Here is a 288,358-nt window from a genome sequence, read left to right on the forward strand (position 1 = left end):
CTGGTTATTGGCAAACTTCCTTAGATCTTTAACCTCTTCATGCTACTTTCTCCTTGCTCTCATTAAATTTCAGTTATACAAGGGAAATAAGTTCAAGAGATTTATTTTAAATATGGTGACTACAGTTAACAATATGTTGAATACTGAAAATAGTTGGGAGTAGTCTAAGTGTTCTTGCTACACACACACACACACACACACACACACACACACACACACAAAGTATGTGAGGTAAGGCATATGTAAAATAGCTTCATTTAGCCTTTCCATACCATGTATGCATATCAAGACACTATACATCATAAATGTATACAATTTTTACAGAAGAAAAGCAAGAATTAGGGGGTGGACTGAGTCAAACACTGGACTCATGAATGAGAGGCGATTATAGGAAGCATAGTAAGTGATATGGTTTTGCTGTGTCCCCATCTAAATCTCATCTTGAATTATAGCCCCCATAATTCTCACATGCTGTAGGAGGGACCCAGTGAGAAGTAACTAATCATGGGAGTGGGTCTTTCTCATGCTGTTCTCGTGACAGTGAATAAGTCTCACGAGATCTGATGGTTTTATAAAGGGGAGTTCCCCTACACACTCTCTCTTGCCTAACACCATGTAAGATGTGACTTTGCTCCTCATTCCCCTTCCACCATGACTGAACTGTGGAACTGCAAGTCAATTAAACCTCTTTCCTTTATAAATTACCCAGTCTCAGGTATGTCTATTAGCAGAATGAGAACAGACTAATACAGTAAGTGAAGTAGATAACAAGGAAAAAAAATAGCTAACCAAGTTTAATGACATTCTCGTCAATGATTTGGGGTATTCTGAAGCAGAAATAAGGAGACACATTTTGGAAGCAGAAAAGGGAATCAAGAAGAATATAAAACCCACCTCAAGGTCATGACATACATTGAGCTGTGGGAGGAAACTGCCAAAAATTAAGTGTCCAGGCAACAGCCATATTGCAGTTGGCCCAGTGGTATGGTTCTTAAACGTTAGTCCTCATCAAAATCACCTAGGGGGCTTGTTAAAGACAGCTTTCTGGGTTCCACTTCCAGAGTTTCTCATTTAATTGGCCTGGTGGGGTGAGAATTTGCATTTTTAACAGCTTCCACATGATACTGACCCTGCTGCTCTGGAGGCCAAGCTTTGAGTACTGTTGATTTAGTGGCTTTCAACTCTGTCTGCCCATTATAATCACCTGAGAAACTTTTAGAGTCATTGATACCCATGCTTCTTCCTAGAAGTTCTGATTTAATTGATGTGTCATGGTCTGAAGCATTGTCAATTTTTTAATCTGAGGATTGACATCTCTTTATTCCCTTCAACCTCCTGTATCTGGTAACCACCATTTTACTATTTCTAAGTTTGATTTTTTTTTTTTCCACACTCCACATGTAGGATTGTGCAGAATTTGTCTCTCTGTGCCTGGCTTATATCACTACTCTTATCCTTGGTGGCTTTAATATTTCCATACATACCCTGACCTCTTAGTTCTTGTCCACTTCATTTATATTTTCTCTTGATGCCCCCTCCAACTCAGGTGATCATTCTAACACTTCTAGTGACTATAACTTCTGAAATTGATTTTACCCCATCCCCCATTTTTTCCAACTTTCTCAGACTGTTAGCAGTGGAAGAGATTTGAGCTACCATGAGTTACCGGCATTGAATCCATACCAATTCCACAACTTCAGTCCTTGCCTCCTCAGAAGAAACAATTCAGCTGAGGGGCATACAGCAGAAAAAGAAACCAAGGCAAGTTTCAGAGCATGAGTGGAAATCTAGAAAGGCTTTAGAACAGGAAAGAAAGGAAAATTCTCTTGAAAGAGACCCAATCAGGCACCTGAAGTTGGAAGAAAGAAAAGAGAGCAAAAGAAGACAGCAAAAAAGGACCTTTAACCTTGATCTTGGGACTTACAGACTCACCTCTTTCCCATGATTCTTTCCATAGGGTGGGCTTTCTGCATGCCCAGTACTTTCCTTGTCCTTTGGGACTGAGCAGGCGCCTTGTGTTTAGGAAGTTATATGCAGGCCCATCTGAGGCCTTATTCCTGTGGAGCGTACCCCTGAAAGAATATACTGCACCATTTTTATCTCTTGATGCGCATGCCCAGGGAGTTTGCTTCTCCTTAGGGCCTGCATTTAATTAACATTCTGATGTTAACAGGTGTGGACCATCAGGAAACGGCCTCTCCGTGGTGCTGCCAAATTATCATTTTAGAGAGACAGAGATTTTTAGTGGGTGGCAGTAGAGCCCTCTCCTGCTCCGCTCATGCCTAATGACTACCTGTACCAAATCCAGCATTTTTCTTTCAACAACTCTTGATTTCCAGTGAGACCACTATGCCTTGCTGCCCCAACTATCTTTAACTGTCCATGACCCATTTACTGTATTCCCATCATCCACCAGAATGGGCTCAACATTAAACCATGCATTTATAGATAACTTCTGCTGCTGCAGCTTCTTCTCTCCATCGAACTTACTTCAAAAAACTCCAGCTGTGGTAAAATCTAGCGCTCTGTATCTAATGGAGAAAAATCACTCAACTATAATGACATATTTTGTGTTTTTGACCAAAAGTCTCAAAAATGTCAGGTGATTTGAGAAATTGTAATCATTACCTAGTAGAAAATTCATATACGTCTTACTAAAGGTTTCACACATATTAACAAAGTTATTCCTTTCAAACCCTGAAAGGTAAGTGCAATTAATTTCTTTGTTAGGGAAATTAACAGGACATATCCCTGTTAGTTGAGAAGACTGAGGTTCAGAGAAGTTAGGTAAGTTGACCCAAATCATAAAAAAAATGAGTCAGTGAGGATTTGAGTGCAGGCAGGCTTAGCAATATTGCTTCTCCTGTATCCCTAGTAAATTTATTCCCCAAGATAACCATTTCACATTCTATCTCTTCTCACATCTTTAACATCTTCCTCTCAATTCTGTTGATGACCTCATACTTGACAGAAACTCCACATAAACACCCATTGTAATGCTCCTCTTGAGTGCAAAACTTCTCACATGTGTTGTAAGTATTCATTGCCTTCATTTCCTCATTCCTCAGTCTCTCTTCAATCTACTGCAACTGGGCCTCTGTCTCCACCACATCTTTAAGATCTGTTTAAGATCTCAATGACTTTGCTTCTACCAAAGCCAAAATTAAATTCCAGACCTTATTTTATTCAGTCTCTTGGCAATATCTGACATTGTTGAACATGCCCTCCATCTTGAAAATCTCTACACTTTTGGCTTGTTTCTGCTAGCTTTCATTTCTCATTAGCCACCCATTTATAGTAGCCTTGCTTTCTCACTTTCTCATCTTCCTCTCCCAGACCACTAAGTGTTGTAATCATCCAAGTTATTTTTTGGTCATTTTTCCATCTTTTATCACATTTTTTTGTTAAGTGGTTTCTTCTATTGTCATGATTTTAAATAACATTCATCCACTAATTTGAGGTAGACTTTATTATGGGTCTCTACTTTCACATAAAAACTGCCAATTAAAAATATTTGAACAATTACATCTACTTTAAAATACAGCTGGATACAAACAAAAACAAAAAGATCAAACACATATTTTCCTTTTCAGCTAATCATACTCTAAAAGCCAGGTGCGGTGGCTCACGCCTGTAATCCCAGCACTTTGGGAGGCTGAGGCAGGCGGATCAGGAGGTCAGGAGATAGAGACCATCCTAGCTAACACAGTGAAATCCCGTCTCTACTAAAAATACCAAAAAAAAAAAAAAAAAAAAAAAAAAAATTGCTGGACATGGTGGCGGGCACCTGTAGTCCCAGCTACTCGGGAGGCTGAGGTGGGAGAATGACTTGAACCCAGGAGGTGGAGCTTGCAGTGAGCCGAGATCGTGCCACTGCACACCAGCCTGAGTGACAGAGCGAGACTCTATCTCAAAAATAAATAAATAAATAAATAAATAAATAAATATAAAGATAAAATAAAATCTTGTGTATCCTAGGTTTTCCCCATTTCCTGTATCTGTTACATCAATAAGCATCACTAGGTTTATTTCCATCAAAATGTATTTGTGAAAGATAATTGGGTATTAAATGACTAATAGAGTTGAGCTAAGCCAGGCACAGTGACCCATGCCTGTAATCCCAGCACCTGAGGTCAGATGGTCAAGAACAGCCTGACCAACATGGTGAAGCCTCATCTCTACTGAAAACACAAAAATTAGCCCTACGGGGTGGCGGGTGCCTATAATCCCAACTACTCAGGAGTCTGAGGCAGGAGAATTGCTAGAACCCAGCAGGCAGAGGCTGCAGTGAGACAAGATCAAGCCATTGTACTCCAGACTGGGTGACAGAGTAACACTCCATATCAAAAAATAAAATTAAAAAATAAAAAAAGTTGAGCTAGATTTGTTAGCTCTTTTCAGAGCATTCTATTTATTGCGTGTTGCTAACTTTCTTGAGCTTGTTCCCTGTTACGAAAAAAGGAAAACAAGATGAGAGAAAAGGAAGAAGTAAAATAGAAAAAGATTAATACTATGATGAAAGAAATTTGCAAAATTTCTAAGATGATAAAGTAAATGAATAATTATATAGAACAACATTTTGTTTATTACCTAGTTGCATGGTTAAAATAAGAACAAATACAATAAAACAGATTACTTCATATGAAAAATACTTCATTATACAATAAACAATACACCTGTATTTCAATATTGCTACCAATAAGGACTCCCAGTTCTATTCACCACTACCCTATACCCCATCCCCAGTTCCATCAAGTTTCAATGCAATCATGAAAATGTTAGATAAATATTTATCTTCCAATCTATCATTTCATTCTGTCAAACTCCTCAAAACTTATCTCCATGTTCTTTCTCTATTATTGAGATGTTAGGGGCAGTGACACATTCTGTTTTCCTTTCCTACTACGTATCTTTAAATTCTAATATTTTATTCCTATCACTTTTTATTTGCAGAGACTAATTTTGATGCATCCAAGAGAATATGGTATCTGTGAAGACTGTGCCTAACAAACAACTATTTTAAGTTTCCACTTTTTAGAAGTTTATTTCCCATTGTTTCCTTTTATATATTGTATCTCACCTTTGGCTTCTAAACTTTCCCTTCTTGTTCTTTATGGTACACTGATTTGGCATATCTTTTTTACTACCTGGGAAGCATTTATTCCTTTACCCTTTCTGAGCTACTAAGGCAAAGGTGTCTAACCAATGGGTAAGTAGTCTAAAGAGTACTTTTATGTGGAATGGACTTTTCAGAAAAGAGGAGTGTATTAGTCCATTTTCTTGCTGCTATGAGGATACCTGAGACTGATAATTTATAAAGAAAAAGAGGTTTAACGGACTCACAGTTCCACATGGCTGGGGAGGCATCACAATCATGGTTGAAGGTGAAGGAGGAGCAAAGGCATGTCTTACATGGCAGCAGGTAAAAGAGTGTGTGCAGGGGAACTCCTCTTTATAAAACCATCAAATCTTGTGAGACTTATTCATTATCATGGGAAAATCCCACCCCCATCATTTAATTACCTCCCCCTAGGTGCCTCCCATGACACATGGGGATTATGGGAGCTACAATTCAAGATGCGATTTGAGTGGGGACACAGCCAAACCACATCAAGGAGAAACCCAGGCAGTGGTGATTCCTCCACTACTCACTGTATTCTGCAACTCGTCAGCTACATAGCCTTTAATCTCTTTCCTTCTCAATGAATGAATGATCCCCAAGTTTCTGGAAAAGTTTTCATTAAAAGATGATATTTATTTTGCTAATACAAAACAATCAACTTTTTTTTCCTAATAGATAAATTTTACTCATTAGTAAATAGAAAATTCTGAATTGGTAGAACTTGAGCACTTCCATAGATGTTAACATAGAGAAACACTGTCTTAGGTGTGGACTATTTAGTTCCAAACAACAAAATGAAAAGTAGAACTTAAACCCAACTAATCTGATTTATTTGTTTGAAGCCATTTTACTTCATATCTAATTGATGAAGTTAATCTAGACTTTGGTAGCATAAACTATTGGCTGCCTACCCAAAAGCCCTCTCCTGTTCATCCTTGCTAATAGATTTTGTTTGGAAGTCCACCCTTCTCCTAGGTAATTCAGGGTCAATTCTGAGTAGACTAAGTCAATTAATTTGAATTCCTGTGTTTCTATATCTTCAAATAAATCCTGAACTGTACCATCCACTCAGCAACTGTAAGCACAGCAGAAAAGAAAAATTTAAGTCCTTGAAGATATCACTGAGCCATTAAGTTCACCAATCCTACAGATGCTTTGGTCTGGAATTTATGTTATAGGAATTATGTATTTTTTATTAAGATTTTTAATTACAGGTAAAAGTATTCCAACTCATACATGTGATTCAGACATACAAGTTAATACTTTAGAGAAGACTATTCAAAATAGGTATTTCCTGGTCCTTTTTTAAAGTATAAGAAATCACATAATTAGAGCTGGCGATGACTGGTGATAGAGTTTAGATATTAAGATGGAAGATTCTGAAATCTGATATATCTGTGCTCAGTTACCACTTTTCTGCTCTGAAGCTAGGGAAATTGCTTAACTTCTTTAATTATTAGAGTTTTTTGTTTTTTGTTTTAATTCTGTAAATCGACAATTGGCAGAGAGTTTGTGTCAGGATTAAACTACACAATGTATGTAAAGCATGTAGAATAATCTTATATAGTTTAGTTGCCTTTACTATTTTCTGTAATCCCATTGATTAAAATAATTATATTGTAATGAGTCCGTGATGTTTGTAGATATGTGTTCCACCTTTGAATTTATGACTACTCCTTTTCTTATGTTTACATTTCCTTTTTAATACCTTCTGCTGCTCTTAAGAGGCATATTATCTTCAATATTCACTAAATTAGAATTTTCAGGCAGAAGAGTAAAAATTGCATTTGTTTCCAAGTATTAAAAGAATGTAACACATGTAATTAAGCATTTAATTATATTGACCTTATAAAAATAAACTTCTGCAAAACCAGTCATGTAATTTCTGCAAAACCAGCCATGTAACTTACATTAGAAAAATCAAGTGAAATCTCAAAAATATTTTAATGTAATTTTGTTTGACTGCCACCCTAAATAAATATATAGAATTGTTCTGTCTTCCAATATTATTTTATGGAAAGTAATAGACAGTTTTTGGGTAACCAGGAGAATATATTCTCCTTAACTTCTTTTAAACATGTATAACCATAGAAAATAAAACATGTAAGTTTTACGTTAAAAAGCACTAAGCTGTGAATCAAAAACTGTGCTTAATATGTATTATATACATATATCCAAAGCAAACTGGGTTTACAAATGAAAATTTTACCTGAAAGATGACTGTTTTATATTTATAATTGTTTTTACCTAGACATAAAATATTTAGAAAATATTTTACCTAATTATGTCTCACTGGTGTAATTTTAAAATTATATGCAAATATTAAGTAGTCCATTATACCCAAGATAGTTATATAATTCACAGAAACATTAACATAATTATATGCACTAGATGGAGAAGCTCCACAGTTTTATGAAGTTTTATGACTCTGTTATCTATATTTAAATCGGACAATATTGCCAAAATATAATTTTAAACCACTGTGTTTTAAAGGCACGTTTCCTTCTTAGTAGAACCAAGATTATAAACAACCGTGTTATGGAAACTCTTATTAAAGATACATTTATTGCAATTGACTTGTTTGAGGTTTTGGAAACACCAATTCTACTACCCTAAATTTTGGGGTGCAATCAGTGTGGTCTGAATAGACACTGAAGCCTCAAAAAGGCACTTTGGGAACAACCTGAGAAACTCAAGTGCAGTAAATCATTGCAGCCCAGATGGTATTCATCTCAGAGTTCTGAGGGGAAACAAGTTGTGAAAGAACAGAGCAAGCAGACAGGGATATGTAAAAATTGCAGTGTTGGTTCACACAGGGTACATGCCAACCTGGCACTGCCTTTAAAGCAGTGGTGCCATCGTTTGACCATTAATCACTCAGATTTGATTGCTGCATTTGTTGAGCTCACAACCTGAAAAATTTAGAACATTTTTATTCTAAAAAATAAAAAAGAAATATTCTATTAACTCATTTGTATTCATTTCACTGTACATGGCAATGAAAAGGGATGCATGTTTCGATAACCTCAAGATCTGTTTCTCAGGACTCTCACAGGGAATTCAAACGTAGGAACAGACGCAAGCCTCAGCTTTGGAGTAATCACAAAGTCCCTGTTTTCCTACTGCCCTAAAGCCCTTTCCAGACAGACCTTTCTGACTCACCTTGTGGAATTTCAGCTGGTACTGCTCTGCTGACTCCCGGGTCCCAGGAACACCTGTGGGTTTTATGGAAAGGATTCTGTGAAGGGAAAGAGGCTGTGGATAAATATGCAGAAGCAGCTAGGGGTACAAAAGCTTACTAGGAAAGAGACTACTCTGGAAGGAATTTCATCAGTGGTCAAATTATTCTGCAGGGAGGTCTGTGATCTGTGCCACCTGGTGATCTGGCTATCCTTTCCTACATCCCCCCCCCCCCCCCCCCCCCCCCCCCCCCAGAAATCACAAGGGTAAACTTGCTCTCTCATCTGGGATGAGAGAGATGTAAGGAAGATATTGGACACCTTGAAATTTAATGGTTCTAGCTTGATCCCAATTACCAGTGCTAGAATCCTATTTTCCAGTTGACTATTAGGTGATTTCACATGGATATATCACTGTTAGGAAGTCAATTGATCTAAACTTGAAATATTTACCAGTGTCAGTCAGGGAACCAACAGGAAGCAGATGGCATACTCCAATTAGAATAAACCGCAAGTTATCTGAAATTGGATGGCTCTTAAGAATGCTTGATTTAGATATTCTTTATACAGGTGTAGGTAGTTGAAAAACCTCAAGGCATACTCCAGTAACTCAGGTATGGCAACAACTGAGCTGTTAACACCACTAAGCCTGCAGGGAGAAGGCCTGGGAAGGTTTATTGCCATCCAGGAGAGATGTGTGTAGAAAAGGCCAGTGATAAAAAACACTTGAAGGAAACAGCCAGCCTGTGGGGACATCCCGGCGAGGAGTCCAGGAGAATTTCTCCCCCATTTTCTACCATATCTCACTATTGACTGAACCAAATGGAAGCCAGAGGACAAAGGGGCCTATGTTGCATATATGTCAGCCTCCTAGGGGTGTATGACAGGTGGAGGAAGATTGGACCAGACCCTAAAATAACTAGCATATTCCCCTTTCCCATTCCAAGTTCCAATTGTATGAGCCAGTTTTCTAATTGGCAACATGGTTTACCTAATGGCACAAATCAGAATATACTCAACACTCATTCCCACCATGATCCTTACAGTCTCATACAAACATCTGACCCCAAGTTTCCACTGATTCTGAATTGTGAGATTTATGAAGTGCCTTCCATTCTCTCACATCACTGCTAATTTTTCTCTTCACATCACTCTACCATCACTCCAGCCTGTTCACTTCTTTATGGCATCTATCACTTTCAAAAATTACCTTGTTTACTTTGTTTTTCAAATTTACTGGAAGACTGTGCTCAGGATTGTATCTCCAGTTCCTAGTACAGTGGCTGATACATAATACATGCTTGATAAGTAAGTATTGAATGAATAAATTAGTGCAGGCTTCCAATATTTATCAGCTATTTTAGTACACTTTAAAGCGCCTCTTCAGCATCTGTTTTAGTCCTAAGTTCACCATTTCTATGTCTGCTAGCATAACTTTTTTATTCAAAAATCTCCTTAAAATTATTTTGCAGCACTTTGTAGGATTCCAAATGAAGCAATTCTGTCACTGAACACTTATTTATTGAGCATACACTATGTGCTAAGGAATAGAAAACAAAGATGAGCCAACAGACTCAATCAGGGTGCTTACAACTTGCTAAGCAAAAATAATAAATGAAGCTGCATCAATGAAGTGTAGTAGTCTAAGATGGGGGAGCACCGGGTGCTGGGAAGCACTGAACAAGAATCCTCGACCTACAGGAAAGGAAATGTTAGGAAAGGCTTCCCAGAGGACTGAAGAGTAAAAGACGACAATGAAGATGGGGACCACTTCCTAAGAGGCCCATACTCCACGTTTATAGTGTCTCCTTAGCCTAGTATCTCAGTGTCTTAGTCCTGATGTTTACTAGCTGTATGTCCTACACTTTCTCAGTTTGGACTCTCTGCTCTAGAGACAGGTGACTATTTAGTGTTCCCTAAATGCTTCATGCTGATTCCCCCTTCTGTGGTTTTGCCTACTTATTCCTGCTGTCCTAAGAGACAAAATTCTGTTTCTTAGGGAAGCCACCCATTTTACACTCTGTTCTCCCCTTCTCTGCTCAACGCAAGCATGTTTCTAGAAGCAACTTGACTTCTTTTCTCAGTTTTCCAGAGAACAGTTTGCATTTTCCCAGACATTACCAAGCCTAAATTAAATGTCAGTGATTTTGATAAGGAAATCCCTGCATTCTCTTCACATTAATACTCTGCATTAGCCACTGGAATATATAGAACTCCTTGAGAAAAATCTGTGACTCATCAATTTATTCTTCTCTGTTTTAAAAGATAAATGATGGCTTCTCAATTACTTTGAGTAAACATAGCCAAATGTTAACTTCAAATTTAATTTAATGTAGACAGTTTAATCTGAAGTGTAGTGAATAGCAATAGAAATGAGACCAAATGAGCAGAAAATATTTGAATTTTAATTGTAAATATGCCATGGTTAGTATGATATCCTCAGGTTATTGAATATTTGTGCTTCTGTTCCACTAAAGATAATACAACCTCATGGTTATTCAGAGTAATAGGTGCTAGTATAATTGCAGGTGGTTGAAAAGCAAATATGTATTAAAATTCTAACTAATAAACATATTTTCTACAATTTTCTAATCACAATTATACTCTGATGTCAAACCAGGCCAAAAGTCACAGTATAGGAACATTATAAAAAGTAACAATTACGGTGTTACTTCATTATTGCAGAAGTTCCTCCTAATTAGCCTAGAAAGATTTAATTCACAAGAATCTATCATTATTGAAGCGCACATTGACTTTTTAAAGCCAGTGTAGTTGTTTTACATTTTATGGGAGTAAAATGAAGATATCAAGGTGAAAAAGTAAAATTCAGTGGTATTCAAATTGCAAAATTCAAACTGACAATGTCACTTCCAACATTTTTAAGGATTTCATTTAATCAAATATATATAGGAACTTAAAGTCAATGCTAATACGTTAGTGACTGATTTCAAAATGGTTGAAAATATACAAATAACACAGACACTGGATATATTTATTAACTTTTTTTTGGAAAGTTAATGAGAACTTAAGTAATTGATCAGAAAACCTGCTATGTCATATTATGATGCAAATAATTAATATTATATGGGTTTATATTCATCATAAAGCAAATTCTGCAAAATGTGACTTTGGATAACACTTTTTGCTTTCAAGGGAAACTTTATTTCTATTCCAGTGTTGTAAAATATACCACTGTATATTTTTTCTTGAGTATTAAGAAAAAAATAGCATCATCATGCCATATTATTATACTTAATAAAGCAATATTTTTCAGTCTATTTTAACATTTTCTTTCTCAATGACAGATGGAATAGTGTGTTGACCGGCTGTAGGATTTGCTTTAAAGAAAGTGATTGTTGGCTCGATGTGGTTGCTCACGCCTGTAATCTCAGCACTTTGGGAGGCTGAGGCAGGTGGATCACCTGAGGTCAGAAGTTTGAGACCACCCTGGCCAATTTGGCGAAACGCCATCTCTACTAAAAATACAAAAAATTAGCTGGGCATGGTGGTGGGTGCCTATAATCCCAGCTACTCAGGAGGATGAGGCAGGAAAATCGCTTGAATCTGGGAGGCGGAGGTTGCAGTGAGCCAAGATTGAGCCATTGCTCTCCAGCCTGGGCAATAAGAGCAAAACTTCACCTTGAAAAAGAAAAGAAAAAAAGAAAAAGAAAAAGAAAAAAATGAAAAAGAAAAAGGGAGGGGAGGAGAGGGGAGGGGAAGGCAGGGGAGGGGAGGGGAGGGGAGGGGAGGAGATGGGAGGTGAGGGGAGGGGAGGAGATGGGAGGGGAGGGGAGGGGAGGAGATGGGAGGGGAGGGGAGGGGAGGAGATGGGAGGGGAGGGGAGGGGAGGAGATGGGAGGGGAGGGGAGGAGATGGGAGGGGAGGGGAGGAGATGGGAGGGGAATAGAGGGGAGGGGAGGGGAGGGGAGGGGAGGGGAGGGGAGGGGAGGGGAGGGAAGGGAAGGGAAGGGAAGGGAAGGGAAGGGAAGGGAAGGGAAGGGAAGGGAAGGGGAGTGATTGTTATGGGTCCATGACTCCTAATGAATCAGAGTTCTCCGGGTACTTGGCTCGGTGAAAGATCTCTTGCTTTACTTGATATTCTGGAAGTTCTGTATAAAAGTAAAAGTAAAAGTTAACAACATGCCATTTTAAGGATTTCACAAATGTGCTCATGTGTTTGCATTTTTGCTGGAGTGCACCCTGGAGGAAAAAATTAATCAATTTCCAGAATGTAAAGTCCCAACAGTAAAATATCGTATTGTCTTTCTAGGAAGCATCACACCTTTAACTATGATGTCCAAGTAATCATTTTTTAAAAAATCCTTTCTTTTCACAAATATTTAAATTTTTAGTTGTTTCTCTGAAAACTTCTTTGAAGGCTCAGGGCTGTTTGAATATAGCATAACATGAAACAAATGCAACTACCTTATTCTTTACAGAAGACAGGTATTCATGTGGGTTAGGCCTGACCATCAGGTGAGTGAACAATGTCTGAAACAGCAACCATTCCTTCTTTAGGGAGCATTATTTATCTCCAGGTGTGGGGCAACACAGGTTTTGTTGCCAGTGATGCTTTTGTTTCAGTTTGTTCTTTTTATAATGGCTTCTAATTTTGTCTCTTTTATCCTGGGCTTGGGGTTTTCAGATTATACATTATGATAAATTTTAAATTATATGAAAATAATGTGTAACCAAATACAAATATATTTAATAGTATGAACAATTTGCTTTAAAATACACATTAGAATAAATTCAAAATATTTGTCCATAATAATAACACCCCAACTGCCATCCAAAAAAGGGATATGCCTTCTATGAAGGTGAGAAAAAATATGCAGTTACAGCAAATACATAGGGAATTACGAGTAGTTTATACCTTATACCTGTAGCACAACAGTAATATCTTAAAAACCAGTGGGCTAATGGAACAGGTGTAAATTTTATACATTCTGTATGTAGTTAAGAAGTGAAGACTAAGAACCATTAAAGATGTTTTTGCTGGGCCAGAAAACTGTCCATATTTTTTTGTAACAATGTTTGTCATGGAATATCTAGGCAAGAACAGTAACTAAACAGTGTTCTCAAGTACTTAAAACCAAATAAAGTAAACCTTAATAAATTCCAAATGCTATTTATCCCTCTTAGCAATGGACTTTAATTATTTGCCTTTCAAACCAAATGTTAGAACCCATGGAATATCTTCTCATACAAATATAACTTTTACGGCCTTGGAGAAAAGCAGTGTGTTTGGTACTGGTTTCAGTTAACATCAAATTAAATGCTTAGAGGGGTTGGGTCCAAACAGTGGATACATTTTGTTTAGCTGGCATTGCGTTTAAAAATAAATAAATGAGGATGTCCATATGTACCTGACCCCTTGGTATCACCAAACACCTTCTCATGCCACTCTTTTATTTGCCTAATTGTCAAGGCGTTTTGAAGTCTGAGATCTCTGGAGGATCAAGATATGTTTACATGCATTGTATGGTTGACTGAATTAATCTTTCTAGGTGTCAAATGTTATGAGGTAAATCTCCAGCGAATACTTCTGTTCCTCTAAAGGCCCAATCTTACTGATAAATATAGTTTGTGTATGTACTTACATGTATATATGGCTGTATACACACTTACGTATATCTCTTCATTAATATTTATGCTAGTCAAATTTCACAGACATGTACTCATATGTACAAGGAATAAGTAAATGAACATGATTGATGTTTAAATATGAACTTTTTTTTAAAATTAAAGGTAAGTCTACTACTTTATGTATAGTTGTAGATGCTAAATAAGTGGAAAAATTTTAAACACCAGACATTTAGAAATCTAGAGGTTGATGTATATCTCATCTCAATGTCTCACATGCCTGCTGGAGCATTACTACATTCCAGCAATAAAAGCAGCCAAGATTTGGAGAATAAATTAATGTCAGGCAACGGTAATGTCTTTCTAGGGGCACTCTGTGAGGCCTTATTAAATGTCTTTTTCAATAATTGTCTATTAAAAATGAATAAAATGTATTAGCATATTAAAAATCAGAGTGAATAATACATCTTTAGGTAAATATAAACTGCATGCAGTAAACAATAGGTCAGTTATGCGAGCCTATCAATCATGAAAATGATTTGAATAACGAATGCAGCAAAGTTCAATTTGGATTTGGTAGGGAAGCCAAGGGGAGAGATTGATAAGAGTTTAATTGGAAGGAACATACAATGCATATGTGCTTATAAAATGCAACATAAAAAATCTCCTATGATCACATTTCCCTTACGTAGGAAGACTGAAAGTAATGTTTCCATGGACCTATGCCACATAAAACTTGATTTAGTATGTCTTAACAGAGAAGCTTTCATTCTCAGGCTCTTTGTAAGCTCAGCCATTGTGCAACATACTTTAACACAGCTAAGTGACTCCCTTTCAGACCTTTCCTTCTGACTTATATTCAGTTACCTAAGCTTGACCATAACCAAGAGAAGGATTCCACAGGTGACTGTCATGCACATGGCAGCATAGATTACCTCTCCTAGGAAAAAAAAAAAAAAAAGATTAAGAAAAGATAGCCACTGGAGTTTTAGAGGAAATAAATAACATAAATATTATAGAGGATTGATTTTTAACTGACCATTGAAGGGGGACTGAAATCCAGTTAAAGTGATTTTGTTTGTATGTTTTCTTGTATACAATGTCATGCCTTTGACATTAGACAGGGTTGGATAATCTGAAAGAAAATCACAAAAATGAGATTAAAGTAGTTACATATCGTACATTATTTTAATTTTATGGATTACAATTTGCTTTATCTTATAAGGCAGCAATTTATTTCTATTACATTTTTTTAATCTGATAGTTTTGAGTACAACAATTTTCTTAAATTTTAACAGCCTGTTTTTCCCCTTTTAATCAGATAATTTCCCTATATAAGCTTTTATTTTTTTCAAACCAAAATTAGTACAATGATTATATTTTATAACATAAATCATTGTATCTTATATACAGACAAGAAAAATAAAAGATAGTAACTTTAGGCCATCCTTTGGGATATTGAACAAGATGCTTTCTTTACAAAAGTGATTGTTTTTACGTACCCCTGCACTCAGATACTGGAATACCTAGTTTTGCTTAGTTCCCTTGTTCTGTCTCTTTTTCTCTCCATTAGCTAAACCTTCAGTTTCTCCTGTTAGCTATATTTGCCTCCCTTCAGAGCTATTCCTGGCCATTCTGAGGCGCTAGTCTTCTTGGTCATGTTTCCGAGAAATACATTCCCATCAGTTTCCAATAGCCTCACAACTCTAGAAATCATGCTTTAAAGTGGCCAGGTCATAAAAACAAATCTGTTCCTGTGAGAACAGTCTTTTCTCTGGCTATTCTACTTTAATGACAGAAAGATACAATTGTTAAAATTAACTGATAGATCTCTTTTAGGTGATTTTTATCAATAACTTTAAAGTGAAATCACTCCTAGTTTTCCTTAATTAGAGACAAATATGAATGTCAAACATACCAATAGTTTAGTAACCAATTTGTATAATGAAGGTTAAAGTTGCTTTTGAGGTAGTAAGAAAAATGAGATAAAGCTTCCACTTTAGAGAGGTTTTACTGTCTTCTGTCATAGATGTTTCATTGCATTTTTGAGACCTGACACTATGAGTAGACAGTTGTTTACAAAAATGGAAGTATCAAACAGTGGGATATTACATCTGATGAAAACTAGTGACAACAAGCTCTGAGCAGGAAGGGAGATAAGAAAATCTACAGTCAAGCATTGCTTAATGATGGGGATATGTGCTGAAAAATGCAGGCTTAGTCCATGTTGTGCTTGTGTGAACATCATAGAGTGTACTTACACCAAGGTATAGCCTACCACATGCCTAGATTATATAACATAGCCTTTGCTTTTAGGCTACAACCACACACAGTGTATGCTATTGTACTAAATACTTTAGACAAGTTTAACGCAATGGTAAATATTTGTGCATTTAAACATCTAAACATAGAAAAGATACTATAAAAAATACAGTATTATAATTTTATGGGACCACTGATGTATAGTCTGTCTGTCGTTGACCAGAATGTCCTCATGAGGTACATGACTTTATGACCAAATGTTCCACTCAGTTCTCTCTCCACCCAGGGCTGCTGCTGTTCAGAAGACAGCTTATTGGGAGCCAACATTTGAGCACTGTGTTAACAATAATCGGTAGACAGATACATTGGAGTTTTAGACCAGTAATAAACCCCCCAAGCGTGGGTCACAAAGAAGCAGCCCAATATAGAACTAGAAAAGTAACTGAGAATTTTGTCATTAGAAAACTCATTCTCAGGGGGTCTGAACTCAAACACAGTTAAGGCATTTTTTAAAACAGTTTTAGCCTCCAACTTGCATATTGGATTATCATCTATTTAAGAAGCCTCCAGTGTGGCGGATGACTGTAACACCAGCACTTTGGAAGGCTAAGGTGGGAAGATCACTTGAGCCCAGGAGTTTGAAACCAGCCTGGCCACCATAGCAAGACCCCATCTGTAGTCTAAATTCTCTGGTGGCTGAGGTGTGAGGATCACTTGAGTCCGGGAGTTCCAGATTGCAGTAGTTGTGATCAAGCCACTACACTCCAGCCTGGGTGAAAAAGCAAGACTCTGACCCTAGAAAAAGAAAAAAAGCCTCCCCCTTGTTAGAATGAAAAATAAACCACTTAAAAATGTAAAAGTAATAGAGGTAGAAATTGTGAATTATTTTTTACTTTTGTGACTGTAAAACAACTTTTTTATTCACTATAAAGTTGAAAGGGGAAAATTCAGAAATTTTAATTTAATTTTAACTTTTTTATAAGGGGTCCTTAAAAAAAATTAATTGTAATCACATTGATCATATAGACTTTAAGCAAAATAAATGATCACAATAAAATTGTGTATTTAAATCAATTCAGAATATGAAGAATCAATAGTTTTACTTCTTTTTAAGTTCTATGGCCTTTTAAATAAAAGTTGTAGCTATATTCATGGTCTAAATATATACAATATACCTTAGATGATTAATTATCTAAATGATGCTATGGTTTTTCCTTATGAAATTCTATCCCTAAGTACACTTAGTCTAGTTGGGTGTTACAGTTCATCTTTGCAAAAGAAAAAAATGTATTGTTTTGAAACAAAAAAGGCTTATTTTACATATGTAACTGCCTTAAGTAATTGTTAAAACACTCACCTAGCAGAGTTTAGAAAGAATCATCTCATTTACTAAATTCTTCTCACATGGAACTCATTAACAATGTTTTAATAGATCAATGACAGAAATGTTAGCTAATTATCCCAGTGAAAATTTAAATGCGACTAGCAATCACTCCACAATCTTAAATATTGCACCCTAGGAGGATACCAAATATCAGTTACAGAGATTAATGTTACTGAGGGTTTCCTGGCTACTGAAGCCCACTGGAGTTCCTTCCCTGCCTTTTATAAACAGTGAGGTTTATAGCGTTTTATAACCACGAAATTAAAGTCAGCAAAGTTGATAACTAACCTCAGTCCCACACCATCTGCTCTATTTATAGATAAACACGGTCAGTGACTTGTTTATCTTAATTTGTACCCTGGAGAAATTAAACACGATTATGAACTATATTGTAAAATCCCTGTGCATCTGATGAGAAATCAAGATTAATTTCAATCTTGCATTAGGAACAAATTTAGAGAGTATTCTCCCCAAATGAGCTATGGAGAGGTGAGCATTATTATTTCTTTTTTTTCCAAAATCCTTGTGCAACAGTAGTTGAGAGTTCATGGGAACTGAAACTCTGCTTGTATAATTCATATGAAACAGTAAATGCACAGTAAAAGTTATGGTTGATCAGAGACAAAGCAATGACTTAGAAATAAATGTCAGAATACTTGAGATATAATTTGAAATAGAGATTAAACATATCACAAACTGCAAATTTATAAACCTTCATTTCATTTTAATTAAAACATAATTTAGAAGAGTCAGCTTTGGGGAAAAAAAATGCCTGTATCTAGAATGAGTTTCATGGGAAAAAAAATAAGTTCACAAAATTGAACAGTAATTTTTACCTTGAATTATATTACACAAGCACTAGGTGAGTTTGTAATAAATACGACAAATGAAAGATAAGAATAAAAAGTTTGTACTATAATTTATAAATTTCAAAACTTTATATTTCATATTTGGAGGTTTTCAATGTATGGAATGTTTTCAATGAAAAAATACATAAGTGACAGCACCACTGATTGTCCAGAAAAGTTTTGATGTCTTCATTTGACACTGAATAATTCACTAATGGCTACCCTTTGGAAAACGTGTAAAATTTTACCTAGCTGGCTTTTTTATATAGATATTTTTTTTCTCCATAGGCTGATTGAAAACAACAGGGGAGAGTCAGGAAAAAATAAAAGAAAGACGTATCTTTTGGAGAGTGTTCATAGTCATTTGGAATGAGATAATCCAGAAAGTTTTATAAATTACTGAGTTTTGAAATGGGGAACCTCCATCAGAAACAATGCATAATTGTAATGAGAATAGAAGGGAAAACAAGGATAAAATATGGGATTTCTTTTTCTCATTTTTCTTCCTTTCCTCCTTCCCCTCCTTCTCTCATTCTGCCTTTCTTCAAAAGTATTTAGTGAGCATTTACTATTAACAGACAGTGGAGATTTTGTAAAAAGTGATCCACGTGTACTTTTTCAGTATTGTTGAGTGTGGTGTGAAAATACACCAGATTTGATGTCTTTGCTGTCAGTCCCCAAAGACCACTTAAAAGCTGACGGTTCAGGAACCATTTTGTTACCTCTACTTTTCCTTCCTTTCTCATTAGTACATCTTCAAGTCATCTTGAAAAGATCCCACACTACTGCATTAAACTGTCAATATGACATCTACCTTCCACTTTTTGTGACTATCCTTCAGTAGCCTAATGTCTTGAAATAGTTGTCTTAATAATTGTCTCTGTTCCTCAACCCACTTCACTTTACAACCTTTCCAAACAGGTTTTTGCTTCACTATTACACTGAAATTATTTCAAGATCAGCTAAGGCCTACTTGGTCATTTCAAATATTCTTCTTCATTGGCTTCTTCTGCTGTCTTCAACTTCTAAAGGCTGGAGTTCAGTCCCGGCCCTTCCCTTTAATATGATTCAGTCCTGCCCCTCCCCTTTAGTAAGAAGAAACCTAATAATCTCACTGAGTGGTCTCAATTTTCCAACGATTTTAAGTAAACTACAGATTCATATTGAGCTACCTTCTTGATATTTTTGCTTGCTTATCTGATAATTATCTCAAATTTAACAAGCTCTAAATTAAATTTAGGTTTCCTCTTACTATACTAACTTCTCTCACTGTGTTTCTCATCTCAGTACATGATATAGCCCATCCACATCATTCAGGTAATCTGACAATTATCCTAGATTTTTTCCCTTCTTTCCATTGTGTATCCCATTAGCCAGTCTGTCTTCTTGATTTTACATAAATGGGTATCTTTATTCTTCCTCACTGCAAACTCCACTGAACTAGCTAAAGTGATCATGATATCTTAGCATAGGTGCTTCAATAAATACCCTCAATAATCTCAACTTTTTTCCTGTTTTCACTTCTGCCTGACTCCAATGAAAGCAATCAGGGTTATCTATTAAACGTCCAAATGAAATCATTTATTTCCCCTACTTCAAATCTTTAAATAGCCTCTCACTGAACTTAAATGAAAATCTAAAGCCTCTACCATGTCTAGAAAGTCCCACATGATCCAAACCCTTAGAAGCCTCTTTGGTATATTAAATCTTGTCTTTGCCCATTTAATTCCAGCCACCACGAGGCTTCTTTCCTCCCTCCTTGCCTCCTTTCCTTCCTTCCTCTTTCTCTTACTTCCTTTTAGTTTACAAAACACATTAAACATTTTTTTTTTTTTTTACTGCTGGAGCACTTAACCCTTGCTATTGCCTCTTCCTAGAACAGACTTCTTCTCTTTCTTCAGGTGCCTGCCTAAAGACCACCTTCTGGGAAACATTTTCCCAGGCCATTTTACTAGAGTAGAACCCTTTGTCATTTTCTATTTTCAAGAGGACACAGTAAATTCGACATTTTTTTAGAAGAGATAGAGTTTTTAAAATTATGTTCCATAAAAAACTAGTTCTGCAGAATACTTTTATGGGTTAGGCAAACAAAAGATCCCATATGTAAATGACTTTAGAAAATTATGGGTTAGACATAATATATGCATTTTTGTTGCAAGTATTTTTCAGTTTTTTTAACATAATATAGTGGCATATATTACCTAAATTTACTTTCTCCAGGGGATATATTTTAGAATCCAACAAAACAAATTGGAAAACATGAATGTATTTGATTAAATAGCAAGGATTTATAAAATTTGTGCAGGCATAAGATGTTCATTGAGGATCTTTATTTTTGCTTAGTCAGTGGAAGGCAAGAGAACACCACACTGAAAATATTATATGTTGATAAATGTAAGTACTGATTTATTATCCTTACCTCTACTAGACACACATATATAGAAACGCTAGGTACCACAATTTCTCTTCATCTGTTTTTCTGGGAGCCAAGCAAATTTTTCTTTTCTTTTTTCTTTTTCAGTTATTTATTTTATGTTATGTTATTCTGTTTTTTTTTTTTAATTTTTAAGTTCAAGGGTACACGTGTAGGTTTGTTACACAGGTAAACTTGTGTCATGGAAGTTTGTTGTACAGAGTATTTTATCGCCCAGGTATTAAAGCTAGCACCCATTAGTTTTTTTAATCCTCTCCCTCCTCCCACTCTCCACCCTCCAGTAGGCCCCCATGGGTGTTGTTCTCCACTCTTTGTCCATGTGTTCAAGCAAACTTTCACCCTGAGATTTGAAAGATGTCTGACCTTTCAAGTGCTACTCCTATTGTTCCTCAGAGAGGTCAACGTGATGCAACATCAATCCCACTTTTGCTGCCAGTTAATCTGGCATTCTTCAATTTCCCAACATGTCCCCGTGAGATACAGAGAATTTAGAATCTGCTGTTTATCAAGGAGACCCATTACAGCAGAACCAGAAATGAATTCATGGATCACTTATTCCTAGTTACCTGTAAATGTCCACAGAACAATGTGATGAAAAGCACCATATTTGGACCCAAGTAAAGACTACCTACGTAAGTAATTACTTCCTACTTCAAAACTAGCATAACGACAATCAATATGGAGAGATAGTCATAAAATGATACATGACCTTGCTCTCGTAAAGTTCTTGATCTAGTTTCCAGTAAGGGGAAAAATGTAACTAAAGCAAGGCTGAATCAATAAAGGAAAACCAGGTAAATGGTACACTTTAAGGACTAGTGGGAAATAAGAATAATTCGCACTCTGGGTGTCCTTGGAAATCAGATGAAGGAGTTTATATGACGGAAGGATGAAAGTAGGAAGAAGGAAGAACAATGAATGTCTTCTGTACACAAAAGTGATCAAGGCAGAGTTTAAGAATTAGTCTAGTCACGGTATATAGGTTGGTTTCATAAGTGAAATCTAACTAGAAAGCAATAGCAGCAATTTAGGCTTAGGAAGATACAAACTAAAAATAGGCAATAGAAGCTGGAATCAAGAAGAGAGAAGTGTAGGATATACTTAAAAGAAAGATTTTCATTAGAAAACAGAATGATGCAGAGCATAGAATCACAAGTGTTACCCTCAGATGCGGATTAAAAACCAGCTCTACTTCACTCCCGCTCAGTCATTTTAGGCCAGTTATTGAGATTTTTTTCCTCAATGTTTTTATCCTTTTTTATTGAGATAAGGACTTGCTTTGTTTCCCAGGTTACATAATCATACTTCACTGCAACTTTGAACTCCTCCTGGGCTCAAGCAATCCTCCTGTCTCAGCCTCCTGAGTAGCTAGGACTACAGGGGCATGTCGCCATGCCCTACTAATTTTTATTTTTTCTAGAGACAAGGCCTTGCTATTATTGCCCAGGCTGGCCTCAAACTCCTGGCATCAAGCAATCCTCTTACCTTGGCCTCCCAAAGCTCTAGGATTATATGGAGGAGCCACCACATGCAGCCCTTTGTCTTTAAAGTGATATAATGCCTACCACAAAACTTATGGTTCAAAATTAAATAAAACAATACGTGAAGAGGGTTTGAAATGGTGTTTGACACATGTTAAGTGCTCAAAAAAAGTTTCATTATTAAGCATTAGACAATGTAGTGTTTTATTTGATATGAAAAAATGAAGAGGATTAAATCAAAGATTATTCCTAGGTCCTTAAGGTGACATGATGTTTTAGAAAACATTTGGAATGAAAGATGAAAAAATAATAGAAGAGAGAACTAAGTCTGTCTCCCTCTCTTCAACCTGGCTGTGCAAATCCAAGAACAGTGGCTTTGGAATTAGAAAAAACCTGACTACAGTCTTAAATGAGTCGTCCACCAGATGGACTACCCTTGGACAGTTTAACCTCTATATAGGTATTTCCCCTATATAAAAAGGGTATTGGGATAGATTGTATTTTTTTATAAAGATTCACTTATCTTTTGCTGTAAAAATATATTTATGCACCATCCAATGCCCTGTGAGTTAGAACTCTACTGTGTGTGTGTGTGTGTGTGTGTGTGTATGTGTGTGAGATGGAGTCTCCCTCTGTCGCCAAGGCTAGAGTGCAATGGCGCGATCTCGGCTCACTGCAACCTCCGCCTCCCGGGTTTAAGTGATTCTCCTGCCTCAGCCTCCCAAGTAGCTGGGATTACAGGCACCCGCCACCACGCCTGGCTAATTTTTGTATTTTTAGTAGAGATGGGGTTTCACCATGTTGGTCAGGCTGGTCTCAAACTGCTGACCTCATGATCCGTCTGCCTTGACCCTGCAAAGTATTACAGATGTGAGCCACAGCGCCTGGCCTAGAGCACTACTTTCTATGGGAGGTGTATATTTACCACTCCACTGATATGGGCTTCACTTTGACTTGCATTTGTCAAAAATGTAAGAAAAAAAGGACATATATTCATGCAGATATTTAAGAGTGTGATCTTGTTGCTTGTTTTTATCTTTTTCATAAAAATGGCATGTTCCCAATGGCAACTGTGCCTTCAGCCTGAGTCTAGAAATGGGAAGCAGGACCTCAGCAGTCAGCCCCCAGCTGCCTACATGTAGCATGACCTAGAAATCAATCTTTGTTTTTGTATGCCACTGAAATTTGGCGATTGCGTATTAGTGTATAACACAGCAAAAGTTAATTCAGGGGGGTAATAATATACCACAAATGAAAATTTTTGACAGATTGTGGGTGCTTAATACTAGCTTTTTCTTCTCTCCTCTCATATACCTGTCAATAGACCTGCAGGTAAAAAGAGAAGAAAAAGTAAAAAGGGGTTAAAGAAAGGTGAGAAAGGAGGAAAGTGAACCTGAAGAAAGGTCAGGAGAGCCTTGAAGAATATTTCCACCTTGGAAATAGGAAGGCTTTCCCTTCTTTTTTGGGAAACATTAGGCAGTGAGATATGCATTAATTGCAGTCACTCCTTATTTATTATGCACCAGTGTTAATTTAATCATTATCTCTACTGAGATTTAAATAATACCACATCAGTCAGGGCCACATTCCTTGTATTCATAAACACCTCACAGTACTGCATTACCATATGAGGTGTACCTTTTATAAATGTGGATTTTCCAGCTGATCTGTCACTTTACATATACACACAAATACATAATGAGAATTAGAAATAAAAATACTAGTAAACATAGATAATAGAGTGGAGTGAGGAGTAGTGTAGCATAGTAGAAAGGGGTCAGCCTTTGGCTTCCAATCATGCTCTAAAACTTGTACTTTTGTTTTTCCTTCTTTTTTTCTGACTCATTTGTGCTCCAGTTTTCTATCCTAGGAAATTTTGGGATAATAACACTGTATTTTGTGTGAGGATTAAATGAGGCAAGACATGTAAGGTAACTTGCAGAGGGTAAACATACAACAGGAGCTATATTTTTTTAAATTAAGAAATTATGTTTTGCTAGTGGTTACACATCAGTATTACCTATGGAGCATTGCTATGTTTTGCTAGTGGTTACACATTAGTATTACCTATGGAGCAATGAGAGAGTTCTGGGTTCTATTGCTGTAGGTTTTGATTTAATAGGGCAAGGGAAAAGTAGAGATAAGTACTAGGCATTCATAATTTCAAATATTTTTCTATACCCTTTCAATACATGGTCAGACACATAGAGGGGAACAACATATGCTGGCTGGGGTCTTTTGGAGAGTGGAGGGTGAGAGAAGAGAGATGATCAGGAAAAATAACTAAAGGGTACTAGGCTTAATACATGGGTGATGAAATAATCTGTACAACAAAGCCCCATGACATAAGTTTACCTATGTAACAAACCTGCACATGTACCCCTGAACTTAACATAAAATTTTTAAAAGAATAAAAAAAAATTAAAACATATATCTACACAGTCAGGAGGTAGACCATTAGTAGAGAGGGGAAAACTCATGATTTTGGAAATGAAAAAGAGAAATCAGATCATAAACAACATTATAGTGGACTAGTGGGATTGAAATTCTTTATTAGCGAGGGGAGCTGGGGGAAGAACAGGAAGAGGGAGAGGTTGGGGGTTATGTTTATTAGGAAAAGACCTTCAAAAATAAGCTGGTGGAGAAGAACCAGACAAAATGACAGTAACTGCTAAGCCAGGCTGGCCAACTGAAGAAAAACATATTTGGATCAGTAAGAGATGTTACCACCTCAAAAATTCCCTTTCTGCTACCTGGCAGTATTAAAATAACAAAAGCAATTAAAAGGAATAATATTTCCATTTTAGGGTAGGGGTGCTGGAATGGCAGTTTGGGCCAAAGAACAGTGAGAGAAATTGACTGAGTCGAAGCAGTTGTGTAGAAGTGTTGGAAGTAGCTATTAGGGTTGTAGACATATGCTTAGTGTACATTTTCAATGTAATAGTTACCATATGTTCTTTCAACAAAATACCATTGTAAGTTTTAGACTGTCTGTTATACTAGAAAGAGTTAGTGAATAGAGATGCAGGGACTGAATCACGTCTGGCCTAGAAACTTAAAACACCAAGAGTAGCATCTTCCTACACAAACCCCAGTGACACACAGCAGTGTATCACTAAGATGAGTCACCCTTTGAGAAAACTCTGCAAACGGAATTACGTGACTTTTTTTGTTTCAAATTGCCTTTACTCTCAACTACAGCAGACATACACTCAGGAACTAGTGGAGTCTGGCCTCCTTTTGCAACTGAGTTTTTTGAAAGACACTAGCATGTGTCTACAGTCAGTGTCTGGCCACCTGACTCACGTACTAATGCAGAAGTAGAACATCAGTCCCGGAGTTACAGCAAACTCGAAGTGCATTTGGTGCTTGAGAAAGCTTAGTCTCTAGCTTCAGTGGCAACCAAGGGAAACTATTCCACCCTAAGGCAGCAGCTAGAAGAAAGGACAGAGACAATGGGGAGCGTGTCTGTCACAGAGGTTCAAAGCACCACCAAGGGCTCACATGTGCCATGCAGTGGCTTTCATCCATTCTACATTCTTTTATCTAGATTGAGAACTAATTTGTTTACTATGATTTGTACAACATGCCCTACATAAACGCTTTCCAAAGAGTAATGGGTGAGCAGAATAAAAATTATGTTGTGCTCATTTTACAGCTTATTAGCTATAAATGTGATATTAAAACATTCTTGCAACTTTTAGCCTGAGAGATATTTATTGACATTTGCAATGTTGTAAAGGATTTTCTTGGACCCATGAAAAGAACTCTAGCAGATTAGCTCAGAAAATCTGATATCAATGGAAGATGAACTGTTGCCATCATCAATGGATTCTTTACAAACGTCTACTCATTACTCACCTACCTCATCCTAGGAGCTTTATTTGTCTAAGTACCAAACATTCTTTTTTTCTAAAGAGTCCCTCTTTAAGATGATATCCCAGCATGTAGGTGCCAGGGCAGTAACTATTAAGTGCCCACATATGGTGTTTTATGGCAATACATCTGATGCTATTATATTGTTGTCACAAGAATACTTGGCTCTTTAAGCCAAAAATACACATGCTCATAATAAATGATTTTTATGACTTCATATACACGATCACGATGCAAAGAAAGTACAAAGGAAAGGCTGCTTGTTTTATGCAGCTTTGGCACTAACCCTATCCCCAATTATAGGCAACAAGAGGATTGTATGAAGCCAATGAAAGTATAAGGGTGGAAAATGGAAAAGATAACACTATGATTTCATATACTGAAAGCTGTTATTGTTCAAATTGCAACAGCATTGTTTTGTTGTTTTATTTCCCTCCATGATCTTAAATGCTCCTTTCTTCTCTAGTAATGCCAAAATGTGAATTGTCTCACTCATCAATGGCAACTCTTTAATCTTTATGTTTTGGCTTTGAGGAAACAACAAAGGTAGTCAAATGATGATTCATACAACATTTCATGTTCAGTGGCAGATTTCTTCCCCTCCCTTAACAACACCTACGCCTTTAAGAGTAGGGTTGGGAGAAAATGAAGGTAGAAGACAGCTGTTCTCCTGTTGTTTCTGTTGAGGGTTTGTACACTTCAGTATTTCCAGATTACAGCCCTGTGAAGCATTTACTGCAAAATAGGAAGCCTTAGCCAAATATGCAGGGTTTCAGGTCTGCAGACAAAATTTAAACCAGCTGGATTTTATTGGGAACTTTTGAGTGCAAGTAAACCTAGTGGTGAAACTAAAGCCAGCATTTGTCTCCATTGGAATGAGCTGCATCTTTAGGAACTATTCCTCCATGTCTCTTCTCTTGAGGGAGTTTTGAATTTTGAAAGGTCCTAGGATAAAATCTTCCAGATAATTCCTTAGAGTATCTGGTTGAAATCTTAGCAAACAAAGGTGGAAGATGTAGCCAGATATGATGCCTCTGTTAGTCAAATCTGGAGAAATTCAGGAAAATCTAGAATGAACTTAAGGGACTGAGATTTTCCCATTTGTAAAGTTCTGATGCAAATTCCAACTGCCATGACCAAAGCACCTCTAAAGTTGCAAAAGTTACCGTGGAAAATATGACTTACTCAAATACTTTCAGGTTTGACTTAGATGTTTAAACAACTAACCTTATCCAGTTGATCTTTCCCCACCACACACACACACACACAGACATCTGTTGGTTGCTCTTTACCTCCACGTCTAATTTTACCCAGTGCGAAGCACAAATTCTTAACTACTTTCTAAACACGGTGTGCTTGATGTTGAAGATCAAGTGATGACACTCAGTGTTCAGATGCTTTCTGACTCTTGACTTTTATTTGTCCCATTAGTGGTTATCAATGTTAACAGTAAAATTGTGGGGCCAATGGGAATTCTTCCAGTTATCCAAGTCTACTTTTTCATGTTTATAACATGATAATCTTGATACTAATGCCTCTAGAATATAGTAATAATTTATATTAATAGAAACAAAAACTAATGCTTCTCTTTCTGTTGAGTCTGCGAATGTTTTATTGTGTGGGGATAAATGGAAGCTTTTGAGTTTTTTTTTTAAAATATACTTTAAGTTCTGGGATACACACGCAGATCATGCAGGTTTGTTACATAGGTATACACGTGCCATGGTGTTTTGCTGCACTCATCAACCCATTATCTACATTAGGTATTTCTCCTAATGCTATCCCTCCACTGGCTCCCAACCCCCCAACAGGCCCCGTTGTGTGATGTTCCCCTCCCTGTGTGCATGTGTTCTCATTGTTCAACTCTCACTTATGAGTGAGATCTTTTGTTCCATTGACTTGGTAAGCAAATTCAAAAACATCGGGATGGTATCTCAAAGGAACTAGTGTTGAAGTTCTCCCTATGGATTTCACAGTAGTGTATGCTATATTTATAATTTAAGTAAGTGAACATTGCCAGACTCCACCTGATTTTCAGAAAAGAATCAATGAGTACTCTAAGCCAGTGTTTCATGGAGTGTGGTACCTGGACAAGCAATTTCAGCATCACCTGGGAACAGGTCCTAAATGTAAATTCCCCAGTTTTCAAGCCCATTGGATTAAAAACTGCATCATGTCAATCAGGTTAGTCTATTTCCCAGGAGAGGACAGGAAGGTATGTACAATCATGTGTAGCTTAGTGATCAGGACCAGAATACATTCCGAGAAAAGCATCATTAGGAGATTTTGTTGTGCAAACATCAGCGAATGTACACAAACGTAGGTGGTATAGTCTACGACAGATCTAGGCTATATGGTCTAGCCTGTAGCTCCTAGGCTACAAACCTGTACAGCATGTTACTGAATACTGAATACTGTAGTCAACTTGTAACACAAGGGTATTTGTGTACCTAAACACAGAGAAGGTAAAACACAGTATAACAAGGCATAACAGTAAAAATGCGGTGTCATAATTTTATGGGACCACCATCGTATATGCAGTCTGACTTTGACAGAAACATCATTATGCAGCGCATAATTGTATATGAGGATTGGATAGTAAATTCATTTCTTCTTAAAAGGTCCTCAAGAAATTGTTGAGGTAATAGATATTTAAAATGTGATCCTTAGACCAACAGCATCAGCCTCACCTAGTGGCTTGTTAGAAATGCGTATCTCAGGCCCTACCCCAGACCTAATGAATCAGAATCTGGATTTTAACTGGAAACCATGTGATTCTTACGCACAATGAAGTTTGCAACTAATAGCGCCAGTTGATTATCTACCCTAAAATTATTCAAAGATAATACCATATTTAAGAAGTCACTTATTCTAAGGACATATACCTTAAATCTTCGAGAAATTTTCTACCCATATTACCTGCTTAACATCATAATTATTCAAAAAGTATTGATTTGCCTGATTTTTCAAGTCCCTCAAAATCTATGATAAAATATAATATTTACTGAGTTTTACTATGTTCCAGATATTTCTTTACTGATATAATCTTTGTACCAATATTCTCAGTTAGAAATGTTTATTGTGATTTTCATTTCAGAGACTGGAAATGGAAGGAAATTGAGAGAAGTAACTTGTTTACAGTTACTTATCTTGTAAATGATGGAAAAATTATTTGAACCCAGACATATTGGTGCTATATTGTCTCTCTATGGCTGTGCTCTGTAATAAGGTCTATTTACATTTCCAAGCACAGATTTTAACTTCTAGAGTCATTGTTGCTGATCATTGCTTTTAATCAAAATTTAAGAGTCAGGCTGAGGCAGGAGAGTAGAAGGGGCTCTATTTATATTTTAGATTTGAAAGCTAATAATGGCTAAATACAGTGATTTATCCCTGAGGACCCAACTCAAAGAAATATCTAGAATTCTAAGTGTATATATTAAATAGCCTAAAACCTAAGAGTTTCAGAGTTTATTATAAATCAATATTTTTACATTGGATGGTATTTAAAGTAATTTTAAAGAAAAAGTTTATTTGTTCTTGTTCTTTTCATTGCTAACTTAAAACACATATGCCTGTTCTCTACAGAATTCAAAACAATGCAAATAATAAAAAACAAGATCCTTAAGGAATAATCACTTATTTCTAAGAGGAAAAACAAACATTTAAAAGTGAATGTCTATGAATCTGATGGACTACAAATTCACCATGGAGCCATTTTAATCCAGAAAATACCAAATAGTGGACTGTTTAGAGGCTATGATATAAATATGAATACAGAGTAGAGAAATTCTATTGAATGTTCCTTGGAAAACCAAGAAGCTTTTTTAGCACCTGGACTGAATTTGAAGGAAACTAGACTTGAATTAGAGTTTTGTGTAGAAACCAAGAAAAAGTCAGTGGTTTTGGCTAGATGAAGTGATTTATTTAAAGCCAAAACTTAACATAAAGCTCTGAAATACTAATTTATATGAATTGGCTATACTAGAAGGTGATGTATGTGCATTTATGTATATATGTACGTATATATGTGTGCATAAGACAGGGAGAGAAAGAGAGGAGTTTTTGCAGGGGAAATGTCTTTCACAATTCACTTAGCTCAGTGTTTTATTTATAGACTGTAATCTTCTTTCTTCCATCAATGATCAGATAATATTAAAAATTATAACATGTAATTACAAAAGTGAGTCTGGGCCTTTATTAATTCATTTTACATAGTCTTTACATTATTTTGGTAAAATTAAGTTTAACACTTTATGTACTTAAGGAAAAAAATGTAAGACTATGCATCATGCACCTCCATATATAAAGGGTGTATTAAAAGTACTTTCTATAAAAATGCTCGCTAATGGAATGTTATTTTTAAATCCAGACCTTCACTGGGAATAGACAGATGAAATGTTGTAAGGCAGGATGAAATGCAGCCAAATAAATCATCTATCCATTGAATGTAGACAAGTAAGATGAATAAACCAATCTTACTAGCATCTTGACATCTAACATGAGGGATCAATAGACAGATGGGTGAGAAGTATGGCTATAAAAAGAAATGAAATGGTAGAAACAGGTACAGAAAGGCTATCTTCTAAAGCTTCTTGAAAGACTATATACATTTCGAGTTGTTTTTATGTTAATATTTCACAAAAGCCAGCTGGTTCTGGAAATCAGTTGGGAACAATCTTCTGACATTAACAGATAGAGCCAACCATATCAGTCATTAAAGGGATGCACACATTTAAGAACAAAGATGTGTTAGGAACAATTGCTTATTTACAGTGATGACACCAGTCAAGGAACAACTGTAAAATTATTTCCTACTACTCAGACTTTTTGAGAGCAGATCTATAAAAAGGAAAAGTGTTGGAAAATATAATAAGCTCGAAATGTTTTTATTAAAGTGAGTAGTAGCAGCCTGGTCTTGTTAATTCCTGATTCTTTTGCTCAAATATTTGAGTTAAAAATTCCAGCTCCAGTGGAAACATAAAGAATTGAGGCTCTAAATAGAGAAGCAGTATTATCAGGAGACTTCCAATAAAGCAAGGAAAAACGATTGAATTCAAGAACAGTGCTGCCATAGAACTATGGTAGACTTTTATTCATTTACTCGTTCATTCATTCACTACTTATTGAGTGGCTAATGTGTACCAACAATTGTTTTGGGCACTGGAGTGAAGCAGGCCACCTTGGGAGCTGCATGGTATAAGTCTTATTGGTGTTTCCCTTCTGAGCACAGACATTTCATTTCTTATTCCCTGAGAGGTGTGAGTGAAAAGAGGCTCTGGGACCTATGGCTGGTGACTGGGATTCCCAAATATGGATCAGAGAAGTGGTTCCCAAACTTGCTTGAAAATCAGAACCACCTGGATACCCTTTTTAAATACATATTTCTGAGCTCTACCCCAGGCCTACTGAATTAGAATTACTGGGGTTAGGGCTAAATACCTATATTTTCAACACACTCTCTCTATATTTCTGGGGATTAGCCAGATTTGAGAACCAAAAATTTAATGTTCAGTAGTACTCCTCAATAATTTGGGCTTGTCTTTGTGACCATGTTTCTTCATTAATAATGGAAAGATTGTTACTAACAGAGTTGGTCAACCAGCTGGCTTTAGTAAAACCTTAATATAGAAACCCCTAGCACACTGTTGGTGGAAATAAATTAGGACAGCCATTATGGAAAACAGTATGAAGTTTCCTCTAAAAATTAAAAATAGAACTACCAAATGAACTAGCAATCCCACTACTGGGCTTATATCCAAAGGAAGTGAAATTAGTGTGCTGAAGATATATCTGCATTCCATGTTTACTGCAACACTATTCACAACAGCCAAGATATGGAATCAACCTAAGAAAATGTAATATTCATACACAGTGGAATACTATTCAACTATGGAAAAAAAATGAAATTTTTTAAATTTGCGACAACATGGATGAAACTGGATAACACTGTCCTGAATGAAAAATGCCAGGCCCAGAGACACAAATAACACATTATCTCACTTATATGTGGGATCTAAAAATGTTGCTCTCATAGATACAGAGAATAGAGGGATAGTTATTAAAAGCAAGGGTTGTTGGGGAGATATTTGTCAAAGGATGCACAACTACAGTTAGACAGGAAGAAAAAATTCAGGAGATGTATTGTACAACATGGTGACTATAGTTAATGATGATATATTACATCTTGTAAAATGATGAGTTAATGTAAAGTGTTCTTACCACAAAAATGATAACTACGTGAGGTTATGTATGTGTTAATTAGTTAGAGTTAACCATTCCACTGTGTGTGTGTGTGTGTGTGTGCACGTGTGTGTGTATTTCAAAACATTATCTTGTATATGGTAAATACATATAATTTTATATATCAATTTAAAAAATAAATAAATTTGGGGAAAAAGCAAAACATAAAAAATAAATTCCTAAAAATGTGTAGCAGTATTCACTATAGTCTTTGTAAGGCATCAAATAAAAGAAGCCTAATGGTTCAATTCTTAATCCAGAATCAAAAGAATGGTTTTAAAGGCAGAGTGTTAAAGAAGGAAACAACAAACACTGGGGTCTCCTTGATGGGGGAGGGAGGAGGAGGGAAAGGAGCAGAAAAGATAACTCTTGGGTACTGGGCTTAATATCTGAGTGATGAAATAATACATACAACAAATCTCCATGACACGTTTACCTACGTAACAAACCTTCACATGTACCCCCAAACCTAAAATAAAAGTTAAAAATATAAAAAATAAAGGCACAGTGCTTAACATATACACAATATTTGCTATTTAATAGTCACTTTATACACTTAATCTCATTCAAGCTCTCAGGTTGGTATATGGAGTCTCTGGCAAAAACTTAATAGGAGAGTTACAACACAGACACCTTGGGCTCTGAATCAAAGCCATTCCATCTGCAGTAGAATATTCCTTGCCATTTGAAATTTAGCACCTATTGGATATTATCAGATCTGTTAAGGAAATGATTCCCAGAAAGACAAACCCAGTATATCAGTTCTTACTATCCATGCACAGATGACTACAAACACTCACAGAGGTGGCTCTAGAAGACAGTGGTAAAAGGAAATCCTTCCCACAGGCAGAACATGAGCAGTACTCTTGACTGTTCCCTTTGTATGGAAAGACAAGTGGCTAGAAGACTCATGACCAGTGGCAAATTGCTTGGTCAAAGGGATAAAAGAAGCAGACTTGGAAGATTTTAAAAAAGGGAATGAGGGAAAAAAGACTTGTGGAAGGACCCATGGTAGTGGCAAGACGTGGGCAAATTTTTATATCTCAGATTTTTGCCAGTAGAGAGTATCTACCACAGAGAAGAGCCTCCATGACCATACCCTGTGCAATGAGCCTGAAGAATGTAGCTATGGTGGCAAGGATGGCAACTATGCATGGGCCTGACAGAATGGATTTCCTCTCCATAAGGCTGATCAGTTAGTGTTCTGCCAATGCTGAATGGCAAACCTTCCAGCAACAACAGATACCTATACCAAGATCTTATTTTAGCAGGTTGATGGCAGATTCATAATACCATAACCCTTCTACTTGAAAGAGGTAGTAATGCTTTCCAACTAGAATTTATATGTACTTTGGATATGAATTTGCCTTCCTTCCCCACCATCAAAATGCTTCATAGAATGCCTAATCTTTTTTTTTATGCAGCTACAACCTAAGAGTGCGTCGTCTTGGATGTTGTACCATGCTCTTCATTTTTCTTTTCCCAGTGCTTTTCTGCCACTGAAGCATGAAATGTCGGGGACCCACTCAGCACTCGTGCATACACTGTATGCAAGTTTTAGGGAACCAAGGCTAGTGGGGTCACCCCAAATCAATGAGGGACAGGATCCAAAGGTCAAATGCTTTCCCCTTTCTTCTCCTGTGAATAAAGTTCTGTGATGTATTTCACAAAGCATCTTAGAAGGTCCCCAAAGAAGCAAACTTCAGTTACCTGAATTAGAAAACAACTGAGTATTGCATCTTTGTACTGACTGTTGACATCCCATCTCCTTTACATGTGCTCCCAGATAAACTACTGCACACAAGTCATTGCTTTATGCTTTATTCTCTGTTATATGTACTGTCCAGATTCAAAAATAATTTCAGACCTTTCAGTATCTATCTATAATAGAGTACAAATGATAATTAAATAGGACTAGTTTTAGGGAGACAGATTAGATGTTTTGTTGGAAATACTGTGGCAAAGACTGGCAAGCCACTCAACAAACTCACTTTTCTTCCTCCAAGGTATAGAGCTAAACTACATTTCCCAGCCTCCCCACAGATAAATAGAAACAGAAGTACATGTGCAATGCACTTATGACTGGCCCCTAAAAATCTTCAGTGTAATATCTTTTTCTGAATCTGTAGGATGAAGAAGCATCTGTGAACTTAAAAGAGGGTGCAGCCATACAGTAGAAACACCTAAATGCCTCTAACTCACTCAACCCATCCCACCTCTTCCCTCTGTAATTATATTTTATGTGAGTCAGAAATTAATTACTGTCTTGGCCTACTAGTGTTTGATATGTTATTAGTGATGGCTTAGTGATGCTGAGCCTATATAAAAATTGACACCTTGAAGTAGGGCAGCTGCCATAGTATAAACCTAAAATATGGAGAACTTAGCAGTCAGGTGGTGAGAAGCTGCCTATTGGTGGCTGGAAAGATGGAGGCCCTTTTTTATTTTTGAAGTGGCAAATTATTTGGTACAACTTGCAAAGGAGATCAGATATCCACCTAGCCAGTAGCACTATATGAGGTGGTTTGAAAAAGCTGGAGTGATAGCATGAATGGTTCACTTTTGGCTGCTTGAGCAGGGTTTTACAAAAGAGAGATGAGCTCAGGTAGAAACTGGTTTTCAAGCAAAGATTAGAGGCATTAAAATAAGGATCCCCTAACATTTAAAAAGCTGGCTACTTGTACGTCTCAAATAGTAAAATATAAGATTGAAAAATATCCAAGAGCAAATAAACCCCAAAGCTAGAAGAAGACAAGAAATAACTAAGATCAAAGATGAATTGAAGAAGATAGACACATGAAAAGCCTTCAAAAAATCAACAAATCTAGGAGCTATTTTTTTAAAAAAATAATAAAATAGACAGCTAGCTAAACTAATAAAGAAGAAAAGAGAGAATAAATAGACACAATCAGAAATAATAAAGGGGCTATCACCACAGACCCCAGAGAAATACAAACGGACGTTATGGAATACTATAAACACCTCTATGCACATAAGCTAGAAAATCTAGAAGAAACAGACAAATTCCTGGACACCTTCACCCTCCAAGACTGAATCAGGAAGAAATTGAATCTCTAAATAGACCAATGATGAGTTCCGAAATTGAGGCAGTAATAAATAGCCTACCAAGCAAGATGGTATTAACACCTGAATCCTACCAGAGGTACAAAGAAGAGCTGGTAACATTTCTCCTGAAACTATGCCAAAAAATTGCAAAGGAGAGACTCCTCCCTAACTTATTGTATGAGGACAGAATCATCCTGATACCAAAACCTGGAAGAGATGCAACAAAAATAAGAAAACTTCAGGCCGATATTCTTGATGAACATCGATGCAAAAAACTTCAATTAAATACTGGCAAACCAAATCCAGCAACACATCAAAAAGCTCATCCACCACGATCAAGTTGGCTTCATGTCTGGGATGCAATTTTGGTTCAACACAGCCCAATCAATAAATATGATTCACTACATAAACAGAACTAAAGACAAAAACCATATGATTATCTCAGCTGCAGAAAAGGCCTTTGATAAAATGCAACATTGCTGCATGTTAAAAACTCTCAATAAACTAGTTATTGAAGGAACATACCTCAAAATATTAAGAGCCATCTATGACAAATCTACAACCAATATCATACTGAATGTGCAAAGGCTGGAAGCATTCCCCTTGAACACCAGCATAAGATAAGGATGCCCTTTCTCAGCACTCCTATTCAACATAGTATTGGAAGTTCTGGCCAGGGCAATCAGGCAAGGGAAAGAACTAAAGGGTATTCAAATAGGAAGAGAGGAAGTAAAATTATCTTTGTTTGTAGAAGACATGATCCGATATCTAGAAAACCCCATTGCTTTAGCCCAAAAGCATCGTAAGCTGACAAGCAACTTCAGCAAAGTCTCAGGATATAAAATTAATGTGCAAAACTGACACAAGACAAGGTTGCCCTTTTTTAGCACTACTATTCAACATAGTACTGGAAGTTCTGACCAGGACAATCGGGCAAGAGAAGGAAATAAAGTGTATTCAAATAGGAAGTCAAACTGACTGCAGACAATATGATCCTATATCTAGGCAACACCATTATCTGAGCCCAAAAGCTTCTTAAGCTAATAAGGAACTTCAGCAAAGTCTCAGGATACAAAATCAATGTGCAAAAATCACCAGCATTCCTATTCACAACAACAGGCAAGCAGAGAGACAAATTATGAACGAACTCCCACTTACAACTGCTACAAAAAGAACAAAATATCTAGGAATACAGCCAACAAAGGAAGTGAAGGACATCATCAAGGAAAACTACAAACCGCTGCTCAAAGAAATCAGAGAGGATGCAAACAAATGGAGAAACATTCCATGCTCAAGGACAGGAAAAATCAATGTCATGAAAATGGCCATATTGCCCAAAGTAATTTATATGTTCAATGCTATTCCCATTAAACTACCATTGACATTCTTCACAGAATTAGAAAAAAGCTATTTAAAAATTCATATGAAGCAAAAAAGAGTCAAATAGCCAAGACAGTCCTAAGCAAAAAGGACAAAGCTGGAGGCATCATGCTACCCAACTTCAAACTATACTATGAGGTTACAGTGACCAAAACAGTGTGGTGCTGGTATAAGAACATGCACATAGACACATAGAAGAGAATAGAGAGCTCAGAAATAAGACCACGCACCTACAACCATCTGATCTTTGACAAACATGGCAAAAACAAGCAGTTGGGAAAGGACTCCCTATTTAATAAATGGTGCTGGGAGTGCTGGCTAGCTATATGCTGAAAATTGAAACTGGACCCCTTCCTTACACCATCTACAAAAAGTAACTCAGGATAGATTAAAGAAAAATGTAAAACCCAAAACCATGAAAATCCTAGAAGAAAATCTAGGCAATACCATTCAGAACATAGGCACGGGCAAAATTTTCATGACGAAAACACCACAAGCAATTGCAACAAAAGTAAAAATTGACAAATGAGATATAAACTCAAGACCTTTTGCACAGCAAAATAAACTATCATTAGAGTGAACAGACAATCTACATAGTGGAAGAAAATTTTTGTAATGTTTCCATTTGACAAAGATCTAGTATTCAGAATCCACAAGGAACTTAAACAAATTGACAAGAAAAAAAAAAACGCTATTAAAAAGTGGGCAAAGGAATGACACTTCTCAAAAGAAGACATTCATGTGGTCAACAAACATATGAAAAAAAGCTCAACATCACTGATCATTAGATAAATGCAAATCAAAACTACAACCATTGTGGAAGACAGTGTGGCAATTCCTCAAAGATCTAGAAGCAGAAATACCATTTGACCCAGCAATCCCACTACTGGGTATATGCCCAAAGTAATATAAATCATTGTATTATAAAGATATGTGCATGCATATGTTCACTGCAGCACTATTCACAATAATGAAGACACGGGATCAGCCTAAATAACCGTCAATGACAGACTGGATAAAGAAAATGTGGTACATATACACCATAGGATACTAAGCAGCCATAAAAAGGAATGAGATCATGTCCTTTTCGGGAAAATGGATGGAATTGGAAACCATTATCCTCAGCAAACTAACACAGAAGCAGAAAACCGAACACTGCATGTGCTCACTTACACGTGGGAGCTGAATGATGAGAACACATGGACACACAGTGGGAACAACATACACTGTGGCCCGTCAGGCAGGTGGTGGGAGGAGGGAGCACATCAGGAAGAATAGCTAATGGATGTTGGGCTTAATACCTAGGTGATGGGATGATCTGTGCAGCAAACCACCAGGACACGCATTTACCTGTGTAACAAACCTGTACATCCTGCACATGTATCCCAGAACTTAAAAAAAAAAAAAAAAAGTGGAAGAAATAAAAGGAAAGTATCTCCAGTCATAAAAGGCCTAGTATTTCTAAGTTAAATAAATTGATTGAATGGTGGAGCAAATCTCAGATTAAGGGTATTACCTTATTACATAGTCTATTGTTTAGGTTAGCTTAAATTATTAAATGAGAGAGAGAGAGGCACAGAGGTGAGAAAGGAAAGAAATAAGGCGAACTTGGGAACTAAGTCAAGAAAAATTTTGTATTGTGAATATTGGCACATGTAACTGATAGAAAGCAAGTACACGAGAAACCTAACACATTTTTAAGAGATTATATTGCCAAAGGAGCACTGCTTGCAAAAGTCTGTGACTGTTAAACTTTAAAACAATTTTCAATCCTTCAAACTGTATGAACAGGATTTGGCTATGAGCATTCCATGTTTCCAGAGGAGGGTATACTCTGCCAAACCTATTTCAGATATGGCCGTGGAAAAGTAAGGTCAAGGAAGAATCTTTCAGAGGATAAAATAGGAGCCACAGAGGGTGGTTCTTCACAAGATATCTGATTCAGTTTCTCCTTACTGAAATCCACACTGCCAGAGAGGCTGTACAATGCCTATGGTAAAGGATCTCATTGTGTGCTACTGTTCTCCCATTTTTCCTGATTTTGAATAGAAGGTTTTTTTTTTTTTTTTTTTTTTTTTTTTTTTTTTTTTTGAGGTTTTGCTGTCCCTGATCTATATGTAGGTATATAGTGGGGGTTTGGATGTGTTAGTGTTTGGTGTCGATGGCAGTGGATTGTCTGTCTATTACAAGGTGCCACAACATTTGGCTTGCACATCTTTTAACATTCAGGGCTTTGAGTTGGTAGATGATGCTGAATAAAAATTTGAAGAACATTAAGATGTCTCCACTGGAGAAGGAATAGGCATATTCTCTGTGTGAAGATAAAAATGCAATGGAAAGTTGGGAAGACGAAGGGTAAACTCTGGCAGAGACTTACTTGTTGATAAACAATTACAATTGCCTTTCCTCCCAGCACAAAGCTGGACTATAGTTCCCTGTCTCCCTGGAGATAGGTGTGGCCATGTGACTGAGTTGGGGCCAGTGGACCGTGAGTGTGTGTGATATGCACTGTTACCACCATCAAACCATAAAATGCTCCTTTATGACTGTGAGGCAAACTACATTTTGTATTTTCCTATCCTCTGCTGAGTAGAGAAGACTTAGAGGTCCTGTGCTGAGGTACAGCTGCATGTAGGAAAGAGGCTAGTCCTCTGAATGACCATTGTTAATGCTGATTAGACTTATGCTCCCAAGGAATAAACTTCCATTCTGTAAAGCCACCGAGCTTCTGGAGCTTATTTGTTATATCACAATCTCAAAATCCCAAAGAATATATCAAGTAGGTGGACAGATAATTGGGTTGAAATCTTAGAAAAGAGGTCTTCCTTAAAGATTGTAAGTCAATGTAAGAAGAGATGATGCTATGGCCATGGAGGTGATCTCCTTGGGGAAGATTATAGCGTTACTTTAGTAGAGAATCTACAGCTGAGTGTTGAAACACAAATATTAATTAGCCAAGTGGATAAGCCTACAAAGTAGAAATAAGAGGAGCATTCAGGGTGATCAGAGGAATAGGAGCCAAGGTGCGAGAGGAGTATATTAAGAAAAAAAAGTGTATCAATTGTTCTTGAAGGTAGCTTAAAATCCAAATAAGACAAGGACCTCCAAGCCCTCTGAAATGGATATGGTTGATAACCTATGGGAAAGCTGCTTTTGTGAGTGGATCTATACCCAGAAGCTAGACTGGAAAGGGTAGCTCAACCTGTAAGAGAAGAAGAAATTGAAACAATGAACCCAGGCAACTTTTCCAGAAAATTTTTCTATGAAAGGGGAAAAGATAGGATGCTAATGAATAACTTGGGTTTATTTTTGTCTGTTTTTTTTTTCCTTTTTGTACAAATAGAGATTCTTGAATGTGTTTAGAAATGAATACTTTTGTTCTATTTCTGGTAGTCTAACAATATTAGAACCATGACCAATCACTCTACCACAAGACAATGACTAAAAAGTACTCAACAAATTTCAGATGAGATCCTTAAATGTAGAGTAGAATTTAATAAAATTCAACATTCATTTGCTGTTTAAAAGTGATTTGCATTCTGTGAATAGAAGAGAACTTCTTTATTCCAATCTGCAGTATCTAAAAAAACTTGTGACAAATGTCAGACTTAATGGTAAATGATGAGATAATTCTCTTCAAGATCAGGAACAAGGCAACGGTGCTCACTATCACCATTTATATTTCACATTTTTTCTGTAGGTCCCAGATGTTATAGGGAGTAGGGGGAGGATTAAAAAAAGCCTGAATATTGAACAAAGGAAACAAAACTGTGATTAATGAAGGGTATATGGTTATCTACACAGGAAGAACAAAATAATTCTGTAAATTGTTAAAATCTATGAGTGTTTAACAACTTTGCTACATATGAATTTATGTATAGAAATCAAATGGATTTCTATAGTTCAACTATGAAGAGTTTGACAGTGTGACCCCTGAGAAAATACGACTTTCAATAGCAATTGTAATATTTGGTCATACCTAGAAATGATTATAAATAGCCAAAGGTATGTAAAAAATATATTTAGAAATTATTTTTCATTGTGAAAGTAACAAAAATTTATTATAAGATAGAAAAGAAAAATATATATTTCTGTGGACTGGAAGGCTCAAAATCACTTTTTAGAAAATAAACAAATGTCTGGCAGCAGTTGCAGGATGGTGCAGTGAAGGGGTGCTGGGCAGGGCCCAGCATCAGAGGATGGGGAGCAGGCAGCTGAGAACTTACTTGCCCCTGTGAAGATGCAAAATGGCAAAACAAAGAAACACATATGTGCGAGGCTCCAAGCCACCTCTCCTGTATTTTATTGTTTCACTGAATTTCAAAAACAAAAGCAAAAGAAAATCATTAAAAATTTCAACAATGACTGCAGAGCATTAAACCCCAGGATCTGGGATTCTTCTGAGCACAGGGCCTATGTAACTACACTGGCCACATGTCCATGAAGCTGATCCTACTGTCAAGTCCTGTCATTATATAATGTAATTTTATTGGTTTATTGGACATGAGAATTTTAAATCTCTCAACGATTCTCATGTTTAGCAAAGATTGAGAACTGCTCCCTAGAGAATACCTTGCATGTGTGTACCAAGAGAAATGTACTAAGATGCTCAGGCCACACTATTTATAATTTTTACAAATGGAAAAAAGGTTAACACATGCCAGCTATAGAATGAATAGATATATTTGCAATAGAATATTACATAGCAGTACAAAATAAGTCACTAGTTCTACATCACAACATGGTTTCATTTCAGGATACTAAAGGGGCAAAAAAATGTGATTCCATTTACATAATGCTGAAAACATGAAAAACTAAACAACATATTGATTGGAGTTTTTTTTATGTGGCAAAATTATAAAGGGACGCAAGGAATTAATACACACCAATTTCTGTATTGGGGAAGAAAAGAATGTGATGTTGAGGGGCACTTAAAAGAACTTCAAAACTCATGACAATGTTATTTTTCTTTAAATGATAAATATAATTATTCTTCATAATTATATTTATATTATAAAGTTTGTTTTGAACTATTGATCATGTAGTGAAAATTATCCTTTAAAAAAGCAATGGAAATTATCTAGTTGAGGAAGAATGGTTGAATATTCAAAACATGATTTAAAAACTTTGCCCTTTACATAACTCAGATAACACATAGTAGGGTCCAGTTCCAAGCCCAAGACTGTGGCCTGCCAGGTCATCACTTTGTCATCAGGATCATTTGGAGGTATGCAGATCAATGAGTCTTCACATATCCACACAAACAGCTGACACAGGCAACAAAAGTGTCATTTACTGATACTAAAGACGCAGGATATTTTAAGCACAGTATAGGAGTAGGTAAGAAGAAATAGAATATTTCCAATAAGTCACTGAAAAGATGTTCTGTATTATTTATAATAAAAATACAATTTAAAAATAACGAAATTTTTCTCATTAAAAATGTAATTGGAACATACTGTTTTTTTTTTCCATTCCTACCAAATTTAAAAATGCACAAATGCACAAATGGTCTAGTAATTCCACCATTTGAAACCTATTCTCTTGAAATGCCAGTGCATATGTGCAATAACATTTATTGTAGCAATGTCTGTAAAAATAATTGCATTCAAACAAAATATCCACATTAATAGATTAGTTAACAATTATGATGTAGCTATACTATAAAATATGATGTAATCTTTAACAAGAATTAAGCTACCATATATATAAATACTTGGAAATGGGTCTACCATATATTTTTTAAGTTTAAAAAGCCAGCTGTAAAGCAATTAGTTTGGTTGCCTTAAAAAATGACTTGTGTGTGTGTGTGTGTGTCAGAGTAATGTAAACATGTATATACAAGGTATTCAAAGTATGTATGTATTACAAGTAAAGAAAAGGTTCAAAAGAATATACACAAACCTTATTAACATTGGCTGTCTCTTGAGAATGGGATTATTTCTGTATTCTTTAAATTTTTTTAAGCATGTATCACATTTGTATTGCTATGTTTTCCATCCCTTGTAGGGTTTACTAAACAGAGGTTTTCTGCTTTTTCTTAATTCTCTTTCTCCTCCTCCTCCACCTTCCCTCTTTTCTCTCCTACTTCTTCTTTTCCTTCTTCTCCTTCTCCTTCTTCTCCTTCTTCTTCTTCCTCTTTCCTCTTTTCTTCTTACCCTCCTCCCCGTTTCTCCTCTTCCTCTCCTCTTTTCTCTCCTCCTAACTTCTTCTCTTCCTTCCTGTTTCCTCTTCCCCCTCCCCTCCTCACCCCTCCTTTTCCTCTTCCTCCTCTTCTTTCTCCTTTTTAATTATCCAAATGAAGGAGTTGAGTCTTCAGGGGCAGAATGGTGATATTTCATACCTCGTTTACTGACTATACAACTGGTATTAAAAAAACAAAGCTCTAGGAAATGCAAAAATAACATTTCTATCAGCTTAAGGTACACCCTCCCACTACCTTTGGTATAATGGACTAAAAACAATAATGGATCCTTTAATTCTTTCCGTGTCTATGGTCCTCTATCTTTTAACCAACTTTTCTCTCTTCCATGGCGCTCATTTCTCTGTTAGCTCTAAGGGTCACAAATTTGTTCTGTGCTACAGATTATCACAGACAATTAAGTTTGTTGTGAATCTGGAGGTCAGCAGGTAAGTGGAGGTTGGTGACAGAACACATGGTTTGTTCAGGATGCTCTTCTGCCTGAGTGTAGTCATGCACACAGGAATGGATAAGGGTTCTTCGGTGCATTTTCCAAGTTTAGTTCTCAGAACAGAACTATGAAGTTCAGACTAACAGGGCTTTGGAGAATATGGAACAGATACAAGTTTTTTGTTTTTGTTTTGTTTTGTTTTGTTATTTTTTTTTCATTATCATTTCACAAACAGGAGAATATAGTGGGCTCCAAGTCAACCAGCCAGGGTCATGTCTATACCATACTCAATGTAAAACCCTGGGCAAGCTATTTAATCTTATAAATTTATTTTCAGATAATGTTATGTTCCAAGAAAGTGTTTTTCAAACTTCAGCAAACAACATGTTAGTAAGTCTTAAAATCAATTTAGTGAGTAGTGATCAGCATTGGGGAACAATAGAATAAAGCAATAAAAATTTGTGAGAAACAGAGTATATTGCATAAAAAAGTGAGTACAAAGCTAATATAAACATATATTACTTACTGTGGCCTAAGCTCAAATGAGTTTGAGAAACAATACATTTAATTAAGCAAATGTGACAGACTGAAAAGCCTCCCTTCACTGTCCTCTCAGTTCTATTCAGTTGACCCTTTCAGGTAAAGAAAGCAGAAGCTAAAGGGTTTTGGAAACATACTGTAATGACGGATCTTTTGAAAATGCATGACAATGCTAGGCCGACGTGAGAAGCCAGGGCAATGATGAGAGACATACTTCCTTCAAAAAATGTCCTGGTGCTACTTCCATATATTTGAGGCAATGGATAAAGATTTGTTAGAATTAGCAAGGCCTAAGGACTTGGTTTTTGGTTTTATTTGGAATTTTTGCTATTAATTTAAGTACAGTCATCACTCCATATCTGTGAGTTCTGCACCCACTGACTCAACCAACTTTGGATCAAAATGTTTGGGAGAAAAAAACTATTTTAGAATAGCACAACAAAATGTATATGAATGTAAGATACATTATAACCATGATTTACATGGCATTTACCTGTAAATAATGTATTAGATATTATAAGTAATCTAGATATTATTTAAAGTATATGGGAGGATATACATAGGTTATATGCAAATACTACCCAATTTTTTATCAGGGACTTGAACATGAACAAATTTTGGTTTTCATTTGAGTCCTGGAACCAATTCCCCATGGATGCCAAGGGACAACTCTACCAAGAACTGTGACCAAAGACCTTTGAGGTTCCTTTAAATTTCCAATCCTGTCATTTGAAATTCCTAGTCTTAGTAGGTAATATTTGGAGCAAAAACTTCCACTTCTTAGGTAAGTAAAGAAAAGTGAAAACATTTTGAATTTTCATTTTTCTAAAGCATTCACATAGTACTTTAATGTTTATGGATTTTCAAATGTCCATCTTTAGTACCTCTGCAAATTTTTTGCTCTGAAAAGGTTATAGTAAGCAAACACTATGAAAATCAAACACAATCATTGTTATATTTGAGAAAAACAAGTTTAGAACTAGAATTAGGAAGTTTAGAACTATATATTTAGAGAATTCACGCCAAAAAACTGAGTCATTATTAACCTGTAGAATCAACATTTTTCTTCATACAATGCAATATTAGAAAGAACCTATCAATAACTGTTATTATATAACAGTATATATTACTGTTAATTTGGTTAATACCAGATTGGTTATTTGGTATTTTCCTGCTGTAATCATATGAGACATTCATTATAAGTACTTTCAGTTTCAACAGAACTAATGTTAATAAGAGAGGAAAATCAGAAAATATGACTTATACAACACTGCAATTCTTCTCTGTATCATGATTTCAGTTGAAATGTATCAGTAGTGCTAATTATAGAAATTGTGGATATACCACAGAAAACACTGTTGAAATCAAAACCATACACTCTGAGTTGTATATCTATTACCTAATATACAACAAATCACACTTTTTATCATATTTGGCTAATGTGCATCTCCTAAATATCTGTAAGGAAAAATAGAAATAGTATAGATCTATATCTGTCAAACATTTCCAATAAATATAAAGATTTGGTTTGCTATGAAACAGTAAATATTCATTATTTCCTTCTAGAGACAGTACCTGCAGATATGGTAGTTACAACTAGGGACCTAGGGGTAGGGGCCTGGGGAAGTTTAGGGACATAGATGGTTGCATGGTCTAACCCTGAAGATGGATAATAGAGAGGTTTTGAATTAGTACATAATCACATCTGTAGGTTCTTTCCTTAAGACTCAGAAAAGTCTCTCTTGACCATTTGCTCACTTTGAGATGCTGAACAAATTATTTAAATTACTAAATATCAATTTTCTTGCCCCTAAATTAAATAATAACTTTGTAAAATACGTTTTCCATCTCATCATTTTAGGTTGATTAGCAGACGTGTTGAAGACCAAGGGGAGAAAAACTAAATTGAAGAGTGAATATATTGTACATAGATCAGGACAGCCAATTATAGTAGATTGTTAGAGTAATGTCCCTGATTAATCTGACCTTGAATATTCACATCTTTACGTATTCCACTCCCACAATGACTCTGAGGTTGCCCATTGTGATTTGCTTGGTTCAGTGAAATATTTATAAATGTGACAGAAGCAGATAAAGATAGCTGCACAATGGGGTTTAGCCATCAAGAATTATTTTGCTGCCATGTAAGAGTTTTTGGCTATACTACTGAAGATGTTATATGGAAAAGAACCACACCATCCCAGCAAATGGTGTCTGCTAATACCACCTTGGACCAAACAGTCTCAGCAGAGCCTGTTGGTACCAGATGACAATAGGCACATGAGTGACCCCCAAAAAGACCATCAGAAGAGCCATCCAGATAAGCCAAGTCCAACGTGCAGAATTGTGAGCAAATAAATGGTTATTGTTTGAAGCTATTGTTTTGTTACTTAGTATAGTAAGTATACTTGTGGTTTGTTATGTAGCAATAGATACTTGATATATCCATTTATCTGACAGAATAAGTCTTCCATGCTTTTGATATTGAAATCAATAAATTAAGAGTGACCTATCATATAAATTTTTAAAATGTACTATTTTCAGGTAAGTGAGTAAAATAGTAAATATGCAGAACATAATCAGAAAGCAAATTTTCAAATGCAATAGCAAACACAAAAATGTCTGTGCCATGCTGGATTACCACTTTGTACTGTATAGGCAAAAACAAAATAGATAGATAGATAGATAGATAGATAGATAGATAGATAGATAGATAGATAATTTTAGTTGGGGAACTTACTGAAACATGATTTTCTATGAAGCATGTGCTGGAAAATCTTGCACAAAGATTCCTCACTTTGTGTAATGGTCCTACAGTTACATTGCACTTGAAGGACTGTCCCAAGGATATCTATGTAAGCAGCTTTGCAGTCATCACTTCCTGAACAAGTGAGGTCCCGTTTGCTTAAGGAGCTAATGCAATTCTCATCTTCATGGCACTTTCTAGTCACACGCTGCCAGCATTTTGACTGAAATGTTCTATAGTGCCTCCTAGAGAAAGAGTGAAGAAAAATAATTAGTTTTAAATCATACTATTTCACAATAACATGTGATCCCCCATCACCTAATGAAAGACATGGAACACAATGCCTCCGATATGCTAGTACATAGTTGAAAAGTAAATTTGTAATTTCAAAAATCACCATAGGGAGTGTGAAAGAAATTGTAATCTTGTGAATTATTGTCCCTTTATTGTGATGAAAGACAAAGGCTAAGTTGAGGATTCCCTGGATGGATTTCCCTTTATTACTAATTGTATTCCAATATATGATGATTTGAGGTATGAACTACTTCAGAGATTTCTTGGCAATGTTTTATTCTGAATATAGTTTTGTGGCTAGCCTTTGGCCACTGTGTCACACCAAGTGATTTCAAATAAGATACTTGACCTTTCAAGTCAGTTATCCCACAGGATGGGAGGTGCTTTATACTTTCTTAACAGATTAAGCAGACTAATTAGAATTTACAATATGTTGTGAGGTATAAGATTTCTGATTATGTATTTGATTATCAGTATAATAAAATTGAGTAAAAGTCTGGATAATGTACACTAATTTCATTTCTGAATTTTTTTTACAATCAGAATATATTTTCATTAATGGATGTAAGAATGAAAATCTTTCAATTTAATCTTTGTCACCTAAAATTGCTTTTTGTTCTTTCTTGAATAGGTTGCCATCAAACATGTATCAAAGCCCTATGAGTACATGACATTTTCATGAAGTTACTTGTCCACATGGATGCTGCTATGTTAAAAAACCAAAGCTCAATTGTTTTTAATAATTGAATATTTAAGTCATCTTAAAGGATAAGCTTTTAAATATAATATTGAAGATTAATTCATGTACATTAAATTTATAATAAAGGAAATACTGCAAATTTTCTGAACATATAATTATTAGGCCAGAAGAACAAACATTCCTTCAATGCAGTTAAGGGTTACATATAAGATATATTCTAAATGTAAGTTTTGGAAGTATTGATTGTCGCTTAGATAGAGAATATATCTGTACCTATATGCTATTTGTTAATTTTAAATATGTGCTTTACTAAGTTTAAATTGCATGATTTATCTACTTACAGATAAGTAGATACATTTTCACTCAGAAAAAATGCTATGAAATTTTGCCAAAATGATGAACTAAATAATATTTAATTAAAAATAATATACTACTTTGGTACACTGTATTCCGAAACCATTTGAAATATAAATGGACTAAAGTCTCCAATTAAAAGACATAGTACGGCTGAATGGATTAAATAGATGAAAAATAAAATGAGCCAATGATCTCTTACCTCTAACAAGCATATAGCATCTATAAAAAAACACATAGAGTGAAAATAAAGGGATAAAAAAAGATATTCTATGCCAATGGAACCAAAAAAAGAAGCAGGAGTAGCTATACTTTTGTTAGACAAAATAGAATTCAAGACAAAAACTATAAAAAGAGATAAGGTAATTACGTAATGATAACGGATTCAATTCAGCAAAAGGATACAACAATTGTAAATATATATGCACCCAACACTGCAGTACCTAGACATATAAAGCAAATACTATTAGAGCTAAAGAGAGAGACTTCAACATTTCACTTTCAGCATTGGACGGATCATTCAAACAGAAAATCAACAAAGAAACATCAGACTTAATCTGCACTATAGATAAAATAGACCTGATAGATATTTACAGGACATTTCATAAAACAGCTGAAGAATACACATTATTCTCCTCAGCATGCAGATCATTCTCAATGACAACCCATATATTAGCTAACAAAGCAAGTCTTAAAATTTTCAAAAAATTGATGTATCAAGTATTTTCTCTGATGACAATGGAATAAAACTAGAAATCAATAACAAGTGGAACTTTGAAAACTATACGAATACAGGGAAATTAAACAATATGCTCCTGATTGACCAGTGTGCAAATAAAGAAATTAAGAAAAAAATTTAGAAATTTATTAAAACACTGAAAATGGAAGCACAACATACCAAAACCTATGAGATATGGCAAAAGCAGTATTAAGAGGAAAGTTTATAGCAATAAGTACCTACATCAAAAAAGTAGAAAAACTTCAAATAAACAAATTAGCAATGCATCTTAAAGACCTAGAAAGGCAAGAGCAAACTGAACCCAAAATTAATAGTAGAAAATAAATATGAATAAATATCAGAGCAGAAATAAATGCAAGTGAAACAAAAAAAATTCAAAAGATTAACAAAATGAAAAGTTGGTCTTTTGGAAAGACAAAATCTCTAAACCATCAGCCAGACTAATAGAAAGAGACAAAACCCAAATAAAAGAAATCAGAGATTAAAAAGGAAATATTACAACTGATGCCACAGAAATTCAAAGAATCATTAGAGACTACTATGAGCAAATATATGCCAATACATCAGAAAATCTAAAATGGATACATGAATAAATCTGTAGACACAAACAACCTAGCAAGATTGAACCATGAAGACATCTAAATCCTGAACAGACCAATAACAAGTAATGAGATCGAAGCTATAATAGAAAGTCTCCCAGCAAGGGAAAACCTAGGACCTGATGCTGAATTTTACCAAACATTTAGAGACAAACTAATACCAATTCCACTCAAAATATTTCCAACAATATAGAAGGGAATACTTCCAAACTTATTCTATGACGCCGGTGTCAACGTAATACCAAAACCAGACGAGACACACCAAGGAAAGTAAACTATAGGCCAATCTTCCTGAAGAACATTAATGCAAAAATCCTCAACAAAATCCTAGCAAACCAAATTCAACAACACATTAAGATTTTTCATCATGACCACGTGAGATTTATCCTAGTGATGCAAGGATGGTTCAATATACGCAAATCAATCAGTTTGATACATCATATCAACAAAACGGAGGACATAAAAGATATGATCCTTTCAATTGATGCCGAAAAAGCATTTGAAAAGTTCTACATTCCTTCATGATAAAAGCCTCAAAAGCTGGATATAGAAGGAATATACCTTCACAGAATAAATGCCATATATGACACACCAGACCAATAGCTAGTATCATATGGAATGGGGAAGAACTGCAAGCTTTTCCTCCAAGATCTGTAATGAGACAAGGATGCCTACTTTCATCACTGTTATTCAACATAGTACTGGAAGTCCTAGCTGAGCAATTAGACAAGAGAAGGGGGAAAAAAAGGCGGGAGGCAGGGGAGTATCCAAATTAGAAAGGTAGAAAAAGTATCCTTGTTTGCAGATTATATAATTTTATATTTGAAAAGACCCAAAGACTCCACCAAAGAACTCTTCAAACTGATCAACAAATTCAGTAAATTTGCAAGATATAAAATTAACATACAAAAATCAGTAGCATTTCTATATGTCAACAGCAAACAATCTGAAAAATAAATCTTCTAAAAGTAGTCCCATTTACAATAACTGCAAATAAAATAAGACACTCGGAATATGTCTAAATGTCCAAAAAAGACTAAGCAAATTAATTAAGCTACATCCATGCAATGGCATACTCTATAGCTATTCAAACATTTAAGAATTTTCTTTTTTAAAATTTCTTCTAAGAAAAATGGGACAGATGTGCAGAACGGGCAGGTTTATTACATAGGTATGCATGAGCTATGGTTGTTTGCTGCACCTACTGACTCGACCTCTAAGTTCCTTCCCCTCTCCCCCTACTCCCCAACAGACCCTGATGTGTGAATTTTCTTATATGCAATTATGGAAAGATCTTTAATCCACATTTAGGGAAAACTAACAAAAATAATATATAGAGAAGGATATCATATGGTGCCATCTGTTTTAAATCAATTAAATAAAAATACATGCATATTTTAAAGTATTTAGAATATTTTCTAAGCAAATACCTTGTCATTACTTTTTTAAGTTAATATATAAAAATACAATGTATTATAATTTTCCATAAATACCCAGACTTTTGTGAAATTGGCAAGACATAATCTCACCTCCCAGAGGGTATCTGTACTAGAGAAAATTACTTGAGAAATGGCCCTTAAATTGTCCTCTTTGGCTTTTAAAAAATAAAGGAATTTCAAAACCCATCGTGAATTGAAAAATCTGGAACAGGGACAGAAACTGTATTTTAAAACTGAAGTGCCCTGTTTTGCCTATGTACAGGCTCTTCTGCAAAAAAGGTAGGTATCATAAAGGGCTTAATATTCTCATTGAAGAAGTGGTTTTCCACTTGGAGATTTGTTTTTCATCTGAATTACATTAACAATAATTTAATATAAATGCTGGACATCTCCCTAAGGCAAAATTTCCTCAGGAAAATGATAGGATTTGTCTTTTCACATTGACTACTAATATTATATAATATTTCCATCACCTCTATAAAGTACTCATTAAGGGACTATTTGCACATAGTGAAAGGAAATTGAAGACACACAGTCCTTACACTTGAACTAACCTAAGAAAGAAATTACATGAGAAGAAATATGTATATGTACATTACAATATAAAAATTAAGTGTACAATATTCCAAAGTGAGAGGAAGGGAGATGACGTTTTTTGAGTGGTTATCCCACTCCAGACCCCACAGCAAACATTTTGAGAAGGTGGTTAAACCCGGGAGTCCTTATTGAGGAAAATCATCAACTCTGTGCCAGTCCATCTGAGAAGGTGTTGATACCAAGGGGAGGTTAGTGTTAAGAGTGTGTGCTTCAGAGTCTATCATAGGAAGTCTCAAGGACTGTAGCAGCAGAGCCATCCTTGCTACTAAAGTATTTTCTTTGATGTGGATGCTCAGAAATACCATGCTTTGAAGGTTGAATGCTAATGGCTTCCAGATAATTAGATAGCGCCTCTAAAGCCCTGGCACTGGAATCAGGCAAAGCTGGGAACCCACCTGTGAATAAATCTGATATTTTTATAGTGATTGTTATTGAAACAATGGTGCCCCCTGGCCCTGGCTGGTTAAAATATTATTAGGTTTCATCGTTGATGTAGGAATGTGATAGTCAGAAAGGCAGAATAGTAATAGTTTTAGTTCATCTGATGTGAGAAAAGTAGTGTACTCAAACAGTGTTTACCATATTTCATTGATTTCAGAAGATACCATAATTTATGTACAACAACAACAACAACAAAAAAACACCTGTGGGGACTTAAATTATGACAAGTGTCTTTGTCATTGACCTTAAAAAATTATTTCAAATATGTCAGGGATGTTAAAATATGTAAAAAGAAATCGCATCTTAGAATCAATGAAATATAGTATTTCTCTAATAAGGATTTTTGAGATGATAAATGAGTTGGAAAACCTAAATTGCATTATAAGAAGTATTTTGTCACTGCCTTTATTGTTCACTCAAGAAAAATAAATAATAAGCCTTAAAATAACTGACACACATTTGCATGAAAAATTCTCAAATACTATTATGTAAAGAACTTTGATATCCTATGTGATAAGTTGACGAAACATGTCAATGCTCTAGGACTCTGCTTAGCTCTTTACTACTTATTTCATAGAATGTGTGCTATGGGGAAGCAGTTCTTTTTAACAAATATTTACAAGATCTGGAACTACTTTGCAAGTTACAGTGACTGAGAATAAGAGTAGACATAGTTAAAAAGCTAAAAAAAAGAATTTTACTAAGAACCTTCAGGAAGTTGGTATCATTACTTTTTTTTGGTTTTTTGCCAGTGGTTGAAACAAGGGGACAATATGACAAATCACACACTAAGCCACCTACATGTCCGAAGTCCTAGGCAGTGTCCCTCAAGCCCTTATATGATAAAGGACTGTTCACACCCACTCAATTAAATCTCTCATCTCGTCCCTATTTCTCTCCCCTTTGCACACTCTACCCTCACAGCTTTTCTAACGTGTCACATACATGTTTTCCTAAGCTGGCTCGTCAGTTTGCTTAGTATCTCCTCTCTCAGTATCTACTGAGAGAGGCCCATTTTCTCACTTCAGCTATGGTAAAATGCTTCCTCTTGAGGCCACCCCATTTACCCTGCAACTCTTTCAGCCCATTCACAATCCCTTTTATTCTGTTCTTTTTTAATCTCCAGAGCACTCACTGCCTTAAAACAACATATACATTTTTAATTTAATATTTGTCTTCTCTCTGGACTATAAGATCCACAGGCATTTGTTTCTCTTATTCACCATTGCCTAGAGTAGTAGTAGGTGCTTGGTTACCCTTTGTTGAATTAATAAATAAATGAGTAACATTTCTCCCCCAAGAATCAAAGGTGTGAGGTTGGAAAGAGGACAATGAATACATTTCTATGATCATGGCATACATGTGTGCTAGGGATGTACAAATGCTACTTGTATACAGCATCCTTGACATAAGTAACTCCAAGAAAGACTCTATCTTAGATTTCATAGGGTGCTTTTCCAACAGGGATAAAATATTTTGCTAAATAAACAAGACTGCATCCAACCAGATAAGGACATAAACAAGTATACTCTTCCACTAACAGTCTTCTCAAGAGGACTCTGTGGCCATAAACAGAGTAGGACTTCAGCAGCTCAAAATGGCTATCTTACCTGACACCGTCTTGCTATCACTCATGATAAGCACCCAGCATCTGCTGCCAACAATTCTCCCAACATCGAAGACTCTTCCTTGCAAGATCGATGGACAGCCCAGATAAAACCAAAGGAATCTTTGTTTTTGTCACTCTTCTGGAGAGACAAACCCTTTTTGCTATCCCTTTTCTCTTAATGTTAAATGTTACTTTGTTGTGGAATGTTTAACCTATAACCCTTATATATTGATTAAGTATACTATTACATATGGTTTGCAATACTGACTGATTTGTGGAGTGGCTTCAGTCTGTGTACCCATGGCTCTGAAAACAAAGTGAATGAGAAGTACCAAGGAGAACTGCCTCCTTGGGAACTCCAGGTAGCTCATGGCTTTTGGGACTGAACAGTATTAAACGTCTGACATTGTGAAAAGACACAAATGTGTGTGGACCTGGTTATCTCTGACCTTGCACCACTCATATGAGTATTTAAGCTACCTTCTTCTTCCTGATCTCCAGTCTAAGACAGAAATAATTTATTTCAAAGTTTGAAGAGTCTCCTTGCCAAAATAATAAATTTGTAACAGCCTTATACAATTAAACAAAAAAAATTAAAAGGCTGATATATAAATCAGGTCTATTAACTAATTCATTAGACTAACTTGAATACATAATTTTTATAATACTATTTCATGGCTACCATATTTTGACATGCTGATTTTTTATTTCAAAAATCTATTCTGCATTTGAATTTCAAAGACGATACTGCACATGTACCACAGATTCAAAAAACTATGAATTGTCTGGCTTTATTTACACCATGTTGGATGATGGTGGGAACTCTAGCTAATGTAATGAGATCAAGTGTTAGGACTGGACTGTAACAAATAAGGTGCCGAAATAAGAAAGTAATGTATGAGTGTTTTTACCCACCTGCATAATTCATCATTTTGGCAGCTGCGAATTACATTGAGGCAAGTAGGGGGTGGAACCATGCTCAGTGCACATGGCTTGCTGTGAAGAGCTTCTTTGGACTGCTGACAAGGTATATCAGATTGAGAACAGTCACAAAAAGCCAACATCTGGGCAATGTTAAAAGGTATATTTTGATAGAAGAACCGTATGGCTGCTTGGCAGTGTTTCACATCACACGGATTTCCATTTGCTGAGCAAGCTTTAAGGTAAGAGGCCAACTGTGCATTACAGACCACATCCCCTACACATGCCTCTGCCACTTCCAAACAGGACCACATCCCTTTGAATCCTGAAAGCAATGATATGCCCAGGTCGTGGAAAAGTAAACACAAAGCTGTACATACAGAATCTGTAAAACACTGTGAGAAGTCTATGAGCAAAATACAATGATATACCAATGTCCTATTTTGGGCAAACATTACATCTTTTAGAGTAAGTATGAATTTACTGAGACCTAAAGAGTAGACTTATTGGAATCATCTTTCATCTATACAGGATACACATTGTTATCTAGAGTGATGGGAAGTGTGCAGGGCCAAAATTGAGCTGAAGGAAAAATCTCCCAGTCCAGGGTTTTCAAATGCAAACAATAAATCTTCAGAAATTGCATTTGAACTATACAGCTTATGATTAGCTCATTGGCTCAAGGCAAAATGATTCTTCTTCTGCTTCACGTTTTTGTGAGGGGAATCTTGAATAAAGGTTCCACATAGTTATTCTAGCATACGTAAATGTTTATATTCCGACAGAAACACAATTATACACAAAAACAGTTGGTGCCAAATAACTTATATGATCACAAATATCCATGAAATGTAATCAATATCTACTATTTGGGTTTTTGTTTGTTTGATTTTTGAGACAGGTCTTGTTGTATAGTGGCGTGATCCCAGCTCACGCAACCTCCATCTCCTGGGCTCAAGTGATTCTCCTGCCTCAGCCTCCCAATGAGCTGGGATCACAGCCTCATGTCCCCATGCCCAGCTAAGTTTTGATTTTTGTTTTTGTTTTGTTTTTGCAAAGACAGGGTTTTGCCATGTTGTCCAGGTCGGTCTCAAACTCCTGGGCTCAAATGATCCACCTACCTCAGTCTCCCAAAGTGCTGGGACTACAGGTGTGAGCCACTGCGCCCAACCTGGTATTTGGTTTTAATTATTAAATATTTCTCAGCACATGTACAAATTGATAATGGAGGAGCAAAGTAGTTGCTCCAATAGATCACTAGCAAAAGAAATGAAATGACTTGGTTGCATTTTATTATATTAGAACTGTTAAACAACATAATTTATTTTGTATTGGCCTATCTTTAGGAAGCCTGGTAACTACCTTTTAAATTATATTATCAGGTATTTGCAATGTAGATCAAAATCATAACTTATCAACATTACCATGATCGGAATGTGTAGTTAGATTCCATTTGAATTTATCCTCTTTCATGTTATCTAGAAGGAAAACAAAGAAACTATTTCATTATTGAACAATTTTCTGAATTTCCTAGGAAAATGTGAGCCACATTTATAAATGAGTAAAGTCCACATATATTCAAGCAAAAGTACATACAATGTTATGTAACATGTATTTAGTCCTTGATATTCAAAATTAATGTGGTATAGATGAAGAAAATAAGCCTCTGAAATATCATTCAAGTGAGCTAAACAGCCCTGCTTTGAGAATTCAGTTACTTGAAGACTTAAATAAATGCTAGTGATAGACTGCATGCATGGAGTAAACAAACACTGGGCGCTGACTGGGGGAGAAAAAAAAAAGAAAAAACAGAAGGAATATTTTCTGAACATCACCTCCCACCACCGTCCAGTATAGAAACCCTTCTCAGTAGGGTCTTCATTAATTTGAAATGCAATTTTAAACTCAGTTTCACCTCTGATTATCTTATCCTTCAAGAGTTCTTAGAAATTATAATTATACTATTGAAAAATCTCATTAATGAAAATGAATGTTCATCTGATTCCAAAATCTTTAAAGGAACATTGGTTGGTTCCCTACTATGTACCAGGTGACAAACTGAGGATGTACATCTGCAGTCCCTGTCATCGAGCATCCCACAGCCTAGAAAGAAATACAGACGTACAAAACAAAGCCAAAATAAACTAAAAGGAGCATTAATGTATCCATAATGTGGCAGGGGAATCAGATGATAGGATTTTCATTTTGAAATGAAAATTATCATTTTTTCATTGGATATTAAGATATTAACTTTGGCCGGGCGCAGTGGCTCAAGCCTGTAATCCCAGCACTTTGGGAGGCCGAGACGGGCGGATCACGATCGTGGTCAGGAGATCGAGACCATCCTGGCTAATACGGTGAAACCCCGTCTCTACTAAAAAATACAAAAAACTAGCCGGGCGAGGTGGCGGGCGCCTGTAGTCCCAGCTACTCGGGAGGCTGAGGCAGGAGAATGGCGTAAACCCGGGAGGCGGAGCTTGCAGTGAGCTGAGATCCGGCCACTGCACTCCAGCCTGGGCGACAGAGCGAGACTCCGTCTCAAAAAAAAAAAAAAAAAAAAAAAGATATTAACTTTTGTTATGGCATTAATGCCCCTTCATGATTCAGTATGTCCTAATATGAGCTGTTTGTTCATATTTCCTGCCTTCTAGTCTAGTGCATATATAAGATGGTACTATCACAGGAAGCTTACTTCTACCCTCAGGTGTGTCACGGCTTTCCAGACTCCTTATATTGTCCAAGCTATTCTCACTGTGTATTGTTTTCGTTTTTTTAATTGATCAAGTCTCAGCTTCAGAACCACTCTTCCTCTTGATCCCACCCATCATCCCGCCTCTCTGAGGAAGATCTGAAGGTTCCAACTTCTGTGCTACTATTCAATATCTAATAAAATCCCAATAAACAGATCCCAGGGAGTCATCTAGTTTTTGTAACAGGTACAAAAATCTAGGCTGGACATTCTTTTACGGATGAACACCTCTGCATTGGGACTGATTGGTAAGGCTGTGCCACTGACAAAAATATATTCAAGAAACTACTGTGTAGACATAAACAAACAGCAGCTTCACTCACTGTTATTAACTGAATGTTTTTCCCATTACCTCTAAATTCATATTTTGGAGCCGTAATCTCCCTGTGCAGTTGTGGAGTGATGGTGTCTTTAGGTTAAATGAGGTCATAAGAGTGGGGCCCTGATCAAATAGGACTAGTGTCCATATCAGAAAACTTCAGGGAGGTAGCTGTCTATCTCCCCTGGAGTACTCACTGAGGAAAGGTCCTGAGAACACAGGGAGAAGGTGGCTGGCTATCTACAAGCTAGTAAAAGAGGAGTCCTAGCCAGGAACAGATCCTAGGGCCCTTTATCTGAGATTTTTCATACTCCAGAACTGGGGGAAAATATAATTTTTGCTTTTTAAGCCACCCAGCCTGTACTACTTTGTTATGGCAGGCAGAGCAGTCTAATTTACTTACCAGATGAGTACTTGTTATCAACACAACAAAACAGTTATTTTTAGTGTCTGAAAATAAAGTGCTTCTTAGAAGGTATTATAATACTTATACATTAAATGCTAATTTTATATGAAATTAACATTTATACATTAAATATAAAGCTATCATTTACACACACACACACACACACTCATACATTTTTTCCCAGAGGGTATTTTAAACAGTGGCTTTTACTGAAAGACAAGTTGAAGGTCAATATGTTTTAGAAACAAATAAAAGTATTCACCAACAAGACCTACATGTGAGTTATAAAATCCTATACAATTCATCAGAAAATACCCAACAATCCCTAAAATATGCTATAATATCTAATGTTAGAATCAGAAGTACTTCCATGTATCTTCTTTTTCTTAACATAGTATCAGAAACCAAACTCTTGTAAATATTTTGATTTATATTTTATAATCTGATGAACATGCTTACAATAAACTAGTAGACAAACATGTTTCTATAAAATGACTTGTTGAATTAAATGCAACTGATATTTCTTTTTTAGGGAGTATGTGGCAACATTTAAAGCAAAGGCAAAAGCAAAAGAAGATCCTCAGAGGAGACTGAGAAGAGAATCACCCATGGAAGCAAGAAGAAAAACAGAAGAATGTAATATCTGGGAGCCTAGCTTTTCTCTAGCCTCATTTCCCTGTAGCTCTTGCTAATGAATGCTGCCCATTCATTCTATATATGGGAAATATAGAACATACCACGATATCATTAGAATGTGTTTATATCTACTTTTCCAGCTTTGTAGCTTCCAAAATATTAATTACTCATCCTTATAGAACATTTCTCCTTCTTTGAATTTTATGCTATCTGGTTGTGCCTCCCTCTTTTCTCTTGTCAAATATTACCCTCAAAGTCTTGCCCTGACATTCAACATTGACTCAGGTACTGTCTCAATATTCTCCTTCACCGACACTCCAACTGCGCCACACCAATGATCAACTTCTAGACCTGACATTGACATGAAGTTCTCTCTCTTTCAATTGCAAATATTAATTATCTTACTGGCTTCCAAAGCTTCACATTCTTGATTACTTCAAGTGCATATATACCTCTGGAACTTTCGTCTTTTTATTCACTCCCAATCTTAGCATCATCTCCTGGATTCATAGACTCTTTCCAGCCCAGATCACTCACCCTAATAAAGGAACAGTTTCTTGTTATTGTCCTTACTTCTTTTACTTTCTAGTGATTCTTTATAAAACTCCAACCCTATAAAATTTTAGTGTGTGGCTTTTCTGCTCATTTATGCTGTTTTTTTTATCTCAGAGAAAAGTCACACTATCATCCTAACTAGTATCCCAACAAATTAAAAAAATAATTACCAGCAATTTTTCTTCTAATGTGTACAATTTCAGATGTCACCAGACATTATGCATTTACATCAAGCTGCATATCATACCATTTCCTTCATCATCCTCATAAGATGACCTTGACTCATATGTTAGCAGAGGCTTCAACTGGGAATCCCTTTATGCTGGAGGACAATGCATGTGGGATCCATGAGATCAGGGACTGTATCTTATTATCTTACATTTCTACTCAATATTATTCAATAAATATATTTGAATAAATATTGAATGAATATTATTCACCATTAACCCTGCATAATCAATTGTATCACCCTTTCTAAATCATTCTCATTCTCATACAGAACTTTTTTTTCCATCTTATGGGGAAAAAAGCCCTCTTTTTACCTCACTTATTTATCCAAGCACTGCCCTATTTCCTGTCTTCTTTACAACAATCTTTCAAAGTGCAGTCTGTATTTTCTGGCTCCAATTCCTCTCTTCCTATCCCCTTATGTACTCTCCAAACTCCACCTCTCATCCTGCCACTGTGCTTACCATGCCACAGATACTGTTCTTATCCAGCTCATTCATAACCGCCACATTGGCAAATGCAATAGCTGATTTCTGATTCTGAAGTCTCTAGCAAATCATTTGATCTTCTTAAACTTTCACCCTTCCTTGAAACTCTTTCTTCGTTTTTCTTTTGGATGCAATACTTTCCTAATTTGCTCTTTCTGGCAGCTCCTTATCGTTTTTCATTGCTGATTCCTTCCTCTTCTCTCATACTAGTAAATGTTGAAGTATCTCATAGACTAGTCCATGGACCTCATTCATTTCCTCTTTTATTGACCCACTGGTATCAAAATATATCCAGAATCTGTTATCATCTCACCCTGCTACCACTTTGGTCCAAGACACCATTAATTTCATTGTTAATCTCAACCTAAAACAAGGTCCTGATTGAATTCATCTTAGTCGTCAAGGAAGGCTGGAACCTCATTCATTTGAGCATCCTGTATACAAATTTCTTCAAACATTCCCAAATTTGAATGCAGTCTACTTTAGAGGAATCACTGCATTAACAATTCCACAAAGTAATTTCTTTCAGGCTTTTTCTTAATACTGCACACATTTGGCCTTCATCAAGGGTCTTTGATTGTTCTGTTTCTCTCTCACAGATTTTCCTAATATTCTCTTACAACAAAGTAAAATGTTCAAATTCCTGACAGACATGTGCTGCTATTACAGTCACTCTTTACTTCAGCTATTAATGGTGTATCTTTCTGATGGAACCATTGTGTGATATTTGTGAAGTCAAATCTGAGGACAGGGCTGACTCTTCTACAAAGAGAGTAAGGTTGACTAAAAATTAAATAAATGAATTTACTTATGATTTTTTAATGTTTTCAAAAGTGTGCAGACATATTTTTATAAATATTCCAATATGTTATTTTTCAAAAACCATTTAAAGTTATTTCAAGAGAGCTATTACAAATGATCTTGCATTTTTAAAAACTGACATGTAAAACACTACAGTTTATAGAACCACATGTTAATGTTCAATTTCTTTTAGTGATATTTTTCTTCATCACTTTTGTTTTTTCATTTCATTTGATGAGGCTTTTTATATATTCTCCAGAGTTTACACATAAATATTTTATGAATGGACATGATTTAAATGGTCAAAATATGTTTCATTAATGAAAAACACTGACATTGTATATTTACTAATCATTTGCTAAGTGTCAGGCATTATGCTAGGTGCTTTAGCATATTTGTAAAAAGAAATAACAAAGCTGATTTTCTTGAGAATAGAAAAGTGCATGTCTGTGGACATTCTCTGGAGAATATTTTGGGAATGCAAAGCAGGGAGAGAAAATCATTTTATTGAAGTAATGATTAGAAGGTTCGTGGAGGATGCTGCAGTTGACATAGAGAGAATGGTAAGATTTAAATTATCATGTTCTTTCTCATATTTAAATTATTTTCTTTATAATTCTTTATCATGAATTATAATAAATCAGCTGAATGCTTTCTGTAAACATAAAAACCAATGTCAAGTCCTTTATGAAGTCCTTCAGGAATATTTAGGCCTTCTCCTTTAGGTCTTGTCCATATGAAACTTTCATTGAGTACAAGGTTTTTGTATGACTGATTCATCAATATTTCCACATAGCAGTATTTAATAAATTTCTACCATGGAAAAAATAGGTTTAGTATGTAAACTGATTTCAATTTAACTGCTCTAAATATATATAGTTCTGTTGATATACAATATTTTCTCAAAATTTGATATGCTAAAAATAGCTATTAAGGCTGTTAAGTTCAGATGTTTCAGATGTCCTACCATCTTGAAAAACTCAATACATATTTTAATAAGCATTTCAGCATGCTCACATTTCAGCCTACTTAATCTAAAACTAGTAATGTCTACTAATTAGCAAATTAATGCCATTATCAGGCCCTATCTTATTTGACTTTTCAGCATGTTGACAATTTTCTTCATGTACTCTCTTTCATTGACTTCAAAAATTCCACTCTCTGTAGCTTCTTTTCCTGTATTTAAAAAACTTCTTGATTTCTTCAACTAGATCATAAAATTCTTCTGAAAATATCTTTCTCCTCCCTTTGTGTTTTTCCCAGGCAGTCTAACTCTCCTTTATGTTTTTTATCTACTCATAAACCTCTGTATCTCTGTTTTAGATTTCTCTCCTCAAGATGTCTGCTTCCCAGTGCCAGTTTGATGAGACATGTTCCTTTACATTTTCAGACTATTTTTTTATCACTGCAAACTTAGAAAAAATAATACCAACATTCCTAACCCGAATATTCTAAAGCATAACTCAGATGAAATGTTTTCAGAATACAACTCATCACTTTCATCCCCAGTCCTGTACAATTTTTCATTTATTGGCTCAATGTACAGCAATCCCCTTGGTTCCAAGCCAGCCACCTAGAAATTATGCTTAATACATTTTAAACTCCTTATATCCAACTGGTCACCAATTCCTATTGATTATTATTCATAAATATGCCTTAAGTATATATTTTATTGTAATTCTCAGGACCAGCGGCTTAGTTCAGGCATGCATTACTTCTCTCTCAAATTATTTTGATGGCTTTTTAACTGATATTCTTGACCTGCGTCTTTCTCTGCCCCCCATTCCATCCTCTCTAAGTTACTGCCTGTGATATCTTATGAGAAACTGATGGTACATTCCTCTATTTAAAATATATAATAGCTCCTCATAACAACGGTTTAAAGTCTAATCTCTTTAGAAAGATATGTAAGCTCAGCTTTCCTCCTTTTCATAAATATCTGGTTTCTTTCCAGTGTTATGAAATACTTTTCCATTCTATTATCCAGCTTAGCAAGGGAATTCTTGCTCCCCAAATGCTCCCCACTTCATTCTATTTCTTTTGCTTAAAACATCCATTTTGTTTTGTCTCCCTAATGAAACCAACTTACCCTAAAAGGCCCAAGTCTGACAACTCTGTGAAGTTTTCTGAGTCACCATTATTTTTTACTCTATGGCTTCCAGTACTTTGTCTGTGCATGTGTGTATGTGTGTATCCTTATCATGTGTATAGCATGTATCACATTGTACAGGTGATATTTGGCAATTATTATTTTAATTAAGAATTGAGATAATACAAAATATGTTATGTGATGATACTGAAATGAAACTAGAAATCAATAATGAAGATATCTGAGAAATCTCAGATATTAGGAAATTAAACAACCTTCTGTCTGGGCGCGGTGGCTCATGCCTGTTATCCCAGCACTTTGGAAGGCCAATGCTGGCAGATCACCTGAGGTCAGGAGTTCAAGACCAGCCTGGACAACATGGCAAAACCATGTCTCTACTAAAAATACAAGTATCAGCCAGGTGTGGTGGCATGCATCTGTAATCCCAGCTACTCAGGGGGCTGAGGCAGTGGAATAGCTTGAACATAGGGGAAGGAGGTTGCAGTGAGCCGAGATCACTCCAGTGCACTCCAGCCTGGGTGACAGAGAGAGACTCTGCCTCAAAATACTATAATAATAATAATAAAATAAATCATAACAAAGAGGAAGTCACAAAGGAGAAATATTTTGATATAAACATAAATTAAAACAACGTATCAAAATGTGTGGCTATAGCTGAATCAGTACTTGGAAGGAAATGTATTAAATGCTTATATGAGGAAAGAAAATCTCAAATCAGTGGTTCAAGGTTTTATGTTAGGAAGTAAGAAAATGGGGAACACCTTAAAATCAAATCAGACATACACATAAAGAAACAATGAATAGTAAAACTGAAAGGACACAAATTATACAAATTATCCATATCTAAGCATAAAAAGGACATCACTGCAGGTACTACAGACATTAAAAAGGACAATTAGGAAATACTAGAAGCAACTTTGTAGAGAGATAGAAACCAAAAAGCAACAGTAAACTGAAAACTTTAAGGATAAAAATCCAACATAAATTCAGCAAATGGAAGATACAAACTACCAAAGGTCACTCATGAAGAAACAGATAACAAGAATAGTCTTACAAGAAGTTAACACATGGAATTTATATTTTCAAACCTTTTTAATGAAGCATGGCCCAGATATCTTTACTGGTTAATGAAATCAATCATTTAAGGAAGGAATAACATCAATTATTTTTGTGCTTTTCCAGAATACTGGAGAGGAGGAAATACTTCCCAATTGATTTTACAAGGCCAGCATTAACTTAGATACCAAACCAGACAAAGACATTATAAGAAAACAAATCGGGGGCGGAGCAAGATGGCCGAATAGGAACAACTCCAGTCTCCAACTCCCAGCGCGAGCGACACAGAAGACCGGTGATTTCTGCATTTTCAACTGAGGTACTGGGGTCATCTCACTAGGGAGTGCCGGACAATCGGTGCTGGTCAGCTGCTGCAGCCTGACCAGCGAGAGCTGAAGCAGGGCGAGGCATCGCCTCACCTGGAAGCGCAAGGGGGAAGGGGATCCGTTTTCCTAGCCAGGGGAACTGAGAGACACAACACCTGGAAAATCGGGTAACTCCCACCCCAATACTGCGCTGTAAGCATACAGGCATTCCAGGAGAATATATCCCACACCTGGCCGGGAGGGTCCCACGCCCACGAAGCCTCCCTCACTGCTGACACAGCAGTCTGCCGCGATCTATCCGCAAGGCAGCAGCGAGGCTGGGGGAGGGGCGCCCGCCATTGCTGAGGCTTAAGTAGGTAAACAAAGCCGCTGGGAAGCTCGAACTGGGTGGAGCTCACAGCAGCTCAAGGAAGCCTGCCTGTCTCTGTAGTCTCCACCTCTGGGGACAGCGCACAGCTGAAGACCAACAGGGGAAGTAGCGGGAGCCGGTGCAGACGCGAACGACTCTGTCTGACAGCTTTGGGGAGAGCCGCGGATCTCCCAACGCGGAGGTTGAGATCTGAGAACGGACAGACTGCCTGCTCAGGTGTGTCCCTGACCCCTGAGTAGCCTAGCTGGGAGAAATCCCCCACTAGGGGCAGTCTGACACCCCACACCTCACAGGGTGGAGTACACCCCTGAGAGGACACTTCCAAAGGAAGAATCAGACAGGTACACTCGCTGTTCAGCAATATTCTATCTTCGGCAACCTCTGCTGCTGATACCCAGGCAAACAGGGTCTGGAGTGGACCTCAAGCAATCTCCAACAGACCAACAGAGAGTCCTTCTGACTCTCAGAAGGAAAACTATCAAACAGGAAGGACACCTATACCAAAACCCCATCAGTTCGTCACCACCATCAAAGACCAGAGACAGATAAAACCACAAAGATGGGGAAGAAGCAGGGCAGAAAAGCTGGAAATTCAAAAAATAAGAGCGCATCTCCCCCTGCAAAGGAGCGCAGCCCATCACCAGCAACGGATCAAAGCTGGTCAGAGAATGACTTGGACGAGAGGAGAGAAGAAGGCTTCAGTCCATCAAACTTATCAGAGCTAAAGGAGGAATTACGTACCCAGCGCAAAGAAACTAAAAATCTTGAAAAAAGAGTGGAAGAATTGACAGCTAGACTCATTAATGCAGAGAAGATCATAAACGAAATGACAGAGATGAAAACCATGACACGAGAAATACGTGACAAATGCACAAGCTTCAGTAACCGACTCGATCAACTGGAAGAAAGAGTATCAGCGATTGAAGATCAAATGAATGAAATGAAGCGAGAAGAGAAACCAAAAGAAAAAAGAAGAAAAAGAAATGAGCAAAACCTGCAAGAAGTATGGGATTACGTAAAAAGACCAAATCTACGTCTGATTGGGGTGCCTGAAAGTGAGGGGGAAAATGGAACCAAGTTGGAAAACACTCTTCAGGATATCATCCAGGAGAACTTCCCCAACCTAGTAGGGCAGGCCAACATTCAAATTCAGGAAATACAGAGAACGCCACAAAGATACTCCTCCAGAAGAGCAACTCCAAGACACATAATTGCCAGATTCACCAAAGTTGAAATGAAGGAAAAAATCTTAAGGGCAGCCAGAGAGAAAGGTCGGGTCACCCACAAAGGGAAGCCCATCAGACTAACAGCAGATCTCTCGGCAGAAACTCTACAAGCCAGAAGAGAGTGGGGGCCAATATTCAACGTTCTTAAAGAAAAGAATTTTCAACCCAGAATTTCATATCCAGCCAAACTAAGTTTCATAAGTGAAGGAGAAATAAAATCCTTTACAGATAAGCAAATGCTTAGAGATTTTGTCACCACCAGGCCTGCCTTACAAGAGACCCTGAAGGAAGCCCTAAACATGGAAAGGAACAACCGGTACCAGCCATCGCAAAAACTTGGCAAAATGTAAAGACCATCGAGGCTAGGAAGAAACTGCATCAACTAACGAGCAAAATAACCAGTTAATATCATAATGACAGGATCAAGTTCACACATAACAATATTAACCTTAAATGTTAATGGACTAAATGCTCCAATTAAAAGACACAGACTGGCAAACTGGATAAAGAGTCAAGACCCATCAGTCTGCTGTATTCAGGAGACCCATCTCACATGCAGAGACATACATAGGCTCAAAATAAAGGGATGGAGGAAGATCTACCAAGCAAATGGAGAACAAAAAAAAGCAGGGGTTGCAATCCTAGTCTCTGATAAAACAGACTTTAAACCATCAAAGATCAAAAGAGACAAAGAAGGCCATTACATAATGGTAAAGGGATCAATTCAACAGGAAGAGCTAACTCTCCTAAATATATATGCACCCAATACAGGAGCACCCAGATTCATAAAGCAAGTCCTTAGAGACTTACAAAGAGACTTAGACTCCCATACAATAATAATGGGGGACTTCAACACTCCGCTGTCAACATTAGACAGATCAACGAGACAGAAAGTTAACAAGGATATCCAGGAATTGAACTCATCTCTGCACCAAGCGGACCTAATAGACATCTATAGAACTCTCCACCCCAAATCAACAGAATATACATTCTTCTCAGCACCACATCGCACTTATTCCAAAATTGACCACATAATTGGAAGTAAAGTACTCCTCAGCAAATATAAAAGAACAGAAATTATAACAAACTGTCTCTCAGACCACAGTGCAATCAAACTAGAACTCAGGACTAAGAAACTCAATCAAAACCGCTCAACTACATGGAAACTGAACAACCTGCTCCTGAATGACTACTGGGTACATAACGAAATGAAAGCGGAAATAAAGATGTTCTTTGAAACCAATGAGAACAAAGATACAACATACCAGAATCTCTGGGACACATTTAAAGCAGTGTGTAGAGGGAAATTTATAGCACTAAATGCCCACAAGAGAAAGCAGGAAAGATCTAAAATTGACACTCTAACATCACAATTAAAAGAACTAGAGAGGCAAGAGCAATCACATTCAAAAGCTAGCAGAAGGCAAGAAATAACTAAGATCAGAGCAGAACTGAAGGAGATAGAGACACAAAAAACCCTCCAAAAAATCAATGAATCCAGGAGTTGGTTTTTTGAAAAGATCAACAAAATTGACAGAACGCTAGCAAGGCTAATAAAGAAAAAAAGAGAGAGGAATCAAATAGATGCAATAAAAAATGATAAAGGGGATATCACCACTGACCCCACAGAAATACAAACTACCATCAGAGAATACTATAAACGCCTCTACGCAAATCAACTAGAAAATCTAGAAGAAATGGATAATTTCCTGGACACTTACACTCTCCCAAGGCTAAACCAGGAAGAAGTTGAATCCCTGAATAGACCAATAGCAGGCTCTGAAATTGAGGCAACAATTAATAGCCTACCCACCAAAAAAAGTCCAGGACCAGATGGATTCACAGCTGAATTCTACCAGAGGTACAAGGAGGAGCTGGTACCATTCCTTCTGAAACTATTCCAATCAATAGAAAAAGAGGGAATCCTCCCTAACTCATTTTATGAGGCCAACATCATCCTGATACCAAAGCCTGGCAGAGACACAACAAAAAAAGAGAATTTTAGACCAATATCCCTGATGAACATTGATGCAAAAATCCTCAATAAAATACTGGCAAACCGGATTCAGCAGCACATCAAAAAGCTTATCCACCATGATCAAGTGGGCTTCATCCCTGGGATGCAAGGCTGGTTCAACATTCACAAATCAATAAACGTAATCCAGCATATAAACAGAACCAAAGACAAGAACCACATGATTGTCTCAATAGATGCAGAAAAGGCTTTTGACAAAATTCAACAGCCCTTCATGCTAAAAACGCTCAATAAATTCGGTATTGATGGAACGTACCTCAAAATAATAAGAGCTATTTATGACAAACCCACAGCTAATATCATACTGAATGGGCAAAAACTGGAAAAATTCCCTTTGAAAACTGGCACAAGACAGGGATGCCCTCTCTCACCACTCCTATTCAACATAGTGTTGGAAGTTCTGGCTAGGGCAATCAGGCAAGAGAAAGAAATCAAGGGTATCCAGTTAGGAAAAGAAGAAGTCAAGTTGTCCCTGTTTGCAGATGACATGATTGTATATTTAGAAAACCCCATCGTCTCAGCCCAAAATCTCCTTAAGCTGATAAGCAACTTCAGCAAAGTCTCAGGATACAAAATTAATGTGCAAAAATCACAAGCATTCTTATACACCAGCAACAGACAAGCAGAGAGCCAAATCAGGAATGAACTTCCATTCACAATTGCTTCAAAGAGAATAAAATACCTAGGAATCCAGCTTACAAGGGATGTAAAGGACCTCTTCAAGGAGAACTACAAACCACTGCTCAGTGAAATCAAAGAGGACACAAACAAATGGAAGAACATACCATGCTCATGGATAGGAAGAATCAATATCGTGAAAATGGCCATACTCCCCAAGGTTATTTATAGATTCAATGCCATCCCCATCAAGCTACCAATGACTTTCTTCACAGAATTGGAAAAAACTGCTTTAAAGTTCATATGGAACCAAAAAAGAGCCCGCATTGCCAAGACAATCCTAAGTCAAAAGGACGCTGGAGGCGTCACGCTACCTGACTTCAAACTATACTACAAGGCTACAGTAACCAAAACAGCATGGTACTGGTACCAAAACAGAGATATAGACCAATGGAACAGAACAGAGTCCTCAGAAATAATACCGCACATCTACAGCCATCTGATCTTTGACAAACCTGAGAGAAACAAGAAATGGGGAAAGGATTCCCTATTTAATAAATGGTGCTGGGAAAATTGGCTAGCCATAAGTAGAAAGCTGAAACTGGATCCTTTCCTTACCCCTTATACGAAGATTAATTCAAGATGGATTAGAGACTTAAATGTTAGACCTAATACCATAAAAACCCTAGAAGAAAATCTAGGTAGTACCATTCAGGACATAGGCATGGGCAAGGACTTCATGTCTAAAACACCAAAAGCAACGGCAGCAAAAGCCATAATTGACAAATGGGATCTAATTAAACTAAAGAGCTTTTGCACAGCAAAAGAAACTACCATCAGAGTGAACAGGCAACCTACAGAATGGGAGAAAATTTTTGCAACCTACTCATCTGACAAAGGGCTAATATCCAGAATCTACAAAGAACTCAAACAAATATACGAGAAAAAAACAAACAACCCCATCAAAAAGTGGGGAAAGGATATGAACAGACATTTCTCAAAAGAAGATATTCATACAGCCAACAGACACATGAAAAAATGCTCATCATCACTGGCCATCAGAGAAATGCAAATCAAAACCACAATGAGATACCATCTCACACCAGTTAGAATGGCAATCATTAAGAAGTCAGGAAACAACAGGTGTTGGAGAGGATGTGGAGAAATAGGAACACTTTTACACTGTTGGTGGGATTGTAAACTAGTTCAACCATTATGGAAAACAGTATGGCAATTCCTCAAGGATCTAGAACTAGATGTACCATATGACCCAGCCATCCCACTACTGGGTATATACCCAAAGGATTATAAATTAGTCTACTACAAAGACACATGTACACGTATGTTTATTGCGGCACTATTCACAATAGCAAAGACTTGGAATCAACCCAAATGTCCATCTGTGACAGACTGGATTAAGAAAATGTGGCACATATACACCATGGAATACTATGCAGCCATAAAAAAGGATGAGTTTGCGTCCTTTGTAGGGACATGGATGCAGCTGGAAACCATCATTCTTAGCAAACTATCACAAGAAGAGAAAACCAAACACCGCATGTTCTCACTCATAGGTGGGAACTGAACAATGAGACCACTTGGACTCGGGAAGGGGAACATCACACACTGGGGTCTATCATGGGGAGGGGGGAGGAGGGAGGAGGGAGGGATTGCATTGGGGAGTTATACATGATATAAATGATGAATTGATGGGTGCTGACGAGTTGATGGGTGCAGCACACCAACATGGCATAAGTATACATATGTAACAAACCTGCACGTTATGCACATGTACCCTAGAACTTAAAGTATAATAAAAAAAAAAAAAAAAAAAAAAGAAAACAAATCAACAGGCCAATATACTTTATGAACATAGTTTTTTTAAACAAAATGTTAGCAGTTGAATCCAGAAATACAAAAATAATAACATACCATGATTGAATAGAATTTAGCCTTGAAATGAAGGGCTGGAACAACAGTAAAAAATCAAACAATGAATTTTGCCATATAAAAAACTAAAGGAAAAAAATGTGATCAGGCTTGGCAGGACATGGGGGAGGAGAAATGGAGAGAAGTTGGTTAATGGGTACAAATATACATTAACATAGAAGGAATAAGTTCTAGTACTTGATAGTACAGTAGGGAGACTACAGTTAACACTACTATATATTTTAAAATAGCCAGAAAAATTGGAGTACTCCCAACAAAAAGAAAAGATAAATGTTTGAAGTAATTAATAGTAATAGAGGCAAAAAAAATTTGCAGAATTCAGCATTCATTTATGTATTTATGATTTTAAAAATGAAGAAAACCAGAAATATAAAGGAATTTCCTCCACTTGATAAAGAGAACCTGCAACGAACACACACACAAACACACTCTTCATGGTAAAAACTGAAAGACTTTCTTGTAAGACAGGTGAAAAGGCAAGATGTCCACTTTCAACAATTCTATTGACTATTATATTGAAAGCTCTAGTTAGGGTAATAAAGCAGGGAAAATAAATGAAAGACTACAGATTGGAAAGGGGAAGATTAAACTCTTATTATAGATGACAAGACTACTTATGTAGAATTTCCTGCAGATTCTACAAAAAAAGATAGAATAATTGCATTTAACAAGTCATAGGCTATATTTTCCATACAGAAAAATCAATTGTATTTCTATATAATCACTATAATCAATAGAAAGTTAAGATATAAAATAAACTACCATTTACAACAGCACCAAAAGCTGAAGTGTGTTTGTAGAAGCCTAAGAAGTTGTGCAAGAACTATATACTGAAAATCATCAAATATTGATGACCTAAATCAATGAACTTATAAATAAATGAAGAAATATATCGTGTTAATAAACCTGAACACTCAACATAGTAAATTGGTTTATAATTTCAAGGTAAGTCCAGTCAAAATGTCAGCAGGATTCTTCGCAGACATTGACAAGCTGATTCTAAAATATTTATGGGAAGACAAAGAAGTGGTCCAGCCCGGTGGCTCACACCTGTAATTCCAACACTTTTGGAAGCTGAGGCAGGCAGATCAATTGAGCCCAGAAGTTGGGAGACCACCCTGGCCAACATGGTGAAAACCCGTTTCTACTAAAAATACAAAAATTAGCTGGTGTGGTGGCATATGACTGTAATCCCAACTACTGGGGAAGCTTTGGCATGAGAATCGCTTGAACCCAGGAGGTAGAGGCTGCACTGAGTCAAGATTGGGTCACTGTGCTCCAGTCTGGGTAGCAGAACAAGACGCTGTTTCAAAAACAACAACTACAGCAACAACTAAAATTAAATTAAATTAAATTAAATTAAAGACAGAGATCAAATAGCCAAAATTATTTTTAAAATAACAGTTAAAGGAATCATACTACTTGATTTCAAGACTTTCTCTGAGGCTATAGTAAGACTGTAGAATATTTGCAAAAGTAAAGAATTAACTCAATGAAACAGAATAGAAAGTCTAGAAATAGAGCCACCAATATATGGCCAAATGACTTTTGAGGAAAGTAAAACTGACATTATTTTCCACATATGTGGGTGCAACAACTAGATACTTGCATGGAAGAAAATCTGACTTATATCTTGTACTGTATACAAAAATTAACTCGTAATATAACATAGGCCTAAACACAAAACCTAAAACTACATCATTTCTAGATCATACGAGAAAATCTTTGTTAATGTGAATTAAATATCTATTAGATGAAACATCAAAAGTATGATCTATGAAAGAAAAGATGATAAACTGAATTTCACCAAAATTTTTTAAATTCTGTTTTTTTAAGACACTCTTAAATGACACAGACTAAAAAAATACAAAACATATTCTGATAAAAAAAAATCTATTCAACATACAGAAACAGCTCTCAAAACTCAATAACCAAACACCAATTTAAAAATGGGCAAAAGTTTGAAGAAATACTTTACCAAATAAGATAGATAGATGGCACACAGCACATAAAAACATGCTCAACATTATAATTAAGTGCAAATTAAAACCACAATGTGGTACCACTAAATATATATTAGAATGGCAAAAAAAAATATGTGCTGCTGGAAATATGAAGCAGCTGGAACTTTTATACATTGATGGTTACACTAAATCTGAATTACAGTTTAGAAGCTTTTTGTAACGTTAAGCATGTACTTATCATATGACCCCACAATTTCATAAGTGAAATAAAACTTATGTTTGTCTGAATCTTGTATGTGAATATTTATAGCAGCCTTATTTTTAATCCCTGAAAACCTGGAAATAATGCAATTTACTTTCAATAATGAATGGATAACCAATCTATTATATACTCATACAATGAAATACTACTCATCAAGAAAAATAAACTTGCACATGATAAAAATTAACTAAACTCTAATGTATTATGTTAAATAAAATAAACTGAATTAAAATGGCTACGTTACATAACTTCATTTGTTGATATTCTGGAAAACGCAAAATCAAGGAACAGAAATTTGCTCAATGCGCCCACCGTGGATGACTGAATGGGTTGGACGATGAGACCATTCCGTGTAGATGAGAGGTAAATCTACCTCTTATAAAGTGAGAGAAGGTTGATTGTGAAAGAATTGAGGACTCTGTGATAACAGGTGCATTCCTCTGTTGATTACTTTTTGGAGTATATAGGGACATTAAAGACTGGAAACTGTTCACTTTAGAACTCTTGATCTTGCACATCTCTTGGAATGTCTTTGTTGTACCCTTAAAGGTACATGCAGGCTAGCTGATCACCACTACTCCAGTGTATTAGCCTGATTAAATGTCCCTATGCAAAGGCAAGTATAACTCTAGCAATTAGTTAAGTTTTATTTCTCCCAGGAGACTTGGAGTTCCTTAACAACAAAGATAATATCTTATTTGTCTTCTATCATCTAGGTGTTGTGCAAGGCCACAATAAACTTCACAAATATATGAATTGAGTGAGTGAATCTATAATTCTAATGACTCGAATGAAGCTTAGAATTTTGGTTAGCAATGAAAGAAATATGTCATGCACTTGCTGAGGTCTATGGTTCACGGAACCCCAAGGTACATCAAGAACTATATCCAAACACCTCATGTACCCTTCAAATATATACACCTACTATGTACCAACAAAATTTTAAAAATAATAAAGCTCTGAAAATAATTAATCAAATTACAAAAAAAATTAATCAGATTACACAGATGTGGTTAATTTTGAAATTGTTGCTTTTTCATGACTATAAACATTTCTTGTAACAAAATATTACCTGATTTATTGACACATTTTTTTCCAAGCAGTCTGTTCACAGTACAATAGAAGTCATCAGTGCAAAGACACTCTTTAAATTGGAAATTGCTTTCCACTAAGTACTGGATACTCAGGTTACAGTATGATGAATTCTTCGTCTTGCAGGGGTCACCTGGATCTCACAAACACATAACAACATAGATACTAATCTTGTTATAATTTTGGACTCTTCCTCCCCAAAGTGCTTTTAACATATTAACCTGAATAATTAATTAATATGGTAAGATTATCTGGGGTTGCTGCAGGATGTCCATATAAGTGACTTTTTAAGAAAAACATGTATTTTCATTGAATATTTTCCATAATGTACTTTCTATATTAAAACTTTCTGCATTTCAAAATAGTTTTTTCCTACTTAGAACATCATTTGTTGCTTTTCAGTAAAAATAAGGCTACTCTTACACGAGGTGACCAGAATGCTCTCTTAGTGTTTTATCAGCTTATCTATTTTATTAGCTATTTTGTCATAATCTTATCTTTTATTTTCATGTCATTGTAAGACTATAGTAAGAGGAGTGCAGGTGGCTTTAAATTTATCATTAAAAATTATGTGGTCCTGGCACATAGCACTCAATAAATATTATTGAATAAGTCTTTCATAATTACCAATATTTCTTTTTCTGCATTAATTGAAAAATATATATATTCCTCTACCTGAACATTTTCTTTTAATTATTCTGAATAAAAATACTTGAGTTTATTTCATTTGTACATTTGAGAATATGTATATTTCAGCTTCATACATAAAATAATTATGCAAATATTATAGCAATTTACTGCAAACGACTTGCTATTTGTATACTGAAATTAATAAATAAGGTACAATTTGTGACGCCTAAATATAATATTTTGACAGCATATTTTAAATTGCCTTATAAAATGCAGCAAGAAGTTTAATCATCAAAATAAATAGATTATACAATGTTCTACTGTATAAATTGACTATGTTCTACTATAGAGTTTATTCTATTTACTTTTAGTGAAAGCAGTGTTACTATAATGCTCTAATTCAATGCTTATTTAGCTACCTGAATATTCAAAACATATATATTTTTTCTTTTTACGGAAATACAGGCCAGGCACAGTGGCGCACACCTGTAATCCCAGCACTCTGGGAGGCCAAGGCGGGCAGATCACGAGGCCAAGAAATTGAGACCATCCTGGCCAAGATGGTGAAACCCCATCTCTACTAAAAATACAAAAATTAGCTGGGCGTGGTGGCACTTGCCTATAGTCCCAGCTACTCTGGAGGCTGAGGCAGGAAAAAGAATTGTTTGAACCTGACAGGCGGAGGTTGCAATGAGCCAAGCTCTAGCCTGGCAACGGAGCTATACTCTGTCTGAAAAAAAAAAAAAAGAAAGAAAAACAAAAGAAAATACCAGTCACTCTCCAATCTTCACATTCTCAACTCTTGAACCTCCTCACAAATGTTTGGAAGGTAGCACAAGCTAAAAACAAAACTGTAGCTTTACTTGTTCTTGACATAGAATTGAAAATACTGTATATATGTTTCAAGAATATAAAATGTACATTATACATGGACAAATACACAATTATTATAACAAATCTCATTTTTTCTATTTTATCATTGACATATATAATCAAAATAACCTTTTATTTGAAAAAAAATACTGCCATGGTTCTGAGAAGAATGCGTAAAATGTAGCATTATACATGGCAAGAGAGGTAAAAAAATAATCTGAAAACTTGAATAATGCTGCCCTCAGCATCAGTAATTAAAGCCCTTTAGTAATTAAGAAAATCCTTTTATAATTAAATTTGCTAATACATGATTAAAAGTGAATCAACTGGGGGTCAAGACTGAGTAAGATACTTAGAGAAAAACTTAATTCTTAGGATAATGACAAAATATCAAATCTTATTTTTATCTTAGTAAAAATAAATCATTTGAGTGTATTCTTAGCAACTTGTTTACCTGAATCATTGCAGGCATCTTCCATTATTCTCCAAGCATGTTTACATCCATTTGCATCATGTAGGCATTGCTCTCTTAAATATGTGCAATTATTGGTTTGGGAAGTGTATTCATTTTCCAAGCTTAGCCCCAAAGCTTGAATAACAACAACAACAAAAACAAGTTTGTAATATAAGTTTGGCATCCATTTTCTTCAAATATAAGTTATTCATGATAAGCAGCAGAATTATGGAAAACAACATGTAGTGAAATTATTGATGGTGGGAATAACCTTAACCTCCTCTCTAGCTGTAGATCTATACTTCTTTTTATAGATTCTTAAATGAATTACTTTAAATTTGCTCATTTTGACTTCTCATCATCTATTCTTCAATTTATAATTTATTTTTATTACTATTGTTCCATTAAAACTGCTCTTAAAAATGTCTCTAATTACCCCTTTAAAGTCTAACTTAATGGTTTTAAACTTTATCTCGCCATTGAGCATTCTGTTCACTTTTTGTTTTTGAAACTTTTCCTTTGCCAGTCCTCCCTTCTTGTTCTCTTGATATTTATCCACTTTGTATTTTCTGACCATAGCTAAAATTCTTCCCAGGATCACTTTACTTTTCTAGTAAAGTATAATTTTAGCTTAGGTTCTCTTCTCCGACCTTTTCTATTTTCATTTTGTCCATTCTCTGCAGAAAATTCCATGAACTCTTATGGTTTGAACTAAAGTCTGATGATTCTCAAATGTATAATTCAATCTCAGTATTTCCAGTGTTCCAGTCATAGATAAATAATTGTTGTCTCTACCTGAATGTTTCAGAAACACTTTCACAGGGTCTTCATCATCATTGTTCCACTGTGGTCCACTCTACTTCATCCACAATACCACAATTAACATAAGCACCAAAACTAGAAATCTTGGTCTTAGACTATTTTCCATCCTCAACTTCACTCTCCCACATTCATTCTTGCTAAATTTGTTGACTTTCACTTCGAGCATTTGTTTAACTTATTAGTCAGTCTACCTCCAGTTTGAATCTTATTCAGAACCTTATTCAGATAGGCTCTTTATAACCCCTAATCTACTTAATGCACTATTCTAGTCTTGCCATTTTTGTTTATATCCTTTAAATGATTTCTCATATCAGGGCTCTCATATTCCTCACCATGTGCAATCTGGAAGACCTCAAGCATTTATCGTTTCCCAAATGATCCATGTTGTCTTACACCTCTGCATACATACTATCTAGTTCCTGATGAATATCTTCTTCTTTTTCTTCTGGAATAACCCTTTTTGTTGTTTAAAACTGAAAACAATTATTAGCTATTTTATGGAAACTTTACTTGAATTCTATACTCCCCTTTTTCCACACTCAAAATGAATTTGACATCTTTCATCCACTTACTAGAACTGTGGGGATCCCCCAATTACAGAATTTACTGTTCCTTCGTGTATATATTCATGTGCTTGTTTCCACCACTGGATTGTACAGCTTCACCCACAGACATTAAGGATAATTTATAACTGTATTTTTGTCATCAAACACAATTATGCAGTATATGTATTCAATAAATGAATATTGACTTATACCCAACTTATTAGTTGTTTATATATAAGATATATATAAATAACTCATAACATCTAAAAAAATAATACCTTCCAGATATTTACAAGTTACTTTTGCTAGAGGAGAAATCCAGCAAATTTTCCAAAAACAATCAAGAAAACAGCAATGCTAATGTGTTACACAAATTAGTCAAATTGATTCTGCAAACATATGAACTGACACTAGCCAAATCAATTAATAGAAAAAACTATGGGGATCGCAGTTGTGTTACAGAGACAGTTACAGTAACTGTCATCAAGAGAGTCAAGCTATAACTAAATAAGAGCCAAATTATTTGAATTTTTAAATGCTGTTGTTAATCATGAATCACCGGTGACAATGCAGAATGATCGGCTTCAAGTAAGGCCTTGAAATCTTTTTTTTTTTTTAAATCTTACCTCTTTCCAAATCTCATCTTATAAGAAGAATCCAAGACAACTGATTGGACCATATGTACTACTTGCTGGGTCACTGCACTTGGAGATTAGGCCCATAGGTGTAGCTTGGTAACATTTTTCTTGCTGAGGGCTGGAGTGGAAATGGACATATCAGCTTTCTGTTTTCTCATGTGTTCATGGACAACCACATCTAGCCAAGCCCTTGTACTCTTTAGTTGGCAAGCCCAGAGAAAGAAAAAGACGACCCTTTTGATCCTAGCCCAAAGTTACTTGGTCAAATCCAGTTTTCCAAAGACCCAGAAATAGGAATTTGAAGTCATAAACTCAACTTATAAGAAAATGGTTATTAATGCCATTAATCATTATATCTTGTGAAAAGCCCCCTCAAGAATCTTATAAGTGATAATTTCCTGGATAAATCAAAATTTCATCAGCACTTCAGAGTAATAATCACTTGGAAATACTACATGTTATCTTCCCCAATTATGTTTTACTTCCTTACACATTTTCAGTTTTTGGTTGAACAAGCTACTTAATAGATTATTTTATAGGATTTTCCACACCTTCTACTCAGACAAAATATTGACTCAGCTAAGAAAACCACCTCAATGATTTGGTCCACAAGAATCAGAAATATAACTTAACTTTTCCAAAATCTGCCTTATTCATTCCTGACTATGATTTGTGGTTTTATATTTAACCTAGGATTTTTAAAAAATTTTCTTGTAATGCTTAATGAAAAATAACTTCTTTTTTGATAATGCTGCAAATTATATCACTACTTTAAAGATGTATAGGACTCATTATCCTATTAAATGTTCTGAGTTTTTAAAATTCATTGTTTTCCACATTTCTTTGCCAACAGACATTTTCCTCATTATAAGACCTATTTAACGTCAAACAAGCATTCTAAAAAACATAATATGGGAAATGTTGGTACAACCTATCAAATAGTATAATTTTAGTTCTAACAATGTTAAGAAATTATTTCCCTCCTTCATGCAACCTGGCATCAAGTTAATTTAGAAGTAAAAGATGAAAATAAGAGGCCATTGCCTTTTCAACTGAGGTCATAATGAGTCTGTAATGTATTTTGTGAGCTTCATTATGTTGTTGCCTGATCTATAAAAATTATAGTTTCCTATATTTCTCTTTACAACAAAAAAAGAACTTTAGAAATATTAACAATCTTTATAAAAATAAGAAAATATTTTAGAAATAATTACAAAAAGCAAAATTCTGGAACAATGGAAGACTATTACTTAAACCAAAGAAAAACTGAAAAAATATAAGGGATTTCTCTCCTTCTTAATTTGTTTTCTTGACTTGATATGACTCTCCTTTTATGTTCAATACAATTTAAAGTAAACTTTGCTTTCTTGCCCACAAGTATGCCTTTATTCATCAAGGGTATATTAGTTTAAAGGTAAAATGTCATATTTTTAAAATTACTATCTAGCTACAATTACAATTATTCCTTTTCTGAATTCAGTTTATAGATTCTACCAAATGCTAAAGAAGCTATAAAATATTATCCAGTCACACATCTAGCAAATACATTTCCATGGGTTCTGCATTAAATAAAAATAAATTATTTTTCATCAACATCTTATAATACATTCATCGGATCTAATACACAAGTAAGTACACACTTGAGTTCTAGGTCATAAAAATTAATCAAAATATGAAGCATTTTGATATGGTGTTAATTTGCTTTATTTCACTAAATTACTTCTAGTTAGCAAATATTAACACTGTAGGTAAATTGAATGGTTTAAATTAATCTTATTTTTATTAATTTCAAAGCAAAATAAAATAGATAATAGTTTGAAATTTTTCATCTTATAACTTGTAAAAAGATACTGGAAGGTTTTATTTCTAAAAGGTTCTAACACATGTGTGAATTCCATTAATCCTAATAAATAACTCAAAGTCATTGGGTTACTTTATATAATAAGACAGAAACAAGCTGAGAGATCAATGCAATTATCATATTCTGCATTATCCATAGAGTTAGAAATAAATGAGTAAAAGTGAGCGTACATTTTTGCAAGAGGAATAAACCATGGTAAAGCATAAATTTGTAATTTACTTGGTACTTCATATTATAAACTCCTGTTAAGCTTAAGTGTGATAGTGTTCAGTTTATAAAGAATTAGTACTATGAATAATTCAGATAAACCAGAAGCACCATTCACTTACCCAAGAAAATAAGCACTATCATGCTGGACAACTCACGGCTGTTCACCTGGAAAAAAAGGCAGATGTGTTTCTTCTGACAACTTTCTTAACAGTAACTGTACAGAATAAGGCTTCAGCCTCTGTGTTTGCTTCCTAAAGGCATTACCAGTTCAAGTCAGCTTCCTGGGTCATCATTTCCTCCCTAGTGTTTCCTAAGCTGTGAACTGTTCTAATTATATTCAAATTCAATTATTCTCCTGAGGGTGCTGGTCTTGAATAGTAGGATATTATGCCTCGAAGAAAGCCCATGAGCCAAATACTAAGAGAAATGATACATAATCTGCACATTCATGAAAAAGGTTTACTTTCCTTAACTAAAGTACTACACTACTTAAAAGCCTCCCAAATATGACCCCAAATTTTCACAGACACTTGGGCATACTCAGTTTCCACTTTTTAAATTAGCCTCATTAAGGCAATTTCATGTCATTTGAGGAAACAGAAAAGCAGAAAAGGCATAATAGCCCTGGAAAATGTATGCGAAATCCAAGTTATACTAGAATTAGCCTGATATACCTCATACATACTGGGAAGCTGCTTCCCAAACTATGTTGTATTACATGTGTCACAAACCCCAGTATGCTTAAACATTATGCCACTTCAGCTACAGTATCTAATACCCTCCAAATACAGCTACAGTGTAAAAAAAAAAAAAAAAAAACTCTTCCCAGTGATGCAGAAATTCTATGTTCCATTGGAAAGATAATCATCTACATTTGTGTTCATCCCTTGACAACTATTTTTTTTCCTAGTTTCAATGAAGGGACTTATTTATCTTATGTCTTAGCTTGGCTATGACCTTCTTCATGTAAACCTACAGCATATCGTCTTTCTTGGGGTGCCATGAGACTTCTATTTTTAAATCACCTGGAAGCCTTTCTGTAATGAATGCTCAAAAAAAATATAAAATGCTGCTTCGGCAAGAAATTAAGAAGAGAGAGGGATGGGAGAGAAGTATTTGTGCAGTTACACAACTGAGTTTTTGATTGCATATTGTTCATGTTTATTTTATACTAGTAGAGAAGTTATACTATATTTCGTTTTCCGCAGGCATAATGAAAAAACACAGACTCTAGAGTCCAACAAACAAAAATTATAACACTGCTTTTCTCTGTAGATCTAGATGAGGGACTTACCTTTGGAAGTTATTCACTCCTCCGTAAAATGTGTTTATTGTGTTAATGCTTGCTGTAATATAAAGTATGTATATGAGGGGCTTACATCACACAAAAAATTTATTATATTACATTCACTGACTTATTACATAACAGAATTGTTTTCCACATTTCTATTTAATATCATAAAATTAATCAATCTTTTCTTCATTTCAAGGGATTGAGTCATTAAACTTTCCTAATGATTTCTACCAAGATAACTGTTCTTTTTGATATAAGCCAACTTAAAAGGACTTAAGTTAGGACAGACTTGGTTACTACCATAGTTGAAGAGTCCAGGGGAAGAATTAAATTCAGGCATGTTTTAAACTGATTTTTTCTGGGTCTAAGTTGTTTGTTTCCTCCTGTCTCTTAGCTGCATTCTTCTCTACCAGTTCTATTCCCAGAAAGGCTATTTCCTTCTGGTGGGAAGATGGCTGTGAAGTCCTTGGCAAACATCCTTCTCTCTTAGAAAGCAGAGTAGAAAGTGTGATTCTTTTCCTATTAAAGTTGCAGAATTAAGTTACATCAATTCTAGACGTGTCAAGTGCCAATCAGTTTTACAAAAGGAACTTACCCCATGTCCAGTATCATAGATATAGGTTGTCAGTGGAGTTGGCCCTATTCAAAGCACAGAATCTGATGGTGCAGAACGGGTGCATCATGAAGGAAAATTATGGTATTAGAAGAAGCAGCTGAAGGGATCTTGGGGCAGCAAAAACCACATACTTAGTAAAGCATCAAAGTAGTGAGTTTAAGAAGAACACAAGGAAAATAAACTTACAAAACAAAGGAAGAGAGTAACATAACTTTCTGTTCAAGGAAGGTGATATAATTATGATTTTCTAGAGTGCAGTGATACACAGATCCTGAATGTAAGACTCAGTGACTAGTGCTAATCTTTGCCAAACAAGTACAGCTGCTGAGGTCCATAACTTATAGGTATAGAAACCACCTGTGGTCATATCGCTGCTTATCCAAAACAAAATAATATCGGCTGTATTACCATTGAATGCCTGTTCATTGAGCCATCAGTCCTCTTTGTGTACAGACTCCTTCTCAGAATAATATTTTAAGGGCAAAACATTTTTAAAAGAATATAAAGAAATTAAGTATGTTAAAACATACTTGTCAAAATATGTTTTAAATTTGTGATAAAGTAATATATATGCTTTATCATTGCAGAAGTAAATATCAAGATCCAAGTGAGTCTAAAAATACTGTCATTTCAGTGTAGTGATTATCATAGACCCTAATTTGAGAGAACTTCCACATATAAAATGTTATATAACAATATCTGTAATTTCTGTTAGTGACAAAGATAGCACAGGAAGTACTAAATTTCAATGAGTTGAGTAAAAAGATAACACAATTTTACCCCAAGCAAATTATAGACACCTGAAATTAATAAAGCCCAATTTAATGTCAATGAAAATAATACTTTCATTTAAATGAAAGCTGCTATTGAATCAGAACATTTTAGAGACAGAATTATCAATTTTGGTAGTTTCTAATTATAATGTGTGCCTGATTTTAAAATGTATTCTACATTTCAAGTAAAATGTTGTAATATATAAATGAAAGAGAAGAAAGTACAGCTGCTCTGGTGGGAATTTTCATAAGTAGTCCTAAGCTCTACTTATTGGGCTTTGCCAGCATATCCACAGCTGCTACTGAGGCATCCAAAGGCTCTGAAATTCCCATTCAAAATTCCCTAAATTGATGTATTTGCTTTTGATAAACTTTGTTTTAGCTAACGTATCATTCTCATGACAGTTAAATGCACTAGACCTCACACCTTGGCAAAAGACATGTAATATTTACTAAAAGACTTTTGTGTCAAAGACTCTACAAAAACAAAAATGAGGAAGACACTAGTTGTATGAATTGGATAAACTAGAACACAAATTAAGCTACATAAAAAAGAGAAAAAAAGAAAAATTATTAAATAAAACTGATAAATCAGTAAAAAAAAACTTCATATTAAAGGGCATTTCTTTTTGGAACATAAAGTTGTTTAAATCTTTTGTTCAATGACATTCGACTTCCTCCAATCACCTTTGCATTACCACTATATTTGTCTACTTAAAACTTTTGTAGCATGCTACTGTCTGGAGGAGTCTGTTCAGATCTAGCCAACCTAAAATTGACATTTCTGAAAAGAATACATACATATGGTCATGAGTTTCTTGGCTAAAAGATCAGTAAACAGAGTTCTCAAACACCAAGTAATAAAAACAGACATGATGCAGTACTTTTTGGAGAAATTTTAAAAAACTCTTGCAGTTTTTTACTGGAGGACCTTACCAAAATAATAATAATAATAATAATTAGGTTTACTTGATCACCTCACCATAACTTGCCCATCAAACTCCTCACTAACAACCTAATGAGGTGTGGCCAGGAGTGGAGGGACAAGGCAGCCAAAATCGGGAGAAGCTGAGAAACCACAAGGAGGCAAGACTCTGAGGTTTGTTCTGCGGACTTCAGATGGACTAACATTACTGAGACTCAGTGGATGAAGAGGAAAATAAATTATGGGTGGCCTTTTATGCTTCACCAAGAAGACTAGAGTTTAATGGAAGAAAGAGAGGCTTTTGGTGAGCTCCAAAAGGGAGTAACCTGGTTGGGTTTTGAAAAATTGCTTAAGCAATGCTATGGAAGATGGTTTGCCTGTCACGAAGCTATGTCAGTAGTTCAGGGGAGAATGACAAGGGCTGAACTAAAAGTAGCAATGACGAAGAGAAAATGGTAGGTATAAGAAATGTCAGAATTTAAAATTTCCAGGATCTGGAGACCAGTTGAGATGACGGGCGGGTTGAGGAGGAAGAATGAATTCTTACTTTTGTTTTGTGTGACTTGATGTTGGTTGTCACCATTTATCAAGGCACAAGTTTCACAATCCAGTGCTCTATATGCAAAATCATTCAATCTACTGAATAAGTTAAAAATTACGATTAAACAGCCATTCCTTTGGCTCATGTCATCATTTGGGAAGACAGGCTGTCTGTCTTCAAGAGAACCAAAATAGCTCCAAAAAATAAGATTGCCTTAGAGGATTAGTATTAAGTTCTGGCCCTCAATCTAGCAGGAAATCAAGAATGGATTCATTTATTATTTATTTTTTAAACAATCATATTAATGGAAGTATTAATGATATCACCAATTTATTTACTTATATAAAAAAAAAGCTAAATGCTAGCCAGTATCTTAATGTAGGTATGCTAACATAAAAATGGCAGGTAAAAATATTTAAAGAGGATTAGTTCCATAATTCATTCTATATAGCCTGAATATTTAATGGTATCAGATTAGAATAAATCGCATGTATCCCTCTTCATGATAAGAAGGTATATGTCATATTCTTTCTTTTTTGGGTAAATTAATATACTCAATCATATCAATCCAATTTGGCTGAGACAGTGCTCTCCCCTTTCAGCTAAAATTGAGCAAGTCTCCGTGGTTGTGTTTTGTTGATGGTTCTGTTACTCTATTAGTTGGGTCTGATTTTCAGAAATTTGTTACATCTCTAAGACCATAATTAAAATGAACTATTAAAAAGCATTCTTAACTCCTTTAAATTCCTTATCTTAACTCGTTTGCTGCTCTCTGTTTCCCATTTTATGTTACTATTAGAGTCTGCTGCATATTCTAATTATCACCGTGAAAAGACGTTATGTACCTGCTGATCCAGCAAGGTTATTACTAAATGAAGGAAGATCAACATCTTACCAGATCACCTCAAAACATTATACATTTGTATTCACATTTAATGTTTTAGTCCTCTTTTTTATAGGAGGTAGTAACCTTTGAATTGTGGCCAGACACTGCCAACATTGTCTTTCAGAGAGATGACTTAACAGAGATAGTGTATAGTCCTGCTGAATTCCAGATTGGGCAATTTTGTAAGGCCAGTTCTCTCAATGATGCACTGGAAAGGGGCTCTGGACATTCCATGGGGGAGATGTCTAACAGTAACATAAAAGGATTGTTAGTAAGTTGCTAAGGCTACTGAAAACCAATCTATAACTGTTATAATGATCTTTTCCTTTTCAAAATAGTTTTTCAGTCGTAAAGTTTTGGTATATATATATATATATATATATATATATATATATATATAAGCATTTGAAAAATATAACAAATAAAAGTAGCCGGGTGCGGTGGCTTACGCCTGTAATCCTGGCACTTTGGGAAGCTGAGGCAAGTGGATCACCTGAGCTCAGGACTTCGAGATCAGCCTGGCCAACATGGTGAAACTCCGTCTCTACTAAAAGTACAAAAATTAGCTGGGCATGATGGCATATGCCTGTAAACCCAGTTTCTCGGGAGGCTGGGGCAGGAGAATCGCTTGAACCCGGGAGGCGGAGGTTTCAGTGAGCCAAGATAGTGCCATTACACTCCAGCCTGGGTGACAAGAGTGAAACTCAAAAAAAAAAAGAAAGCGAGAAAGAAAGAGAGAGAAACAGAGAGAGAGAGAGAGAGAGAGAGAGAGAGAAAATTTGTATTTAAGACACCCAGATGTATCTACTGTTACTCTGTGATGAACTTTCTTTATACTGTTTTCCTTAGACGGATGTCAGCAACATTGCAGAACAGGAAGCTCCTGGCACTCCCAATACTCACAAATGCACAGAATGAACATCTCAATTAATTCCCTCTGAGAGAAAGTCAGAAATAAGTTGAGAGACCCCTGCCTAGCAGGCAAGAAAGAAAACACGCATGGCTGCGCGAGGTAGCTCACACCTTTAATCCCAGCCCTTTGGGAGGCCGAGGCTGGTGGATTATTTGAGTCCAGGAGTTCTAGACCAGCCTGGATAACATAATGAAACCCCATCTCTACCAAAAATACAAAAATTAGCTGGGAATGGTGGTGCGCATCTGTAGTCACAGCTACTCAGGAGACTGAGGCAGGACAATCACATGAACCAGGGAGGTGGAGGCTGCAGTGAACCGAGATTGTGCCACTGCACTCTAGCCTGGGCAACAGAACGAGACTCTGTTTCAAAAAAAAAAAAAAAAAAAAAATCCAAATAAAACCCAAATATGCACTTCAAATGGGTAGACAAATCTGAGGCATACTTGAGCATGGACCCCCTTCCAGGTACTTCACTACATAACTGAAATCACTAACACTCAGATTCTCCCTGTGGAGAAGACTGGGACCTCACATATAGCACCCCAATTATAAGGTGCCCAACAGTTTGGCTCTTAATTCACCAACTCTGGGAGTTAGAGAGAATTAGGCTTACACAAATTTATTTAGACCACAGGAAAAAAGTGGCAGTTTTATATGTGTGTGCAAGCACTTTTTCAGAGGCTTTAATACTGTGAATTAGTACAGACACAGGACTCAAAAGTACCACTACCTGTTTCTCCCTGGAAGGTTTACAGCATACTCCCCTAGTGGCTACTTGACAGTCTGGTTTCTAACTAACGCCATCTGAGAGTTAAAGGGACAAGCAAAAAGTAGCTCTCTAACAGCCTGAGCAGCAGCTTAGCACTTCCTGAGACTCTTCCTCCAGTTCAACTCTGCAATAATCCTAGTTCTCCCAATTCTCTCTGGAAGGAGTGTGTTCACCCACAAAATGCTCTAACTTTTACAGCATTTACCAGAAATACTATATCCCAAAACTTCTGGCTCTAAGAGCAGAAGAGACTAGGCATCTACAAGTCTCCCTAGATCACAGAACAAAGAGGTGGTTTTAAATAGGCATGCAAACTCTTCCAGGAACGATATCTCTTGGGAGCAGTATAGAACAGGGGTAGAATGCACAGCTCCTTTTTTTTTTTTTTTTTTTTTTTTTTTTTTCTCTCTAGCAGCTTACTGCACACTCATCCAGTGACAACTAGACAGCTTAACCTCCAGCTTGCATCAGGGAGCTAACAATGCAGACTAATAGTAGCTCTCAGGTAGACTAAGCAGAAAGTTGGCATGTCCCCAGCCTATTTTTCCTAGAAGGAGTTTGTTCACATACCAAGTGTCACAACTTCTATAGCTCTATTTATTTCTTCTATTATTTTATAGTCCACCTATTCTTGAAAAGAGTTTGTTCACAAATTAAGTGTCACAACTTTTATAGCTCCCACCCAAAGGACTGAATTCTTAACAGGCTAAGCTTGGAAGTGGTGGGGCTTTGCATTTCTAACTTACTCTAGATCGCAGATAAGAAAGACATAGACAAACAATGGCTCCACTTCCAAAAGCTACCTTCCCAGAATCAAAAAGTGTGGCCTGAACACAAATACAGGCAGTTTCCATAGAACCTCTCCCTGGCTTCGTGCAGAGAGAGTGGAAAAATAACACCTGCACCCAACTTCAACATGAGGATAGAAGGAACTGGACCACACATCTAATACTTGCATTAGAAATTTCCGGCCACATTTTGAAAGTCTGGCCTCTATCTTACAGTTCACAGAGTATTGATAGGACATGGCATATCCCAATCTCCTGGGAGTCACCAGTAACAGAAACAGTGGCCTGAACAAACACAAAGCTTTGAGAGGCACGTTAAAATTTTTTGTCAAATAGACTAGTGATATTTTTCTTCTACGCAGGTCCTGTTTGATAAGACTGGGAAAGGCAGCTGTCTTATCTAACATGCAGAAAACAACACAGAGTCAAGGAAACTAAAGAAACAAGAAATATATATTTCAAATAAAGAGCAAAATAAATGTTCAGAAATTGACCCAAGTGAATGAAAGAGATGTAATTTACCTAACAGAGAATTTAAAACAATGATTATAAAGACTGTCACTAAGGTCCAGAGAGAAATGCAAAAACAAACTGAGAACTTTAACAAAGAGAAAGTATATAAAAGTATCAATCAAATGTTAGAGCTGAAGAATATTAAGCTAAACTGAAAAAATCAACAGAAAGGTTCACCCACAAATGAGATTAAGCAGAAGTAAAATATCAATGAACTCAAAGACAAGTCACTGGAAATCATCCAGTCCGAGTAGCAAAAAGGAAAAAGAATGAAAAAGAATGAAAAAGAATGAACACATCTTAAGAGACATACTGACACCCTCAATCAGAGCAACATACACATTATAGGTGTTTAGAAGGAGGAGAGAGACGACAAGCACAGAACATATTCAAAATATAATGGCAGAAAATTTCCCAGTACTGAGGAAGAAAATAGAAAGCCAGATACAGGAATCCCAAAGAATACAAAATAAAATGAATCCAGATAAATCCACACCAAGTACATATATATCATGAAATACTGTGAAGCCATAAAAAAGAACAAAATCATGTCTTTTTCAGGAACATGGATAGGCTACTGGAAGGTATTATCCTATGCAAATTAACACACAAACAGAAAAACAAATATTGCACGTTCTTTCACATAAGTAGGAGCTAAACATTAGGTACACACAGACATAAATATAGAAACAATTGACACTGTGTGCTCCAAAAAGGGAAAAGGAAGGGTCCAAGAGCTAAAAAAACACACTTCCTATTAGATACTATGTTCACTATCTGAGTGGTGGGATCAACAGAAGCACACCACCACACAATATGTCCCTGCAGCAAATCTGCACATGTACCCCCTGAATCTAAAATTTAAAAAAGGAAAAGAAACCCACACCAAGGCACATCATAACAAAACTGTCAAAACTTAAAGGTAGAGTATGGAAAGCAGTAAGGGAGAACCGAATTGTCACATTTAAGAGAACTCTGATAAAACTATCAGCAAAATTCTCAGCATTAACCTTGAAAGCTCAAGGGAGTAGGATAATATATTCAAAATTCTGAAAGAAAAAAACCTGCCAATCAAGAATAGTATACCTAGCAAACCTGTCTTTAAATAATGAGGGGTGTTAAAGACTTTCTCAGAGAAACAAAGGCTGAGTTTGTCACCATTATACCTGAGTTATAAGAAATACTAAAGGGAGTTCTTCAAGCTGAAGGAAAAGAATGCAAAATGCAAAATAGAAACATGAAAACATGTGAAGGTATAAAATGCACTGGTAAAATTAATGGCATTTTTCAAATCCAAAACATTCGAAAATTGTAATAATGGCAAACACATCAAGGATTTCTCTAGTATAAGAGTTAAAAGTCAAAATTCTTAAAAGCAACTACAGCTACAATAATTTGTTAAGTATATATATGATTGAAAGATGTAAAGAATTACACCATAAACAATAAATTTAGAAGGAGGAGAGTAAAAGTACAGACTTTATGTAAGTGATCAAACTTAAGTTACTATCAACTTGGCATAGCTTGTTATAGGTATAAGATGATTTATGTAATCACAAAGCATGATTCTATAATAGATACACAAAATATTTTGAAAAATTCAAAATATATCAGTACAAAAAGCAAACAAATCCCAAATAAAGAAAACAAGAGATAAGTAAAAAATGTAGGATCTAGAAAACAACTTGAAAACAATAAAATGGAAGTAGCAGGTTCTCATCTATGAATAATTACTTTAAAGGTTAATGGATTAAATTCTGTAGTCAAAAGGCATACAGTACCATGATACATACCAAACAAGATCCAAACAAGATCCAACTATATGGACCTACAGAAGACTCATCTTACCTTAAAGGACACTCACAGGTTGAAACTGAAGTGATGGAAAATGATATTCCAGGCAAATAAAAGAGAGCAGGGGTAGCTATATTTATTTCACACCAAATAAACTTTAGGTTAAAAAAAAAAACTATAAAAAGGGATAAAGAAGGTCAGTATATTATTAAAAAAAGATCAATGAATCAATATAACAATTGTAAATACATATGCACCCAACACTGAAGCACCTAAATATATAAACCAAAGATTAAGAGATCTGAAAAGAGACATAAATGCAGCACAATAATAGTAAGTAATTTTAATATCCCACTTCCAACAACAGAACTACTAATTAGACAGAAAATTAATAACAAAATATTAGACTTGAACTATACTTATACCAATGGAGTTAACAGACATATGCAGAACATTTCATCCAACAGCAACAATATATACATTTTTCTCAATTATACATGTAACATTCCCTAAGATAAATCGATAGACCACAAAACACATCTTAACAAATATCAGAAGATCAACATTATATCAAATATCTTTCTCAATCACAAAGGTATGAAGCTAGAAATCAATAACAGGAGAAACCAAGAAAAATTAGCAAATATATGCAAATTAAACAACATGCTCCTGAAAAAACTATTGATTCAAAGAGGAAATTTCAAAATTAATTTTAAAAATATTTAAAGAAAAATGAAAACACAACATACTAAAATTCATGGGATTCAGCAAAAGTGGTTCTAAGAGGAATGTTTGTAATACTAAATGCCTACATCAAAAGAGAGAATGAGAGGGAGAGATTTTAAATAAATAATTTAATGTTACCTCTCAAGGAATTAGTAAAAGAAGAACAATCTAAGCCTAAAGTTAGTGGAAGAAAAGAAACATTTCAGAGCAAAAATCAATGAAACAGAAATTAGAAAACCAATAACAAGAGATCAGTAAAGCTAAGGGTTGGTCTTCCAAAAAGACAAAATTGACAAACCTTAGCTAAATTAACTATGGCAGAATAGAGATGGTTCAAATGAACTAAATCAGAAATGAAAAAAGATATCACAATTGATAATACAAAAATACAAAGGATCTTATGAGACCACTATGAACAATAACATGCCAACAAATTGGACAATAGAGAGGAAATAGATAAATGCTTCGATACATAACCTTCCAAGATCAAATCATGAAATTAGGAATATAAACGGAACAGTAATGAGCAAGGAAATTAAATCAGTAATGAAAAGTCTGCCATCAAGGAACAGCTCAGGAAAAGATATTTTCATAAACATATTCTACCCACATTTAAAGAAGAACTAATAATAATTATTTTCATACTCTTCAAAAAATTGAAGAGAAGGAAATACTTCCACAATCATTTTGTAAGGTCAACATTAGCCTGAGACCAAAGTCAGACTAAGAAACTAACAGAAAAGAAAATTACAAGTCAGTATCACTGATGAATATGGATGCAAAAATCCTCAACAAAATACCAAAAACTATATTCAACAGTACATTAAAAGGATCATTCACCATGGTCAAATGAAATTTATTCCTGGGATGCAAGAATGGCTTACCATACGCAAATCAAGTGGGGATTGTTAATGGGTGCAAAAATACAGTTAGATAAAATGAGTAAGACCTAGTATTTAACAGCACAACAGGGTGACTACAGTCAATAATAATTCATTGTATATTTTAAAAAACTAAAAGAATGAAAGTGAAATTCTCTAACACAAAGAAATGATAAATGCTTGAGGTAATACTCCAAATACTCTGATGTGATTATTAAACATCATATGCCTGTATCAGAACATTGCATGTACTTCATGAAAATACATACGTATTGTGTACTCATAATAATTATAAATAATATTTTTTAGATTCACTCTGCTTCTAGGTCTACAGATGTGGTTTTCTACCTATCACAAAATAAATTTATGGAAGTAAAAAACAATTAAAAATGTGATTCACCATAGTAACAGAATGAAGAATAAAAACAATATAACCACCTCAACAGATGAAGAAAAATCATTTGAAATAATTAAACATCCTTTCATGATAAACTTTTGAAAATCAGTTATAGAAGGAATATTTCTCAACACAACAAAGACCATATATAACAAGCCTACAGTGAACATCATACTCAGTGGTGAAAAGTTAAAGTCTTTTGGATCAGGAGCAAGATAAGGATGTCTGCTTTCATCAATTATGTTCAACATAGTACTGGAGGTCCTAGTCAAAACAACTAGGTAAGAAAAAAAAGCATTCAAATAGGAAAAGAAGAAATGAAATTGTTTCCTGATGACATGATCTTATATATAGAAAACCCTGTAAGACTCCACCAAAAATAATTGTTAAATTAACAAATTTTGTGAATTTGCAGAATACAATATCAACTTACAAAATCAATATTATTTCCATACACTAACAATATACAACCTGAGAAGGAAATTTAAAAAAAATCCCATTTACAATAGTATCTTACACACACACACACACACACACACACTCATTTAGAAGTAATCAATGGAATATGACAGAAATAAACCCACATAACTATGGTTAGTTGATGCACACACACACGTAGGAGTAAATTTAACCAAGGAAGTTAAAGTTCCATATACTAAAAACTATAAAACACTGTTGAAAAAACCTGAAGATGACACAAATAAATGAAAAGCTGGTCCATGCTCATGGATTCGAACAATTAATATTGTTAAAATGGTCATACTACCCAAAGCAGATTCAACGCAATCCCTATGCAAATTCCAATGCATTTTTCACAGAAATAAAAAATTGTAAAATATGTATGAAACCACAAATAGCCACAAATAAAAATCTTGAGAAAAAATAATGCTGCAGATATCACAGTATCAGACATTAAAACACATTACAAAGCCAGCAGCATGGTACTGGCATAAAACCAGACATATCAATCAATGGAATATGATAGAAAGCCCAGAAATAAACTCACACACCTATAGTCAATTAATTTTCATAAAGATAACAAGATCAAACCATGGGAAAATGACAGACTTTTCAATAAATGTTGTTGGGAAAACTGGATATGCACACACAGAAGAATCAAAATGAACACTTATTTCAGCCCTTGTACAAGAATCAACTCAAAATGGATTAAAGACTTAATATAACATAAGACTTGAACCTATAAAACTACTAGAAGAAAACATATGGGGAAACCATCATGACCTGGGTATGAGCAGAGATTTCTTGACCCCAAAAGCACAGACAATGGCAGCAAAAATAGACAAATGGTATTGCATCAAACTAAAAAGCTTCTGCAGGAAGGAAAGGAAACAGTTAACAGGCTAAAGAAGCAACCCACAGATTGGGAGAAAATATTTGCAAATTACGCATTAGATAAAAGGCCAATATCTAAAACATTCATGAAACTCAAACTCCTCAATAAGAAGAAAACAAATGATCCTATTAAAAATGGGCAGAGGACTTAAATAGACATTTCTCAAAAGAAAACATAAAAGTGGTTAAAAGATACATGAAAAAATGCTCAACATCTCTAATCATCAAAGAAATGCTAATTAAATCACAATGAAATATTATCTTACACCTGATAGACTGGCTATTATCAAAAAGATAAAAACTAACAAGTGTTGATGAGGATGTGGAGAAGAGGGAACCCTTGCACATTGGTGATGGTATTGTAAATTAGTACAGTTATTTTGGAAAACAGTATGAATGTTACTAAAAAACTAAAATTACTACACAGTCCAGCAATTCCACTTTTGAGTATATAGTCAAAGGAATTAATATCAGTATGTCAACAAGATGTCTGAACTCCCACATTCACTGCAGCATTATTAACAATAGCCAATATTTGAAAACAACTTAAGTGCCCACCAACAGATGAAAGGATTTTGGCAATGTGGTATATATAAACAATGGAATACCATTCAGCCTTTGAAAGGCAGGAAATTTTGTCATTTATGACAACATGGATGAACCTAGAGGACATTATGCTAAATGAAATAAGTCAGACACAAAACAACAAATACTGCGTGATCTCACTTAACATGTGTAATTTAAAAAGGCAAACTGATAGAAATACAGAGTACACTGATGGCTACCAAAGGCTATTACACTACATTATAACTAAATGTAGTTAAAAAATAATATACTTTATATTTCAAAATAGCTACAAGAATGGATTTTAAATGCTCTCACTAAGAAGAAAAGACAAGCATTTGAGATGACAGATATGTTAACTAGCCTGATTTGATCATTCCACAAGGTATGTTTGCATCAAAATGTAACATTGTATCCCGTGAATAAATACAATCATTATTTGTCTATTAAAGATAAAATATTACTGAAGAAAAACAAAAGATAGGCTAATTCCCCTTGAGGAGGGGTACTGAATACCACAGTGTATAGTAGTGATTCATCTAGCTGTTTCCCAAAGGTATCAACTGCCAGAATTTGGGCAATGGTAGTATCAGCATATGGATAAGAAGAATACCTAGATCTATTGTGGAATCTTAAAAAAAAATTCAAAAATGTTTTACTTCCATTTATTTATTAGATTTTTAAAGCATAATTTTTATATTTGTATACACATTTGGACATTAAAATGTAAATAGCCTCTTTATTATTTTCTTGCAAAATCAAGAAAATAAAAAAAGATCACCATGATATGACTACATATGTGTAAGCAATATTAATATTTGGCTACATTTCTTAGATTTTTGCCATATATACATATGCACCGTATATATCATTTTTGAATGCAGAGATAGTACAGGATTATTCCTTCATTAATTATAGATGAAAATAATGTGAACAAAGGCCTGGTGAAAGTTAACATCAATTCTGAGTTTCCAGATGACTATTTCCCACAAACTTCCACATTTACTTACTGGATTTAAAGTGTTAATATATGTATTTTTGAAAACAGACCCTCCAAATTCTAAGGGTTAAAGCAGAAATTTCAAGTGGCTCAAATTCTGTAAAAAGAATATAAACATTATATCCATATAACAGTACATTTTTTGTGTCGAAATTACTCAGTTGTAAATGTGGTACATATACACCACGGAATACTATGCAGCCATAAAAAGAAACAAGAGCATGTCCTTTGCAGGGACATGGATGGATCTAGAAGCCGTTATCCTCAGCAAACTAACACAGGAACAGAAAACCAAACAATGCATGTTCTCACTTACATGAGGAAGCCGAATGATGAGAACACATGGTCACATGAGGGGTAACAATATAAACATACACTAGGGCGTGTCGGTGGGGCAAGGGGAAGGAGAGCATCAGGAGGAATAACTCATGAATGCTCAGCTTAATACCTTAGTGATGGGTTGATCTGCGCAGCAAACCACCATGCCACACGTTTACCCATGTAACAAACCTGCATATCCTGCACATGTACCCCAGAACTTAAAAGTTGATGAAGAAAACAAGAATTATTCAGTTGTCTTTTGTGATTATACAAGTAACCTACAAAAAGTTAAAAAACAAAAAGAAAATTATAAATAATAAATTGAAAATATGCAATTAGCCTTCTAAAGATAAATGATGTAATATTTGATATATAGCTTTCAAATTTGTCTAGACATAGTTGTAAACATATACTATATGTATCTTATACAGCTGTACTCTACATAGTGTTCTGTAATTTGGTTTGCTCTCTTACCAATGCCCACAAAGACCTCTCCATGTCCGTATGTAAATAAGAAAACTGTCATACTGACATCTGCCCAGTGTTCTATTATGATGCTTTAAACTTTATTTAACCCAATATTTATTCGTTTATTCAATAAATATTTATTGAACACCTATTACATACCAGGCCCAGTTTTTGCTTTAGAGATACGTATTAAGCCACCCTTGTATTGCTATAAAGAAATACCTGAGACTGAGTACTTTATAAGAAAAGAGATTTAATTGGCTCATGTTTCTGCCAGCTGCACAACAAGCATAGGACATGCGCTTCAGAGGGAGGGTCTCAGGGAGCTTTTACCCATGGCGGAAAATAAAGCAAGAGCAGGTACTTCAGATGGCAAAAGCAGGAGCAAGTGAGAGGAAGTTCACGGGAGGTGCTACACAGTTTTAAACAACCACATCTCGTGAGAAGTCAGAGCCAGAGCTCACTTCTCACCAAAGGGATGGCCCAAGCCATTCATTAGGGATCTACCCCATAATCCACATACCTCCCACCAGACCCCATCTCCAACACAGGGAATTACATTTCAACATGAAATTTAGGTAGGAACAAATATCCAAGATACATTAGATAGATAATAAAAGAGCTCCTCTTTTAGAGTTTATATTCTAGGTGATTAATGCAAGCATTAAAAAAGTAAATACTATCTACATCAGGTATCTATAACTCCAAGGAAAAGCATAAGGCAAGGCAAAGATAGGATGTAATGGAGTTGTACAGTTAAGAATGACTATTTTACATAGGTCGAGTAAGTAAAGCAACTGCAGAAACAAGACACTCAGAATAAGTAATGAGAGATTACAGCTAGAGAGAAGAACGATTGCAAAAGCCTTGAGATTAAGTATGTGCTTGATGTATTCACCGACCAGCTATTGGGCCACTGTGGCTGGGCAGAACGGGCAAAGGGCAGAATGGATAGGGGCCAGAGAGGCTGTGGGGACGGATGCTACGGGAATTTACAGAGATATAGTAAGGACTTCAGTTTTTTACCTGAATAAAATAAGGACCCCTTGTGTGCCTGCAATTGGTGGGTTCTTGGTCTCCCTGACTTCAAGAAAAAAGCCGCATACGCTCCCAATGAAAGTTACAGTTCTTAAAGATGGTGTGTCCGGAGTTTCTTCCTTCAGACGTTCAGATGTGTCTGGAGCTCCTTCTTTCTGGTGGGTTCGTGGTCTTGCTGACAGGACTGAAGGTGCAGACCTTCCGTGAGTGTTACAGCTCATAAAAGCAGCATGGACCTACAGACTGAGCAACAAGATTTATTGTAAATAGTGAAACACCAACCGTTCCACAGCCTACAAGGAAACCCAACCACGTTGCCGCTGACTGGCTTGGACAGCCTGCTTTTATTCCCTTATCTGGCCCCACCCACATCCTGCTGATTGGCCCATTTTACAGTGAGCTGATTGGTCCATTTCACAGAGAGCTGATTGGTCCGTTTTGACAGGGTGCTGATTGACGCATTTAGAATCCTTTAGGTAGATGCAGTGCTAGATCTAAAAGTTCTCCAAGTCCCCACTAGGTTAGCTAGATACAGAGTACCCATTGGTGTATTTACAAACCTTGAGCTAGACATAGGGTGCTGATTGGTGCACATACAATCCTCCAGCTAGATATAAAAGTTCTCCAAGTCCCCATCCGGCTCAGGAGCCCAGCTGGCTTCACCTAGTGGATCCTGCACCGGGCTGCGGCAGAGCTGCCCGCCAGTCCCCAGCCGTCGCCTGCACTTCTCAACCCTTGGGCTGGCGGTCGATGGGACCGGGCGCCAGGGAGCAGGGGGCGGCGCCCGTCAGGGAGGCTCTAGCCACGCCAGAGCCCAACGTGGAGTGGGGGCGCTCAGACATGGCGGGCTGCAGGTCCCGAGCCTGCCCTGCGGTAAGGCGGCTGAGGCTCCGCGAAAAGTCGAGCACAGCGCTGGCGGGCCAGCACTGCTGGGGTACCTGGTGCGCCTTCTACAGCTGCTGGCCAAGTGCTAAGCCCCTCACTGCCTTGGGCGGGGCCACTGGCCAGCCGCCCTGTGTGCTGGGGCCCGCCGAGCCCGCGCCCGCATCCGCCGGAACTCGCACTGGCGCTCCGGAACTCTCACTGGCCCGCAAGCGCTCCTCGCAGCCCTGGTTCCCGCCAGCGCCTCTCCCTCCACACCTCCCCGCAAGCAGAGGGAGGGGGCTCCAGCTTCAACCAGCCCAGAGAGGGGCTCTCAGGGTGCCGTGGCGGGCTGAAGGGCTCCTCAGGCACAGCCAGAGTGGACGCCGAGGGCGATGAAGTGCTGTGAGGGCTGCTAGCACATTGTCACCTCTCACTTGGAGAGTATTGAGTAGTGACAGTTTTGTTGACATTTTTAAGGGGTTTTAATTGCTTTCTTGTTGAGAATAAACCATAGAGAATTAAGGTGAAAGTAGGAAACCTAGTTGGGAGGCTAGCAGGGTGCATTGAAATATAAGATCAAGAAGATATTGAAAAAGCAAACAGAAATGACTGAAGTGAAAGGGGAAATCCATGAGAACAGAACATCCTAGAAGCCAAGTAAGGAAAGTGTTACAAGGAGAAGGGAGTAATTAACTACAAATAACTAAAGTAAAATGAGGACAAAATACTGATATAACAATGTGGAGGTCCCACGTGACCATAATAAAACAAATATTTGTGGGATTTGGTGAGGAAGACCTAGATGAAGTGGATTCAGGATCAAATTGAAGCTGAGGAATTTCTGATCACATGTAGTTTCTCTTTCAAGGGAATTTGCTGTGAAGAGAAGCAGAGAATTGAGACAGTATCTGGAGAGAGATGTGAGGTCAACAGAGAAATGCTGGAAATACTAGGTTATACTTGTTCCATACCTAAAGCACTTTTCTGACTAAAAATCAAGTTAAAGTCACATGTATAATATAACTTTTGCTGTTTGCTATCATCTGTCTTTCTCTATATTAGAAGTCCCTGCCACAGACCAGCTTTCTCCTTCCCTGTAGTTTTTCTCTCTCATCCATATTCTAAATCTGATGCTTTTACAGGAATTAATACAATATTATTTCATTTTATTTTTTTTTCTTTTAAGAAATTTAAAATTTTGAGAGGGAGTCTCTCTGTGTTGCCCAGGCTGGTCTCAAACTCCAAGGCTTCCTTTGGGAGGTCCTCCTGCCTAGATTTCTTAAAGTACTGGGTTTGTAGACATGGCTCCCAGACTGCTACATTATTATTATTATTATTATTATTATTATTATTATTTTTGAGATGGAGTCTCGCTATGTCGCCCAGGCTGGAGTGCAGTGGCCGGATCTCAGCTCACTGCAAGCTCCGCCTCCCGGGTTTACGCCATTCTCCTGCCTCAGCCTCCCGAGTAGCTGGGACTACATTAGCTGGGACTAGGCGCCCGCCACCTCGCCTGGCTAGTTTTTTTTTTTTTTTTTTTTTTTTTTTTTTTTTTTTTTTTTTAGTAGAGACGGGGTTTCACCTTGTTAGCCAGGATGGTCTTGATCTCCTGACCTCGTGATCCGCCCGTCTCGGCCTCCCAAAGTGCTGGGATTGCAGGCTTGAGCCACCGCGCCCGGCCGACTGCTATATTATTTTTAAGCAGATCACCTTACCTTCATTTTAATCTCTTTCCTTAAAGGACTTTGTCTATTTAATGGAATAATCTTAAAAACTTTTCCAATGACTTTTTTTTCTTTTTCTTCTTCTATAGATTTCTAAATAAATTTAACTTTTTGGTTGATGTAAAGTCGATCTCCAATGCATAATTTACAAATAGTTGACTTACTACAAATAGAATTTAGCATTACTGATATTTGTACCTGATTTCCAATTTAATCTGACCTTACATTCATTAAGATACTCAGAAAAATAAATTCCTTTTGAGGGTCATCCTATTGCCTATTTTGCACAGTACTACTTTCCTCTCCTTGTATTCCTCCCCGTTTTATTCTATTTGCATTTCTCTCCATATTTCCCATTCATCAGATTTTTTTTTCTGTTGCTGTGTGTAAATTGCCCCCCTCCCCCAAACTTATGTACCTTAAAACAATAATAATGATTTACTATCATTCATACTGTCTGTGGATTTGGAATTTGAGAATGGCGTGGCCGGATGGTTCTGGCTCAGGGAGTCTTTTGAGGTTTCAATCAGACAATCATTTCAGAGGGATGATCTTGAAAGCCTTTTCTCCACTTGTTTGGTGCCTGAATTGGGAGGCCTTGAACCTCTGAGACCCCTTGAACATAATCTCAATGTCTATGTAATTTCTCCACTTGATCTACCCAGTAGATAAATTTTAGGATAGCTGAGCTTCTTGCAAATAAGCTCAGGGTTTCCATAGCACATGTTCCAAGAAAGAGTTAAATGAAAGCCATTATTTACTTGTGTGTATTAGCCTTTGAAATCATCCAGTATCACTCCTACTGCAATCTGTTGATCGAGGCAATTACAAAGTTTCGTTTGCTTTCAAGGGAGGGGACATCGGCCCCACCTCCAGATGGAGGAGTGTCAATATAGCATGGTAAAAACAGCTTGTGGAATTAGATATATATTGGTGTAGCCATCTTTGAAAGATACAATCTGCCGCACCTCTCAAGCACCAATCTCCTTCTTCCTTGACTCATGTTTCTCACTCTAATTATGCTCTTACACTTCAACATAATCTCCAGTCTTGTATGATTTTCTTATTCTCTAATCATCTCCTGACTTCACTTCCTTGCCTTCTAGTCTGACCCTCTGGCTAGGAATTTCTTCCCACTCTTCAGTACCCTCAGATGCGTGTCCCTTGTGATCCTTAAGTACTCGAAATATAGTCTGCCCTCAGTAAATGTGGGCTCTGTATCCACGGATTCAGCCAACTGTGGATCAAAAACAATTTTTTTTAAAAAAAGGCATCTGTTACTGAACATGTACATGTATTTTTTATTGTCATTATTCCCTAAATAATACAACTATTTCCACAGGCGTTGGGTATTATAAGTACTTTAGAGATGACTTTAATTATAAAGAGGGAGTTATATGCAAATATTATGCCATTTTATATAAGGGACCTGAGCATTTGTGAATTTAGGTATCCATAGGGAGTCCTGGAACTAATTCCTCACGGATGCCAAGGGACAACTGTATGTCAATTTCCAAGTTTAATTATTTCTCCTTCTGCAGGACTGAATCATACTGAAAAAAAATTGCATTACTGAGTTTTTTGGCTTTATTATTAGCATTATTTTAAATTCTGTTCTTAATCAGTGTATTGACACTGCCCAACAGTACTTCCTCAACTAGTTACAAATATTCTCTGTTCCTAGGATGGCTATTACAAACACTTTGCCACGTTTATGAAATCATCTTTTCACAATTCTCTGTTATTAGCAGAAAATTCAACTGCTGCTAACAGAAATTTCTCTTATTATCTGACCTAATCCCTCCAACATTTAATTTTTAAAATTATATGTTTTAGTTCATTTATTTTTATAATTTTAAAAAACATTAAGAACATATAATACTCCACATTTTTGTCTTTTATTGATATAGCTGCCTTCCATCCATTGTGTTTAAAGTCTTCTCTTTTTTTGTTATTTTTAAGTTAGTAATGTCACTTCAGTTTTGATTTTATTCTAAATCTATTATTATTTAAGATCACAGTCTTAACTTTTTAGGTTGACATTGATTTATACTGACATTATTTATACATACTATATGTCAACAATGGATCTAAGTGTTTAATACATATGGGTCATTTATTCCTAAAAAACAAAAAAACAAAAAAAAACAAAAAAAAAACGCTGATGATGTAGAAACTATTATTTTCCTAATATTACTGAAAATTAAGCTGAGGTAGAGAGAAGATAACTAACTTTCCCACATCACAAAACTAGGATAACTAGAGTTTATGTTCACAACCACAATATGATACTTCTTCAGTTTTTACACAATGTTATTAAATTATTATTAAGTTGGCTTATAATATCTCTACTTTCCTGGCTTTACCAAGGTTTTCTGAGTGGCCAAATTATTAATTATTATAAATGTATAACAATTTAAGAAGAAATTGTATATTCTTATTTTATAGGCTACGAAATATAGTATATATGTGATAGATACACGTACATTCTTATTTTAGTTTGATATATTACTTTCTGCAATAACTATATTCTTGTTACCTGATAATTTGCATTTTATCAAGGTATTTTAGTTTTATATTGTTTGTGTTCTGTTAATATGATTTCAAGTTTATAAAAGTTTGTCGCCATGGATCGTACATTTATTCTTATTTAATGTCCTTCTTTGTCATGTTTTCACCTTAAATTTTACTTTATCTAATGACAATAATATCTGACTTTATTTTTGCTTTCACTTCCCTGGGACATCTTTGTGCTTAATTTTAGTTTTTTTTTTTTTTTCCTAATCACCTTAAATACACTTTTTATAAACAATGTATGGTTGGAATTTATTTTATTAGGTTTATTCAATCCATGTATTTTTACTCTAATAAAATATAGTTGCTTTTATGCTTTCGTAGTAATTTTATGATGACATTTTTCTTACTCTTGAATGCCTTGTTCAAATTCTCTTCTTCTCCCCATTCTCAACCAATTTTCAGATTTTTATCTCAAATATTTTAAAGTTTTTAGTCCCCGGCTGCTAAGAAGTTTTTCCTCAACTATCACTCCTTGTTTTCAAGTATCTTAACATTTATTTTCCAGAAATGTAATCATTATTGCAGAAGGTACTGTTAGTTTCCTATCAGATATCTATGTTATTATTTTCCCCCTAATTTTATCTGAAGGTCAATGAGCGCAAATAAAACACTTTATATCCTGGTCTCCTTGACAGCCATCATTTCTATGATTGGTTGGGGAGGAAAGCTTCTTAAAAAGGGAAAATGCAGATTTCATGTGCCTTTCTGTTCCTTCTTCCTTTTCTCTTTCTTACTATAATTTGGGCATTAAAAAAAATGCAGCTTTGGTAGTCACCTTGCACATAAGGCAGTCTTGAGGAGGAAAGCCTCCCTCTAAGCATATGGGGCAGGAACACACATGTCTGGCACCTTGAGAATGGGAAACCCACAAACCTGTCTTCCCCCCAACCCCCCAGATTGCATTTAAATGAAAGACAAGTAAATTTAGCTTTTTAAAGCCAGTCATTTGAACTTTCTGTTTTCTGTAGCTGAAGTTAATCCTATCTAATAAAAAATCAGTTTTTCACTTGAATCTGTTAATGTATATGCATATATGAATATTTATGTCATGAGATGCAGCTTAGCTTAGTTCTTGTCAAGTTCATTTTTCCTGTTTTGAGATCTCAGTTCAATTGTATTTTAGTTTAGGTCCTTCAAAAAAAAATTTCCTGGGAAACAGTCTCTGACTTATTAAATGTCCCAAAATGTCACCCTTTGGTTTAACACATTCTGGATTCAGAATCCACAGACCTCTGATTCTGCTGCTGCCAAAGCACAGACTTCAAGATGTGAGGGACTGCACGGTTGGAGTACTGTTGTGAGTTGTTAAAATCACAACTGACAGCAAGGTAGCCTTTGAAAACTAACAACCCAAGTGTAGTCTTTGCCAGTAAAGAGCTTCTAAGGCTTGGACTTAGGACAGGTTTTGATATGAGACACTCCGGGAAATGTATAACATGAGTGGAGAAAATGTGGCCTGCTTTCTTCTCATTACAGAAGATACACACACTCACAAACACACACTCAAAGAGAGAAAGGGGGAGAGAACAGAACCCTCAAAACCTACACTTGTACATCAAGGCCAGCATTGGCAGGAGAGCAGCTAGCAGAGCAGGCTGAGGTGGGCCAGGTGGTGGCAGATTCTTGGCTCTAAGACCAGCAGACTGGCAGTAGTGTTAGGGTTTTGAGGCAACATATGCCAGAAGGAAGTGGTGGGGGTCATTGTTTGGGGGAAAAGAGAAAGAAGGCCTTTCAAAGACTGAACTTCTATGTATGATCCTAATTCTGTAGTAAAAAAGCACATTAACGAGAGGAGGACAACTTCACAAACGTATCTAAAGCACCCAGTCCTCTTAGCTACTGGAAAAGCACCTCTGTATTAAAGCGGATGGTGGCTGGGATCCATTGTAAATAGAATTAAACATTAATGTGGCCTCTCTTATTCCCCAAATCTTCATCTAGATATAAAATCTAGTGTTTATTTTCCAGCCCTATTGCCACTGCCTTGGTTTAGTTCCAAATCATGTTTCCTGAGGATGAATATTGCTGTAAAAACCTATTTGAGATCTAAACTTTTGAGACCCAGCTTTCAAATTCACCAGCTGTAAGGCTATTGTTATGCTCCCCAGAACACAAATCTAACCTTGTCACTCCTCAGTATAGAATTTTTAAATTGTTCCTTATTGTATAACACAAGTTTCAAATTTCCTTGAATATTATTAAATACTTTTTACTATCCTTTTCCTCCTGTTCAATTCCATTTTCTGCCATGGGCTCCATTTTCCTTTTAAATTATGTGTAATTTCCTAAAGGGTTCATGCTGTTTCATACCCCATCCCATTGTGGATCTGTCCTTGTGCCCAGAGTGGCCTTCCCCATCTCTGCCTTTAAACTACAGCGAAGCCTCTCCCAAAGCCACTTAACTCCAAGCAGAGCCAGAAGATTTTGTCCTGTCTAATCTCCAGCACCTAAAAAAATGCATTTTTGACTTTGTTTACGTTCTTCTTTACAAAAGAGTTAGTTTAATACGGACAGAGATTTAATCCTTTTGATCTGTATATCCCTTCTTAGTACAGTGTTTAGGTAAGTAGTAAATACTATTTTTTTCTTCATTAACAAGGTCTCTACTTGTTCTTAGCACTTTTAACAATTGATTGAAATAGGCTGGGCACGGTGGCTCACGCCTGTAATCCCAGCAATTTGGGAGGCGGAGGCGGGTGGATCACGAGGTCAGGAGATTGAGACCATCCTGGCTAACACAGGTGAAGCCCCGTCTCTACTAACAATACAAAAAATTAGCCAGGTGTGGTAGCGGGCGCCTGTAGTCCTAGCTACTTGGGAGACTGAGGCAGGAGAATGGCATGAACCCAGGAGGCAGAGATTGCAGTGAGCCGAGATCGCACCTCTGCACTCCAGCCTGGGCGACTGAGTCAGACTCCTTAAAAAAAAAAAAAAAAAAAAAAAAAAAAAAATTGAGTGATGGGGATTCTTTATTTATTAACCTATTCAACAAAAGTTTATTGAGGGTCTACATCTTATGAGGCACTGTGCTAGGCCCAGGACATGGCTCACAAATTTCTCAAATATAACATGGTTCTTGTCTACAAAGGTAGGTCCTAAAAAACTCAGGTCCTAGGCCGGGCGCGGTGGCTCAAGCCTGTAATCCCAGCACTTTGGGAGGCCGAGACGGGCGGATCACGAGGTCCGGAGATCTAGACCATCCTGGCTAACCCGGTGAAACCCCGTCTCTACTAAAAAAAATACAAAAAACTAGCCTGACGAGGTGGCGAGCGCCTGTAGTCCCAGCTACTCAGGAGGCTGAGGCAGGAGAATGGCGTAAACCCGGGAGGCGGAGCTTGCAGTGAGCTGAGATCTGGCCACTGCACTCCAGGCTGGGTGACAGAGCGAGACTCCGCCTCAGGAAAAAAAAAAAAAAAAAAAAAAAAAAAAAAAAAAAAAAAAAAAAAAAACTCAGGTCCTAATAACTTAAGTCCTAATAGGGGGGAAAAATGCTCCAATTAAAAGGCTAAGATCTACAATTAATTGATAAGAAAACTAGTACTACAAGATTCTAAAATGATATCTAGCAGGTTATTGAATTAAAATTAAAATTTTGAGAAAGGACAATTTTATGTATATATAAAAAAATGTGCTTTTTCAGTCTTAAGAAAATTATAACTGAGACGTTCATCAAGACCTGAAATCCATCAATTGGAAAAGGATTTTAAATGTAGTTGACATTTCCAAGGACCAAACTAAGAAGGCAATTCCATCTATAATAGCTACAAAAAGATGAGATAAAGTAAAATGCCTAGGAATACATTTGACCAAAGAGGTAAAAGATATCTATAAGGAGAACTACAAAACACTGATGAAAGAAACCCTAGATGACAAAAACAAATGGAAAAACATCCCTGGCTTATGGATTGGGAGATTCAATATTATTAAAATGACCATGCTGTCTAAAGCAATATAGAGATTCAACGTAATCTCTATCAAATTACCAATGTCATTTTACATAGAATTAGAAAAAAATCCTAAAATTCATATAAAACCAAAAAAAGAGTCCCAAAAAGCCAAAGCAATTTTAAACAAAAAGAACAGAGTCGTTGGCATCAAATTATCTGACTTCAAATTATACTACAAAGCTATAGTACCAAAACAACATGGTACTAATATAAAAATGTACACATTGATGAATAGAACAGCATGGAAAACCCAGAAATAAAACCACACACTTATAACCAACTGATTTTTAACAAAGCCAACTAAAATATTTAATAAGTAAATGACTCCCTATTCAATAAATGGTGCTGGGAATATTGGATAGCCATATGCAGAAGATTGAAACTGGACACTTACCTCTCACCAGCTACAAAAAGTAACTCAAGATAGATTAAAGACCTGAACATAAGACCTGAAACTATAAAAAATACTAGAAGAAAGCCTGGAAAAAAATCTTCAGGACATTCACCTAGGCAAAAAAAATTATGACCAAGACCTCAAAAGCACATGCAGCAAAAACAAATGTAGACAAATGGGACTTAAACTAAAAAGCTTCTGGACCGAAAAATAAACAACAGAGTGAACAGACAAACTACAGAATAGGGAAAAAAATTTCAAATTATGCATCTGTCAAAGGAATAATTTTTGGAATCTACAAGGAACTCAAACAACTCAGCAAGAAGAGAAAACCCCATTAAAATGTGGGCAAATAATATGAAACTTTTTTCAAAAGAAGACATACACACTACTGGCATAGTGATGTCGAGAAAATGCTCAACATCACTAATCATTGGAGAGATTCAAATTAAAATCACAATAAAATATCATCTCACACTAGTCAGAATGACTATTACTAAAAAGTCAATAAACAACGGATGTTTGTGAGGATGCAGAGAGAAGGGAATGCTTATACACTTTTGGTGGAAATGTAAATTAGTACAACCTTTATGGAAGAGAGTATGGAGATTTCTCAAAGAACTAAAAATAGAACTGTCATTAGATCCCGAAATTCCACTACTTGGTATATATCCAAAGGGAAAGAAATCATTATATTAAAAAGATACCTGCACTCACATGTTTATCACAATAGCAAAAATGTGGACTCAGTCTAAGTGTCCATCAACAGAGGATTTGATAAAGAAAATGTGCGATACACACACACACACACACACACACACACAATGCAATACTAAGACATAAAAAAGAATAAAATTGTAACTTTTGCAGCAATGCAGATGGAACTGGAGGCCATTATCCTAAGTCTGGAGGCCATTATCCTAAGTAAAATAACTCAGAAACAGAAAGTCAAATGCTGCATATGCTCGCTTATAAGTGGAAGCTAAACAATAGGTACATGGGTATACAGAGTGGGATAATAGACCTTGAGTACTACAAAAGATGTGAGGGTGGGGAGATGAGAGTTGAAAAATTACTTATTTGGTGCAAGGTTCACTGTTCAGGTTATGAGTACACTAAAAGCCCAGACTCCACCACTGTGCAATATATACATGTAAGAAATCCACACTCATATACCATAAATATATAAACATAAAAAAATTAAGGTATCTGGCATCTCAAAAATCTTTTCTAAGAGACTTTTGTGAATACAAATTATTAATGTGATGTGTTATGGTATAGAGGGTTACCAAATTTCATTTGGGAGGTTTTGGGTTCTGATATATATAAAATGGAGGTATTCACTCTTCAGCTCTGACACAGGCAGAAACAACTTGTTCAATCATCTGTGGAATTTGGAGCCAGTACAATCTCTTCCACAGAAGCCACAGTCTGGGAGACTGGGACCCCAAATCTGCATTTGTACCTTAACCATATTTTCAAGTTCAAGTCCACTCTCTGTGATACAGGTTAGAAATTTTTTTAAATAAATAACTTGCTAAAATGATATAAACTTAAATGTATCTGCAGATAGTTTTCAGTTTTGCATAATATTTAACTCTTTAACCTTTTCCAAGTACTTTTATTTTTGTGCTTTCTTTTTTATTATTATTATACTTTAAGTTCTGGGATACATGTGCAGAACATGCAGGTTCATTACATAGGTATACACGTACCATGGTGGTTTGCTGCACCCATCAACCCGTCATCTACATTAGGTATTTCTCCTAATGCTATCCCTCCCCTAGCCCCCCACCCCCCAACAGGTCCCAGTGTGTAATGTTTCTCTCCCTTTGTCCATGTGTTCTCATTGTTCAACTCCCACTTATGAGAGAGAACATGCAGTGTTTGGTTTTCTGTTCCTGTGTTAGTTTGCTGAGGATGATGGTTTCCAACTTCATCCATGTTCCCGCAAAGGGCATGAACTCATCTTTTTTTATGGCTGCATAGTGTTCTATGCTGTATATTATATGTGCCACATTTTCTTTATCCAGTCTATCATTGATGGGCATTTGGGTTGGTTCCAAGTCTTTGCTATTGTGAATACTGCTGCAATAAACATACGTGTGTATGTGTCTTTATAGTAGAATGATTTATAATCCTTTGGGTATGTACCCAATAATGGGATTGCTGGGTCAAATGGTATTTCTGGTTCTAGATCTTGGAGGAATCGCCACACTGCCTTCCACACTGGTTGAACTAATTGACACTTCCACCAACAATATAAAAGCATTCCTGTTTCTCCACATCCTCTCCAGCATCTGTTGTTTCCTGACTTTTTAATGATCACCATTCTAACTGGCATGAGATGATATAACATTGTGGTTTTGATTTACATTTCTCTAAAGACCAGTGATGATGAGCTTTTTTTCATATGTTTGTTGGCTTTACTGTTCTTTTTTGTGCTTTGTATTGGACTTTATTGATTGATTGATTGATTGATTGATTTTTTGAGATAGAGTCTCACTCTGTCACCCATGCTGGAGTACAGTGGCATGATCTCAGTTCACTGCAAGCTCCACCTCCTGGGTTCACACCAATCTCCCGCCTCAGTCTCCCAAGTAGCTGGGACTACAGGCACCCGTCACCACTCCTGGCTAATTTTTTTCATATTTTTAGTAGAGATGGGGTTTCACTGTGTTAGTCGGGATGGTCTCGATCTCCTGACCTTGTGATCCGCCCGCCTCAGCATCCCAAAGTGCTGATATTACAGGTGTGAGCCACTGCGCCCAGCCTCTAACAGACTTTATTTATATTTATTTCTTCCAAAATCATTTAAGTAAAAAATACAATTTTGAACCATTAAAATGCCAGGAAATGGAGGCAGATACGAATATAAAGTGAAACCAGATAGAATTAACACATACAATGTTTGTCATGATATCCTGTATGCAAAGATGGGATTGGGCATGTTACAGATCTGCCTCTAATCCTTCCAGCAGGTAATTTGAACAGCAAGCACGATTTTTAAAAATACTCTATTGTGCAGTGTTCTTAAGAAGAAAGCAAGAAAAGTACAAGTAGTACAAAGTATTCCTGGCACTAAGTCCAGGCAGAAATTTCTTTTTATATATTCTTTTGTATGAGCAATGTCCTCAATACATTTTTTTTTTTCTTGAGACTGAATCTCGCTCTGTCACCCAGGCTGGAGTGCAGTGGCGCCACCTCGGCTCACTGCAACCTCCGCCTCCAGGGTTGAAGCGATTCTGCCTCAACCTCCTGAGTAGCTAGGATTACAGATGCATGCCCTCATGCCTGGCTAATTTTTGTATTTTTTAGTAGAGACAGGGTTTTACCATGTTGGTCAGGCTGGTCTCTAACTTCTGACCTTGTAATCTGCCCTCCTTGGCCTCACAAAGTGCTGGGATTACAGGCGTGAGCCACCGCACCTGGCCTTATACTTTTAAGTAAACATAATAACATGTTCTTATATTCTTTTTGGAAAAATTCTCAATGAAGGTTACTATCATTACGCCTACGTGATGGGATACACACACACACACACACACACACACTCACGTGCAGTGCAATAACAGGACACAGCTCCACCAAGGGTTAATATAAGGATATACTTTAAATAAGCTGGAGGAAAAGAAAGGTGGCCTAATCTTACAGAATATTCTCCACAAATACTATTTTCTGTCATAGCTTTTGACATGCAAAGAACAGTTGTGAGTTCCATAAGTTTTTCTAAGTACCTGCAGTTGGTTTCTGAAAAACCGTTTGGAAATCCATTTATAGGTAAGTCCAAAGTAACGTCATCTGGTGGTGGTAGAAAGAGTTTTGCTTTGGCTTAGAACTTTTTTGTGATCAGACAGTATTAGTTACAAATTTGAAACTGGGAGAATATCTGAATCTTGATAAGAGCCTGGAATACAGTTATGTTACCAGTCAAAAATCAAGTCATATAATTTAGCTCTTAGAAAACTGAGATTGTGTTAATATATTCTGAATATTAAGAAGCCAAACAAGGACAGTGGCTTGAATGAAACTCTGCCTGATCTAATCAGAATCAGGCAACGAGGCCCCAATCAGAAGTGGACAGAGAAGCCCAGACTACAAACATTCTCCTCAATTGATATGGCGTCTGCTCTAAAACATGTAAGTGGTTGACTTCCTAGAATCCCAGATGATAAATCAATGGTCAAATGCTAGTCTAGATCAATTAAATCAGAATCCTTCAGTTTCATCTCAGACTAACTAGTGTATTGGGGGTGGTATCAAAGAGTCTGCATTTTTAACAAGAATCTCCGGGGAGTTTGAGACAGAAATGACTTGGTAGTCTTTGCCAGAAAATCATGATGATATAGTTTGGATAGTCGTCCCTTCCAAATCTCATGTTGAAATGAAATCCCCAGTGTTGGAGGTTGGGCCTAGTGGGAGGTATTCGGTCATGAGGGCAAATCCTTCATGAATGGCTTGGTGCCATCCCCCTAGTATTGAGTTATCACTCTGTTAGTTCACGTGAGAGCTGGTTGTTAAAAAAGTGCCCGGCACCTCTCCTCTCTCTCTCGTGCTTCCTCCCTCTCTTGCCATGTGGCACTCTGGCTCCCCTTGCCTTCTGGCAGGAGTAAAAGCTTCCTGAGGGCATTACCAGAAGCAGACGCTGGTGCCATGCTCTTTGTACAGCCTACAGAACCATAATCCAAATAAACCTCTTTTCTTTATAAATGATCCAGCATCAGGTAGTCCTATACAGCAGCTCAAAACAAACTAATACACCTGGTCAAAATATTTTTAGCTTAGAAACAAGGTATAAGCAAACATCCCAGTAAATCATGCACATAAAGCCCAGCTTTAAGTATTACTAGTTTGTTATAAGCTCTGAGATCATCTGGTTGAATAATAAACACAACATGATTGGAAAAAGTGTCTCATTAAATAGGAGGCTTTGATTTATACTAGCTAAAATCTTAGAGTGGGGGCATCAAATTGTACAAATATTGGTTGATGGTTTTATCGAGGTATAACTATAGAAAATGTTATTTAATTAAAATATGTTATTTAAAGTTCTTTTTGATAGTAGTAGCTAGAAGGCTGTTTCAGTGGTCTATTCTGGACACTCCTAGTAGCAATATGACCTTGCAATATGTATGTAAAATATTAACTATTATTCTGTGCTCTGTAACAGGAAAAGAGATCCTAAATTCATCAGATTTAAACCTTGAAATATACCAAAATTTTCAAATACTTAAAGAAGGAAAAAGAAAACTCATTAATGGTCACCCCATTGAAAAATCTGTTAAGGGAACATCTTTACAGACTCTGACTCTTAAGAAAGTACCAAACTTCTGAAACAATATAAACATTCGTACGGACCAGGACTTACCCACACTCTCTGAGAAATAAAGAGCTAGGAAGATGACTCCAGTTACCTGAACAAGTTGTATTCCAGGCTGTTCTTTGTTTGTTTGTTTGTTTGTTTTTATTATTATACTTTAAGTTCTAGGGTACATGTGCACAACGTGCAGGTTTGTTACGTATGTATACATGTGCCATATTGGTGTGCTGCACCCATTAACTCGTCATTTACATTAGGTATTTCTCCTAATGCTATCCCTCCCCACTCCCCCCACCCCACAACAGGCCCTGGTGTGTGATGTTCCCCACCCTGTATCCAAGTGTTCTCATTGTTCAATTCGCACCTGTGAGTGAGAACATGCAGAGTTTGGTTTTCTGTCCTTGAGATAGTTTACTCAGAATGATGGTTTCCAGCTTCATAATGTCCCTGCAAACGACAGGAACTCATCCTTTTTATGGCTGCATAGTATTCCGTGGTGTATATGTGCTACATTTTCTTAATCTAATCTATCATTGATGGACATTTGGGTTGGTTCCAAGTCTTTGCCCTTGTGAATAGTGCCACAATAAACATACATGTGCATGTGTCTTTATAGGAGCATGATTTATAATCCTTTGGGTATACACCCAGTAATGGAATCACCAGGTCAAATGGTATTTCTAGTTCTAGATCCTTGAGGAATCACCATACTGTCTTCCATAATAGTTGAACTAGTTTACAGTCCCACCAACAGTGTAAAAGTGTTCCTATTTCTCCACATCCTCTCCAGCACCTGTTGTTTCCTGACTTTTTAATGACCGCCATTCTAACTGGTGTGAGATGGTATCTCATTGTGGTTTTGATTTGCATTTCTCTGATGGTGAGTGATGATGAGCATTTTTTCAGGATTGGTTTTGACCTGCATGTAAGTTGATCAGTGATAAGCATGAAAGAATCTCCTACAAGAATACATAGAATGTTGTTAACTTTTGAATCACAGATTACTGCAAATGGAATGAGGGAAGTATTTTTCTTTCTCAATCCTCTAATTCTATGATCTCACTCCATTCTGGTTATGTGCAAAGTAAGTTATAAGAAGAACGCAATTTAAGGACAAGAAGGTAGGAAAGAGATGGGTTCTTTCAGCAACAGGAATGTAACAATCATGAGGTAGCATTTGAAGTTGAATATTCATAGTCTATTGGAAACAAAACAAAACAAGCAAACAAATGAAACATGGTTGATAGATACTTCCTTGTAATAATACAATCTAAAGGCCTAGACTACATTTTTGCATAAAGAAGCCATGCTTTTAGAATTGATAGACTATACAGATGCAAAAAAATACACTTTGTAAAGAGAAATATAATTTTCTAATAAAAAAATTTTCATTAAAGTCAACTTTTTTTGTTTGTGTGTGTGTGTGTGTGTGTGTGCATGTGTGTGTGTTTCCTTTTTTTTTTTTTTTTTTTTTTTTTTGAGATAGAGTCTTGCTTGTTGTCCAGGCTGGAGTGCAGTGGTGTGATCTCGGCTCACTGCAACCTTCGCCTCCCGGGTTCAAATGATTCTCCCACCTCAGCCTCTCAAGCAGCTGGGATTACAGATGTGCACAACCATGCCTTGCAATTTGTGTGTGTGTGTGTGTGTGTGTGTGTGTGTTTAGTAGAGGTGGGGTTTCACCATGTTGACCAGATTGGTCTCGAACTCCTGACCTTAAGTGATCCACCTGCATTGGCCTTCCAAAGTGTTGAGATTATAGGCGTGAGCAACCACGCCTGACCAAATAAGTCAGTTCTTAAACACCAAAATGTTTGACCGAGCACATGAAGAAAGTTTCTCTTAGAGAAGGAAAAAAAAAATACAATATGATTAGTTCGATAATCAGATAAATAGTTCTGCTGCCTTTTCAAGATGCCAGCGTACAGTAAGGTAAGTTCTGTTATTTTACCAGTTCTCAATGGAAGCAATAAAGCTACAGAATGTATGTAAAAAGTCCTTGCTGCAGATGCATTTAAAGTGGATACTTTCCAATTTTGGAAGATAAATTTAAAAATTATTAATAGCTAGTACATTTTAAAAAATGAGACTAACTTATTTTTGCCTCAAAATGTACCCAATTAAAAGCAAAGATTGGACAATAAGAAGTGTAGGTTTTAGAGGGTTTGAGAAATCAAATTAAGCAGATTTATATGATTTTTAAAATAATTTATAAATGATAAAATTATTTTTACGACAATTTCTGAAGCAGAAGAAAAACTAATGTGGGCTCATAATAGCAGAGATAGGGTATAAAAAGTGCTGTGGTTAGTGCCATGGCAGGCTTCCCATCTGGGGTATCAAGCATACAATTCTGAACAGAACAGTGCCTGGCTCTGCTGGCCTAGCCACCTAACTCCATGAGGGCTTTGTACTTTACTTCAGCCATTTCTTTTCAGTTCTCTTCTAAGAGGGCAGGCTTTCTATTGTATGAAAACTGTCATGAATTTCACCAGGACAAATAGGAAGAATTTGTTGATGGGTGCTGACGAGTTGATGGGTGCAGCACACCAACATGGCACAAGTATACATATGTAACAAACCTGCACGTTATGCACATGTACCCTAGAACTTAAAGTATAATAAAAAAAATAAATAAATAAAAGAATTTGTTTGAAGTAAATAGTATCTAGTCATAAGTGCAATTCTACCTGATCATCTTGCTTTTCTCTGAGTAGAGAAGGAAGGACGTCCAGGGTGGCACTGATAGGCTGGGATAAAATAAAAGGGTAAAGAATCCAGTAGTCGCTTTGGGGTTGAGAAGGGAAGTTGTAGTGGGAAGAAATGTATAGGAGGAAAGGATGGAGAAGCAGTTGTTGGCTTAACATAGAGTTTTGTATTCCAGTGGAGGATCTGTTGTTATAGGAGATAATAAGCACACAGTGCAGCACGTGATCTGCTGTGCAAAACTGTGAGAGTGGTTTGATGAAGAAATGTAGAAATAAAAGTCAGTCACATCAGAGAGACCAAGGAAGAGTTAAGTTGGATTCCTGGATGCATTACCCACATTGACCCAAGGGCTAGAGAGTATGACTTCAAGTCAGGTTCCAATGTGTGTAAGTAAGGGGAGGAGAGCCCAAGAGGCTGAAAATGTCAGTAACAAAGAGAGGTTTACCACGATAAATCCTCTTACATGTGCTAGGTTTTATTCATGAAAGAAAGAGTAGATGTCTGGGCATAAAATTGGTGAGCAAAAAGAATACTGGTGCTACTTGCCAGTTTGATGATGGTTAGAGATTAGGATTTGGTGTTCTCAAAGTACAGTTTAATTTTAGTAAAAGAAATATGTGCTTTGTAGACACTGAGAATATAGAGTGTTTTGTTCACATGGAAAGATAGTTCTGTAGACACATTGAAGCAATTGTGAGAAAATGAAGCAGAATGATGAATTGGGAAAATAATTGTCATGCAGTTATTATTAAATCATTAATTGAAGAGATATTTATCAAACAACCTTTGTGTGCCAGGCATTATTCTAGGGAACCAATGAAACAACAGGCAGCAACACTAATGAGAAGGCCTTCGACATCAAGGAACTTTATATTCTTAAGGATTATTGGCAATGAATTTCCAAGGAGATAGGCAGTTTACAGATCTGTCCTTTCCACTTGTCTCAAATTGTTATAACCGTATGAATGTTAGTTAAAAACAAACAAAAACAAAGAGAAAGAAAGAAAAGGAAAAATATATTCTTGAGGGAAAAAGCTCTCTAGAAAAGCGGAAATATAGAACCTGGATATTTGTAAAAGAGTGAGGAAAACTAGACACCAAGGAGTGAATTAAATGAAGAAGGGACATTAAAGAGCCAAGATACGAAACATTGCGGTACATATTCGGACTAATTAACTGAATGTTGTATATGGAGAGACATACATAGACATACACACACACACATTTGCATTTAGAAATGTAAAAAATTTTGGATATATTGACGATACTCTAAAATTGCAATTTTCCCACTTTATAATGGATATGCTATATAATCTAGACTCAGCTTTATAGGCAAGTCCTTCACTTAGTCTACCAAAATCATATAAACAGAGCTTTTAAATCTGTGCCCCTGTTTTAAGGAACATCACTTTTCTGAAGATGTTCTCGTTATCTCATCTATAATAAGTAAGTTTCATGTTGCCATGCACTGTTGAGGATTTTCCAGTTCCACAACATTTTGTTTGTACCATTCGTCCTCAGTAATTAAAATATTACCTTAAATATTTTGAAATTAATCAGAAATTGATCACCTAATAAACAACAGTTTAAAAAAATAAGTATTGCTTTTTTGCTATTGCTCAGGGCTTGGGCCTATGAAAAGTAACACAATAGCTGTTTTGTTTCTGAAGGTATCACAAGCAGTACCTCCTCAGATATATCTCCCCTCCGACCTGCCATAGCCTTAACATAAGATTCTCAAAACTGGGATTCCTTAAGGCAAGAAGCTTAGCTGGGGCTTGAAAAGAGAGTTGTCACAGATTCAGAAGTCCACTGATAAACATAAATGTTCAGGGAAGAAAATGAATGGGTTTTAAAAAAATGTAAAATTATGAAATTTTGGATATGAAAAAATAAATGTTTTACTTTTTCCTTCAGCTCTGCTTCATTTGTTCTCAAATTAACTACTTGCCTCTTGTTCATCTCACGAGACAACAAGAGCCTAGGCAATTGGATGGGGTTGGGCTAAAGGAAGGACCAGGAGTTGTATAGGACAAGGCATGCTGTGGAGGGAGGTCTGCTGATACAGCTTGGCGCTAAAACTGGTGGTGACATTACAAGTGAAGAGTGACAAAACAGTGAAAGGAGAACAAGAACAAAGAGATGCTTCAAAAATTTTGCTACCCAACTTCTCATGCATGGCCATGGGCCTGGATAACAATGAAGATGCTGTGACCGCTCTTCAGGGCTGGCTCCAGAAGGAAGAGGAGTGGCCAAGTAGCTAGTCTTTGCTAATGGATTACTTAGAGCAACACATTCTCACCACTGAATAATTTGTTTTTCTTGTAATTTCACCACGAAAAAGTTCACTTCCTCTTGAGACCCCTACTAAAATCACATTTTCCTAGGAGTCAAGTATTTACCTTGAAATGTTACTTTGGCTTCATTTTATATAAAAGTTAGAATAAACAGTGCTGAATAAAAATTGATTTTTAAATTAATATTCTTAGTGTCTGATTCTGTAATTTCTCAGAATTATTTCGATAAAATTTGAAAAGCTGAAAATATACATTTTAAAATTTATCAGTGAACATAAAATAGTTCTAAATGTCTTCCACAAAATGGCGCAGAAAAAAATTAATTATGTAAATGTCACTTACTAGTCTGATAATAAATAGAAAATCATGAGTTCATCATTTCATCTCAATGTAGACTAAATCTCTCAACTCAGATCAAAGCTCCAAAATTTAATGCTGTATTTATCTGGTTTTCATAACTTTTATGAAATATTTCTGTACCAGTGTTAACCTTCTTTGTTATAGTACCTGCTCTTAAAAACAACATTAAAAACCTTTTATATCATGATTATCCTTGGTTATATAAACTTATTGGAAAAACTGTTTTGATCATTAGGTACTGCACCAGAGGGCTTAATTCAATCCTTAACTGCAGAGATTTGACATTAACTATGAGTGAATACACAACTCATCTAATCAACAATAACAAGATTTTTCATACAATAGAGAGGGCAGTGTAAATGTGATTATAGAATTCTCAATATAGTTTTTACTTAAAAACTACATAATGCACATCCGCACATCCTTTACAGCAGTAAGTGTGTAATCACATTGGATTTGATAAGAAATTTCTGCATGAAGACACAGTACAATCAGGCATAAAGAATTTCAAGATATAAGATAATTGTTAAACACCTGACATAATGTTACACACATGAAATACAATAATTATAGAAATACATTTCATGAAAAACCTAAAGGACATTTAACTCCAAAGATTATAAAGAAAACTTAAGAGAATAAAAATACGTGGCAAGTGGAGGGGGTTGTTGCACCCTCATTAGTAGCAGTAGTTGTGTAGAAAACAATTCCCTTTGAATTTTGGGAAATAATAGTGTTTTCATGCCTTTGTACTTTAGTTTTTGTGGTACATAAGGTAATAGAGTAGACTTTTACAATATTTTCTCTATATATTGTTTCTAAAAAATCTATTTTTTGCTTCATGCATTTTGAAAACTAATTGAATAAAACTTAGTGGAATTTACTTCTTTTGACTTGTGACTTGTAGAAAGTAGAAAAGGCATTTGTTGTAAAACTGACACTGAAAAGCTTTCTAAATTGTAATGACTAGCAAATTTTTTTTTTGAAATGCAGTTGATGGCTATTACAATTTACATCAAGTGCATTCTATTATTACACTAGTATTAAAATAATAGCCCTCCTCACAAATTGGGTCCATAAACAGTTTTGGGGTTTTTTTGCCATTCTGATATTTCAGGTTTAAGCATAGCCAGACTAAATGTTATAAACATATTTACCTTAATCTTCATTAAAACAATGTATCTTGGGAGTGAAATTCAATATCATTTTGTCTGCTACTTGCAATTAACTCATCAATAATTTATAACAGGTGTTTAATATCCTATAAATTCTCCAAGCTTTGGAAATTCAGAAGTAAATTTCCTCACAAACTGGCAGTAATCTTTAACCAACAATAAATAAATTCAAGTATGAAGGTTTTCGTGGTTTTATAGAAATTCAGAAATAACGAAGTTAAAATGGATTCAATGTTAGATAAATTTATGTCATCCCTATTGATAAAAGCTCAATGACATTGACAACTTACATTAAATCTTTGAAATATGGCAAAAAAAAGAGAGATACATATTCAAGGTATAGCATAAAACAGTCCTAACACATTCCTTTCAAAAGATGTCTTTGCATTTGTGTCACTAGCAAATAATGAGGTAAACAGTTGACTCTTTGTTTCATAAGATTGGCAGGGTTTGGGAACACCTGTTTCTTTATCATTTGTCCTATTAAGGTAACCATACTATATCCAGACCTCTTAGAAAGATTCCTGGATTCACATGTTGAGTGCTATGTACATGGTTTATTACATTCCCAGAGTTTAAGTACTGGTTTTATTTTATTTTTATATCTCTTTCCATGAAATTATCATTCTTAGAAACTATCTGCCTCTGCAAAACAAACTTTAGTAAGTATAAATAAGATAGGGATTTTAAAGTTTTACTTAAAAACTCAAGTCATCCAGGTGGATGTAAAGCACACAAGTGCCTTAAAACCAGTCTTTCACACTGCACTTATCAATAGCAATTGTTTTGTAAACTGTATTTTTTTAATAAGATGACATGAGTGAGAGTCAACATTGATACTCAGCTTCTTCTTTCAGACATGAAGCCACATTGCCCGTAGCGATGATGGTGGCCCCTGTTGTAGACACCTGTGCAGTAAAAGACTTTATTTCACACAGGCTGATAAACTTATGTCAGATGGTATCACTTAAAGCAGTGGGATCTCAAATCTTAAAGTGCTGTAGGGCTTAACACACAGCTTCTGGGCTATCACTCCTAAAGTTTCTGGTTAAGTAGGTGTGGGATAGGGTGGAAATTAGCATGTCCAGTAAGTTCCCAGATGATGCTGATGCTGACAGTATAGAAACCACATTTTGAGAATTACTGATTTAGAGCAAAGGAATTCTGACTTCCCATCCGTCACATAACTGCTGCTCTCTGAGTCGGTTTTTTCCTTTCTCTCCCCCTTTCCCTCCCAATCTCTCTCCCTTTTCTCTCTTTTAAATTATAAATAGGTATATTTGGGTCTAAGGAATTTACTCTTCCTCTGAACTATTACTTGACTATTAAGGCATATTATCAACGTTATTTGAAGTTATCCTCAAACTTTTTAAAGTGCTGTCATCACGATCCAAAAATTACAACTCTCCTTTCATGCAGCATAAATAAGAAAAGAAGTTCTGAAATATACAAAGGGGAGAAAGGAGAGAGTTCAAATACTTTGCTTTCACTGATATAGTGCTTATATTTTACAACATGATCTCAATAAACCTTGTATAAGAAGATAGTTTTTGCTTTGAGTCATAAAAGGCACAAGGTAACAGAACCCCAAATTCCAAGATTTGAAAACAAATTGTGGATAATTAGGCTGTATTACTTTTCTCTGAGAGTAATGGAAAATGAAAAAGATAACAAAAATTAATTTTCCGTGAAAGTTTTTCTCAAACACTGTGCCCCATATCTTTTGTTTCAATACAATCAGAACACCTGTTACCATAATATGCGATGAAAATCATCTTTCATAAACACTTACTTTTAATTTTCAAGTAAATATTTGAATCAGAAGAATTTTTCAGGGGAATAAGTTTGAATATTCAGTGCTTTGACCCCTAAATCTTACATTTTCTACAAAATATAGGATAGTCTATTCATTTACGTGTGAGTTAAGAGCAAGCCCCTCTGTTTTTTAACCACCTGGTGCTCAGCCCCAGGCCCACATGGAATCCACTGACATCAACTGTCATTGTAAGTAAATTGAAAAAAAAAAAAAATGCCACTGTGCTACAAACTTTCTGGTGAAAACCACTGTCCTTGGTAGCTTCACTGCTCTGCCATGACCAAGAATTGTCCCCCAGATTGTTTGCTGCCTTGCACTCTGTCAACATGTCTCCCTCACTAGACTGAAGCTCTTTTGTAGGCATGTTTGCATTGACCCCACCTCATTCCCTAGCACCTAGCACAGTGGTGCATTTTTTATTTAATCCAGCGAGGCTGACTGTGTCATTTTTTTGTTTTTGTTGTTAAAAGAACATAATGATGTGATTTAGCTTATTCTTAAATGTTAAAGTCTTTCATTAGAGATGGAAATTATGTTAAAACTTTTACTGTAATAGAGTCTTACTGGCCATATATTGAGACAAGAAATGTTAGTAATGGTCAATTTGCAAACCTGAGAAAATTGTGTAAATGAGTGAGTATATAGTTTTGTAAGACAGTTTTGAATTACCTAACACAATATGCTATTTTATATATAAATATTTTCTCAGATATCACATTACAACAACAGTCTTGTGATTTTTTCAGAAAAAAAAAACTATTAAGTCAACTAACATGTCTATTGTTAATTCAGAATTAGTAATTTCTACTTCTTTTAGTAGCAAAAAAAAAAATCATTGGATAGTTTCTTGTAATTTTTAGGAACCAATTTGAATGTGAGAGATTAAAATAAGGGATTATAAAAAGAATAAGAAATGTTTAAACATTTAATTAACACACATTATAACACATGAAACTAAAAGTGAAATAGCCTGAAATAAGTTCAGTTGAAGGTTAAACTTCTAACATATTTAAATCAAAAGTTGAGAAATCATTTTAAACTAACTTTTTTTTTTTCCAAAGAGCAATAGATTAAAAAAAAAAAAAAAGATCCACAAGCAATTTTAACTTCACATCAATAGGATAATAAAATTTTTGTTCCCAGTGATTTTAAAAAGGATAGTTTTACTCAGGTATCCTTGTCATATGAACCAATATTCTACCAGTTTTGAAGTGGTCCTGCTCCATTGGCTGCTGGGAGTGTGCTTATGCTAGTGAGCACGACTTGCTCGGAAAGTTTTGATATGTTATCAAAGTTGCTGATCTGAGTGGTCAAGGACTTCCGGCTCTCTGTGCTAGTTCGTCCCCTGGTGAGCCGATCCTCCTGGCGATGGTGAACTCCAAGGCAACAGCAAGAAAATGCAGCTTTAAATTCTTCTCGAAATTTTCCTGGCAAACAGAGAGAATGAAAGGAAAAGGAATTATGCATAAATGCTTCAACAAGTTGTGAATAGGGTACAACTGAGTTGCTCCCTTGAGCCAAACTAACAATGAGGTGTAATATTTTGCAAAGATGGGGAAAATAGAAAAAGGAAATTGAGTTTATTGGAAGCTTGGTAGACTCTTGAAACAATGAAGTATTTTCATAAAATAATGAGGCTGCCTTTCATGTATGGTGCTTGGAATTTATTTCATTCCTTTATAGTCAAACCTCATATATTTACACATATTGGTATATTTTATCTAAATAACTATAACAGAAGTGATCATCAGTAGAAGAATGCTCAGAGATATTTAATAATTAAACACAATGAAACTTATGTCATACAAAGCCAAAATTATACAAAAATTACTCCTGCATTTTACTCTAAATAACTGATACTAAAACAATTAAATCCACAAAATACTTAGAAAAATTCACTCAAATATCCAGAAAATTTCCAGTTTCATAATCTATGTAAGAAAGAACAAAGAATGAAGGGGGAAAACTACTGTATTCCTTGTCTTTAAATTATGGAGGAGACATTGGAGAACTATGTGAATGAATCAGTTACTTTTATTAGTGTGAATGGCAGTATTGGGAATCATTTCTTCTCTCTTAGCCTCAGCTACCCACTGAGTTATCAGTGATTAAATGAGAAGATGAATGTTCACGGGCCCAGCACAATAGCAGTCACATAATGAGTTATCAGTGATTATCAGTTGCCTCCTCTAACTCACTTTTATCCTCCATAACAGGACTTTGACCTGGTTCTGTGACTTCTGCTTCAAACACTTCTCATTACAACTTCCTTATAGCCTTTACCTGCTTAGTGCAAGGTTCAGAGCTTTAGTCATTGTGCTAGATTAAAAAAAAAAAAAAAAAAATGGAACAAAATTGTTTCTCAACAATCTAATTGGTTGCCTTTTTTTTTCAACCTATGCAACCAGAAGGCCAAAGATCAAGTTGGAAGATGCACATGCTTTATTAAACATGCCACAAAATGAATTTCTGTTCTTCCATATAAAATCATCATGCAGTTGAAGATAGAAATAACAAAGAAATCGCCAATGAGTTGGAGAGTAAGGCAATGTAAAAATGTAGCTAATTAAAACATAATTCTAAAAGTCAGTCAGGCAAAATGTGAACAGTGATTTAAATGATTTTTGTAATTATATTGATTCCATAAACAGATATAAATTATATAAGTTACACATATATCTATGTGTGTATCATTTAACTTACGTGTTATTTTGGAGTACTACTACTTTTGGTAGTCAGTGGGAAATATTGAGATAAATCCAAGAGATGATACACACAAGAGAAATGTAAATATAGCAAAATATCTAAAAGTTAATAGATCCCAATTCTGTCTCAATTAGGCTACACATTTTGGCAAAGGAATAATATAGCAAGACAAAACAGAACAAAGTATTTTATATTTTTGTAAATCAAGAGTTTGAAGTATATCATGTAAGATTTTGTGTTATTGATTTCTCAGAATGTTTACTTTTCTATTATAACATTTCTTATAAGTTTTACATGGAAAAAAATCACTTAGTTCATTTTCTCTGATGAATTCAGTAACAAATATTTTGCCTCAAAAAAGAAGAAACTCAAGACAAATCAGGTCAGGGAAAAAGAAAAATCTCACATAGCAACTAAACTCTTCATGTAATTGAAGAGTGTTCATTGATTCCTCATCCTTGGTTAGAACTGTGGCTTATGGAAGAAAAGTTGAAAACTCACCACTGAGAAAATTATAAATAATTGGATTCGCAGCACTATTGGCATATACAAGCCAGTGTGAAAAGGTAAACCAGGCATACACAGTCTCTCTGTCGTCGGTGTGGGTAAACATCCCAAATACTCTGCAGGAAAAGAAACAACAGAAAAGTATCTTTTAAATAATTAAATTCAAAGGTGAATGAGGCTATTGGTAGAGGTTGGTCTGACCCCTGTCCTCCTCTGTTGCAGGAATTGACCACAGATTGGTTTCTGACCCTATAATTGGTTTAGAACAACTTCAGTGCCTGAACAGAACCTCCAGAGCACAATCAATAAATCAAAAGCCAAATCAGGTCAGAGAAGGGTCTCTCCCTTTCACAAATAGCAGATGCAGTATTTCTTGTAAATAAGAATGCAGAAGTTGAATATATATCTTATTTCATTTTCTTTCTAAATACAATTGAATAATGTTGTATTAATATTTCATTATGTGTATCATTTAAAAATCACTCCTAAATGATAGTCTTCAAGTACTTTTTCCTACTTTCATTTATGTATTGATCAAAGTATCATAGGCCTTCAACTCCAGTCTTCCTGGACTATCTGCAACTTGCCTTCTGGGACTCCTTAATACCCAGAGAAGAAACAGTTCTCAATGAGCAGAATTTTGGCAATTTTAAAAAATTAATGAGTGTTAATTTTTCATGTATTATTTTAAACTTTAAAAAATGTTTTATTATGCTATCCTTAAAGACGATTTAAACATTTTCTCCATACTTAGAAATATTCCATCTATTAAATTCTAATAGCTAACCTACAACAGATAACTTACAGCTACTCGATAAGATTATAGGTCAAAAATCATATCTATTTCCTGCTAAAGTCTCCATCTTTGATTGTCTGTATCTGTGTGTGTGTGTGTGTGTGTGTGTGTGTGTGTGTTTTACCACAAGAAGGCATGATAACAATGCATTTCTGGTATAAGGTGATGCTCTAAAACATACTAGAGTTTTACAAAAATACTACATAGAGTGAAACAATATGGACAACAGAAATTTGTACTATGTTATGACCCTTTACCTCAAAATGTCTTTGAAATCTTGGACAAATCTGGAGTGTTGTAAAGACATTGGTTTTGACTAATCCGCAAAAAGTTAAGTTTTAAGGAGAAGAAGCTAGGAATGGTTTTTGTGGGAGAAAGAAAAAACAAATTTCATATGCAAGGACAAACAAATATACAAGCATTTGAAAAAAAATGTGTGTGGTAACAAGAAAAACAATCTTCAAGTTCTTGTTTTCAAAAGTTTTTATATTGTGGAAAAGAGTAGAATGCCCAAAAACTTGAAATATTTTGAATTTAACATGGTCTTGCTCCTTTGACAGTTATTTGTTTTCCTTGGAAAGGAAGGGATTTGAGTCAGAAGAATAAGACAAATATTATTGACAAAAAAGTATTTGGAAATAAAAGGAAAGAGCAAGTTCTGAGATACAGGAAATCCAAATACGGAACCCAGAGAGAGGTAAATCCAATTTTCATTGAATTTAGACTGAAAGAAGATTAAAAAGAGAAAGAATAAAACCCATCTAGTAACATGTTTATAAAGTTCTTAAAAGCAGAAGACAGTATCTAGAGGTGGCCATAATAAATTTATACTAAATTTCTGTTAGCAAAAAAAATGATGATAATAATAAGAGGCGAAGCACAAAAAGATACGGAGGGCAAAATAATTTCTATTTTGTGAGCTGGCATAAATAAAATTTATGTCTGTGAGCAGACATAAATGTCTGAAGGACCCAGGCCACAAAAAATCATATATCTTTAAGGCTGTGACTGTAGTAAGTAGTATTACTGAACAAACGTTTATTCTCCATTTCTTCTCCATTGTCAAAAACAGGGGCCAAAGAGAATGAGAACCCATTGCAGCTGGTTATACCACCTCTCTTCTGACTCCAGCCAAAGCTGCTGCTCTTCCGTGTTCCCAGCTGTGAGGAATATGATATTGATTCTAAATCAGGGAAAAGTGAGAGGAGCAATTCTAGCTTAAGTTCGAAGCCTGTTGTAAACAGAATTGGTATTGCCTTGGGACCAGTCTATGTGGAACAGTTTTGATAATTCCCAATAAAGTTAGCTGGCCATGAAGTTTAGTGTGTACCGCTGCCTCTGCATCTGCTGCTGTTCATGTCATGGGTCAATATTTTTAACTTAATAGTTGTGCCTGCAGTGTAACAAATAACACACTTTCCCTCACTGATTTTTATTAATATTTGTCCTGAGCTTGATTCAGTGACTTCAGGAAATGAATTCTTCTGTTTAGACATTCGACATACATATCTGCCTTGATTGCTTTTTTTTTTAAAGTGCTCACCAATGCACTTTTAAGTATAATTAGAAAACTAACATAAGATTCTTATCTCTTTTTATCCTTAAGAGATAATGCTCTCACAATTGCCTATGTTTTTGAAAACGAAGTTTTGAAAAACCCATTTGTTCTCATCAAGAAAGAACTGCAAGCTGTAAATTAGTTGTTACGCATTAGAACTTTGTCTGCATCTAAGGTTTAGCAACTAGCTTGAAGAGATTGGAGAAACATCTGTTTTACGTCTGCCATGCAACTGAGAATACGCATGGACAAAAGCACACGTCTGAGCACTCTTAAAGGCTGTTCGCCTTACCTGCTGGTAACAACATAACTGAGTCATCTGGCCTGACAAGGTATCTAGGCAGAAAGTTTAGGTTTTTCTCTGGCTAGTAAAAAAAAAAAAAATGTTAATTAAGAATCAAGAAATGGCAGGCTATTTCATTTTCAAATAACAGGTAAGTTTTACCTCTTTAGCACATTGAGGATGCTAATTGGTAGATAGCAGATTGCAAATACCAAAAGCACAACCATCAACATCCGGGCTGTTTTCCTTCTGGCTCGGATCTGCTTTATTTCAGCCGCCACAGCGCTTATCCGGGACTTTGTCGGCTGTCCTGGCCCTCGAGGCTGTGAAACAGGCTGCAGGGGCTTCCATTTTCTCTGAACTACAGACGATGTTCCAGGAATCTGAAAGGAGAGGAGACAGACCCTTACTGCAATTTGACTTAGGATAAGTTCCACTTTGGGGAAATAATTAGAAAACACAGTCAGAAAAGGCTTCCAGACGCCTGAGGTGTGGGAGGTTTGAGCGCCTGTTTCTCCGGAGCATTTGCTGAGCTTAGTATGTGCTTGGCATTAATTCAGTCGAATGCCAAATAGGAGTTTGGGTGGGAAAAAAAGTTAAAACATCAAAATTTTGTCGATGTTTAAAGAAAGCTGCAAGTGGAAAAGATATTTCCTTGTAAAAAGAACAAAGCCTGGGAAAGGAGAATGATAAAGGGATGACAGCCATATTATCTTGTTAGGAATTTTTGTTCAGCTCAGATACCAAAGTTTAAAGCGAAGGAAAAACCCAGCAAGTAACGCCAAGCAACCTGTATGGATTTTTCACGCATCAATACTGCCATCTGCTGCCAGACAGAGAGATAGGACTTAACTACCTATAACTTTTTAGGTTTTCTGCTTCTCAAGTTCGGACAAAGCAAACTTTTGAATGAAAGGATATTTTTAAAAATCAAGTATTTTTTTGTTGTCCACTATTCGTAGTTATGAAATTGTTTGAAATCAATTTTGTGGTCCAGCCCTTTAAAATGCACACAAAACCATTGAGGATTTTTGTGATCTTACATTAATATTTCAAATAGCTGGAATTTGTAACAATAATTACACAATTTGTACTTTTCCATTTCTTTTTCTTTTCAGAGTTATTTGATAATAGCAGGGAGTCCCTCCAAGTATAATATTTTCTTAATTGTAAGCTCATGAAGATTGATAGGGTTTAGTGAACAGAACAATAAAATTCAGCATGCATAATTTTTTAAAGAGGAAAACGTGCCAACAAGCACAAGAAAAGGCCACCTTAGTTCTAATAAGATTATTCAGCTTTGGTTTTTGTTTCTGTGCTGCAAACCAGTACTGACCAATGTGTCCCTGTGGCCTCTCAGAATAGATGTTCAATGGATTTTATTGCTTTTTACACCACAAGATCAAAGTCTGTTCGATAATCTTTGAGAACAGAATTTTACTTATATGTCCACACAGATAAATTAATATGACATTTCCTTTGACCATCTTCTCTCTTGAAGAGGCAAATGTTAACAAAAACCTGCCCTTAAATGGAAAATATCGGATAAATTATTTCTCTTCTCACTCTGTATGTCTTGTCGTGTAGACAACCCTTTTTACATAGTAGTGGTTCAACTCAAATCTTTTAACCCATTAGTAGGGGAGAGATAGGAACTTTCTCTTCTCTGACTCTCATTTTAAATAGCAATTTTTAAAAATAACTGATGAGAATGAGCAATAGATGCTGGAAAGTTCCAGGAGACTTCTATCATGAAAAGCCTGTATGTGTCTGCTAAATGATCCTGAATTGTTTTCTAAATGATCTCTGAAAGATCAATTAAACTTTAGTGATTCTATCACTAACTGTTCCCCTGAAGGAGAGAATCAACATTCTGCATCTGATGACTTCTGCAACCATTAGAAACAGTTCTCGATCACCTGAGGTTGGGAGTTCGAGATCAGCCTGACCAACATGGAGAAACCCGGTCTCTAGTAAGAATACAAAATTAGCTGGGCATGGGAAGCTGAGGCAGGAGAATCACTTGAACCCAGGAGGCGGAGGTTGCAATGAGCTGATGAGATCACACAATTACACTCCAGCCTGAGTAACAACAGTAAAACTTCATCTCAAAAAAAAAAAAAAAAAAAAAAAAAAAAAAAAAAAAAAAAAAAAAGAGAAACAGCTGTGGTCCCTGACATCAGGAAAAAAATGTAGTGATGCCCTTTTTAGACAATCATCTAAATAAGCATAGAAGATACTGAATCCTGCATTCATTTTGAGGACACATAAATTTCTCCATTGATAAGCTGTCCCGAGACACTGAGAATCCAGAGAAACTCAGTATAACATTCAGAGGAATAACTGACATTACTGAGCTCCAGGAACTATGCATTAGTAATCCTAGTACCTTCTTGTAAATCTCATAGATTTCAATCAAGCAGGCACTGAGAAGGATTAAGTAGAATACATGCACCCCACTTTTATTTCATGATTATAAATAAACTTTATAAATCATATTTAACACAAAAATACACCCTGACAAATGTATTATCACAGTTATGAATTGGAAATAGCATGTACATGATGGACCTTAAAACCTACTCTGTCTTAAAAAGTGTTTGTGACCAGGATAAAGTTATGAGGAAGAGGCACACATGCTACAAACATTAAAGATATCATGAATAAACAATGAATTTGCCAACTTACATGAAATAGACAAAGCCCTTGAAAGACAAAGATGACCAAAACTGACACTGTACGTACAAACCTTGCTACAAAAAAAATCTCCAGTCCCAGATAGGTCCATTAATGAATTCAATCAAACAGTAAAGGATAAGTAATGCCAATCTTGTTCAGACTTTTAATGAAATGTACAGAAAATATAATATTTTTCAACAAATTTCACGAGGCCACATTTATCTTACCAATCAAAGATACGATAACAAAAGACAGCTAACAACTAAATATCCTTCATGAATAGAGATAGAAAGCACTTTAAAAATATGTTATCAAATCAAAGCCTGCAATATATAAATAGGATAATACCATTTGCTCAATCAGATTTATTCTAGCAATGCAGTGTTGGCTTACCACTCAAAAAATCAAGTCTTCTGTCACCACTTGTGGACTTTGAGCCAATACAAGAAGAAAAGAAAAATAAATAAATAAATAAATAAATAAATAAATAAATAAAATGCACACAGATTGGTTCTATTGAGAAGAAATTATTGCTTACAAAGATCATCCTAAAGAATCTACAAAAAACCCACTAGAACTTATAAAAGAATTTAGCAAAAGGAGCAGGACACTAAATCAATAAACAAAAAAATAAATTATACTTCTATATACTAGCAATAAATGGAAAATAAAATTTTAAAGGTTTCAATATCAAAAGAATGTGTTTTAGGCACACATTTCATAAAATATATATAAGTATATATATTTATTAAATATATAATATATTAAATGCATAAGTATATATTTTATTTTATTAAATATATACACATAGATATGTAATAAAATATATGTTTTATTTTATTAAATATCTATGTGTATATATTTAATAAAATATATATATACTGAAAATGATGAAACATTGCAGAGATATAATAAAGAACTCCTAAATAAATAGATTCATTGTGTTCATGCACTAAAAGGCTTAGTATTGTTAATATGGCAATTCTCCCCAAATTGATCTATAGATTTAATGCAATTAATCACATTCAATACCACAACAGTCTGTTTTGTAGAAATGAAAGTACTGATTTTTATTTTTTATGAAAGTGCAAAAGACCTGGAATAGCCAAAACGATTTAAAAACAGAATTTATTCTTTTTTAAACTTTAGTTGCAGGACTTATAAAAACTCATTTCAAGATTTATTATAAGGGTACAATGAGTGTTTAAGTGTATTTGTGATTGTGTGTATCCCAGAGGACTCGTCTGATGTATATATTTACTGGTCAGGGAAGGAAAGGTAAATATTCGAAGCAAAACGTATTCAAATCAAAGCAGGAAGAAAGCATATGAACAATGAAACCACGAACAACATTGCTTAATGCTGCCAAAAGATCAAGAAATAAATTTTAAATATGTATATTCTTTATAAATCATTGGTGATTTTTGTGTAAGCTGTTTCACTATAGTGATGAAAGTTGACACTACATTGAAGTGAGCTGAGACATCAGTGGAGGTGGCCATGAGTGAGAAAAAGATGACAAATGGAAATAAGTCAAGAATTTTATCTGGGAGGAGGAGGAACAAAGAGTTAAGTTTATGGCTGGATGAGTCTGAGAGTTTGGATGATGATTTTTCTTAACGCATAGCAAATGCCTGCTCCATTTGCTAAGTGCTAAGAACCTTGTAGGACAGGTCTCTTTTCTCCTTACCCTATTCTGTAACCCATTACCCACTTCATCATAATGGAGTACAACAGATATTTGGTAGGCACTGGCTGTCTTATATGCAGCAATAATCTCCTTACATTTCCCTGTTCAGCAGGGACCGTGAAAATTTTTCTTGCCCCTTACACTCCCCACCATATGAAGATGACTGTGTTCCAACTCCGAGGGAGTTTTTCACATTAAATTCCATGACTTCCTGACACTTTTTGTTTACCTCGGTACTGCTCTGATAAAAATTAAGATCTGCATGCTAAATTTTTATAATGAGGACTATAATTTTATTTGTTGCTTTTCTTAACATCATTCTCACTATGAATAGCTCCACTTTCAGAGTGTACAGATGGCCCTTATGGGTGACAACTGCAATACCTGGTCTTCTCACTATGCCTCCTGCCCCTTGTCCAACTCCAGATCTGTTGTCTCACAACATTATTCTGTCACACAGCCTATGACTTCTTCTTTGCAAAAAAAAAAAAAAAAAAAAAAAAAAGGTTTTCCCTCTGCTCTCTGGGACTTGATATATGGTTTCATGGAATACGTTCTCTCGTTTTTTGCACGCCTATGGACCATTTTAAAGTCTATAGAAGTACAGAAAAATACTTTAGTCAGAAAGTACAGAAAAAACAACCTGGGGATAGTTCCTATTATAGTCTCTCATTACATTAACATGTCAAATTGTGTGTTTAACCATTTTTGCTTCCCTGTGGTTTCAGCAGCAGAATTTTCTTAAAAAAAAAACAAAACAAAACAAAACAAAACAAAAAAACTTCCGTTTTTAAAATTTTTAAATATCCATAATTTTTGTTCTTTCTTTTTTCTTTTTTAAAAAGACATTTTATTGAGATATAATTCACATACCAAAACCTCACTGCTTTAAGGGGTTCAAAAATGATTTCTAGAATATTCACAGTTGTGCAACTATCACATCATCACTATCTAATTGAGAACATTTTCATCACCTCCAAATGAGGTTCCAAATCCATTAGCAGTCACTTCTCATTGTCCCATTCTGCCGGCCGCTGCCAAGGACAAATTATTTTGGCTCTATATATTTGCCTGTTCTCAATATTTCATGCAAATAGAATTATGTAATACGTGGCCTTTTGTGCCTGACTTCTTTCACTTACTATGTTTTCAAGATTCATCAGTCTTGTGGCACATATCAGTGCTTCATTTCTTTTAATAGCTGAATAATATTATATTGCTTGCATATAGAACAGTTAGTTAATCCATTTATTCATTGATAACATTTGGGTTGTTTCCCTTTTTTGGCTACTATGAATTTTATACTGTTATGAACATTCATGTGTAAGTTTTTGTGTAAACATGCCTTCAGTTCTCTGGGTATATAGCTAGAGATTGAATTTCTGGGTCATGTGATAATTCTCTAAGATTTTGAGGAACTATCAAACTGTTTTCCAAAGCAGTTGCATCATTTTGCATTTCCACCAGCAATGTAGGAGGATTCCAATTACTCCACATCCTTACCAATAATGATTATTGCCTTTTAAAAAAAATCTATCCTGTTGTGTGTGAATAGGTGTCTCATGATTTTGATTAATATTTCTCTAATGAGTAACGATGTTAAGCACCTTCTTATGTGCTTATTGACCATCTTATATCTTCTTGAAGAATTGTTTATTCAAATCTTTGCCTACTTGTAATTGTTTTTTAAATTATTAATTCATAAGAGTTCTTTAGATATTCTGGATACAAATTCCTTACCACAAAAATGACTTGCAAATATTTTCTGCCATTATATGGGCTGACTTTTAACTTTTCTAATGGCGCAGTTTGAAGCACAAAAGTTTTTGTTTTGATAATGTCCAATGTATCTATGTTGTCATTTGTTGCTTGTGGTTTGGTGTCATATTTAAGAACCTATTGGTTAAGCCAAGGTCATGATGATTTGCTTCTGTGTTTTCTTCTAAGAGATTAGCACTTACATATAAATCTGTGATTCATTTTGAGTTAAGTTTTGAATATGGTATGAAGTGAGGTTCAACTCCATTCTTTTGCATGTGGATATACAATTGCCTTAACACCATTTGTTGTAGGGTTATGATTTTTCCCATTGAACTGTGTTAAAACATTTATCAATACTCAATTAATCATAAATATGAGCATTTATTTGTGGACCATGAATTCTATTCCATTGATTTATGTGACTAACTGTATGCAAGTACCACACTGTCTTAGTTACTTTGGCTTTTTATTAAGATTTGACATTAGGAAGTAAGTTTTCCAATTTGTTTTTCTTTTTCAAGATTATTTTGGCTATTCTCTATTCCTTGCATTTCCACATTAATTTTAGGATCAGTTCATCAATTTGTGTCCAAAATGCAAAGCCATCTGGGATTTTAATAGGAATTGTATTGAATTCATAGATTAATTTGAATATTATTTCTATTTTAACAAGATTGAATCTTCCAATCCATAAACACAGAATATCTTTTCATTTATGTAGTCCTTTAAGTTTTTTCAATGATATTTTGTAATTGTATGTGTACTCTTTGTGTACAGATTGAATCCCTTATCTGAAATTCTTGAGACCAAAAGTGTTTTGAGATTTTTTTGAATTTTGGATTATTTTCATATACATAATAAGATATCTTGTAGATGGGACTTAAGTCTAAACCCAAAACGTACTTATGTTTTATAAACACCCAATACAAATAGTCTTGAAACAAATTTTAATAATTTGGGGCATGAAACAAAGTTTTGGTTGACTTTTGATGTGACCTGTCACATGAGGTAGCGGGGGAATTTTCCACTTCTGGCATCATGTTAGCTCTCACAAGTTTGGGATTTTAGAGCAGCTAGAATTTTAGGTTTTGGGATTAGAGATGCTTAACCTGTACTACATGTAATTCAAGGACTGTGTTGGTAACCTTTCTGAGACTGAATATGGTGATGAAGAACAAAATGTTACAGAAATGGACTATTTGATGCTTGAATGGAAATAGCTGACTCGAGAAACTTGTATAATGGTGGACTACTCATTGAAGTTGCTAATAATTATGATTGTAAATGATATTCATGTATAGGACTTGAAAATATTGAAGGAATATTATTTAATTGATTTGATCAACATACTATTTATTTTTAATAATCCAGAGCTATTTCCTTTTCATTATTTTTGTTGCCTATATAGAGAGGAGAACCACATCATTTAGCAGATGCACCTTTTTAAATACAAAAATAGGGTAATTTTCTCCCTGGATCTTTGGTGGTTATGTTAGAATCCTCAGCAATACAGTGAATTCATAATTCTCTTTTTAGGGAATTATAACTGCTGCATGGAATCCATGTTTCTATAATTTCTGAACATTCTCTAAATATACATGTTTATGCTGAAGACCTTTTTTTTTCGACAAGAGTCTAACTCTGCCACCCAGGCTGGAGTGCAGGGGTGCAATCTTGGCTCACTGCAGCCTCTGCCTCGAAGGCTCAAGTGATTCTCATGCCTCAACTTCCCGAGTAGCTGGGATTTATAGCTGGAATTATAGTCTTGCTCTGCACCACCATGCCTGGCTCATTTTTGTATTTTTAGTAGGAACGTGATTTCGCCACGTTGAACATGCTGGTCTTGATCTCCTGGCCTCATGTGATCCTCCCGTCTAGGTCTCCCAAAGTGTTGAGATTACAGGCATAAGCAATCGAGCCTGGACAAAGTCTCTTATTAAGCTCCTTTTATTAAATTTATTTCTAGGTATTTGATTAATTTTGTTGCTATTTAAATGATTTTTCTTTGCTAATGCATAAAAATGAAATTGATTTTTGTATATTAATCTTTCATCCTGGAAACTAGCTGAACTCATTTATTTGTTCTAATGTATTTGTTTTGCAAAATAATTCGTTAGGATTTTCTATATAAAAATCACATAACCTACAAGTAGAAATAATTTACCTCTTATTTTGTGATCTTCATGCCTTTTATTTTTTATTATTGTTAATATTACATCTTGCCTGTTTGCCCTGTAAAGAATCAGTTCTATCCAATATTGAATGAAAATGGTTGTAGCAGACATACTTGTCTTGTTTCTGACTTTAGTAGGGAAATATTCAGTCTTTCACCATTAAGTATGCTGTCAGCTGTGAAGTTTTCATAGATGACCTTTGTCAAATTGAGGAAGTCCCATTCATTCCCAGATGGTTGAGTATTTTTATCATGAAAGCATATTGTATTTTTTTTCAAGTGCTTTTACTGCATCTATTAAGATGATCATGTGGTTTTAGACATTTATTTCATTAATATGATGCATTACATTGATTGATTTTCATGTGTTAAAGGCACCTTGCAATGGTGGGCTCATTCAGTTGATCATTGTGTATAATTATTTTTATATATTGTTGGATTTGATTTGATAGTATTTTGTTGAATACTTTCACATCTATATTTATAACTATATTAGTGTGTAGTTTTATTTTATTGTAATGTCTGTGGTTTTAGTATCAGGGAAATTCTGACCTCATGGAAGGAAATGAGAGTGTTTCCTCTTTTTGTATTTTTTGGAAAAAGTTGTGAAGGACTGGCATTAATACTCGTTTAAATGTTAAGTAGAATTCAATGGTGAAGCCACTTGGGCTTCTCTCTGTAGGAAGTTTCCTGATTACTGATTCAATCTCTATTCAGATTTCCTAATTCTCTTTGAGCAGGGTACAGTAGTTTCTGTCTTTCTATGAAATTGTCCATTTCATCTAGGCTATTTGTTGGCATACATTTTTTCATACTGTCCTCTTATTCTCTTATCTCTGTAATGACAGTAGTGATAGATCAAGCAAAAGCAAATCAAATTGGGAAGATAACTTCTGATGTTAGTGATTTTTGTTTTCTCTCTTTTTTCTTGGTTAACTTAGGAAAAGGTTTGTCCTTTTCTCTGATCTTTTCTAAGTTCCAACTTTCTGTTTTATAGATTTTTTTCTATTGTTTTTCTATGCCTCATTTATTCCCTTTCTAATCTTTATTATTTCCCTCCTACTGTTTTCTTTGGTTTTGATTTTTTTCTTTATTTTTTTAGTTTCTTTTGGTGGAATATTAGGGTTTTCTATTTAAAATCTTTCTTCTATTTTAATATAAATGTTTATACCTATCAGTTTCCCTCTCAGCACTTATTTTGCTGCATTTTGTATATGTATATATGTTGTGTTTTCACTTTCATTGATCTAAAAACATTTTCTAAATTCCCTTATGATTTCCTGTTTTACCTATTGATTATTTAAAAGTGTGATGTTTAATTTTCATACAGTTGTGAATTTCACAAATTTATTTCTATAATTAATTTCTAATTAATACAATTATAATTCTATCATGGTAGGAAAATGTATTTTTTATTATTTTAATTGTTTAAAATGTAGAGGCTTGCCTTAGAGCATATCTTATGATCTAACCTGGAAAATGTTCTATGTGCACATGGGATAAACATGCATTCTTCTGTTTTTGGTGGAGTGTTCTATAAATATCTGTTAAGTCCAGTGGTTTCATAGTTTTATTTAAATATTTTATTTCCTTGTTGCTATTCTGCCTGTTTTTTCTATCCATTACTGCAAGTGAGTATTAACATTTTGAACTATAATTGTCTAGCTGCCTACTTGTCTCCTTAATTCTACTAGTTTTTGCTTGGTATATTTTGGGTTTCAGTTGTTAAATGCATCTATGTTTACAACTTTTATATCTTCTTGATGGATCGACTCCATCATCATTATGAAACGTCCCTCTCTATGTATAGCAATATTTTGTTAAAATTTATTTTGTATAATTTTGGAATAAGCACATTAACTACCTTTTCGTGATTATTTTAGTACTTCTGTTATTTTACATTTAACCTGTTTGTATATCTGATAAGAGGTATGTCTCTGGTAGACAGCATAAAGTTGGATCACGGGTTTTATTATTATTATTATTGGTTGGTTTTTATCTATTATGTCAATCTGTGCCCTTTGAAGTATTGTATCCATTTATATTTAATTTAATCATTAAGAAAATATAATTTATATCTGCCATTTTACTATTTGTGACATATATATTGTATCTCTTATGTTCTTCTATTTCCTCACTACTGCTTTATTTTGTGTTAAATATTTTCTGTATACTATTTTAATTCTTTTGTTGCTTTACCTATATTTCTACATTTTTCAGAAAATTATTTTCTTACTGGTTACACTGGGGATTAAAATTAGCAACTTAATCTAAACAATCTGCTTAGATTATGCCAATGTAATTTCAATAGTATAAAACAAATTTGCTGCAATATAGCTCCGTTTCCTCCTCCTTTTTGAATTACATCTGTATACATTATAAAGTGAATCTTCACAATTTTATAGCTATTGTTTTATGCAGTAATTCTTTAAATCAGATAACAGAAGATAAATATGTTTATTCTGTCTACTGTATTTACCTATGTAGTTACCTTTACTGGTGCTCTTTATTTTTTTGTATGGACTCCAGTTACTGCCTTCCTGATTCTGCCTCTGCAATTGTAATTTGTTTGCTATTTTCTCACACTAGACTGATTTGTCACCATCAACTATTATTTATCTTAAGTTCTCTTTGAAGAGTGATGAATAAAGAGCAGCAGAAAACTTTGTGATAAGAGCTGGGAAGGAGAAGGTCTTTCAAAGCCCTTGAAAAGCTGAACTATAGTTTCAGACCCAAATATCTATTACAGTCCATCCTCAGTACCTCACACCATAGCTGACACAGAGTATGTGCTGAATAAATGTGACATAAATTAACACAAGCACATGATGATTAAGATTTAGTGTTGAATTATATGAAGGGTCTGAACTAGGAAAAATGCTGACAGATAAATGAAAGGGTCAAGCAAGGTAACTTCTTTAAAAAAAAAATAAGTTTTAGAAAATAATCTGTAGAATTTCCTGAGTACTCTGAGTCAAATTGCCAAAAAGAGAGAAAGAGAGAGAGAGAGAGAGAGAGAGAGAGAGAGAGAGAGAGAGAGAGAGAGAGAGAGAATTTAAGTAGTTCACAGCAATGTATTAGCTAATTCTTTTAATGAGGCTTAAACTCCTTGAGAAAGTCAGACAAGGACACACAATTTGCTCACTAATAATATTACACTTACTAATTCAAAAGCACACAACAGATTTCATGCATTTCTGTAATTTTAAGCAAAGAGGACAAGCTCTTCATTTGATGGCTCACTTAATGTAGCCTATGGCACACATAATACCTTACAGCTTTGTTTATAGACACTAACAGTTGGAAATCGAGAGTTGCTCAAGCAGAATTCTATGTAATCACCCATTTGAGGTTAATTCACTTTATTGTGGCTGCTAAAGTGAGTTCAGCTGAACGTGGCATTTTCCATTCCAATCTGTTTTGTAAATGATTTTAGTTTCACAGCCCAAACATTTTACTGCAAATCTTCTGAATCGTGTGGCTTGCACTAATCAGCATAGTTCATGAAAAGAATGTGGATTATTTCTGAATCTGTGATACAATTTATTTTAAACTTTATTTCAGAGTTTGGGAAATTTCAAATTATACACTTAAATGGTGGAAAATTAAATTGTTTGGATTTTGGTGTCACTCATTTATTTAACAAACTTTTTAAAATATTTTCTGTGGCCGGGCGTGATGGCTTACACCTGTAATCCCAGCACTTTGGGAGGCCAAGGTGGGCGGATCACGAGGTCAGAAGAGCGAGACCATCCTGGCTAGCATGGTGAAACCCTGTCTCTACTAAAACATACAAAAAATTAGCTGGGCGTGGTGGTGGGCACCTGTAGTCCAAGCTGCTCAGGAGGCTGAGGTGAAAGAATGGCGTGAACCCAGGAGGTGGAGCTTGCAGTGAGCCGAGGTCGCGCCACTGCACTCCAGCCTGGGTGACAGAGTGAGACTCTGTCTCAAAGAAAAAAAAAAAATTTCTCTGATGGTACCATGTAAACTTTAGGGTAACCATGGTATCATGGTAAAGTTTTACCATATAAAAGTAACAAGACAGATACATTACAACCTTTAAAGAGTTTTAAATGTATGCCAATTTGTAAATAAATGAATAAGAAATTATAAGCATATATTTTATACAATGCACACTAACCAGTAAAAATAAGGAAATAGGGGATATTCTTAACACTGAACATTCCCCAACAAAATCTCAATCCAAATCTAAAACATCTTTATTTCCACATGCTCATTAATTGCTTTTTCCCCTTCAAAAAATTCTAATCCATTTCTACAAACGTTTATCAGAGTAACTGGGCAATAGATTCTCTATGTCCTCTTTTATCTAAACTTCCCCAGCACTTTCTCCTATTCTACTTGGTTTTTCCTTATGAAAAAAGCAACTGATGTGTGCTGAGCATGTGCTATTTCTAGGGGTACAAAGATGACAGCGCGACAATCTTTATCTTAGTAGAGTTGACAGACAAATAAGAAGCACTATATTGGTATTTCCATGTGCATTTAAAAAAAAAACACAGTCACATACACCAATTCAACACACGCTCGTTATTTTAGAAATATAAGTACAATTAGTTGAGAGGCCATTATTAAACAACAACTATTAAGATATTTTGTTTAATGAGCACTTTCTATATTTAGGCACTGGAGTTAATTAATCTAAGCAAGCTTATCCAACCCACCTAATATTTTGTTGTTGCAGTTCTGGTTTTTTTTTTTTTTTTTTTTTTTTTTGGCTTTTAGCAGCCTGAAGCCATGGTTTTTTGTTTCTATCTCTAGTAATAAGCAGAAAATAGGGATGAGGAAGGGGCTTTACTGGCCCAACCAGAAATAGAAACTAAGAACCCACAACTGTGTTTTCTCCTTTGGACACCCCTGAATGCATGTAACAAACCTATGAGGAAGATTGTATGTGACCCCATTTTAAAGTTAATAAAAGGAGTCACAGAAATTTAAGTCATTTACAAAATTCATGTAACTACCAAGTGGTGGAGTGAGGATTTAAATTCATGCAGTCTGGCCCTTGTGTTTTTGACTTCTCTGTAGTGTATCATTCCAGATCATTCATCCCCACCTTGTAGGAAGCTCCCCATTGACCTGTGATGTGTGGTGTCTTTCTGTCAGAGAAGAATGCTTCCCCTCTTCATGGTCAAGTTTAACCACATGACTTGTTTTAGCCAATGAAAAGTGAGATGTAACACATGCTGGTTTGTAAAAGACATTAAGAGAAAATATACTTTTCTTCCAGTTTTCTTTTTCTCTCAGTCTAAGAATGGCATGTGCCAGAAAGTACCATTTCTTCAGACTAGGTTCTGGAATGAGAAAACATACGGAGCACAGTGCCCCAGCCAATCCTCACCACTGAACTGTAATATGAGTGAAACAGAACTGTTGTTGCAAACCACATTTTTTAATAGAAGAATAACCTAGCAAAACATGACAGATACAATAATAGGTACTAGGAAACAGGATGCTGTAGTAACAAACACCCTAAAATATAAGCATTGGCTTCATAGGGAGGTGGAGAGTGCTGAGAAAACTATCACCAACATCTAGAAAATCACCACTCATGTGTCATAATGGTCCACATTTGTTTTTATAGTAACAAATGATGGGAAACAAAATTTTAATAAATGTTGCTACTGGTTGCACTTATAAGGTCATAAAAGAAATGACTTCTTTGTAAAAATAGAGGAAAGGAGAACATTTGAAATTATGAGCCATGTAGTGTTGAAAAATATGAGTGTTGCTCATATCCAGTCAGTGACAGATGATCTTGAAAAATGCTTTGAATAACAAGGGTTGATTTAAAAAACAAAGACACATCCTCAAAGACCAAATAAAGTGTTTGTGAAATATTTTTAATGAATTAAGGTGACTCCAGTAAATCTTTTCAGTTGGATAAAATGTGTCAGAGAAAACTGACTAATGGCATGGCTTTCCACAAGCCTGATAAACTAAATATTGACGATAAGTTTAAAGAAGGAGGGAAATACATCTGTGAGAATTATGGCATTTTAAGATACATTTTACAAAATGTGACAGACTGAGCCACATCCTTTTTGCCTCTATCTTACAAACCTCTAAATGTGTTTGTTGGTGATTTGCTTTGCATCATCAAGGTTTAACTTAAATGTTACCTTTCCTGGATTAGATACCCTTTTAGTACATTTTGCTCGGATTCTCTGTGCTTATATTTAAAGAAATTTTCACCCTGCATCTGACCATGTCCCTTCTCTAGACTATGAATTCCTCGATGGCAAAAAGTAGAATTTTTAGCTTTTTTTTTGTGAGACGTGTATGTGAAAGGTTCATGATATATATTTGAGGAATGAATAACTGAATGAGTGAATACAAACATTCACTGATACAGCAGAATTATCTAACAAAGTGTAGTAACCCCAAATCAGCATTATATAGTTTTTAAAATTATACATTCTGCCTGAGTCATAATCTTCTAAAGAATGAGATATTTGAAGTTGGAGATTTAACCCATATGTTCAAATGTATTAAATAAATCTGATTAAAAATATAACCATTTAGACTTACAGTCTTAAAAACTCTAAAGGAATTTTCATTTGCTATTTCTCAGAGAAAGCGAAATTAATGTTATGCCTACACAAAAGTTAATCAATCACAGATGTTAAATTTTGTTTAAAATGTAAAGCACTTTATCAGGTTATAAAATACATTTGCTAAATATTACACTAAAAATACCTAGACGTATTTCTATGTCTAGGTTCTCATTATTTTAGAAGAACACACAATATAATACTTTTCTGAACATGTTATGTTGGTTCAATGTATTCTTCAATTTTGTTTATACATGCATCCTAAAAAAAAAACACGGGCAAATTATTTGGAAGGAATAGCAAATAACAAATTATGTGTGGAGGAATAACACACACAAATTATTTGAAACTACATACCTGTCGACACCAGAGTTTACGAAATATTTGCAGATAAGCCAACACCATAAGACACAGTGGTGCCATATATGTCACCAGAAAGAAACAGATGTGGTACATCTTGGGATAAATTTCACCTGGGATGAAAATCAAAACAACAAAAGCTTACATTATAATTGATGGACTTTTTAAAAAGATACATGTCAATGCTTTTCTTCAAAGTACATATTTACCTTTTATTTGATGTCATTGTCATATTATATATGCAAAGGGGAAAATAATTCATAATATTTAACAACTTACCTTTACTCAGTATATGTGTACACACATACCAAATGTAAACTCTTAATTTCACTTAGTGTACTCAGATAAATAACAATTAGTTATTTCTTAGTTTGTGCTACCCAAAGTCAAGTGTTCACTTATTTAAAGGCCCTTTATTTGACTTGATTACATCTGGCTAATTAACAAAATTAATTTGAGTTGTTCTAAACTTTCATTTACAAAAAGGGACATGACTCAATGAAAACCTGATAAACAATGCTTTGGTTAAAATCGGAAGAAAATATAAACTCAATTGATTCTTCCTTATTAGAATGTAAGTTCCCTGAGAAATGGGAGGCTATTCCCAGTTGTATCTCCAAATACAAACGTGAAAAAAATTTTGAAAACTAAATACGATAAAAATTTGACAATGATTCTTTTTGTTGACTTATTGGAACCTATACAAAATTCCTTCTTAAGCATAGTATGTCTGTGGTGTGTGTGTGCTTTTATTAAAAATACATATATGCACTTTTAATAACAAGAATTTTAAGGCTTTATAACATTAATTTTCTCCAATCCAATATGAATATTTTCTCACTTGTTAAGCATAAGCATCTCTAGGACTGCAGTAATTTTTTTATTTATCATTAATCCTATGTACACAGATGATACACATCACAGATTAGCCACTTACGAACAAGTCGATTAATGACTTCATGGCATTGTGGTTTAATATTTTAGCTTTTGTAAATTATATTGATTACTAACCTTGTAAATGCTTTAGAAGATATATATATATGTTCCCTAAGTATTATATATTATATGTTCCCTATTTTATATATAATATATATAACTATATATTATATATAGGGAATCTGAATTTATTTATGTATTTATTTTAAAAAATTTTTTATTCCAGTAGGTTTTGGAGGAACAGGTAGTGTTTGTTTTTATTTTGATAGGTTTTAAGGGAACAGGTGGTGTTTGGTTTTACTTCAATAGGTTTTGGGGAAACAGGTGATATTTGGTTACATGAATCTTCAGTGGTGATTTCTGAGATTTTGGTGCATCCATCACCCATGCAGTGTACACTTTACCCAGTCTGTAGTCTTTTATCCTTCACCCCCTCTCCTACACTTTCCCCTGAGTCCCTGAAGTCCATTTTATCATTCTTATGCCTTTGCATCCTCCCACTTATGAGTGAGAATATACGTTGTTTGGTGTTCCATTCCTGAATTACTTCAATTAGAATAATGGTCTCCAAATCCATCCAGGTTGCTGGGAATGCCATTATTTCATTCCTTTTTATGGCTGAGTAGTATTCCATGGTATATACATACTATATTTTCTTTATTCACTCATTGATTGATGGACATTCTATATTTTTCCATTTGCGAATTGTGCTACTGTAAACATGTGTGTGCAAGTATCTTTTTAGTATAATGACTTGTTTTCCTCTGGGTAGCTACCCAATAGGGAGATTGCTGGATCAAATGGTAGATCTACTTTTAGTTCTTTAAGGAATCGCCACACTGTTTTCCATAGTTGTTATACTAGCTTACATTCCCACCAGCAGTGTAAAAGTGTTCCCTCTTCACCACATTCATGCCAATGTCTATTATTTTTTGGCTTTTTGATTATTTGATTATGGCCATTCTTGTAAGAGTAAGATGGTATTGGCCAGGAGCAGTGGCTCATGCCTGTAATCCCAGCACTTTGGGAGACCAAGGCAGGAGAACCTCCTGCAGGAGGTTGTAGAGAGCCAAGATAGCACCACTGCACTCCAGCCTGGGTGACAGTGAGAGGCTCCGTCAAAAAAAAAAGTACTTTGGGAGGCCGAGGCGGGCGGATCACGAGGTCAGGAGATCGAGACCATCCTGGCTAACACGGTGAAACCCCGTCTCTACTAAAAAAATACAAAAAACTAGCCGGGCGAGGTGGCGGGCGCCTGTAGTCCCAGCTACTCGGGAGGCTGAGGCAGGAGAATGGCGTAAACCCGGGAGGCGGAGTTTGCAGTGAGCTGAGATCTGGCCACTGCACTCCAGCCTGGGTGACAGAGCGAGACTCCTTCTCAAAAAAAAAAAAAAAAAAAAAAAAAAAAAAAAAAAAAAAAAAAAAAAAAAAAGTAAAGTGGTATTGCATTGTGGTTTTGATTTGCATTTCCCTAATTATTAGTGATATTGAACTTTTTTCATATGTTTGTTGGTCATTTGTGTATCTTCTTTTGAGAATTGTCTATTCATGTTCTTAGCCAACTTTTGATAAGACTGTTTGCTTCTTTTCTTCCTGATTTGTTTGAGTTCCCTGTAGATTTTAGAAGATATTTTTTATACTATCTAGTATTCAAATATATCATAATGGTCTATCTAGTTTTACTGTAGTGTAAAAGAGGAAAGAATATATCCTGCATAGATTCCATAGATAGATATTAAATGTAATAACTCATTATAATTCTAATTGAATGCTAACACAACAGAGGTGTTTTGTTTTTCTTCTAAAAATTACATACTTTATTTTGACTTTTCTATTGGCAAGGAGATTTATCCCATATTATTATTGAGGAATAATGCTATTACCTCTATGCATTTTATTCTTTTCATTACTTCCTTTTTTTTTTTTTTTTTTTTTGAGACGAAGTCTCGCTCTGTCGCCCAGGCTGGAGTGCAGTGGCCAGATCTCAGCTCACTGCAAGCTCCGCCTCCCGGGTTTATGCCATTCTCCTGCCTCAGCCTCCCGAGTAGCTGGGACTACAGGCGCCCGCCACCTCGCCCGGCTAGTTTTTTTTTTTTTTTTTTTGTATTTTTTAGTAGAGACCGGGTTTCACCATGCTAGCCAGGATGGTCTCGATCTCCTGACCTCGTGATCCGCCCGTCTCGGCCTCCCAAAGTGCTGGGATTACAGGCTTGAGCCACCGCGCCTGGCTTCATTACTTCTTAAAAGGGACGTAGAAGCATGAAAGCTCGCTTACGTGATTAAATTTGTGATAAGGGCAGTTTATAGTCAGGATTAATCAATAATAATAAGCATGATGATTGTGATAACAATAGATAATATTTATTGAGCAATCATGATTTGATTCTTGCTGAATATATTTTCACATATTTATGAGTTTAATATCCTCCACAATCTTATTTCTATAGCCTGTCTTTCAGATGCAGTTGAGTTTGAGTCTAATGTTCTCCATATTCAGCCTAAACCCATCTACTCTTTCAGTTTAGATGTCTTTATCTGCTGCAGTCTTCAGGGGGGTCAGCAGGATGTATGTGTTGGCAGGTCTAAGAGACCAATTTGAGGTGTCATTTGTAGTTTCTCTCTGGCCCAGGTAGCACTCACCTACCTCATCAGTTTCTAACTTCCTTTAAAGTTGATCCTGTAAAACAGGCCAGTTACATAAAAAGTGATAACATTTAAGTATTTCTGACTGGAGGAATAACAAACAGTCTTTTGCTTTGAAGTGCCACAGCCTACACAGCATTTGTTGGGCCAATTTCAAAGGAATCTGAAAGTGACCTCGGCACTTCCCAGGCACCTAAGAGGCTTTGAACTTTTATTTGTTTTGAAGAAGTGTCACATGAGCTTTCCACATTAAAAAATCTATATAACTTTGAAGCTTACGTACCTCTGAAGCCCTGATGTCTGTGTAAGACAAATTGAGTGGATAGAGGAAAGCAGATTTGACAGGTAACTTTTTTCCACTGCAGCTATGGATAGCATCACTGTGATAACAGTTTGGCGTTTTGAATAGATGGTAGCAAAAGCTCCCTATGTGGTCGGTATATTTATGAATAATTAGAAAAAACATGTAATTGACTGCTAAATGCACATTATGATAATGAACACTGATATGGAAAAAGATCAAGCAAAATTATACTTCCAGGGTAGGATAGATTGTTTTAATAAGGAGATTATAATAGATAATTGGGGAAACATGATAGTCTTAAATTCCTCATTTCACACTTAGAGTCTAAGCTGATTAAAAAATCAGATATGCCATTGAAATTTTAAATTATGTGTGATGAAAATAAAGTATTTCTGCACTTCATAAGCAATGTCTTCAATGTATTTAAGACATTTGTATATAACCTAGAATATAGCTACACAAACTTTGTTCCACATACACATTACTTTAATTTTAAAAAGTATTTTAAATATTGATAATCATTAAAAATTACTGTTTCTACTCAACTGATGAATAAGCACAATCTAAATAAATGTTTTATATATATATATATATATATATATATATATATACACATATGAAACTAACTAATAAGGAAAAAATGTGGATCTTTAGTCTTTGAAATCAGAGATTAAAGAGTCATATCATATATTTGACAGACAAAACTTAATTTCTGTCAGATGAGTTAAGGTTCATTATTCAGCCAGCATGTTATCTTAATTATCTAGAAACTACAAACATTCCTCTTTCATGGTACACGTATCAGGAATTCAGTGAACAAATAAATTAAATATAATTTCCCAATATTCAACTTGACTGTCTTTTCAAAGTTTAGGGGTGCATTAAATTTACCTGAATGTTTAATATGTTTTAATATCTTCTCCCTAACAAATAGGTTTAATAAATCTTCCCATTAATAGACATATACACATATTTATATGCTTTCAAACCTCATAACAGGCCAGATGCCATAATTACTTTGACTGTAAAAAGGGTTCCAGTTTTTTAGCCCACCAAAGAACAATTTCTCAGTAATATTCAAAAAAAGAGATATTACTAATCTCCAGTGTTCAGAACAATTGACCAACAGTACATGATAATTAAACTCTGAATGAATGAATAGTGAAGAAATTATAACTTTGATTGAGTGTATAAAAAGAGTTATTTTCTTTCTTTTTGGAGACAGGGTCTTGCTCTGTCACCCAGGCTGGAGTGCAGTGTCATGATCTCGGCTCACTGCAACCTCCTCCTTTCGGTTTCAAGCTATTCTGCCTCAGCCTCCTGAGTAGCTGGAATTACAGGCACCTGCCACCACACTGGGCTAATTTTTGTATTTTCAGTAGAGACAAGATTTCACCATGTTGGCCAGACTGGTTTCGAACTCCTGACCTCATGATCCACCCGTCTCGGCCTCCCAAAGTGCTGGGATTACAGGTGTGAGCCACCGCACCCGGCAAAGAGTTTCATTCTATAGGATCTTTCCTGTAGAACTATGCATTTACAAACCAAGCAATCAAGAATTGTGGGTTAATTCAAAAACTTTAAAAGTATAAAATGATGAGACTGAAGCAAACAGTGAACACATACAAATATATATTTTAAAGATTATTAAAATAAGTCTTAACATTCTTTATATGTTCTTGAGTGTTGTGTGTGTCTGCCAGAAATCATGGCTTATGGTTCTTTTCAGGAAGAAGTAATGGGCAATAATGAATATAATTAGTTTTAGAAATCATTTATCCATATATAATTAAATATTTCTGATAAATTTTTTAGTTAGACAGGGTTTTCAGTTATTTTGCACCATGACTAAAACAGCATTTACAAAACTTTTCCAAAAGTTATTTGATAGATATGTATCAACTGACGAAATTGCTTTTCTGAATTTTTTTCCACTGCAATATTGGTTGTAGGATAATTATGATATCACTCTCTATTTTTATAACTACATTGTTGATTTAACTTAGAATAAAGATAAGAAACAGATTATGAATTAATCTCAAATAGAAGGTATTTTACAATAGTTTTTAAAAGTAGGCTAAATGACAGTTGGCTTTTAAAAATGTTTGAATTCAGAGAGCCGACACTGTAAAATATACTTTCTTATAGTTTTTTTAAGTTGTGACAATCACACATATGCAAAGGTTTAACATTATAAGTTGAACATGGACTTATAAATAGTTCACATGAACAACGATTTTACATGCTATGTAAAAATCATCATAATAAATGTCTAATAAAAAAGACAAAAATCTGCTTTGAATTATTTTGTGTTTCTTAAAAACGTGAAGTTATTAGCAATTTCATTTAATATTTAAATGACTGTAGAGCTTTTATTAAGTTGGATTTTGTAGATAATCACTTCAATCCAATAATACTTAACTTTAGTGTTTATAAACACTGAATTATAGGCTATCATAAAATTGCCTTCAAATAGTTTTCTGAAATGACTTCTGTAGGGTAAGTTTAGATTTTTATGTATTCACCAATCATTTTCTTTTTTTTAATGAAAATGTCCATACTAGAGTTATGTAATAAAATATCAGAGTAGAAATGAGTTTTATGTATTTATATTTACCACTCAGAAGTAATTTAAACATCATACATCTGTTTACTTAATCATAATAACTGAACAGGATTCCATGGCATTGCAATCTTTTGTTAATGGAGGTTACCATTACTTGATTATTCAGGGAAACATTAAAAAAAAGAAAAGCTTATAAAAGCAACCCATAAACATATAAGCGAAACTAATTGCTAGAATATTAGAGAAAATACTGCTGACACATATTGAAAAATATTTTTATATTTTATCTAATTGCAATATCTATAAAACTTAAGGAATCTCAACTTACAAGTTGGAACCTTTAGGTTTAAATGTACCTATTTGCTTCATAATCTTGAAAAAATAATATAATCTTTCTAGGGCTAAATTTAGTCTTGAATTTAGTACAGGATTCTGAGAAAGACCTTTTTAGGCTTTCTAAATATAAATCAGTGTAAAAGAATTATATAAGAGACATGTCACAGTCAGTCCCCAACCCATCTTCTTTCAAAGCTCAATTATTTAGACTACCTGTCCTGATGTTCCAGAAACTACAAGTTCTGACTCACTTTCTCTCTTCTTTGTAATGTAGTATCTATGATGTGGATTTTCTTGCTTTCTGGACATCATTTTCCCTCTTCTCAGTCTTGATAATTGTTGCTTATCTTTAATGTTTTGCTGGAATGTTAGCAGCTCCTCCGTAAACTTTTGTTCAAATGGCCAGAACTGAGTGTGTTCTCTCATTTGTGTTCCCAGCACTTTGTGTATAAATATATTAAAATACTGATTATCCTATGAAAATTTGTTTATTGGCCTTTGAGCCTTATTATATAGAGTGTGCTCCCTTAAGCAGTCTGTTTCTCTCTAGGTGGACACAATGCCTGACATGTACCAAGTTCTCAAGGTGTTGTTTGAGCGTTAAATAAATGGAACATAAGACAATGAATATTGCTACCATTTTGAAAATTTCCATTTATTTTGTTTTTATCTGCACTATTAATTGGGAAAATTGGAAAAACCTAAAAATGATCCAGAGAAAAATATAGCAAAAAAAAGTTTCAATGTTAAAAAGGAAAAGTAAATCCCAATAAAAGAGAGATATTTGATATTTGGTATAATAGATAAAGCAAATTGTAAAATTTTAGTTATTATAGGTCTTACAACAATATATGAAATAATCTCAACCTCTCTTAAATATTATCTTGCTGTAGATATATCCTGTAGTATATGCCTAATATATCAGTGATTGCCTTTTTTTCCTTGCAGTGTTCTAATACAAACACCAAGGTAGGAAATAACAGAACTTCAAAGATTACAGTATTTAAGAATATTATCCATAATCAATCCCTAGTGTGCACTGCTTGTTTTGATAATTCTTTCTAATAAAAAACAATTTTAATGTATGAATTCCCTAAAAATGAGCCATTTTAGTATACCTATCTAGAAGAGGTCAGATTGTGGTGGTGTTTTTTTTCAGATTACATGTGATATATTGGAATCAGTGCATGCTATGCTGAAATGTAGTTATTTTATTTTGTCATTCTTTCCTGTGCCCGGATTTGTGCTAGCACCAGGTGTTGATAGCAGTGTTCTCACTGTTACACAAAAACCTCAGACTGACTTCTAAGAATTTCGAACCAAAGAAACATAAAGCCTTCAAACCAGATCATTTAAATTTCACATCATACATGTCAGATGGGAAACCAGATTGATTCATAATTAATATAATTCTTAAACTGGATAATAATTATGCTCGTAACAAAACTCACCAATTGAATGTATTATGAATAGAGAAAACAAATTTGTATTATTTGACTTAGAGAACCACATGCTGACTCTGGTCATGTTCCCAGGACCATGTGACCCAGGACATGGTCTTAAAATGAAAAAATTCAGTTGTATTTGAAGCCCATTAGGGACACTGACACTAGACAACACAGTGTTGAACCATCTTTTAAATCATGGATCATTCCAGAATACATAATTGGATTTGTATTCCATATTGCTTTTTGTTTAAAGAGTTTAACAAAAACTAAAATAACCAAATCTTAATTGCAGAACAGTCTCCTTTCATTTCCTATCTGAAAGATATGAAAATGAGAAAATAGTAGATAACATTTCCAAAGGATTCAGATAGGTAGAGTTATTCTGTGAAATTGTTTTGAAATTCAAGTTGGTTTTCATGCTCTTGCAAAACTGTATTCACAAATGTCAATAAAATATTTAAGCCCAGCTTTACAATGGCTATGCTAATCCAATTTTCAATTTGCTGCTGTAATATAAATGTCAGTTCATGGGCCATAAGGTACTTACCACCCCAGCGCTCATCACACACTGTAAAGAGGGTGGTTTTATTGGCTAAGCCCGGGAACATAGAGCTGCATTCCATGACGATGGCCTGAGGAATCATTATAATGCAGGAGACAATCCAGATGATGACAATGCTGTTACGGGCCCGCTTTGCTGTGCTCTTAAACATCAAAGGGTGACAGATTGCATACCACCGATCCAAGGCGATACAGCTCAGTGTGAGGACAGACACAGACACTGACACGGTCTAGAGAAAAGAAAAATCATAGTAATAGAGAAGCACCAGCTGTTAAAAGAGTTACTCTTAACATATTTACTATATGAGAAAGGTAGTCATGACATAAAAGCAAATTCAAAGTTGCCAAAAAAAAAAAAAAATGCATGCAAGTCCTTTCTATTTAAAAATAAATTATATCAAAAAGAAAAATGAAATATTAGAAATATATTTTTAAATGCATGTTTATTGTTAAACATGAAAATGTATGATGAAAACTTGGCAATCTTTTTTTTTATTCCAAATGTCTTAATTTAGAATATGAAATTCTTTAAATAATTACTGTAATTATTTTGTCCTGTAACTTTTCCATTGATTGGAAGAAATCATACCCTCATATAGAAAAAATAAAATAAAACACATATGTTTAGTCTAAACTGGAAAAGCCTCACTTATAAACAATAATATGTCTTTCTTCTAAATTATCATATAGATATTTGATTGAAATTATATTTAATTAACATTTTTAATTATAGGTAGCTTATTTCATATTTTCAAATAATAAGGGCTATTTGTACATCAGTGCATTTCAACATGTAGCACCCAAGGAAAGTTATGAGTCATGTTAAAAGAGAATTCTGTATGCAAATCTCCTTATGACAGTTTGCTTATTGCTAGCCTAGGCAATGTGACTCCAAAAACTAGAAAAGTTCACCCAGTCAAAATTTTTATATCATTAACAACACCACAAATCATTCTTTAACTTGGCACTTTAAGGAAATAACAACAGCACCAAAAAAAAAAAAAAGAAAAAAGAAAAATGTTAAAAATGTCTAGATCCACATGATTAGTTGATGTAATTACGTTCGATGTGCTCTCTTATACTGGATGAAATATTGATTCTGATATCAGTCTCAGAATCCCCTCTCCCTTTAAAAAGACTTTTGATTTCTTTTACAGTTTTTTACAGATTGTTATTTATTTTTTTTCAGCATGTATAAGGTAGTAAATTATTCACTTAATTTGCTTATTTATCATCTGTTTTCTCTATTGGAACAAAGCTCTATGGTAGGAGGGACTGCTTCTGTTTTTTTCACAACTGTGTCACCAATATCTGATACAACATTTGATGTCCATTATGCATTTAATAAATATTTTCTTTTTAACTTCTATTTTAATTTCAGGGGTACATGTACAGGTTTGTTACATAGGTAAATGTCTGTCATGGGGTTTTGTTGTACAGATTACTTCATCACCCAGGTATTAAGCCAAGTATCCATTGCTTATTTTTCCTGATCCTCTCTCTCCTTCCACCCTCTACCCTCTGAAAGGCCCCAGTGCATGTTGTTCCCCTTTATGTGTCCATGTGTTCTCATCATTTAGCTCCCACTTATAAATGAGAATATGTGGTATTTGATTTTCTGTTCCTGCATTTGTTTGCTAAGGATAACAGCCTCCAGCACCATTCATGTTGCTGCAGAGGACATGATCTCATTCTTTTTTATGGCTCCATAGTATTCCATAGTGTATATGTACCACATTATCTTTATCTAGTCTATCATTGAAGGACATTTAGGTTGATTCCACATTTTTGTTATTGTGAATAGCATTGCAACGAATGTATACTTGCATGTCTTTAAAACAAATATTTATTAATCTATTAATAGTGGTGAGCCTTAATTGAAGACAGTAGATGTAGTCCAGTCATCTCCCTCTATTTTTCTGTCCTGGTTATATTGATCTCACAGTATGTGGAAAGGGTAGATATCTCTATCTTTTACATGAGGACCTTTCTTGTTGATATGTTGATTATAGGCACAAATGAGTGAAAGAGATCTAAGAGCCAGTGCAACAGTGCAGGAAGTCTCTGGGCTGTCAGGATGATCTATCTGTTCTCTCTCTCTGATCAGCTAGCTGCACACTATTGACTCACTCACTTTACAGCTTTGGGCCTAATGTGTGTGTTGTGTGCTGTGTGCTACGTGTGTGTGTGTGCTAAATGAAGGAAATCAACAGGATAAGATTCGTATCAACTATGATTCTTTTGTTTCTCTATGGGAGAAGCAGAAGAGTATAGTTGGAATCAAGTCTGCAACCAGGTTTTCTGGGCATGAATCCCATCTGACTTACGGAGTGATCTTAGGGAGGTTATTTAACCTCTCCATTCCTCGGTTTTCTCATCTGTAAAATGTGGATGATTAATAGTACCTAACCATGGAATTGTATGGACAGTTAGTTGAGAGGAAAATGTCTATTCCAGGGCTGGCATATAAGTGCTGTGTGTTTGCTATTACTTATGATTATAATAATAATTATGACAATGATTATACTATTAGTTTTATCTTTCATTCTTAAGCTTGAAATTCTATATTGTAATTGGAACAGATAGCTTTTCAGAGAAGAATATTCATAAAATTACAAGTGAAAGCCTAACCTTTGCTAAATTATTAGAGACTAATATCATTTTGAGTGTAATTTTAAAGGGCTGGACTCTGTGAGAATGGGCTTAAGTTGATTAGTGACTCCTGGAAATTTCTTAGTGCTACCTTAGAGTACCCTCAACTTGCTTTCTCAAACCAATCTCACCTTATTCTCTACAACCTCCATTCCTTCTCTGCAAATAAGTTAAGCACCTCGGGCCCCTCAATACCATTGCTAACCTGGGAATAGAACTATGGTTGTATAGATTTGCACAGTAGCCTTTTCATAGCTTCTGGGCTAGAGATATATTGATCCTCTCTAGCAACTAGAAGTACAAAGTGTTCATCAAGGCTTAGTAATTTATAATCCATTAATCTAATCAACATGGATAAATGGGATAGATGTAGCATTCAAATATGAATGTCATTTCTAGTGTTTCCTAATGCCATTAGGTCATAATGATCAATTCATATCAGTTCACTTGAAAGACTGACATCCAGCACCAACAGTGACCCAGGAAGCACTGCCCTTCATCACACAGAAAAGTGGGGAATATGCTAGTGTGATTTATCTAACAGTAGAATGAACCAATCCATTGAATGAACCCTTGACAATCAGTGAGTTAATATTCATTGTTTGAACTACTATATTTGCTTGTGCATTTGACACATTAATATACAATTACGTGCAGTGTATAAAATTTTCTTGGAGGTGATATAAAATTGCATTTTATCATGAGTAATTATAAGCGAAAGTTTTGTTATTGCTTTTAACTTCTAAGAGTGTACTTCTGGGTATCTTTTTCATTTGGATTCTGATATTAGCTCAAGCCAGTCTAATAGTAAATCATTTGAGAAATGAATCTAGTGTGGATTATGAATGTTGAGAATAAAGTGGAGAGATAATGGGAATTTTCTTCTGCCTTCAGGTACTTGGCCTTTGACCTATACTATGGGCACCCTTCACATCGGGTAATATTTGGAGATTTCCTTTAGTAGAGAAGTCCACTGTTTCATACTAGCAAATAGATATGTCAAGGTGATCTTAAATATTCACTATAAGGAGAAATGAAAATTTTGCCAAATCACAGATTTGGATGATAAACACTAATAGGTAGAAAGGTTGCAAAGTATGACTGAAAGAGAGGGAGCTTGTTTGACTACCCATTGCCTACCTCCCACATCTCACTTGGCTTTTTTTTTTTTTTTTTTTTAATATTTTCTGTGTAGAAATTCTTCTGCAGTTAAAAAAAAAATCACTCTGAAAAAGTAACCAATGCTATTGTCATTGTTGGAAGAGAAGTGAAATACACGATAATTATTCAGCAAATAACCAAATACATATTAATTGTCTTGGAGTTATACAATTATTAAAGATACAAAAGAGTCATTTTAATTATTTGGCCAAGCTTTATAACATTTGTGACACTTTTAAGATTTTTGTGCATTTGCCAATGCGTTACAGCATATCACTCATAAATCTAAAGGCTGTATTGTATTTAGAAGAAAAAGAACATATAAATTATAGCAAATTAGTAAATGCCCAAATAATCTAAAATGCAACCAAATAACTTTAAAATGTGGCTGGGCATGATGTAATGTGTTTTAAAATATTCAGTAAGACATAAATATCATATCAGGGATATAAGTCATTCATTTCAGAATGTCACAACTAGGGAGAAAAACTGCTCAAATTTAAATTATATGTTTATTGCCCATTGGCACTGTTCATTGCATTTGGGAAAATTCTATGAAAAATGAGGCAATAAATATCAAGAATTTTGAGATACTAGTTTTACCCATGCACGAATCTCTTGGTGCATTTACACCTTTCAGTCAAGAAGTAATATTGGATGGTGTAACAAATGGTTCTAGTCTTTTGCATCATGTGATTACCCAGTAGTTTTTTTTCCTTGCTGTATGGAGAAGAGGATCAGCTAAGGAACTGATTAGATCAGACACTGTGTGTAGAGAGGCAGACAGAATTCTTCCAGAGATGAGGATGTTCCTTGGACTGTAAGACTTGTTAAGTAGTTCTGCTGTGTGAAAGGGGACTGTCAGTGATTGCAAGAGACACCCATGCCCTGCATCACTAGCTGGTTAACACTGCTTCCATTCTGTCCTCTAGTGCAAATACTCACAGGAAACTCTGAGATGCCTGCTCTGCAGAAAGCTATCGCTCTGCATTAGCACATGATTGTACCTGCCCTTATCACTTCACTTATCACCAGGGAATCTTCTGGTTCACAGAGAGAACACGAAATGTTCCCAGTCAGTTGAAGACTCTTGGCAACTGCAGCCATACCAAAACTTAAGAGAATCCTCAAAATAGTCTCCTGGGTAGTTATTGAAACCGAGAGAGGTAAAAGGCTTTCTGGAAGTACCACAGAGATAATGAAATATTAGAATTATCTGAAATGTATTATTTTCCTAGTGCCTCTATGCAAACACTACCAGAGCCATTCATTTCTTACTAACTTTTCTTCTATGAGGATATTTTTCTCTGTTGTCCCATGTACTATTTCCTCAAAACAATGTGCTACTGTTCATTTTGTAATCCATTCATGATTTTCAGCAGGCTGACCCAAACTAGCTTTATAATTAAACATAATATATGCATGGAGCTTATAACTTCTATAGTATTTTCCACTTACTATTCTATAAAAAAAAGTTTAACCTTAAAATTTTTTCACTTCTTTTTATAAGAGGTAACTGAGGAACTATTGAACTAAATATCTCTTTGCAACATTTCATTCCAAAAGCCTTATCAGCATAATGTCTAGTAATAGGCTATTTATGCCACCCCCCCCCCACTAATTTTTTGTTACTGGGAGACTATTTTCTGTTTCCTTAAAATATTATAATCACCATCTGGGAGACTGCATGGAGTAACAACTGAGGATGCCGGAAGACTATGGGAAGACAAGTAGAGAGTGATCACCATTTCACTTGCTGTCCAATTCATAAGGGAAATCCACCCTTTAGGATGGATGTATGAATGTGAACATCATCTTATGAATCTTTTGTTTCAAGAATTTTAGAGCTATAATAACAATCAGAACACTAATCTCTGAAAGTATTCGTTCTTAATTACTGAAATGGCAATTAAATAGAAAAGAAGCTGTTTTCACTCTTAAGGAAAGAAAAACACCTACTAATGATGATTCTGATGCTGATAATTGATGTTTATTGAGAACATACTGTTTTTACAAAATCATCATCTTCCAGAGGGTAATCACTGAGCCAAGTTATTTATATTAATTATCTAAGTAAATGGTCACAGCAACCATATGAAGTAGATCTCATTAAAATTATTCTTTTAGATAAGTGAATTACAACTATTTGGCTTGATAGCATATAATTGGTGAATGGTAGAATGGAGATTCCAAATCGGGTAGTTTGAATTAGAATCTACACTAAAACCTGTTCATGGCACTGATTTGACCAAGTAGGTCTCAATTCTTCAGTATAAAATAAAATCACTGGTAAAAACAAATATCCTCAATGATTTGGACTGGAAGATAATTAATTGGTTCAAGAGAAAGATCAATAACTGGTTTGGGGAGATCATTAATTGGTTAAATCATTAATTGGTTCAAGTTTCTTATTTAACAATGGGGAAATTAGGAATCAAAAAAGTTTGTGCAAAATCAAACTTTTGGAATCAAACAAGGAATCAAAAAAGTTGTGCAAAAATTTTTGTGCAGCATCTAATGATGCTTGGCGGATTGTTGCTTTATTTTTACCCAGAACTTAACTCATTTTTGCCATAAATTCTCAAGTATTATTTTCCTTCAGTTTGCCAGTGCCTTAGGCAAATATATTTTTCAATTCACTAGTTAATTTACCATAAGGGTCATGGCTATGACTGAACATTTTTTTAGTAGCTTCAAAAAAACATAAAAAAACAATTACCTGTAGATAAGGAATCACTTTGCAAAGGGACTGTCCAAAAAACCAGGTCTCAGTGATATCCACGAGCAGTGTGGCTGGAAGGCAGGTAATGGTCACAAGCACATCAGCCAGAGAAAGATTGACTATGAAGTAGTTGGTTACTGTCCTCATGTGGTGGTTCTTCCACACTGCCACACAAACTAATTTGAAAAGAAAAAGGAATGGTCACTCAACAAAGAAAATAGGTATTGGTGAGGAAACAATGTCAATATTTCTATAAAGTCCACAAATATGTATTTAAAAGGAAAAATACTTGAAGGCCATGTTGTGTTTTCACTGAATCTGTCAATCTGTGTGAATGCTAAGTACATGCTTAAAATCAGTTCATTTGCCTTGCATGATACTTTTCAATAAATCATAAGGCTGTATTTATTTTCACTTGATTTTGAATTGCAAGTTTCAGAAGATTTAAAATGGTCTTGGATTCATCTTTCTATTCCCTCAGTACTCAATATGTAGTAGAGTCTCAAGAAATGGTTGCTGAGTTAAGATAAATTAGGAACTAGCAATTTTTATTGCACTGTAGTGTTTACCTCATCCATGACCTTGACCCATATCTGCTCCTAAATCCTGCATTTGGAACTTTTAACAAATAGTTTTTTTTAAGGTGAGAGCCAAAAATTATTCAGCTCCCACCATTGCCAAATACTGAGCTAGATGGTTCATACACTTATGTTTTTAATGCTGACAATAATCTTAAGGGACAATGATATTACCCACATTTTATAAAAGAGGAAGCTGGGACACGGGAAATTAATTCACAAAACTTGTCTGAGGACATATGGGCTCACAAAATATAAAACTACAGCTATAACTTGACTTTAGCCCCAATACTTGTAGTCTTTTCACCACATGGGTTGCCTTCTTTGGTGAAAATGAGAGTACTGTAATAAAGTACATATAAGTTCCAGACACTCAATTTTGCCTCCTTTCTATTACCTTAGGGCCTCTAAACATCGCCCTGTAATCAAACATAGTTTTCAATACTTTCATAGCCAGTCTCCCTCATTGCCTTGTAGTATATCCCCAGTTCAAACGCTGACCTGTCTCATTCAGTTGCTCTTTACTGAAAGAACATCCAGTTCCTCAATTCTCTGTCCTCCCTTGGTCTGACATATATAAAAGTTACATAATCACTAGCTCTGGAGTTATACAGGTGTACACACTGCCATCACATCTATTCATGAGTTTGCTTCATTGAAAGTTACTGAGTTTGTCTGGGGCATCACAAACTTGTCAGAGCTGTCACCCATGCACCCAAATAATGCAGGGATTAGTATCTTTATGTAGTGAATAAATAAAACCTCATTTTGTTACATTTAAATCACTGAATGAGGATTTCTTTGGACAATTATGTAACTCTTATTAATAGTTTTGTAAGCTGGAAAATGTTCTTACTAGTTCCTGAAGCTGAAATTGGCTGTCAACAGATGTCAATTTAACAAAATACGTGGATTTTGGAGGATTTAATTTTGAAAACTTCACATCATCCTCTAACTCTTGCGTGGTAATATCCAAAACTCAGGTGAACCTTAATCAGGGTAGCTGTAGTCATTATTATTTGAAAATGATGCCATTGAGTGATTTATTTTCTATAAACACTTGAAACACACACACACACACACACACACATATATTCACACACACACACACACACACACACACACACACACACACACACACAAACCCATCCTAGCAGTTGACAAACACATTATCACAGTTTGTTATGAGAAAATTGACAAAAAATATTATATTTCTGGTACTTGGTCAACAAGTTGTCCAAATAGTACAATATTATATCTAGAAAAATGCACAGGACTTTTAGAAAACATGCAATTATTTCTAATCTTTTAACCCTGTGTTTTGGACACGAGGAATGGTGCTGGTGGGAAGACTTAATGTATTATATCTAGGCAATCTAGATAATAGTAGAGCAAGTATATGTTCAAAAACACTTCTTTAGTCATTACTATGTGCTGTGCCTTGTTCTAAGCATTTTAAATTATTAACTAGTGTCATGATAATAACATTATGACGTGAATAGTATTAATATCTCTGTTTAACAGATGAGAAAATAAGGAGAGAGAAGTTAAGGGGCCTGCCTAAGAAAAAATTAAGTACTGGAGTATGTAAAAGTAAAACTAAGTACTATATCTTGAATTTAAGTCTTATCCGCCATGCTATATCATCCATATATCCTCTTGATTGGAGCAGAAAATGAAAAGGAAGTTACCAACGTCTATTTGACAGGGCTTTAAGATAGGATCATACAATTTTTCACTTGGAGGTTATTCAGTCTAACCTTTCATCTGATGCAGGAGTAATCACCTCTGCACCATCTCTGATTCATCCTGCTTGAACATTTATAATACTAGGTAATTTAAAACCTGCTGAAGCCCTTGAGTTCATTTTGTAGTGGCTTTAATTACTGGCAAGTTCTTGTTCATGTTCTGTTTTCCCTTCATTTCTGCTTACTACATCCTAATTATTTCTTGGAACTGAATGAAGAAACCTTACCTATTTACGTACATTGTATTTGTTTTCTAGGGCTGCTGTCATAAAGTACCATAAACCTGGTATCTTAAAACAATACAAACTTACTGTCTCACAGTTCTGGAGCTAGAAGTCTCAAATCAAGGTGTTAGCAGGGCTGTCCTGTCTCTGAAAGCTGTAGTAAAATTCTTCTTTGTCTCTTCGTATTTTCTGGTGGTTTGCAGGCAATCTTTGGTGCTCTTTGGCTTGCAGCAGTATAACTCCAATTTCTGCCTTTGTCAGTGCCTGACATTCTACTGTGTTTCTATCTTCACATGGCCATCATCTTATAAGGATCCCAGTCATATTGGATTAAAGGCCCACCCTACTGCAATATGACTTTACCATATCAGATTACATCTGCAATGACCCCATTTCCAAATAAGGTCACATTCTGAGTAATGATCATTAGGACTTAATCATATCTTTTTGGAAAAACAGAATTCAAATCATAAAGGCGCTCATTCAAGTATTTAACAACCAGAGCTATGCCCACTTCCCCAGCTTATGCTTCTCTAGCCTAAAGATCATCAGAATCTATCATGTGAAACTTTTGGGTTTTTCATTCCCCATCACCCTGGTTATTTTATTCTGAACACACTTCAGATTATTAGTAATAGCTCTCAGTGAGCTATCCATAACTGCAGTCATTTCTCCAGGTGCATTCTACCCAGAGCAGCAATGAGAAGGATGATTGATTTGGTTATTGTCACTCTATTAAGACAGTTTGAGATCTTGTAAGCTTTCTTAAAAGCCAAGGCTATATATATATATATATATATATATATATATATATAATACACACACACACACACACACACACACATTGGTTCCCTTGTTTAGATGCTAGGTTATTTACCTTTCAGTCCTAAGAAGAAATAAAAAGAAAAAAAAGATGTTTATAAAGAAAGCTATTGGGACAATTAGATACATTTGAATTTTGAGTTTGTGTTATATAATATTACTGTGCCACTTAAAAATATGTTAAGTGTGGTTGTCACAATATGTCCATTCAAATATTTAAAGACTGTGGCTCTGCCCAAATATCAAATGAATCTTAAGCAAAATGAACAAAGCTGGAGGTATCATATTAACTGACTTCAAATTATACTATAAGGCTATAGTAACCAAAACAGCATGATATTATTAATATTATAAAAATAGACATATGGATCAATAGAACATAAAAGAAAACTCAGAAATAAAGTCACATTCCTACAGCCAATTTATCTTCAACAAAGTCAACAAAAATAGACACTGGGTAAAGGACACCTTATTCAATAAATGGTGCTGGGAAAATTGGATTAGCCACATGTAGAAGAACAAAACTGGACCCATATCTCTCACCATATACAAATAGCAATTGAAGATGGATTATAGACTTAAAAGTAAGATGTGAAACTCTAGAGACCCTGGAAGAAAACCTAGTATCTGTCTTTAAATGGACTATTCAGAACTACACATATATCTACAAGAGCACATCCTCTAAATTTGTGTTAGACAAACATCTGTTTATTCAGTAACCCACTCACCCGTGCAAAGTTCTAAAAGAACAAAGTAAACATCACCTTCTCCTGAGAGCACACTGAATTTATACAAGTTAAAGTTATCACTGGACTTTATGCTTCTCTGAAATACAATAACCTTCCATTTTCTCCCATTAATTATGCTTGAAATCTCCAAAATATCTCTTTCCTCTATTACATTCTTTCTATTCCTATTGCAAATACCCAATGTCAGATTGTTGTAACCATTAGCTAGAGTATTGCAGTGACCTCCTAATAGTTTCTCCTGCATTGTGCCTGTCTGTACTCCTATATATTTTATCCATTAATGTCATTAATGGATAAATGTCATAAAATAATAAAATAAATGTCATAAAATGGATAAAATCCATTAATGTCTTTAATGGATAAAATATATAGGAGTACAGACAGACACAATGTCTTGTTGTATTAACTCTTCCATTTCACTGAGAGCTCTCTTTTCTCCTGGACAGTACACAATTCTCAGATGGCCAATAGTAACTGTGTTTCAGTTGAATTTTTGCCCTTTATCCTTTATAATGTTTCCCATAAAATACACAGAGCAGCAGAGTGAATCTGATATTTCACTGTGTATCAAACATATTCCATGCTCAGGCCATCACTCATACTATTCCTCTGTCTGGAAATGGCCATATTCCATTTCAGTAGCTTTTTAACTAATTAAATACTACCCAAAAATATCCAAAATCAACTGATCAACCAACCAAATAAAAAAGTTTCTGGTTTACAAAATATATTTTAATCAGGTTAAATTAACATGACTTCTTTCTTCTTTGATACCCAATCACATGTTGTACCCTTCATGGCCATAAATTGCATTCTATAATTACTGTGGATCATTGTGAATTCCTTTTGTATTTTTTCTTCTCGCTCTACTGGCACAAAGGCTCTTTATCATTATAAGCTGCCTTTTCTCTTTTCCTTACTTTGCCAAGTTTCTGCTGCTTTTCTCCCAGCAAAAATACTGCCTATAATACACTCTGCAGTAACTATGTATGGAATCGATTTGCTCATAAACTTAGAGTATGTTGCTGCCATTTGTATGGTATATTTTCCCATGAGCAAATTCTTTTAAAGGAGAAAAAAGGCCCAATGGCTAAACAGAGAATTTACTTTCTTCATTTTTTTGAGTGAAATCTGAGAGCTTACAGAGAACTTAGCTGTTTGTCAATATTCTCTTAGACTTAAAGCAGGCTATGGTTCTCAATTCGCCATGTACTGTTCTCTGATGAACTTTGGTAAGCCCCAGGACCTGAACTTGATACCACATTTTAAATCAGTTCTGTGAATAACCATTAAGCACCAACATTAAAGTCAATGTATGGTTAGTCTGTATTTAAAAGCCTGCCCTCATTAACCAGGAATAAGTGAGGAATAATTGAGCATATGAGGGTGAAAGAAGATAGCAGAAGGCAAGAATGCAGATTCAATGAATTCTTGAATTCCACCTCCAACACGGGCTTTATTGAAATAGTATTTTTGAAATGCAGAGGTGCCAAGAAGATACAAATTTTTTTTTCCTTTATCTTTCAGACTATCATTTGTCTTACCAGCTCTTTCTCTGAAAGAATCAGATGATATATAGCTCCTGTACATTCTCTGTAAGACATGGAAAGTGGCTCAAGCTGCATGACAACATCTGCAGCCATGATGCAAAGAAGGATATCTTTATAAAATGTGTTAAATAATATTCAGATATAGACTTTATGATGTAAGTTGTTTTCCTATTATTTTATGGGCTCAAGACGAAACTGATTTTCAAATGGGAAAATAATACGTTATTTTTAAAAAGGCCTTTGCCATTATTTCACTTATAATAAACTGGCTTTTGTTCTAGTATCTCAGATTGTATATGAGCAAAATTACATTCCAAAACCAATACTTGCACTTAGACAAATGTAAACGAAAGTGATACGCTGGTGCTAAGACTGGATTAAGAACATGTAAACTGCATATGTAAGATTGCATCTCTTATTAAACATATACTTGGGCCTTGAAATGTCAACTAATAATTGACTATAAAATTTATGATATTGTGATGTGATTGGACATGGTACATAATTGGTAGACCACTGAGTGTCTCAAAAGGATCTGTACTAAATATATCAATTTTATTTAAAGAATTTGCTTATTTATTTAATTTTGGTTATATTAAAATAAGGTAAAAACAGAAAGGGACAATGATTACATGATTCCACAAATATGAGGTACTCAGAACAATCAAATCAAACAGATAGAAAGTAGATTTTTTTTCTCCCCAGGATCTAGGAGAAGAGGGGAAGGAGACATTATTGTTTCATGAATACAGAGTTTCAGTTTTAAAAAATGTTAAATGTTCTGGAGGTGGATAGTGGCGATAGTTGCACTATAAGGTGAATATACTTAATGTCATTGAACTATACACTTAAAACTGATTAAGTTGTTGAATTGTATATTATGTATATTTTACCAGAATTTAAAAAAATTAGTTGCTGGCTGGGCACGGTGGCTCACGCCTGTAATCCCAGCATTTTGGGAGGCCGAGGTGGGTGGATCCCCTGAGATCAGGAGTTCGAGACCAGACTGCCAACAGGGTGAAACCCTGTCTCTACTAAAAAATACAAAAATTAGCCAGGCTTGGTGGCGGGAGCCTGTAATCCCAGCTACTCAGGAGGCTGAGGCAGGATAATCACTCAAACCCGGGAGGTGGAGGCTGCTGTGAGCCGAGATTGCACCACTGAACTCCAGCCTGGACGACAGAATGAGGCTCCATCTCAAAAAAAAAAAAAAAAAAAAAAAAAAATAGTTGCCATGACAAGACAGACTACAAAATGTGAAATACACTTTGAACTAATGGTGATGTTCCCTCAAAAACCTTCAACACAGAATGAAAATGCCCAGGGATAATCTTAATGACTCATTTTATAAATATGATGCTTTTTAAAAGATTGAAAGAAAACACAATTTTTCAAAAACCTGAGTTCCAATATATTAATGCAATGTTAATCACAGCAACTGTGATTTTTATATGCAATTCAAATTATTTTTGAAACAAAGTATTATTTGTAGTAAGTTGTGATATTTCAGTTTAGATATTATCTTAATAAAACACTTTGCAATTTCTTGGTTCTTTAATTTACATACATAAGTACATAAATAAATAAATAGTATAACAACTTCTTGATTGTTATTTGTTATATTATACACATAAAATCAGGAAACAACTTGGCCAAAATATACTGTAGTTCCACAGTTTGCCACAAAGTGTCAGTGAAAGCCTTTGAACCTGCTTCCATTGTCACTTCCGGAATGAGTTTTAAGCATTAAATTCATTGTAATATCTTTTATAATGTAGAACTGAGTATATTTGTTTGAAGTCAGATTTTCTAGATAGAAAATAATGTTTAAAGAAGGATAAAATGGCCAACACCTTCTCAATTAAATATAAGTAAGGGAACGTGAAATAAAACATTTCTAAATGAAAAAGAAAAAAATGCAACTGAATACATAGGAAAGAAAGCCTATATTTAACTACCATTTTCAAAACACCTACCTTGAAACAGGTCATGGAATGGAGTCATCCAAAATCATTACAGTGTCCAGATTAAAGAAGCTGGGAAGCTGACCATGAGTATTATCTTAAAAAGGTAAAACAAACCCTCCACTAAACCCTGAGGTATTTTTCTTTTTCTTGTTTTCACTCCATCCCACTGCTATGGCATTGGCCCTCTTTCTATTGCTAGTTTTACCCCCTTCTCTTCCTGGGCCAATATGTCTGTCTCTATCTCCCTTTCTCCATCTACACACCTTGGCAAAGTTGTCCCCGAATCTCCATCTCAGAAGAACTACATGCAAACGTGCCACTTCCTTTTTTACAACGCAGACAAATGGAGGACTGTTAAGAAGTGCATCTGTGTTGTGAAATGTGCCACCCAAAAGGTTATCTAATATGAATATAAATAAAACTTTTAAAACAATTTACTGGCCAGGCACTGTGGCTCATGCCTGTAATCCCAGCACTTTGGGAGGACGAGGCGGGCGGATAACCTGAGGTCAGGAGTTCAAGACTGGTCTGGCCAACATGGCGAAACCCCATCTCTACAAAAATACAAAAATTAGCTGGGCATGGTGGTGTGTGCCTGTAATCCCAGCTACTCCGGAGGCTAAGGCGGGAGAATCGCTTGAACCTAAGAGGTGGGGGTTGCAGTGAGCCGAGATGGCGCCACTGCAATCCAGCCTGGGTGACAGAATGAGACTCCGTCTCAAAAAAACAAAACCAAAAACAAACAAAAAACCAATTTACCACATATGCACAAACAGCACTATATCTTAAATGTGTTTTGTTTTTTATTTCCTCAAGAAAATATAAAAGTCTCTAATTAGATAAATGTTTTCTCACTGGCACTTGCTCATTATGCTCAAAAGTGAGAACTTTTATCAATCAATGGTGTCTCTGTAGTGTTGATAACCATTAGGTACAGTGGAGAATAATTAATATATCACAATTAATAATTTGTCTTGAAAGCGATTTAGAAAGAGTATCTTCACACACACAAAAATGTGCAGGAAGAAAATGCATAGAGGAATGCTGTACCACTGAATCCTGTGATTATTATTTCTACAGAAATCAAATCCATAAACAAATTCTTCAAACAGGTAAAATACAGTGAAGAAAGTGGGAAAATAGGCTTGACTTATCAGCTGTCTCTGAGTGGCATGATTTTTCCCAGGGAGGGGCTCAACCACAAATTGGCACCAAGCCTGCTGGCACCAAGAGCTGCCAGAGAATAAAACAGCAGTGTTATTAATAGAGCTTCACAGGACTTTAGGGCTGGCCTGAGGAGAAGAGAGAAGGTTCCATAGTTTCAGTGTTCTATTAATGGCTATACCCGGTAGTTACAGTTTCACTTCAGTAAAATTTGTTTTAGAGGAAATGACAACCTTTTGGTTACACACATCTTTTTACACTTTGTAGATAAGCCATTACAAGTCCCTGTTCCCAGTGTGATGTCTTAGAAATGCATCTGGATTTTGACCCTGTTCTCAGAGCTCTTCAGGGCCATAAAGTCAGTCCTTCTCTTTGATCTTTTTGCATTAATTAACATACACAAGCAACCAATCCTATCCTCCCCAAGACATTTGACTTCTGTTCATCTTACTACCTGCAATGAATTTATTTTGGGGGTCTCTTCTGTAGAAATGCTTTTCTCTTTCACCACATATCTGTCTTTAATCCACTTGTCTTTTGTTCTTTCATTATCTTTCATTAGTTGTTCTTACTGATTCTCACAACTTTATGTCTTATCTATGGAAGACCAACCCAATATTATAATTCAAAGTTATACCTCTAGTTCTTGCTCTTGCTCTTACTTTGCATACCAGAATTTCTGACTACAACTGTTTTTGTCTTCTAGATGTTCTATCTTTCTATTAAACTCAACTTCTGAATCATGAAATGTATGTGGGTGTGTGGGTGTGTTTGTGTGTGTGTGTATTCAGTTAAAACATTTGGATACCACCCTGCAGACTATGGAGAATTGGAAAATTACAAAATTACCGAGGGATTTTAAGCAACAGAATGGCAACATCCTTTTTCAAAGATGACTTAGGGGGAATATGTGGAAAATATATGTCTTTATGTTGGAAGCAGGGAGATTAATATTGACAGTTTTAAAATTCTAAGAAAGCAAATTGGTAACCAAACAATGGAAAAAGGTGAATTCCAAAAATAACAATGAGGTTGAAATATCAGGCCTTAGTGAGGGATTAGATATGAGGATGAGAGAGTAAGGAGAACTGAGGATGATGAGCAGGTATATTGCTTGACAGCTGGGGGTGCTCACTGAGCTAGGGGATAAAGGATAATGAGATAGCTTTGTTTGGAAGAGTAGAGAGAAGATGAGAAATTCAACTTTGTATATGTAATTGTGAAGCACCTGTGAGTTGTCTTAGTGTCAATATCCAGTCGATATTTAGATTTATGGTTCTATACTTCAGGGGATATAATTTCTTTACATGTAAATATTTGGGATTCATCAGAATAGAAACAGTGATGAAAGCTTGTGGAGTGGATAAGATCAACCAGTAACAGAATTATAGTAAGAAGGGAAGAACCTAAATCATCTCCAGAAAACTGTGTAGTTTCAACCACATATTCCTGATTGGGAATATCCAGGAAGTGACAATTGATCTCTGAAGTACTAAATATTGTAGTACAAAAGTATACATTTGTTTTACTATTACAAAATGTTTCTATTTCTGGTAATGGCAGATAAGCTTACTGCAGAACAAACTTCCCACCTAAAACAACCAGAAGTGTTACACATTTCTTTAAGACATTGGAAAGCTACTAAGGCAGAAGGGACATCAAAGCCAATATCCTGGAGAAAATGCAAGGGGGAGATGCTCTGGCATTTAGCACCTCTTTTCTTCTCAAACTTTTTGGCAATTTGCAAACACTAGCTAAGAACAGGAGAAGAGAAACAGAGAACAAAGCAGATAATAGGAGATGCTGAGCAGGAAATTTAGTAGTCTAACAAAAAATAAGATGATAATTGGAGTCAAGGCCTATCAAATAGGTAAACAACCCTGGCTTTCAGCTGTAACTTCAAGTTGTGAACTCTAATAGGGATAAATCCGAAGTAGACAAGCTCTCCTAAAGAATGAAGCCCAGCTTCCAATGCCTCCAGTGACTTGACGGGATAGTGGTTTTCTGTCCCAACACTAACTGCTGGCCAAAGCAAAAGCAAATTCTCTATGAAAGAAGATAACATTATCTAGAACATCAGATAATTTCTACAATTTTTCATAAAATATCTCAGAAATTTTTAAATGATTGAATTAATAAGGTCAAGAAATTAGACGTATTATAAAGAATATAAAAAATAGAAAAATAGTCCAAGGAAATTATAGAACTTAAAAATATGTGAACTGGAAACACAACAAATAAATTTAACAGAAAGATTAGATAGAACCATCTAATAGGAATATACAAACTAATAGAAATAAGCTAAAGAACAGAGAGGAAAAAAGGAAAATGCAGAAGAGTGTGAATAACACATGGTGAAAATTCTACTATACATGTGATTGGATTCTCAACATGTGTGTATAGAATTAGCCTGAGACAAAAGCAATGTTTAAAAACATATTGGCAAGGCAAAGATATTATCTAAGAATTTTCCAAAACGAATTAAAGGTATATATTTATAGATTTAAGAAGTGTTATAAATTTCAACCAGGATAAAAATATAAGAGAAAATCACACCCACTTATATTATCATAAAACTGCTGAAAAACCAATAACAAAAGGAAAAATCTTAAAGCAAGAAGAAAAAAATGCATCACCTCCAAATTGTCATATTGGGATTGACAGCTAAATTCTCAAAAGTTAATATCTACAAATATTTTACTAATTCTCATAAACAGTCTTTTGCTCAGTGACCAGGAGTAAGTTCACAAAGTCTTTTATGGTATTTCTATTTAGCATTGTGCTGCAGCAATGGTAATAAAGCAATAAAAATAAATAAAATAATGATGTTTGGAAAGGATTAAATAAAACCTATCATTATCCACAGAGGGCATACTTATTAAGAGTGAAAGAATCTCCAGATAAACTACTAATCTTAATAAATACCTTTATAACACTTGCTGAATATAAAACAATATATAACATAAGAGCTATGTGAAATTGATATATAAAATATAATGTATATATACAAAATCAATTCTGTTTCTATTAAACAAAAACAACCAGAAAATGCAATTTAAATAGATGATACTATTGACAATAGAATAATAAATGTTCAACAACTAGGAAAAAATTAATGAGAAACACATGATTTCTACACTGTAAGATATGAGGAATATGAAAAATAACCTAAATGGATAGGGGGATATACCATATTCACAGAATAGAACAATAAGTATTGTAAGGCTGTGAGTTTTCTCTAAAATTGATATATGGATTCAACGCATTCCAAATGAAAGTTCTAGCATTCTTTTGGTAAAGACTGGCAAGCTGATTTTAAAATTTATATAAAATACAGTGGACCAAAATTAGTCAGTACTAAATTGTGGAAAATCAAATTTCAAGGATTCACATTAGCTATCAAATATTAACACAAAGAGTCAGTAAACAAAACAGTATAGTACTGGTACAAGGACAGAAATGTAGATCAAGGGAATAGAATAACAATTGAGATCCAAAACAAGAACAAAACAAACAAAAAATGTTGAGATCCACACCTACATATATAAGGACTCTTGACATATGACAAAAGTGCCATGTACTGCAATATCAAAGAAGTATCTTTTCTACAAGTGATACTGAATAAATTCATATCTACATAGAAAACATAAAATTTTGATTTCTACATCATATCATATAGAAACATAAATTCCAAGTTACTTACAGATCTAAATTTGACAGTTAAAAAATAAAATTCCCGAATTGCCTGTCTGACAGCTTTGAAGAGATTAGTGGATCTCCCAGCACTGAGGTTGAGATCTGAGAATGGACAGACTGCCTGCTCAAGTGGGTCCCTGACCCCTGGGTAGCCTAACTGGGAGACATCCCCCACTAGGTGCAGACCGACACCTCACACCTCACACAGCGGGGTACGCCCCTGAGACGAAGCTTCCAGAGCAAGAATCAGACAGCAACACTCACTGTACAGCATTATTCTATCTTCTGCAGCCTCCACTGCTGATACCCAGGCAAACAGGGTCTGGAGTGGACCTTAAGCAAACTCCAACAGACTTACAGCTGAGGATCCTGACTGTTAGAACAAAAACTAACAGAAAGGACACCCACAACAAAACCCCATCAGTACGTCACCATCATCAAAGACCAAAGGCAGATAACACCACAAAGATGGGGAAAAAGCAGTGCAGAAAAGCTGGAAATTCAAAAAGTCAGAGCACTTCTCCCCCTCCAAAGGAACACAGCTCATCGCCGGCAACAGAACAAAGCTGGATGAAGAATGACTTTGATGAGTTGAGAGAAGAAGGCTTCAGTCGATCAAACTTCTCAGAGCTAAAGGAGGAACTATGTAACCAGCGCAAAGAAACTAAAAACCTTGAAAAAAGAATGGATGAATGGATGACTAGAATAATCAATGCAGAGAAGACCTTAAAAGAACTGACAGAGATGAAAACCATAACACGAGAACTACGTGACAAATGCACAAGCTTCAGTAACCGACTCGATCAACTGGAAGAAAGAGTATTAGCGATTGAAGATCAAATGAATGAAACGAAGCGAGAGGAGAAGTGTGGAGAAAAAAAGAGTAAAAAGAAATGAACAAAGTCTCCAAGAAATATGGGATTATGTGAAAAGACCAAATCTACGTCTGATTGGTGTGCCTGAAAGTGATGCGGAAAATAGAACCAAGTTGGAAAACACTCTGCAGGATATCATCCAGGAGAACTTCCCCAACCTAGTAAGGCAGGCCAACATTCAAATTCAGGAAATACAGAGAACGCCACAAAAATACTCCTCGAGAAGAGCAACTCCAAGACACATAATTGCCAGATTCACCAAAGCTGAAATGAAGGAAAAAATCTTAAGGGCAGCCAGAGAGAAAGGTCGGGTTACCCACAAAGGGAAGCCCATCAGACTAACAGCAGATCTCTTGGCAGAAACTCTACAAGCCAGAAGACAGTGGGGGCCAATATTCAACGTTCTTAAAGAAAAGAATTTTCAACCCAGAATTTTATATCCAGCCAAACTAAGTTTCATAAGTGAAGGAGAAATAAAAACCTTTACAGACAAGCAATTGCTTAGAGATTTTGTCACCACCAGGACTGCCCTACAAGAGATCCTGAAGGAAGCACTAAACATGGAAAGGAACAACAGGTACCAGCCATTGCAAAAACATGTCAAAATGTAAAGTCCATCGATGCTAGGAAGAAACTGCATCAACTAGTGAGCAAAATAACCAGCTAATATCATAATGATAGGATCAAGTTCACACATAACAATATTAACCTTAAATGTAAATGGACTAAATGGTCCAATTAAAAGACATAGACTGGCAAACTGGATAAAGAATCAAGACCCATCTGTTTTCTGTATTCAGGAGACCCATCTCACATGCAGAGACACACATAGGCTTAAAATAAAGGGATGGAGGAAGATCTACCAAGCAAATGGAGAACAAAAAAAAGCAGGGGTTGCAATGCTAGTTTCTGATAAAACAGACTTTAAATCATCAAAGGTCAAAAGAGACAAAGAAGGCCATTACACAATGGTAAAGGGATCAATTCAACAGGAAGAGCTAACTATCCTAAATATATATGCACCCAATGCAGGAGCACCCAGATTCATAAAGCAAGTCCTTAGAGACTTACAAAGAGACTTAGACTCCCATACAATAATAATGGGAGACTTTAACACCCCACTGTCAACATTAGACAGATCAACGAGACAGAAAGTTAACAAGGATATCCAGGAATTGAACTCAACTCTGCACCAAGAGGACCTAATAGACATCTACAGAACTCTCCACCCCAAATCAACAGAATATACATTCTTCTCAGGATCACATCGCACTTATTCAAAAATTGATCACATAGTTGGAAGTAAAGCACTCCTCAGCAAATGTAAAAGAACAGAAATTATAACAAACTGTCACTCAGACCACAGTGCAATAAAACTAGAACTCAGGACTAAGAAACTCAATCAAAACCGCTCAACTACATGGAAACTGAACAACCTGTTCCTGAATGATTACTGGGTACATAATGAAATGAAGGCAGAAATAAAGATGTTCTTTGAAACCAATGAGAACAAAGATACAACATACCAGAATCTCTGGGACACATTCAAAGTAGTGTGTAGAGGGAAATTTATAGCACTAAATGCCCACAAGAGAAAGCAGGAAAGATCTAAAATTGACACTCTAACATCAAAATTTAAAAAACTAGAGAAGCAAGAGCAAACACATTCAAAAGCTAGCAGAAGGCTAGAAATAACTAAGATCAGAGCAGAACTGAAGGAGATAGAGACACAAAAACCCTTCAAAAAATCAGTGAATCCAGGAGCTGGTTTTTTGAAAAGATCAACAAAATAGATAGACCACTAGCAAGACTAATAAAGAAGAAAAGAGAGAGGAATCAAATAGACGCAATAAAAAATGATAAAGGGGATATCACCACCGACCCCACAGAAATACAAACTACATCAGAGAATACTATAAACACCTCTATGCAAATCAACTAGGAAACCTAGAAGAAATGGATAATTTCCTGGACACTTACAATCTCCCAAGACCAAACCAGGAAGAAGTTAAATCCCTGAATAGACCAATATCAGGCTCTGAAATTGAGGCAATAATTAATAGCCTACCAACCAAAAAAAGTCCAGGACCAGATGGATTCACAGCCGAATTCTACCAGAGGTAAGAGGAGGAGTTGGCACCATTGCTTCTGAAACTAATCCAATCAATAAAAAAAGAGGGAATCCTCCCTAACTCATTTTACGAGGTCAACATCATCCTGATATCAAAGCCTGACAGAGATACAACAACAAAAAAAGAGAATTTTAGACCAATATCCCTGATGAACATCGATGCAAAAATCCTCAATAAAATAGTGGCAAACCGAATCCAGCAGCACATCAAAAAGCTTATCCACCATGATCAAGTGGGCTTCATCCCTGGGAGGCAAGGCTGGTTCAATATATGGAAATCAATAAACGTAATCCAGCATATAAACAGAACCAAAGACAAAAACCACATGATTATCTCAATAGATGCAGAAAAGGCCTTTGACAAAATTCAACAGCCCTTCATGCTAATAACTCTCAATAAATTCGGTATTGATGGAATGTATCTCAAAATAATAAGAGCTATTTATGACAAACCCACAGCCAATATCATACTGAATGAGCAAAAACTGGAAGTATTCCCTTTGAAAACTGGCATAAGACAGGGATGCCCTCTCTCACCACTCCTATTCAACATAGTGTTGGAAGTTCTGGCTAGGGCAATCAGGCAAGAGAAAGAAATGAAGGGTGTTCAGTTAGGAAAAGAAGAAGTCAAATTGTCCCTGTTTGCAGATGACATGATTGTATATTTAGAAAACCCCATCCTCTCAGCCCAAAATCTCCTTAAGCTGATAAGCAACTTCAGCAAAGTCTCAGGATACAAAATTAATGTACAAAAATCACAAGCATTCTTGTACACCAGTAACAGACAAACAGAGAGCCAAATCATGAATGAACTCCCATTTACAATAGCTTCAAAGAGAATAAAATACCTAGGAATCCAACATACAAGGGATGTAAAGGATCTCTTCAAGGAGAACTACAAACCACTGCTCAGTGAAATCAAAGAGGACACAAACAAATGGAAGAACATACCATGCTCATGGATAGGAAGAATCAATATTGTGAAAATGGCCATACTGCTCGAGGTAATTTATAGATTCAATGCCATCTCCATTCAGCTACCAATGACTTTCTTCACAGAATTGGAAAAAACTGCTTTAAAGTTCATATGGAACCAAAAAAGAGCCCGCATTGCCAAGACAATCCTAAACCAAAAGAACAAAGCTGGAGGCATCACGCTACCTGACTTCAAACTATACTACAAGGCTACAGTAACCAAAACCACATGGTACTGGTACCAAAACAGAGATATAGACCAAAGGAACAGAACAGAGCCCTCAGAAATAATACCACACATCTACAGCCATCTGATCTTTGACAAACTTGAGAAAAACAAGAAATGGGGAAAGGATTCCCTATTTAATAAACGGTGCTGGGAAAATTGGCTAGCCATAAAGCTGGAAAGCTGAAACTGGACCCTTTCCTTACTCCTTATATGAAAATTAATTCAAGATGGATTAGAGACTTAAATGTTAGACCTAATACCATAAAAACCCTAGAAGAAAACCTAGGTAATACCATTCAGGACATAGGCATGGGCAAGGACTTCATGTCTAAAGCACCAAAAGCAACAGCAACAAAAGCCAAAATTGACAAATGGGATCTAATTAAACTAAAGAGCTTCTGCACGGTAAAAGAAACTACCATCAGAGTGAACAGGCAACCTACAGAATGGGAGAAAATTTTTGCAATCTACTCATCTGACAAAGGGCTAATATCCAGAACCTATAACGAACTCAACCAAATTTACAAGAAAAAAACAAACAACCCCATCAAAAAGTGGGCAAAGGATATGAACAGACACTTCTCAAAAGAAGACATTCATACAGCCAACAGACATATGAAATAATGCTCATCATCATTCAACATCAGAGAAATGTAAATCAAAACCACAATGAGATACCATCTCACACCAGTTAGAAAGGCAATCATTAAAAAATCAGGAAACAACCAGTGCTGGAGAGGATGTGGAGAAATAGGAACACTTTTACACTGTCGGTGGGACTGTAAACTAGCTCAACCATTGTAGAAAATAGTGTGGCGATTCCTCAAGGATCTAGAACTAGAAATACCATTTGACCCAGCCATCCCATTACTGGGGATATACCCAAAGGATTTTAAGTCATGCTGCTATAAAGACACATGCACACATATGTTTATTGCGGCATTATTCACAATAGCAAAGACTTGGAATCAACCCAAATGTCCATCAGTGACAGACTGGATTAAGAAAATGTGGCACATATACACTATGGAATACTATGCAGCCATAAAAAAGGATGAGTTTGTGTCCTTTGTAGGGACATGGATGCAGCTGGAAACCATCATTCTCAGCAAACTATTGCAAGAACAGAAAACCAAATACCACATGTTCTCACTCATAGGTGGAATTGAACAATGAGATCACTTGGACACAGGAAGGGGATCATCACACACCGGCTCCTATTTTGGGGAGAGGGTAGCAGGGAGGGATAGCATTGGGAGTTATACCTGATGTAAATGACGAGTTAATGGGTGAAGCACACCAACATGGCACATGTATACATATGTAACAAACCTGCATGTTGTGCACATGTACCCTAGAACTTAAAGTATAATAAAAAAAAAAAGGGGGGGAAAGAAAAGTACAAAAGCATCTTACTTTTGCCACTTCTTTAGACTTCACTCTCTTTTGAAGATCCGAATGCACATGTGTAATTAATAAAATTGTTATAAAAAATAAAAAATAAAAAATAAAATTCCCATTGATATGATGTTGGAGTAGATAAGCATTTCTTAAACAGATTTCATCAAATATATTAAACATAAAGGACATGTTTGAAAAATTAAAGAAACCTAAAATTAGGCTATATCAAAAGAGGACAAAAATATATGCCAAAGAGTGAGAGACGTTATTTATAACACATTTATTTGACAAAAACAATTTACATGATTATTTCTTGTGGCTAATGGGCTTTGTTGTTGCCGCTGCTGTTGTTGCTTTTCAGATATTTTTACTGAAGCATCACACATGTATAAAAATGTACAAACCATCATGTATCACTGGACAAATTACAACAGAGTTCACATACCCTTGTAACTACTATTCAGACTGAGAAATACAATATGACCAGCACCCCAGAAGCTCTCTTCATATTTCCTCTCCAACAACATCCCCCCTGCCAACAAAAGGAAATCCATATACTGATTTATAACACCATAGAGTAACTATTATCTGTTTTTAACTTTATCTAGGTAGAATCAAAATTTGTGTGTTATTTTGTGTCTCAATTTCTTTCACTTATGATTATGTTTGTAAGATCTAGGTTGTATGTTTAGCAATAGTTCCATCATTTTCATTCCAGTGTGTGATTACATTATCATTGAAATACTCTACAATTGTTGGACATTTTGGTTCATTCTAATTCAGGGCTATTGTAAATAAGGCTGTTACTAACATTCTTATGTATGTCTTTTGACACATATGCGTAGATTTCTGTTAGTTATGTATCTAACAGTGAAATTGCTATCAAAGAGTATCCATATGAGCACCATTACTACACAACTGTCATTAAGTTTTCTAAAGTGCTTGTTGCAGTACCAGTTTTTACACTCACCAGCTGGTATGAGTTTCCCAACTCTCTGCATTTTTGCCAACATTTGGTACTACCTGGCTTTTTGCATTTTTTTTATTATTATTATTCTGCTGTACCAGTTTCATACATTTGTTGCCAATTAGAAAATGGAGTAGAACATTACTCTCTAGGGCTTTCATTATCTTACAGAAGTTTTATCCACATTTATGGGGCAATTTGATGCCTTCTTTAGGATGTGATCTTTTTCAGAACTAATAAACTTAATTTAAATCTGGACTCATTTTAACACTAAGTAATCCTCAAAGTAATCTAGTCATTTCTCCCTTCTCTTCTTATAGCATTTTATAATCTTCTTTTTTCCTTAAATTGTATGTGTCATTTTACAAAACCAACCTTTTACCTTTTTTTCTATAAATCAGGTGTTCCATTCTAAATATAGTAGATTCTCAATGGTTGCTGAGTGACTGAGTGACTGACATTGATTGTGTAAAATGTACATGACCCAGGTTTTATTTTTTGACATTAGAGAATTTATCATTGATAGCTGATCCTGGAGAGAAGAAAATAACTTAATATAGGTAAAGCAGCACAGCACCTATTTCTACTTTGGCATCTTATGTCATTTTGCTATCATAAATTCCTGAAATAGTATCTGAGAGTGGCTTAGATGAAGGCTGAAAACAACAGAATGACCTTTTAGATAATAGGATGGGTCACATTAAATGAATTTGCATCTAATCTAGAGACTGATGGCAAACCTTTCTGTGATGGTGTAGGTACACTACAAAGATAAAAAATCCAGGTCTCTGCTACAAACCACACTGATTTATATTTTACAGTAATGTATATTTAACTAACATACATGGATTTGCAAATAATTACAATATGGTTAACTTACTAAATAATATTAAATCATGTTTTACTTCCTATTTTTTAATATAGTTTCAATAATTGAGTAAATAAAGCAAAGACTATTTGCATCTTCCCCAAATATTACTGATTTTAGGCTTGTCCAGACTTTTATTTATTTATTTATTTATTTATTTATTTATTTATTGATTTATTATTCTTTAGAGATAGGGCATTGCTCTTTTGCCCAGGCTAGAGTGCAGTGGCATGATCCTCCCTCATTGTAACATCATTTCTGTACTCAAGTAATCCTTCCACTTCAACTTTCCAAGTAGCTACAACTATAGGTGTGCACCACCATGCCTGGCTAGCGTTATTTTATTATTGTTTTTGTAAAGATGGGGTCTTGCCATTTTGTCCAGGCTAGTCTCAAACTCCTGGGCTTAAGCTCCTCCTTGCCTCAGGATTTTTGACATTCAAATGAAATTTGATAATAATGTACAATGACCACTTTTAAAAACCAGCTTTGGCCATGCACGGTGGCTCATGCCTGCAATTCCAGCACTTTGGGAGGCCGAGGTCGGTGGATCACCTGAGGTCAGGAGTCTGAGATCAGCCTGGCCAACATGGTAAAACTCCATCTTTACTAAAAAACACAAAAAATTAGCTGAGTGTGGTGGTGGACGCCTGTAATCCCAGCTACTTTGGAGGCTGAGGCAGGAGAATCACTAGAACCCGAGAGGTGGAGATTGCAGTGAGCTGAGATCACACCATTGCACTCCAGCATGGGCAACACAGCAAGACTCCATTAAAAAAAAAAAAAAAAAAGCTTTTTTTTACAGGCTTGAGCCACCGCTCCCGGCCAAGTATCTCAATCTTATACATGTCAAAACTAAAGCCAGAGATGCTAAATAATTTGACTAAACAAGATATGGAAGGTGAAGTCTGAAATAGATTTTTAACTCCAAGGTGCATAAACTTTACCTCTGCAATATCTATTTGTCTTCAAAGAGAATGATTTTAAAGATTTTAAAGATTAGGCTTTTTTATTTCAGAAGATAATATTTTTACACAATTCTAGATTCTTAACAGTAATTTGAAGAAATGATTGTCTGATGATTCAAGAAGAGTGAGGTACATTTTGAAAGTAAAGTGACAGACAAAAATGGATTTTTGAAAAATGAATAAAGCTTTATTTGGCCGGGCGCGGTGGCTCAAGCCTGTAATCCCAGCACTTTGGGAGGCCGAGACGGGCGGATCACGAGGTCAGGAGATCGAGACCATCCTGGCTAACATGGTGAAACCCCGTCTCTACTAAAAATACAAAAAACTAGCCTGACGAGGTGGCGGCGCCTGTAGTCCCAGCTACTCGGGAGGCTGAGGCAGGAGAATGGCGTGAACCCGGGAGGCGGAGCTTGCAGTGACCTGAGATCTGGCCACTGCACTCCAGCCTGGGTGACAGAGCGAGACTCCGTCTCAAAAAATAAAAAAATAAAAAAAATAAAAAAAAAAGATTGAGATACTTGTACCTATTTTATAGGACTGGTTTAATTACATAAAAACAGTTGTCACAAAGCTTGGAACATAATGCATGATAGATGTTCACTAAAAACTATACATTTTTCAACAGAATAAAATTTAATAAAGTTCTTCACAAGTGATCTCTGTCATCCAACATCAAGATTTCTATCTCTGAATATTTCAAAATTTTTACTGAAAAGTTAATCTGTATTTGATAGTTAAACTTGATCTGCAATCAGACTTTGATAAACATTTCCTAGTTTTAGGACTCATACTGAATAAGGTAAGATGATATCCTTTTAGACAACATGTCAGAGAAAGATTTATAATTTCGACTCTATTCAAGGAAAGAACAACAAAAAAGAATGTCCACCTGGCTCTATTGGACAACAAGAGCAATGGCATAAACAGCTGCAGCTGTTTCAAAATTTACATCCCATAGATTTAGTGAGAACTCCCAAGAAATTAGGAATTGTGTGGTGCATTTTAATAAGTGAATATATAAAGAGTGTATTAATTAATTGCCCATTTGACAAAGTAATATTCATACCCCATGAATGAGTATGAAACTGAATTACATGCAAATTAATATAAATAGTCGCACACTGACAAAGAGGGGATGCTCTTTGAGGCAACTATAAGTGTTGTTAAGTTTTTAATTATAGGTTGAGGCCAAATGTTTGTCAGAATAGATCATTGAAATAAAAAAAAAGGAAATCATTTTGTATACAAAAATGTGTTTAGGAAAATGGGTTAGGACACATCTGTTCTGCAGAAGATGATGGACAATGAACAAAAATGGAGAGATTGATCACAGCAGGAAGAGTGAGGTGGAGATTATGAGTTTTCTTTGGAACATGTTAAATTTGATGTATTTAAGGGACATCCATTACAGAAGGTATAAGGTATGGTTAAATATAGAGCAACAACAAAATGCATGACTAGAAATAGAGAAACAGCTAGATTGATACAGCAGTTATTAAATGGAAAGCACGTCAAACAAAATAGCTCATATTGGCTAGACTTTCGTTTGTTATTTCACCACCTCACAAGTTTGCAAGTCTTGGCAATCATTTTTCTCTAACAAGTGAGTCAATTTCTTTTTCTTTCACTCAATTTTTGGATGGAGTAAGTCTTTATGATAACTGAATCTGCTGTATTAAGATGATGCATTTCTCTTCTAATTTGGAAAGAAACACAAAGCAGATTTTTACTTTATAAAATCTTGGCTTCCTTTCCTAAAAAAAAAAAAAAAAAACTGCAAGTACTTCCCATAGTTATAATTAGAAATAAATAAGTGGGACACTTTCAGATACTGAGTTAAATAAAGTGGGTTATTCCTTTTGATTCTATTTGCCATTAAAACAAAGAGAATAATGCGGTGTATAATTTTATATGGATATTTCATTATTGCTTCTCTTAAAAGAGAGTATTAGTCTCTCTTCACAAATTTAATTTCATTACAATAACTTAAACTTAATAAAAAGGGATATTGAAATTTTTGCTGGTCAAACATTAAAAAGTTCCTTTAATAGAATACCTGTATGTCTATTATTATAAATATAAGTGAGTGTTATGTATAAATTTCATTCTTTTACCTCATTACTGAAGTGTGTATAGTTGACTATCATAAGTAGAATATTGATTGGATCATGTGTTTTAGAAAAACAGTGTATCTTTCCTAGTCCTTGCCTAAACCGTATTTCTGAATGACACTCAAGTCTAGAAATAGCAAGCGCCTATGGGTACCAGAGTTACGGGAAGTACCAACTAACTTGGCTAATTATGGAAAAGATTAGACGTGATACTTCTTACTGCTTCGCAGCCCGCAACAAATGATTCTACACAGCAGTGAAGTGACTGAACCTTGGTCTTATTGGCTAGAAACGAACCAGAAAAAAAATCTTTGAATTGTTTCATTGGATAATAACATTCAGATGACTGAGCCACACCTGAGGTTTTCCCTGAATTTTTAGTCATTAATTCAGTCGTTCAACATATATTTATTGAAGAGAACGTTTCAAGTTTGCAAATACGCCTTACACATGTTTTAAAATGTGATTACCCATTTTGTGCAAAATACAAAACTGTGTTCTGTGGTTTAAGTCCCTTAAATCTGTTTATCGATATTAAATGGAAGTGGAAATTTATGTAGTAATTAATCTACGTCAGTCATCAGGCTAGGTGACAGTGAAAAATGTTTTGATGTATTCTTTCAACACATCCCATATTACTTCAATTCAGGGGAAACAATACCATTTACTCATGTTTTCTTTAATTTAGATTATACATTTTAAATGTTAAACAACTCTTGGGAGTTTCTGGGTTAGATGCTGACTGCAGCTTTCTAGGGATTATGCTCTGAGTAATGAAGTCCTAACAATCCTGTCATCTTAAACTCATTTTTGTTATGCTATTGTTATTATTATTAGAAGCATTAGTGTAAAACCACCCATAAAGCCAACCATTTATTATGTTTAACCATTTATTATGTTTATAGTTGTCGCTCAAATCTTGGCAGTTTATTACATCTAAAATCTGTACTAAATACTTTAAAACAGAGTGTAGATTTTTATGGAATTAAAAGAAAGTTATTTAAAGTTCTCAGTCTATTCATATCCCGGTTAGTAAATATGAGCTCTCATTCTCAATTATCTCAGCAGTAAACTATAATTAAGGCATGAGAGTATTGCTGGTTGGTGCCTGACCAGTCAGAGAGCTCCAGGTACTGTCATTTTGACCCTGTACCATACCCTAGTTTCCTCACATAACTCTGGGGACCTTCCATTTTTTTTCCCAAGTAGTTTTTGCCTGTGAAGCTGTGTGTGTAAAACCTGCTGTATTGTATTTCATTTCATTTTACTGTACTTTCATTATGAAAAGAGCACTCAACATGGCATCTACTCTCTTGATAAATGTTTAAGTGCATAATACTGCATCATTAACTGTAGGCACAATGTTGTACAGGAGATCACTAGAACCTATTCATTTTTGCATAATTGAAACTATGTACTCATTGGACAGCAGTTCCTCATTTCTGCCTCCTCCCAGCCCCTGGCAACCACCATTCTAGTCTCTGTTTCCATGAGTTTGACTATTTCAAATACCTAATATAAGTAGAATCATGCACTAATTGTCCTTCTATACTTGGCTTATTCCACCTAGTATAACATCCTGCAGGTTCATCTATGATGTTTATTCAGAAAGATACCCTTCTTTTTTAAGGCTGAATAACATTCCATTGTAGGTGTAGAGCACATTTTCTTTACCCATTCATCCATGGATGGACATTTAGGTTGTTTTGTGAATAGTACTGCTATGAATGTGACAGTGCATATATCTCTTCAAGATTTTGATTTAAATTCTTTTGGATATATACCCAAAAATGGAATTGCTGGATCATATGGTAATTCTATTTTTTATTTTTTGAGGAAAATAAAAATATTCCAAGCTGGCACAGTGATTCATGCCTATAATTCCAGCTCTTCAGGAGGCTGAGGTGAGAGGATCACTTGAGTCCTGGAGTTGGAGGCCAGCTTGGATAACATAGCAAGACACGTTCACACACAAAAAAACCAAAAAGATGTCTATAGTGGCTGCATCATTTTATAATTCTATCAACGCATACAGGGGTTCCAATTTCTGCACATCCTTGCTAACATTTGTCATCTTTGGTTTTGCTAATGTTTGTTATCCTAAAAAGTGTGAGGTGATAGCTTTGTGGTTTAATTTGCAAAAATCTCTCCTTTTAGCATCCCATCATGAAAATCAGCCTCATCCACATGCACAGTAACCAAGCAAGTGAAGCAACCCTACTTAGTGGATTAATAAAATGAATATGAAGTTTGTTCCTGAACTCGCCCAAAAAAAGTGCTGGAAAGTTGTGAACAGCTAGTTTTGGTTAAGTCATTTCTACATGTTTACTTTCATTAAAATAAGTTATTTTGTCAGTAAATATGATTTTGAAAACCTTGAAAAATCGTTGTAAAAGAATTGTTTTAGAAAAAGAGATTTAAAATTTTAATTTTTCATTCTATGAAGTTTTAAGAATACAAGTAAAATTACAATTGCCTAAGAAATTTCTTGGTACTTAATACAGAAATTTGAATAAGACTTCAGCAGATAAATGGAATTTGATAAGATCTCAGGGGCTATTGGTGTGATAGCTTCAGGGGCATGTTATTGGATTTTTTTTTTTTGTTTATTTATAACGTCTACTGACATTATTATTGAATAAATTATTGTGGTTCCAATAAGAAAGAACGAATGTAGTGAATAACATGGCATTGACTTCTCAAGAATCACAGACTGTAAGATACAGACATTCTTACATTTTGATATACATGTCAAGCCAAAGATGCTATGAAGCAGCATCAAACACTGAATTTCAGTTTCAAGGTATTCAAATCCTACATTACATATTAAAATGAAATATTTTATTTTTTTCTTCCTATACTCTAAACTCTCTTGCTTTCTTTTCAACTTCTTTGTAGAAATTACTTGTTGTGTAAGTTTCATTAATAACTTTCTTCATTCAACTCTTATACATAAATTTCAAAACTTTTTTCTATCCCCATTCTGCTTGACTTCTTTTCCCTTGGTCCTATCATTATTCATATGATGCTGTGGGTCCACATGCTCCTTCTGCTGAGGTTCTGTTATTCATCACTGTCTTGGAAATCCTCTCACTACCTCAACCATGACTTCTGCATTTGTGTAAGTCTTAAATGACTCCTCCCTCACTGTCTGTTTGTACTGCAATGCCTGAGGCCCAAACAAGTAACCTACCACCTCATCCTTCAGACTATAACCAGTGCTTTGATAATCTCTTGTCTTCCAACTGCCACAATACTACTTATTAGGAAAAATAATCACTGTTACACCCCATTTTATTCATCTCCCTGTGTTGCTGGCATCTTGATTACATAGATTTATCTACACTCTCAATTTCATTTTTAATTTAATTCCATTTATCTCTCCTTCTGCTTTTTTCTTTGTTCACAATAGAAATTGACTCTTCCTGTTTAGTGTCCCCTTTCCCCCCGCCAAGTATAACCAACAGTACCTAATTTATATCAAGTATTATGCACCATGGGGAGACTAGTGATGCATAGGATATAGTATCTGTTCTCAGACTGATACAGTTTTCAAGGGAATAGGAAACAATTAGATGAACATACTAAGACAGGCAGTAGTCAAATATTTAATTGTATGTAATATACAGGAATATCTTTAAGGCAGTACAAAATTCCCTGTTCAAATATACATGTTAAACATTAATGCTTTCCATGTTGCATAAAATTAGAATAGGTTTTTATGTGTGCAAACACACACACACACACACACACACACACACACACACACACATATTTGAGGGATAGGAAAAAGAAACAGAATTGGATAGAGTTGGATTTCAATTAAGGTCCCCATAGTAATAGCTTTTGTGAACTCAGCCAACCTACTTAAAAAATCTAAAACTAATCCTGACCCCTTGGGAGTAATGTAAAAAGTAATCAAAATAACCCATTGATATTTCCATGACTAATTCTCAATCAACAAATATTTTTCAGCAAGTGGATATCAAACACTTAATGTATAACTTTGGCTAGGTGCTTAAACCTTTCTAAGCCCTCACTGTAACACATGGATTAAAAAAAAAATCATAGACTACTGCAAGGGTTAAGAAATCAAGTAACAGAATAATACATATCAATTATAACTATTATTATGTTATGCTGATATTTTCTTGTTTTTCTTCATTCATATTTTAAAATTTAAATTCTATAACTTTTATAAATAGATGCATTAAATTTGAAATAAGGAAGTTACTTTGTTAATGAAAAGAATACTTCAGTAATCTTCATATCCTGTTTTCATGAATTCTTTGTAAAGAATCACCTGGAATTTGGTATTACTCTACAAGCAGAGCTTAAACATAAATACATCATTTTGGATGTTTTTATGCTTACCTGTGCCCTAAGATAAAATTGCAGTTTTTGGCCGGGCACAGTGGTTCGTACCTGTAATCCCAGCACTTTGGGAGGCTGAGGTGAGCAGATCACCCGAGGTCAGGAGCTCGAGACCAGCCTGGTCAACGTGGTGAAACCCTATCTCTACTAAAAATACAAAAATTAGTCAAGTGTGGTGGTGCATGCTTGTAATCCCAGCTATTCGTGAGGCTGAGTCAGGAGAATCACTTGAACTCAGGAGTCGGAGGTTGCAGTGAGCTGACATGGCACCATTGCACTCCAGCCTGGGTGACAGAGTGAGACTTTGTCTCAAAAAAAAAAAAAAAAAAATTGCAGTTTCATTTCTCAGACTTCATCCTGAATGAATAGGAAGCACCTCAGAGCACTATTATTTGCTTTGTATTGTAACATGGGATTAATGAAGCCACAGAGGGACAAAGAGAAAGTGGGAGGAGAATAGGAAAGAAGGAAACTAAGAAGAATGTGAAAGCACAAGATTCAACACATCCTTTAAAGATACATGAGTTGTTGATGTTTTATAAAAGCTGCTCTTGCAAATCTCCCAATGATGCTGCAATCAGATGTTTCTGACCTAAAAACCACCTTGTTTGTCCCTCTCATTGCACAGGGATGCCCAACTAGGGAGGAAACACAAAACAGCTTAGGCTGTCTTTCTAACAGTATTGTGTTGAGGACCAAATGAAAAGATTCTGAAAATGTTTTGTCAATGATAAGCCCAAGTAAGTCTTCCCAAATGTTGTAAGTATAAAGATCCTTCTATTATATGAAGAATGTCCAAGGCATTTAATTACATTTATACTTAAAAGGAGTAGACAGAAATTATACTTTCAGTTTCTGTTGATTAAGAAAATATTTAATTACAATTTCAATTTGATTACAGTAATTTAAAAAATACATTAAGACTTTATTAATTATAACATAACCTTCATATATCTTAAAAATATTAGATTATGTATATGGAATTATAATACACTGCACTAGCATTTCCAGGTACTTGACTATTGTGGAATGAATGAATGGGGAGTGACTGTGTGGGGTACACATTTTTATTCTCTATGCCTTGTGCAGGTCTGGCACATATTATATTAGAATCTCTCAAGAAGTATTTGTGGAATACGATGCTTTGCCTACACAGACCATGCTTATGACAACTCATATGCCTTTGTCTCACCATATGGTCTGAGAAAGCAACACCATTACTCTGGAGTACAGTCACTAATTCAACTCATAGAAGGATGGGGACAAGAAAGAGCAGAATGTGTTTTATTTAAAAAAAAAAAAAGACAGGGCTAAAATAATAACTAGGGACATAAAAGATCAGACACACCATTTGTAAAGTCATGTTTCTAGTTGAGTATTTGCATAATGCACTTATGGAGAGAAAGACATACTTATGTAAATATAGACCAATAGTAAACACTATAAATAATTTTTGTACCTTAATTCCTAATTTTCTTTCATTTATCTACATTAAATCTGTAATATTTTTTAAGTTGACAAATAAAAATTGTATGTAGTTATCGTGTACAACATGATGTTTTAAAATATCTATACATCGTGGAATAGCTAAAGGGAGCTAATTAAAAAATGTATTACCTCACATAATTATCAGTTTTTGTGTCAAAAACACTTAAAATCTACTCTCTTAGCAATTTGAGGATACAAAATATTGTTACTAACTATATTCAACACGTACAATAGATCTGTTGAATGTATTCTTCCTCTCTAACTGAAATTTTTTATTCTTTGACCACCATCTCCCCAACCACATCTCACCCCAACCCCCAGCACCTGTTAATCACCATTCTACTCTGTATTTCTATGAATTCAACTTTTTTAGATTTCACATATAAGTGAGATCATTAAGTATTTGTCTTTCTGTGCCTGGCTTGTTCCTCTTAACATGTTTTTCAGGTTCATCCATGTTGTTGCAAATGACAGGGTTTCCTTCTTTTAAAAGGCTGAATAGTATTCCATTGTGTATATATACCACATTTTCTTTCTTTCTTTCTTTCTTTCTTTCTTTTTTTTTTTTTTTTTTTTGACAGGGTCTCACTCTGTCTTCCAGGCTGGAGTGCAGTGGCGCAACCTCGGCTCACTGCAAGCTCTGCTTCCTGGGTTCACAGCATTCTCCTGCCTCAGCCTGCTGAGTAGCTGGGACTACAGGCGCCCACTACCACAGGCCTGGCTAATTCATTTTGTATTTTTTTTAGCAGAGATGGGGTTTCACCCTGTAAGCCAGGATAGTCTCGATCTCCTCCTTGTGATCCACCCGCCTCGGCCTCCCAAAGTGCTGGGATTACAGGCGTGAGCCACTGCACTCAGCCCATGTTTTCTATAGTTATCCATTGATGGGCACTTAGATTTATTCTATATCTTGGCTATTGTGAATGAAGCTGCAATGAATATGAAAGTGTGGACATCTCTCTGACATACCGAACTGATATTCTCTGGATATATAGCCAGAAGTGTGATTGCTAGACCATATGGTAGTCCTATTTAATTTCTAATGGTTATAAAACAAAATTTATTTAAGAAAATACAACACTTTGAATTGAATTTCATATAAATTTAAATTAAGACTAAAGAATACTTACAAGATAACTCTAAGATGGCCTCACTATCTAATAAAATCTCTCATTGAAAAAATGTCAGCAACTGTCTTTGAAGTGTGAATTTGGGGAAATTCACCCATGTAGAAATACACATTTGTTCAACTATTTCATTGCTTATCAAGTAGAAATTTGGCATGTAGATTGCTGCCATTAACAGCACTGCATATAAATAATTTCCCTGCATATAAATAATTTCTACCATATTGATAATGAATAAAATTATTTTAAAACTGCTGATTAGGTAAAAGAAGTACTGAAATGTAACTACATTTTTTTTTCCCAGGTAAGTTGCCAGAATTTTTCTGCATCATAGCCAGATTTTTAAATCAACCTACAGTTTAATCTAAATTTGGAGTGATTGCCCACCATATAGAGGTTGAAAAACTAAAATATTCTCAAGTGATAAAAAAATCAAGAGAATAAATCTAAAGTTGAATTTAGACACAAGAGTAACATGAGTAACAAAAGTAATCACAAATACGTAGTAGTAAAAAGACCCTTTTCTTCCCTCTACCAATTGAAAATAATTTTGCAAATGCAGTTTGTTCCTAAATGCTAATTAGGGTCAAAGAACACAAAACAAAGGAAATTTCTTCCCTTTTGTAGTGTTAAAAATTACTTCAGGATGTTTTAAAAGCGATGCTGTATATTTAATTTATGGTTACAGGATAATGGTAATTTAAAGAGAAGGCACAAAGGAGAATAGAATCAAATTACGAAAGGTAAGTAAGGGCCTATGCACTAAAGTAACCAGATGGCTTGTTGTCACAGAATTGATCAGTCTAATTGTTTGGCATCACATAGATACAGCTGCAAGGATCCCAGTTACTAATAAAAAAGCTAGAAAAATTGGGAAATTTGGTGCCAATAATTTTAGGAGATTAACTGGCAGTCTAGCTACATAAAAATGGGAAACAAACTAAAAGAAATGGATCATTAGAACAAAAAAAAATAGTTTATATACTTTGCTTTAGTAAAAATTCCCTAAAATGATAATATGGATATATTAACAAATTAAGTAAGCTGTACTGTTTCTTGTTTTTAAATTTTATTTGAACTCGTGTCACTATAATTCCATTTGGCAAATTCTTTAGTAACTTGGTTTCAAAAAAATGTGATAAAAATCACTTAACAAGAACCTAACACATTTTTAAATGAACAGTACAATATTGTTCATTATATACATATTGTTGTACATCAGATCTTTAGAACTTTTTCATTTTGCATGCTTTAAACTCTATACTCACTGAAATGCAACTTTCCTCTTACCCTTACTCCCAGGCCTTGGCAGCTGCCATTCTGCTTCCTGCTTCTATGACTGACTACTTTAAATACTTCATAGAAATATATTCATGCAGTATTTGTCATTCTGTGACTGGTTTATTTTATTTAGTATAAGGTCTTCAAAGTTTGTCTATGTTGCAGCATATTATAAGATTTTCTTCTTTTGTAATGCTGAATAATATTCCATGATACGTACATGCCACATTTTATTGACTCATCTGTCATTATAGATTTCATTTGTTTTCACCTCTTGACTATTGTAAATGAGGCTACAATAAACATGAGAGTGCAAATATCTCCTTGAGTTCCTGTTTTCACATATTTTGGAAAAATATCTAGAAGTGGGATTACTAGATCATATAGTTTTATTTTTAATTTTTTGAGGAACTTCCAAACATTTTTTCACAGTGACTGTACAAAGGTTCCAGTTTCTCCACATCCCTTTCAACACTTTTTTTTTTTAATTCTCTTTCTTTTGTTTCATAATGGTCATCCTACCAGGTATAAGGTGATAGTTCATGTGGTTTGATTTGCATATCCTGATTACTAATGATGTTAAGCACTTTTCATATATCTGTTGGCTGTTTTTACATCTTTGGAGAGATATCCATGAAGTCCATTGCCCATTTTTAATTGTGCTACTTATTTTGCTATTGAGTTATAAGTGTTCCTTATATATTCTGTATACTAACCCATTATCAGATATATGGTTTGCAAATATTCTCTCCCATTTCATCGTTGCTTTTGCACTCTGTATTTTTTTATTATTTATTTTCTGTACATCAGTTTTTAATTTTATGTAGTTCTGCTCATCTATTTTTCTGTTGCTTTTATTGTCTGTTCTTTGGTGTCATATACAAGAAATTATTGCCAAAACGAATGGTATAAAACTTTTCTCCTGTTTTCCTCTATGAGTTTTATAGTTTCAGATCTTGTATTTTTTTTTTTTTTTTTGAGACGGAGTCTGGCTCTGTCGCCCAGGTTGGAGTGCAGTGGCGTGGTCTCAGCTCACTCCAAGTTCCGCCTCCCAGGTTCACTCCATTCTCCTCTCAAGTAGCTGGGACTACAGGCGCCTACCACCATGCCTGGCTAACTTTTAGAATTTTTAGTAGAGACAGGGTTTCACCATGTTAACCAGGATGGTCTCGATCTCCTGACCCCAGGATCTGCCTGCCTCGGCCTCCCAAAGTGCTGGGATTACAGGCGTGAGCCACCCCACCTGGCCAAGATCTTGTATTTTTTAATCCATTTTGACTTGATTTTTTGAGTAAGATCTAATTTCACTCTTTCGAATGTGGCTATCTAGTTTTCCCAACACAACTGTTGAGAGACTATCCTGTCCATGATCTTTGCACTTTGTATATTATTTTACCATGTATATGTGGGCTTATTTCTGGGCTCTCTATGCTAGTGTGTTAGTTCATATATCTGTCTTTATGCCAGTGCTAAACTGTTTCTATTACAATGGCTTTGGAATATATTTTGAAGTCAGGAAGTATGAGACCCTCTACTTTGCTCTTCTTTCTCCAGATTCTGTAAGTACCCAGGGTTCTTAGAATTTTTTTCTATTTCTGCAAAAAAAAAGACATTATAAATTTGGTAAGATTGTATAGGATCTATAAATTGCTTTCAGCAGTGTGCACATTTTAACAATATCAAGTTTTCTAACCCATGAAAACAGAATTATCTTTCTATTTATTTGTGTCTTTAAAATTTTTTTTTCAGTAATGCTTTTATGGTTTCCAGTGTATAAGTCATTAGCCTCCTTGGTTAAGCTTATTACTAAACACTTTAGTCATTTTGATAGTATTGTAAGTGGGATTGTTTTCTTAATGTCTTTTTCAGAGAGTTTGCTGCTATTGTTTAGAAACCTAACTGATTTTTTTGCATTTTGATTTTATATTCTGCAATTTTGATGAACTTACTAGTGCTAACAGTTTCCTTGTGTGGTTTTTATAATTTTCTACATATAAGATCATTATATCTGGGAATAGAGATAATTTTCCCTCTTCCTTTCTGATTTCAGTGCTTTTTATTTCTTATTCTTGCATAATTGTACTAGCAAAGACTTCTAGTAATATGTTGATGAGAAATGGCAAGAATGGACATTCTTACCTTGTTCCTGATCTTGGAGGAAAAGCTTTTAGTTTTTACCATTGAGTATGATGTTATCTGTTAGCTTTTGATATGTGACCTTATTATTGTGTTGAGGTACATGCCTTCTATTCAAGTTTGTTGAGTATTTTTATTACAAAAGGGTATTAAACTTTGTCAAAGGACTGTTCAGCATTTATAGAGATTATCATGTGATCTTATCCTTTGTTCTGTTACTATAGTGTATCACATTGATTGATTTTCATATGTTAAACCATTCATAATTCCAGAGATAAATTCAACTTGGTCACAGTGTGTGATCCTTTTAATGCACTGTTGAATTCAGTTTGCTATTTTTTATTAACAATTTTTGGCCGGGCGCGGTGGCTCAAGCCTGTAATCCCAGCACTTTGGGAGGCTGAGACGGGCGGATCACGAGGTCAGGAGATGGAGACCATCCTGGCTAATACGGTGAAACCCCGTCTCTACTAAAAAAATACAAAAAACCAGCCGGGCGACGAGGCGGGCGCCTGTAGTCCCAGCTACTTGGGAGGCTGAGACAGGAGAATGGCGTCAACCCGGGAGGCGGAGCTTGCAGTGAGCTGAGAGCCGGCCACTGCACTCCAGCCTGGGCGGCAGAGCAAGACTCCGTCTCAAAAAAAAAAAAAAAAAAAACAAAAACAAAAAACAATTTTTGCGTTTATATTCATCAGAGATAGTGGCCTGTAGCTTGTGTGCGAGCGTGTGTGTTTCTTGTAATATCTTTGTCTCATTTTGGTATCAGGAAAATGTTGGACTCATAAAATGAGTTTGAAAATGCTTCCTCCTCTTCAATTTTTTGCAAAAGTTTGAGAAGAATTGGCATTTTTAAAATTATTATTAAATATTGACAGAATTCTTCAGTGAAGTTTTCTGATACTGGGATTTTCTTTTTTGGGAAGTTTCTGATTATTGATTTAATCTCCTTACTAGTTACAGATCTGTTCAGATTCTGTATTTCTTCATGATTCAGTCTTGCATATTTCTGAGAATTTATACATTTCTTCTAGGTTATCCAATTTGTTACTGTATAATTGTACAGAATAGCCTCAAAATCTTTATCGTCCCTGCATCTTTCGTTGTAATAGCTCCTTTTTTATTTATGATATTATTTATGAGTCTTCTCTCTTTTTTCCTAGTTATTCTAGCCAAAGGTTTGTAAATTTTATTGATCTTTAAAAAGTGGCTGTTAGTTTCATTGATTATTATAGTAATTTTCTACTTTCTGTTTTATGTATTTTTTCTAATTTTTATTATTTCCTTTCTTTGTTAACATTAGGCTTAATGTTTTCTCCTTCTTCCACTTCTGAGGTATAAAGTTAGGTTATTTACTTAAAATCTTCTTTTATACGTAGTCACTTACCAACATAAACTTAACTCTTATTACCACTTTTGTTCCATTCCATAAATTTGGGTATGTTGTTTTTTTTTTATTTCATCTTGAAACATTTTCATTTACCTTGAAACATTTCAAATGTCCCTTATAATTTCTTCTTTGACCCATGGACTGTTCAGACTTTTCAAGAATTTATTGTTTAATGTACACATGTTGGTGAAATTGCCGGTTTCCTTTTGTAATTTAATTGATTTATAGTTTCATTCTACTGTGTTCAGAAAAGATATTTGGTATGATTTCAGTATTTTTAAATTTGTTAAAATATGTTTTGTGACATAGCACATGATCTATTCTGGATAATATCTGTGTGTGCATGAGAAGAATGCATATTCTGGTGCTATTAGATGGAATTTTCTGCATATGCTTGTTAGGCTCATTTGGTCTACATTGTTCAATCCGCTTCTCATTGATCTTCTGTCTGGATGTTCTATCAATTTTTGAAAGTTGGGTCCTGGGCGCAGTGGCTCATGCGTATAATCCCAGCACTTTGGGGGGCCCAGATGAAGGATCACTTGAGCCCAAGAGTTCGAGACCAGCTGGGCAATATATGAGACTTCATCTGTACAGAAAGTTAAAAAATTAGCCAGGTATGGTGCTGCATGTCTGTAGGCCCAGCTGCTCAGCAGGCTGAAGTGGGAGAATCACTTGAGTCTGGGAAGTGGAGATTGCAGTGGGCTGAGATTGTACCACTGCCCTCCAGCCTGAGTGACAGAGTGAGACTCTGTCTCTAGAAAAAGAAAGCTGAGAATTAAAATCTCCTCCTATTTTTGTGTTGCTGTCTTTCTCCCTTCAGTTCCATTAATGTTTGTTTATATATTTTAAAGCCCTAATACTGGATACATATATGTTTAAAATTGCTATATCTTTCTGGTGAATTGACTCTTTTAATATTTCGTAATGTCCTTCTTTGTTCCTTGTGACAGTTTTTGACTTACAATTTATTTGTCTGATATAATGAGCCCTGCTCTCATCTGGTTACCATTCACATGGCATACCTTCTTCTATCCTTTTAATTTTATCCTATGTGTGTCTATAAATTTGGAGTGGGCTCCTTATACTTCTTGTAGACTGCATATAGTATTTTTAAAATCCAGTCAGCTACCCCATGTCTTTTGTTTGAGAAATTTAGTTCATTTATGGCTAAAGTAACTACTGATAGATAAACTCCTACTATTGCCATTTTATTGTTTTCTATATATATATAGAAATATATATATATATCATATAGCATTTTTGTCTGTATTTTGCTCTCTTAGTGTAATCCTTTGTGTTTCATTAATTTTTTGTAGTGACGTCACTATGGGTTGAATGTTTGTCTCCTCTGAAACCCATATGGAAACTTCATCCCCAATGTAACAGTATTAAGAAGTAGGATGTTTAAGGGACAATAGAGGCAGAGCCCTCATGAATAGATTAATTCACTCATGGATTCACCGATTAATGGCTTATCACAGGAATAGGATAGTTATCAAGAGTGGGTCTGTTATAAAAGCCAGTTTGGCTATTGTTCTTGCTCTTTTAGAATGTGATGCCTTCTGCCATCTTATGATACAATGAGAAGATTGTCACCAGATACGTCCCCTTGACCTTGGTCTTCTCAGTCTCCATAACTGTGTGAGCCAATTTCCCTAACAACCCCCCTTCTATATATCCCATTTGTTTTGTCTCTCTGGAGAACCCTAATACAGATTTTGGTAACAAGAAGTGGGGCTGATGCTAAACCTAAAAATGTGCAAGTGGCTTTGGAAATAAGTAATGGACAAAGGCTGGAAGGGTTTGGAGGAGCATGCAAAAAAAAAATCTTATATTGCTGTGAATAGTGTGCTTCTAGGGAGGGATTGGAGGATGAGAAGACTATGGAAAGTCTAAATCTTTTTAGAAATTATTTAAGTGATTATGGCCAAAATACTAGTAAAAATATAGACAATGAAGGTCATCATGATGCTTCAGACAGAAAGGGGGAACAAGGTATCATAACCTTGAATAAAGGTCTTACTTGGCATAAAGTAGCAAAATGCTTACTGGAACTATGTCCATACTCTAGGGCTTTATGGAGGGCCAAACTTGAGAATAATAAAGTAAGATATCTGATAGAAGAAATTTTTAAGCAGCAAAGCATTCATGATGCTGTGTGGCTACTTTTGGCTGTGTGGTTACTTTTGGCCAATTCAGGAGCAAAAGGATGACTTAAAGACAGATGTATAATTAAAAGGGAATCACAGCAAAATGCTTTGAAAAGTTCGCAGCTTAGCCATGTAAACAGCAAAACTGCTTGCTAAAGAGATTAGCACTGATAGAAGGGAGCCAGATGCTATTCATTAAGACAATGAGGAGAATGCTTTAAAAGTATTTTGCATATTTTTAAGACTGTCCCCTCTCATGAAAAGCCCAGGGGCCAAAGAGGGTAGGATAGTTTCAGGGGACAGGCCCAGGGTACTCTCCACTGGCTTGCTGCCCAGGACTGCTCAGGACTCCTCTGCTCCCTTCATGTGAGCACATCATTCCTCAGCCCTTTCAACTGACTCAAGAGGCTCCAAGTGTAGTTTATGTCACTGCCCCAGAAAGCAAAAGCCATAAGCCTTGGCAGTGTCCACCTGGTGCTAATTCTGCAGGGATACAGAATGCAAGAGCTGTGGCCATTATGGCCTCCACCTAGATTTCAGAGGATGTATCTAAAAGCGTGGGGACCCAGGCAGAGACTCGTCACAGGGACAGAGCCATGGCTGAGAGCCCCACTACAGCAATGTTGAGTAAAAATACAGGGTGAGAGCCAGAGCTGCCTTTGAGATCCTAGAATTATAGAAACACTGGCAGTATGCAGTGTTCACCTGGGAAAGCTGCAGGCATCAATGAGCAGTTCCAATCTGAGAAAGCTGAAGTGTGGTCTAAGCACAGCAAAGCCATAGGGGCAGAGTGGCTCAATGTCCTCCCCGCATTGTGCAGAGAATGCTTAACATGGATGCAAAAAAGAGTATTCTTCAGCTTTACAATTTAATATCTGCCCTGCTGTGTTAAAGACTTGCTTGGGAACCATTATCCCCTTCTTCTAGCTTATTTTCCCTTTTGACAACGGAATGTCTGTCTTATTCCTGTACCACCATTGTATTTTAGAATTATATTACTTGTTTTGCTTTCACAGCTGAAAGGGAACCTGCCCAAGGTTGAATCATGCCTTGAGTCTCAGATGAGACTCTTAACTTTGCATTTTAGAGTTGTTGCTAGAACAGGTTAAGACTTTGGGGCTATGGGAATGGAATGAATGTATTTGTATATGATAAGGACATGAATTATGGGAAATGCTAAGGACATGAATTATGGGGAAATATCATGGGTGAAATGCTATGGTTTGAATATTTATAGACTCTGAAACTCATGTTAAAACTTAATACCAATGTAATAATATTAAGATATGGGTTTTTTGAGAAGGGTTTGAGTCATGAGGGCTCTGCCCACCTGGATGTATTAATCTATTCATAAATTAATGGATTAATGGGCTAGTGGCTTAATGGGTTCTCATAGGACTATGTAAGTTGTCACAAACTAGGTCTATTATAAAAGCCAGTTTGGCTCTTGCTGTTGCTTTTTTGTCATGTGATGCCTTCTGCCATGTTATGATGCAGTAAGAAGGCCCCTCAACAGAGGCAGCCACTCAAACTTGAACTTCACCGGCTCCAGAAATGCAGGAAATAAATTTATTTTCTTTATAAATGATCTAGTCTCAGATGTTTAGTTATAGCAAAATAAAATAGACTGAGACACACTTTCGTTTCTTTCTCATTTTCTTTTGTCTATTGCCTGTAGGTATTTTCTTTGTAGTTGCCATGGGGTTTAAATCAAACATATTATAATTATAACAATCTATTTTAAGGTGATAAAAACCTAACCTCAGTCTTATTTAGAACTCTGCACTTTTACTTCTCCTCTCCACACATGGTATGTTATCAGTATCACAAATCACATATTTTTACCTTGCGTATTCATTAATAATTTTATAGTTAGTTATTTTAATACTTGTTTTTTAACTTCTGTACCAGGATGACGAGTAAGTTATCCACCACCATCACAATATTCTGTTGTTTTTCCTTTATATTTATCTTTGACCAATGAGCTTTATACTTTTATATGCTTTTGTGTTGCTGTGCAGTGTTCTTTTATTTCAACTTGAACAATTTCATTTAGCATTTCTTGTAAGGCAGATTTAATGGTGATGGATTCCCTCGGCTTTTGTTTATCTGGAATATCATTTATTCTCCTCATTTTGAAGAAAATTCTTCTGGATAAAGTATTGCTTGTGGGCAGACTTTTTTTTTCAGCACTTTGAATATGTAATCCCACTTATTTCTGTTTTGCAAGTTTTCTACTGAGAAATCTGCTGATATTCTCATGAGAGCCCTCGTGTATCTGATGAGTCACTATTTTCTTTCTGCTTTCAAAATTCCTTCTTTGTCCTTGGCTTTTGATAATTAGATTATAATGTGCTGAAGTATAGACTTTTCTGGGTTCATCTTAGTTGCAGGCCATTGTACTCTGGATTTGGAATGTCTATTTTGTCTTTCATAATTGGGAGGTTTTGGGTCATTATTTTGTCAGTGATACTTTATGCCTATTTTTCTGTCTTTTTCTTCTAAAACTCTGATAACACTTTTATTGGTCTACTTGATGATGTCCTTAGAGTTTCTTCACTCTTTTTTAGTCTTCTATTTGCTTCTCTGACTGAATAATTACAAATGACCCATCTTCAAGTTCCCTGATTCTTTCTTCTGCTTGTTCAAATCTAGTATTAAACTCCTCTATTATAATATTCAATTTGGTTATTGTATTCTTCCACTGCAAATTTTCTGTTTAATTCCTTTTACATGTATCTCTTTATTCATAGCTACATTTTGTTCATTCATTGGTTTTCTAAGCTCATTGAGTATCTTTATAATTGCTAATTTGAATTTTTTCTGAGTTTTTTAAAACAAAACAAAACAGGTCAGGCATGGTGGCTCATGCCCGTAATCCCAATGCTTTGGGAAGCTGAGTCAGGAGGATCACTTGAAGTCAAAAGTTCAAGTCCAGCCTGAACAACAAAGTGAGACTGCATTTCTACAAAAAAAAAAAAAAAAAAAAAAAAAAAAAAAACAAAAAAAATTAATCAAGCACAGTGGCATGTACCTCTAGTCTCAGCTACTCAGGAGGCCGAGGTGGAAAGATCACCTGACCCTTGGAGTTAGAGGCCGCAGTGAGCTATGATTGCATCACTGCACTCAAGTCTGGGTGACAAAGCGAGATCCCCATATTTACAAATATGGGGATCACCAATAAACCCAGCTAGAAATTCTGGGGCCTCTATTCTTTTTCTGCAAATTCATCTTCTCTGTACCAGTGTGTGTAAATTCTCAATTAGAATTAATTGCTCATTTCTTTTTTCAGGAGCTTGTAATCTTTTCCTCCCTTTGGTGTCTATCTGTGGTAGCACAGTTCTTCTGGAGCTGCTGAAACTTGCCTACCTCTCTTTTGTTCTCAATGGCCCCCAAGCATCTAGAATATGCTAGGTTCCATCTGCACTCTGAGATCAGTGTGGTAAAAACTCATTTGTTTTTTGATAGATCACTCCCACAAAGCCATAATCTTGGATAACTGCTTTGATTATTTCTCTCCCCAGGAAAACCCCCCTGAGAGTTAAGGGTTTTCTTCTGCTCATTCTATGAAGTGAGGGGAGGAATTACGGCAAATGAGTGCATGCTAGTCCAAACTGTTGCCCTTGTTTTCTACAGCCCCCGATATTGTGGCCTTCCCTATTAGCACTTGTATTTAGGCATGAGAGAAGCTAGTCCTTGGAGCAGCCCACACCCCACCCCCATCAGAATATTAGACTTATGGTATATTTTTCTCTTTCCTTTCCAAGAAAGTAGCCAGGAGCTGATAATTTCTTTTAGATTGCACTGTGCTATGCCAGAAGAAGTGACCATGATGAGTGAGTACAACAAATTTTCTGCTGGTTTTGTTGCAGCTGGTTTTCCACTCATCTGAGATACAGGAGCCTCTTAACTAGCTTATTGATTTCTCAGAAAGTAAATTTTTTCCATTTGTCATTTTTGAGTCAGTGGTTCCATGGAGGGAAGGAGGTCCTGAGGACTGCTATAGCGCCATCTTGCTGATGTCACTCCCCAGCAACTAGTTCAGTTTTAATTCTCCTTAAATTATAGATAAATGACAAGACCCATATGACAGGTAATTTAAATAATTATTGCTTGCTATATATGCTGATAATATTACGAAGATGCCACAAGGTGGAATATTGCCTATTCTAACTTGACCTTTCATAAATGATATCCCTGAAACCCCAAGATTCTATGTGCTGCTATTCAGTGCTTTTTTCTTTTTCATTTCACTCTACCTTTCAGTGTTCTCCCACACCTCCGGCATTTGCTTTCTGTGCTAGCTCCTTCTTACTTCTATCTAGGGTTTGACCTTGTCCTGTTGTTCTTCCTTCTTGTCTGCTCTCTCTCTTCCTCTTTTCTTTCATGTACTCTTACTTTCTTCTCACCCTTGAGAGTCACCCTGCAACTATCTGACCTACATACAATTGGAAATCAAATGTCATAGCTACAATACCAATGAAAGAGCAGTGGAAGTTATCCCCAATGGACACATGAGAACTTTTGTAGTATATTTTTTGAGATCCCGAGTTTGTTTGAGATGTCTAAATAGTTGGAATTTTAAGTTAGGTGGCCATTTGTCAGATGCATTTTGATTGGCTTAAAATAAGATAACACCACTTATGATATGTTTGTTTGCAAAGAACAGCTTAAACCACAAAGACACTTGTTATTTAAGAATTTAGATAAATTATATCCCAGGGTTGGTTTAACATCTTGTGAAGTAAAACAGACTCAGTGTTTCTCCATACTTTCATATGTTTATTTGTCCTTAGGTTATTCATCACATAATTATAAAATGTCTACCTAAACCTTGGGTATCATATGCTCTCACAACTATTTCCATGCCAGGAAGAGGGGAAAGAGGCCCAAAAGAATCTTTTCCTGTTTCTGCTTTTGATTTACATCAGAAAGTAAAATCTTTCTTAGATGCTTCAAAACAGAATTCACGTTATTGGCTAAAACTTGCTGAAATGTCCACTTCCATACCAATCACTGGGGAAGGGAAAGAGGATTGATATTGTTGCTTTAGAAAAATCATGATTCATTTCTGAAACTGGGCATGTTACTACTTGAATAAAGTTGGTATTCCCATAGTAATAATAAAGGGAGAATGGCATGTGTAGTTATCTAACCATGTTTACTTTGGAGTCATTTCCAAATTTGTATGATCTTGAGTAGTCAAAAGTCCTTCTGTCACTCTAGCAGCAAGCCTCACACTCAGGGAACAACCGCAGCCATAATTGGATTCTAAGGATACCTCTTATTCATCTTTCATTCTCAATCTTTGCACTGGAATTTGTTCATGAATGCTGGCTTTTCAGTATGATCTTGAGATATGGAGAAAGACAGGTATTTCTTTGTATGTATGTGTGTGTGTTTGTGTGTGGGTGTCTGTTAATGTAACACTTTTTGTTGTTGTTCTTCAGCACTTCCTTTTAGAGAAGCCCACCTTTAGAGAAGCCCTGTGCTAAACAGGGGACAAAATAGCCATGGTTTCTGCTCAGATAATACTCAGGGGCTCCCTGGCAAGGTGTTGCTGATCAAATACTAACAATGAAAAAAGGGAGGCATTGTGACCTGTGGCCCAGCATGCTGTGCAAGAACACATCCCAGTACCTTGGGAATAATAGAAAGCTTCCCAGAGGAAGTGATGTTTCACTTGAGGCCTGAAGGAGAATTAGGAGTTGGTCAGGAAGCTCCACATCAACACTGTATGTGCAAAGGCTTAAAAGTCAGTGAAGCATGCTATGTTTAAGAATTTGAGAGAAATCAAATAAGGCTAGAGGGCACAGTTGAAAAGGAAAAGTCATAAAAGATGGGGCGACATCATGAAGGGCTTTTAATAATACCAAGGCATTTGGAATGTGTCCGCACTCAACAACAGATAAAGATGGGTAGCATATAACTCCTGAAGTAAATGAAATACTGAGTAAAATGTGGATTATAAGAAGAGAGGGAAAAAAGTCTGTATGCTCTCATCTATATTTATGGAATATGTCTTTTCCAGAACTGAGCAGCATATAAATTCCAGGTTGCTTTAACAGTGATCTGATTTATACCATTTGATGATTTGCAAAATGCTTGTGAGATGGAAGTTACAGAACATTCAGGATTTGAAAGTTATTGTACTTCTAAAAATTATGTTTATTTTCACGTATCTCACGATCTCAAATGCTGTAGAATAAAATAGACCTAATAATATAGTCAATCTTTGCTTAATGACTGGGATATACGCTGAGAAATGCAGCCTTAGGTGATTTCATCATTGTGCAAACATCATAGGGTATGCTTATACAAATCTAATGGTATAACCTACTACATACACTTACGCTATAGGGTATAGCCAATTACTCCTAGGCTACAAACCTGTACAGCATGTAACTGTACTGAACACTGTAGGCAATTATAACACAATGATAAGCATTTGTGTATCCAAACATATCTAAACATAGAAAAGTACAGTAAAACATGATATTATAGTCTTATGGAACCACCGTCGTAGATGCAGCCTGTCATTGACCAAAACGTCACTATGAGGTGCATGAACGTACTCTTAGGAAGTAAAAACAATACCAATCGACGTTTTGAAGGGCTTTTAAATCCAGGAGAAGTTAATAAAATCAGACTGTACCCAACAAAATTTTGTGTTGTTGTTGTTGTTGCACGTTAAAGAACCTAAGTCTAGTTTATGAAAAGAAGTAGACATTTGTCATAAGGATGCAAATATGTCTTACAGAGCCTAGAGCCAGTTCTATATCCAGCCACAGGAAGGGACAGTGATCAGGAAATGGAAAACCATCAGGGTCATGTCTGTGTGTTTTGGCATTTTTCCTGTCCTCATTTACTTATTTTATTCTCCATGTTTGTTCTCCCTGTGGACTGGGTTTCTCAATTCCCCACTGCAACAGTGGATCGTATTCTACTATAAGTGATGGCAGAGATGAGTTGCCACTTTTGAATTTGTAGTATAAATTTTAAGAAAAAGTATCTGAATTGCCCCAGGCCAGATGTCCACCCCTGGTATATTTAGAAAGGATCAGAATTACAGCATCACAGAGTGTGTCTGCAGGCCACCTACTCCTGTGTTTGGAGAGCATGTCCCCACCAAAATGTATCAATCTAAGCTAGGAAGAAAATTCAAAAGTCTATTCCAACACTAACAAACTAAGACCAGTCCTAACGACTATACTACTAATTTAATTGTTTTTAGTAGTTCAAAGTATGTATTCATACGTACTTTAAATAAGCATACCTGCCTAAGAAATAACACATTTCTAATAATCATTTTTATATATGAATTTTATTATTACCATAAAAGTGGCCATACTGAGTTAGTTTCCAATGGTGTCATTCCAAAAGATAAACAAAAAGGCATTTTATGGGTGGACAGTCCCTTTTAATGAGGTTTTTTTTTTTTAATCTAAATGTTTTCTACTCCCGTTATTAGTTCACAAACTTGGCCAAGGCAATAATTTACCAATTATAAACCATCATGAGCTCTATGCAGGAGCTCACTTTTGTTCTAACCGAATACACTGTTCTTCAAAGACGCAAATGACATTAAATGTTTTGTAAATAAACTCACTGGAGTGCAAGAAGAATATTATATTGGAAAACATTAAACAACCTGAAAAAAAAAGCAAATCATTTCCCAACCACAAATTGCAAGTTAAAAAAAAAACTAAGCCAATATTAAAAACTACTTTAAAGTAAGTACTGCCAGCACTTGAAGTGATAAGCTTTACGAAAACAGAAAGAAGAGAGTAAGCAACGTCAGCATTTCTTTGGGGATGCATAATACATTGGGAAGAATCCAGTTTTCAAGTTTTTGTTACTAAGCCTCGTTTACCTAGTAAACTCGGCTACCTGGTTTAAAAGTGTGAACAGCCTGGCCCTGCCTCCTACAGGCCTCTCCTCTCTTCATAATTGATTGTCTGTGTGGCATGTGAACAAACAAACACCATGATAAAATGACAGCCTCTTCCTGTAAAGGAAAAGTTTCTGAGATCAGCTTATGAGGAAAAACAAAAACCAAAACAATGAAGCAATCCTATAGAAATCAAATATCGTTAAAACTTGAATTTGCTTCATTTTCACTCATTGTCCAAGTGGGCTTAGTAACATTTTACTTTCTTAATGAAGTATTTTATAACTTTTTTCTAATTCATTTTTCCTGACCAAGAAACCTCTTTCCATGACACTTAAAGAGCATGATTAAGCCTCCTTTATTATATGACTCACTAGTTCATGAATTCTGATAGTCTAGAGATTAAATCATGTCTCCTGAAGCATGCCAATAATATATGGTAGAATATAATTGTTTTAACTCCCTTAGAGAACTCTATTTTAATAGATTTAGAAAACATTGTTTGATTTGCCTTATTGTTATATTAACATAGTACAAACTAATGCACAATAGTTACCTTAGAAAGTGCATATGTAATAAAAGAATCATGATAAGTAAGATAAAAGTAGTCTTCACTTTGTAATTATTTTTCAGTACTTCACACCTCCTTTCTGAAAGATGCCTCAGTAGCAGTATCCACATTTGGGCCTTGACTTAAGGCCCAAATAATGGTTTTACACAACTGTCATTTCTATGGATATTTTTGTTATTTATATGGTTCATCTAAATCTGATGCTCATGAAAACATAACTCATCTTTGAGTTCATCTAAATGTACCTATATATAATCATGGCTGCATTACATTACAGATATAATCTGGAGATCTTTAGTACACATCACAGCAGAAAATGGGAAGACTGAAAACAGCTTAAAGTGTGAGGTGTAACTTCATCCACACAAATCAGAGCAGAAATCAGTAGATGACATGGATAATATCACGAAAAAAACTTTGGATAAACCCTCTCATTTCCATCAAAAGACACAATCTTTCAGGATTAAATTTAATCATCAGTGAGGCACATGTATGAGTAATTCACTTATTTTTTTTTTTTTTTAATTTTTTTTTGAGGTGGAGTCTCTCTCTGTTACCCAGACTGGAGTGCAATGGTGTAATCTTGGCTCACTGCAACCTCCGCCTCCCAGGTTCAAGCGATTCTCTCATCTCAGCCTCCCAGGTAGCTGGGATTACAGGCACATGCCACCACACCTGGTTATTATTATTATTATTATTATTATTATTATTATTATTTTGTATTTTTTAGTAGAGACCATTTTTCACCATGTTGGGCCAGGCTGGTCTCAAACTCCTGACCTCAAGTGATCCACCCACCTTAGTCTCCTGAAGTGCTGGGATTACAGGTGTGAGCCACCGTGCCTGGCCGAGTAATTCATTCTTAAATGGAGGTTTACAGATACAATTAAGAATTCTGCTTCTTTTTGTAAATAATTTGCTCTTGTTAAAAAGACTGAATATCCTCTCATTAGAGTAACAACAATCCATGATTTTTCAAAGCTCTTTCAAATGTAAATCTCAAGTCATATCACATAATGATGGTATTAAAGCTCAACTAGCTCCAAGGAAGAGATACTAAAACAAAAAACGTTGACATGATATTAAAAGCTAAATTTGTTGTAGGATCACAGATACTACAAACTGTTTCTGTAGTTGTAGCAGACTTTTAAAATGAATGCAGATATAGATTAACATCCAGAAGTAGTTTATTGCTTGCCTTCTTTTGATATTAATATACTCTTAGAGGTTAGGAAAAAAAAGTGCATTGTGTTATTTTATTGTTAGAAGAAACTTTATCAGTCAACTTGACTGACCTTCCACCCAAGACAGAAAATCTTTGGTATAATGGCCCTGGTACAATGAATCGCTTAAACATTTGAAGCGGTTATATCACTTTTAGCCTGTTCCATCATTTTGCAATACTTCTTATTTCTTCCCTATTGTAAGCTACAATTTTCTTCCCATTATTTCTACCCTTTTATCCTAATACAGTCCCACAAAACTGTCAATATGGTCCTTGTATCCTATATGCTCATAACCTAATTGAATTTTTAGATTTACTTCAAATGGTGAGGTTTAAAATAAATCACAACCATATTTCTCAGACTTGATATGAAGACCATTGAAAAGAGAGATAATTATTAAGTTCAGGTGAATGCAAATCCTTAACTTATCAATTTCTACATTTCACTGAGTTCAAGGCAAAGAAAACATTCTGTTCTACGTATTGCATCATTTTTCATTCAAAATGTCAATAAATGCTTTCATAATTGAGCATTTTTATTTCACAAGCTAGACACACTCAGGTAAAATAAATTTTCCTTATTGTATTAGTGAAATGTAACTATTTGTTGATCAATATAAATGAAATAAAATTTAGAATTTATTTCCAACTTTGCTATAATGCATAGTAACGAGACTCCATCTCAGTAATCTATGAATTTCCATATCTAAATCCAAAGTTTCTTAGATTTATAAGATAATTTGGAAGTTATTTCCTATCCTCTCATTTTATAGAAAAGCAAACCAATGCCTGGAAAATTAGGCATATTTTAAATGGTCTTACCTTAATTAATTGTAAAGAGAGGAATATAATGAAGTCTCTTGTCTTCTAGACAAGTGTATTTTTTTTTTTTTTTTCACTGCATGGAAAATCCTGGACTTGGAAACTTACATTAAGTCAATAAAAATACTCACAAAAAATTATTCTACAATAATTATGCAATTATTTTTGCCTTTTTTGATGTGATCTTTTCAAGAGGAACATGTCATGTTAAGAAGTTTCTGAAATTAATTAAATAATAAAAATCTTTCTGATCTATAATAATGCATATAGAACACTTCAGGTTTTCAATAGATGTCACATAGCTTTATTTGGCCTTCATTATTCATGATCTAGTTACAATGAGCTAAGAACATAAGCCTTAATTCTGGGTTTGCTGATATTTTTAGAAGAATTACTCGCTTTGCAAATCCTTATAGATAGATGCTATTTTTCACCATACTCCTTGCATTCATTAAAAAAATTGAAATAACTATTAAACTCTTTATAGTCTCACACAGCTTCCATTAATTCTAGTTTCTGTTTGAAAATCTGTATCTTTTCTCCATAATTCATCTTAGCTAGTTTCATAAAATAACTATAAATAGATGTAATACTTCTCTTACTAAGGAGATGAAGAAATTTCTCAGGTACTATCACAGTCGTGAAATCATTTTTTTGTTTTTAATTGTGTTGCAATTTTACATTTTATGATTATTTTGTGATTCTTCAATATGAAAATAGTTTTATATATTACAAATTCAAATAAAGATTTTTATGGGTAGTTTGTATAACTCCACCCATACTTATTAAAAAGCTCTTGAGCCATTTCCTTCTACTATCAAAATATCTGAAATTTCCTTCAACGAATATTTGGTTATTTATTGGTCTTATTAAATCTTTCTCAAAGTCTGATTAAATATTTAATTGGACTGATATTCCAAAAAATGAGAGAATGATTTCAACAAATAAAAGAGTTAGTAAACATTATTTAAGAAATTTTTTAAAGTCATAATTTTTAATTTCTTTTATTTTTAATTTTTGTGTGTATATTTATGGGGTACATGAGATGTTTTGAAATAGGCATAAATGCTACAATTATAATAAGGGTGTAAAAAATGTTCAAGCTAGGGAAACTATAACAGCAGAATAACAAATAGAGTTGCATTATACCAGGCAACCAGGGCAAGGCTGAAAACATGGGTTAAAAACACAAATGAAAGTATTTCTTCAATCCCGTCTAAAAAATAAACACACTAGCCAATCAAAAACAAACAAACAAACAAAAAACAAACTCAAGAAATTATTCTTGAGTATAGATTGGCCTCCAAACACTTGCCATTTCTCCTTTTTTTATTTTTTATAGCAGACGTCTTGGAAAGAATTGTCAGTGTCAATGTCTTCAATTCCTCTCTTTCTATTCTCTGTTGAATTTGAATTCACTCTACTTACCTTCTGCATCTTTCTATTACTACACTAAAAGCACTTCCTTTAAGGTCATTAACGATCCCCATAATGTCAAATTTTATGGTCGACTCTCATTCTACATCTCACTTTACTTATCAGTAGCATTTGAGGTAATTACTCTCTTGTTTCCTTGACACATTTCAATCTCTTCACTACCTTAGATTTCTTCTTCCCCAGCCATTCTTCTCAATCTCCTCTCACATTTTCTTGTCTTTTCAACATTTATGATAGTATTCCATGTCCTGATTATTAGATATTTTCTCTAATTTATCCTATTTACCTACCTACTGATCTCATCTGGGCTCACAGCTTTAGATACCAAGTATGTGCTCCATTTCCCCAAAATACATCGTCAACCCAGACTTCTCTAGAAAACTCCATTCTCGTACATTCTAGTTGACTTCTTTACTTGGCTATCAAATAAACATTCAAAACTTAAATATTTGAAAATAAAATTTTGGGCCAGGCACAGTGGGTCACACCTGTAATCCCAGAACTTTGGGAGTCTGAAGAGGGTGGATTGCTTGAGCTCAGGCAACATAGCGAGACCTCATCTCTACTAAAACTTAAAAAACAACAACAACAACAAAATCACCTGAGTACCTTGGTGCACGCCTGTAGTTCCAACTGCCTGGGAGGCTGAAGTAGGAGAATTGCTTCAGCCCAGGAGGTCAAAGCTGCATTGAGCCAAGATCGCGCAACTATACTACAGCCTGGAAAACAGAGCAAGACCTTATATCCAAAGAGAAGGAGAGGGGAGGGAAGCAGAGAGGATTCTGATATCTTAGGATTTTAGATTCTCCCAAATCTAAGTTTCTACTTGCTTAGGACAACTTTGGTGGCATCCTTGACTTTCTCTCCCACTCTTTTTATTACTTCTCACAATCCATTTTTCCACCAAACCTGTTGACTGTGTCTTCAAAACAAATAAAGATGTGATAGCTTGCACAATCTCCTTTGCTACCACTTTGATCCAAGCTATCAGGCTCTGTCCTACATCACTACAACACCTACAAAATATTTCCCTGCTTCCACTCTTTGCCCCAGTCTTAGTTCAGGTTTGCATAGAAGATGCTAAGAAAAATATTCAAGTGAAGGTTATTTTGGAAGTGTTCCCAAGGAACACTATTGGAAAAACGGAGAAGTAAGGTCAAGTGGGGAGAAAATTAATAAAAATTATGTTAGTAAGCAAGATACTACTGTCAGAAACTTGAGCTCAATCCAGAGGGTGCCCTTTGGGTAATAGTGTAGAACACACATCTCAGAGCTCTTCCACCCAAGGAATATGAGAGCTGGGGTATTCATCTATCAACTACCATGAGCCATAGGTTGAGAGTGCTCCTTGTCAGTGCTCTGTGTCATTCCCAGCCTGCTGGATAAGTAAGCAGATTAGTCCCTCACAGCCCTTATGAGAGGGGATAGAAAAGCTGTCATGCAAGAACTCACTGAAGTTGGCAACTAGACTATTTAACAGACTTGTGTGTTAAATATTGAGCAGAGAAGGGTAAAATCAATATAAGATCTGATACACACTCTTAGAGACAATTTTCAATTTAGCAAGAGTAGTCCTGTTAAATGTAAGTCAGATCATGTTACTTTTCTACTCAAACCCTTCTAATAGATCTCCATCTCATTTGGAGAGAAAAAACAAAACAAAACAAAAACCCTAAGTACTTACAATGACTTACAATTTCTTACCAGAGATTCTTTTTGGTTTCCAAGTACATCTGACTTTCGCGCCACTAATTTCTTACTGTTACTCATATACCTAAGGTATGCATCTACATCACGGCTTTTAAATTGGCTGTTACCTTTGTTGGAAATGTTTTTTCCTAAGATAACTGCATGGCATTCTCCCTTCCTTCCGAAGATTTTTGCTCAAATGTCACCTTATCAGTGAAAAGGTGACCATCCACTTGTAAAGTGAACCCATACCGGAACAGCCACTCCATAATGAGAGGTGAAGCTGGCTGAGCTTCTGGGTCAGGTGGGGACTTGGAGAACTTTTCTTTCTAGCTAAAGGATTGTAAATGCACCAGTCAGTGCTCTGTGTCTAGCTAAAGGTTTGTAAACACACCAATCAGTGCTCTGTGTCTAGCTAATTGGGTAGGGACTTGGAGAACTTTTCTGTCTAGCTAAGGGATTATAAATGCACCAATCAGCACTCTGTGTCTAGCTAAAGGTTTGTAAATGCACCAATCAGCCCTCTGTCAAAACGGATCAATCAGCACTCTGTAAAATGGACCAATCAGCAGGATGTGGGTGGGGCCAAATAAGGGAATAAAAGCAGGCCACCCCAGGCAGCAGCAGGAGCAACCTGCTTGGGTTTCTTTACTGGGTGTGGAAGTTTTGTTCTTTCGCTGTTTGCAGTAAATCTTGCTGCTGCTCACTCTTTGGGTCCACACTACCTTTATGAGCTGTAACACTCACTGCCGAAGGTCTGCGGCTTCACTTCTGAAGTCAGCGAGACCACGAACCACCAAAAGGAATAAACTCTGACACATCTGAACATCTGAAGGAACAAACTCCGAACACACCATCTTTAAGAGCTGTAGCACTCACCGCGAGGGTCCGCGGCTTCATTCTTGAAGTCAGTGAGACCAAGAACCCACCAGAAAGAACCAATTCCAGACATAATGACACCTCTTCGATTTTACTCTTTTCAATAGCACTTAACTTCATCTAAAATTTTAATGTACATATTTTACTTACTACTTGTGTTTGTTTCTCAACCCCCAATGAAAGTGATCCCCAGGAAGACAGCATTTGTATTGTCTTTATTTTACCAACCCCTGACTATAACATAGTTGGGCACATGGTAGGTCGACAGTATAAAAAAGATAGAAAGCAAACAAACAAAAACCCCAAACCATGGTTGCAATATTGAGTGTCATTGATTAATAAGACAGAGATAAACCAATCAGGAAAATAAGCTATTCGCTGAGCTTGGAGCTATGCTTGCTATTTGTCAAATGAGTTTTTATGTATAGAACTAAGTACAAATTCTATCCTTCAGAGAAATTTTATATATACATTCATACATATTCCCTTTATTGAGTTTTGATAAAGTTTCAGGCACAGTTTTTCTCTGTATAGAGGCAAATTTAGAGCGGGGTTCCTAATTATGTAGTTCTAGTTTGATACAACAGTAAAACTGGAAGAACTCTGAATAATGAAAAGAGAATAGGCTTTTTAAAGAAGTGTTTTTACATTTTTTAAGGTAATGAAAGTATATTCAAAACAACTCTGATGTGGAAGCAAATATTACACATAAAATTTGAGCTGCTGAAGCTTAAGTGGGATGTGTGTGTGTGTTGGGTGGCAGGGAGAGTTTTCCTCATACTACTTATCCCTGGCATGCTTTAAACTACCATATCAGATAAAAGTTTTTCCACAGGCCAGCTCCTGAAGATAGGCATTGCTATAGATTGAATGTTTACTAACCTCCCCCTGGCTTCATTTGTTGAAACCTAATCCCTAATATCATGGTCTTTGGAGGTGGGCCCTTTGGGAAGGAACTGGTCATGAGAGCAGAGCCTTCATGAATGAGATTAATATTCTAAAAAAGACACATCAGAGAACTCCTTTGCCCCTTCTATCATGTGAGGACATATGAGACAACAGATGTTTATCAATTAGGAAACAGGCCCTCGCCAGACATCAAATTTGATCTTGGACTTCTGAGTCTCCAAAACAGTCAGAAACAAATTTCTGTTGTTCATCAGCCACCTAGTCTATGGTATTGTGTTAGAGCAGCCCAAACTGAGTAAGACAAGAATGTATAAAACAAGATAATGAAGACTAAAATTTAGATCAACTATTCCATTGATGAAGGTCTATCACCTCCACAAAAGGGAACGTATTGTATTTACAGGTAGTTGATAAATATTTTCCAATGTGCTTTAATTTCATGAGTGGGTTGAGAGAATTTAGCAAGAGTAGGTGGTGAAGAGACAAAATATACGTAGCTATCAAGTAGCATTTCTTGTCTGAAAAGCAAAAATGGAAATAAAAACAATATTTATTTTATTAAGATCACCAAAGCTATTTTAGAAACACAATTAACACATTATTTAATCTGAAAAGTTTTTTCTACTCTCTTCTTTCCAAATCTGAGAATCTATGAGCTCTCTTATAACCTTGAACTTACCTCTATTGTGAGTGCAAGAACTTATGTTGAATGTTTTAATATCATTGTATCTATAGCTTCTTTCTAAGAATATTACATTCTTAAAATTGCTTCTTGAATAACTTCCTCATTCAGATCCATGGTCAAGAAACATTTCAAAACCAACAAAAGCAGGCTTGTTAAAGCAGGTGTGTTAAATCTGGGCAATGTGAATAGCTGTTAATAGTATATGCTTCTGACTTACTTTTTTTACTTGCTATAAAATCTGAGTTTGTGGATGTAAATAATTTAGAAAACTAGGTCTTCTTGAAGTATAAAATATTTAAATTATCTTCTGGCTAAGCAAGAGGTTGAATTATCAGTCATAGATTTATGCAAATTCCCCCCAAGCAATGAATATGTCACTTGCTAATTCATTTACACTCATGAAAATTAGTTTTGCTTAACCTTTTCCACCACTAGTAAATCAATGTAGCTACGTAAGACAAAGGTTAATTTATATAGTGTGCTTACCATTTAAAAATACATTTATAAATGAGCAAAAAGAATCACCAGAAAAAAAAATCCCTTAGTTTGTTCCCATTGTAAATTAGAATTGCACTATTGTAATTTGCATTTAGAATTCCACAAAAATGTGTTTTTGAAGTGAACATATATGAGTATTTTAGATGTATGGTTTTCAAGCTTTCTGTACATGGTACTGTGGAAAACTGCCAGAATCATTAGCATGACTTAACACAAGCAGAGAAAAGATAACAGCAAAGGTCTAAGTTTAAGTAGAATTTTACTAATTGTATTATTGATGCAGCTGGATAGAAAAGTACATTCTTGGACTACATGTGCCTCTCTGCCTAAAGCAGAGAAGGACAAATGGCACCAAGGAAAACTAAAAGTATTTGATACATTTTCCCTGCCTACACTTAATCCAACATACAAAAAAGCTTAAATGACCAAGGCAGGGGAAAAAAGATGTCTGTCCTCTAAAATCTGGGAAAATACCTACCAAACAGGTCTACCTTAATTCCTACTCTCACCAGCTTAACTCTTTCTCTACCCATGAATGTGTGCAATATGGCAGCAAGCAGAGGAGATATGATTCTTAATTATGCAAGTAAAAAATTCCATTCTCTGATAGGAAAGAGGAATTTGGATCCACAAAATCAATACGTATATCAAAATCAAGACAATATTAGATAACAAAATATTAAACTATAATTGAATATTGAAATAAATTACAAAATAACAACAAATAATTTCTAAATATCTAAACAGAATTAAAGAACATGCTGAAAGCTATTATACAAAATAAGATTTAGAGAATATAAAATAATATTATATAAAATATATTGATTCTGTAATTGCAGACAAGAAGCATCAAAATTCTACTAATTGTCTTGTCAGGAATACCAATAATAAAAAATTAGTTTTTAATGTAGCGAATAAGACTAAGGATATTGTAAAAAGATATATGGACTCATGGGAAAGTATTAGCAGGGCAGAAGAAGAAAGAACAGTAGATGCATTTATGAAGCAACTGATAGACTGAAACACAACCATTAGTAGAATTACAATTGTGAGTCCCATCTTCTGAATCAGGAAAAAGTCTTTTTAGAAAACATCAGTCTGGCCAACATAGTGAAACTCCATCTCTACTAAAACTACAAAAAATTAGCTGGGTTTGGTGGTGTGTGGCTGTACTCCCAGCTGCTCAGGAGGCTGAGGCAGGAGAATCGCATGAACCCAGAAGGTGGGAGCTGCAGTGAGCCAAGATCCCGCCATTGCACTCCAGCCTGGGTGGCAGAGTGAGACACCGTCTCAAACACAGACACACACACATACACATGAACACAAGAAGTAAACAAGTACAAAAACATATATAGTAAAATTGAGAAAAAAAAGGATATTTAAAGGAGAGAGAAAATTATAGTAAAAGATTTCTAGATTCAGCTACAAATTCTTTTGAAGTTTTAACAGTACAGATTTTAATCTTGTTGTTACAACAGGGTGGGCCTGACAGGTGGAGAAATCTGATGAATGGCAATATTCACTTGGGCAGTAAGTGGCAGAGCTCTGGTCTATCCAGCACCAAATACCAACCTTTAATCACCACGCTGTGCTCATTTACATTCATTGTACAAGATGTGGATTTCTTTAATATATTCATTCAGGTACTGAGCACATTGATAGTATGCAGTGAATAAACTTGTGATGAATTTAGATTTTTGACTGACTAAATCCTTCCCTTATATATTTTTCATTTCATTCACGCAAACAAGGGAGAAACCTAGAATTTTAATATGATATTTTTCCCATATTGTCAATTATGATGAAGGGTTTTTCCCCAGCTTTAAATTATTCCCAAATTACAACTTCTTATTAATATTTTTAAAAAATAAAACAAATGTAATTATTTTGAAGTGCACATAAGAGATGTTGAACACATTTAGAGATAAATGCATAACTGCATTTTGTTTTCACCTTCCCACTGCTATTTTTGTAATGCATAGAATGTATTCCTAGAAAAATTAGTTCAATACATTAATTTGAATATGTGTACTCTAAGTGGACAGATTAGGAGAAGAAAGGAGATAACTTTACAGATTGAAATAGTTCATATTAATGAGTTAGAAAACAGTCATGAGTCAGCTGTTTTCTAGTAAGCATCTACATTGCCTGAGACAGAAGACCACCATTTACATTCCTAAAAGAATTCAATCCTCCCCTTTGTAAATATCTTTTTAAGTACTCTCCAAATTTTCAAAGACAAAACGTGAACTATTTCCAACATTATGACATGTTGCATTAAAAAAAAAAAAAAAAAAACTGGTCAAAACCACAAAATTAGAAATTAGAAAGTTGGGCTAGATGATCATAAAGGAAAATTCTTCCTCAACATTTGTGGTAGTGATATGTGTTTTTGTCATTACAATATCCATTTCTCATTCTCCCATTAACAGTAACCTAATTTTCCTTTCAGAGAACCCCCTTAACCAACTCTCCCACTCTTCATATTAGTGTGCCCAGCTGTATTAATCCCTTACCTGAGCAAAGTTAACTAGGTTTGATGTAAACTACTCTTGGAATTTAGGCTTCAGTAACCAGGAAAACAGAAATACTATCTTCTGTTGTAATTGATCCTAGTGTATTACAGGCCTGAGGCCATTTCATCTTGCCACAGGAAACCTAAGAATGAATCCAATAGGGAGGAGGAAGAGATTGGAGTGAGTGACAGATCAGATCCTGATGGCAGTATGGGGACTAGGGAATCCAGGTATTTGTGAAATTCAGTCCTGAATTCTTCTGTTCCTTGAGGCAATAACTCTCCTACTTTTCCCTTGCACACATATATTTCTTTTTTTCCTTGTTAAGCTAATTTTCAGGGTTTTATCACTTGCAGCAGGACAAACTCTGGATGACACAATAGTTCGAAGACCCTGATTCCACATCACTATTTTCTGATTTATTATCCAAAATTAGTAAAGAAAGTTGGATGAGAGTGAAGCAAAGAAATGACACCCAGAACACTAGTGGGTGCTAGTATGCCCAAGTCATGATCCAGATTTAAATTTAGTGTTTGGGTTAGAGGTAGGTTTAAGGTTAGGGTTGGGTTTAGATGCAGGATTTTGTTAGGGTGAGGGTTAAAAGTAGCCTGAAGGTTTGCATTAGGGTTACAGTTTGAGATAGTGTTGGGGTTCATTTTAGATCTAGGGTAAGAGTTAAAGTTGGGGTTAGGTTTAGAGCTAGATGTATGACTAATAATAGGTTTGCAGTTAATGTTAGGGTTAGGGTTGGAGATATAGTTAAAGATAGGTTTGGACTTAGTTTGAGACTTAATGATTAGCATTAAATATTGGGAATTGGGTAGTGTCAGTGATGGGGTAGAGATGCAGATTGGGGTTTGTTCTAGCATTAGTGTTATTGATAGGATTGGGGTTAGGATTATATTAATGCTACATGTAGTTTTGTGAAGGTTAAGGTTTGAGGTACATTTTGAGTTTTGTTTAAGTTTAGATTTACTTTTGGGGTTGGGGTAGAATTGAAATAGGATTAAGTATTTCGTTAGAATTAGAGGGACCTTTGGAAAAAAAAAAAAAAGAATTAGAGGGACCTTTATAGTGAGTCATCAGGTTAGGTTTACAATTAGAGTTATAGCTAGGTTTACAGTTAGTGTAGGTTAAGAGAAAGAGTCGGCCAGCCGCGGTGGCTCGTGCCTTTTATCCCAGCACTTTGGGAGGCTGAGGCGGGTGGATCACGAGGTCAGGAGATTGAGACCATCCTGGCTAACACAGTGAAACCTCGTCTCTGCTAAAAATACAAAAAATTAGCGAGGCATGGTGGTGGGTGCCTGTAGTCCCAGCTACTCGGGAGGCTGAGGCAGGAGAATGGCATGAACCCAAGAGGCAGAGCTTGCAGTGAGCCAAGATCACACCACTGCCCTCCAGCCTTGGCAAGAGAGCGAGACTCCATCTCAAAAAAAAAGAGAAAGGGTCAAGTTTAGTTTTAGGGTTATGGTAAGTGGCAGTCTGGGGTTTGGGTTATAGTTTGATATAGAGTGAGGTCTGAGGTTAGTTTAGGTTTTGGGTTAGAGGTTGTGTTAGACATAGGTTTGATGATAATATTAGGGTTGGGATTACAGATGGAACTGGGGTTAGTGTAAAGGTTGAGTTTCAAGATAAGGTTTGTTTAGTTTTTGACTTTGAGTTAGAGTTATATTTGGGCCTATGTTTAGAGTCAGAGTCAGGGTGGGAAGTAGAATTGGAATTTGTATTCTGATGAGGGTTTCAGATGGATTTGGGATAAAAGGGTAGGGGTGGGTTGGTGTTTAGATTACAATTGGAATCAGAGCTAGATTTGAGGTTATGATTAGGATTAGAATTAGAAGTAGGTTTGTGGTTAATGTTAGGTTAGAGATAGGATTAGAGTTAGGTTTGGGGTTAACAGTTGGGTATAGAGATAAAATTGTTAGTTAATTCTTAGTTTTAGGCTTACGTTTAGAGATAGAGTTAAATTTAGTTTTACAGTTGGTTTTAGGGTAAAAGTTAAGGGCAGATGGGAGTAAAATCAGAATTAGTTTTAGTTTTGAAGTATAGAGGTAGGGTGGTTAATGTTAGGGTGCAGTTAGGGCTGTAGATAAGATTGAGTTTAGCGTTAGTGTTAGATTTTTATCAGGCTTGCAGGTAAATTTGAGGTTACTGAGGGAGCAACATATTCCTTGCCTCATTCAGTCAAGGCTTCCTGGAAGACCACCCATGCTACAGGGCATACATCATCCTCACTCTAATCTCTACATAAATTTAGAGAAGAACAATCTGTGAGAAGTGTAAACTGTGTCAAAGAGGAGAGGTAGTCAGAGTTTGTTTTCCTTCTTCTTTCTTTTTCTTTATTCTCTTTTGTTAACCTCATTTTCTCTCTTTTTCTTCCTTCTCACCATCTGAATAATATAGGTTGGTTCCTATTTTAATCAGTACTTTGAAGTACAGCCATTCAAATCTGATAAATGTAAACAAAATAAAGCTCAGGTAACCGGGAAGGAGTAGAGAAAGTCTGAGTGACTAGGTCTAAAACTAATATCATGGTTCTCTCCATTTCTTTGTGTCTCTGAAAGCTGGTCTTGTATGCTCCTACCATAGATGATTTGTTTTTAACATGGCAAAGGGAAAGATCTTAGGCACCTCTAGGTTTAATCGTCCCAAGTGGCTAAAGGTTAGGTGGGGAAAAGTTTATTTATCTCCAACAGGTGATATGTAAAACCCAACACACAAACTCTGACACTTCCTTGTGCATCAAATTATAATTCATTTGCCACTGTGGTTGGGGGATGGGAGAAGATCAGGCATTTTTGCCTCTGGTCCCAGCTGCTGGGGTACTGTGATTGACAACCCCTCCACCCCACCGTACACATGAAATGGCACAAGGATAGTTTCCTAAAGAAAGATGTAGTACTGTTAGAAGAAGGGGGAATGTGAAGAAACAGGAGTATAGCTGTTGGGAAGACAGAAGTGTTAATGATCGACAAGGATTAATTACAGATTCCTATGCTATAGTAAAATTTTAAATTACTGATATTTTATTTTATTTTAAAAATAATTTATTTTAATTATTATGAATACTGTTTTTAGATAAGCGTCAATGTGTAAAGATCAAATCAGGGTAATTGGGATATCCACTTCCTCAAGAATTTATCATTTCTTTGTGTTAGCAATATTCCAATTCTACTCCTTTAGTTATTTTGAAATATACAATGAATTATTGTTAACTACAGTCACTCTGTTGTGCGGCCAAACACTGGATCAATTCCTGACACTTTAGACATTGTTAAGATGTTCAGGAATGTGTTCCTTCTTATTTGCTTTCTATGCCTGTTTCAGTTACCTTCTCTCTATCTGATTTTAATTTAAGCTATTTCTAGTTTTATCTTCAGTGGTTACCTAGAAAAACTTGATCACTTTCCTCATGGCATCTTTACCTAAATACATTTGAAAACTTTATCAGTCCTCGAGTTGTTTTGATATGTTTTTTTCTGTGTTATTATTTTCTTGAGATTTCTCTTTCTGAGGTATTTCCTATTGTGGTGTTTCTGTCTTTTAAGAAAGTCAGTATCTTATTGATTTTTCATTTTATCTTCATTCACTCTTATTGTCCTGTATGGTTACTGTGTTTTCTCTTCATTCATTCTTTTCTCTTCCGGCCTTTAATTCTGAAAGTAAATAATCTGATAATTATCATTTTCCCAATAAGTTTGGTGATCATTTTACTGGAAAACACAATGTCTAGAGGAACTAATCTCTATCTTTATTATTGGGTTTCTAAATATTTTATATGAGTCAGTCCATGTTTGCTTTTTAATCTAATTTTGCCTTCTCATATGATTGTACTTTAATTTAAAGCCATAAAATTGTGTTGTTTTATAGCAATCCAAGAGGCCAACATCTCTTTCATTAAAAAAAGTACCAGATTCAATGATAAAGCACTGCCACTAATGTCTCATTGTTTTGATCTCCCAATGGTCATACTTTCAGCCTACTGAATGACAAACACACATAATTAAATAACAAACTCACAGAAACTGAATATTATGAAGCTGAACAGAACACAACAGAACCTCCCAAAGTAAATCTCAAAATTTTTTCGTAAAGTTTTTCATCATGTTTATTAGAAAATCAGACTCATATTAAGATTTGGAGTACGGCCGGGCGCGGTGGCTCAAGCCTGTAATCCCAGCACTTTGGGAGGCCGAGACGGGCGGATCACGAGGTCAGGAGATCGAGACCATCCTGGCTAACATGGTGAAACCCCGTCTCTACTAAAAATACAAAAAACTAGCCGGGCGACCTGGCGGGCGCCTGTAGTCCCAGCTACTCGGGAGGCTGAGGCAGGAGAATGGCGTGAACCCGGGAGGCGGAGCTTGCAGTGAGCTGAGATCCGGCCACTGCACTCCAGCCTGGGTGACAGAGCGAGACTCCGTCTCAAAAAAAAAAAAAAAAAAAAAGATTTGGAGTACCATAGTATTGATAGTGAAGTAGAAATCACACCTATAATTAAAGATTAGTCAGCATCTCAGATATATTTTATTATTTGAAATTTGAAAACAAATATCCATATTTAATTATACATAGAATAATTTTTAAAATTTCATTAAATTATTTGCATTTCTAGATTACATGCCTGCTATTTTTTAAACAGAATGGGTTATAATATAAAAATTTATGTTTAAAAGGAACTGTACTTATTTTACTATTGTTGTTTAAAAGGAAAGCATTATTATCTTTTAAAGGGAAGTCACATACTTAGCAACATGAAATATTTTTTCCTATTAGATTTTTAAATAGGTGAAATTGTAAATAACTGATGTTTCTAATAATATATGCATCCTAAAGATATTGTCAATAAAACTCAAGCCTGCAAGCTAGCTTGGAAACTCCCATTCTAAGGTTTTTAAGATTCTACTTCTCTTTCCTCATAAAGTTAATAATACAAATGTAGGATACAATGTTTATTTATTTTTTTTATTTTTTCTGTTTTTAGCTCAACTATCTATGATCATGGGAAAGAACGGGAATTCAGACAAATAAAACAAAACATTTTTAGGGCACTATTTTTAAGTCTGTCAGAGAAAAAAAAAATCTTTATTCAGTGTTAAAGAGACAGACAACGTATTTAAGATTTTTCTCCCTTTTCTGTTTCATTGCTGACATGATAATAAGCTCAGAACCAATCATCAGGGAGGAGCAGAGGAGGAAAGGTCAGAGAAACCCATGGTATCAACATATTCATTAATGGAATTCACACTGTACTATCTATCGTATTCTTACATTGATAAAATTAGTGATGCTAACCTAAATAGGTCATGAATGACCTATTTTTTTAAATCAACTAAAAAGTAATAATAGAAGATTAAACTAATGTATTATATGAGAAATGTGGAGAGAGTATTTTGATCAAGTTTCATAGGTAAAACAGAAAAATGGGGTGAGGTTAGGACCATAGGAATGCCCCCATAAACTTTGATTTGCTAGAAGGCAAATAAATCCCAAAGTTTCCTACTTGGAATGAGAGGAAAGAGGAAAAACAAAAAACCCTCAAATCCAAAGTTTTGTTGTTGTTTCTTTGTCATTCTGTGAATAATAAAAACTGAAGGTAGCAAAGGTTTTGCTCCTTTATGCCCTGCCTCTGCAGCACTATCTGCTTTTTCTTTTGCCCTTCCTGTCATTCACTTTCTTAACGCTCTGCCTCCTGAAGTTAAAGTTTCCTTCTCATTCATTAAGCAAATGTTATATATATGATTCTAGATCATAGTACTCTGTTTATATCTCTTTAATAGTAAGCACTACACTGTGTTTTACTTTAATATATTGCATTTCTGTCCTTCCCATGAAGCTGTCATGTCCTTGAGGTTAATGATAATATCTTTCTTGTCTTTGCTCCTTCTAATGTCAGAGGAGTGCTTGCCAATTAATAGATGTTCAATATTTGTTTGATGAAGGAATGAATGAGTGAATAAAGGAATGTTCTCTCACTATTTTTATTTAGTTTATACCTATTCAATAGTAGCACACCCCCTAGATTAGATCTCAGCAGAACATCAAGTTCTAGACTGAAAGATGTTGACATATTCTCTCTGAAAATGGTTATCCATGAGCTTTCAAAGGAGTCAGTCCCTGTGACCTTGCAGTCATTATCCAAAAGATCTCCAGTACATTTTCTTCATTTCTTAAATATGATCTCAGATACTGTTTCCTCATATTCATACTTAGTGCTAAAGATAATATTTAGCAGAAAAATGGCAACAACTACAGCATATATCCAGTTCTTATGTAGATTGAGTATGTAGATTAACATGATTCTTAGAGACTGCATGCAAAAAAGGAAGGCCATTCAATTTAGTGAAAAATGAGTTTAAAATGTTTTATCAATCAATACTTACCTTACTTATCAATGTTCTGTGTAAATACAAAACCATAATTTGGGATCTAGATGCAGAAAAGTGTGTATGCACAGTGTTGAAGATAATGACTCTTTTTGTCACCCAGGCTTCATTGCAATGGTGGAATCACAGCTCACCATAGCCTCGACTTCCTGGGCTCAAATGGTTTTCCCATGTCAGCCTCCCAAGTATCTGGGACCACAGGCATATAATTATGCCCAGCGAAATTGTGTGTGTGTGTGTGTGTGTGTGTGTGTGTGTGTGTGTGTGTGTGTATGTAGAGACAGGGTCTTACCATGTTGCCCAGGATGGTCTTGAACTCGTGAACTCAAGCGATCTGTCCACCTCAGCTTCCCAAAGTACTGGGATTACAGATGTGAGCCACCATGCCCAGCCAATAATTACTTTCTTAGCATAAGCCAAGATAGATCCTAAATATTTTTGTTGGAATGAAAACAGAAGATTAAAATTTGAGTAGCTTGAACTGAATGTAAAAGAGATGCAAGTTATCTATTACTAATGCCTCTGATATTTCCCTAAAGCTCATATGAGTATCCACAGGATTTTATGTATATATAAGATATATTCACAATGAACAGAAAAAAAAATTTAGACTTATATATTTTATATTTTAAATCCGAATTATTGCAATTTAAAGTGAAAATGTCTCGTCTCTAACCTACTATAGCAAATATATTTCAAATCTTAGAAATCTTGCACACAATGTTTTGGTAACACCTACTCTTTGAAGGTAGAATATTTGCTAACTCCAATATATTGAAGAAAAGATAGGCAACCATATGTCTGCAGTGGATTAGATGAGCTTGAGAAAGTCTTATGTTTTCTTCTCATTTCTTTATAGAGGATTAAGGATATTTCTGTGAAAAAAAATGCATTTCTAAAATCTTAGTGTAGACTAGTCCTTGGAGGAGATTTGTATTCATTGTCTTAATCCTTATTCTTCTGGTACTTCCATATCTTCAATATTATTGCTGAAGTTTTTTTTTTTAGACTGTCATATAATTCTGGTGTTTATTTTGTGACCAATAACTCCTGACGTTTATGATTTAGTATATCAGAGCTACTAGATCTAAATCTGCTCCAGTATTTCACAACGTTTTTGTATAGTGAAACACCTTTACATTTATGACAACCCTTCAATTATTTCCATGACATAATCGACTAACTATATTTACTATGTATAGCAATATGTGTATAGATTTTAATAGTTCAAAGAACACACAGTAAAAAGAAGTGAGATTCATTTTAATCTTGCAAGACTGACTTCATATAGAAAATCATAAGCTAGAAAATATAGAACAATATTTTGCACTACTGATTCTATTATGCAGTGACTTCTACTTAGTAGGCAAGACTTCTGAGGTGTACTTTTTTGCAAAGTTGTGTAAGTTTAAAAGTATATTGTTGGCTTAATACGATAATAAATTACACCAATATACACACTAATAACTCTACTTTAAATTTAATATAACTAAAAATAGAACTTCAAAGTTGTTACTAAGAAAACTTTTTGGGTTCCCACATCTTTGCTCCTTCCTTCATTGCCCCTAATTCCTCTTACTGGTCTTTTTGTTTGTTTCTTGTTTTCTTGCCAAATTCCATTTCAAGGCAGGTGTTTTAATCTTCTCCCATCTGTTAGCTCTTCATTGACACAACAGAATTTTTGTCAAATGAACAACTACTTGGTTTGTCAATTGGCCTCCATCAAATATAACAGGAGGTTACATTTCCCTGTTGCAGGAATTCTCATATTTGGTGAACTGAGGCTCTATTTAAAATGTAGATTCCAGAGTCTTCACTCCCTGAAATTCTGACTTGATAAGTCAGGCATACATTCTGAAATCAGAATTTTTACCATGTACCCCTGTTTCTGCTTTCTGGATGTTTAAATACATAATTCAAAGTAGTCCTTTCTAACATTTAAAAAAATGTAGCTGTGATGATTCACACAGGAGAAAACCAAGAGCAAAATAACCTGTAAAAAAGAATTTATGTATAATCACTTATTCACTATCCAGTTCCTTCTATAGTCTTTGCTCTATATGGGGAATGTATAAAAAGGTACAGGCACAATATATGATATTGATTATAAATATCAGATTTATTTCACCATACCTGACTCCTTACCTGAACTCTTACCTTCATGTTCTAATGGCCATCTTACATACACTTACCTGTACCATATCAAACTTAATATGCTCAAAACCAAACTTTTGAGTCTTCTCCTTCCCTGCTGCAAACATACTCCTCCTCCATGGCCCAATATCTCAGTAAATGGCCCCCCATCAACCTACATGAAAGTATGGACTCCTCTCTTTCTCTTATACCCATAAGGCAATCCGTCAGCAAATGCTGTGGGTTCAACTGTCAGAATATATACTAAATATCACTAGAATACAAGTTCTCTACAAGAAGTAGCTTCATCTGCTTTGTTTGCTGCAATAGGCACACAATAAATATTTTTTGAATCAATAAATTTATTTATTGTGGCAAAAAGGTCTTTCCACATTAAGAGATTTACATTCTCTTGTATGCTTTTAATTATTCCAGAAGACATTTTCTAAAACATTTTCACATAAACTGTATATATTGCTTGCATAGCCACACAGAAAAACAAATACCTCAGAGTAGTAGGCTGATTGTGAATAGCATGTTGGGGAAGAAGCCCTAATTTCTGCTGGACAACTGCACATGGGTATTCCTCTAGCAATTCAAACTCCACATATCTTTGTCCAATTCATCATGACCCTTCTACACACTACAGTTGATATATATTATATATTTCCTATTTTAAGAAAAATAAATGAGTAAGAACATTGTACTTTCATTTTCTTTTTTTAATTTAATTTAATTTTATTTTAAATTCTGGGATACATCAGCAGGACGTGCAGGTTTGTTACATAGGTAAACGTGTGCCATCGTAGTTTGCTACACCTATCAACCCATCACCTAGGTATTAAGCCCCACATGCATTAGCTATTTATCCTGATGCTCTCCCTCCCATAGTGCACACAACATGCCCCAGTGTGTGTTGTTCTACTCCCTGTGTCCATGTGTTCTCATTGTTCAGCTCCACTTATAAGTGAGAACATGCAGTATTTAATTTTATGTTCCTGTATTAGTTTGCTGAAGATAGCCACTGTACTTTCTTTGGCAGAACATTTCTGTTAATCAGCAGGTTCTTTTCTATTCCAATCAATTCCTCACATTTGATGAGTTGCCAACTTCCATCTTCAGACTGCCTCTCATATTTGCTTCATTTTTTTTTCATGTTCTATCCCATTGTCCTCACTTTATTCTCAAAACAACTGTTCTGAAGAGTCTCAACAGGCTTGTTTGACTAACTGGTTTCCCAGTGTCTGGTCTCTCATAACTTTAATCCATTCTTACCATTGCCCCAAATTAATCTCCCTTTAGGGAACTCTGATATAACACAACAGTCATTTTAAAATCAATCCAGGGATTGCAAAACATGTTTAATGCAATCCACCATAATACACCACTGACAAGACTGGGCCGGATACTCACAAAATAAAGCAAGCCACGAAAACAATTGAAAGCAGTAGAGGAGATTAAGACCTTATTACTCAAAATTACTGAGAAATGTGTTTAAAAACCTGTGTATTATTGGAATTGCCTGAATGATTTTTGGAATGGTTTATAAATATTTTTGTGTCTTCAGGCTATGATGCATTTAATGTTACTACTTCACCAACGTAGGTGAAATTTCTCATTCTGTGGAACTTTTCAAAATCGTATTCACATATCAACAATACCTCAAAATGCTACCTCCTCAGCAAAGAAGGTATTTCTTTCCCCACGTCAAACCCAACTCTTATATATCAATGTTCTGAGACTTAGTATATGCCTCTTCGTAATCCTCATACTATAGTTTATTGTTTACATATTAGTCTCCCCCACAAGATTAGAAATTCCTTGTAGGTAAGAACCATGCCTCATTCACTTCTGTATTTCCTCCACAGAATGTAATAGAACAGATTACACATTGTGGGTGTTCAATAAATATTTGCTGAATGAAATAAGAAAAGGAAATAGCTCCAAATTAGATAAGCCCTAGAAAGTCAGTGTGTTGGTTCAGGATGCTTTATTTTTCTGTGTACCTTTTGCTGCCACAGTTGGATTTAGCCCTCTGGTGCTCTTTGTTGCTTTTGCCTCCACTCTGATGAAAAAGATATGTTTGCATGACTTCAAATCAACAATCTGCAAATATTTCTATTATTGATGATGCTAACTCAGCATTCAGAGCAGTCTTCTGAACTCCTGTTTACAAAGAGATGAAATCTATGTCGGGCTTGAATCTTGCTCTTGTATTCCTCGCTCCGCTTTCTGTCTAGTACCTGTAATCAGGTACCTACAAGTAGTTACAGATCACTGAGACATTGGTGATTAGTTATGGAACGCAATCCTTTGGTTAAGTTTACCCTTTGGTTAACCCTTTGGCTAAGTTTACCAGAAAATGTGTATGACACTGTGTTTTGTTTAAATCCCAAAGGTCATATTTTTTCAATTTGCTATGCAGACTAGCATAGCTGTACTGTCAAAGGAGGAATGGAAGTGGGGAACAAGACTGCATTTATGGCCGGACGCGGTGGCTCACCCCTGTAATCCCAGCACTTTGGGAGGCTGAGGCAGGTGGATCACGAGGACAGGAGATTGAGACCATCCTGGCTAACATGGTGAAACCCCATCTCTACTAAATACAAGAAAAAAAAAAATTAGCTGGGCGTGGTGGCTCATGCCTGTAATCCCAGCACTTTGGGAGGCCGAGACCGGCGGATCACGAGGTCACGAGATCGAGACCATCCTGGCTAACACGGTGAAACCCCATCTCTACTAAAAATACAAAAAATTAGCTGGGCGTGGTGGTGGGCGCCTGTAGTTCCAGCTACTTGGGAGGCTTAGGCGGGAGAATGGCATGAACCTGTGAGGTGGAGCTTGCACTGAGCTGAGATTGCGCCACTGCACTCCAACCTGGGCGACAGAGCATTCACTCTCAACTCAGGAATGGAAAGACCAATTGATAATGTGTAAAGGTATTCAGACAACTAACACAATAGCAGCTCTCTAATACTGAATGTCACTACCTGTTAAAAAAAAAAAAAAAAAAAAAAAAAGAGCAAAGAATAGCCCTATCACACTAGTTGTTGTAGGATTAACTAAAACAGGTTAGTTAAAACCTGTTGAAAAGTTATGTAATAAGGGAAATGTAACAACTCCAAAAACCCTGTTCTGTAAATATTATTCATTACTGATTTTCAATAATAATACATATTAATAAGTTTGGTTCAGTTGTTCTAGGGTCTGCTAGAATTACCAATATCGTCTTTATTTTTTTTTTGTTTGTTTTTGTTTTTGTTTTTTTGAGACGGAGTCTCATTCTGTCACCAGGTTGGAGTGCAGTGGCTTCATCTCGGCTCACTGAAACCTCCGTCTCCCAGGTTCAAGCGATTCTCCTGCCTCAGCCTCCCGAGTACCTGGGAGTACAGGCGCCTGCCACCAAAACCAGCTAATTTTTTTTTTCTTTTTTTAAGTAGAGATGGGGTTTCACCATGTTGGCCAGGATGGTCTCGATCTCTTGACCTCGTGATCCACCTGCCTCGGCATCCCAAAGCACTGGGATTACAGGCATGAGCCACCTGACCCCAATATCTTCTTTCTGTGGGTGAGGTTACACTTTTTTTTTTTTTTTTAAATTTATAATGATGAACATTTTAGGAGTTTGAAAGCAGAATTAGACAGTGTTGGTGTTTCTCTTATTCTCTATTACATAAAATGTCTAGAACTATGCATCTACTATCAACATTGGTTTTCTGTGCCATCTGAAAGTGTGATTATTTTTTCAATTGTCTGCACAGTCCAGAACCCTAGAATTAGCACAAGTCACTGGCAATGGAAGAGAATGACAGAGGGTTCATAAAGTTTAGGCTCTATAAGCATGCCTGAAACATCCTAGGCTCAGGTGGGGATATGTCTGTCCCTTTGTATTATAGAAAGTACAGAGTCATAGTAACATTCTGTCACAGCTGTTTCACCTCATTTGGGACACAGATCATTAAGTATTTGCTTGGACTTTTATAAAAACAATCAAGAATCATTTTGAAACAAAAAGAGTTTAAGTAAGAGTTTTGCACATTACATGTTCTTCTCAGTTATTGCAGAAATATAACATGTCATTTAAAGAAATCTTGGTGTATCTGATTTGAAAACAAAAGAACAAAAAGCTGCCAAAGTTTGTAAATTTCATTTTGCTTTTCTTGAGAAGGGCAATATAATTTCATGGTATAAATCACTTAGTAATGTCAAGGAGATCTCAGTGCTGGGGAAAGATTTTCAAATGGTCTTTCATAATCATTACTAGAATAACTATAAAATAGTTGATGTATAAGTTACTTAAGATACAAAACAAAATAATCACAAACAATTCAAATTATTGAAGTTTTATTTTAAATATTTATATAGAAGAAATTTAAAGCCTGCAATGCTTAATTTAAAAAATGTACTTATATCTAAAAGATTCCTCCTGCTGGAAGTCTTACACTTTAATACATTTGCTAACTAAAAATTCTATATTCCTGAACCTGTTCTTGGCACCGAGGATACATCGGCAAACAAGAAAAATAATGAAACTATTCTCATGCAGCTTACATTTTCCTTAAGGGAGACAACAGAAAAAGGAACAATAAATTAACAATTCAATTTCAAATGGTAATCAATTCTATGACAAAACTAAAACGGGATGCTATCACACACAGCACATGAGGGAGTAGTGATTCAAAGCTGGCATTCTAAGAGGACTTCCATGAAAATGTGGTATGAGCTGAGCAGGAGCCAGCCATAGGAGGATCAGAAATTGTGAAAACTCTAGAGCAGGCATATATTGTTTAGGGAAACATTGTATTCTGTTCAAAGAAATATTGTCAAGGAATATTGTCTGTTAAAGGAAAAGAAATCACACTAAGTGATCAATCATCCAAGGGATACTCCTTCTTGCATGGCTGTTGATTCAAGGACTTACTCATCATTTAGTGTATTTATCATTTTTACTTCTGTAAAGGTTATAGTTCATTTACTCAGGGGATAGTTGAAAATACGTCTTGAATTTGGGAAACTCAAGGCCTTATATCCAGTTTTTAGCATTTTTAATGTTTGGAAGATACTTTCTTAATCCTGCATGAAAAATTAGGGTGTATTAATTATATTATTCATATCATCCAGTCCCCAGACTGTGTACACATGTGTGAGGTATGCACATGTTTTTATTTATGTGTTTTTAAGTTCTTAAATTTTTATTTTCCCCTTTATCTCTAAGATGGTTTGGCTTCTTGTCAATGACAAGTTATAAAGTTCATTATGCCTGGGGGAAAAAATAACACATCCATCTATAAACTAGGGTAATCTTACTGATTTTCAGGAATATCTGAGTCACCATCACCATTTCTGATGATTTCAAAGAACAAGGTCTCTTTAGGTTTCCCTGTGTCCAAGGTATAAATCAAGCCCAAACACACAAATGTCTCAATAATTACGAAGTTATTTTCCTGAACCAGCTTTGGTAAGATTTGTTAATGTATTTTTATCTTCAGTGTATATAAAATTGAGAAACTTTTATATAAAGTATTATAATTGAGGATGTTAAGTTTTTATCTATTTTTAATAAGGAAAAGTTGATTCAGTCTAATATAATAACAAAATGGTTTCTTAAGCATGTAATCATACCTCCATACCCCTGCCCAGAAAGATTAGCACAATCTTCACATTTTAAGAAAGACAAATTGTCTTCAAAACAGTATTTATGAGCAATATGGTTCTCTACCAAAGTGGTTGACTCATCAAATTCATTCCAAATTGATGAATTAAATTATTAAAGCCAGTGGCTTTCTGACCCCATTTCTAGCAATGTAGTGATAAAATCAAGGCCTCACATGGTTACAAACCATGTGCCTTATCAATGCATTTTAGAGTCACTGAGTAGGAATAAAAGCTAAGAATCTACAAAAGGATATTACAATTTTTAATCATTGCTGTATTTCCACTGTGAACTAGGAACAGCAAATAAAAGCTTCTAAACTATCCACAGATTTAGAAATTTTGAAGTGTGTTACCATGCCAACCTGTAGGGAAATGTTCACCGAAATTCCCTAAGGGCTGACCTGGGGTCAATGTAGCATCTTCATTGATTATTTGAATGAAATACATGCCATTTAAAATAAAATTTCAAGTGAGAATGTTGAGAAAGTTGTAGAAAATTTAGAAGTGGGGATTTAGTTGGAAAATGTGAAAAATGTTTATTAGACCTCAAATTTTTAATCTTTTGAGTTCCAGTGTGAGGCCAAAATGTGATGCAGAAGCTAAAATGAGAGATGGCTAGGGGTACAGTGATGCATTGAAGCCCCAATCAGTAACTAATCATAAGAATGATTTTAGTAAAAAAAACCATGTAGAATATTGGAAAGTATTAATAGAACGATGGCATGCAAGGTTCACACATACATGTTCTAGGAAATATATCATTAAAACATCATAAAGAAAACTTGCAGCTGGGCGCAGTGGCTCACGTCTGTAATCCTAACACTTTGTGAGGCCAAGGTGGGAGGACTGCCTGAGCTCAGGAGTTCAAGAGCAGCCTGAGCAACACGAGGAAATCCCATCTCTACTAAAAATACAAAAAATTAGCTGCGCGTGATGGTGCATGTCTGAAGTCCCAGCTACTGGGGAGTCTGAGGCAAGACAATCACTGGGACGTGGAAGGCGGAGGTTGCAGTGAACTGAAATGGCGCCACTGCACTCCAGCCTGGGTGATAGAGCGAGACTTTGTCTCAAAAAAAAAAAAAAAAGTAAAAAGAAAAAGAAAAATTTCTTCTCAAATTTAAATATTCAGCACAACAAAAACAGCAACAGTTTTTCTAATATGTATTCTTTGTTTCTCTTCCTTCCTTTGTTTTCCTTCATTTTCTCACTTTATTTTTTTCTTTCTTTGTTTTGTATGCAGCAGTAGAAAGTCTCCTGGAAGTAATTATCTGGAGAATTTGGATTATGTTCTTTACTGTCAGTTTGTTTGTTTTCGTTAAAAGCAGCTTATTGCCAAAACAGTATGCAAACTCCAGTGTGAAAACCTTCACTAGTCTTTCCCCTTTTGTATTTATGCTCTGCATTTTCCTCAAAATGCTCTCATGGAAAATGCAAACCAATGATGGCACTCTAATTTAAAATCCTTTAACGGCTCCCCCTAAACAACAGTGTCAAAGCCTAGATCTTAAGAATTGTACACAAGGTATTTTATGGCCAATCCTTATCTACTGCTTCAGCCTCATTTCCAGACTCTCCTCATCTGCACTTACACTGGAGTTACCCAATTGCCTAACACTTTCTTCATAGCTCATTCTATTTCACGCCTCTTTGATTTTGCTTATGTTGTTTCCTCTGCTTAGAACATCCTTACCCAATTTTCTTCACCTGGGTAACTTGAATTCATCTATTAAAACTCAGTTTAGGTGTCATCTCCTCCTGTATCTCTCTCTTTAATCCCCCAGTGGAGCTAAGTGTCCTTCTCAAATACTTCCACTACATTCTGTGCAACCATCTGTCATAGTAGCACTTATCTCATTATTTTGAAAGTATGTGTTTATATGTCTGTCTTTCAAAAAGAGTGCAGGTTCCTCGGATTCTATTACCTTTGTACCCTCAATCCTAGCACAATAATTGGCACACAGTCTCTTAATATTATCAATTACCTCTATTGTCAGAGACCCAAATTAGAATGATATATGTACCAGCTTATCTTAGTGGTACACCATTAAGTATTGAATTCCTCCAAATTCTCGTATTCTGAGTCTATGCAAGTTAAAAATACTTTTCACTATTATATAGATTCTGTGACAGAGACATCACCATCTCCCAATCCCCTTTGTAGTTAGGTTGATACAATATTATTGATTTGGGCCAAATGAGAATGAGCTTGACTGGCAAGTGTTAATTTTTGGCAAAGGTAGTTAAGAGTCAGTATACTTCTAGTTCACAACTTTAGAGGCTGTGCAACAACTTATACCGAAACTGAAGTCAAACAACACAAATTTATTATGACACAGCTTCTGAATGGTCAGGCATCTGCAAGAAGCTTAGATGAATAGTTCTGCCTCAGTGTCTGTTACTAAGTTGCAGTGAAGCTGGGGATGGGTTGGGGTAGTGACTGTTATAGTCATCTCAAGACTCAACCTTGTCTGAAGGATTTGCTTCCAAGCTCACACATGAGGTTGTTAACAGACCGTATTTCCTCTCTGGCTGCTAGCTGGAGATTTTAACTCCAGAAGAACTTTTAAATCCAGAATTTTAACTCCAGATTTTAACACTTCCTCCAGAAGAAGAGATCCAAGAGCTACAGAGAAAGTGGGTTCTTGAGCCAGAAGCTATAAGCTCTTGTTATGTAATCTTGAAAGTGACATCGTTTCACTGCTGCTATAAGCTGTTGGTCACCCAGACCAATTCTGGCATAATATGGAAAGGGACTACACGATGCTGTGACTACCAGGAAGTGGGGCTGGGGTTGGGGGATGGTCATTGGAAGCCATATTGGAAACTGATTACCACAGAGTCCACCTTTTTGGGATGGTGCGCAAAATGTGGAGGCTGCCTGAACCATAACTCATTGGATGAAACAGACTCTCCAACCCACCTTAGATGTTAATCGAGCAAGAAATAAACTTTCGTGATACTAAGCCAATGAAAATTCAGGGTTTCTTTGCTACTATTCAGAACAGTAACTGTCCACATGGATTTCTGTTTACTGAAAAAGACTGTGATAACTGAAAGAATTTTGGGCGCTTGAAGACTTGTAAGAATAAACTCTTACTGTAAATTAAAACATCAAAATTATTATTTTATGTTTAACAAGTTTATGAAGCGTATTAATGTGAATTTTTCCTCAGAGTTTTGACAAAATCATGTATCAAAGACAGGATAGCTGATGACCAGTAAAAGGTAATTACATGCCTTATCCTGGCCTCTTGAAATACAGGAAATTTGCAAGCTTTTCCCAAGTTGACACACAACCACTTGGTTTTTCTGTGTGTCCATGCTTTTCTTCCACAGTAATTTTAAATCACTTCACGCACTTGAGTTTTTTCATTAAAAAAGACCTACCTCATAATGTTGTTGTGAAGAATAACTGAGACAGAATATGGAAAAATATCTTCTGAAGAGTAAAATACTATATAAATATTAAACATTGTTCTCATGTGTTTAATATTGAAGGCAGATTACTTGTAAAGGCCTGATAATAATAATCTCTAAACATTTTTTAGAAATATATAGTAATTTATTTTGAACAATTTGTTTTCTGTTTATGAAAGAACAGTTTTTCTGGCAAGAAATTTAATGTTATTTTAAATATCAATTTAATTCATTTACTTGGTTAAGAGATCACTTCTCATTGTGAACAAAGGTGAAATGAAAAAATTTTATCCTCAGAGTCAGCAATTCAAAAGACTGGACATACATGTCATGTGTTTCATCCAATAGCATCTCAAACTGTTTCAGAGTCAGTATCTAAATGTCATTTCATGTTTGATGTAATAGGTAATGATTCTTCATACATATATAACATTATTCTGTTCCAGGAACACTATCCGGTGATATAAAAATTGACCTATTCAGGTCAGGCACAGTGGCTCATGCCTGTAATCCCACCATTTTGGGAGGCTGAGGTGGGTGGATAACAAGGTCAGGAGCTCAAGACCAGCTCGGCCAAGATGGTGAAATCCATCTCTACTAAAAATACAAACAAACAAACCAACAAACAAAAAACAATAGCTGGGCATGGTGGCATGTGCCTGTAATCCCAGCTACTGGGGAGACAGGAAAATAGCTTGAAGCCAGGAGGTGGAGGCAGCAGTGAGATGAGATTGTGTCACTGCATCCCAGCCTAGGTGACAGAGGAAGACTCCATCTCAAAAAAAAAAAAAAAAAAAAAAAAAAAAAGGTTGACCTATTTAATAAAATCAATAGCAATAGCAACATGATTTGTTTAAATAAATACTAATTATTTCTTTGACAATGCAAGACAAAAAGAAAAATAAACAAATATCTTTAGAATATGTGAAGTTTTAAGTGTTTAGGTTCTCAGGCTCAAATTGTGTCTAAAGATAGTACTTTCAATAACAAAATAATCCTTGGCCACAATTATCTAACATTTTTTTCCAGTGAGTCACCCCCTGAACAGGTAAAAGCATTTTTGGCAGCACCTATTTTACCTTGAAATTTTCTCTTGTAAAGTAACCCTAGCCTGACCTTGATTAGCTTATCAAATGAGCTCATCCTCAGAGCTGAAGAACTGTAGTGTATCAGAAAAATAGCATGGCAACATGCCCAAACAACTCTGTAAATTGTCTAGAGGACACAGCTAAGTATGCCTTCCTCTTTCTTCCTGTGCTTCTCCAGTCAGGGTTAGAAGCTACAGAAAGAGGCAGGATGAAGTAATGGAACAAGCATGGACCATGGAATTTGTTAAATCCATATTTGAAACCTAGTGCTGCTATTTACTGCCTGACTAAACTTTTGAGTAAGTTAACATTGCTCTTTGAAATTCATTTTTCTTATTTGTAAAACCTATAAATCTCCTCATTATAAGTTTGTTGTAAGGCATCAATAGAGTATATGTAAGTGGAGCCTGACATATAGGAGCTGGCATATAGTACCCAATAAATATTCAAAAATTTCCTTTGCAGGGAGCAAAGGAACTGAAGACAAATACTCTCAGTTTCACCAATCACATGCCATTGACTAAAGTACCAGTGAACCACTACTTAATAAACCAGCATTCCTTAGGGTGTAGAAGATGTCAGAATGCTATAAGAAGAAACATGGAATGATCTTCTTTCGCTAGTTAAATAACATCAGCAGTGGATGTTTCGGAGCTGAGTGAGAATATGGAGACTTTGGGATGCTAACATAGCTGCAGTGCACGAAAATTTTCAAATACAATCTAAAATACAAAATAAGGAAAATTAATATAAAAACATATGATACAATTTAGTATGTAAGCACTACTAAAATCAAGACAGTTTTCTAAAAACTGGAGCATTGTGTTTATATTTGAGTTTTAGATTTGGTCTCTTGAAAATTGGTATTTTTTTAATTATCCCATTTTCAAATATATTTTTTCAAATACAGAAATAACTCATTACATAAGTTATCATTTGCACACGGTGCTCTCATTATTGTCTGTCCATGATAAATGTTCCTGTTGCCTATGAAATAGCCATCTTAAAAGTTATCATTGGGACTTTGTTTAAGTCAAAGATATAATTTATTTTACTAAGTAAGACCAAACAGTTATGATTTCAGCAAAAATGCAGAGGCATCAGTTTAATTCTTATTCAGATAAGCATTTTTGCATTTTAAAGCTAAAATGCACCATAGTTTTAAAGCCTAGTAGTTAATATTACCTTTTACAGTCACTATTCATGATTCTATTGAGTCTTGGCTGAGATGAGTTATGTATTATTTCCACATCTAAAAAGGGGTTAGAAGTAGCCCCGTTTTGCTTCTGTGTAGAAAAAGATGGGTTTACAAACACCCATGAAACTAAAATGGGCATTAGGAGAAGCAGAAAACAAATGTCTCTAGGCTTAGGAGTAACATGAACTTGCAATTCTACCACTTACATATCTGACACAAGACTAACTCTGTAGGAAGCAACCCTATTACAAGTATTTCCCCATTCCACACACCTAACTTGGGTAAACTGTTATTGAGTAAATTACTTAATGGATTATGTATTCTAACTATGAATATTTCACAAAATATTTTAACACTATATGAGTTAAATCAATATATTACCAATGTGTGTGTTATTTAAAACATTAGTAGTGATAGACCAGCCTATTAACAACTCAAAAACTCTAAATGAATGGGACCCAGCACAGGCAAATTTAAGTTGAGAGAGAAAGCAAACTATTCCAATAGTTAGGAATGGCTTTCATTTAAAGGCAAAAAGGCAATGTTAAGTAAGGAGATGGGTGGGTGGAGCTAGTGTGGAAAAGGAGAGTAATGTGTGTCAACACCATTTTATTCACCACTTTTAGGAAAACACGCAATTAAGGAAAAGGCTGGGGCAGAGGCCATAAAGAGCTACAGAGATACAGACTGGCCATGAAGGCAGAAGCTGGCTATACACCACATCACAAAAAGTTCAGTCATGAAAATTAAGGAATAAAAATTGACATTAATTGGCCGGGCGCGGTGGCTCAAGCCTGTAATCCCAGCACTTTGGGAGGCCGAGACGGGCGGATCACGAGGTCAGGAGATCGAGACCATCCTGGCTAACACGGTGAAACCCCGTCTCTACTAAAAATACAAAAAAACTAGCCGGGCGAGGTGGCGGGCGCCTGTAGTCCCAGCTACTCGGGAGGCTGAGGCAGGAGAATGGCGTAAACCCGGGAGGCGGAGCTTGCAGTGAGCTGAGATCTGGCCACTGCACTCCAGTCCGGGCGACAGAGCGAGACTCCGCCTCAAAAAAAAAAAAAAAAAAAAAAAAAAAAAAAAAAAAAAAAAAAAAAAAAATTGACATTAATTAGTGTCTATGTGTCAAGAAAAATATATATGTGCATGTGTCCCTTTATATGTCTTTACAGTGGGTATGTGTACATTATATCCTGATACTATTTCTACAATGCAGGCATTATTGATCTTAATTTGCAATTATAAAAAAATTGACTTGGATAGTTCAATAACTTGCTAATGGCACACAAGAAGCAAGAAGTATAGCTAGACTGATGTCGACATTTATTACATGTTTTCCCATTTTCCATATGAAGACAACAACAGATATGATAGAAGCATACCAGGTGAAACAGATGATATCTTTGAATGCAGATATGAAAGGCAGAAAATTGATTGTTTTCCCTAGATACTTAATGTTTAAACTGACTAGAACACATATCTCCCTACAATTGTCACTCAAGGAAGCAGGAGTAAAAATTAACATAAATCACATTTCTTTACATTTCCCCAATAGCTCCTCTGATATACACACTAATTTTAAAAAATGATAATCCTCAAAATATACCAGTTGAATAAGTTGATACATGTACTTAGCTGTAGTAGAAGACATAGTTAGGAATAGGTTATAGGTGGCATTATTTTGAAGATACTGAAAAGATACTCCTTTCAAAGAGAACCTTACCCTATGCTCCTTCCATAGAACTTAAAATTTCACAATAAACATGCTTGCAGCTTTTCATTGAATGTAAATACTCATAAAATTCCATTTAAAACTTTACTCCCCCAGGAAATTGCTTTCCATTTCTGGAAGGAGTATATGAGAGTGGAGAGGTGGTATAATGATCGAGAGGGACTATAGGGAGAAGAAAAAGAGACGAGGACAATCATGACTTTGTCATGCTACTCATAGCATATCCTATTACAACACTGCACAAAAGGACATTGTGGGGAAGATGACTTCTAACCGATGGCATTATATTTGTAAGCCCAAAAAGGTTGAGATTTTCCAAGTAGTTAGTTAGATGAAAGTACAAATGGTGACTGGACCTGAAGGCTCAGTGATTACATCTGCTGCCTACACTGTGGTATTTTACCTTCATACTTAATATTGCTTCTTTATTTTGCATAAATCATGTGACGTCCTGTCCTACCACTCTATGTGTAAAATTACTTACACCAGAGGGGCATAAAAGCAATTCTCAGTCTAATTCATTTTGCAAATTTGACAGCGACATCAAAGAGCAGGAAGTTGTCTGTGAGTAACGACACTACTCATTTGTTTAAATGTCAAACCTAAACCTCATCAACTTTCAGGCAGTATGTCAGAAAAGAATGCGTTTCAGTTCATCCAGAGAGGATTTCAGTGTTATTCAGTCCTGAGGAAAATAGCTGTCAGTTTCTTGACAGCAGAGTGCTTTGAGTAAATCTTTCTTTTTAGGCTGAATGGAATTAGCCATTTCAGCACTTGGGGCTGTGGATAGTGCTATCTTCCTTGACGTTATGAAACAAGTAGCCTTACTGTAGAGGTGTTTCATTCTTGAAACTAAAACTCCCCAGGCTAGCAAACATGTATCCCTAAACTATGCAATTAGGATATGGAGACTATTCATTACAAGGTCTGTGCAAGGTAAAAATACAAAAACAGCAAAGAAGAGCACATTTTACCACAAAGATGCAGCCTAAAATTGAAATAAGGAAGGCAAATAGTTACTATTCCTAGCTATTCATAAAATAATTACTGCTTCTCTGGACAGGTTTTTGGTAAAGAGAATGACAGTGCCATTAATCCCTCATTGTACTTTATTGGCAGTGGACATTGATGCAGGGGAGAACAGGAACACATCCAATAAGCTTGCAGACAGTCAGGAGCAGAGAATCTATTCTCTATATGCTTTCTAGCTCTAGAGTGGAATAACAATGGAGAATTCTGGATCTGAGGTCAGAAAAAAATAGAACTGAATCTAAATTATGTCCCTTAATATGTCATTTTATTTCTCTAAGTCTTGTTTCTTCTTCTGGTTAATGTGGGTTATTTTGATGTTGAAGGGAGAGAATGTACATGAAGGGACCTGGCACACAGTAGGTACTCAAAATATGTTCAATTTTGATTATTCACTTATCAATAAGTGTTGGCATAATGCAGTAAAATGTTGCTATGCTGGTAGCCATGTCTCTTAAGAGATGTAATCGTAAGGATGGGTAACAAGAAGAAGGAAAGCAAGATTGGGATTATTATCAACAGAATTATGCTTATAACAAGAGTCCTAATCATGTGTATTTCCACTTTTGTTTCATTTTGTTAGTATACCACAAAGATTTCCTTTTACTTTTAAATCAACCAAAGGAAAACAGTCTAAAAATAATATTTAAAAATGTACTAAAGTTCTCAGAGGTTTCTTGTCTCCTCAGATAACATTCTACCAACTCTCTGGAGAACTCCTCTCATTCACACACTATCATCTATTCTGCCTGCTGAGTCGGGATGATTTCTACCCAGACCAACACACTTGGGAGAGAAGGTAAAAATCAGGTTAGTGCTGAAAGCCTGATAATTTCCTTGTCAGTTTCCATTGCAGGTACAAGTTCTTTGCTTTTGACTGCAAAGCCTCCCAGCCTATCTCACCTCACTCACCTATTTCCCATTTTATAACTGAAAATCAAGAGCAACTCCTAGCCTCCTCCATCTCCTGTCATTTTCAGCAGAGACTTCCTCCACACTGCCCTCTGCATGTGAAAAGTCTCCCAGCCTTCTACTCCTCATTCATCAAGGTACACTCTTCTTCCATTCACAATTTATTTCAAGTTATCCCTCCCTTCCAAAGCCCTTTTTCTGGAGGAAGATTCCCCAGTTGCCCTAATACATTCCATCATCGCACTCACCATGTTGCCATCTCACCCCCTCCCCAACCCTCAGAAATTGTTTAGGGGGAGGGGAGTGGGGGTCGAGGAAACCTGTGTTTGCGTACAGACCTAGACAGGGACAAATAGCCTAGCATTAAGCTCAGTCTCATCTTTGGGGAAAACAAAACAAAACAACAACAACAACAAACAGTTGACATGAATAATTCCGGAGCCTGGCAACAAGCAGACTAAAAAAAAAAAAAAAAAAAAAAAAAAAAAAAAAAAAAAAAAAAAAATACTTTGCTGAGTGGATGCATGAATGAATGGATGGATGGATGATTGAGATCTCTGTGGTACTTTTCTCGATGCCCCTCCTTCTTCTTGCTCCAGGCACGGTTCCTGTTTAATTCAGCTTCTATGAGTGAGTGCACTTCCCTGCTTTGCCTTCGTCTCCACTCCCTGCTGGTTCATAACCACCTCTTGACTGGAGACTAAACCTCCTCGCCAAAGGGCATTGCCACTTAGCTCACAAATGCTTTGTGACTTCCACAGTCAAAGAGAGCTTTCTCCTTCGGGAGGTAGCTTTGCATTCTGCAAGCTCTGCCTCTTCCCAACCCCCTGCCGAAACACCCAGCCACGTTACACAAAGGGATGACTGACTCCCCCACCCACACACACACACACACTCAACAAAATCCACCTGGAGATCCCTGCCGTGGCCCCTTCCCTGCGCTTGTAATCTAGGTGCTCGAAAAAGAAACGCGGTTTCCCTGTTATTCCTGCACAACAGGGAATAACCTTTCCAGGGCTCGGTCCTGGTTCGGAAAATCAGAAAACTTTGTATTATTATTATTATTTTATTAGAAAACCCCACCCGAGAGCAGAGACCTCTTTGTTTGCTTCCCAGGGGGAAGGAGGGGTCTCTTTAGAGCCTTCGCAGCTCGGGGAGGAGTGGGGGGTGATGGCCCCTGGGAGGACTGCCCCGGAGGAGACTCACCCAGGACGTTCCCAATGAGAGCTACGACGAACACGATGATGTATCCGGCGATCAGGACCCACTCATAATCTTTCGGGTGCAGGTATTCCCTCCACAGGTACCGCAGGAATTCCTCATCGTCATAGTCGGTGGGGTTTAAAAAGGGCTCTTGAGTTTCATTCAGCTCCGAAGCAGATGACCAGTTGCGACAAGGGGGGGAGTCCTCCAATTTGGTGCCGGACATCACGGGCTCGAGTCCGGTTCCGCTCAATGCTGCAAGCTCCTCTCTGCCTGCCCCATGAGCACTGGTGATTTGCGGTGGGAAAGGCTGCGCGGAGAGGCGAGAAGGGGCTCCCGAGCAGAAAATGACGTGAAAAGTTACGGAGCCAATGCCTCCGGAGCCTTCTGCCGGGCAACTTCTGTGGCGGCTTTGCTGTCTTTACAGGCGATATTGCACCGGGAAGAGAGGCAGCTGAGAAACTAGGGTCCCGGCACTGGAGGCTGCAGCAATGACACCGGGAGGAGAAAGCTACCTCCTGCTCAGCTGAAGCTCAATGACTCCTCATTCCAGCACTCAGTCCGCAGCCCACAGCCTCCTCCTGTGCTGAGGGAGAGCTGAAGCTGAAGGAAAAAAAAAAAAAAAAAAGTAATGAAAAGTAATTTAATCTGTTTTTTTTTGGGGGGGGGGGAGTTAAATCTCTCTTTTTCTACTTATTTTCTCTATTTTTACATGCACTTATTATAAGCCATGCACAGACATGCATCAGTCTGTGTGGATAGGACAAAAATGTAACATACAGTTAATACAGAGCATGCTGATACATTTGTCTCTGTAAAGCAAATATAAAAGTAATAAGGAGGCACCTCTGTGTTTCTCAAGCAGGACAATGTAAAAGTCATTCCAGGCAAATACTTTAACATTTAATATAAACTTATTTTAACATTTGACGTTTGCCAATTTAGCACTTGCTGAGTCTTTAAGGTGTCTCCGTCTTCACTTTCTCCTTAAAATTGGAGAATGAGACTGTTTTTAAATTGAAGGGTCTCTTTAGCTGAAATTTGTATTTGCAATAGTTAAGTGTCATATGAAATATAGCAACAAATTCTTGAAGGACGCCAAGGGTCACAAATACGATCATAGTTAATGTTGTCAAGCAAGACAGACTACCAATATACTAAACGATATTAAACATTCACTGTAGGATGTAGTAATCTAAGCAGAAGTGCGCTCTCTGGTAAATGCCACACCCCATTGGGTCTTTCTTCCCATTGATTCAGGGCTGATGTCACCTGCCATTCTCTCATGCATTGGTTTTATCTCTAATAATAAGTATTCTAGGATTTGTCAGAATGTGAATTCATGATCCTTTTATTCTTAATAAACATGGCAAAAATATTGCATTTGAGCAATTACAATCTTGCACTTGGGAAGAGCCTGGAAATCTTATCTGAACTTCAGCTTAAGAGTAGAAGCCTCCTGATAACATTGCTGACATGTCCCCATCTAGCTTGGATTGACCACCACAATTCACTACTTCCACCCTTATAGGAGTGCTCTAAAGGTGAGAAAACTGTTTCTTACATTAAACCAAGATCTTAAGCCATGATTTGCCTTTTTGAGACTTTTACCTCTAATCCCTAGTTAGCATCTTGGTGCTACACAGAATAAATCTTCCACATGACAATGCTTCACAGATTCAAAATAAACATCACAGCTCCAGCCCTCCTTTTTATGCCCTCATGTTTCTTTTTTTAGTACTTCTTTTCAATGTTGTTCAAATGACAGTAGCTCCCACCTATATCTGTTTGGTCTTCCTTTACACAACTGTCAATATCTTGCAAAATATGTAACTGGGATAAAGTAACAATAATATGGTTTGAGTCTTGCCAGTGCAAAAAGTACATTATTCTTTGGATGCAACCAATTTTTGTATGTAATTATTTTTTCAACACACACAAGACATTGGTGGTTTACACTGAGATTTAGTTAACTACCACATCCCCTCCTCCAATCATAATTTCTCACATTTGTGCTTTATGGTTTATAAAATTATTTCATATGCATTTTTAGACCCCTGAGGGCTTAGCTATTACTAACCCTCTTTTATAGATGAGGAAGCTGTTCCTGGTGAAATTAGATGATTTACGAAAGATCGATGGATTAGCAAAACCATCTGTTCTTTCTTCTATTTACAGAATACGTTTTGGGACCTAGTACTTCTATTATTGTATAGTTATCATGTTTTACAAGAAATATTGTTGTATTTCCCCAATCTGCACTAGCTAAATTTATTTTTACGAGAAGGGCATCAATGGGCATTTTATTATTTTACCAAATATTTCCTGAGGGTTATTTTTCCACTCTCAGTGACACAAAGTTAAACAGGTTGCTGTTTCCATGAATTTTACTTTCTAGTAAAGTTATATTTAAAAGAAAATCAACTAATAAATGCATGGGGAAAACATTAGGAAGAGATATTCTATAATGAAAACCAAACAGGATGAAGTGATGATGAGTAGAAAATCCCAAAGGTCACATTAGAAATAACTGGTCAAAAAGGCTCTGTTAAGAGATGATATATAAGCAGAAGACCCAATTGATACCTGCATATATTAATTTAATTCTGTTAATTTGAAGTCTAAACAGACCTTAAATTCTAATGTTATTACACAAAACATTAGCCATTTCTCCAGACCTGTTGTCACCAGTAAATTTGACAAGCAGGCCTTCTGTGGCTTTGTTCAAGTTCATTGGTATAAACTGCCAACTTTATACTCTGGTACAATGTATTCCTCTGATTTATTAATATCTGCATTTTACTCCTCCATGCACTATTTATCTCAAAGTGGGAAAGGTTGTTGCAACTTAAGTTCAGATCTATATTCGTTAACATCTGCAAATTCCTTGTCATTGACAATCTATAAATATGGACCCAGTCTGCTATTTCCTAAGTAGTCAGTGTCATTAGCTTTCATTTTTTGGCACTTCAACTTGTCTATACTTCAGTCTTCTCTTTGTAAATCTTCTACCTACAATTAATCATCACAGTAAATTGAAGTTATAAATAAGGAGAAACGAAAATATTTTCAAGATTTTATCCTGATACCTGCTTTATGTTATGACAAGCTGAATTTATCGTGATCCTACAAATATTCCATTTCCTTCTATCTAAGATTTATTTGATGCTTTCTTCTAAATATGTGGTACTCCAATGTCATAAAATATTCACTTAAATCTTCAAATTATTACTTGTTTTCTTTTTTCAAGTGCATCATAGATGATACATATTACAATGCTCATTTTTGATGTGAACATCTTCCTTCGATCTTTTGATATCTTTTGAAACATAAGAAATAAATTTCTAGTTCTTAGGTATTACTCTTCTCTTCAATTCAAATCTGTCTGCTGGATGTAGGGAAAAGGAATCAATCCATGTCACAAACACGAAAGAAATCTCTAAATTTGTCCCGTGATATCCCCTTAAGGTTGTTAAAAGAATTAAATGAATTGATATTTTTAGACCAATGCCTGATATAGAAAGTAACTGGAAAGTGTTTGTTAAATGACATTTAAAAAATATGTGATATCCTACTGCAAATATTATTTGCTATACATATCAATTACTCTGTGTTAATGATAGTTAACATCAATGTACATTTCAAAATAGCTAAAAGAGAGTGCTTAACATGCTCCTAACACAGAGAAAATACTTAAGGTAACGGATACTCTAAATACTCTGGCTTGACCATTACACATTCTATGCATGTAACAAAATATCACACATACCCTATAAATATGTACAAATAGTATGTATAAATAAAAGGTAAAAAAGAAATGTAGCTCACAACATTCAGAATAATTCTGTTTAAATAACTAGCTTAAATTTTTCTTGTCACTTATTTTAGCTCTTTCACTAACTGGAATATATTAAAAATGAGGAGGAAAAAATAAATCTCAAATCCAGGAATTTTTTTTTCTTGGTGTTTATAGTTAGGTTGTTTAGAGATCTTATATATGGGCTGTCCCAGATTTTATTTTCTTATTCCTGGTAAGAGATCATCTTTTTTGCAGGCCTATATTAACTTTCTATATGCATTTCAGTAAATGTATCTAAGTATCTATCGTGTGCCCAGGAGTTCAGCTAGGAGCTGGGATACAAGGATTAATAAGACTAGTCCAGCCTCAATGATCTCTCAGAGCATTGGTGACCTGGAAATGTTGCCATTATTGAGAAACTCTGTGAAGGTAGGGAGATGCATAGTGGCATGAAAGCATGAAAGAAGTTGCTTGCTTTCTTTTGTTTTCTGTTGGAATGATAATAAAATCAAGTCTGAGCACTGTTGGTAATGACAATACTGAGGTTATATATTCCCAAAATAAATGCATTAGATTTGCAGAAAGTTATCTGACATCTCTAGGCTCCAAACACTACATTTTAAAAAACAATATGGTCTTCAGCTAAATTCTTCTAGAAAAGTCTCAAATCACAGGGGGTCTAGAAATTTATATAAAGGGAAAAGGGGACTCCTTATAACGTGTCACTGCACGCACTCTCAGTGGGCTGCAGAAAATGAAATAACCTCATGCCCTAAAAGATTAGGCCATGAACAATCAAAGCCACTTGACACAAATTACTACAAACATTTTTGTCTCTCTGTCTCTTTTTCTTCCAATCTTTCTATTACCTCCCATGCTCTGTTCTAGTATGTCTCTTCTCAGACAAGGGTCTCTCCATTCCATCCCGCCTCCTGTCCTGCATTATTAGATCTGATATTTTCCCCTCATATTTTTATTCAACAAATACATATGAAGCTCCCATTATATTCCTATATCATGTTGTGCATAGATAAACACTCTTCCTGTCTTATTCAGTGTGTCATGAAAAGCATACAGTAGCGGTCAAATAATTTCGGTCAGTAAAGCAAATGCCCTAAGGTGTACACCTAAAGAAGTCTGAAAATGCAAGCAGAAGAGACATCTATTTTTCCAAAGTGGCAGCAATAAAACCATATGGAAAAGACATTGTCTAAGCTGAGAACTGAAGAATGAATGGTAACCAGATATGGGAAGTGAGAGAGGCAGTTGGTACCAGACAGAAGTAAGTAACTTTCTGTGAGACAAGTAATGTTACCACTCATTGAGAGATTACATGGGCCAAGCTCTGTGCCAAGTACCTTACATACATTAACTCAATTGATCTTCATAACTCTAGGAGAAAGATTTTATGAATTATGACTCCAATTTTCCAGGCTGGGCAATTTAGTGTGACACTATCTCTACGAAAAACTTAAAAAAAAAAACACCCAGGCATGATGGCATGTGCCTGTGTTCCTAGCTATCTGGGAGACTGAACTAAGGAGGTTGAGGCTGCAGTGAGCTGTGGTCACGCCACTGGACTCCAACCTGGGCAACAGAATGATACACTGTCTCAAAAAAAGCATATATTATTCCAATTTTACAAATGAAGAAATTGACACACAAAGAAGTTAAGTAACTTGCCCAAGGTCATATAGCTAGAAAGTGGTGGACTGTTTAAGCAGAGTTGTCAAGGTCCAATTTCAGAAATAAGCTTTTTGCTGTTACTCTATTCTGTTTCCACAGTAAAGAACCAAAATGTTTTCAATTTTCCAGCTGTGTCCTTTACTAATGATAGTTTTAATTCTTAATAAAAACATTTGTAAAATTATACAAATTTTGCATATTTAAAAAAATCCAGTTGTATTTTAAATAGTACTGAAGAGGAGAATTTTGGGGGAACTTGTTATACTCTTCAAGATGACATCTCCCCCAAAGAGAATCAATCTCCTTCTATATTCTCTGAGATAAAGATATTTGTCTTTCTCCTAAGGGCATAAATGTTTTCTCATTTGTCTTTGTATCCCCAAACTTAACATGTACTTTGCATTTAGCTGTTGGTCAATCACTACTTGTTGATCAGGCCTGAACTCAACTGAAGGGAGGAATTCCTTCTTCAAACAGTGACTATTTTTTGAAAAATATACATACGTGTCACCTTTGTTTATGTAACACCAAGGAAATTCCTGGATATGTATATTTTTACCTATTACTAAATGTTTAGACTGGAGATGGATTAGCAATCTTTATGTATGATGTGCTTTTTATAAATTCACTTCTTCTTTCCACAATCTAAAAATTCTGTTTTCTTTTCAAAATAATAAATGGTTAAAATGCAAAAATAATAATAGAGGGCAGAAAAAGAATGAGTTCAAGTCTTGCAGTACAAACTATAACTTTGGGTGTACTTGCCCATTTCAGACACCCTGCTCAGAACTATCCATTACTATCAGTTGCTCTGAAGGATGGGATCTGGGGAAGGAAAGAGTAGGAGCAAAATATGTGTATTTTCAAACATCAGTCCCAGGGTCACATGAGAATTTCCTACAATCTTGGGTTTGGGTTCATTGAAATATTTCTGTGTTCTTTCAATACATGTTATTTCTTCCGGATCTCAGTCCTCTGGGCTTCTTTTCCTTGAAAACAATATATTTGTCTGAGTTAAGGAAATTTACTCTTAGGTGAGGAGCAGGTGGGGCATGGCATGTAACCATTAAGGCCCATGTTCCGATTTTCCACATAAAAAAAAAAAGATCCATTTTGTTATGAAATACATCTTAATTCTATTTTAATAAATATACATACAATGAACTCCATATAGTTATGGTGAAAGAGTTTTATGTATTGGACTCCAATGTAAAAAGCAATGTGACATGCTTTTACTCCAACACAAATGCAATCAGTGAACTGCATTGAGTAGCACTGTGGAAGCGATCCTGCCTTGTGTGGAAATTTCTCTTTGTTATTGATAAGATTTTTCTTTTCTAATTGGGATAAAATTCGCATAACATAGAAGTCATGATTTTAACCATTTTGAGAGGTATAATTTAATGGTTTACAGTATATTCACAATGTTGTGTCCCCATCAGCACTGCTCACTCCAGAAACCTCATAACTACTCATTTTCCTCTCCTCCCACATGCTGACAAACACTCATTAAGATTCTACTTCGGTGGATTTAACTATTCTGGAAATTTCCTTTAAATTAAATCAGAACATGTGAGGTTTTGTGTCTGATGTCTTTTACTTAGCTTAATATTGTCAAGGTTCTTGCATGTTTTAGTGTGTATCAGTACTTTATTATTTTTGTGGCTGAATAGCATTTAATTATATGGATATACCACATTTTATCTATTCAGCAGTTGATGAACACTTGTATTGCTTCTACTTTTTGCCTATTATATATAATGCTGATCTGATCATTCTTGTACAAGTTTTCAATGTATGAACTTATGTTCCTACATAACTTATGTTCAAGTTTTCGATTTATCGAACTTATGTTTTCGATGCTCTTGGTTACATGCCTAGGAGTTGAATTATTTCATACAGTAACTCTATGTTGAACTGTTGAGGAACTGAAAAACTGTTTTCTACAACGGCAAGACTCTTCTACATTACCACTGGCAATGTGTGAAGGTTTCAAGGTTTCCACATTCTCATCAACACGAGTTATTTTCCACTTTATAAATTATAGTGGGTAGAAAGTGATATTTCATCTTGTGTGTGCGTTGTGTGTTAAGTCTCTTAACGAAGAAAAGCACAGAACTGGATGACTTTACTGCTGAATTCTACCAAACCTATAAAAAAAACTAACAATTCTCAAACTATTCCAAAACACTAAAGAAGAAGTGTTTTGAACTTCCTGACACATTCAACAAGAACAGCATTACCCTGATACCAAAATCAGACTAGAATACAACACAAAAAGAGAAAACCACAGGCCAATATCCTTGATGCTTATAGATGCAAAAATCCTCAACAAAATATCAGCAAAGTGAATCCAAAAAGCATCAAAAAGACAATACACCATGATCAAGTGGGATTCATCCCGGGGTGGAAGGATGATTCAATATATGCAAATCAATAAATGTGATACCTCATATCAACAAAATAAAGGACAAAAACCATATGATCATCTCAAAAGACACAGAAAAGGCATTTGACAAAATGCAACATCTCTTCATGATAAAAACTCTCAACAAATTAGGCATAGAGGGAACCTAACTTAACATAATAAAGTCTATATATGACAAATCCACGGCTAACATCATTGTGATATTAAGCTATTTGCCTCCTGAGTAAAGGTGATGAGCATCTTTTGATGAACTTGTTGGCCATTTGTGTATCTACTTTGGGGAAATAATAGCTATTCAAATTAGTTACCTTTTTTTTTAAGATTGGATTATTTATCTCTTTATAGTTGAGGTGTAAGAGTTTTTTTAATATATATTCTGTGTACTAGTCCCTTAACAAATACATGATTTGCAAACATGTTCTCCTATTTTGTAGGTTTTCTTTTCATACTCTTGATAGTATCCTACGACACAAAAAAAGTTTTAAATTTCGATAAGATCCAATTTATTCATTTTTTCTTTTGTTGCTTTGGTTTTGGGTATCATATTTAAGAAACCATTGCCTAATCAAAGATCACAAAAACTTACATGTGTTTCGTTTTGGAGTTTCATGGTTTTAGCTCTTATACTTAGGTCTTTAATCTATTTTGGGGGTTTATGTATATGACATAAGAAAGGTATCCAAATTCATTTTTTGCATATCCAATTGTTCTAGCACTTTTATTGAAGGAACTTTACTTTTCCCATTGAATGGGAGTTCAATTATTAAATGTCTTGAGGCAGTCTTCTTTGGGTTAAATCTGCATGGTGTTCCATAACCTTGTATTTGAATACTGATACTCCGTTTTTATTCCTTTGAATACACTTTCTACCCCTATCTCTCTCTCTCTCCTCCCTCTTTAAGGCCAGTAATTCTTAGATTTATGCTTCTGAGGCTATTTTCTAGATCCTGTAGGTATGCTTCATTGTTTTAAATTTTTTTAAATTTTGTCTCCTCTGACTGTATATTTTCAAATAGTGTTTTCAAGTTTACTAATTCTTTCTTCTGCAGGATCAGTTCTGCTGGTAAGATGCATTCTTTCATATATCAGTTGAATTTTTCAGTTCCAGAATTTCTGCATGATTTTTTTTAAAATTATTTCAACTTCTTTGTTGAATTTATCTGACAGAAGTCTGAATTCCTTCTCCATGTCATCTTGAATTTTGTTGAGTTTCCTCAAAACAGCTATTTTGAATTCTCCATCTGAGAGGTCACATATTTCTGTCACTCCAGGATTGGTCTCCAGTGCCTTATATAGTTATTCGGTGAGGTCATGTTTTCCTAAATGGTCTTTTTTTTTTCTTTCTTTCTTTTTTTTTTTTAATATGTTAAGTTCTGGGATAGATGTGCAGAACATGCAGGTTCATTACATAGGTATACACGTACCATGGTGGTTTGCTGCACCCATCAACCCGTCACCCACATTAGGTATTTCTCCTAATGTTATCCCTCCCTTAGCCCCCCACTGCCTGACAGGCCTGGTGTGTGATCTTCCCCTCCCTGTGTCCACGTGTTCTCATTTTTCAACTCCCACTTATGAGTGAGAACATGCAGTGTTTGGTTTTCTGTCCTTAAAATAGTTTGCTGAGAACGATGGTTTCCAGCTTCATCCATGTCCCTGCAAAGGACATGAACTCACCCTTTATTATGACTGCATAGTATTCCATGGTATATATGTGCCACATTTTCTTAATCCAGTCTTTCATTGATGGACATTTGGATTGGTTCCAAATCTTTGCTATTGTGAATAGTGCCACAGTAAACATATATGTGCATGTGTCTTTATCACAGAATGATTTACAATTCTTTGGGTATATGCCCAGTAATGGGATTGCTGGGTCAAATGGTATTTCTGGCTCTGTATCATTAAGGAATCACCACACTGTCTTCCACAATGATTGAACTAATTTACACTCACACCAACAGTGTAAAAGCATTCCTATTTCTCCACATCCTCTCCAGCATCTGTTGTTTCCTGACTTTTTAATGATTGCCCTTCGAACTGGAGTGAGATGGTATCTCACTGTGGTTTTGATTTGCATTTCTCTAATGACCAGTGATTATAAGCTTTTTTTCATATGTTTCTTGGCCATATAAATGTCTTCTTTTTAAAAGTGTCAGTTCATATCCTTCACTCACTTTTTGATGGGATTGGCTTTTTCTTGTGAATTTAAGTTTCTTGTAGATTCTGGATATTAGCTCTTTGTCAGATGGATAGATTGCAAAATTTTTCTCCCAATCTGTGGGTTGGCTCTTCACTCTGATGATAGTTTCTTTTGCTGTGCAGAAGCTCTTTTGTTTATTTAGATCCCATTTGTCAATTTGGGATTTTCTTGCCATTGCTTTTGGTGTTTTAGACATGAAGTCTTTGTCCCCGCCTATGTCCTGAATGGTATTGCCTAGGTTTTCTTCTATGGTTCTTATGGTTTTAGGTCTTATGTTTAAGTCTTCAATCCATCTTGAATTAATTTTTGTATAAGGTGTAAGAGAGGAGTCCCATTTCAGTTTTCTGCTATGGCTAGCCAGTTTTCCCAGCACCATTTATTAAATAGCGAATCCTTTCTTCATTGCTTGTTTTGTCAGGTTTGTAAAAAATCAGAGAGCTGTAGATGTCTGGTGTTATTTCTGAGGCCTCCGTTCTGTTCCATTGGTCTATGTATCTGTTTTGGTACCAATACAATGCTGTTTTGGTTACTGTAGTCTTGTAGTATAATTTGAAGTCAGGTAGCATGATGCCTCTTTTTACTTTGGATTGTTTTGGCTATATGGGCTCTTTTTTGGTTCCATAAGAAATTTAAGGTAGTTTTTTTTTTACTAATTCTGTGAAGAAATTCAGTGGTAGCTTGATGAACATAGCACTGAATCTATAAATTACTTTGGGCAGTATGGCCATTGTCACGATATTGATTCTTCCTATCCATAAGGATGGAATGTTTCTGCATTTGTTTGTATCCTCTCTTATTTTCTTGAGCAGTGGTTTGTAGTTCTCCTTGAAGAGGTCCTTCACATCCCTTGTAAGTCGTACCTAGGTATTTTATTGTCTTTGTAGCCATTGTGAATGGGAGTTCACTCATGATTTGGCTCTGTTTGTCTATTATTAGTGTATAGGAATGCTTGTGATTTTTGTACATTGTTTTGTATCCTGAGACTTGCTAAAGTTGCTTATCAGCTTAAGGATATTTTGCGCTGAGACAATGGGGTTTTCTAAATATACAATCATGTCATCTGCAAACAGAGACAATTTGACTTCCTCTCTTCCTATCTGAATACCCTTTATTTCTTTCTCTTGCCGGATTGCCCTGGCCAGAACTTCCAATACTCTGTTGAATAGGCGTAGTGAGACAGGGCATCCTTGTCTTGTGCCAGGTTTCAAAGGGAATGCTTCCAGCTTTTGCCCATTCAGTGTGATATTGGGTATGGCTTTGTCATAAATAGCTCTTATTATTTTTAAATACATTTCATCATTATCTAGTTTATTGAGAGTTTTTAACATGAAGGGGTGTTGAATTTTGTCGAAGGCCTTTTCTGCATCTATTGAGATAATCATGTGTTTTTTGTCATTGGTTCTGTTTATGTGATGGATTATGTTTGTTGATTTGCATATGTTGAACCAGCCTTGCACCCCAGGTAGGAAGCCAACTTGATTGTGGTGGATAAGCTTTTCGATGTGCTGCTGGATTTGGTTTGCCAGTATTTTATTGAGGATTTCTGCATCGATGTTAATCAGGGATATATTAGCCTGAAATTTTATTTTGTGTGTGTGTGTCTCTGTCAGGTTTTGGTGTCAGGATAATACTGGCCTCAAAAAATGAGTTAGGGAGAAGTCTCTCTTTTTCTATTGTTTGGTATAGTTTCAGAAGGAATGGCATCAGCTCCTTTTTGTACCTCTGGTAGAATTGGGCTGTGAATCCACCTGGTCCTGGGCTTTTTTTTTTGTTGGAATGCTATTAACTACTGCCTCAATTTCAGGACTCATTATTGGTCTGTTCAGGAATTCGACTTCTTCCTGGTTTAATCTTGGAAGGGTGTATGTGTCCAGGGATTTATCCATTTCTTCTAGGTTTTCTAGTTTATTTGCATAGAGGTATTTATAGTATTCTCCAATGGTACTTTGTATTTCTGTGGGATCAGTGGTGATCTCCCTTTATCATTTTTTATTGTGTCTATATGATTCTTCTCTCTTTTCTTCTTTACTAGTCTGGCTAGTGATCTATCTACTTTGTTAATCTTTTCAAAAACAAAAACAGCTCTTGGATTCATTGATTTATTGAAGAGTTTTTTGTGTCTCTATCTCCTTTAGTTCTGCTCTCATCTTAGTTATTTCTTGTCTTCTGCTAGCTTTTGAATTTGTTTGCATTTGCTTCTCTAGTTTTTTTCATTGTGATGTTAGGGTGTTGATTTTAGATCTTTCCGACTTTCTCATGTGGGCATTTAGTGCTATGAATTTCCCTCTAAACACCGCTTTAGCTGTGTCCCAGAGATTCTGGTACATTGTATCTTTGTTCTTATTGGTTTCAAATAACTTATTTATTTCTGCCTTAATTTCATTATTTACCCAGTAGTCATTCAGCAGCAGGTTGTTCAGTTTCCATGTAGTTGTGCGGTTTTGAGTGAGTTTCTTATTCCAGAATTCTAATTTGATTGCACTGTGGTCTGAGAGACTATTTGTTAATGATTTCAGTTCTTCCACATTTGCTGAGTCTTTTACTCCCAATTGTGTGGTCAATTTTAGAATAAGTGCAATGTGGTGCTGAGAAGAATGTATATTCTATTGATTTGGGGTGGAGAGTTCTATAGATGTCTATTAGGTCTGCTTGATCCAGAGCTGAGTTCACATCCTGAATATCCTTGCTAATTTTCTGTCTCATTGATCTGTCTAAGATTGACAGTGGGGTGTTAAAATCTCCCACTATTATTATGTGGGAGTCTAAGTCTCTGTAGGTCTCCAAGAACTTGCTTTATGAATTTGTGTGCTCCTGAATTGGGTGCATATATCTTTAGGATAGATAGCTGTTCTTGTTGCATTGATCCCTTTAGCATTATGTAAGGCCCTTCTTTGTCTCTTTTGATCTTTGTTGGTTTAAAGTCTGTTTTATCAGAGATTAGGATTCCAACCTCTGCTTTATTTTGTTTTCCATTTGCTTAGCAACTATTCCTCCATCCCTTTATTTTCAGCCTATGTGTGCCTTTGCACGTGAATTGGACTCCTGAATACAGCCCACTGATGGGTCTTGACTCTTTATCAAATTTGCCAGTCTGTGTCTCTTAATTGGGGCATTTAGCCCACTTAAATTTAAGGTTAATATGTTATGTGTGAATTTGATCCTGTCATTAATCCTGAGTTCCATTTTAATTCCACTCTGATCTGAGAGACTGTTTGTTATGATTTTCATTCTTTTGCGTTTGCTGAGGAGTGTTTTATTTCCAATTATGAGGTCAATTCTAGAATAAGTGTGATGTGTTGCTGATTAGAATATATATATATATTTGAAAATATATATATTAGAATATATATAATTATATATAATATATAATATATTATATATAATAATTCTATATATAATATATATAGAATTATATATATAGAATGTATATATATGCCAATCAGCAACACATCACACTTATTCTAGAATTGTTTTTGCAGTGGCTGGTACTGGTTTTTCCTTTTCATATTTAGTGCTTCCTTCAGGAGTTCTTGTAAGGCAGGCCTGGTAGTGACAAAGTCTCTTAGCATTTGTTTGTCTGTAAAGGATTTTATTTCTCCTTCATTGTGAAGCATAGTTTGGCTGGATATGAAATTTTGGGTTGAAAATTATTTTCTTTAAGAATGTTGAATATTGGCCTCCTCTGTCCTCTGGCTTGTACGGTTTCTGCAGGGAGATCCATGGTTAGTCTGGTGAGCTTCCCTTTGTGGGTAACCCGACCTTTCTCTCTGGCTGCCCTTAACATTTTTTCCTTCATTTCAACCTTGGTGAATCTCAGAATTATGTATCTTGGGGTTGTTTTTCTCAAGAAATATCTTTGTGGTGTTCTCTGTATTTCCTGAATTTAAATGTTGGCCTGTCTTGCTAGGTTGGGAAAGTTCTCCTGGATAATATCCTGAAGAATGTTTTCCAACTTGGTTCCATTCTCTCCATCACTTTCAGGTACCTCAATCAAATGTAGGTTTAGTCTTTTCACATAGTCCCATATTTCTTGGAGACGTTGTTCTTTCCTTTTTATTCTTTTTTCTCAAATCTTGTCTTCTCACTTTATTTCATTAAGTTGATCTTCAATCTCTGATATTCTTTTTTTCGCTTGATCGATTTGGATATTGATATGTATGCTTCACAAAGTTCTCATGCTGTGTTTTTCAGCTCCATCATGTCATTTATGTTCTTCTCTAAACTGGTTATTCTAGTTAGCAATTACTCTAACCATTTTTCAAGGTTCTTAGCTTCCTTGCATTAGGTAAGAATATGCTTCTTTAGCTCGGAGGAGTTTATTACCCACCTTTTGAAGCCTACTTCTGTCAATTCATCAAACTCATTCTCTGCCCAGTTTTGTCCCCTTGACTTGCGGAGTTGTGATCCTTTGGAGGAGAAGAGATATTCTGATTTTTGGAATTTTCAGCCTTTTTGTGCTGGTTTTTCTCCATATTTGTGGATTTACCTACCTTTGTTCTTTGACGTTGGTGACCTTCAGATGGGGTTTTTGCATAGATGTGCTTTTTTTTTTTTTTTTTTTTTTTTCCGATGTTGATGCTATTCCTTTTGTTTGTTTGTTAATTTTCCTTCTAACACTCAGGCCCCTCTGCTGCAGGTCTGCTGGAGTTTGCTGAAGGTCCACTCCAGACCCTGTTTGCCTGGGTATCACCAGTGGAGGCTGCAGAACAGCAAAGATTGCTGCCTGTTCCTTCCTCTGGAAGCTTCTTCCCAGAGGGGCACCCACCAGATGCCAGCCGGAGTTCTTCTGTATGAGGTGTCTGTTGACCCTTGCTGTGAGCTGTCTCCCAATCAGGAGACACAGGGGTCAGAGACCCACCTGAGGAGGCAGTCTGCCCCTTAGCAGAGCTTGAGCACTGTGCTGGGAGATCTGCTGCTCTCTTCAGAGCCAGCAGGCAGGAACATTTAAGTCTGCTGAAGCTGTGCCCACAGCCGCCCCTTCCCCCAGGTGCCCTGTCCCAGGGAGATGGGTGTTTGATCTATAAGCCGCTGACTGCAACTGCTGCCTTTCTTTCAGAGATGTTCTGCCCAGACAGGAGGAATCTAGAGAGGCATTCTGGCTACAGTGGCTTTGCTGACCTGTGGTGGGTTCCACCCAGTTTCACTTCCCAGTGGCTTTGTTTACACTGTGAGGGGAAAACTGCTTACTCAAACCTCAGTAATGGTGGATGCCTTCTCCCCACCAAGCTCAAGCGTCCCACGTCGACTTCAGACTGCTGTGCTGGCAGTGAGAATTTCAAGCCAGTGGATCTTAGCTTACTGGCCTCCATGGGGGTGGGATCCACTGAGCTAGACCACTTGGCTCCCTGGCTTCAGCCCCCTTTCCAGGTGAGTAAATGGTTCTGTCTCACTGGCATTCCAGGCAATACTGGGGTGTGAAAAATAACTCCTGCAGCTAGCTCAGTGTCTGCCCAAAGGGCCACCCAGTTTTGTGCTTGAAACCCAAGGCCCTGGTGGTGTAGGCACCCAAGGGAATCTCCTGGTCTGCAGGTTGTGAAGACCATGGGAAAAGCATGTCAATTCATCAGTCTCTCACAGCTTCCGTTGCCTAGGAGAGGGAGTTCCCCATCCCCTTGTGCTTCCCAGGTGAGGTGACATCCCACCCTGTTTCAGCTCGCCCTCTGTGGGCTGCACTCACTATCTAACCAGTCCCAATGAGAAGAGCTGGGTACCTCAGTTGGAAATGCAGAAACCACTGCCTTCTGCATTGATCTCGCTGGGAGCTGCAGACTGGAGCTGTTCATATTCAGCCATCTTGCCAGCCACCTCCTGGATGGTCTTGATGCTTGTGGGTGTTCATCAGTTTCTGGGCATTGAGGAGTTAGGTATTTATTGTAGTCCTCAAAGTCCAAACTTGTTTGTGCCTGTCTTTCTTGGGAAAGCTTTTCAGGTATCAAATGGGACTTGAGTGTTATAAGTTTTGGAACATTGCAGCTATATCTGCACTGAGGACACCCAAAGACCAATAATGCTTTGGCTGTTGCAGACTCATAGACATCTTGGATAAGATCCAGAAGAATTCCTTATATTACCAGCAGAGACTTTTATTCTCTTCCCTTACTTTCTCCCAAACAAAGTATCTCTCTCTTTGCTGGCTGCCTGGAACTTAAGGAGGGGTGACAAAAGCACCCATGTGGTTACCACCCTTGGACTGTGCTGGGTCAAACCAGAAACCAACATAGCACTGGGTCATGCTTAATGTCCACGGTAACTACTATCTGGCTACCACCTGTGCTCCTGAAGTCCCTAGGCCTCTACAATCAGTAGGCGGTAAAGCCAGTCAGACTTGTGTCCTTCCTTTCAGGGCAACAAGTTCTCCCTTGTCCTGAGTGGATCCAGAGATGCCACCCAAGAGCCAGGGCCTGGAGTCAGAAAACTGCAATGTGTGTAGATTCTCTTTAATTATTTTTAATGACATTTTTTATTTTTCAGTACATAAAACTTGTGCATTCTTAGTAAATTCCTTCCTAAGCTTTTCATGCTTTCTAATGCTCTTATAAGTGGAACTGTTTTGTTATTTTCATTTTCAGAGTTCTTTGCTAGTGTGTAGAAATACAAGTGTTTTTTGAGAATTGATATTGTATCCTGCAACTTTGAAGAACCCATTTATTAACTCTGGAAGTTGTGAGTGTGTGTGTAATCTCCAGGGGTTCTCCATATATAAGATTATGTCATCTGCCAGAGATAATTTTACTTCCTTTCTAATCTAAATGCCTTTTTTTTAACGATTAATTGACTAGAACTATATTTCCAATGTTTAATAGAATTAGTAGATCTCTTTGTCTTTTTCTGATCTTAGAAGAAAATATTCAGAGATTTTTTTTTTTTTTAGCATCAGTTGTAATATCTCCTGTCTCACTTCCAATATTATTTAAGTCTCTTTTTTTAGTCAAGGTAAGGGTTTGTTAATTTTGTTTGTCTTTTCAAAAACATACGTTTTAGTTTTGTCCATTTTTTCTGATTTTTTTTGTTCTCTATATTATTTATTTTTGCTCTAACCTTTTTTTATTGTCTTTCTTCTGCTAACTCGGTGTTAGTTTTTATCTGTTTGTCTGTTTTCCCTAGTTTTGAATAACTAAACTCCACCAGTATGGATCTCAAATGACCAAAGCAAATTTGAATCATAAAAACACAGCTAGAGATATCGCATTTCCTCATTACAAAATATATTACAAACTACAATAATCAAAACAGCATGGTACTATCATAAAAACAGATATAGTCACAAATTGTATAATCAATCATGTTTTTGTCAATGACTGACTGCATAAATGATGATGGTTCCATAAGATTATGATGCCATATTTTTATTGTACCTTTTCTATGTTTAGATATATGTAGATACACAAATGATTACCATTGTGTTACCAATTGCCTATAATATTCAGTATCCAGTAATATGCTATACATGTTTGTAAGCTAGGAACAAAAAGTTATACCATATAGCCTAGATGTGTAGTAAGCTATACCATCTACGTTTCTGTAACTATACTCTATAGTGTGTGCACAATGATGAAGTCATGTAATAATGCATTTTTCAGAATGTATCCCTTCCCTCTAGTTAAGTGATATATGACTACATGTTGACCAATGGAATAGAACAGAGAGCCTAGACATAAACTCATGAATTTATAGACAACTGTTCTTTGCTGAGGGTAATAAGCAGTGCTATGAAAACTGGATATCCATACGCAAAAAAATAAAATAAAATTGGACCCTTATGTTGCACCACACAGAAATATCAACTCACAGTGAATTAGATTTAAACTTAAAAGATGACCATAAGCTCCTAGAAAACAAACAAAAAAAAAACACACAGGACAAAACTTTAACATTGGCTCTGGCAATGGTTTATTGGATATGACATCAAAAACACAAGTAACAAAAGCAAAAATAGACAACTGGTATTGTTTGCACAACAAAGAAAACAATCAACAGAATGAAAATGCAACCTATGTAATGTAATAAAATACTTGGTAGCCATATGCAAATATCTGTGTCCTCTCAAAATTCATATGCTGAACCGCTAATTGCCCATGTGAAGATACTAGAAGGTGAGGCCTTTGGGAAGCTTTGCCCTTGTGAATGGGATTATTTTACTTTTAAAAGGGACTCAGAGAGCTGTCTTGCCCTCTTTCTACCATATGAGGATCCCCAAAAGAGGGCTGTCTCCAAACCTACCATGTTGGCATCCTAATGTCAAACTTCTAACCTCCAAATCTTTGGGGAATAAATTTCTGTTTTTTATAAGCTACCTAGGCAATAGTATTTTGTTAAAGCAGCCCAAACATATTAAGACAGCATATATCAGATAAATACTTAATATCCAAAATGTATAAGGAACTGCTAAAACTCTATAGCAAAAGACAAACAAACAAATAAAAACATACCAATTAAAAAATGGACAAAAGACCTGAATATATAATTTTTCAAGAAAACATATGGATGGCCAAAAGGTATATGAAAAGTTGATCAACACATCTAATCATCTAGGGAATGCAAATCAAAACCACAATGAAATTTTATCTCACACCTGTTAGGATGGCTACTATTAAAAAAACACAAAAGATAACAAGTGTTAGCAAGGATGTAGAGAAAAGGGAAGCCTTGTACACTGTTGGGGAGAATGTAAATTGATGTGACCACTATGGAAAGCAGTATGAAGAGTCTTCAAATAAGTACAAGTAGAACTTGGTTATGCAGGCATACCCCTAAGAATTAAGCTACTCCTACTCTGCTTGTGGTCTATATAAAATGGAACAACAAAGCCCAGATGTCAGCATATCTGTTTACAGCATTGTTCACTAAATAATTTAAGCCCACTGTTGAGACCTACTGCTTAGCATAAAAAGATTCCTTTTAAAATAGTACTGCTCATTGATAATGCACTGGTTACCCAAATGGTCTGACAGACACAGATCTACAGGGAGATTAATGTAGTTTTCATGCCTGCTAACAGAACATAACTTTGTAGTCCATGGATCAAAAAGCCATTTTGATTTTCAAGTTTTATTTTTTAAGAAATAAATTTTGTAAGACTACAGTCCCCATCGATAATGATTTCCCTGATGGATCTTGGGAAAGTAAATTGAAAGCTTTCTGGAAAGAATCCACCATTCTAGGTGCCATTAAGAACATTTGTGATTCATGGGTGGAAACCAAAATATCAACAGTAACAGGAGTTTGGAAGAAGCTGATTCCAGCCCTCATGGATGACTTTGAGAAGCTCAAGATTTCAGTGGAAGAAGTCACTGCAGATCTGGTAGAAATAGCAAAAGAAATAGAATTAAAAGTGGAGACTGAGGATGTGACTGAATTACTACAATCTCATGACAAATCTTTATGGGATAAGCTGCTTCTCTTGATAAGCAAATAAAATGGTTTCTTAAGATGGAATCTACCCTTAGGAAAGATGCTGTGAACACTGTTGAAATGACAAGAAAGGATTTAAATTATTACACAAACTTGGTTGATAAAGTAGTGGCAGACTTAAGAAGATTAACTTCAATTTTGAAAGATGTTCTATTGTAGGTAAAATAGTATCAGTCAGCACTGCATGACACAGATAAATTTTTTGTTAGAGGAAGTATCAATCGATGTGGCTAGCTTTGTTGTTGTCTTATTTTAAGAAATTACCACAGCCACCCCAACCTTCAACAACCATTACTCTGATAAGTCATCAGCCATGAACATTGAGGCAAGACCCAGTGGTCCGCAAAAAAAGATTATGACTCAGTAAAGATTCAGATGATTGTTAGCATTGTTTTAGTAATAAAATGTTTTTAATTAGGGTATTTAATTTTTAGATATAAAGCTATTGCTCACTAAATATATTACAGTATGGTATAAACATAACTTCCACATGCACAGGAAAACCAAAACATTTGTGTGACTCACTTTATTGTCATATTCACTTTATTGTAGTTGTCTAGACATAAACCTGCAGTATCCTCTAAGGAAAGCGTACAGGGCCAAAGGAATTGAAAGCAGGATTTCAAAGGCATCATCTGCACTCATGTTTATTGAAACATTGTTTATAATATCAAAGGCATGGAAGCAACCTGCATTTCCATCAACAGAAAAATGAATAAAGAAAATATGATAAATACACAAAATGGAATATTATTGAGCCTTTAAAAAGGAAATCCTGCCATTTGCAATGATGTGGATGAACCGGAGGACATTATGCTTAGGGAAATAAGCCAGACATTAAAAAGACAAATACTCCTATCCCACTTGCACAAGAAATCTGAAAAAGTCAAGCTCACAGAAGCAGAGAGTAGAGCAGAGGTTTCCAGGGCTGGGGGAGGTAGAAATGGGGAGGTATAACCAAAGGGTAAAAAGTCTCAGTTATACAAGATGAGTAGGCGCCAGAGTTCTTCTGTACAGCACAGTGCTTACAGTTAACAATGCTGTATTGTATACTTAAATATTGCAAAGAGTGTAGATCTTATGTTAAGTGTTCTTATCATACCAGTTATAATAATAATAATAAGAAGAAGAAGGGTAGGAGGAATCTTTTGGAGGTAATGAATGTGTTTATGGATTTGACTGTGGTGACAACTTCCTGGGTGTTTACTTATCTCCAAACACATCAAGTTGTATACATTGTATATATTTATAGTCAACTTTTAATGTCAATCATACCTTAATAAATGTTTTTTTTAATGTAGAATATTAAATGTATGTGATCAATGTGTTGTCAGCAGAATGAGAGCTGATTGATAAACACACTTCAGGGCTGCATCCTGGAAACTGAGGTTGACCTGAGGGTGACATCATGACATCTAATGTTCCTTTAGTGCTTCTGTAAAAGATAGAATCTTTAATGTAATTGCAATATCTATTTTTTTTTTGTTTTTAACAGAAGCATTGATTAGAATGTAAAATTTTAAAGTTTAGTGAAAAACAGCATTAAAGTGATTTAGCTTTACCAAACATTCTAAATGATTTCCAGTCAGAAGTTCTGAAAGCCAAGTACATTTGTCTTGTTTAACTAATGTATTCAAATATTTTCTGAGAGTAGGTCTTTAAATTTGATATAGATTTAATTAAATATAGGTTTTGAATATGAATAAATATCCTCTCAAAGTATATTTAAAATTATTTTTATCATTAGAATATTTTTAAAAGTTCTTTTAAACTTTGCATGGTCAAGGTGTTGGTTTCATGATATCAAGATATAAATGCTGGCTTGCAAACTTTATTTAAAGCATGCATTAATGGGTTTACATTCAATTTCTAATTTATTGTTTATTTATGGATGACCTGTTTGGCTTTGTCCAGATATTTTGATGTGTCCTCAATTGACCTTTCTTGTACTCATGCTTTATAGAAAGAAGAGAACAGAAAGCACACTAAATATTAATCATAATAGCAATTTGCTCACCTCACTTTTTACCCACAGTTGTGTCCACTTTCACTTGTTGGAAAGAGTGGCCACATCTGTACTGTCTCAGAGAAAATCCTTGCTGTGTAGTATTAAACCCTGTTGGGTGCTCATATTGGTACAAATATGAAACACATTGATGTCCTCTTTTGAAATACAGTAACAGTTATGAGCAAACATATTTTGGGCTTTTAGCATTAAAGTAATTTTTTCCACAAAACAAAACTGTATTTGGTTGAGAAAAAATAAATAAAACAACTTTAGAAGAATAACAAACATAGGAAATGACAGGGAATGAAAGATTTAAAGGGTCTCTGTGGTGGGAAAGCTTACTTTTTTATAAGATCCTCTGGCTATGTTCACACTAATCAACTAGAAAATTGCCCTAAGGTTATAAGCATTCATGCAAATGTTTTGAGTGAAAGATACTAACTTTCCCCATTTTATGGCAATATGCAGGTTCACAACTAAAATAAATCAGGAAAGAAAAAGAAAGTATCTATCAGAAAGTCATTTTATTTTCTTATCATTCAAGTTCTCTGTCTGTAAATTTGCACTGCAATGCAGTTATCCCTGTAAAATGGTGGTTCTTAAAATTTGGTGATTCCCATATGTGTTTAAGCATGAAATAAAGTGTCATGGATCCTATCCCTCTTAAAATGCTCATATAAACATATACTACCTGAATTCCAGCCATGGATTCTGATGCTCATAATCTCAGCCTTATAGAGATTTAATTGGAAGCATGTCAGAGATACAGTATTTTCTAGCCATAATAAGATGCTCCCATTAACTAATTTTGTACCTTGGAATAGCCAGGGGATCTTTAACCAACTAACCATTAACTAAAACTTTGTAGGAGGAGCATATTGGCTTCCCAACACATCCCAGAGTTTCCTCAGCAACTGTCCTGCAGGCTACTCTAGTCACTGCTTCTGAAACAATTCTTACACTCAAGTTTGAAGTAACAGGGAGAAGCACATGGTAGGTGGGTGGTAAATAAGGCTGTTACTGCCTGACATCCATTTGATATAAGAGCAAGGAATGCCCACTTCTAAGATTTCCAATCAACGACTGATAATCCAGAGCCTTAGATGAATAATGCTGGAGGAACTGAGTTTTGAAGACAACTGCTGTTTACCAAAACAGACCCTCTAGAATTCTTTTGGTCATCATTTACTTTTAAAAGAGATTGAGGCCGGGCGCCGTGGCTCAAGCCTGTAATCCCAGCACTTTGGGAGGCCGAGACGGGCGGATCACGAGGTCAGGAGACCAAGACCATCCTGGCTAACACGGTGAAACCCCTGTCTCTACTAAAAAATACAAAAACAAAAACTAGCCGGGCGAGGTGGTGGGCGCCTGCAGTCCCAGCTACTCGGGAGGCTGAGGCAGCAGAATGGCGTAAACCCGGGGGGTGGAGCTTGCAGTGAGCTGAGAACCGGCCACTGCACTCCAGCCTGGGCGACAGAGCCACACTCCGTCTCAAAAAAAAAAAAAAAAAAAAAAAAAAAAAAAAAAAAAAAAAAAAAGAGATTGATGCAGTTCCCACAAAAATAAATGAGTAGAAACACACACACACACACACACACGATCATTACACAGTAGAAAACAACTTTTGAGCAGTTTAACATTTGAAATTAATTTTGCCCTTTGCTGCCATTTTTTATCACTCTTGTAATATTAGATAATTTGGCTAATTTAAATAAAGGTACTATAAACCTTGGTTTGCCTCACTGTTGGAAACATCAATGACATTAGTTTCTATTGAAAAAGAAATGATCTCTAACAACAAACTAACAATTCCATTCAGGCAGATTCTACAGATTCATTCTACCTCCCATCATGATTTCACTAAAACACCTTTCCCAGAGCTAAACTGTTTACATCGAGAGCAGATACAAAGTCATGTAAGATACAATTAGCTCTTTTCTTATTGCAAATAATTATGTATCATCATCATCTTTATGAAATAATTTCAAAGGGACACTACATTAAAAGGAAGGAGTATCAAACTCACCCAACAGATCATCAAAATGAATTATCGAAATATAACATCATATAGCAGTCTATTGTACTGAACCTGAGAGACCCTTGAGTTAAAATCTCAGTTCTTCCTCTTGCTAGTCGTGTCACTTAGCCAAAATACCTCTCTGTGTCTGTTTCAATACCCTTAAATGGGGATAATCATAGCACCTATTTCATAAGGTTGATGTGAGTTTATACATAAAACACTTAAGTCATTATCTGACTCATGATAAGTGCTATATACATCAGTAAACAGCTGTATGTATGCATATGTCTGTGCAAATTTATAGTATTCTTAAGCCACTGTATTTATTAGTTAGCATATATTCCCCTTGTATATTCACTAGAAAGAGCAACAATATAGTATTTATTTTTATCAATTATGTAGATTTGTGGTAAAATATGAATTAATGTATATATTATACTTTTATGCAAATATGAATTCACAGATAATTTACAAATATAACTAGTAAAATAGCTATATTTTGTATTTATAGTAACTGAATATAAGTAATTAAAATAGCTTTATTAGAATAGATTATTACCTTATATTTTGGGAGAAAATAAGTATGTAATAGTTTTAAATATCCCCTAAGCTGATAGCTCCCTAAATTTGCTGTCTTTTAGAAACATTTGGGATTTTTAAAAAAATTTCAGTGCTTAGGTAGCATCCCATACCAATTAAATCAGAGTGTATGGCAGCGAAAACTAGGCATCAGTTGTTTTTTTTAGATCCCCTGGCTATTCCAAGGTACAACAAAATTTGGAAGTACTGCCCTAAAGTCTTTATTCAAAGTATAGTACATAGACCAAAAGCATTGGAATCACCTTGGAGCTTGCTAGATATGCAGAAACATGGGCCTCACTCCAAACCTACTAAATCAGATACTATATTATTAGCAAGATCCCCACGTAATTCATACACATGCTAAAGTTTGAAAAACATTGTTTGAATTTTTAGAGAAATTAAGCAAAATCCCTAGGCAGAATAATGTAGAGAAATTAGTTTGGACAAATATATTGGCATCAAAAATGGTGGTAACAGTCATCTTAAGGAGAAAAAAAAAAAAGCTTGATTTTTTTTAACTTTTGCTTTAATCTGATACTCTGATTTTATTAATGTCAGGTACTTTATCTGCAATATTAATTATTCCAACTTCTCTCCAATAAGGCATTCTTGCATTTGCCCAGAAATGAATTAGCATTTTTGACCTTGCAATGTCATTGTTTTGTTATAGATGTGTATTGTGGAAATTAATACTTGTAAGTCTTTTTTAGTATAGTAATAAGAATTCTATAACCATGTGGTATTTGTTTGCTACTATACAAATGAATTATTACTTTTGCATTAATACCAGTGTCCTTCCTTTAGGTTTTATGGCATCCAAACTAGATGTCTTATACTGTATATTATCCCTCTCCGGGATAAACATTTAATATATGCCAATTCCACATGAATCTTATAATTGTTCTCCACTATTCAATCATTTATTAGCTTAGTAGCATTTGTTGCATGTTTACTGTGTACCAAGAAATTTTACAGGGGAAGTTTTTTACATAGCCTGTGCAACTAATACTATATTTTGTTCAACTTGGAATTTAGGTTGGAAAATCAATAAATAAAGAAAAATAAAATTCAACAACTCATTTCCAGCAGTAGATGGAAAACAAAGTGCTATCAAAGAGAAAAAAAGGAATACTTTTCCTGCTGATGGTTATTTTTTTGCTCTTGAGGGATTACAATTTATATGATGAGTATAAATGTAGGATTATTCTGCTGTAAATATATGGGGAAAGAGAGTTCCAAGAGATTGGATACCAGTTTTTTTTTTTTTTTTTTTTAAATAAGTAAGAAGTATTATTATATTCAGGGAAGAAAATATGGTATGGTATGTGACTATGGTATCACGTGAGGGGAGAAAGGGTAAAGGAGGTTGGTTAAGAATGTTATGAGATGGCCGGGTGTGGTGGCTCAAGCCTGTAATCCCAGCACTTTGGAAGGCTGAGGCGGGCAGATCACGAGATCAGGAGATCGAGACCATCCTGGCTAACACGGTGAAACCCTGTGTCTACTAAAAATACAAAAAATTTGTCAGGCGTGGTGGCGGGTGCCTGTAATCCCAGCTACTCGGGAGGCTGAGGCAGGAGAATGGCGTGAACCTGGGAGGCGGAGATTGCAGTGAGCTGAGATCGCGCCACTGCATTCCACACTCCAGCCTGGGTGACAGAGCAAGATTCCGTCCCCCCCCCCCCCCCAAAAAAAAAAAAGAAAGAAAGAAAGAAAGTTATGAGACGACTTTGTATGCCACATTAGAGAGCCAGGACATCTTCCGTGGATATATGGAGTGATTAGACATTGACATGTAACAACGTCAAGAATATGTTTTGGTTTTTCTTTGTTTTGTAAAGGGATACCTGGTTTTAAGGTGAAAATGAAACCAGTTGAGAAAAGAAAAATAAGACCATTTGGGGTCTGTCACACAACTGATATTTCAGTATATGAAAACAAAGCAAATGAGTAAAACATGGAATGAGAAGGAGGGAGCACATTTAAACAGAATTTGGTAAGTAAAATCTACCTACTGGTAACTAGAAGAATATGACTGGGAAGGGCAGTAAAAGACACAACAAAGTAGACTGGTAGCTTTTCTCTGGGGTCATATGCTAATGGAGAGGATAATTAATTTAAAAAAGAAAAATGGGAAGAAAAGACAGTTTGAATAGGGAGAACATGGGCGACTTTAATTCTGGCATCTTATCCCTGTAGAATATCTTAGCATAACTCTTAAAGAAACAATGATGTATATTAATCCAGAGCTCACAAGATAAGCATGGTCTAGACAACAGGATTTGGAAGCCACTAATGCACACAGGTAGTCTTTGGTGCCCACTGGTCATATCACTTGGAAATTTATGGAGAAAGGTCCTGAGACAAAGATCCTGTAGACCAAGGGTACTGGCGGGTGGTTGGGCAGGCGAGGGAGCAGATTATCATAGGAGCGTGAACCTATGTGAACTGCGCATGCGAGGGATCCAAGGTGCGCTCTACTTAGGAGAATCTAACCTGATGATCTGAGGTGGAAGTTTCATCCCAAAACCATCCCCTGCCTTTCCCCTTTCTGGTCTTTGGGAAACTTGTCTTCCACAAACCGATCCCCGGTATGAAGAAGTTTGGGGACCGCTGCTATAGACCACCAATATTCGAAGGACGCATAGAAGATGAGTCTGCAGAAGACAGAGAAAGAGTTGTCATGGTGGAAGGTGAAAAGGCAGAACAGATCCCAGCACTTTGGGAGGCCAAGGCGGATGGATCACTTGAGGTCTGGGGTTCAAGACCAGCCTGACCAATGTGGAGAAATGCCGTCCCTACTGAAAAAAACCCACTAAATTAGCCAGACGTGGTGGCACATGCCTGTAATCCCAGCCACTCGGGAGGCTGAGGCAAGAGAATTACTAGAACTCGGGAGGCGGAGGTTGCGGTGAGCCAAGATCGCGCCATTGGACTCCAGCCTGGGCAACAAGAGCGAAACTCCGTCAAAACAAAAAACAAACAAACAAAAAAAACAAAAACAAAAAATAAAAAACAAACAAACAAAAGGCAGAACGGGAAAGAGTGGCATCACACACTGATTTTTATAAAAGACCTGAAATGAAATGCATCGCAATCAAGCTCTGTTGTGGTTCCATTTTCCCAAACATGATGCATGACTAATATGTGACTTCTAATCATATTTTACAGGCTTGAGAATCATATAAAACTAATATAAAAGCCTAGATTGAGAACAAAAGCTGATAATGACCAAATGCTGCCCAAAACTTGGCTTTAATCCGTATCATAGAAAAGCTGGAGTGAGACAAGGCACCAGGGTACCTGCGTTCATATTTTGGCTCTACCCACAGTACATAAGTGATCTTGAACGTGGTGCTAACTCCGCAGTATGTCTCATTTTTCTGTGTATTAAATGGAGCTCACTGTTACCCATCCTCATCAAATTATTGTGTGGATTAAATGAGATGCTAAAGGTCAAGTATTTGGAAAGAGTTAGCATAATACACATTCACTAAATAAATGTTAGCTATTATTATAATAAAAATGTTTCATTAGCTTGGCTGCGATCCTGCAAGGTTACATCAGTCACACAATTCCAAATAAGACAAAAAACCAAAAAGGAATAGAAAACATTTTCTAAGCAAGGCAATAACTTTCTGGTCTTAGGCAAATCCTCTTTTAGAATAAATTGGTTTTTGTTTTAATCTTGCAGGGAAGGCAAAGACATTTGGAATAAAAGTTTCAATAGCAAGACCCAAATGATGGGTCTGTGGGATACACTGTATTGACATAACTACAAAAACTGGAGAAAAGCATTTTATTCTGTCTTCTAGGGAAAAATACAAAAGAAGAAATTGTAGATAAGGATGACAGAGTTCCTAAACTAAAAAGCTAGATACCTAGAACATACTATAAGAAGTCAGGATAATTCAAGGGTTGACTTTCTAAGCTATCCAGGACATTATTTAATTATATTATAATGGGTAAATTCCACAAACTTTTATTCTATTAACTTAAAAAATATCTGAATGATCACATTTTGCCCAATAGTTTAAAACCCCCTTTGATTATCTAGAAATAGTTATTTTTATATGTAATGTTTCACATATAATGTTCAGGCTGATCTATCTATCTATCTATCATCCATCTATCTGTCATTTATCTATCATAATCTGCCTCTATCCATCTATTTATTTGTAGATTGTGCCCAAATACTGAAGTGTTATGGGAATAGAAATATGTACAATTCAAAATGTTATTTCCTCACCCTAAAATATTCTTTCTGTTGACACTTTTAATGGACTGGAATCACAGGTGTTTCCTTGAATAGAAATAAATGTAGATGATTCATTGGTCTGGCAACATACACAGTGGGGAAGAATACATTATTATTAAATCTTGGTATGTGCATTTTATCTCAGTGCTACCTCTTTAATTAAAAAGAAATGCTACACCGCACACGTGGAAAACAATGCTGCAAAAACAACAAAAATTATATTTTCTATTAACTACTTACATATGTTTATACAGTAAGGTTTTAAAAATCATTGATACACAGCTTTATGCCCAAGAAAATAAACATACCATTAATATGCATTAAAAATAAAAATATTTAAACATTAAATGGTCAGTTGAGGCCGGGTGTGGTGGCTCATGCCTGTAATCCCAGCACTTTGGGATGCCGAGGCGGGCGGATCATGAGGTCAGGAGATCAAGACCATCCTGGCTAACACAGTGAAATCCCATCTCTACTAAAAATACAAAAAATTAGCCGGGCGTGGTGGTGGGCGCCTGCAGTCCCAGCTACTCAGGAGGCTGAGGCAGGAGAATGGCATGAACCCGGGAGGCGGAGCTTGCAGTGAGCCGAGATCGCGCCACTGCACTCCAGCCCGGGCGACAGAGCGAGACTCGGTCTCAAAAAAAAAAAAAAAAAAAAGAAAAAGAAAAGAAAAGAAAAGAAGACATTAAATGGTCACTCGACAAGTACTCTGACAAAAGCCATCATTTCTCTTAAGGACTCTTTAATTCTCTTCAATAAGTTGTTTTCAGTTTTGTGGAAGATAAAGCTCACTAATTTACTTTATGTTGTTGGCATATGTCACATCTTGACTTTACTATTTAACCACGTTGAACTTTTTGTGCTCTCTTTGATTATAATGTGAAATATTTTATCAACATAATTTTACAATTTATTTCCCATTTCTTGGTGTTTGACATCCTATAATTTATGAAGAATAATTACTGCATGTATCTTAAATGGGTTTCTATAGCTATTACTCTTTTTTAGCAATAATTCCTTTTGTACATATCTCATATTTGCAATGTTCTGAATGTGTATGCACAAGTTATTAGTGACCCCAATATATTTTCTGTTAAAAATACTTTTTTTATTTCCCGCCTTATTTCTCTAAATTCTATCCAGTTGTATTGTTTGTTCTCTAGGCTTCTTTAGATATCAATATTATATATTTCTGAACATCCAACAGCTGGGTCCAAACATTTCACAATCTATATTATCCATTTAGGATATATCTTTATTTAAATAAATTATAAGCTCTTCTATAGAAATAATGTTTTACAAAAGTAATGCTCTTTAAATGAATAAAATTAGTATACTTATTACCAATAGGAGCACAGTTTGACATAAGAGACAGATAATTAAAATAGAATTTATATGTATTTATCTTTTCTAACTTCACTTTGTAAACTTAGGTATTTGCCTCTCTTTCCTGGTTTTCTCATCCAGACCATGAAAAACTTAGCCATTTCTAACACATTTTTCTAGGACAATGTCTGTCACTTGATATATGATTATTTGTTGAATAAATAAGCACTTGTTGAAGTGCTAGTAAGCTAAAGGGCAGGGATTCTAACTCAGGCACAACCAGCTTCTGAACTCTCTCTTCCTCTATGTGCCTAATCTCCATCAGGGCAGATATGTCTGTATGTAAATTATTAAATTACTTGTGGGTATACATTTGCAAGATTATACTAACACTTTTTCTAAGCAACTAGGAATCAGTAGGAAAAAATTGGAATTAAAATTGAAAGATTAATTTCCTGGATCTACAATATACTTTTGTATATGTGCTTCAGTTTCTGCATCACAGAATGATGTTAGATCTTTCATTTTGTGTGTTTGTGTGTGAGAGAGTATTTTTTAACAGATAATATATTTTAAAATTTTTGTAAAATCTAAATATTTATAAATGCTGGTTGTGATTATAAATAATGTGCTGTGATGCTAGCTGGAAAAGTATGGGAATGAAGAGCAACATTTGCAAAAGGGATTTCTCCTTCCTTCCTTCCTCACCTCCATTTGTTTCTGAAAAGAAAGGTGTTGGTTGTGGAGTCATCCCTCAGAAAACATTGGCAAGATTTAAGTGAAGAGCTTGGAGAGGAACTGAATCTAATTATAAGGAAACAATTAGTCAATACAGAGCAAAGGACCCTAATAGACTAAAACTCACAAAGACAGACTAGAACTCATTGTCTAGTCAATTCAATTGTAGGCCTTAATATTTTCTATAGGCCTTAATATTTTCAATATAATGAAAAAAGGAGACTGGGCAATAAGTAATATGGAAAGACTGGGAGATTGTAGGAGATATCTGGTTGGTTTTCCATTCACTAAAAAAAGGGTTAGATTAAAAGCTACAAAAGTCAAAGCACCATGTCCTTTTTCTTTTCAGTTGGTCTCAATAAGAGGTCAGGGTGCCCGGAAATAATATCCACTATGCATGGGTGTGGTCATGTCCCAAGATGCAGCTTTGACATAGTCTGCTAAACCACCATGACTCACTTACATAATGACAACTCTGACATTTCACAGAGACAGCTTTAAAAGCTACCCCAACAGCTATAAGTATTTCAAATTGGTCAATTTTATGCCTCTTGAATTTCAAGGAAGAACTCACTTTCTAGAAAAAAATTTCAAATGATCGTCTTCTGAGTCTACCTACTTTACTAGGTGTACTAGTTAGCAAGATTTCAAGTAATTTGGAATGTTGCTTGGCTCCTCTTTGACCAATCTAGAGAAAACAGGGGTTTTTTTGTTTGTTTGTTTGTTTGTTTTTTGCTGAAAATCAAATCAAGACCAATAATTATGCATAAAAGTGCCCAACATTTGTAAAGCATCATGCTTTGAAGTTTATGGTTTACCCAGTGCTTTTATTACTTATTTCCTCCTTTGATCTTGCCACCTTTGCATGTGGAAGGGAAAACAGCTATCTTATTTTACTGATAAGTGGAACTGAGACCTTAAAGATTTTGGAATTTATCAACTCTCTCAAGGAATATTAAATAAATAATCAAATAAAGTCATAAAGCTCAGTGATATCAAAACTAGGTTTCTGGAGTTTCCAGTCTTTAGTTAATTCAGTATATCAATCTTCTCATAAATACCAATAATTGAATCTCAGAAACCTAGAGGAGGGCTTCTGGCTTGCTTCAGTTGTCTCCTAACTAGTGTTCCTATGTGCGCACTAATTTATTTTAGTCTATTATTTAGGCTGCAGCAAGTGTGGTCCTTAAAATACAAACTTAATCTCATCTCTTTCCCCTATTCCCAAACCTCAAATGGCTGCTACCATGTCTAAAGGTGAACTCACAATTTTCATTCTGACCTATGAGGACTTCCAGGACCTATGTTTGGGACCTTCTTTAACTTCCTCACTCTAGGGTAGCCACATTTACTTCTCTTGCAACACATCAAGGCCACGCCTACCTTGCGCTTCTATGTTTCTGCCTGAAACTTTCTCCCTCCAAACACAAATGAAATTTGTGCTCCCAATTTACGCTTCCAATTTTGTCTGGCTGAGTGATTTAGGTCTCTACTTACTACCAACTCCTCAGAGAGGGCTTCCATATGTCAAGGGTCCCCCAAACCCAAAGTCACTTTTTGTCCTCTTACTGTGCTGTATTCCTAGCATCTGGAAGAATGCCTAGCAAAGATAGGTTTCAACAAATATATGTTAAATGAGTAAATGAACAAACATATACAGTTGAGAAGAAAGATATAGCAAGGTTGAGCTTTTGCTCATGTTAGGCTATCCACACAGAAATATTTGAATTAGTGTGCTGGAGAGTAACTATAGAAAGAATGACTTTCCTTTCAGGAGCTCTCTAACCCTCTGCTTAAGCAGTTTAAAATGACACAGCTAAAATTCTGGCTCTAAATAAAATGTAAAGGTGAGGACTGGATTTTAGAAGGAATTCATATATGTAAAGCAGTGATTGTAACAGAAAATACAGTTTTAACATGTATTTCTCAATCTACTAGCTTGAATAAAATACGAGTACCATGGCAAGCAGCATGAGCATGTTGCTTTGCAACACTGGCCACATATTTTAAGCAGTAGAGATTTACATTCAAGGAATTAATTGTGTCTTCATTTATCTGACCAAGTTATTCATTCATCTGATCTAAGTTCACCTTAGCAATTAAAATAGTAGGATCTCAGATTTCCAGCATTTTGTTAAAAGGAGCTTATCTTACTTGCTAGAGGCAAACAGGAAGACTACATCTTTGTTAAAATGGATTAAGTCTCATCACACTGATCATATGAAATGTCTTTATAGGCAAATCATTGAGGACAAAAAACATTATTCTACCTTTTCAGCTTGTTTAAAATCTTAAAGTTTCTTTTTTATTTATTTTTAACTGAATACATTGTTTATTTACTGATCATGCAAAATGAACTTTAAAAGTGATAATTGTTGCTAATCATAAAATAAGCTCTGTCTCGCACTTGCATACAGGAAGAACAGGATATACTGCATTTAATGTGCCAGCAGTAAGAACTAGGAAATGAAGAAACTGAAGGCTAAAGTTCCTATGGCCACATTTTTAATGGTGAGATGGTGGTTCCTGTGTGTCATGAAATTTGGTCTTTTTAAAATTTATATAAACCTCAAACTTTTCCAGTAACAACTAAGGTATTTTTGGTGCTTTACAGCCTAAAGAGTGCTTTCATAAAAACTACCACATTGGTGGCTCACAGTTATCTAGTAAGTAAGGTGTTAATATTCATGTCTTTTTTATAGTCAGCCAGCCTGAGGCTCAGTGAATGACATAATCAAGAACCAGAGCAAGGACATTTGACCTACAGATCACTCTTTTTCCACTAAATCACAATGTCTCTTGGATTTCCAAGATATAAAATGGTTCAGGTCATTTACCTAGCCACTCTGTCAGGTTTCTTGAGTTCAAGGCAATGCTGATTAATAATCATAGCCCTACCCGTCTGAAGTATCACAATACTTCACAGTAGATCTTGGAATTTGTTATGTCTTGCTCTCAGGAAAAAATTTAATTAATTAACTAAAAAGCAGAAAAGGAATATATTTATTTCTTCTCTCTGTTTTAACATTCAGTTGGATGCACCTAAAAGACCAGTCTCTAAATAAGAATTGTCCGTAATCTCAGAGCAATCAATACAGGCTACTGTTTTCAGAGCATAAGGAAGGTTTTAGCTGGCTGCCTTTCAGGCTGTTTCCACTTTAATGTGGCTAGCATGCTTGATGTATTTTGGATCTACTCTAAAGGGTTTTTTATTTCTTAGTTCTGGCATTTCTGTGATAGAAATAGAAATCAATTGCAGAAAGTCCTGCTATGGAGAATCATTTCATAAGGGTTTTTAATGCTCATTTGCATACCTTTGATTATTAGTCATCCAAGGTCATCTTGAAAGAAGGCTCCTAATGCTTACCCACATCCAATTCTCCTCCCTTTTTGGTCCCACAGAAGAATGAGATTTTCCACCATGTGACTATTTCTGGATAATAGTTTGTGAGCAGAACTGATGAAACATTTAATTGCTGGTTTGAGACCCTTCAGTGCCCTTTACCCATGTGTCAGCAACTGAGGACACATCAAGTTCCAGATGGCATAGCCACAAGATGGAGAAGCTCCATCAGCCAGGGTCCTCATGTCCAGTGGGACACTGTGCCAATCCAGAAGGCCATGTAAGCACAAGTGAGAAAGGAGCCTTATAGGTTCCAGCTACTGAGATTTGGGGGTTACTCTGTTAACTGCATATCCTAATTAAAAATTCTAATGCAATAATCAAAGGTGCACAGGAATTGGATGCAGGAGACTTGGATTATATCCAATGTAGTAGCTTTATCCACTTGGGTAAATCACCTAAATTTGAGTTTATTTTCTTCCTTCCTAAAACCAAGGTGATAAAGCATGTTTTATCTATTTGAAAGAATGATTATGAAAATCAAATTACACAGTGTATGCGGAGTTATTCTGTAATTTATATTCATACATGTGGTGACATATTTTTAATTTTTTTGTAGTTGTGAATTCCCAATTGAAGGAATTTATTTTTCCAATGTCCAACATTCTACTCCACAGACAAAGTAAATAAGAAGACCAAAGTTAGAGTGTGTGTGTGAACAGGATGCCACTCTTCATTAGTTAGTTTGACTCATTATTATAATCATACTGTGGCTCTAATAGCTAAATTCAAGATGTAGAATCAGGCATTGAAGACTCAAACTCAATTGCATAACAACCAGCTGTTTCAAAGCTGTCTATATATTTTTCCTTTAACTAGCTTTGAGCCTCAGAGAATAAAGACCCTCTTACATTTTTTTCAGCACAATGTGGAATACAAAGTAAACTATGTGTTAAGAGAGTATGAGATCAATTTCTATTATTCTGGAATACTTAAACCCTATTCCCTACTCTAGCAAGGCAAATAGACCAGCAAAGCTTGTAGGCACTAATTAGATATTTCCATTATTAACTAAATATACTGAGAAGGGAAGCAGGTATGCAATTAATGTTCTATGTTTTGGAGCCATGAAAATTGACCATGTCTTGTGTCCTCTCCAGATAAGAGATGCTGGGGATATGGTTTGATTCCTCAAGTTATCATTGAATTTCCTTTTCTGTGATTAAGCAACGCTACTGCAGTCCTTAGAGACCCTCTAGGTTGTGGTTAAAAGTGGGCTTTCTGAAACCAAGGTGAATTCCAGCTGTACTACTTGCTGAGTTACCTTGAGTATGTAACTTCTTTATGCCTGTTTTCTCATCTATAACATGGATAAATGATAGCATGTAACTTACACAGTTGTTTTGAAAACCAAGGAGTATAATATAGGTAAAGTGTTTAGAAAGAGGATCAAGATATAGCAAGTATTATAAGGCTTAATTATCTATTGTCTCCTTTAATCAAATTAGAAATTTTTAACCCAAACTCCAAACTCCAACTAACACAAATCGAAGGAACTGGATGCTCTGAAATATGGAGGAGTTTGTGAGAGGAGAGATAAATGAATTTTTGGGCAACTTTCAGGAACACATTTAAGCCATAACAGATGAGTAATGATATTACAGAAGTTTTATGATATTCTGATTGGTTAGAGGTCTTTAAGAGTCCTGAATCTTCCGGGATTAGATTTGTGTTTCTTTTCATGGGAGACCACATTTAGGTAAACTAATTATGATTTTTATCTAAACTGAAATCGCTCTACAACATTATCTTTTTCTCCTTATTTATAACAAAAGTTTAAGTGTTTCACTGGATACTCTAGCATGAGACCTCATCTTTTTCTCCTTATTTATAACAAAAGTTTAAGTGTTTTACTGGATACTCTAGCATGAGACCTCAAAGTCACTGTTAATCTTGTATATTTCCTTGCTCCAAACCCAATTAATGGCCAAACTTGGACAAATATTTTTTACAGTAGAGTCTTTACCATTCCCTTTCTGTTGCCATTTCATAGATTCCTCATCTTTCCACTACTTCATTACTCTGGGCTTTCCACCACATTCTTTGCTACTAGTGAAGCTTTCTTCATCCTTGGTGGAGTAAATAGAAGACTTTGTTTTTACTTTTCCTTCCAAGGATATAGATTTCAGAAGAAATATCTGCACTCCCACATTCACTGCAGTATTATTAATAATTGCCAAGATATGGAAATAACCTAAGTGCTGACAAATGAATAAAAAAGAAAATATTTCATACATACACAGAGAAAGAGAGAATGAAATATTATTCAGTCACAAAAAAGAAGGAAATCCTGCCATTTGTAATGACATGGATGAACCTGGAGGACATTACACTAAATGAAATAAGCCAGACACAGAAAGACAAATACTGTATGATGTTACCTATACGTGGAATCTTAAAAAGTTGATCCCATAGAAAGAGAGAATAAAATGGTAGTTACCAGGGTCTGGGAGAGGGAGGGCAGTGGAAAAAATGAGGAGATGTTGGTCAAAAGATACAAACTCTTAGTTATAAGATGAAAAAGATCTGGGGATCTAATATATAGCATAGTGACTATAATTAATAATATTGTACTATATCACTTGAAATTTGCTATGAGGCTAAATCTTATGTTCTTACTACACGTACACACACATAGACAAATGGTGCCTATGTGAGATGATGCATGTGCTAATTAACTTAATTTTAATCATTTCACTATGTATATGGGCATCAAATTATCTTATTATAAATTTTTTGCCAATTATATCTCAGTAAACCTGGAAAAATAAATAATGACAAACAAATTTCTTTATCATATTGTGTTCGGTTTTGCTTGATAAGATTTTGATAGAAAATTTTAGAGTGAGTTGAATTAAAATGTAATAAGATATGCAAGTTCATTCATAGACTTTTAAATGTGTCATTTAGTATAGATTCTCTGTAAGCAAAAAAAGTATATAGTATCATTTTCCATTAGTTATTATGACATTTTTGAAATGAATTTTTTTTGCATGTGCTTGCAACTTTATGACCTTCTTATTTAAGGGGCATTTATTTTTTGTCATGAGCCAAGAACTTAAAATAAATCACATTGCTGATTTATTTTACATCCTACATTGACATATCTTTACATCCTTTGATGAAGATAATGGTGAATTTGACTTTATTAGGTAAGGAAACAAAACTGTGTGAATGTGAAGTAGTGATCCACAGAGTAGCTAGCTGTCTACTGGAGCTATATGTATATTTGTCACAGGATAATTAAAGTAAAAAACATGCAAATACCTTTATTCAAATAGGTTACAGTATTATTCTCTGTAAAATGCAATAAAAATCATCTATATGTGGAGAGACAACATACTATGCTGTGGTGTTTCTTAATAAAGATTGTGCAGAAATGAACTGATGGAATGGTAAGGACTGGATGGTTGTTTGATAAAAGCAAAAACAAACAAACGAAAAACAGAATAATCAGTCTCCTCGACTTAAAAGGACTGTCACCCAACTTATGAAATCCACTAGATAGCCATAGAAATAAAATGTGTTAGGTTTGTTTTGCTACTATTTTGGTGGAGAAATGAAGAGGTATGTAAGAAGTGAGGGGATCAAAGAACAAATAAAAGAAATAAGAAATGTATATAATCCTAAGATGTGTGAATTTTCATTACGACAATTACATTTACTAAGTGACCTTTGACCAGTTAACTAAATGATAAATATTCTCGCTTGCTGAATAAGAAAAACTGTGTTGAATAAGAAAAACTGTTTGTAATAACCACTTTTATACTATGTTATGCCAATAGAATAAAATCAAGAAATTTTTTATAAAAGAAAAGTAGCCATATAGGTTCACTTCTGCTAACATTATTAAATTAAGAAAGAAATATTAAAGGTAACCAAGTAGTAGATTTATTCCTAATATAAATAGCTATATTGAGCTTCAAAGAATAGAAAGACAGACAAATATAACTAGATAGATAGAGATAGAGATAGATAGATAGACAGATAGATAGGCAGACAGACAATACATATAGATATATAGCTACATCTTCTTTCTTAGAAAATACAATGTTTCATTGCCAACAGATATCCATACTGGCATGAAAACTGATGTTAGGTCATCAATAAGTTATTCCTGACTTTCAGATCACTCTGCAGCAACTGAAGAAAGCTTTGAAATGGATATCATAATTTTACTTTGGACATTTGTTATTCCTAACTTGATGCATACCCTTTCTGAATTTTAGAAATGCCTTGGTATGTGTGTGTGTGTGTGTGTGTGTGTGTGTGTGTGTGTGTGTGTGTGTGTTTATACAATCTCTCTCTCACACAATACATTTATGGAAACAAAGCAAGTGGGAAGAATATGTCTGTTAGCTTCAATTTTGCATGCATAAAAATGCATGAGAGAAAGGACTGAAAGCAAGAGCAAAGAAGACATAGGAGACAGGAAATGTCAGGCTTGATAGACTATACTGAGAGAAGAAAAATTTACTCTAAAAATAAGTCCTACCATTTTACTCATTGGTGTTAATTTGATTTTGTATTCAATACAAACATATTGTATCAATTAGCGATTAAATCAAGCTGGTTATTTTACCAAGCTAAGACTACTGTTGCACAGTGGATATCAGCATTTCAGGGTCTTAATTTGAGATTATCAGCTATCCCAGTTTTTAAGGATTGTTTGAATATAACTGCAGAAAACACTAGTTGATCCTCTATTGGTGTTCAAAAGTCTTCTGTAACTTAAAAGCTGTGGTCATCATGGGTCTCTGGTGTCTATGTAAAAAACTGTTTGGTTGATTTTTTCCCCCAAATAATGATTCATGAAGATCAATCCCATCTAAACATAAAGCAACACCACTTTCAAATATTTTGTTTGTTTCTCTTTACAATTTGCAGGGGGGAAAAAGACAGAGAGGTATAAATGGAGTTTGTCTGAATAGAGCGCCCCTGTCCCATTCCTTTGCTCCCTAACCATATCTTCTTTCCCTTAAGCTTAAGAGCTGACCTCAATCTGAAACGGATGTCCTACTGGGGTAGCTCATCTTTGAATGACTGTTTATAACCTATGTCTTCCAAAAAACATTTAACTTTGATGCACCACATTCCATCTGTTTCCCTGTTCTTGAGGCTAATTGTGTAACATCTAATGCTGTTAACCTACTCCAGGATTGGCATGCGTAGTGTGTCAATATTCCCCTTTCTTGTGCCCATAGCACATATAGATAATCAATAACTACATTCTTTTCCACTTTGCCCATACATCTTTAGAATCCTTCTTGCTACTGCACTTCAGTCAGTCTACAGCAGTTAATCAAGGCTAAAACCTATTTGCTACCCTTAGGTTACTCATTCTCACTTAAAATATGTACATTATAATTAAAGAATTTAGGAGACACAATGATTGCCCTCAAATTTACTTTTATTATGACTACTTGTTATTAAATTAATAAATTATATATGCAAATGTGTTTAATAAGACTCATTCTTGTGATAGTCATTAACTTTTATATGTTTATTCAAAAATATACAATTAAAGTGTTATTCAAAGATTATTAAGTTTATTAATTAAAGGGATATCTATATATGTTTAGAATTGGTCACAAACACATGTACAAGTCATGCTATTTATTTAGTCTACAGAAAAACCTTGCTGAGAGTATGAATTGAAGGCATTATTCTTTCATTTGTGTCCCTAAAATGCATTGCCTTTAAATCGACTATAAAGCTTGCCACATGGTTTCATAGTTGCTTCATTTCCGGGTTCACTAACTAGCTCCTTGGAAACAGGAGTTTCTCATTTTCCTCAGCACCCTATGCAGAGTTTTTCACATAGTAGTGGTATGACAAATATTTAAAGAGTAAATAATTGACTAAGTGGATAAGACATGTTATTTTTCAACAAGTGCTCTTATATTACTCTGTTGTCATGAGATTAATTCTATTCTCAGTACATCTAAAACATTTTAATTGTCTTATTCCAATGAAATTTTGTACAAGGACTATTTTCAACATTGTTATTTCCACTTAAAATTTTTCCCTTTTTTTTTTGCTTGTTGAAAGGTTAAATTAACTGACTTTAGTGTTATATGAATAAACTTGACACTAGTAATGACTTTAAATTTTGAAAGTATTCATAGATATCATCCTTAAAACCACGTAAATAATCATATGAATTTAGGAGACTATAAAAACTTTAATATCTACACAAGATTGTTAAGTTACAAACATCTTTGAAGTAGTTCAAACAAATTAAATCATCTTTGGACCTTCTGAGGAACATCTAGAATTTGAACATTTGAAATAATTTTTTTTTTAAAGATAAATTACATTTGTTTTTCTTTTCTTAACCCAAATACATTCTCCAAACAGGAAAAATCTGAAAAGGTAAAATCTTATAAAAGGGGAATTACTGTGTATTCATGATCAATAATAACAATAATAATATATGTAAAACCACTCAGCTGATCCCTAAAGACGTGACCTCCTCGATATCATGAAAAAAAAAAAAAAAAGATCTTTAATTGCAGAAAACGCTGACATGCTATTAAGTATATTTGAAACTATCCCTTAAGCCTTGTTGATTAGTAGCATAGTGCTAGTTTAATTCAAGTCAACCTCACTTTTACTGAATCATCAGCTTAATCTCACCACTTGGAATCTTGTTTTTCCTTTTCAAATTCACCTAGCTCTAGTTCTTTCCAGTTCCTTCTGGAAACTGTTAAATCCTGATGGTTATGATTCATTAATCTCAAGCAATCTTTCTTTTGTGCATGAAAATTTGCCCAAGCCAGAGATGCTGTCATTGAGAAAATAATTGACCTCATATTAAAACGGTAGTGTTTACAAGTCATTTCTGTGTATATGTGTGTTGGGGTGGGATATTAATAATGCAGGAGAAGAAAACTATATAAAATATAGAAAATCTCTGGGATAGGAGAAAACACTTTGGTCTTCAAGGAAGAGACTGGAGATTTAAAGGCCAAGGCCATGTTGTATGTGCTTTGTTAAGAACATTTGCCTTTACCCTAAAAGTAATGAGATGTTATTGAAATATTGTAAGTAGAGGATTGATACCATCAGATTTTAACTTTCAAAGTATCATTTTGGCTTCCACCTTGGAAATAAACAGAAGGAAGAGAATTGTGGATGAAGAGGACCCATAGCCCATGTGACAGGTGATGATAGCTTTAAAAGAAATACGAATATATTGGAGATGAAATTTATAGAAACTGGTTGGGTTGCTTTTAAAGAATGAAGGAGAGGAAAATGAAAAAAAAATGGTTACCAATTCTTCAGCTGGTAAAAGTTACTACATGGTGGTGACATTCATTGCATGGAGAATACTGAATACTGGAAAATAATCAGCAGTGGAAGCAATTATATATTGGTCCCACTGAATCTGTGCTGCCTTTGAGATTCACAAGTGAAGAGAGATCAGGTAGGAAGCTAGAGGTCCATAAGTCAGAGAAAGTCCTCAGATTAGTGATCAAATGTTCAAGTTACTGAGTATAGATCAGTGCCTCTGACATGGATAAGGATGAAAATACTGACAGATGAGGGAAGGGATTAATGCTTACCTGAGGAACTCTATCTCAATAGACATTTAAAATGAGTTTGAAACATTAGTAGGGGTTAAACAAATAAAGACATGATGGTGTCAAACCTGATCGTGGGTACAGGAAAATACATGTGGGTTAGCATTACTAAATACAAAGTAAGGGAAAAGCAGTGGAAATAGATGAGTAGGGAGACTAATGGGTTAAGGTAAAAGAGAACTTATTCTCAAAGGCAACTTCTGTAGAAATTCGGATGTCATCTTGCAGGAAAAGTGAAATGATTGAAGAATATTGGCTGAGAAGACATGTGATCAGATTTGTGTTTTACAGGGACAAATTGAAAAGAACCTAGAGGATGCATTTAAGAACAAACAAGACTGGCATCAGGAGAACCAGATAAGTGGCCATTGCTTTTATCCAGACTAGATGCTGGTGCAAGGAATAATTGGAAAAGAAAAAAAATGTGCTAAAAATATTTATGGAACATGATATTGTGTATGTCAGAATACGAAGACTGGAAAAGAGGAGACTATGGAATAACTTGTAGATTTCTAGTTTTGATGACTAATACTGCCATTTATGGCAATGTTCCATCACTATTTTAACAACACCAACTCATGCATATTTTCCTAGATCTACGATGGGATTTCATGCCATCTTCATTTGATTAACTCTTACTTATATTTCAAAACCCATTTCAGATGTAAACTGAATTGGATTTCCACAAGTAAGGCTTAAGCCCTTACCTTATACATCAGTGGCATATTTATGGAAGTTGGCACATTTAGGAAGGAGTTTCCATTTCTGATATGTTGATTTTGAGGAGATTTGAATACATAAGAGGATATGATTAGTCAACATTTTGATCCACTAGTGAGAAAACTTAGAACAAGGTTTGAGCTGGAGAGAAAGATTTATGAGTCATCAGCATGTAAGCAGTAATCAAAAGTAGGAGAGTTGATGAAATTGCACAATTAGCATAAACAAACTATCATGCCAAAGATTGTTTTCTAGGGAACTTGGGTTTTAAGATTTAGGCTGACAAAGAGATGACCAAAATAAAACCAAAACAAAACAAAGATCAGAATTGTTGAAGAGAACCAGGAGAAGCCAAAAAATTTCAAGAATGAGAAGTCTTTAGTATTAGATACAGAAATAAACCATTAGATTTGGAAGCATGGTGCATGGAATACTTCTATCTATTCCTGATAAATTTTAGATGTTTCCAAATCTCTTCATGATTATGTTATTATATTAAATCAATACTAGTGTGCTACAGTGGTATAAACCTAATATTCCCTATTCCTCCTACTGATTACATCTAAAATGTCTGTAAAACATGTTTTTTTAAAACTAAACTACATGGATATTCTGAAAAGTAAATAAAAAACAGGCAGATACACAAAATAATAAAATATTTAGGAATACAGCTAACTATGAAGGTGAAAGATCTCTACAAGAACTATAAGCCATTATTCAAACAAATCAGAAATGACATAAACAAATGAAAAATATTCCCATGCACATAGATAGGAAGAATCAATGTTGTTCAAATGGCTATACTGCCCAAAGCAATTTATAGATTCAATGCTATTCCTATTAAACTATCAATGACATTCTTCTCAGAACAGAGAAAACTATTTTAAAATTCAAATGGAACCAAAAAAGAGCTTGAATACCTAAGGCAATCCTAAGCAAAATGAACAAAGCTGGTGGCATCACACCACCTTACTTCAATCTATACTACAGGCCTACAGTAACCAAAACAGCATGTACTGGTACATAAACAGATACGTAGATCAATAGAACAGAATAGAGAACCCAGAAATAAGACCACACACCTACAACTATCTGATCTTCGACAAACCTGACAAAAGCAAGCAATGGGGAAAGGGTTCCCTATTCAATAAATGGTGCTGGGATAACTAGTTAGCCATATGCAGAAAATTGAAATTGGACCCATTCCTTATATCATGTACAAAAATTAACTCAGGATGGATTAAAGACTTAAATGTAAATCACAAAACTATAAAAATCCTGAAGACAACCTGGGCAACACCATTCAGGGCATAGGAATAGGCAAAGATTTCATGACAAAGATGCCGAAAGGAATTGCAACAAAAGCAAAAATTGACAAGTTGGACCTAATTAAGCTAAAGAGCTTCTGCACAGCAAAATAAACTATCAACAGAGTAAACAGACAATCTAACAAATTGGAGAAATTTTTTGCAAACTATTCATCTAGTGTCTATAAAAAACTCAAATAAATTTACAGAACGTCTCCTTTTGGACATTGATTAGATTGTTTCTGGCTTCTGGCTCAAGCATATGACATGCCTTGAAACAAACCCTAGAGATCTATAATGCAAGAGGCTGATACTGATTTTACTCATCTGTGTAGCTTCGCCCTAAGCGTGAGGAAGATGCTGAAAATTGCTTCTAGTTAGTTAGGCATAAGACAATTAAGCAAGGAATCAAAACAACAAGAAAGCAACAACAAAGCTGTCTCAGACCTCACAAATCAATCACAAAATACTGCAGGAGAGGCTTTTAAGAAAGATTCCGACAAGATGGCCGAATAGGAACAGCTGCAGTCTGTAGCTTCCAGCAAGATCAACGCAGACGGCAGGTGATTTCTGCATTTCCAACTGAGATACCTGGTTCATCTCACTGGGGCAGGTTGGACAGTGGGTTCCATGGAGGGCGAACCGAAGCAGGGTGGGGTGTCACCTCACCCGGGAAGTGCAAGGGGTCAGGGAGTATTCTCCCCTACCCGAGGGAGCCGTGAGGGACTGAACCTGCGGAACCATGCACACTCCGGCTCAGATACTGTGCTTGTCCCATGATTTTCACAACCTGCAGACCAGGAGATGCCCTCTGGTGCCTATCCCACTAGGGCCCTGGGTTTCAAGCACAAAACTTGGTGGCCATTTGGGCAGACACCAAACTACCTGCAGGAGTTCTTGTTGTTGTTGTTGTTGTTTCCCATACCCCAGTGGCACCAGGAATGCCAGCGAGACAGAACCAATCACTCCCCCTGAAAGGGGTACTGAAGCCAGAGAACCAAGTGGTCTGCTCGGCAGGTCCTACCCCCATGGGACCCAGCAAACTAAGACCCACTGGATTGAAATTCTCGCTGCCAGCACAGCAGCAGTCTGAGATCAACCTGGGACTCTTGAGCTTGGTAGGGGGAGGGGTGTCCGCCATTGCTGAGGCTTGAGTAGGCAGTTTTACCCTAACACTATAAACAAAGCAGCCAGGAAGATCAAAGTGGGTGGAGCCCACTGCAGCTCAGCAAGGCTGCAAACTGCCAGATTTCTCCTCTCTGGGCAGGGAATCCCTGAAAAAAGGGCAGCAGCCCCAGTCAGGGACTTATAGATAAAACCCCATCTCCCTGGGACAGAGCACCTCGGGGAAGGGGCGGCTGTGGTTGCAGCTTCAGAAGACTGAAATGTCCCTGCCTGACCGTTCTGAAGAGAGCAGTGGACCGCCCAGCATAGCATTCGAGTTCTCCTAAGGGTCAGACTGCTTAGTCAACTGGATCCCTGAGCCCCGTGTATCCTGACTGGGAGACACCTCCTAGTAGGGGCCGACAGACACCTCATACAGGAGAGCTCCGGCTGGCATCTGGCAGGGGGGTCTCTGGGATGAAGCTTCCAGAGGAAAGAACAGGCAGCAATCTTTACTGTTCCGCATCTTCCTCTGGTGATACCCAGGCAAACAGGATCGGGAGTGGACCTCCAGCAAACTCCAGCAGACCTGCAGCAGAGGGGACTGGCAGAAGGAAAACTAACAAACAGAAATGAATAGGAGGTTCACTCAAAGACTCCATTCAAAGGTCACCCACATCAAAGACCAAAGGTAGATAAATCCACAAAGATAGGGAGAAACCAGTGCAAAAAAGGCTGAAAATTCCAAAAACCAGAACACCTCTTCTCCTCCAAAGGCTCATATTTCCTTGCCAGCAAGGGAACAAAACTGGATGGAGAATGAGTTTGATGAATTGACAGAAGTAGCCTTCAGAAGCTGAAGGAGCATGTTCTAACCCCATGCAAGGAAGCTAAGAACCTTGAAAAATAGTTAGAGTAATTGCTAACTAGAATAACCAGTTTAGAGAAGAACATAAATGACATGATGGAGCTGAAAAACACAGCATGAGAACTTTGTGAAGCATACATAAGTATCAATATCCGAATCGATCAAGCGAAAAAAAGAGTATCAGAGATTGAAGATCAACTTAATGAAATAAAGTGAGAAGACAAGATTTGAGAAAAAAGAATAAAAAGGAATGAACAAAGCCTCCAAGAAATATGGGACTATGTGAAAAGACCAAACCTACATTTGATTGGTGTACATGAAAGTGATGGGGAGAATGGAATCAAGTTGAAAAACATTCTTCAGGATATTGTCCAGGAAAACTTCCCAACCTAGCAAGACAGGCCAACATTCAAATTCAGGAAATACAGAGAACACCACAAAGATACTCCTCGAGAAAAGCAACCCCCAAGAATCAGAATCATCAGACTCACCAAGGTTGAAATGAAAAAATGTTAACGGCAACCAGAGAGAAAGGTTGGGTTACCCACAAAGGGAAGTTTATCAGACTAACAGTGGATCTCCTTGCAGAAACCCTGCAAGCCAGAAGACAGTGGAGGCCAATATTCAACATTCTTAAAGAAAATAATTTTCAACCCAGAATTTCATATCCAGCTAAACTAAGCTTCATAAGTGAAGGAGAAATAAAATCCTTTACAGATAAGCAAATGATGAGGGATTTTGTTACCACCAGGCCTGCCTTACAAGAGCTCCTGAAGGAAGCACTAAATATGAAAAGGAAAAACTGGTATCAGCCACTGCAAAAACATGCCAAATTGTAAAGACCATCAACACTATGAAGAAACTGCATCAACTAATGGGTAACACAACCAGCTAGCATCAAAATGACAGGATCAAATTCACACATAACAATATTAACCTTAAATGTAAATGGGCTAAATGCCCCAATTAAAAGACACAATCTGGCAAATTGGATAAAGGGTCAAGACCCATCGGTATGCTATATTCAGGAGACCCATCTCATGTGCAAAGACACATATAAGCTCAAAATAAACATTTGGAGGATTATTCACCAAGCACATAGAAAGAAAGAAAAAAAAGCAAGAGTTGGAATCCTAATCTCTGATAAAAACAGACTATAAATCAACTAAGATCAAAAGAGACAAAGAAAGGCATTACACAATGCTAAAGGGATCAATGCAACAAGAACAGTTAACTATCCTAAATATATGCTCCAAATACAGGAGCAAACAGATTAATAAAGTAAGTCCTTAGAGACCTATAAGAGACTCAGACTGCCACACAATAATAATGGGAGACTTTAACACCCCACTGTCAATATTAGACAGATCAATGAGACAGAAAATTAACAAGGATATTCAGGACTTGAACTCAGCCCTGGGCCAAGCAGACCTAACAGACATCTACAGAACTCTCCACCCCAAGTCTACAGAATATACATTCTTCTCAGCAACTCATCATACTTATTCTAAAATTGACCACATAATTGAAAGTAAAAACACTCCTCAGCAAATGCAAAATAATGGAAATTGTAACAAACAGTCTCTCAGACCACAGTGCAATCAAATTAGAACTCAGGCTTAAGAAACTCACTCAAAACCTTACAACTACATGGAAACTGAACAACCTTCTTCTGAATGACTACTGGGTAAATAACAAAACGAAGGCAGAAATAAGGTGTTCTGTAAAACCAATGAGAATGAAGACACAATGTACCAGAATCTCTGTGACACATTTAAAGCAGTGTGTAGAGGGAAATTTATAGCACTGAATGCCCACAAGAGAAAGCAGAAAAGATCTAAAATCAACACTCTAACATCAAAATTAAAAGAATTAGAGAAGCAACAGCAAACAAATTCAAAAGCTAGCAGAAGACAAGAAATAACTAAGATCAGAGCAGAGCTGAAGGAGACAGAGACACAAAAAACCTTCAAAAACTCAAATAATCCAGGAGCTGTTTTTGAAAAGATTAACAAAATAGATAGATCACTAGACAGACTAATAAAGAAGAAAAGATAAGAATCCAATAGGACACAGTAAAAATGATATATGAGATGTTACCACTGATCCCACAGAAATACAAACTACCATTAGAGAATACTATAAACATCTCTACACAAAAAACTAGAAAACCTAGAAGAAATGGATAAACTTCTGGACACATATACCCTCCCAAGTTTAAACCAGGAAGAAGTCAAATCCCTGAATAGACCAATTACAAACTCTGAAATTGAGGCAGTAATTAATATCCTATCAACCAAAAAAAGTCCAGGACCAGATGGATTCACAGCCAAATTCTACCAGAGGTACAAAGAGGAGCTGGTACCATTCCTTCTGAAACTATTCCAAACAATAGAAAAAGCAGAAATCCTCCCTAAATGTTATGAGCCAAGTATCATCCTGATAGCAAAACCTGGCAGAGACACAACAAAAAAGGAAAATTTCAGGCCAGTATCCCTCATGAACATGGATGGGATGGGAAAATCCTTAATAAAATACTGCCAAATCGAATCCAACAGCACATCAAAAAGCTTATACACCACAGTCAAGTCGGCTTCATACCTGGGATGCAAGACTGGTTCAACATAAGCAAATCAATAAATGTAAACCATCATATAAACAGAACCAATGACAAAAACCACATGATTATCTCAATAGATGCAGAAAAGGCTTTTGACAAAATTCAACATCCCTTCATCGTAAAAACTCTCAATAAACTAGGTATTGATGGAATGTGTCTCAAAATAATAAGAGCTATTTATAGCAAACCTATAGTCAATATCATACTGAATGGCCAAAACCTAGAAGCATTCCCTTTGAAAACTAGAACAAGACAAGGATGCCCTCTCTCACCACTCCTATTCAACATAGTATTGGAGGTTCTGGCCAGGGAAATCAGACAAGAGAAAGCAATAAAGCGTATTCAAATAGAAAGAGAGGAAGTCAAATTGTCTCTGTTTGCAGATGACATGATTGTATATTTAGAAAACCCCATTGTTTCAGCCCGAAATCTCCTTAAGCTGATAAGCAACTTCAGGAAAGTCTCAGGATACAAAATTGATGTGCAAAAATCACAAGCATTCCTATACACCAATAGCAGACAGCCAAATCATGAGTGAACTCCCATTCACAACTGCTACTAAGAGAATAAAATACCTAGGAATACAATTTACAAGGGATGTGAAGGACCTCTTCAAGGAGAACTACAAAGCACTGCTCAAGGAATTAAGAGAGGGCAAAAACAAATGGAAAAACATTCCATGCTCATGGATAGGAAGAATCAATATCATGAAAATGGCCATACTGCCCAAAGTAATTTATAGATTCAATGTTATCCCTATCAAGTTACCACTAACTTTCTTCACAGAACTGGAATTACTTTAAACTTCATATGGAACCAAAAAAGAGCCCGCATAGCCAAGACAATCCTAAGCAGAAAGAACAAAGCTGGAGGCATCACACTACCTGACTTCAACCTATACTACAAGTAACCAAAACAGCATGGTACTGGTACCAAAACAGATATATAGACCAATGGAACAGAATAGAGGCCTCAGAAATAACACCACACATCTACCACCATCTGATCTTTGAAAAACCTGACACAAACAAGCAATGGGAAGAAGATCCCCTACTTAATAAATGGTGTTGGGAAAACTGGCTAGCCATATGCAGAAAATTGAAACTGGACCCCTTCCTTATACCTTACACAAAAATCAACTCAAGGTGGATTAAAGACATAAACGTAAGACCTAAAACCATAAAAATCCTAGAAGAAAACCTAGGCAATACAATTCAGGACATAGGCATGGGCAAAGACTTCATGACTAAAACACCAAAAGCAATGGCAACAAAAGTCAAAAATTGACAAATGGGATCTAATTAAACTAAAGGGCTTCTGCATAGCAAAATAAACTATCATCAGAGTGAACAGGCAACCTACAGAATGGGAGAAATTTTTTGCAATCTATCCATCTGACAAAGGGCAAATATCCAGAATCTACAAAGAACTTAAACAAATTTACCAAAAAAAAAAAAAAAAAAAAAAAAAAAAATCAAAAAGTGGGCAAAGGATAGGAACAGAAACTTCTCAAAAGAAGACATTTATGCAGCCAACAGACATATGAAAAAATGCTCATCATCACTGTTCATTAGAGAAATGCAAATCAAAACCACAGTGAGATACCATCTCATGCCAGTTAGAATGGCGGTCATTAAAAAGTCAGGAAACAACAAATGCTGGAGAGGATTTGGAGAAATAGGAATGCTTTTACACTGTTGGTGGGAGTGTTAGTTAGTTCAACCATTGTGGAAGACAGTGTGGCATCTCCTCAAGGATCTAACTAGAAGTACTATTTGACCCAGCAATCCCATTAGTGGGTACATACCCAAAGGATTATAAATTGTTCTACTATAAAGACACATGCACGCGTATGTTTATTGTGGCACTATTCACAATAGTAAAAACTTGGAACCCAAATGTCCATCAGTGATAGACTGGATAAAGAAAATGTGGCACATATACACCTTGGAATACTATGCAGTCATAAAAAGAATGAGTTCACGTCCTTTGCAGGGACATGGATGAAGCTGGAAACCATCATTCTCAGCAAACTAACACAAGAACAGAAAACCAAACACCACATGTTCTCACTCATAAGTGAGAGTAGAACAAGGAGAACACATGGACACAGGGAGGGGAATATCACACACTGGGGCCTGTTGCAGGGTTGGGGGCTAGGGGAGGAATAGCATAAGGAAAAATACCTAGTGTAGGTGACGGGTTGATAGGTGCAGCAAACCACCATGGCACATGTATACCTATGTAAGAAAACTGTACGTTCTGCACATGTACTCCAGAACTTAAAGTATAATTTAAAAAAGAATAAATAAATAAATAAACAAATTTACAAGAATAAACAAATAACCCCATTAAAAATTGGGCAAAAAATGAACAGGCACCTTTCAAAAGATGACATACATGCATCCAACGATCATATTAAAAAAAACTCATCCTCGATAATCATTAGAGAAATGCAAATCAAAACCATAATAATCATTCTTTCTATTAACTTAATACCACTTAACACCAGTGAGAATGACTATTATTAAATAGTCAAAAGATAACAGACACTGGCAAGGTTATGGAGAAAAAGGAAAACTTATCCAGTGTTGGTGGCAGTGTAAATTAGTTCAGCCATTGTGGAAGACAGTGTGGCAATTCCTCAAAGACCTAAAGACAGAAATACCATTCAACTCAGCAATCTCATTACTAAGTACATACCCAAAGGAATAGAAATCATTCTATTACAAAGACACACATACACATATGTTCATTGCAGCACTATTCACAATAGCAAAGACATGGAGTGAACCTAAATGTCTCTCAATGATAGACTGGATTAAAAAAATGTGGTACATATACACCATGAAATACTATGCAGTCATAAGAAAATCCAAGATCATATCCTTTATAGGAACATGGATGGAGCTGGAGGTCATTATCCTAAGCAAACTAACTCAGGAACAGAAAACCAAATACCACATATTCTCATTTATAGGTGGGAGCTAAATGATGAAAACACATGGACACATAGAGGGGAACACACACTGGGGCCTTTTGGAGAGGGGAGGGTGAGAGGAGGGAGAGGACCAGGAAAAATAACAAGTGGATACTAGCCTTAATACATGGGTGATGAAATAATCTGTACAACAAACCCCCATGACACAAGTTTACTTATATTACAAACCTGCAGATCCTGCACATGTACCCCTGAACTTAAAATAAGAGTTAAAAAAGAAGGAAAAACAGAAAATAATAAATAAAGCAGTCAGACTGTGGAGGGAATTAAAAATTAGAAGATGTAACTGGCAAGAGGATAAGTTTTCCACTTTCCTTTATTTTTATTTTTATTTATTTATTTATTTTTTTGAGACGTTAGCACAAGGGCAGGTGCAGCATGTTGGCTAAAACCTCAATAGAAATTCCAATTTCTACACAGTGGAACCAGGAAGTGAAATCCTGTGGATGGAGAGTATACAGAAAATAATTACAACAGGGTGCAATTGCTCTGTAATTAAAGAGAGTACAATAGGGTGATTATAGTTAACAATAATTTATTATATGTTTCAAAATAGCTAAAAGAGAAGATTTTACAGGTATCCA

At 35.6% G+C, this 288,358-nt stretch overlaps 2 protein-coding genes across 4 annotated transcripts; both read right to left on the minus strand.

The window, feature by feature from the left end:
* Positions 1–12,299: 12,299 nt before the first annotated feature.
* On the minus strand, positions 12,300–96,861 carry GFRAL (GDNF family receptor alpha like). The gene is made up of 12 exons (XM_010375134.2): positions 96,820–96,861; positions 96,248–96,502; positions 80,991–81,042; positions 79,816–79,861; positions 75,621–75,755; positions 73,644–73,802; positions 55,897–55,950; positions 54,467–54,797; positions 46,774–47,024; positions 14,927–15,022; positions 14,755–14,827; positions 12,300–12,410 (listed from the first exon to the last, which is right to left on the minus strand). Exons 4-12 carry the CDS (start codon positions 79,835–79,837, stop codon positions 12,347–12,349), a joined length of 1,185 nt encoding a protein of 394 aa, XP_010373436.1. The 5' UTR covers positions 79,838–79,861; positions 80,991–81,042; positions 96,248–96,502; positions 96,820–96,861; the 3' UTR covers positions 12,300–12,346.
* A 21,615-nt stretch (positions 96,862–118,476) lies between these two features.
* On the minus strand, positions 118,477–237,306 carry HCRTR2 (hypocretin receptor 2). Of its 3 annotated transcripts, XM_030929219.1 has the most exons (8): positions 236,707–236,929; positions 155,854–156,032; positions 149,308–149,551; positions 140,525–140,640; positions 125,452–125,672; positions 122,647–122,768; positions 120,641–120,866; positions 118,477–118,531 (listed from the first exon to the last, which is right to left on the minus strand). In XM_030929219.1, the coding sequence occupies exons 1-8, from the start codon at positions 236,927–236,929 to the stop codon at positions 118,477–118,479; spliced, it is 1,386 nt and encodes a 461-aa protein (XP_030785079.1). The 3 variants fall into 3 exon arrangements, 2 of the variants coding, with proteins under 2 accessions (XP_030785079.1, XP_030785080.1); XR_004056911.1 differs by lacking the exon at positions 118,477–118,531 and having other exon boundaries at positions 120,349–120,866; positions 122,552–122,768; positions 236,707–236,965; XM_030929220.1 differs by lacking the exon at positions 118,477–118,531 and having other exon boundaries at positions 120,349–120,866; positions 236,707–237,306.
* Positions 237,307–288,358: the final 51,052 nt, after the last annotated feature.

The sequence above is a fragment of the Rhinopithecus roxellana genome, chromosome 4 (assembly GCF_007565055.1).
Source record: "Rhinopithecus roxellana isolate Shanxi Qingling chromosome 4, ASM756505v1, whole genome shotgun sequence".
NCBI lineage: Eukaryota > Metazoa > Chordata > Mammalia > Primates > Cercopithecidae > Rhinopithecus > Rhinopithecus roxellana.

What these genes read in the sequence shown, in the direction of transcription:
- HCRTR2 (XM_030929219.1), bottom strand. Translation starts at nt 236,929, where the DNA reads ATGTCCGGCACCAAATTGGAGGACTCCCCCCCTTGTCGCAACTGGTCA. An exon ending in GTGTGATGAGCGCTGGGGTG is followed by an intron (nt 140,641 to 149,307) that starts GTAAGTACCTTA and finishes TTTTCATCCCAG; the next exon opens with GTGAAATTTATCCCAAGATG. An exon ending in GTAAACTCTGGTGTCGACAG is followed by an intron (nt 125,673 to 140,524) that starts GTATGTAGTTTC and finishes CTCTCCTTTCAG; the next exon opens with ATTCCTGGAACATCGTCTGT.
- GFRAL (XM_010375134.2), bottom strand. Translation starts at nt 79,837, where the DNA reads ATGATAGTGCTTATTTTCTTGG. An exon ending in AACTACACATTCCGATCATG is followed by an intron (nt 54,798 to 55,896) that starts GTAATGTTGATA and finishes CATTGCTTTCAG; the next exon opens with GATTCAAAGGGATGTGGTCC. An exon ending in TTGGTTATGGTCAAGCTTAG is followed by an intron (nt 12,411 to 14,754) that starts GTAACTGAATAT and finishes ACTTTTATACAG; the next exon opens with AACTTCCAGAATATCAAGTA.